This window comes from Oncorhynchus mykiss, chromosome 28, assembly GCF_013265735.2.
Source record: "Oncorhynchus mykiss isolate Arlee chromosome 28, USDA_OmykA_1.1, whole genome shotgun sequence".
Classification (NCBI taxonomy): Eukaryota; Metazoa; Chordata; class Actinopteri; order Salmoniformes; family Salmonidae; genus Oncorhynchus; species Oncorhynchus mykiss.
The window spans coordinates 19,197,331-19,483,109 of NC_048592.1; the positions used below are offsets into that span (position 1 = coordinate 19,197,331).

The following is a 285,779-nucleotide window of genomic DNA, read 5'->3' on the forward strand; positions in this document are numbered from 1 at the left end:
AATGACATAATGCTAAGAAATAAATGGAGTGCCTGTTAACCTTAAAATACATGGTATTGGTATAGGCAGCTTGTATGAATCCAATTAAATCCCCTCCTGCCCAGATAGGAATATTTTTTACTAACATGTACATGGCTAAAAAGGACTGTCCTCATGCACACACCCTTAAATCAAACGTAAATCCACCTATTCCTCTACAATGTATGGAAACCATTTCTAGAGGCAGTCATTCAGGCATGGACTTTGAAGCTGTGCAAGATTGAATGCAGTCACTCACTCACTAGATGGTAGTAAGGTGCCATGTACTGCATATGGCTGTCTTTCAGAAAACAGTGGTAGCAGTTTCAGCAAACGCCTTGTTCAAGATCTTGAGTCATTGTTCCTGCCCTTAAAAATTGACCTTGGTACTACTATGGTACTTTCATTCATACCATGGTATAGTTTGAATCATGGAAATGTACTGTGGTTTTAACTTTGAAGTATGATGTTACTGCCATGCATTTTTACCATGGTATAGATGTGGATCATGGAAATACCATGGTAATGCACAATAATGATAAATGGTAGCAAAAATGATCATATGGTACAATCTTTATTAATTGTGCGTTACCATAGTACAATGGCAGTATAATGCATTAAATAAATAAACTCCCCAAGGTCAAAAGAGTTTGGTTGGTATTATATTGGTGAATTTATTTACCAGTATGGGCAAGTTTCTGATAAAGTCAGAGACAGGCTACTATTGTTGGTCCTAGTTTGACTGTAACATTAAATATAAAGGGAAATAGTTGTTGTGAAAAAGGGGAAATACTTTCTGTATAGTGTTGTTTTTTGCTCATGTTTGGGTTCCCTGTGTTGCCAACCTGAAATGTGGGAAAATGTGAGATATATGGCAGCCTAATCTTTGGCATTTTGTAATCATTTACAGTATTTATAGTCAAGTTTTTTTTTTGTGCCGCTCTAGTGGTTGCTTCACGTGCTCTTACTCTACATTGGCCCTGCCTAGTCAGTTGAATGAGGGAGCCGAGTTAATTAAAAACTGAAGAGGGAAGTACCAGATAAAATAGATATTTTAAACGTTATCATCACGGTGAGCGAGTTATAGAGCGCATGATATGAAACACAAAGTTAAGCAGAGTGTGATGATATACTTGTTGTTATTTCTTGATGATGTTTTGATAGTTTAGTTAATTTATAAAAGTCTGTTAGCATAGAAGCTGACGTCGGCTAAAGTTAGCTTTAGTCAAGCTAATGACAGGGTCAACGAACGTTGTTAACAAAGAGAAACATTGTAACTTGCTGTTTTTAGGTATAGGTTGAGAATTACATGATTAAAATGTATCTATGCGATAAGATGATAATAACTTTTTTGAATTGTTGTTTTATGTTGGCTATTTAGAATTGTATAAGAGTCAGTTGAATGACTGAGAGCCAACGGAAAACTGTATTGAAGAGAGAATCAAATCAAAATCAAATGTATTTATATAGCCCTTCTTACATCAGCTGATATCTCAGTGCTGTACAGAAACCCAGCCTAAAACCCCAAACAGCAAGCAATGCAGGTGTAGAAGCACAGTGGCTAGGAAAAACTCCCTAGAAAGGCCAACACCTAGGAAGAAACCTAGAGAGGAACCAGGCTATGAGGGGTGGCCAGTCCTCTTCTGGCTGTGCCGGGTGGAGATTATATCAGAACATGGCCAAGATGTTCAAATGTTGATAAATGACCAGCACGGTCACATAAAAATAATCACAGTAGTTGTCGAGGGTGCAACAAGTCAGCACCTCAGGAAGACCCAGAAGCACTGGATAAACTATTTTAAATCTTCAAGGTTTCAGACTCCCTTCATTCTTCTCACCATACCCTATTCAGGTCCCAAGGTTTAAGAGGGTACACTACACTACCATGTGTGTTGTGGGTTTTCACTATGAGCTAAAGGGGTAATGTTACTAAGCCCATGCTTTGCATTCCAGAGCTAGTAGTGAATGTTGCATTATTTGAGTACCATAAATTACTACGTTTTGGTGACTTTACCTGAAAAATGGTGGGACACAGACAATCATAATACATTGTAAACAACTTCCATGCTTTCATGTTTTACTACATGCTGCTAGTACAAAAACATTATTTTTTTCATTGTACTACCTTGATGCATGTTTTTTGGTCACTACCATGGCAGGAAAAAACAATGGTATTTCCACCAGTACCATGGTATTTTCCTGCCATGGTAGTGACTAAAAATGCATGATAGTACCATGGTAGTTTTTTCATTGTACTACCATGGTATATTTCTGTAAGGTTATACATGTCCAGTACAAAAGTTCTGTATTATGGCTTGCACAATTACCATATAACTGAGTAACCAACAGTTATGGATGAGAACGGTCATGAAAATGAAATAACCTTCATAAACATGGAAATCACTTTTTGTTGTTTTTGAAAGAACAGTTGACTGAAGACGGACACAGGCCTTCATGGGGTTGGATCCGTTTCTGTGGTAACATGGACTCTTAATAATGTGCTGAAACAAGCAAGGTGTTGTAGCAAATGAGCACACATAGAAAGGTGCCAGCAAAGTGCAGCAGCAGCACACATAAATATAATCTATGGAAGCACATGCAGTCAGGAGCAGAGGAGAGAAAAAAAAAATATATATATATACAGAACCAGTCAAAAGTTTGGAGACACCTACTCATTCAAAGGTTTTTCTTTATTTTTACTATTTTCTACATTGTAGAATAATAGAGAAGACATCACAACTATGAAATAACACATATAATAATCATGTAGTAACCAAAAAATTGTTAAACAAATCAAAATATATTTTAGATTCTTCAAAGTAGCCATGATGACAGCTTTGCACACTCTTGGCATTCTCTCAACCAGCTTCATGAGATAGTCACCTGGAATTAATTTAAATTAACAGATGTGCCTTGTAAAAAGTAAATTAATGGAATTTCTTTCCTTAATGTGTTTGAGCCAATCAATTGTGTTGTGATTAGGTAGGGTTGGTATACAGAAGAAACCCCTATTTGGTAAAAGACCAAGGCAATATTATGGCAAGAACAGCTCAAATAAGCAAAGAGAAACAACAATCCATCAAGACATGAAGGTCAGTCAAGCGGGAAAATGTCTAGTGCAGTCGCAAAAACCATCAAGCGCTATGATGAAACTGTCTCTCATGAGGACCGCTACAGGAAAGGAAGACCCAGAGATACTTCTGCTGCAGAGGATAAGTTCATTAGAATTTCCAGTCTCAGAAATTTCAGCTCAAATAAATGCTTCACAGAGTTCAAGTAACAGACTGTAACAGATCTCAACATCAACTGTTCAGAGGAGCCTGAGTGAATCAGGTCTTCATGGTCAAATTTCTGCAAAGAAACCACTACTAAAGGACACCAATAAGAAGAAGAGACTTGCTTGGGCCAAGAAACACAAGCAATGGACATTAGACTGGTGGAAATCTGTCTTTGGTCTGATGAGTCCAAATTTGAGATTTTTGGTTCCAATTGCTGTGTCTTTGTGAGACGCAGAGTAGGGGAATGAATGATCTCTGCATGTCTGGTTCCCACCGTGATGCATGGAGGAGGAGGTGTGATGGCACTTTGCTGGTGACACTGTCAGTGATTTATTTAGAATTCAAGGCACACTTAACCAGCATGGCTACCACAGCATTCTGTATTGATACGCCATCGCATCTGGTTTGCGCTTATTGGGACTATCATTTGTTTTTCAACAGGACAATGACCCAAAACACACCTCCAGACTGTGTAAGGGCTATTTGACCAAGAAGGGGAGTGCTGCATCAGATGACTTGGCCTCCACAATCACCCGACCTCAATCATATGAGATGAGTTGGACCACAGAGTGAAGGAAAAGCAGCCAACAAGTGCTCAGAATCCAGGTGTGTCCAAACTTTTGGCTGGTACTGTATATATTTGTTTGCTATTTGAACGGTTTGTACGGAGACGGTTATTACGGTCATTTGGCTGCCCAATTATCGCAATCCAAAAACACCATGACTGTCACAGCCCTATTCTGTATACAGCATTCATACGCATAGCAGGCCTTATAGGCTACTGCACAATATGCATGTGTAAGCATTCAAGACAATCTCTTGACATTTTTTTCAGACAATTGACATATCATATTTATATGAATATTCCAAGGATAATGTTCAGTCCTATGTTTTCCCAAGCATTTGGCACCTGAGTTCCCATAGTTTCTGAGCCATCTTGTCATCCCTGGCAGCCCTTGTACAGCTGGAGGATTTACAGTCCCTGTTTGAACAATACAAATTAAAGCCAGTAAGTAAACTTGGAGTCACCCAATTATATGGTGTGTAGTCCTCCCACTATGACTCGGGAAACCATGCAGTTTATTAGGCTACAGATTAAAGTTATAATGAACTTCACTGGGTGGTGAAGATCTTGATGCTCCTTTCAAGAAATGATGAGGGTCTTATTCTGGTGACATGATGATTGATTCTTGACCGCCATTTAACAATAATAATAATTTAATTATATAGACTAGCCTACCCACACTGTATCTGTGAGCAGTTGGCGAAGATGAGAAGAAGGAACTGAGGTCAACGTTGATAGCTTGCTACTACTATAATTGATTTTATCAAAAACAATATGTTTCTTGCACATGATATATTTATCAGTGTTATTGACCTCATAATAAGCCAGATTCAAGTCATTTACATTGTGATGCTGTAACTTAAAGCAGCAGCTGCAGCACAATCAAATGGAAATGGACAGCTCATGGTGCTGAAAGAAGGCAAATTCCAGTAGGCATAATTAATTTAAACTGTCTTCATTTTAATTAGACTTTACTAACAACAAGAGAGCTTTGTGTTGAAGCCTGTTTCTTCATATTCTTCCTGTTTGGCAGATGAAATTAGGCTATAGGATGCTATATCCATAGATTTGTCGGTCATTTGTCTGAGTTTTTTATCCTAAAAAACTCCCCTAGTCCTTGCCGATGACAAGCATGCACATAACATGATGCAGCCACCGCTTGAAAATATGAAGAGAAGTACTCATAGTGACGTGTTGTGTTGGATTTGCCCCCAACATAACGCTTTGAATTCAGGACAAATAGTTCATTTAAAAAAAAGTTTTTTTTTTGCAGTATTACTTTAGTGCCTTATTGCAAACAGGATGCATGTTTTGGCATATTTTTATTCTGTATAGGCTTCCTTCTTTTCACTCTGTCATTTATGTTAGCATTGTGGAGTAACTATAATGTTGTTGATCCATCCTCAGTTATCACCTATCACAGCCATTCAACTCGGTTTTAAAATCATCAGGCCAAAATCACAATTTGCCTCATCAGGCTAATTTCTACCAGCATGTTAAATGTGCAAGCAGAGGGAGAAAAAAACTCTAGACCACCTTTACTCCACACACAGAGACGCGTACAAAGCTCTCTCTCGCCCTCCATTTGGCAAATCTGACCATAATTCTATCCTGATTCCAACTTACAAGCAAAAATTAAAGCAGGAATCACCAGTGACTCGGTCAATAAAAAAGTGGTCAGATGAAGCATATGCTAAACTACAGGACTGTTTTGCTAGCACAGACTGGAATATGTTCCAGGATTCTTCCGATGGCATTGAGGAGTACACCACATCAGTCACTGGCTTCATAAATAAGTGCATGGATGACATCGTCCCCACAGTGACTATACGTACATACCCCAACAAGCCATGGATTATAGGCAACATCCGCACTATAGTAACTGGTTTGAATCCAGGCTATATCACATCCGGCCGTGACTGAGAGTCGCAGAGGGCGGCGCACAATTGGCCCAGCGTCATCCGGACACCGTGCACCTGGCGACCTTGGTTAGCGCGCCAATTGTGCGTCACCCCACTGACCTCTCGGTCGCGGCCGGCTGCTACAGAGCCTGGGCTCTGGTCTCTGGTGGCACAGCTAGCGCTGCAATGCAGTGCCCTAGACCACTGCGCCACCCAACATGTTTCAAGCAGACCACCATAATCCCTTTGCCCAAGACCACTAAAGTAACCTGCCTGAATGACTACCGACCCGTTGCACTCACGTCTGTAGCCATGACGTGCTTTGAACGGCTGGTCATGGATCACATGAACACCATTATCCCAGAAACCCTAGACCCATTGAAATTTGCATACCGCACTAACACTTCACATTGCCCTTTCCCACCTAGACAAAAGGAACACCTATGTGAGAATGCTATTCAGAGCTCATCACTAAGCTAAAGATCCTGGGACTAAACAACTCCCTCTGCAACTGGATCCTGGACTTCCTGACGTGCCTCCCTCGGAATAAGGGTAGGTAACAACACAGAGGATCCTCAACACGGGCCCCTCAGGGGTGCGTGCTCAGTCCCCTCCTGTACTCCCTGTTCACTCATGACTGCACGGCCAGGCACGACTCCAACACCATCATTAAGTTTGCCGATGTCACAACAGTGGTAGGCCTGATCATTGACAACAACAAGATAGCCTATAGGGAGGAGGTCAGACATCTGGCCGCGTGGTGCCAGGACAACAATGGAGATGATTGTGGACTACAGGAAAAGGAGGAAAAGGAGCACGCCCCCATTCTCATCGAGGGGCTGTAGTGGAGCAGGTTGAGCGCTTCAAGTTCCTTGGTGTCCACATCACCAACAAACTAACATGGTCCAAGCACACCAAGACAGTTGTGAAGAGGGCACAACAAAAACTATTCCCCCTCAGCAGACTGAAAAGGTTTGGCCTGGGTCCTCAGATCCTCAAAACGTTTTACAGCTGAACCATCGAGAGCATCCTGACTGGTTGCATCACTGCCTGGTATGGCTACTGCTTGGCCTCCGACCGCAAGGCACTCCAGAGGGTAGTGCGAACGGCCCAATACATCACTGGGGCCAAGCTTCCTGCCAAGACTCCACCCACCCTAGTCATAGACTGTTCTCTCTGCTACCGCATGGTAAGCGGTACCAGAGCGCCAAGTCTAGGTCCAAGAGGCTTCTAAACAGCTTCTACCCTCAAGCCGCACAACTCCTGAACATCTAATCAAATGGCTACCCAGACTATTTGCATTGCCCCGCCCACCCCCTTTTACACTGCTGCTACTCTGTTATTATCTATGTATAGTGACTTTAATAACTCTACCTTCATGTACATATTACCTCAATTACCTAGACTAACCGGTGCCCCCGCACATTGACTCTTTACCGGTACCCCCTGTATATAGCCTCACTATTGTTATTTTACTGCTACTCTTTAATTATTTGTTACTTTTTTTTCTTATTCTTATTTTTTTGTAGGTATTTTTTTTAAACTGCATTTTTGGTTAAGGTCTTGTAAGTAAGCATTTCACTGTAAGGTGTTGTATTCGGCGCATGTGACAAAAAACATTTGATTTGATCGTGGTGAAATCCCTGAGCTGTTTCCTTCCTCTCCGGCAACTGAGTCAGGAAGGGCGTCTGTATCTTTGTATTGATACACAATACAAAGTGTAATTAATAACTGCACCATGCTCAAAGGGATATTCAATGTGTTCTTTATTTTTACCCATCAACTAATAGGTGCCCTTTGTGAACCATTGGAAAACCTCCCTGGTCTTTGTGCTTGAAATTCACTGTAACAACTGAGGGACTTTACATATAATTTGTATGTGTGGGGTACAGAGATGGGGCAGTCGTTTAAAAGTAATGTTAAACACTATTATTGCACACAGAGTCAGTCCATGCATCTTATTATGTGATGTGTTAAGTACATCTTTACTTCTGAATTCATTTAGGCTTGCCATACAAAAGGTTTTAATACTTAATTAATTTGTAAACATTTCTAAAAACATAATTCCACTTTGACATAATTGGGTATTGTATGTAGATCATTGACACAAAATGTAAATTTAATACATTTTAAATTCAGGCCGTAATACAGCAGAATGTGGAAAACGTCAAGGGCTGTGAATACTTTCTGAAGGCACTGTACATAGCTACTTCAATTACCTCGTTCCCCGCACATCGACTCGGTACTGGTTCTCACTGTATATAACCATGTTCTTTTTTCTCGTTATTGTTATTCATCATTCATTGTGTATTTATTCCTCATGTCACTTTTTATATTGTATTTTTGTATCTTTAACTCTGTATTGTTTGTCTACCTATGTTTACAGAGCATGTGACAAGAAAATGTGATTTAATTTTAATCTAGGGTTAGGGTTGTGGTTAAAGCTAGGGTTAGCGTGAACTGGAATGTGGTCATAAAGCTAGGATTAGAGTTGTGGTTGAATTGTGAAAATAATGATTCCTCTCAGATTATTGGTGATACAAAGGAATCAGGAAGTGTTTGGTGCTTCCCCAAGCCTGACAATGTAGAAAGGTGACTTCCTTGTGTTAGTAATCTATTTCACATCAATAAAGGGTTGTGACATACGTCTCCTATAATTCAGACGGTTTATCAGTGTCATGAGCTACAAGGCAGGTTGAGCACCTTCTCAGAAGATGTTCTACATTCAGATTCTGCGTCCTCCACCTCTCAATTACAGGTACATTACTGAAGCATTGACATTATATATACTAAAAAGGAATGACTGTAAACCCTATCTTTGGTATTCAGACAATATTTACTTTGATGTCTCACCTGTCAATAATAGGACATATTTGGTTATAATTCTGTAGATAATGATGTACTTCACTAGAAATTTGATATCAAACAAAGATATGGGATCTCCACACATACTGTAGTATTGGCCACAAACAGAAAAACCATTCTGAGTTAATAATTATCCAACTGTTCCACCTACAGGTCGTATCTGCATACCAATGGCTCTGCTGGAGAGGTCAGTTCTAAGGTGTGTGTGCAGCCAGTGAATACTCTGAAACCGACAACCTTATGTTAGGTCAACGGTATGCCTATGTTTTTCTCTCATTTCTTGCTTCAGAAGAGGGTCAGGTGAATTTGTGGTTTTATTTAATCAGGTATGTTCTGTTTTATTCATTTCCCATGTATTCCCGTAGCCAGTTTATTTTAGTGAGCTTTTCAGATGACTGAGATCATGACTATTAATCACGTTTGTCAGTGCTGTTTAGCTATGTACATATTCTATGAGTATTGTATATATATAGTCCATTTTCCATCCAGTTGCCTACTATATCCATACTGTACTATTGACACACTTTTACTCCCACAGCCCCATATCTTCTATATTTAATTTAGGTCATTTAGCTGACACTCTTATCCAGAGGGACATACAGTTGGTGCATTAAACTAAGGTAAGACGACATGGCCCCCTAACCTAACATTACATTTATAAGAATACTGTATGTATCTAAATAATGTTACGTCTTACTTCAAATTCTCCTTATTTCACAATTCATGACACCAAGAGGAGAGGATGGGGAATGGGACAAATGTCGACAATGCCATACCTAAATCATACAGAGATGCATTGCTGTCAATATACACTATTGTGCTCGTTGGAGGGACCATCAGCATGTCCCTCATGATCAACATCATCAAGTCCAACGTCCGCTCGGTGACCACTACAGCCGTTCTGAACCTGATCGTGGTCCACTTCGTCTTCCTCCTGACTGTGCCCTTCCGCCTTTATTTCTATGCGGCCGGCGAGTGGCATCTTGGTCCTAACTTCTGCAAGGTGGTCAGTGCCATGATCCACGCCCACATGTACTTAGCCTTCGTCTTCTATGTGATCATTCTGGTGATCCGCTACCTGAGTTTCTTCAGGAGGTTCAATCAGGTGGAGTTCTACAGGAGGCTGCACGCCCTGGGGGCCAGTGCTGCTGTCTGGGGCCTCATGCTCATTGTGGTGGTCCCTTTGACTGCTGTGAAGTATGGATCATCTACAGATAATAATACAACAACCAATGACAACCAGTGCTTCAATTTCGGAAGGATCTTTGACGAGAAACATACTGTGGCTGTGCTGAATTACATCATCTGTGCTCTCATCATCGTGGTTACATTGGCCCTGGCCTGTTGCCAAGTGTGGATTTTGGGCTGTGTGTACAGAACTCACAGGGCGATGATCTTCTCTCAACAGGAGTTTTGGGCTCAGATCAAAAGTCTTTGCTTTATGCTGGTCATTATAGTATGCTTTGTTCCATACAATGTATTCAGGATGTACTATGTGAGTAATTATAATGTCAGTCTCCAAATGAAGAATGAGTTTGCCCTTGCTGTCACGACGTTCAGCTGCTTTGACATGTTGACTTTTATAGGGAGGGGGTCGTTCAGACCCTGTGATACAACATGTTGTGTATCATAAGAATAACATGAGAATGTACTTTTTCTTATGATATGTGATGTAAAGAATGTAACATGAGAATAGGACTCTATTTGCACCTTAATTAATACCAAATTATAAAACTGTACAGACTCTTTGATATACTTACTTCACAGCAAACAATATCAGAAGTAACAGTTACTTCAGTATATACCTCTTTCTAGCAGTTCCCTAAGTGGGATACGTCCTTCAGGTTAAATCAGAAAAGACATGAAAACAAATAGTGGAGCTGTGTTTATTGTTCTTGTTGTACAGTTCTGGAACATGATACAAAGTATTTACATACTCCCACCACATGGATGGGTTTCTACAAATTAGCTAAAATGATTCTGATTTAACAGTCACCTACAATTTGGCATACACATTAGCATAACAAACATACAGTGAATGATCAAACATTTTGTGAATGATCAAATGTTGATATACCATGCATTCTTTATCATCTTTTTTTACAACTACATTTTCAAGTGAATTATATGTTTCATTAAAATGTACTCTGTTTGTTCAGTGTTTCACATTTTCACTTCCTTTTGGGAAAACATTTCCATATTAATTAGGAAGGAATAATATAGTAACAATTGATCTACATAAACTCAGCAAAAAAAAGAACTGTCCTCTCGCTGTCAACAGCGTTTATTTTCAGCAAACTTAAATATTTATATGAACATAACAAGATTCAACAACTGATACATAAACTGAACAAGTTCCACAGACATGTGACTAACAGAAATGTAATAATGTGTCACTGAACAAGGGGGGGGGGTCAAAATCAAAAGTAACAGTATCTGGTGTGGCCACCAGCTGCATTAAGTACTGCAGTGCAATATCCTCCTCATGAACTGCACCAGATTTGCCAGTTCTTGCTGTGAGATGCCCCCCTCTTCCACCAAGGCACCTGCAAGTTCCTGGGCATTTCTGGGGGTGAATGGCCCTAGCCCTCACCCTCCGATTCAACAGGTCCCAGACGTGCTCAATGGGATTGAGATCCGAGCTCTTCGTTGGCCATGGCAGAACACTGACATTCCTGTCTTGCAGGAAATCACGCACAGAACGAGCAGTATGGCTGGTGGCATTGTCATGTTGGAGGGTCATGTCAGGATGAGCCAGCAGGAAGGGTACCACATGAGGGACGCACGGCTCTCGACCTTCGCCTCTGCCGAGTCCGTACGGGTGTTGCAGCGATGAGACAATTGGATACCACGAAATTAGGGAGAATAAAAACAAAAAACGATTGGAATTTGATTTACTGTCTGAATAGATTGAAATGGAATTGACCCCAACCCTGGTGCATAATGCCATCATATAATTTGGTAAGCATTTATTACACATACACACCCACTTTAGTGGTGATTGGCTTCAACAACAGCACTGCAAAATGTTAAACTAACTTGGAATTAAAAAAGTATCTTAAAGTACTGGTTGCTACATCTGTGGTCGGCATCAATAGTGATACAGTCTCAGGTGTAAACTACAACTCCAAACAAAGCATACAAAAAGTATAAAATAGTGTACGTGCATTTTTAAAGAAACACTGCGCAAATTAAGATGTTGACAGACCTAGTGTAATCTATTCTGTAAATAATGCCGATATCCAAGGTAGTGGTGTTGTTTAATAAAAACCTGTGATCAATGACGTATACTGTATATACAATTTTAAAAAATGGGGCGGTGTCTGGATGATGTTTCTGAAGGAAGTATGAGATCAAAATGCTCAAATCCTTTCAGTCACCACAGCAACCACAAACTGTAGTCCACCTGTAGTTTCTACTACCTGGAAACCCACTGTCAACCAGCACCATTATAACCGATCTTTATATGCTCTTTGCAGTTCCGTGCATCCTCTAGTAAGTTAGATGGATCCTGAAATATTACTTAAATCACTATTTGCCAACCTCAGTCTGGCTTTAGCCCTAATCCATTGTTAAATACGGGGATGTTTGGCCCAATCTCCATATTAAAAACAGGTGTCTCACCCAGCCAAGGGCGTGGAATTCTACATAGTTTAATGATTTCCCGTTGACTACAGTTTTTCTTTCAAAACAAACTACATCGTTTGTGTGACTTTGGGAGACTGTGGTGGTGAGTGCAGGCCCAACTCAGTGTTTAGGCCTGAAAGTTTCCCCGATTCTTCTGCCCTGACTGTGGCAGAGCGTTTGTGGACGATTCCTGACTTTCTTCCATGTCAGCTCCTGCTCCAATATAAAGAATATGGAAAATGTAAAGAATATGTTATCTTCATGCTGCAACACAGTGACAGCTACAGTAAATACAATAATGATAGCTCTTAGTATTGAAACATCATGGCTACGTCTCAAATGGCATCCCATTCCCTATATAGTGCACTATGTTTGACCAAGGGCCATACTGCATCTGGGTCAGAAGTAGTGCACTATATGGAATCAGGTAGGCCCAGGTCAAAACAAAAACACTAATAACGCAGCCCATGAAACAGGTTCATTTGAATGAAGATCTCACCGGTTGGATTGATGTTGAGTTGAGATAGGCTCAGGGGGAGATCTCTGGCGTTTGGGTCAGTGGGGCTTTGGAGGATATCATGCAGGGCATTCCTTCGTCCAGTTCTACCGGAGGCTATGAAGTCTGCATACGTCACTTCAACTTCGGTCATCGCTGACACATGTTCACATAGCCACTCCTGAAACAAGTGTCATTCACAACACTGAAGAAATAGTAGTCAACATATGTACTATACATTGAGCTGAATATCATTACAATCAACAATATATATTTCATTACAATAGCTTCAAAGATGTATATGTTGCTAGGCCTTCACCAATCATAGCTGGATCATTGGTATGGAGTTCAGAAAGTTTGCATGGGTTTTATTGATTGGACTGAAAACCTTTGCTGTGGAAATAAAGGTGTCACTCATTTTGTGATGATCTGTGGGTGAATTTTACAATTAAATCCAATTAAAAATAGACAATTAAATCGAAATTAGATCACTATAATACTTTTCAGTCAACCATATAGGATGCACTCAATGCACACATTCTTCGGCCTGTATAGCAGATCATACACATCTTTTGTCCATCATTGTTCCTCAAAGGATGGCTCCAAACAGCAGACCTGAACCTGGTTTCCCAAAAGCATCTTAAGGCCAATTTCACCATTATATTGGCTAAATTCATTGTTAGACCCATAGGATCCTAAGGTTCTAAGATGTTTTTTATAGCGATTTTGGAATGTAAATCTTGGTTGGGCAAACTCCCCCCAATTTGTTTTGATACTTGCCAGCAAAGCAGCTACATAACACAACACTAAATACATTAATTGCACTATAACGGTGACAAACGTTGCCCACAAACTGTTAGGGCCTACATAAAGCCATCCTAACAGCAGAGCTTTTATCCTAACCACTACGCTCTGTATTTTCCGCTGGCTGCCCCACCACCAAAGAAAGAACTGAGCTAGTCTGAAACACTTGCATTTTGGTGATTCCTTAAGAAAAGCAAAAAAGAGACCATGCGGCTTTATTAACTCCATTTTTTTTTTTACATTGTTGCAAACTGTTATGTGACACGTCGATGCCTAAATAAATAAATAAAAATTAGGGGCTCTGCCCCACCTGCCCTGAATGACGGGTCGCCACTGAAATATGCTTTTGGGAAACCGGGCCCTGATCAGCATATCTAATGCCCATAATTTCCTTGAAAAACAGTGCAATACATGCGGTGACATGCTCGTTGTTAGTCCGATATCAGGATCTTACCTTGAGTAATCTGTCATCCTACGACTGTAAAATCCGTGCCACATTTTTGAGCGAGTGACAAAGGGAATCTAGTCTAGTGGGCCTACAAAGGAATCAAATTGACCGTACGCGACGCGGATCAACTACAAAACCCCACAGGATTATTTACGCTCTAGGTAAATATCTGGATTTAGATAGCCTACTCACATCGGTTTATAGCCTATTGCCTTTACATACGATGTACGGTTATTGTACGCGCATCAATACTATACATGTAAAACCCCAGTCGTTGCATTACATTCCTTGATTGACAGGTTTTCTGCTGCTCTGACCAATAAACACCATCCTAACGCACATCCACAAGATCATTGGATAGGGCGAACAAAAGGGATGAGATTTTGGAGCATCACAGCCGAATCAAAAACAAACGAATGTTCTGCCTCCTATATTCAATTCAAAGGGCTTTATTGGCATGGGAAACATATGTTAACAATGCCAAAGCAAGTGAAGTAGATAATATAAAAAAGTTAAATAATCAAAAAGTAACAGTAAACATTACACTCACAGAAGTTCCAGTTGAATAAAGACATTACAAATGTAACGATGTGCAAACGGTTAAAGTACAAAATGGAAAATAAATCAACATAAATATGGGTTGTATTTACAATGGTGCTTGTTCTTCACTGGTTACCCTTTTCTTGTGGCAACAGGTCACAAATATTGCTGCTGTAATGGCACACTGGTATTTCACCCAGTAGATATGGGAGTTTATCAAAATTGGGTTTGTTTTCGAATTATTTGTGGATCTGTGTAATCTGAGGGAAATATAGGTCTCTAATATGGTCATACAGTTGAAGTCAGAAGTTTACATACACTTAGGTTGGAGTCATTAAAACTCGTTTTTCAACCACTCCACAAATTTATTGTTAACAAACTATAGTTTGTGCATGACACAAGTAACTTTTCCAACAATTGTTTACAGACAGATTATTTCACTTATAATTCACTGCATCACAATTCCAGTGGGTCAGAAGTTTACATACACTAAATTGACTGTGCCTTTAAACAGCTTGGAAAATTCCAGAAAAGGATGTCATTGCGTTAGAAGCTTCTGATAGGCTAATTGACATAATTTGAGTCAATTGGAGGTGTACCTGTGGATGTATTTCAAGGCCTACCTTCAATCTCAGTGCCTCTTTGCTTGACATCATTGGAAAATCAAAAGAAATCAGCCAAGACCTCAGAAAAATAAATGTAGACCTCCACAAGTCTGGTTCATCCTTGGGAGCAATTTCCAAACATCTGAAGGTACCATGTTCATCTGTACAAACAATAGTACACAAGTATAAACACTATGGGACCACGCAGCCGTCATACCGCTCAGGAAGGAGACGCGTTCTGTCTTCTAGAGATTAACGTACTTTGGTGCAAAAAGTGCAAATCAATCCCGGAACAACAGCAAAGGACCTTGTGAAGATGCTGGAGGAAACAGGTACAAAAGTATCTATATCCACAGTCGAACGAGTCCTATATCAACATAACTTGAAAGGCCAATCAGCAAGGAAGAAGCCACTCCTCCAAAACTGCCATGAAAAAAGCCAGACTATGGTTTGCAACTGCAGATGGGGACAAAGATCGTACTTTTTGGAGAAATGTAATCTGGTCTGATGAAACAAAAATAGAACTGTTTGGCTATAATGATTGTTATGTTTGGAGGAAAAAGGCGAAGGCTTGCAAGCTGAAGAACACCATCCCAACCGTGAAGCACGGGGGTGGCAGCATCATGTTGTGGGTGTGCTTTGCTGCAGGAGGGACTGGTGCACTTCACAAAATAGATGGCATCTTGAGGAAAACAAAGTATGTGGATATATTGAAGCAACATCTCAAGACATCAGTTGGGAAGTTAAAGCTTGGTCGCAAATGTGTCTTCCAAATGGACAATGACCCCAAGCATACTTCCAAAGTTGGGGGAAAATGGACTCAATCCCACTGAAAAAGCATGTGTGAGCAAGGAGGCCTACAAACCTGACTCAGTTACACCAGCTCTGTCAGGAGGAATGGGCCAAAATTCACATTCTTTAAATAAAGTGGTGATCCTAACGGACCTAAGACAGGGAATTATTACTAGGATTAAATGTCAGGAATGGTGAAAAACTGAGTTTAAATGCATTTGGAAAAGGTACATGTAAACTCCCGACTTCAACTGTACATTTGGCAGGAGGTTAGGAAGTGCAGCTCGGTTTCCACCTCATTTTTTTGGGCAGTGTGCCTGTCTTCTCTTGAGAGCCAGGTCTGCCTACAGCAGCCTTTCTCAATAGCAAGGCTATGCTCACTGAGTCTGTACATAGTCAAAGCTTTCCTTAAGTTTGGGTCAGTCACAGTGGTCAGGTATTCTATCAGTGTACTCTCCTGTTTATGGCCAAATAGCATTCTAGTTTGCTCTGTTTTTTTTGTTAATTACTTGACAGATTGGAAATAAATATATTTTGTTTTCTCATGGTTGGGTCTAAATCGTGTTGCTGTCCTGGGGCTCTGTGGGGTCTGTTTGTGAACAGAGCCCCAGAACCAGATTGCTTAGGGGACTCTTCCCCAGGTTAATCTCTCTGTAGGTGATGGCTTTGTTATGGAAGGTTTGTGAATCGCTTCCTTTTAGGTGGTTGTAGAATTTAATGGCTCTTTTCTGGATTTGGATAATTAGCGGGTGTCGGCCTAAATAGGCTCCTCATGCATTATTTAGTGTTTTACGTTGTACACTGAGGATATATTTTTGCAGAATTCTGCATGCAGAGTCTCAATTTGGTGTTTGTCCCATTTTGTGAATCCAGACCTCACAACCATAAAGGGAATGGGTTCGATAACTGATTCAAGTATTTTTAGCCAGATCCGAATTGGTATGTCGAATTTGATGTTCCTTTTGAGGGCATAGAATGCCCTTCTTGCCTGGTCTCTCAGATCGTTATCAGGATCCGCTGGACTTACAGAAAACGTTTGACCTCTGTCATTGCCAACAAAGGGTATATAACAAAGTATTGAGAAACTTTGTTATTGACAAAATACTTATTTTCCACCATAATTTGCAAATACATTCATAAAAAATCCTACAATGTGATTATATGGATTTTTTTCTAATTTTGTCTGTCATAGTTGAAGTGTACCTATGATGAAAATTACAGGCCTCATCTTTTTAAGTGGGAGAACTTGCACAATTGGTGGCTGACTAAATATTTTTTTGCCCCACTGTATGTATGTATGTATGTATGTATGTATGTATGTATACATACGTGTACACACACACACACACACACACACACACACACACACACACACACACACACACACACACATACATACATACATGGTGAGATAATGTCATCCCTGCAGTAATCAATGAGCCCACTAGATGGTGGCATATTGTCCATGCAGCTTTTCAGTACAGCACATTATGACCAAGGTAGGGTTTTATTATAGCTTTTCATCACATTACTGCCAAGCTGGGCACTGGGGAAACCCAGAGATGGGAAACTTAAGTTTAGCACTCTATACAATAGCAGCACTCCACTGTAAAATACCAATAACCACCTCTGGTGTCCATCTTATTTACAGCACACCTTTTTGAGGCTATACATTAACATTTGTCAGAATGTTTGAAAACATGCTTTTGTTTTTATTTCTCTGACTGTGACTCAAGCTGCCTATGTAAAAGGATGAGCTACAATGCAATAGAGCAGTGGTGCCTCTCTCTCGTTCATAGATTTAGTAAGATTGTGTTTGGGTTGGGGGGGGGGGGGGATGTGCATTGGGGGCTAAATCCCTGGCATTTCATCCTATAATCTTCTCTTCAAGGTCACGTGTGAATGAGTTTTCTATATCCACCAGAAAGTGGACATTGATCCAAAACGGAAGCACTTGGGCTCAGACTTTGCTATCCTCTTGGTGGGAAGGCCTCCGAGCCGGGGAGACTGGCTCAGCTGGGGATTACAGCCTGGTTTCATCTACCAGGTCTGCGTCAAAAATGGCACCCTATTACCTATGTAGTGTATGACTTTTTCTATCAGAACCCTATAGTCCCTGGTCAAAGTAGTGCACTAGGGAATAGCGTGCCATGTGGAACGCACCCCAGGCTAGCGCAGGGGGGAGCAAGGCTCACATGACATCACCACCCCATGCATGGTCTACTGGGCTGTTCTGTTGCTAAGGTTCACCAAGGAACGCAATTATCACACAATGCTCATTTGTGTGCAATTGGATTGTTTGACGTGTTGTGTACTATGGGAAATGGATGGTGGAATATTTAGCCTTTATATTCGGGTGTGCATGCGTGCGTGTGTGTGCGTGCATGCATGTGTGCGTGCATGCATGTGTGCATGCGTGCGTGCAATAGTTTTTCCTCTTACTGTGTATTGTTCTCCTGAGTCCACTGACTGTGTCTCTCTATTGTTTCTCTGTCAAGGTTTATCAGAGGCTACTCCTCTGACACTGTCTGAACCCTCCCCATGCATCCTAAGTGACTGATGATGCTACTGCAACCTCAAGTGAGATACAAATCAAAAGGTAGAGCCTATCTTTGCTGCCAGATCTCCTTTCAACTCAACAGCATTTTTTCCATACCAGAACAACATACAGTACAACGTTATTTGGGTAATTACCGGCAATTACAGTGGGGCAAAAAAGTATTTAGTCAGCCACCAATTGTGCAAGTTCTCCCACTTAAAAAGATGAGGCCTGTAATTTTCATCATAGGTACACTTCAACAATGACAAACAAAATGAGAAGAAAAAAATCCAGAAAATCACATTGTAGGATTTTTTATGAATGTATTTGCAAATTATGGTGGAAAATAAGTATTTGGTCACCTACAAACAAGCAAGATTTCTGGCTCTCACAGACCTGTAACTTCTTCTTTAAGAGGCTCCTCTGTCCTCTACTCGTTACCTGTATTAATGGCACCTGTTTGAACTTGTTATCAGTATAAAAGTCACCTGTCCACAACCTCAAACAGTCACACTCCAAACTCCACTATGGCCAAGACCAAAGAGCTGTCAAAGGACACCAGAAACAAAATTGTAGACCTGCACCAGGCTGGGAAGACTGAATCTGCAATAGGTAAGGTTTGAAGAAATCAACTGTGGGAGCAATTATTAGGAAATGGAAGACATACAAGACCACTGATAATCTCCCTCAATTTGGGGCTCCATGCAAGATCTCACCCTGTGGGGTCAAAATGATCACAAGAACGGTGAGCAAAAATCCCAGAATCACACGGGGGGACCTAGTGAATGACCTGCAGAGAGCTGGGACCAAAGTAACAAAGCCTACCAACAGTAACACACTACGCCGCCAGGGACTCAAATCCTACAGTGCCAGACGTGTCCCCCTGCTTAAGCCAGTACATGTCCAGGCCCGTCTGAAGATTGCTAGAGAGCATTTGGATGATCCAGAAGAAGATTGGGAGAATGTCATATGGTCAGATGAAACCAAAATAGAACTTTTTGGTAAAAACTCAACTCGTCGTGTTTGGAGGACAAAGAATGCTGAGTTGCATCCAAAGAACACCATACCTACTGTGAAGCATCGGGGTGGAAACATCATGCTTTGGGGCTGTTTTTCTGCAAAGGAACCAGGACGACTGATCCGTGTAAAGGAACGAATGAATGGGGCCATGTATCGTGAGATTTTGAGTGAAAACCTCCTTCCATCAGCAAGGGCATTGAAGATGAAATGTGGCTGGGTCTTTCAGCATGACAATGGTCCCAAACACACCGCACGGGCAACGAAGGTGTGGCTTCGTAAGAAGCATTTCAAGGTCCTGGAGTGGCCTAGCCAGTCTCCAGATCTCAACCCCATAGAAAATCTTTGGAGGGAGTTGAAAGTCCGTGTTGCCCAGCAACAGCCCCAAAACATCACTGCTCTAGAGGAGATCTGCATGGAGGAATGGGCCAAAATACCAGCAACAGTGTGTGAAAACCTTGTGAAGACTTACAGAAAATGTTTGACCTCTGTCATTGCCAACAAAGGGTATATAACAAAGTATTGAGAAACTTTTGTTATTGACCAAATACTTATTTTCCACCATAATTTGCAAATAAATTCATAAAAAATCCTACAATGTGATTTTCTGGATTTTTTTTCTCATTTTGTCTGTCATAGTTGAAGTGTACCTATGATAAATTACATCCCTCATCTTTTTAAGTGGGAGAACTTGCACAATTGGTGGCTGACTAAATACTTTTTTGCCCCACTGTATGTCGGGCTATAAGAGCGGTGCATGGTGTGTGATACCTGAGAGAAGAGAGTGAGCTCAGGTGTGCTTATTCACCCCTAGGGACAGGATGACACACTACTGATAACAACAATGAGCAGCAGCCAGAGAATGACTGCCTTCTTCCTCCATGTTGAATTATTATGTTATATCTTGATAGGTACCTTCAACAATACTGATGAACATTGTTTGCTGTAGAACGTGCTTTGGTATTTATGTTGCACGTTTAGAGGTGACAGAAAATGCTAAAATATGATATTGTTTTCACCAAGCGTCCCCTGCATGCCATGTGTACCTTTGTTTGAATTTAATGTGACCTTTTGTTTGACCTTTTTTTATGACCTTTTATATTAATGAATTTTCTTAGGAAAACAGGTGCAACATGTGCGCTCTCAGGCTACTGTATGTGAATTGTGTCTTGGGGCCATTCAGTGGTTTCACCTTGACAGTGTGTGCTGAAGGAATAGCAAACCTCTACATAATGCACATTTATTTCAAAGGGGGTTACATTGTGAGTGGGTGGTACGAATTTTGATCAACCTCCAAAACCTCCACATCCACTCCCCCAGACCCAAATAGTTTAACATTACTGATCTTGCAATCTGCCTCTGTGGTGTGCCCTTTTGCCTCAGAGGAAGTGATGTGGCGACTGGCCCACGTTTGTACAGTAGTCATGTTGCTGCTCTATGCCAAAAGGGCCCCAGGACAGATGATGTCACCTAAACTAGGTTGAGAAAATGGAGGGATGACTACTAGAGTGGAGAAGAAAATAGATGCTTAGACATTTGTTTTACTTATAGAACATTTTTAAAAAAGTAAGAAATATATTTGTCAACCCCATTGTATGTATGGACACATAGCCCCATATAGTTTCAATAGATGTCTTCCATATGGGGCTAAATTGACCCCCAATTTATAATTTCAATTAAAAGTAGCAGTATATACAGAAATATTTATTTCAAAAAGTAAAAACTAGTAGGCCTGAGAAGAAAAGACTAAACTCATGTCAGATTATACCTATTCACTTGATGGCTGTGTAGCGTAGGCTACAGATGGCTTGAAATGTGGGGAGAGAAGAGATGCTCATCCTTGCATCACCAGGAGATGTCGTTGCCTGTACCCGTACCTAAACAGCACAACGTTGTCTGACAGCAAGGGGAATGTTAAAGACAAGGGAGCATTGGAGAGAGCAAGCGCCGCTGCCTTCTCTGCTACACAGTGCACAACCCAGTGAACGGGTCTCCCTAGACTGCCCGAACCTATAACGGTCTCTCTTGGCCATTCGGTGGATGCTGTCTTTTCGGGCAACACCAACGTCGGGCGTAAAGTGTGTTTTCGGACAATTCGTAAGGAATGCTTTACATATTTTACATGGTTTGAATTTTGGTTACCAATCGAGGGGAGTCGAGAACAACGCGGTTCCCCGGCATATTTTACAGTAAGCGCAATGTCATTCCAGTTGCTTTTCCAGCTGTCATACACTCCAAACAATTACAAAATAGGATGCATTTGTCAGTCGTCTCGGGAAGGGAGGAACAATCGCCAGCTCTGGCTTGCCTTTGCATACATTTTTCACCCCTTTGTTACTCTGCCAGATGTTTTTCCAGGGTCCGAAAGTAATATTTCAGATTTATTGTGGGCTATAGCATGCATTGATTGTGGACTGAAAATGGAATCCATTTGAGGACGATTCGCTAGCTAAAGCGGGGATGCTCTGAGAAAACACCCTATTACTTTCCGATTGACCTAAATTTGAACGATATATTTATAAGATTATACTGGTCGACATCAGATCGCATTAGATGACCGTCATTCTTTTGTCTGTAATGCAATGCTGTAGAAAAGGTGGAAAGGTGAGATTAAATGTCTCATTTTCATAGCTGATGATGACTGCCAATGAATAAGATTCATTCATTCTTAAATTTCTAGGCTATGCATTATTAGGTATTCTATGACTAGCAGGTCTTTCATCACCAAATGTAGCCTAGCTGCATAATTTCTGTCTATTTGAATAGGGTGCCTTGCCTCAGTTAGATCAACTCCATATAAAATTGCCCTCCTTTTTTTTTATTTGCATGTGATGCTTGGCGTTTGATCGTGTTTTGACTGCAATGCCTGGCATGAATATTTAAAGAATAGCCAAATATAGACTTGTTTCCAAAACACGTTTTTTTCTATCAGGAATAATAACATTGATGATGTTAAGTTGAAGGTATAAGCCATGTTGAAACCATATACATCATTGAATGAATGAGTTAATGGTTGCCCAGGCCTATAGGTAAGGCTAGGCATTTATAGTTCAATATTCTACATCAGGCCTGTTTGTGTGTAAAGGGATGAGAAGCTCACATGGTCAAAATTCTATAGATTTTATGGACAAATCAACCTCATAAGCCCTGATAAATTGTTTCTATTTAGATACAATAGGACACATCCTGCGGTCAGATGTATATGATGTTTGTCTCCCCAGGGCCACACAATGACTATTGGCCCTCACTGGGTCATCAACAACAATGATAGTGTAGTAGTTCCTATCTGGATCACAGAAGCCTTGGCCCATTCTATGACTTTCCAATGGGTTCGGCACATAGGCCCACTAAGAGAGGAATCCTTAATTATGGACAGGATGATTTGATACATTGAGAAATATAATTAAAATGGTTAAGTGATTGAGAAAAAAGGGTCAAAGGTCAAAAGATCTGCCTTCCAATTGCCCCACCTCCGGTTGTGTTATGATTTTGACAGTGGTTGGAGATATAAGCCACAAGGGTAGGGGTTGTGGTGGTCATATGGTAAGTTTCCCATTCATCTGTGGGCAAACGTGTCCTCGATACAAGGAAAACACTCCACTTATAGCTGACTGGGAGATAGGGTTCTGAAAGCAGTGTCACCCAATTTGTTATCAATTTGAATCATCCATTGTTTGACCTGATAAGCTTGCATGATAAGCGTTGTTTTTCTTCAAGGGAAATGTGTTGAATGGGTTGTCGTCTGAGTGCAGGTTGCTGTATTCCAATCTTCAAAGCTGCAGATTGATATCATAGCCTGTCTGTCTCAGCCCCTGCCCCCAGCCCCCAGCCCCCGCCTCAGTTCCTTGTGTTGATGGAAGATAATGGACATAGGCCTAGGTCATCAATTCTATGAAAGGCTGTAGTAGTACAACAAAAAAAAAATCTAACATTTCAAACTAGCAGAATGCTGTTATTATCATTACATATTTAAGTGCTGCACGAAATGGAGCACATTAGCATTGGTAATAAAAAAGATAGTTTGTGTTATTAGTAACCAGTGGTTTTCAGTAATTTAGCCTATATGTTCATAGGCAGCAGGTAGCCTAGTGGTCAGTGTTGGGCCAGTAACCGAAAGGTGCTAGATCGAATCCCCGATGTTCTGCCCCTGAACAAGGCAGCCAACCCACTGTTCCTAGGTCGTCATTGTAAGTAAGAATTTGTTCTTAACTGACTTGCCTAGTAAAATAACAAAAACATTTTTTGGAATAATCTGTCTTACTGCTGATTAGTGGTGTTGCTGGCTGGCCCTATCTGTAAAGGCTAATTGAAACTCCAAAGAAAATCTTGCACTGACTAGAGGAACCAATGCATCATAGGTGCTGGAGGAGTTTTGATTTAAGTAGATTTTTCTGAAATACCATTTGTCACCTACTACAAATTTGTCAGTTATGAGAGACAGACAGTGACACATTTTTGATCAATGTAAGTATTTTGGTTCTGCAGCGTTCTCAATTTAAATGTCAGACTGGGATGTATCGCAGAGATTGTGACACACATACACCCCCCTACGTATTTATTTGGACAGTGAAGCTAAAACTATTAATTTGGCTCTATACTCCAACATTTTGGATTTAAGATACAATGTTTCACTGAGGCGACAGTACAGAATGTCACCTTTTATTTGAGGTTATTTTCATACATATCTATATTACTATTTAGAAATGAAAGCACTATGTATCTAGTAGTCCTCTTATTTAACTGTGTCATAAGTATTTGGACAAATTCACTTATGTGTATTAAAGTAGTCAAAAGTGTAGTACATGGCCCCATATTCCTAGCACACAATGATTACACCAAGCTTGTGACTACAAACGTGTTGATCTTTGTGCCTCTGTAACTTTCTCACTCATCATTATTCACAATTCATTCATGATTATCCATAATCCATTATTCATAATCCACATTAATGTAGATGTTTCTTATTTACAATAAAAGTGATTCCAAAATGACTCAATACATCATTTACCATTCATTCCTATTGGGCACAAAATAATCGGAAACACAACCAAAACAAACTTCAAATTCATCCAACAAGTTTGTTTGAGTCATTGTGTGCTAGGAATATCGGACCATATGTTAACCTTTTCACTACTTCAATACAAATAAGTGAATTTGTCGAAATACTAACAACATCTTCAAATAGGTGGACTAGATACATAAAGTGCTTTAATTTCTAAACGATAAAACAGATACGTATGAAAATACCCTCAAATAAAAAGTTTCATTATGTGCTGTTGCCTCATATGAAACATTTGATCTCAAATCCAAAATGCTGGAGTATAGAGACAAATTAAAAGTTTCAGCTTCACTGTCCAAATAAATACGTAGGGGAGTGTAGATTTTTCTGTTAGCCCACTGGGCGTAGGCCTATGCCTCAAAGGCTGTGTCTACACAGGCAGCCCAATTCAGATTTTTTTCAGAGCTGATTTGATTGGTCAGCAGACCAATTAGTGGGGAAAAGATCAGAATTGGGCTGACTGTGTAAATACAGCCAAAGCCACACTTTATCGCTTTCCAAATCAATCAATACCTTTTAATGGTTGCCAAGTTGTTGCCATGATGGCTTTTGGCTGTTTGTGTCAGTTGTAGTAGATTTAGCCTAATGAACCGGCTATTATGGATTGAAAGAGACTGTGATTACTATTGCCCTGTATATAAGGTCAGGGCCACCCTTTAGCCACGCTTCCCTTTAGCTCACTGTTGTAATGTGCTTTGCCAAATGCTGTCCTTAAGTCACTTGAGTTGTGAAGTGGAAAATTACAGTTCGGTTCGACTCAGTTATTTATTACTCATCACCCTTTAGAACACTTCCTTTTTCACTCTGTCCCGTCTTGTTTCCTCTCCTTTTTTAATTCTACATTTCTCTGAGTTTGGATTGTTGGAGGAACAGAGTGTTTTAGGGGAAGGGAGGGGAGGTAGGGCTGGGGGGGTCTCTTATTGCCTCCCCGTTTCTCTTCTCTCTCCCTCCCCGTTTCTCTTCTCTCTCCCTCCCCGTTTCTCCTCTCTCTCCCTCCCCGTTTCTCCTCTCTCTCCCTCCCCGTTTCTCCTCTCTCTCCCTCCCCGTTTCTCCTCTCTCCCTCCCCGTTTCTCCTCTCTCCCTCCCCGTTTCTCCTCTCTCCCTCCCCGTTTCTCCTCTCTCCCTCCCCGTTTCTCCTCTCTCTCCCTCCCCGTTTCTCCTCTCTCTCCCTCCCCGTTTCTCCTCTCTCTCCCTCCCCGTTTCTCCTCTCTCTCCCTCCCCGTGTCTCCTCTCTCCCTCCCCGTGTCTCCTCTCTCTCCCTCCCCGTTTCTCCTCTCTCTCCCTCCCCGTTTCTCCTCTCTCTCCCTCCCCGTTTCTCCTCTCTCTCCCTCCCCGTTTCTCTTCTCAGTGTGTCTCTGTCTGTCTCTGTCTCCCAGTACGAAGTGCAGTCAGGTCTGTGGATATCAAAGAGGACTTCAGCAATTGTTTGGACTTAAAACCTCTCTTTTCATTAGCCTCCCTCTCCAAAGGCTGCTCTGACACAGACTAATCACCACATTTGTACACAAGGCTGAACATTATAGCATTAGAAACCCAGAATATAGTGCTTATAATTAGTGGAGTACAGTGGAAGGATTCTTTAAATACGCAATAGAGAAATTAAGTTGTACTTCTATTCTAACATATGTTTTTTTTTAATCTCATTAATATTTGTATTGTTATTGTGGAGAATAATATTTTAAAAACAAGTGTTGTCAATCCTACAGGGATTTACACATTTCAGTTTAAATCAGCTTTGATCTTTACTAAGATGCTGAAAAAGAAAAAAAATCAGAAAACATTCATCACACTAGGGACATACCAGGGTAAAGTGATGTTTGTGTTTTATATCGCTGTTGAGATACATAATGAAGGCTAGCTAGGGATAAGGTATGTAGAGTAAAGACAAAGTAACTGCAGACATATACAGCTCAAGTCGGAAGTTTACATAAACTAGTTTTAATGACTCCAACCTAAGTGTTTCAACAACTCCACACATTTCTTGTTAACAAACTATAGTTTTGGCAAGTCGGTTAGGACATCTACTTTGTGCTTGACACAAGTCATTTTTCCAACAATTGTTTACAGACCGATTATTTCACTTATCATTCACTGTATCACAATTCCAGTGGGTCAGAAGTTTACATACACTAAGTAGACTGTGCCTTTAAACAGCTTGGAAAATTCCAGAAAATGATGTCATGGCTTTAGAAGCTTCTGATAGGCTAATTGACATAATTTGAGTTAATTGGAGGTGTACCTGTGGATGTATTTCAAGGCCTACCTTCAAACTCAGTGCCTCTTTGCTTGACATTATGGGAAAATCAAAAGAAATCAGCAAGAACCTATTTTTTGTACACTTCCACAAGCCTGGTTCATCCTTGGGAGTAATTTCCAAACGCCTGAAGGTACCACGTTCAATCTGTACAAAGAATAATACGCAAGCCTAAACACCATGGGACCACGCAGCCATTATACTGCTCAGGAAGGAGACGCGTTCTGTCTCCTAGAGATTAACGTACTTTGGTGCAAAAAGTGCAAATCAATCCCCGAACAACAGCAAAGGACCTTGTGAAGATGCTGAAGGAAACAGGTACAAAAGTATCTATATCCACAGTAAAACGAGTCCTATATCGACCTAACTTGAAAGGCTGCTCAGCAAGGAAGAAGCCCCTGCTCCAAAACCGCCATAAAAAAGCCAGACTACGGTTTGCAACTGCATATGGGGACAAAGATCGTACTTTTGGAGAAATGTCCTCTGGTCCGATGAAACAAAAATAGAACTGTTTGGCCATAATGACCATTGTTATGTTTGGAGGAAAAGGGGGGAGGATTGCAAGCCAAAGAACACCATCCCAACCGTGAAGCACAGAGGTGGCAGCAAGGAGGCCTACAAACCTGACTCAGTTACACCAGCTCTGTCAGGAGGAATGGGCCAAAATTCACCCAACTTATTGTGGGAAGCTTATGGAAGGCTACCCGAAATGTTTGACCCAAGTTAAACAATTTAAAGGCAATGCTACCAAATACTAATTGAGTGCATGTAAACTTCTGACCCACTGGGAATGTGATGAAATAAATAAAAGCTGAAATAAATCATTCTTGCTACTATTATTCTGACATTTCACATACTTAAAAATAAAGTGGTGATTTTTTTTACAAGGATTAAATCAGGAATTGGGAAAAACTGAGTTTAAATGTATTTGGTTAAGGTGTATGTAAACTTCCGACTTCAACTGTAGCTGGTATACTGAGATATCCTCTCTTATGCTACTTACCTCATGTACGTAGAGGAGTTGGTTTGCCAAACTATACTTGTGTCATAAGTAACCTTGCCTGAGACCTGAAGACTCGTATTAGCTCCCAGACCTAATGCCTTGGCTTTGGCTCAGCTGGATAAGGAGGTCTTGAGTTGTGCAGATATAACTCAGTATCCTATATCTGGCCGGTTTACATGTGTATGAGGATAAGCAAGTCATCTTTTCACATATCATCATTTCACCAATTCAGCTACCCGTGGATGGGCAGGGACGGATATAGCTTAGCGCTCCAAATGTTCTGGATTTTCAGATTCAAGTCAGGAGAGACATGCTGTGCTCAGTGAACATTTTCACTTGTGATGATAAAATCCTCTGACACATGAAATGTGAGCGACAGCAGTGCTCCTACGCTCTATTTTTAGACTTATGGACCACACCTACTCCAGGGCATGTTTGTCATCATTTGACATCATTTTTTCATTTGTTAAGTAAAAAAAAAAACTAAGAACAGGAGAATACCCAACTAACTGCATCTTCCATTAGGCCTACTACCATAAGTACTATTAGAACTAGCTACTGTTATTTCACGCAGAGTATCTGTAAGCTACTTTTTCCCCTCTGTAGTTGTTTGAAAGGAAGCATGACTTTTTCAGATCTTTCTGATGTGCGATTTCTCTTTATACTGATCTCCATCCATCTCATGTCATCACCACTTCTTTTGTTGTTCATGAGGAAAATCCAGTATATGGTACATAGATGTGAGAACAGTACCATAGTGTAGTTTGATACTTTGATGCTAACACAGATAATTATTTGGTTGTGTCATCTCTACTGCAGGCCTTCAAAAGTAAATCTGATGTATTATGGATGTACTGTCCTGGCAAGCAAAGTTGTGCTCCTGAGAATATCAGTGAAAAACACAGGTTTGTTGTTGATTCAGCTTTCTTTCAATTCCATTCTACATCTGAAGTCTTGAAATGTAATGTTTTACCAGTCAAGGAGTAGTATGTTAGCAGCACAACGTCAGGGGGTCTCAATCCTGATGTTCCACCTGGAACAGCCAAGCCATGTACTGTAACATCAATAGCTGGGTGGCAGTTACACCCGTTTAACCCAGGTCTTTACTCTGTGATCACTACCTTTTGAATCATTTGTGTGTTGAAGTCACTCAGCAAAACTCGTGCTTGCTCAGTAGATCTAAATGCATAATGTTGATGATATTTTTTAGATCTTATTTAGATCAACAGTAGCAGATGGTCCTGAGACAAGGTTAGACCGATTATTATAATAAAGACTCACTTTAGTGGGTTTAAAGCTCATTTTTAGTTGGACAGTGTCTAAAAGTGGGACGGTGTCTTTGGGTCCAGATGTCTTCCCAGCTCCACAAATACAGATGTTGCTGTCCTTTTACTTTATGACACCCAGCCCACAAATAGCACATCAACATTGGTTGGCTGTGGTATTGCTTTGAGAGAAGGGGGTGTTTTATGCTGCATGTCAAAGGAAATATTCATAGGCATCATGTTACACAGATGTAACAGTGTCATGCCCGTAGCACAGAACCGATCAGCAGATTGACTTTGGTATTGAGCTGCATATCCATCAATAACAAACAGGGTGTATTTGGAATGTGTCCCTGCTTCAAGGTCAATTTATTCACTGTATAGTGCAGTGCATGGATGGACTGTGCGTGTGCGGATGTGGCAATGCTGTGGATGATGCCACAGGGACGTGAGAAGCTTTGTACTTCCTCCCCTCCTCCCCCACGCCGAGGTCCTCTCCTTTATTCCCTGCTGTCGTGTCATCAGATGACCAGCAGGGGTCACCTCTGGTAACATTCGCTACAACCAATTATGCAGATGGCGCAACCATGTCAATGATCACATTATCTTAACATGCAGATAGATAGGCATGGTGGTGTAATGTCGTCTAATAATGTCCTATAAAATTATGTTTACGCAAGAGGGTTGATATGGGTTACAATGTATATCCTCTTTAGTAAGACATCCAACCAATGTAATGGACGCTGATTGGGTATTCTTCTGTTATCGTGCCGTGGTGCAGATATCAGTGGCTGTGTGTGAGGTAGGTTTACTCACTAGGCTAATAGGGACTCTGCTGCCACCACAGTCACATGTAAAGTCAACATTCACCAGTGAGACTGATGCCTTGGGAAGGAAAAACAACCAGGCCATGCAGCTCCTATAGCTATACTACTGGACGATTAAGCACTTGACTGCCACAATCTCAACATAGCCAAGGGTTGGTTTGGTTCATAGTAGTAGTAGTAGTAGTAGTACAGTAGGTCATGAGGTTAAAAGCCTTTGAGCACTAGCTAACCCTCCGGCCTCATCATCACTGGAGAACACAGTATTTACAGGAACTCACATTAAAATGCATGACATCAGGTGCAAACCACCCATGATGCACTAGAACACACTATCATAATGGAGCTGTCATAGCAGCTTGAATGCCTAACTGATTGAAGTCATTTTTGGGGTCATACAGAATACACAATACATATTGGGCACATTAATGCTACATTACATAACATCAAATTGTTATTAGATTGTTGTATCTGTGTGTCTAATTTTTATTGTGTAATTGCTGCTGTGGTCAAAAAGAGACCTTGGTCTCAATGGGACTCCCTGCCCAAATAAAGATTAAATAATGATCAAGGTAGTAAATGAAAGAAACAGGAATAATTTTGATTTAAGTAATTGTTTGGCAATGCCAGCTAGCTTATCTATTACAGATGTTGGATCTTAATTTGATCACCCTGTTGCTAGGGCTGGGAATTGCAATACGATATTATTAAAATACTTAGGTGCCGATATGATATGTATTGTGATTCTCACAATTCTTAATGTATTGGGATTCTATGTTCCAAACAAATCGCTCACCATGTCGGTTGCAGAGGGACAAGAAATAGCCATGAGAAAATGTGTTTTGTTCAGTCAGTGCTGAAAACATGTTAGCTCACCATTTTAAAAAAAGAAGATGGAGAACAAGCTTGAGAAGGAGAAATACAAGAGTTTTTGGTGCAGGTACATCTAACTACCGCTAGTTAACGCTACCTAGCAAAACATTTAAAGTATATATATATATTTTACAAATCAATACTTGGGAGTAAAAATATCAATATAATATCGTAAAAAATTATGCAGAAGAATTGAAAATGTAAAATGTGTAGCTTATTGTGGTTCAAAAAGGCTTCTGAAGTTTGTCAATACCAATTTGAAATTTCAGACTTGATTTTCCCTTGCGAAAAAATGATCAAACCCTACAAAAAAATGTAATTAATTATAATCCACATTTCCTGTTGCTGCAGGATTATTTTCCTGCTGTAGCAAACTGGCTCAAATTAAGATTCTACATCTGTACGAGTGAAAATGTGGTGTTTGTTTAATGAAATTAGCCTGTCAATAAAACATAGACACTGGCATTCTATTGAGGGTAAACAAAATTCACTCCAACCTAATCAGCACAGAGTTTGTAAGAGAAAATGTTAATAATGCACTGGGGCTTGTTTTATCACAGCAAGCCCCACATAATTACACTTTATCATTTGTGTCACGCTCAGCCATCCTTTGAGAACATTATTCCAGGAGGTCTTTAATTGCCTCAGCTTGTGCTCAGGGCCAGCTCCAGGCATAAGCAACGTAAGCAGTCGCCTAGGGCCTCGGCCGGTAGGGGGCACCCGACCCAAAAACATATTGTTGTTGTTGTTTTTTAGGAACTCATTCGGGGGGTCTCTACTTACTGTTGATAGTTGGAATAGTAGAATACACAATGTGCAAGTTCGAAAGTTTGTTGTGCATCAGCAGTCACTGACTCAATTAGCCATGTCAGACAATTTTTAGATTGGTAAATTAGTCTAGCCAGTTATCATGGCTGAATACTGACCAGGCACGCAGGGCACGTGCCCAGGGACCCTGACCTCGATGGGATCTCCATTGATTTTGACCCCATTGAGTCACTCTCACACAGATATTATTAACATTGTATAAGTCATGACAAAATAAGTAGAATTGCAGGAAATTTGCTTAAAAAAAAAACAAAGAATAATCTCCACCCCATGGCAAAAGGGGGAGAATTACAGGAAATCAGCTTTAAAACTGCAAAAATCTCTCTGCCCCATGGAAAAATGTGTAGAATTGCATGAAATGTGTTATTAAATTGCAAAACTTTATTTCCACCCCACGGCAAAATGTATAGAACTGCAGAAAAATGGCTGTAAAAAACTTATCTGGGCCCCATAGCAGAATGTGTAGAATTGCAGGAAATGTACTTTAAAACTTCCAATCAAATCTCACGTAGGGCCCCCAAAAGGCTAGAGTCGGCCCTTCTTGTGCTGATGTCTTCTCTGGGTTGTTGACATTAAATGGAGGCCTATCATGTTAGTAAGTTTGCCTTAATCTTTATAAACCTAACCTATCAATATGTAGACCCCGGAACTATTGTGGCAGCTTGTTATCATTGAACCTCCTCATGAAAAAAATTTGGTTGATATTTTCCGTAAGAAGCCAAACGACAAGACTATGATCATAAAAGGACTTATACCTGGTACGTCACAGGAACATGATACTAATGTCAGTGGGTCTCATTAGTATCCTGGTCGTCAGTCGTGAATTTGTATTTTTCTGTTCCCTATAGTGCTAATTGAGATACAATATGCTTCAAGTTCTCATTTCACACCGCAACAACCCTACATCAATTCTATATTCATGTTCCCGCCCAATTAATTAGTGTCAGAGGGCATCACTACACAGCAGGCCATACTCTCCATCTGAAGTGAACGCTTACAGACGATACATTGCAAAAAACCATCCCCCTTTTTGTTTATTCGAACACTGAGATCCCAACGGTCTAACAAAATGTGCTGAGGTGAGTCTTTGGTTAGCGGAAAAACACATTTGTGTTAACTCCGGAGGGAACAGTCTGTCTTAATGGGATGTAATTGGACTGCAATTCTCACTGTTGACAGATGTCCCAAACCAGAGATTGGGGTAAAAAAGTTGAAGGGGTTGTTGAATGTGTCATGTCTAGCTATTTTTTTCTGCCGGAATATCTGCAGTTTTTTCCCCCTCTCTCGTCTGTACAGACTTGAGGCGTGTAGGAAAAGTCTCCCGACCAACTTCCTGAGAAGTATAGCGGCTCCCCCAATGTCATTACTGCTAGCCAGGGCCAGTTTAACTCCATACTTTAGAAATGCTGCTATCCTGCTTCCTGCCTGCATTTCTCAAGGTGATCACAGATCTCATATTGTTTGTTGTGTGTGTGAATTAATATGGTGGGAAACCGTGTCTTGCTCTCAGCTACCACCCAATTCTGTCAAGTCAGTGTTGGAGAGTAGAAAGGATTTGTAGGCTGACAGCTAGGCCCTACAGACTGGTGTACTACAGTAGAGATGTCAAAATGTACTGTCTCTCCAGCTTATCACTGGGGAGAAGCCCCATGGTCACTACTTACCGTAGGTTTAGAATTGATGTTACCATGGACATCTCTGCATGTCCAACAGTGGTTTCATAAATGTATTAGAATATAAAAGCTGTGAAGGTTAGAACATAAAAATTCAGAGGTAGAATTTTATTTTATTTTTTAAAGGCCTTCTTACCTGCTGTCTACCTCTATCCACTGGTGTGTCTAAATCTGCAGATGGCTTCAAAGCCATCATAATGGCATGATACTGCCCAGAGAGCTTTAATCAATAGCCTCAAATGGCTTCCCTCTCAGATATTTTTGCCAACCTGATAACATTATACTCTATTGCACCCAGAGGTCTTTATCACAACATTGCATAATAGGGAATTGCTATTCCGCAAGAATTGTATCTCCTCAAATGTCATGCAGGGAAAGTTTGACTATTTCAGAGGTCTTTATTGTTCAAGGCGTTATGGGATTATAAAAAATAATGCCGCATTTTGCACTCTGCACCTGAAGACTGATAACCTGTCAGTGGTTTCTGCATTCCCCAGCATCTCCCGCCTGCAGCCTCTGCAGTTACTGACTATACTGTAGGATTCTCTCAGGCAATTTGATTTCCTCTCTCATCGAGGGCATGCATCATACATATTGTGCTGGGCAGAAAAAGTAGAACGCCAGCACCAATACTCTCTGGCACTTTTTGCGAGTGTATTCCTTGGCTATTACCATGAATAATGCATATTTGTCATGGTTAAAAGCCCAGAGTGTATTCTTATAGTTGCCAAAACCATCCTCAAGTAACATTGAGAATACGAAATGTGAATCAATATTGCGTGCCTGGTGTAAGGTTAAGCAGACATTTTTTTTAAAAACTTAAATGGGTCTCCTTTGACATCTTGACAGGAGCCTTTTGATGGTAATGAACTCGTGATAGACTCTTTATGTCGGAAGTCTGTATTTAAAATATTAAGTGAAGGGAAAGTGTCTAGACAGATCTACGGATGACTACCAATGCAAAATAAATGTTGCACAAAGTTTTAATGAGACAACAGGGGACTCTTCATCAAATACACTCCATAAACATCATTCCTTTGTGGTCACGTACAGAGTTGGTTAAGTTTGGATTTTTTTCAGTCGGAAGCAGTGGGAATAGGAATTAATCTTTGTTCGCTTTGTATTAACGGAGATACATTGTCAATTGTACGTCGTCTGGCTTGGACTGATATCTTTGGAACTTACAATCAATGCTGCTTTACTTTGTGCAGAAAGAAGTCTGTGAACAGTAAAATAAATGGAATGAGTCGGACAACAGTATTGTGAGGACTATACATTGTGTACAGATATGCCGATGCCTTTAAACAAAGCATTGTTTGTCTTGGACTGTGATAAGAGGGTAAAGCGATTATGTTTATTCTCAATGTTTAATTACGGATAGTATCATAGGCAGATGGATATCAAAATATAGGCCTAATTCATCCATACCCTCACTTCCTGTCTCTATGTACTGGCACAGATTTTGCTGGACTGCTACTGGTAAAGCTGATTTGTACTGGTCAATACTTAGGACTGGTCACAGGCTGGAAGTTTGACCTAGAAATGGCTGCAGCATCCTAATTTAAATTTTCGATGCTTAGAGGGGCTATTAGTGATGTGGAACAAAATCGATACAGTTACATATCGGGATATTATTTTTGAAGATATTATATATTGACAATATCACAATATTATTTTTGCGCTAGTTGTCTGTACCTGCACCAAAACTCCATCTTGTTTTCCAAATTATTTTTAAATAGGGAGCCAATTTGTTTTCCGCACATTTTTTATTTCCATGACTGATCAAAACTAGTTCTCTCATGGCTCTCTCTTGTCCTTCTGCAGCAGACATATGGTGAGCAATATGTTGGGACCATGGAATCGCATATAAAAATCACAGTATCAAATTGCAATACGTGTAGAATCATGACAACCGCAATACATATCGTATTGGCACGTAAGTATTTTGATAATATCATATTGTGAAGTCCCTGGCAATTCCCAGCCCTGGGGGGGGGTATGTTGACATATTAACTTCCAGTATAATCCATTTTCATGTTTCCTTTACAACCCACTCTGTCTGCACAGATGGTAAAATAGAGCGTCTGGTGGGGACAGAATTTATTTTGTTTTCACTATTTATGACAAATAAGTCAATTTGGATAATCCTACTTTAATTCTAAAAGCCCTTGCTATGAATATCCTTGTGTAGCACTGAATGCAAATTCATTTATCATGCTAGTATTTAACGGAGGCAGAGGTCCACGCTAATGAAAGATGAGGATGACGTTAGGTGTGGTGACCCAGGAGGGAGAAAACAGTGGCAAGAGAAGACATTCTGTCAGATAAGCGGCCAGTGTTTAGAACTCACAGACTGGAAGAGAGATGAGGAAGCACTGAACTAGGTCAAGGGAGAGAGAGAGAGAGAGAAAGGGGGTGGGAGTGAGACCGAGCAGGAGAGAGAGAGGAACACTAAAATGGATGACAAGGGAAGGATTCCGGTCAGCCATGTTAGCAGTGTCCAGCAGGGCTTGTTGCTTGGCAGCATCTCAGAATAGTCTAGCTCTTGTCTGCTTCCAGGCTGCGGTCGACTTTCCCTTACCTTCAACACGACTGACTGGGTGATCTAGTGACTGCCACGCACATAGACAGGGATGGGAAGGATCAATTTTGACAAGCTTTCATCAGCTTTTAGAAGCTGTCATCTGTGTTGTTGTCATGGCCATTATTTGCTCTCTCACTACATTAGGATTACCTGGAGATTTAGGTCCCTTCTCCTTAAGTGACGGTAGAGTCATTGTTACACACATACACACGCACACTCGAGTCATTAGTACATGCTCTCATCCAGATGATTACTTGGCGGATTATGATATATGTCTGATGTAGTTTACTAGTGTTAGCTATATCCACAATCTTATTAAATCAGATTAGTATATTTGTATCCAGATTGTCTACCTTGCAAACGACCCTTGAATACAGAAAGTTCTCATTATACTAGGGTTAGAAATTGAGAGAGGCATAAGCGAAACTATAGTGTACAGAAATGGATTTTGTTGTGACAAACCAACAAGAGAAATGTCAATGGATTCAAACAGTTTCATGAAAGTTAAGTGATGGATATCATAACTGAACCATTTCTGCATTCTCTCCCATAGTGGATGATGTCGCCCTTCTAATGCTGACTGTTAATCCTTTCCCTTTCAGAAGTTATGCCAGTTCCCGACGCAACCTCTGACTCTTAGAACTTCACCATGCTGAGCCCAGTACTAAACGCCTCCAATGGAGACGGCGCCGAGACAGAGACCACGTCGGCCATACTGGCCTCTGTCAAGGAACAGGTAAGGCCTTCCATGTTAATTCTGTGTGTACCGTACATGGGAGACTTTCAGAGCGAGACCAAGGCCCTCCATGCAAAACATCATGTGATCAGCGTTTTTGCTCTTGCTTGATCTTAGGCATCAGGGGATTGAAATTTATACATTGTGAAAACTTGAATGAAATTTGAATGCGCAATTTTGTGGGACTGTATCAAAAGGGGACAAATGAAGAATGTGTGGGGGGAAAAAATGGTTTTCAAGTTAAATGTCCCTTTAACTGATGGCAACCTAACATGAAGTATGTTATTGGTTCAGCTATATTGCCATAGCCACCAGCTTCTTTATTACATTTCTCATCATAAGATCCTATTCAGTGCCTGAAATCCACCCTATTTGATGTTGAAGTAAATGTGTCAGTGTTCTGCAGGGTGCAGTGAGGTATAGAGACATAAGTAATTGGTTCCATTTGTATTCTGTGTGTGTCTGGTGCAGAGGACAGACTAACATCCACACTGATTAGCAGGTGACACTATAAGGAGACTCTATAGAGACTTTGGGTAGGCTCGTTTAATCTTATGCCTTTCATTTGAAATGTCGCTATCGCTCACAATAATATATCTGTATAATATAGTAACTAAGTCATTGTTATTGAGTAGAATGTGCAAAACTAGGTTCAGTTTTATAAGAGATAATGCTCTATAGAATATAATTGGCTTGCAGTTACATTATGGAAGCATGCTACTGATATTCCTCACCAGCAGTAGGATATAGCCTATTAGCTCACAGCAGGCAGCCATTTTGGAGTAGAACCAAGAGCATGTGTGTAGATGGGAATGAGCCAATCCCCTGCATCATGACAGTGGTTACACTGACACTCCTCTTTCTTTTAAGCAAGAGAGAAAGGACAAGCTGTGGAATGGTAAAGTGGGCCACTGCCACACATCACACAGACCCATGGGGCTGCTCTGGGACATACTAATGGCCCTATCAGGAGGTTAAAAAATAAAAGCCTAAAGGCCTGCATACAGAGAGGCACGAGTGTGTGTGTCCCTGTGTGTGCAGACCTCCACAAGCTTGCGTTTATTTAAGCCGGTGCACCTCAGTCACAGCTCTTTGTTTATTTTTCTGTTGACAGCATTAGGATGGTTGTGTGAATACAAATAAAAAGGCAGACATTTTCATTGTTGATGCTATTCAATGGTGGAAACAATTAGGATTTGTCTACTTCCTGTGCATTGTGGAGCAGTGAGAGAAGGGAGGTCAAGCGTGAACAACCACTGGTTAAACATTATGACTGGGTTCAAGACTAGGAAAAGCTCTACGATTAGGAATACATTCATTTCCACGTTTAATGTTTGGTTAAGATGTCGTCACTCTGACGACAACCTCGTAACTCCAATTTTGCAAATGTTTCTTCTTTTTTTACATTTATTGAAAGCAGAAACTCCCCTCAATGTACTCTGAACATTTCAATATCACACTTTTTATACATCACAGAACACTGAAATATACAAAACCATTTGACATAGAAACACCAAGGCCCCCCAACATGTTTTATTAATTATGAAAATGATGAAAATGTTAATAACATTCCACCCAAGAGGCCAATAGAGGACGATTTGGTCATTTGACTGCAGGAAAATGTGCATTTTCTTCCCCAATTCCTGAAAAGTTTCTGTTTTGGAGATGAGGTTGTCATCAGACAGCGACGATATGTTTGTTTATCTTACAATATACTGTACCTCCAATTGTGTAATAGTGAAAGGCAGTGTTAAACTATTGACCATAATACGTTATTATGACCCCACCACTAGATGGCAAACAGCATCAGTCAGCAAAAGGTTTAACGTGTGAAGTGTGATGATACATGCTGTGTATTTAGCCCTACAATGGATTTACCAGTACAGGTACCACTACATTTTTCAGTAATAGGGTCAGTTGGCTTTTGAAAACAGTAAGGAGGCTTGGGGAGTGTGTTGGGGTTTAGGACATTGGGTTGACTTTACTTTTTTTGGAGGGGTGGCCTGACTTTAACCTGTAGCCTGGGGATGGTTCTAGTACTGTATGGTGTGACATTGTTTTTTGGTCCCCAATGATATTTAGATTAACGTTCCACCATGCTTGCTTATGATTGGGCCTCATTTGGATCTGCTAGTGACCATGGTTTGAAGTAGTGATGTACAAGCCAACGTGTGATGCCTCATTTTGTCCTCTCACAATGGTCAGCAGCAGGCCACAGGGACAGCAAATGAAACCAGCCAAAGCCATTAGATGTATAGTAGCCTATACGTGAGGGCAAGACGAGAATGCAAATCGGTGTCATCTTATTCAGAGTGCTGGCATATCAAACATCTGGCAATCATTTGTACAGCAGTATGAGGAATGCATTTAGCTAGAATATTCAGACGTTATTTGAATTGGGGAAAGAGAGAGAATGCTAATCTGCTCTCTTAATCGTGGTCACCTCTTAAGACTTAATGGATGTTTAAACAAATGCAGTGAAGTCATTTCAGCAGCCTTTGGTCATGAAATAATGAATGGAAATGATTAAGGTCTTGTGAAACAGTCACTCTAATTTGTAACATTCTAGAATGTGGGCTGCTTTGGGCTTAGCGGAAAGGAGACTATTATAATGAATAGGACGTTCTCAAATAAAGTTATAGAGACTGAATTGCCATCAACTAGGCCACAGCTTATAAATAAAAGCAGTTATAATAACCCAATTTGACTTTGAGATGTTGCATTCAGGGTATTACAGTACTGCTCTTTTAACATATACCAGTCATCTTGAACCAAAGGTTCAATATGGAGACTCATGACTTGGCTGTGAGTGAATGTTGAGCTCAGATAGTAAAGATCTATATGAGGTTCATGGATGACTGGGTTGTTATTGTTAGTGGGCTGACATATGGCTAGCTAATCAGTCATGCAGGGACTTAACTCAACCAATTGTATGTCAGATACTGCGTGTACAGGGTTTATCATTTCATAGTACTGTATTATAAGAAGGGATTTTAAAACGGATCAAAAATGTATTCAGTTTGAGTGTTTTGGGGAATAAGACAGGGATATGGAGTGCTCACATATTTCCATTTCCTGTGTTTCAGACTGCAAAGTGTTTAAGACAGTATTTTTTTGTCAGTTGACTCGAGGGGGATGAACGGTGAAAATTGAACTTGTGTGAATGTCTTGGCTCTGCACCTGGCTTGAATGAGTAAGTCAGACAACCATGACAGAGGTAGAAGGGCAGTTTGAGTGGCGTGGAGGCGTACAGTTGCTCTAGCAAATCAGAATGAAGCATTAGACAGATCTGAAATCTGAAAGCCAGCACTGCATTACTCAGCTGAGGAGTGGGTATACAGCAGTAGTGAAATGTTGTCTCAACAGGAGTATTTAAGCCAAGGATTTTAAAGCCTATAGGTTCCTAGTTCATAATTCCTGCTTCAATAATTATCCTTTAATAGGGTACCTTGTTTCACTATATTTCATGTTTTGAGTTAGTTAAATATTGTTTGGTAGGACACCCTAGCTTCATACGAGTGTGGTATAGTTTGTGTAGGCCTACAGTAAGTGTTTTGAATAGATGAACTTCCAGAATCTTCTCCAGACAACCAATCCTGCACTCGGCTTATTCTGTTACAGGGTGTTCCTTGGTCTTGTACTCCTTAAGTTAACCTCTGGCTTTTTAGAAATGGGATTAAAAAAAAACAAAATAACTTGAGGCATACCCAGGATGACATTTTGTAATCAAATTGTCTCCTCTGAAAAAGTTAAAATGTCAGTCTTGGTACCACAGGGCACAATTAGGCAATTATACTTGAGGACCACAGTTTCCTGAAGCTGCAAAATTCCCATCTTCTGTCCCCTAGTCATTTATTCTACCAACTAATAGGTTTAATGGTGTTTTCAGGGGTGTACTGTTTGCAAGCTATTGGGCATACATCTCCCTCTCCTTCTCCCTCTTGTCCTTGGTAATGGGCTGGAAGTATACTTGATTTTCTTGTAATGCAATTATCAGGCAAGGTTTTAATTGAACAGTCTGCCCATTTAAATTAGTTAATTATAGTATTTAGAGGGTATTTCTTCAGTTCTACCACACACACACATTTGAAAATCTGAGTATTCTACACTGTTCCACAGTATGTAACTAAGAATTTGTTCTTAACTGACTTGCCTAGTTAAATTAAGGTTAAATTTAAAATAACAATTATACGGAAATGTCCTGCTAACCAATTTAGCCATGTCTTAAAGTTCCAGAATACTTTCTATTTCAGTATCTGATTAAAGGGATAGTCCAAATTACAAAATTATATATTGGTTTCCTTACCCTGTAAGCAGACTATGGACAAGGTATGACAGCAATCCATGCTTCAGTTTAGTTTCCCTGTCACTGTTTCCAAATGCTAATGTTTTAAGATTTGTGGGACAAATCCCATTCGTCATGGGACCGATATCATAATGTTTCGCGCATCAGGTTCAAATAATCTATAAGTGACTTTGTTGAGCTTCACAATCAATTTTAGATACTTTCGGATGATTTGGACATGATGCGGAAAAATGCTAATATCGGTCCCATGACTTGAATGGGATTTCTGCCACAAATGCTAAAATATTAGCAATTGGATACAGTGACAGGGAAGCTAAACCAAAGCATGGATTTCTGTAATACCTTGTCCATAGACTGCTTACAGAGTAAGGTAATCAATATGTAATTTTGTCATTTGGGTGAACTATCCCTTTAAGTGTGGCTATTCAAATTTTGAACATGGTTTAGAATTGGTATACTGACCCAATGACTATTTAAATAAAGAAATTAGTTTAGGAGGAGATAACAAAGCTTCTCATATGCAAACCTAAGTTATTCACTCTATTCTCTCTCAACTGCCTTGAGCTCTATCAGTTTTCATTTGAACAAAAGTACTTTCATTCAATACTTTTCTCAATCATATACCCAAATGTATTTTTCATACAGATTAGAAATAAACAGTGTTTAAAGTGGTGAGTAACAGGAAGCAAATTGTGACTGTCATCCCAAGCCTCTGTGGCCCTCTCTTCTCTCCCATGGCAGATCCTTGTGTGTCTTTTTTACCAAGCTATATTTAAACCGTGGCTGGCTATGACATGTATTGTGTACTACCTTCTAAGCAAGGCAGCCCAGCCCAAAGAGTGGCACTGAGGCAGAACAGTCACTGTCTCTCCCTGGAGAGCACAACTCAGAGCTATGGTCAGAAGAGAGGAGAACAGGAAATGAGGGACAGAGGAAAGGAAAGAGAGGAGGCATTTTTGCTGCCTCAACCCCACAACACTTCCATATACATTCACAATCCTGCGAGTCTTTGGAGCTTTCCAATTAGCACCCCACTCTGTCCCCCCTCCCTCCCCATCCCTCCGTTCACCCTGCACCTCCCCACCTCCGCCCGCTACCCTCTCTCTGCTTTTTCAGCGGGGGGCACAGATGGTGTTGAGGAGAGGAGCAGTCAAAAGAGTGATTGGAGAGCAGCAGGATTTGGCAGGCAGACTGGTGGGAGGGTCCTTTTGTGATGCAATGTTGCATAAATAATGCCAAAGAGGTTCTAAATTCTCTGTTGCCATGGAGACCTTTGTGCCTGGCTGAACTCCTATTCTTCACTGCTTGGAGGCAGTCACTACTGGGCTTGCCATTTTCTCTAATGGAGTTTTCTCAATAAGGACAGAAGAACTTCTAGACATGTTGAGGATGGAGAAAAAAAGTGGGATATTATGTGTGGTTGGTGTTTTCTCTGAAGTATGGTCCATGTGAAGGTATGGCTTTGTGAACTTAAATTCCAATAGTCTTTTGGCAGTAACAGGTGTTTGGTTGTTATGCTTCATTTGGAGGGAATAGTAAGGTCAGTGATTTTGTTGTTTGGAAATCTGATGGATTTCTGTCATTTTGCTACCAGATATAACTAAAAAAAGGACTTAAACTTTGCTGGCTCATTTAAACTTTTTGTTACTTCTATCCAAATATATAGCCTACTGCATCTTATCAGCACAAATGTAGTTGTTTATAAAGTTAAGATAACTAGGCCAGACAATAGCAACAGTTTACAGTTGCTTGCATGTACACAGTTATGTAAATTAAACTATTATACCAAGAGAAGTACATTGAAATGCACATCTACTGACACTTGTAGCTCTTTGATGCTATAGCTCAGTCGGTTTAAAAAGAGTTGGATGGATCCTTTTTCATCCAGTTCAATGGGATGTTTCTGTGGACCTTATATTCTGGTCTCTTGCCCGAAATAGCAGGTGATACATTTTGTAGCAGACTTTGAAGAAACTGCTCTAGGGAGAGTGTTTGACCTTGTGGGCACTGGACTCATTTCAGCATTGTCACAAAAAAAAAGTGGACAGTTTGTATTGACTGGAGTTGCCTGAGACTAAGGGCGTTCTCACATATGAAATTCGGTACCCTGGTTCGGTTTCCTGGAGCTTTTGTGAGAATTTGACAGAATACATTTTTGCTTTCGCAAGACCTGAAAATATCAATTTCAGGGTGCGATAAGCAAGACGCACATTCTACGTGTTGTTAGCGAGCTAGCTTGTTTGCAATGGGCAAAAAAAGTTCCACGCGACTCGCGCTGCCGTGTCACAAAAACTAGTACTCTGGTCCTGGATCTTGGACCCATTACTCACGGAGGTCCAGGATTAATTTCAGTCAGGGTTCATTTGCGTTTCACACATGCTTTATAGCACGGATCAGGGTACCAAACGCTCCAGAATCCGGATCATAAGGGGATATGTGAAAGCGCCCTAAATGAGACTGGCTGCTCAGATTTAAGTTTGTGCGGTATCCAGATGTTCATACCGTCATACCGTTTCTGTACCATACCAGGGTGTACGGTATTACCGGAAGTGCACACAGAGGGCGCAATTATTATTTATTTTACGCACAAAACAAGGGACAATAGGGATCTTGATCCAGGAAGGGATTGAATGTCTCTGCTGTAACCAAGAAGCTTGATCTTGACATCTAGCCACTTAGCTAACAAGTTAGCAAATCAAATGCATAGCTGGAGCCCTGAGCTTGATATTATTTATTTGACACATCTTAGATTTCTTATAGTTATTAGCAGTGGTGAATCACACTGCGAAGGTGCTGATTTGTGATTTTGTTGGGCAACTGTAGTTTGGTCCAATGTGGCTCATGGTCCAGTGTGGCTCAGTTGGTAGAGCATGGTGCTTGCAACGGTAGGGTTTTGGGTATGGTTCCCAAGGGGGACCAGTATGAAAATGTTTGAACTCACTACTGGAAGTCATTTTATATAAGAGTGTCTGCCTAATCTACCATTGACATCAACACAAATTATTACACTCTTGGAAAAAAAGGTTCCAAAAGGTTTCTGTGGCTGTCCCAATTGGAGAACCCGTTTTGTTCCGGGTAGAACCCTTTTCAAATCAAATCAAACTGTGTCACATGCGCTGAATACAACAAGTATAGATCTTACCGTGAAATGCTTACTTACAAGCCCTTAACCAACAGTGCAGTTCATGAATAGTTAAATAAATAATTATATCAAATAAACTAAAGTAAAATATAAATAAAAAATGTACACAATAAAATAGCAATAACAAGGCTATATACAAGGAGTACCGGTACCGAGTCAATGTGCGTGGGTACAGGTTAGTCAAGGTAATTTGTACATGTAGGTAGGGATGAAGTGACTATGCATAGATAATAAACAGCAAGTAGCAGCAGTGTACAAAACAAATGGAGGGGGTGTGTCAATGTAAATAGTCTGGTGGCGATTTGATTATTTTTCAGCAGTCTAATGGCTTGGGGGTAGAAGCTGTTAAGGAGCCTTTTGGTCCTAGACTTGGCGCTCCGGTACCGCTTGACAGTCTATGACTTGGGTGACTGGAGTCTCTGACAATTTTGGGGGGCTTTCATCTGCCACCATGCGGTGTCAGAGGAAAAGGGTTCTACATGGAACCAAAAAAGGGTTCTTCAAAGGGTCCTCCTATAGGGACAGCTGAAGAACCATTTTTGGTTCTAGAGAGCACCTTTTTTCTATGAGTGTTGTTTTCATCTCCAAATGTGAATATACAGTGGGGTCTGAAATGATTGACAGCCTTGATAAAGATGAGCAAAAATGACTGAATAAACTAGATAAAATATAGCTCAGTATTTGAGTTATGCTCCAAATAACTGGGAAATTATATTATTTCAATATAATTGCTCAAAGAAAGAGATGGTTGTTTAAGAAGCAATACTTTTTTTTCTCTAAAAAAGGTAGTGTCAAAATTATTGACACCTCTGTTTTCACTACCTCACCTTGTGAGGATAACGGCACTGAGCCTTTTTCTAAAATGTTTTATGAGATTGGGGAACACATTGGGAGGGATCTTAGATCATTCCTCCATACATAATCTTTCCAGATCCTTGATATCCTTCGTCTGAGCTTATGGACTGCCCTGTTCAATTCAAACCACAGGTTTTCAATGGGTTTCAAGTCCGGAGACTGAGATGGTCATTGCAAATGTGAACGTCTGGAGTTTGCTAAACGGCATTGACACTTGGATTGGAACCGGTGCTTTGGTCAGATGGCATGAAACGCCGGTGGTGAGTTTGGCGTCAAAATGAGAATGCATAAGCAGAAAATAACTCCATACCTTCTGTAAAATATGGTGGTGAATCTAATGTTATGGGGCTATTTTGTTTCCACTGGTCCTGTGGCCCTTGTTAAGGTCAATGGCATCACAAACTTTACCCAGTACCAGGACATTTTAGACAAAAACCTGGTTGGAGTGGATCTTACAGCAAGACAATAACCCCAAGCACATATCAAAATCCACAAAGAAATGGTTCATTGGCCACAAAATCTATATTTTGCAATGGCCATCTCAGTCTCTGGATTCGAAACTCATTGAAAACCTGTAGTTTGAATTGAATAGGGCAGTCTATAAGCGCAGACAAAGAATATCAAGGATCTGCAAAGATTTTGTATGGAGGAATGGTCTAAGATCCTCCTAATGTGTTCTCCAATCTCATAAAACATTTTAGAGAAAGGCTCAGTGCCGTTATCCTCACAAGGTAAGGTATTGAAAACACAGGTGGCAATTATTATTTTGACACCTACCTTTTAGAGAAAAAAAGTACATTACTTGTTCAACAAAATCTCTTTCTTTGAGCAATTGTATTAATATAAAATAATAATTTTTTTAACAAACAATATAGCTAATTATTTGAATTATTTATGCTATACAGTCATTTTAGCTCATCTTCCTCAAGGGTGTCAATAATTTCGGACCCCACTGTATATGATTTAGACTTATACTCACTGGATGTTTCGAAACATTTGAATTGTCAATCTTCTTAAGCATAATTGCATGAATACATACAGTAAGCGAGATCTTATGTAGCACAATACAGGTATGCTTACTGACAATCACATTTTCATGTCTTTCGACAGGAGCTGCAATTTGAACGGCTGACTCGAGAGCTGGAAGCTGAACGGCAGATTGTCGCCACCCAACTGGAGCGATGCAAGCTAGGATCTGAGACCGGCAGCATGAGTAGCATCAGGTGTGTTCAGTAGAGTGGCGCCACATGGTCTCTCTTTCCCTCCCTTCCTCTCTCTGCTTTCTTTTACTCCTCTGTGATGCCATCCTGTTTCCCCATCCTCCCCAGCCCCTCCCCTACCTGTTTTCATCAGGTGTGTTCAGTGGAGTGGTGCTACCTCCCAGACCCCCTACCTGTCTCTTTCATTAGGTGTGCTCAGTGGGATGAATAAACTATTTTGTAGCTTTTCCATCAGAGACAGACAGTCCTTGGAACAATATGGGGGTCAGTCAGCAAGGTTGCTGAAAACCTGGGTGGAGATATAGAATTAACAGCCAGGTTTTGTGGTTTTAGTGCGGTTCACGTTGGAGAAAAGATAACACGTTCATGTTCTTTTACCCCTACATCCCCCAATATCACATCTTTCCAATCTCAAAACAGAACAGACACATTAAGAAACACGACTGACTGTCTGGCACATAATAGCAATAATAGCCTAGTATGGCATCAAGGGGCCAACACAACAGAATATTCTGTGTCTCTTTTGTATACATACTTTAACCCAGAAGGGATTTCATCCACAAACTAATTAGTCATCCTTTTATTGTAATTCTCAATTCAATTTACGACAAACAATGAGCTAGAAGCTCGTTCTGATTTTCAATTAACCATTTGACCTCTTAAGCACTAAACTCTGTCTCTCTCGCCGTGGAATCCTTTTGAATAGAATCTGCAGAGGAAAATGTTGTGTGGGATTTATGAAAGTCTGTCTAATCAGACAACCAATGGAATGCTCTAACTTGATTGCATGTTCAGTAATAATCGTGTTGTGTGTGTGTGTATTGTGCAACATTTTTCTGGTGGAGACTCATCTTTGTGGGGTCACTATGAACCATTTAGGCTGATTATACCAAAGTATTCCCAATCAAAAACGATTAAACTGCTCCGGTTTATGGTAAAACCCTGTCATAACATTAAATGGACCACTTCTTAGCAAACATGTTGATTCACCATTGTAGTAACCCAGCATTTCCATAACAACACTTATCCCCAAACTAGTAATAGTGACGTCAGTGTGTTCTGGGGTTGAAAGACCTTAAGAGTTGCTAATGACTCGCCTACTCCCCCCTTAATACGTCAGGTCAAATGTCTGGGGTGGCATATGTTACCTTATCCGTTAACTCAAACTAAGAGGATCATCCACCTGCAGAGCAAAAGAAACAGATTCTCATCCACAGTATTATTACACCAAACTTCTTGCTGTTGCTGGATCTGAAGACTTCTCAGTGAGATTCACAGGACTCACATTGTTAGTTGACCAACTTGGGTTGAGTAAGGCACATGACATTGTATTCTGTCAAAACAGGACCCTAATTTGTCCCAATAGTGTCTCAATGTGTGGTTAGTGTCCATTTACTGAGGAGCCAGTGTGTTTGCGTCTTTGTTTGCGTGTGCAGTGGGCCTATTTCCTTATTTCCCATGATGCTTGGTCCAGACACATCACTTTTATCACTGTTTTCCATCCGCAGTCAATCCATTATAGGCTAGCTCCTACCCACAGATAATCTTTAATCAAGACTTCCAAAAACATCAGATTCCTTAACCCCTAGTTTCCCAGTCAGGCATTGATTACAGTTGACTGAAATATTGGTTGATTGACTGACCTTGAAACAAGACCCATTTGAAAGGGGGAAGTTTTTAAAGGGCCCGTGTCAAGATTCCATCATGACAGCTCATCCTCCTCTCAGACTTTTAAAGGGAACATTACATAATTAGGTTGCTGTTAAACATTCTGATTGGTTTCATCCTTCCAAGTAAAAGTCCCAATACGACATATCACTTCATATTTTGGGAGAAATGTAGATATTTTATATTTGACCGAAGTCAAGAGAAGAACTAGAATAGCACCGGAGGGGATGGCTGACTGCAAACCAATTGTGCTATTTTGTTTTTTCGCATTGTTTGTAACTTAGTTTGTACACAATGTTTCTGCTACCGTCTCTTATGACCGTAAAGAGCTTCTGGATATCAGAACAGCAATTTACCACCTCATACTGGACAAAGATTTTTTCTTAATGAGTCTGACGCCAAGGATATACTGTTACTCCCGGCCAGGCCCAAATCCCCATGATTCGCATGAAGAAAAGACGGAGATACAGGGGGCGCAGATCCAAGTGCCTTCTGAGAATTCGTCAGCGTGTGGGTAACCCGCCTCTACCATCCGTTCCATTGGCCAACGTGCAATCACTGGAGAATAAACTGGATGAGCTCAGTTCGAGACTATCCTACCAACAGGACATTAAAAACTGTAATATCGTATGTTTCACAGATTCGTGGCTGAACGATGACACAGCTACTATACAGTTGGCTAGGTATTCCGTGCATCGGCAAGACAGAACAGCTACCTCTGGTAAGACGAGGGGTGGTGATGTGTATCTACTTATCAATAACAGCTGGTGCGTGATGTCTAATGTTATGAAAGTCTCAAGGTATTACCCCCCCCCCCCCCCCCCCCGTGAGTTAGAGTAGCTGTAGACCACACCGTCTACAAGAAAGCTTTTATCTGTATTTTTTGTAGCTGTCTATTTACCACCACAAACCGATACTGGCACTAAGATCGCACTCAATGAGCTGTATAAGGCCATTATCAAACAAGAACTTGCTCATCCAGAAGTGGTGCTCCTAGTGGCCGGGGACTTTAATGCATAACTAGAGGGAAGAAAAAATAAATGTGTAAAAATAATTAAAAAATTAAACTCTTGACCACCTTTATTTACTCCACACACAGAGAGGCGTTCAAAGCTCTCCCTCGCCCTGCATTAGGCAAATCTGATCATAATTATGTCCTCCTGATTCCAGCTTACAAGCAAAAAACGAAAGTAGGAAGTACCATGATGTGCTTTGAAAGGCTGGTCATGGCTCACATCAACACCATCATCCTGGAAATCCTAGACCATTCCAATTTGCACACCGCCCCAACAGATCCACAGATGACTCAATTGCAATTGCACTCCACACTGCCCTTTCCCACTTGGACAAAAGGAACACATATGTGAGAATACTGTTCATTGACTACAGCTCAATGTTCAACACCATAATGCCCACAAAGCTCATCACCCTGGGAATAAACACCTCCCTCTGCAAATGGATCCTGGACGGGTAAGGGTAGGCAACAACACATCTGCCACGCTGATTCTCAACACGAGGGCCCCTCAGTGGTGTGTGCTTAGTCCCCTCCTGTACGCCATGTTCACCCACAACCATCATATTTCAGTTTTTTATTTTAAAAACATTTGCAAACGTTTCTGAAAACCAGTTTTTGCTTTGTAATTATGGGCTATTGTGTGCAGATTGAGGGTGGGGGGGGGGGGACTATTTAGTAAATTTTAGAATAAGACTAACGTAACAAAATGTGGAAAAAATAAAGGGGTCTGAATACTTTCAAATGCACTGTATCTAACCACTAGCAGTCTTGAAACACATCACTTATTAGCAGTACAGCATTTCTTGTATTGTTAAACAAAATCACGATAAACCTTTACCATTGTAGTAGACATTGAACATCTATAACCAAACAAGCTAAAACTGTGTTGTTGGCCGATGGTAGCCATAGCTAGCCACATGCTAACCTGAGTGCTAACGTTACTAGCAGCAGTAACAGTAAATCCAGGTATGGTTAACAAACATTGGCTACCATGATATCCTGCAAGTTATTGGCCAATAAAGATCAGGCAGTTAAGCAAAAACATACTTTGAAATAAACAATGACATTAATCCTATTGGTATTTGACCATTAATTTCTGCAAACGTGCATGGTTGCAGGAGTTTTTTTCTAGCTTGCTTGCTTATTTCACCCCCAAACACCATGCTTGATCCGAGTTGGCCAGTTTGTTTTGCATGGCCCGGGGAACTTAGATAGTTGGCTATCATCTACTAGCAAAACAACATGACAAAACACTTTGGGCACTTTACTACCTACTTACCCGATTCACCTCCATCACCAGCAGAATGTTGCTTTATTCACGTCAAAGCCGCAATATATTGGTATGATTTTTTGATTAATGTAATTCAAATTGCAAAAATAGAAGTTCATATTTTATTAACTTTTGCATACTGCTTAGATGAAATATAATCAATCTAAGTTGTTAGAGTTGTGGAATATATATTGTGCAACCTTTCTTTTAAGACAGTTTGTTTTCAAGTCTTTGAAATGGATAGTTGAGGGCAGAAAGGTTTGATGTGAAAGGCATAGGATGGAAATGTATTTTCTTGCTTACTCAGTGTTGTATGAAGCTTGAAGGACATTCCCTGTTCCTCCTCCGCCGCTATCTGAACCTGAGTGTGGTGCCCCTGGGGTAACTGAATGTCACAGTGAAGGTCGGGGTGGGGGTGATGATTAGGCCAATAATGGAGGAGCCGTTCTCTCCTCTGACAGACAGGAGATCTCATCCCACTGATCAGTTACTCATAGAAGACTACACCACACCAGACCAGACCATATGGGTTAGCAAATAGAGAATCCAATATTGGATTCTACTGGTCAATATCTATGTCTTCTGTTTTACAGGACCTGAGGTGGTGTCTGTGAGCGACCAATCATGCATGTGATCTGATGATTGGTTTCTTATTCAACATTTATGAATCCGATGTTGCACCAGTTTTTTTGTAATTGAAAAAAAATCTAAATGCCAGAGGAACTCTGTCACTGAACCTGAAAGCACAGTGAAACAATTGCCTGTGGTCATCTTCTGTATGCTTAATATATGCACACTACAGATTGCTATAGTGATGGGAGGGGACCATCGATACAGTTATTAGATCTATATTTGACTCCAAGTATTAATTAGTAAAAATATATACAGTGCATTCGGAAAGTATTCAGATCCTTTCCCTTTTTGTTATGTTACAGCCTTATTCTAAAATGGATTAAATAAATAAAAAGTCCTCAATCTACACACAATGCCCCATAATGACAAAGTGAAAACAGGTTTTTAGAAATGTATGCAAATGTATTAAAAAAACAGAAATACTTTACTTACATAAGTATTCAGACCTTTTGCTATGAGACTCGAAATTGAGCTCAAGTGCATCCTGTTTCCATTGAGCATCCTTGACATGTTTATACAACTTGATTGGAGTCCACCTGTGGTACATTCAATTGATTGGACATGATTTGGAAAGGCACACACCGGTCTATATAAGGTCCCACAGTTGACAGTGCATGTCAGAGCAAAAACCAAGCCATGAGCTTGAAGGAATTGTCTGTAGAGCTCCGAGACAGGATTGTGTCGAGGCACAGATCTGTGGAAGGGTACCAAAACATTTCTTCAGCATTGAAGTTCCCCAAGAACACAGTGGACTCAATCATTCTTAAATGGAAGAAGTTTGGAACCACCAAGACTCTTCCTAGAGCTGGCCACTCGGCCAAACTGAGTAATCGGGGGAGAAGGGAGGTGACCAAGAACCCGAGGCTCACTGGCAGTGCTCTAAGGTTTCTCTGTGGAGATTGGAGAACATTCCAGACGGACAACCATCTCTGCAGCACTCTACCAATCAGGCCTTTATGGTAGAGTGGACAGACGGAAGCCACTCCTCAGTAAAAGGCACGAGAAAGCCTGCTTGGAGTTTGCCAAAAGGCACCTAAAGGACTCTCAGACCATGAGAAATAAGATTCTCTGATCTGATGAAACCAAGATTGAACTCTTTGGACTGAATGCCAAGCGTCACGTCTGGAGGAAACCTAGCACCATCCCTACGGTGAAGCATGGTGGTGGCAGCATCGTGCTGTTGAGATTTTTCAGCGGCACGGAATGGGAGACTAGTCAGGATCGAGGGAAATATGAACAGAGCAAAGTACAGAGAGATCCTTAATGAAAACCTTCTTCAGAGCGCTCAGGACCTCAGACTGGGGCGAATGTTCACCTTCCAACAGGACAATGACTAAGCACACAGCCAAGACAATGCAGGAGTGACTTCGGGACAAGTCTCTGAATGTCCTTGAGTAGACCAGCCAGAGCCTGGACTTAAACCCGATCAAACATCTCTGGAGAATCCTGGAAATAGTTGTACAGTGACGCTCCCCATCCAACCTGACAGAGCTTGAGAGGATCTGCAGAGAAGAAGGGGAGAAACCCCCCAAATACAGGTGTGCCAAGCTTATAGCGTCATACACAAGAAGATTCTAGGCTGTAATCGCTTTCAAAGGTGATTCAACAAAGTACTGAGTAAAGGGTCTGAATACTTATGTAAATGTTATATATATACAGTGCCCTGCGAAAGTATTCGGCCCCCTTGAACTTTGCGACCTTTTGCCACATTTCAGGCTTCAAACATAAAGATATAAAACTGTATTTTTTTGTGAAGAATCAACAACAAGTGGGACACAATCATGAAGTGGAACGACATTTATTGGATATTTCAAACTTTTTTAACAAATCAAAAACAGAAAAATTGGGCGTGCAAAATTATTCAGCCCCTTTACTTTCAGTGCAGCAAACTCTCTCCAGAAGTTCAGTGAGTATCTCTGAATGATCCAATGTTGACCTAAATGACTAATGATGATAAATACAATCCACCTGTGTGTAATCAAGTCTCCGTATAAATGCACCTGCACTGTGATAGTCTCAGAGGTCCGTTAAAAGCGCAGAGAGCATCATGAAGAACAAGGAACACACCAGGCAGGTCCGAGATACTGTTGTGAAGAAATTTAAAGCCGGATTTGGATACAAAAATATTTCCCAAGCTTTAAACATCCCAAGGAGCACTGTGCAAGCGATAATATTGAAATGGAAGGAGTATCAGACCACTGCAAATCTACCAAGACCTGGCCGTCCCTCTAAACTTTCAGCTCATACAAGGAGAAGACTGATCAGAGATGCAGCCAAGAGGCCCATGATCACTCTGGATGAACTGCAGAGATCTACAGCTGAGGTGGGAGACTCTGTCCATAGGACAACAATCAGTCGTATATTGCACAAATCTGGCCTTTATGGAAGAGTGGCAAGAAGAAAGCCATTTCTTAAAAGATATCCATAAAAAGGGTTGTTTAAAGTTTGCCACAAGCCACCTGGGAGACACACCAAACATGTGGAAGAAGGTGCTCTGGTCAGATGAAACCAAAATTGAACTTTTTGGCAACAATGCAAAACGTTATGTTTGGCGTAAAAGCAACACAGCTGAACACACCATCCCCACTGTCAAACATGGTGGTGGCAGCATCATGGTTTGGGCCTGCTTTTCTTCAGCAGGGACAGGGAAGATGGTTAAAATTGATGGGAAGATGGATGGAGCCAAATACAGGACCATTCTGGAAGAAAACCTGATGGAGTCTGCAAAAGACCCGAGACTGGGACGGAGATTTGTCTTCCAACAAGACAATGATCCAAAACATAAAGCAAAATCTACAATGGAATGGTTCAAAAATAAACATATCCAGGTGTTAGAATGGCCAAGTCAAAGTCCAGACCTGAATCCAATCGAGAATCTGTGGAAAGAACTGAAAACTGCTGTTCACAAATGCTCTCCATCCAACCTCACTGAGCTCGAGCTGTTTTGCAAGGAGGAATGGGAAAAAATGTCAGTCTCTCGATGTGCAAAACTGATAGAGACATACCCCAAGCGACTTACAGCTGTAATCGCAGCAAAAGGTGGCGCTACAAAGTATTAACTTAAGGGGGCTGAATAATTTTGCACGCCCAATTTTTCTGTTTTTGATTTGTTAAAAAAGTTTGAAATATCCAATAAATGTCGTTCCACTTCATGATTGTGTCCCACTTGTTGTTGATTCTTCACAAAAAAATACAGTTTTATATCTTTATGTTTGAAGCCTGAAATGTGGCAAAAGGTCGCAAAGTTCAAGGGGGCCGAATACTTTCACAAGGCACTGTGTGTGTGTATATATATATATATATATATATTTTTTTTAAATTATATTCTAAAAACCTGCTTTTGCTTTGTCATTATGGGGTATTGTGTATAGATTGATGAGGGGAATTTAAAAAAAAAAAAAAATTTAGAATAAGGCTGTAACATGACAAAATGTGGAAAAAGTAAACCGGTCTGAATGCACTGTATGTGTATATATATATATATATATATATATATATATATATATATATATATATATACACACATATGTATATATATATATATATATATATATATTTTTATTTTTATTTTTTAAATATATTTTATGCTACTGTAGGTAGCGTTAGCTAGCACTTATCGGCTATACCTGAGCCAAACCTCCGGTCTTTTTAATCCTATAGCTTGTTCTCCATCTTCTTTTTAAATAGTGAGCCAACATGTTTTCAGCACTTTTCACCTTGACTGATGAAAAACTTGTTTTCTCATGCTCTCCTCTCTGCAGCTGACATTTAAAAAATTTAAATTTGTTTACCTTTATTTAACTAGGCCAGTCAATTAAGAACAAATTCTTATTTTCAATGACAGCCTAGGAACAGTGGGTTAACTGCCTTGTTCAGGGGCAGAACGACAGATTTTTTTTACCTTGTCAGCTCGGGGATTCGATCTTGCAACCTTTCGGTTACTAGTCTAATGCTCTAACCAATGCCCCAATAGTGAGCAATATCCTTGGAACATCAAATCGCAATACATATCGTTTCGGCACCTAAGTATCGTGATAATATTGAGGTACCAGTCCTAGAGTGCTAAATTTAATCATGTGTCCTACATATTTTGCATCGCATCCACTTCAATGAGTAAAATAGACAATTCCTGAGATACTTTTTGAAAAACAGCTCTGCCATTCTATCACACACACACCTATTTTCCCCCGTAATTTGCCTCAGCAGAAATTAGACATGGTTAGACTGTTCCCTGGGGCTAAGTCTGGTCTAGTTTATTGCCGTGGCTATGTTTGTTCTGATCTTCAGATCTTCAAGTAGTCATTGTTTTGTCAGTCTGAATCCTTGTTGATAGGGCTGCAGCCTGCTTATTTAATAGTCTAACAGGGGCTCCTGTAGGCAGAGCCCAGGTGGTTCTGTGCTCCATTCAGGCCAGAGCGAGCCACTTCCCAGGGCGTGGGTTTGTCTACCTCCTAAACGCTGTTTGTTGGGCACAGCGAGGGCGTATTAAGCGGAAGCTGCCAGCTTAGTCTCTCCTAGTCTCCTGTGGCTTTAGCAAATACTGTAGTATGAAATGCAAATGGCACCATATTCACTTTATAGTGCACTACTTTGGACCAGAGGCCTATGGTAGTGCACTATAGGGAATAGGGTGCCATTTGAGACTATACCACTGAGGAAAGGGTGAGAGACATTATGGTGCATGTGTGGTATTGTGCTCTTTGTTGCTTTCAATGTCATCATGTTGGAATTTCGATAACTGACACGGTTTGATAGACATTTTTTTTTAAAACTGGGATTGAGATCATGAAATGCAGCATGTTTGACAGCAGTTTCAGAATTGACATAACAGTAAGAAAAGGCAAGTTATATTGCCACAATATATCTATTGTTCTGCATCAGATTGCAGATTGATTGTGCACTTGGTATATTGGTATATTCAAAATCCTGTATGAAATACTGGGCTGTTGTATTGTCTTACATTTAAAAGTAAAAATATGTAAGGACATTTGAAGGTCCCCCCTCCTGTTAAATAGCATCAAATGAAATTGTATTATGTGTCTTCTAAATGCCATGCTCACAATGTACTGGCATCTTTCTGCTCTGATGAAACATTGCTCGATTTTATTAAAGGGCATCCAAAAGGCAATGGCTTTGAATTGTGAATACAGTTCAGGTGAATGGACTGTATTATATTTTCATTCAAACATGTTCACATGACATTACATCAAAGGACTGCACTGTGTCAACAATCACACTGTGATAAATTTCACTTCATATCCTCATATTTCCACATTACATTATAAGGGAATAGTCTCGACAATGGATGCTACTACTACCTCAATATCTCTCTTTCTGTCACTTTCTCTCTCTCAAACTTCCCTACTCTCTCTCCATCCATTGACTCTGTTTATTTTCCTAACAAAGCCGTCACCTGCATTCTAAATGACAGCATCCGGTACCATCCGTAAGGTCTTCCTTATTGATCTAAACAAGTGACAAGGTTAAAGACTTCTTGCACTTGAAGGCAATGGAATGGACGCCTGGTGTAATAAGCCTTTTAAACCTCCCTTCTTTCTCCCCCTCTTCCCTCCCCTGTCTGCTGTGTACCCTGGAGTGCCTCAGACAGACCCTGTCTGATTGTAAAGAATATTAAGCTTATTAAGGGTGTCTGGGCAAATGAATGACTCATACTAACTGCCTTCCCTGTACAGTATAGGAAGACAGGGCACAATGATTCGCCGGCCAATCCGTTGTGCCTAAGCAGTGATAAAAGCTTCCAAGCTGATGGTCAAGGCTCTGGCTTAATAAATCTGTCTTAACTCTGTAGACTTGAGCCTGGCCTTACCGACTGAAATACTCTAGATCCAGCTTCCAGCGGAACATTACACTTAACCCTGAGACTAGAACAGTCAGTTTGACAGGCCAGCTGGATCTGACAAACATAAGACAGAAAGAGAAGGTGTTGGATTTGGTGATTGTTTTTCCCATATGAACTTACAATTCCACATGAAAGGGAGATTATCACGTGAAAGTTATTAATAATGTAAAACCTCACATTTCACATGTGAAACTGTAATTCACGAGGTGATTTAAAAAAAAAAAATCTCCTCACATGTGGAAAGATGGTGTTTACATGTGAACTCTAAATTTAATACATGTGAAAATATGGTTACACGTGAAATTTAAATTCATGTGAAAACAGCTATTTCACATTTGAAACTGCAAATTTGATATGTCTTTTTGTTGTTGTTTGGGTGCACTGAATTAGAATGGAAAGTGTGGTCGAGACACTGCCATCTTGGATCTGATTCTCTCACTGAGCCATCCTAAATATATCTCTGGATATCTGCCACTCAATAATATAGCCTGGCCTGCGCTCATCACAACTGATAACGAATATGGCAGAGATCTCTTAATGAAGCAAAGAGCTCCAGTTCAAAACCATTTCACAGCTTAGCCTCCATCTGTGTGTCTGCCAGAGACTGTTCCTCTCTGCCCGGGTACCAGTGGTCTGTCTCTATCACACCCAGAGCCAGCCAAGTGGAAGGGTGGTGACTCAGTAGGATGAGCCTGCAGCAGAGCTAATCTCATGGTGAGAACCAACATGGCTCCTCTCGTCTGATTCAGTCTCATTTCTTTTTGGACCATTATAACAAAGTGGGTCCAATTTGGCAGGATATGAATTCAATTTCCCCAATTTAAAAGGTTCACCAGAGACAATTTGGTCAGACCTCCTAGTATTTGTCATACAGGGCCTCTAATCAGCATAATCATTGAGAATTATAAATGGCGGTGCCTGGTGTATGTAATATAGACACATAGGCAGAGTTCTCAGGTCTCAAAACTAATTGGCCAGAGGGACCTGGGCGTGCTGACAGTTACAGTAGGTGTCTTCAGTGCTAACATTTGGATAATAGAAACCTCCTCAACCTGACAGTGAAATCAAACAGCAGGAACCCAGATAGGTCCCTAACAAAGGGAAATGTGACTTATTCAAACTAATTAAGGAAGACCAATTGCAGAAATCCAATTTTAGTGGAGTGTGGAGAAGAAAGAAAATAGTCAAACTTCCACAGAGGAAGCTTAGGTTTTGCACACCAATATGCTATATCCAAAAACGTCTAATGCCTAAGATAGACCTGCGTGTTTTTGAGCCATGGCCGAGGTTACTGAAGCATCTAGGTTGTTACCATCAACATGGTAAATCCTGGACTATGAGCTTCATAAAACCTATTATAGACCCAGTCGGTATTAGATAGAACGTCACGACCCTGTGGGGAAAACAACCTGTGGTTACCTAGGTTACCCCATTGGCTCACAGCTAAATGTGACCTTTTTTCAAACACAATTTTCTTGTTGTCTGCTTGTTTTAGTGAATTACAAAACAACGACATTTAAGAAAAGTACAACATGTCTAAAGATTAGTTTTCAACATTGCCTGCTCCCTAGCGTTCTCACTACTTAGAAACAATTGTAGGGCTTACCTCATGCCCCTTTTCATGACGATGCTAGCAGCCACTTGAGTGCTAGCTAGTTACCGACCAGAACATTAAGCTAGCCAAGACCAAAAACACAAAGAAACAGACCGTACAGCTAAGTAGTGAGTGGAGTTACAAACGGAATGTCTTACCTGTGATGACATGTTTCCCACACACGTAGCTACGTGTAGCCTACTTGGACACTGCATCCCCACATTTCCCACACCGAATAGCCTGAAGCCACAGGGCTTTTCTCCCAGGCCCGTGGGAGGTTTGAGAACCGTAGGACGGATTTCTGATCTGGCTACATGTACATTGAACAACACAGCAGCTTTTCGACATGTTTAGTTATTTCTGTATGATTAAAAAAATATATATGAAGACGTTCCATTTGGGATCAATATGGGAAAGAATGTTTGTTTTCTCCCATTTGTGGTCGAGTGGAGTTCCTTCGGCAAGGAGACCCACAGCTCCGCTAAAACCATTGACAACTGCTGTTTTCAAAGGATTGTTAAATACATTGCAACCATTTAGTTGTAATATCGTCACCTTGAAGTGCAGTCAGACCTACACATTTTCGATTATTCCATGCAAAACAATTGTGCACATTTAGCTCTATCAACAGTTATGCAGCAAGTAAATGCATGCTTTTGATGATGTCATTTCAGATAGGTAGGGTAGCCTCACGATATCTCTCAATATTGGCCACCATTAATTGGATATTTGAGTGATATAAAAGTGAACTATACCTGACAAGTATGAATGGTTTAGGTTCATTTCCCATCTTTTGTGGGCTCTGCCTGTCAAGCAGGAGAAGGGCACATTTGCCGTTGTACTGTTAGCTGATAATGTTTACTTTCCAAGCAACCGGTAAAAACTTGGCTAAACATAGTGGTAGGTAGTCCTAATGTATGTTTTTCTCCAACCAATGTGGGTCTACTTAGTGAAGTTATAGCTAACATGATCACCCTTTCAACATTGTTTTTAAGAGTGTTTAATTACGATTGCTGCTGATAGACATGATATAGGCTACATTGGTTGATGGACCACTTCAAATTGTCTAGCTAGTTCATAACAGATCACGTCAATATGGCTAGTTAACAAGCAAACTTTCAAGGGATAAACTAGATGACTATATAAAAATATTGTTGGATTTTCTTGCCATCTATAGTGGTGATGACAGTAGTCTGGCTGACAACTTTACCAGGAGGAGGATTTACCGATGTCAAGCTCTTTCCAAAAACCTAATCTCTGATGAAGTAAGCTAAATCATGTTGTTTTCTTAGCTAGTCACATGCCAAATGGATAGGCTACCTTTACGTATTTGAAATGACATGATCAGTTGATGTTTACTTCTCAAGAAAACCATGCAGTTACTTGCTGTACAACTACAATGAGTTAAATGTGGAATAATCGGTAATGTGTAGTTCTGACTAACCTCAAACGGTGATTTTATTAAAACAAAATAGTTAACATTTATTTAGCAACCCCTTGAAAACGGCACGTAGTTGTCAATTGTTTTAGCGGAGTTGGGGTCTCCTTGTCCCCCCAGCTGTCAAATCGAACGTATTTTGACGTTTTATTGAAAACTACCTATATCCGAAGCCTGTTGGAAAGACTGTTTTGTTGGTTCCAGATTGTGTTGAAATACAGCATTGAGCACCTATTCGGAGAGAGTGTTTGCATCCTAAATGGCACATTGTTCCTTATATAGTGCACTACCCTGTCAAAAGTAGTGCATTACTTAGGGAATAGGGTGCTATTTGGGATGAAGTAAGCGTGTTCTATCTGCGCAGGTAACAAGTAATTAAGAGTCACCATGGCGATTCAAGGACATGCCTGGCTTCTTTCTTTCCTTCCTTCCTCACAGGAACTGCCTGGCGAACCTTCACCATAAGGAAGCTTCCCACTTCCTTGACTCAGCAGACTTCCCCCAGTTGATCTGTTTCTCCTGGGATTTAAATGAGGGAGAATTCATTTCCATCAGGGCTGTTTACCTCTTCTCACAGTCACAGACCCCAGCTTCTCACTCTAGTGTTTTTCAATCTATTATTTCAATGCACTAGTGCACACTAGGGATAAAGTCCCCATTGTGCCCAGTCCTGATAAAATATATTATCCAAGATGAGGGAAAAAAAGAAACACATTATAATTGGATTCCAAATGTGTTTATTGACCAGATAAAATTACCGGATTTCTATCCACTATCTCTGGCTTTATTCACTGTGGCTAAGCCATTCTCTGTTTCTTTCTCTTCTCTCTCTTCTCTCTCTCATCTTTCTCTCTTCTCTCTCTCTCTTCTTTCTCTCCTCTCTCTCTCTCTCTCTCTCTCTCTTGTAATGGATTCTGGGGGTGTCTCAGCTCTTTTAGTGAATGACTGCCTTTGGGATGTACTCATTTGTACCATCTCATGGAATCCCTCTCATCATACCACTGACACCACCAGTGCAGTGCAGCGTCCACTGAGTGGATACTACACTGAGTGGGAAGGATGTAAGTGATGAGGTAAAACCATACCCCTCTCTCAAGTATCTTAAAAACCCTCTTTTAGTCTCACTCTCACTGTTGGCAACATACTCTCTGTTCAAATGAGAGGGGCGGCCAACCTGCAGAAATAGATATCCTAACAATTTAGTTAAACACAATAGGTGTTTAGCTACTCTGCTATTTATATCTAATCACATCATGTTGAACTCCATGCCCACTGCCACCATTAGATGTTACTATGACAAAGTAGTCTCCCACTCTATCCTACAGTCTAACAAGGTCGTCAGACAGGTGCTATGCCTTTTTATAGAATAGAGTGGGGTCTACTTTCTACTAGATTTGTCATCTCTCCACTCTCCAGTCAGTGAGCAGCTCCTCTATTGCATATTAGGGCGTCCTCCTCTGGCCTCTGTGTAGGCCTGCCACTGTGAACCCTAGCAGTGTTTGGCCTGCTCAGGCCGTGATCCCTTCTGGTCTCCTCTGGTTTCTCCTTTCACATTCATCTGTAGAGAACAATGGATTGCTCCGTGCATATTCTCTACACTGTCACAGCCTCTCACACATCATAAGGGAGCAGGGGTCGGGAATGGGAATACTACTCCTTCCTCAGACCCATTTGAATGAATGATTGATCAAGATCTGCGTTGGAGTGTAAGTTGCAGTATCCAAATGTCACACGAGGCACATTGAAATATTGATGCTTTCATCTGTACAGTATTTGCACAGAAAAAAATAGGAAAGCTTTGGATGAGCTCTCATGCCATGCATGATGTGAATGCAATGCATTCCTCCACATGCATGTTGTGGGAGAGAGGGTTTGTACTGGGGAAATGTTGTTCAACGTTCCTTCACTGTACTGTATATTCAATGAGGGGGTGGGAGGGAGTTATAGAGAAGGCAGGCTATTTGGAGTAGAGGAGTGCAGTAGCAGGGCTCCGTTTGCGCTTCCTTGCAAAAGAGACCTTTGTCTCAATGGTGACTCCCTGTTCAAATAAAAGTCAAATACCTGGGCCTACAGAGCAGGGATGTTGAAACAGGAGACTGTTCGACTGCCCTGCTGCCACGCTGCATAACCTCCTCCGGATTTACAAGCCGTTCGTTACAGTTCTATCTTTAACTGCTCTAACACTGAACTCAACCTTCCTCTTCCTGTCCTCAGTTTACAGTGCTTCTCTCAGCACTAACATTCCAATTCACACACACACACACACACACACTTTGCTCTACACTTTGATACTATAATAATAGCTTATTTACAGTATGTATATTTTCTTAATTACCACCAACATAATTATATGAGAGAGGGTTGATATTAACGATCTCATCATGGGAATGTAACCGGGCCCTTGATTCTCTCTCAATATCCAGCACATCTCCATAAAAGTAGTGTGATTAACGGTGAGAAACTGTTAGAATATAGACAGTGACCTGCAGCTGCAGCACCAGTTAATCACACTATCAATTACGCTCTCTTTTATAGTTAATTATCCAGCCAGACTGGATTGATTGTGTAGTAGTAAATCAATATGAGAAACAGTTCTGAGCTAAAGTTCAATTAGCTATTTAAAGGTAGGCTTTAACCTGCCGTTTGCACGCAGAGCTTAGAAAGATTGTGGAATAAAGAATGTTAGATGCAACATATTGGGGATGAAAGTGGGTTGTTACAGTTTCTATTTCTGTCGAGTCATGTCTCTCTATAGCCTAGTAGTTTTAGAGCTTGCAGACGGGGATGTAGGCCTGCAGGTATGCCATGGTAACCAACATGAAGTTCCAACATTTGTGGGAAACACAGGAGTGAGATGGGAGGTACTGGTTATTGTCATCCATCCTTTCAGACAAGCAGAGTGTCTCTGTGAAAGGCCACTCAAGTTCCTCTCTTCCTCCCCTGCCCTGTTTCGGTGCGGTTCTGTGTGTGTGTGTATAGTTCAATAAAGTGCCGGTGATGAATGAGCACTCACGGCCGATGCAGAGCCCCTATTAACATATGGCATTTGTGTTCTCCGGCAATTCGTCACCTCAATGTAAACAGAGACAGCCTCACAATATGAATCCTCTCACACTCTGCAGAAGAGAAATCAATGGGATGATATAGCAGCTTCTACTTGGCCAAAGGGCCGGTGAATGACCATTTAGCCTGGTGATAACAGTGGCGTCTGAGCTCTGAGGCAGCAAGCGCCGGGCTGGCCATCGCTCTGATATTCTCACATTGATTAAGGGACGGAGCAGCAGAGCTCGATACCCATCTCAAGCTCCCATTTCCAGTGAATCCATAGTTATTATGATTTTTGTTTGTGTGCTCCAGATCAGAGATAATCTCCCATCGATCCCAGTGTGGTTATCTGACATAATAGTCCATATGTGAGCAGGTTGACATTTATTGGGATGGCTCTTGTTCTGGAGGCAGAACCGAGCAATTTCCACTAGATGGGCCAGTGGCAAAGTCAAAATTGTCTATCTATGCATGAAAACAAAAATGTAGTAGTACAGTAGTACAACTTGTCTGTCGATAGCTCCTCTTATCATTTGTTTCACATTTGCACCCTGCTTACACACTAAAAAGGAACAAAAGGTCCTTGTTCTAATTCTGACTAAAACTACACAAATCATCAGATTATAGTTTTCTGATTCTAATAAATTTCATGCAATTATATGGTTTCAGGGTGGAATATTTTAATCATTACCTTTACGCATATTATCAGCCATCCCAATAAATGCCAACCTGCTCCATATGACGGCCCCGGTTTAGCGACTACATCAACATACTGGCCTATGTAAATGATTAAGGCTGCTGGCTGGAAGCCCAACCGGCTGCAGGGTGGCACTATTATTCCTTTTATGTTATTTGTCATCTTACGTCCTACTTTAATGTATTCAGACAGTAATACACTCGTTTCACCCACAGACCGGCTCATACATAAAACATACTAAATTCTGTCTGCAAAGGTGCCATTTTCCTCCTTAACCTCTACGGGATCGGTGTCCTCCCCCTCTTCGGGACAGTTGAGCTAACGTGTGCTAATGTGATTATTATGACGTTGTAAGAAACAACATTTCGAGGACATAGACATGTCTTATATGGGCAGAAAGTTGAAATTCTTGTTAATCTAACTGCACTGTCAAATTTTCAGGAGCTATTACAGTGGAAAAATACCATGCTATTGTTTGACGAGAATGCACAACAACAAAAAACTTTTATCATGGTAACTGGTTTGATACGTTCTCCTCTGAAGGTAAATAATGTACTTACATGCAATAATCTTGCTCTGATTTGTCATCCTGTGGGTCCCAGAGTTAAAATGTAGCATAGTTTTGTTTGATAAAAACAATTTTTATATACAAATGTAGGAACTGGGTTCTACAGTTTGAACCCCTGCTGTCTTCCCCCTGGAATTATTATTAGGAGGCCGTGGCTCGGGTGGTTGATGTCCTTGATGATCTTTTTGACCTTCCTGTGACATCGTGTGCTGTATATGTCCTGGAGAGCAGGCAGTTTGCCCTCGGTGATGCGTTGGGCAGACCGCACCACCTTCTGGAGAGCCCTGCGGTTGCAGGCGGTGCAGTTGCCGTACCAGGCGTCGATACAGCCCGACAGGATGCTTTGAATTGTGCATCTGTAAAAGTTTGTGAGGGCCTTAGGGGCCAAGCCGAATGTCTTCAGCCTCCTGAGGTTGAAGAAGTGCTGTTGTGCCTTCTTCACCACACTGTCTGTGTGGGTTGACCATTTCAGATTGTCAATGATGTGCACGCCGAAGAACTTGAAGCTTTCCACCTTCTCCACACTGCGGTCTCGTCAATGTGGATAGGGGCGTGCTCCCTCTGCTGTTTCCTGAAGTTCACAATCAGCTCCTTCGTTTTTCCAACATTGAGGAAGAGGTTATCTTCCTGGCACCACTCCGCCAGGGCCCTTACATCCTCCCTGTAGGCTTTCTCGTCACTGTTGGTAATCAGGCGTACTACTGTTGTGTCGTCTGCAAACTTGATGATTGAGTGGGAGAAGTGCGTGGCCACGCAGTCATAGGTGAACAGTGAGTACAGGATGTGGCTAAGCACGCACCCTTGTGGGGCCCCTGTTTTGAGGATCAGCAAAGTTTAGGTGTTGTTTCCTACCTTCACCACCTGGGGACAGCCCTACAGGAAGTCTAGGACCCAGTTGCACAGGGCAAGGTTCAGACCCAGGGCCCCCTAGCTTAATGATGAGCTTGGAGGGTACTATGGTGTTGAATGCTGAGCTATAGTCAATGAACAGCATTCTTACATACAGTGGGGAGAACAAGTATTTGATGCACTGCCGATTTTGCAGGTTTTCCTACTTACAAAGCATGTAGAGGTCTGTCATTTTTATCATAGGTACACTTCAACTGCGAGAGACGGAATCTAAAACTAAAATCCAGAAATTCACATTGTATGATTTTTAAGTAATTAATTTGCATTTTATTGCATGACATAAGTATTTGATCACCTACCAACCAGTAAGAATTCCGGCTCTCACAGACCTGTTAGTTTTTCTTTAAGAAGTCCTCCTGTTCTCCATTCATTACCTGTACCAACTGCACCTGTTTGAACTCGTTACCTGTATAAAATACACCTGTCCACACACTCAATCAAACAGACTCCAACTTCTCCACAATGGCCAAGACCAGAGAGCTCTGTAAGGACATCAGGGTTAAATTGTAGACCTGCACAAGGCTGGGATGGGCTACAGCACGATAGGCAAGCAGCAATTATTAGAAAATGGAAGAAGTTCAAGATGACGGTCAATCACCCTCGGTCTGGGGCTCCATGCAAGATCTCACCTCGTGGGGCATCAATGATCATGAGGAAGGTGAGGGATCAGCCCAGAACTATACGTCAGGACCTGGTCAATGACCAGAAGAGAGCTGGGACCACAGTCTCAAAGAAAACCATTAGTAACACACTACGCCGTCATGGATTAAAATCCTGAAGCGCACGCAAGGTCCCCCTGCTCAAGCCAGCGCATGTCCAGGCCCGTCTGAAGTTTGCCAATGACCATCTGGATGATCCAGAGGAGGAATGGGAGAAGGTCATGTGGTCTGATGAGACAAAAATAGAGCTTTTTGGTCTAAACTCCACTTGCTGTGTTTGGAGGAAGAAGAAGGATGAGTTCAACTCCAAGAATGGATGGGGCCATGTATCGCGAGATCTTGGCCAACAACCTCCTTCCCTCAGTAAGAGCATTGAAGATAGGTCGTGGCTGGGCCTTCCAGCATGACAACGACCCGAAACACACAGCCAGGGCAACTAAGTAGCGGCTCCGTAAGAAGCATCTCAAGGTCCTGGAGTGGCATCGCCAGTCTCCAGACATAAACCCAATAGAAAATCTTTGGAGGGAGCTGAAAGTACGTATTGCCCAGCGACAGCCCCGAAACCTGAAGGATCTGGAGAAGGTCTGTATGGAGGAGTGGACCAAAATCTCTGCTGCAGTGTGTGCAAACCTGGTCAGGAACTACAGGAAACGTATGATCTCTGTAATTGCGAACAAAGATTTCTGTACCAAATATTAAGTTCTGCTTTTCTGATGTGTCAAATAGTTATGTCATGCAATAAAATGCAAATTAATTACTTAAAAATCATACAATGTGATTTTCGGGAGTTTTGTTTTAGATTCCGTCTCTCACAGTTGAAGTGTACCTATGATAAAAATGACAGACCTCTACATGCTTTGTAAGTAGGAAAACCTGCAAAATCAGCAGTGTATCAAATACTTGTTCTCCCCACTGTAGGTATTCCTCTTGTCCAGATGGGATAGGGCAGTGTGCAGTGCGATGGCGATTACATCATCTGTGGCTCTGTTGGGGCGGTAAGTAAATTGAAGTGGGTCTAGGGTGTCGGGTAAGGTGGAGGTGATATCATCCTTAACTAGCCTCTCAAAGCACTTCATGATGACAGAAGTGAGTGCTACATCTCTGCTCTGATAAGAGGGAAGCCAGTTGATTTCTCAGTGTGGAGCCATTTTACAAATCAGATAAGGCATCCACTCATGTAGAATTAGAAATGTAGCCTACATAAAATGAAACACCCCTGTCTGTAACCTCAAAATGCTGGCAGAATCATTACAGACAATACTGAAGGTCTCCATAAACAGCAGTGAGTTGTATTTCATTATTGTTATGTGTTAATTTAGTCTTGCGTGACCTTGCCTTGCTCTTGTAGGTGGTGTTTTCATGGTTACATTGTTAATATGTGTCACCCATCCCATGGCCCATGGGAAGAGGGGCAGTAGAGGCACACAGTACCTTGTGATGAAGTGCCGGGATGATTTTTTTCTACAGTGTGTCGGGGAGGGGTGGGTGGCGTCTCTGTGGGGAAACAGGAATAGGAAGGGGTGGTCGGCAATGGGGGAGAGGAGCGAGGGTGGCAGTGGCGGCTTTGAAAGCTTCTCCTCCCAAGACCACGTGTTGTGTAACCCACTCCCCTCCCCCCTGGAGGGAGACCCCGTTCACACTTAGTGCTGCACTGGCTGGCTGGGCTACTCTGACAGAATACACCATGTTGACCATTCTAAAGGAGGAAAGGATCCCTACAGTCAGCCCCACTCCCAGTAATCTCTGCTCTACGACACTGTAACCTAGTGATGCCACACGGATATACAGACTGGGGACAGAGCCAAGTGTTACTGTAGCGGCATCTCACCCAAACCTTATCCTCCCTCTCTGTCTCTAACAGGGAATTCTCATTGCGATGTACACATATATTACAGTTACTGCGAGTTCATGTGGATGTGTACTGAATTCATGGAGATTTTTTTTTTAATGAAAATGTCCCAGTCACCAGGTAATGCTCAAGGCTGGGCCATTAAGATGCTACGGCAGAGGAAGATGGTTTGCTGTTTTTCTATTCTGACCATGCTCTGTTTCCTTCTTTCTTTCAGTTCAGCGGATGATAAGTTTCGCTGGAATAACCAAGGTAGGTACATTTTACATTCCATGCATGTAGTTCTGTGTTATGTCACAGAGCACGCGACAACCTCAGTTGAGTTGCATACTTTGAAATGATAGGTGTATCTTGTGAGTAGAGTGGAGTGGACCATGTCTAGCTCCTAGGTGTGGACAGCTGTCATCATTTGTCAGATAGACACAGCTTTGTTGCTGTTCTGTCTTGTCAGTCCGGTGTAAAAAATTGCACATCTAGTTGAGACTATATTGATGGGCTTAGAGCAAAGTATGAATGACAGAACACACCTTTGTCTTCTAAAGTATCAAACACAGGTAGTCTAGGATTTGATCATTGAAGCGGCGGTGGTCAAAGATTTATGACTGACTGCAAGTCATGTTCAGAATTCTACTGCTCCTGCTTCTCCTTAGTCACCGACTCAGGGGAAGTTCCACTGATGTTTTGGATGAGATTATAAAAATGTTGCACAAACAGAATTATCCCTGAGTTAAAACACCAGTAATCATCATCATGACTCTAATAGGGTAGAGGACTAAGTGTCTGCTGCCAGTAGCCTCAGCCTTAGATGAGAGATTAATCCTGATCTTAAACCTCTTGTGTAAGGCTTTAACCCCTTGGCACTGTTTGCCGTACTGATGACACTAGACAGAGGACAAGTATGTCAGTTACTGTAGGTAAGGACGAACAGATAGTCAAGGAGAAGGTACGGCACGGCAGAGACACATTTCAGTGTTTAGTCAAGAGCTTTTTGCTTATCTAGCATGGTCACCACCACCTGGCCGTCAGAGTGTGTCTGTAGTAAAGTCTTGCCTCTTTTTAAGGTAACTGAACACTAATCCTGTTTCTCTATTCATTTCTGTGTCTCCACAGACGGACAGAAGGACATTGAGGAAGAACTGACGACCGGCTTGGAGCTGGTGGACTCCTGCATTAGGTCACTCCAGGAATCTGGGATACTTGACTCCCAGGAATTCTCCGCAGGCGACAGTAAGGACCTTATGCAGTGCAGATTATTTTTTCTTTTTTTTAACTTACTTTTAGGTATATTGTTTAGTACCTTTTAAAGCAGCAGAAACATTGTGAATAAAGTGATTTGATTTCATTGTTGAATTACATCGTATCCTTACTATAGTTAAGATATTTTCAAATTCACTAGAAATAGACAAATAGCTTGACATGTGCCAAATGAAAGCTAAGTTGACTGCAACACTCTTTTTTTTTAAACTTAGACATGTTTAGAACTGATTATGCTTATCAATATTCAAAATAAATGTCAAGAAAAATGCCAAGAATTATCTGTATGGAATCGCCTAGATACAGAAATGCTAGGTGATAGGTCTCTCTTTTGTAGAGCCCAGAGTGATATCAATGACTGTTTCAATCAGGAACTATATACCGCAGGTGTTTGTCTCTTATCACCCCTGCCTTCTGCATTCGAAACAGTTGTTTTCCTTTCTCTTTTGAACCCAAATGCCCTCACTTCATTTGATCCAAGCAATGATCTTCATCTTTCCACTAAGAGCCACTGAGAGAGTATTATCTGTCAGGATAGATTCAGTATATGTCAAGGGTTTGATATGGAAATGATGTCTCGCCGAGGTGTCAGCGGCTTCCTTCGGGCATAACAGAGAACACATGTGTACGAGGAACACGCTTTCAAATCAGCCACCGCAAAATAAATTGCGTTCATATTCAATCTGTTGAAAAGTGCAGGGAGTTTTGGGGCTAGGAAGGGAGAACATTTTCAGATAACACTAGTTTATGCCCAGTGTGTGTGTTTTGGCACGTTTGTGTGTGTACGTACGTGCATGTGCACGTCTCATAGACTGTGTTTGCACACATATGTGCACAGCACACCCATCTTACTCCCCTCTCGAGTAGTGAGGCTAAAAATAGCATCTTGATGAAATATTGAAATGTTTTGATACAGAATGCAGGTCGTAGACTAGATGAATAAAGGAGCCCCTCCCTGTATATTTCAGGCACCCAGAGCGATCACCACTCCAGGGATATTCCTCTGGTCTGCTAGACTACTTGACTCTACCACACACACCACAAATGAACTCTTCTATGAAAGCTCCTGCAATATTCACTTTCCTTCCTGAAATCCTCTCCCAAAGATTCACTACCATTGACATGATTATGTATTTAGGAAATACCCAATAACTTAACAGCCCGAAGTGGTCGCAGAAACATTTCCGTGGTCATTTTCATACTGTGTGTGTGTGTGTGTGTGTGTGTGTGTGTGTGTGTGTGTGCCAGAGGCAGTTATTGGGCACAAGTTGCCAGTGACTCCACGCTAATGTGAAAATGAGGTCGGTGTTGCCAGAACAACATGGATGTGAGACTAAAAGCAGAGGAAGGTGTGAAGGCAGTCAAGGGAGGAAGTCTTACAGACCTGTGAGCAGTGTAGAGCACTGAAACGGATCACACTGAAACAGGTTCACAGCATTTTACTTAGTGACTCACAGCTAAATCGCGGAAAATAGTATACTACTATACTGTACATTTGATTTGCTTTTGTGTGTGCAGTAATTCTATTTTGATTTAGAACTGTGTCTTTTATACAAAATATAATATACTGAATCCTATTGCTGATGTAATAAAAATATAGGTCTATGAAAATAAAATGCTGACGTTAGTGTTACTAATTGAAGGCTAACCTTTATTTTTGGCCTCATTCTGCACCACTTGTGCTCAGTAACTCCCAGTTCCTCCTGATCCATTATGCATGCCCTTACTCTCTCCATTTCTGGGTCTGAGAGAGAGAGAGAGAGAGAGAGAGAGGTATTTCGGTAGAAAGGTAGGTGGAGAGAAAGTATTTGAATTTGAAAGACCCTACAGTACATCAACATTCAACCCTCGTCATATAAGAGACTGGGAGAGAGACTGGTAAAAGAGAGTGTGGGGGATATAGAGACAGAGGGTAAGAGGTTGTCGCAATATTTCAGCTCCACTATTCTCTCTGCCCTAAACAGGACAAGGCCTGCTATCCCAGAGTGCACTACAGCTCAACAATCAGGATGGTTCACTCTCTTACCCAGCCGGTTACCTCAGCAACCAGGCACTAGAGGCCCTGCCCCGCAGTGGCCAGGTGGGAGGGGCAGTCCACAGTTACAACCAGGTGGGTGAGACTTAGAGCCCTGGTCAAAAGTAGTGGACTAAGGAATAGAGTGCCATTTGTAACGGGCTCCTATATTGCGTCTGTCAATGATAATAGCCTCTTTGCTGTATAGTCTGGATTTCAATATGGCATGTGATGTAGGTGTAAGATCTAAGGTTCTTTCTGTGGTTCTCCAGGTGACGTCTAGCCGTGCGGCCCAGCTAGCTGCCAGTGTAGACTCCTCCCAGTCCAGAGAGTCGTTTGCCCAGGGCCATGGCAGCGCCTTCCACATGCCTGACGCCCCGCCAACTCCTTCCATGTACTACTCTTGCTCCACCCTGCCTGCCCAACGTGTGAGCTCCCCCCACTCCATGCAGGCTGTGGGCTCTCCCACCAAGCTTCAGCGCCTGGGCTCTGCCTCTGACATGCCCAGCTACGCCACCCTGCAGCGGGTCTCCTCGCCCAAGCAGTCCCCCAGCCGGCTGGCCAAGTCCTACAGCACCAGCTCCCCCATAAACATGGTAGTTGGGTCTGCTGGGCTGTCCTCCACTTCCCCGCTGCACATGGCTTCTTCAGGCAACGCCTCGGGCTCATCCCCACTCCATCAATTCAGCTCTACCGTGGGTAACTACGCTACCCTGTCCCCCACCAAGCGCATGCAGCACTCCTCGGACCAGTACAAGATCTCCCACGAGCTGTATGCAAACGCCACCCTCGGGAGGCCTGGCAGCCTGGCAGGTGGGTGCACAGGCTCAGACAGAGATAAACTGTCTTTATATACAAAACATTAAAAACACTTTCCTAATACTGAGTTTAACAAGTGACATCAATAAGGGATCATAGCTTTCACCTGGATTCACGTGACCAGTCTATGTCATGGAAAGAGCAGGTGTTCATAGTGTTTTGTACACTCGGTGTATATATCATGTCTAAAAATGTGTGTTTTTTCTATGGGCTCAGCAGTCTTTTATTTATATATGTTTTCTCAAATGACTCTAAATGCTGTAGTTAATGGACTTGATAATACTATATATTATTAACCATGTTTGGAACACAGGAGGCTGCTGGTTTTATGTGTTCAATACCATTCTATTTATTCTGTTCCAGCCATTACTATGAGCCCGTCTTCCCCAATTAAGGTGCCACTAGCCTCCTGTGGTTTGGAACCACTTAGTGATGTTTCCTATGTTTTTGTTGTGGTGTTCAGGATCCAGGGGCTCTTATAGCAGCCAGCACAGTCACCTGGGCTCCGAGCTGCGACCTCTCCAGTCTCCTGAGCACCACATTGACCCCATCTATGAGGACAGGGTCTACCAGAAGCCTTCTATCAGGAGTCTCAATCAGAACCAGGGTGAGTCAGATGGTCCAGAACCCCTGCCCTACTGCGCTGGGCATCCCCTTATATTTGACTAGGCTTTTGTCAGGCTCACCTACTTCTTTTGACCAACTAAATGTTAATATCCCACTGTTGGTTTCAGAGGGTTATCATTCAATGAGAGGTTCAAGAGCCAAATGCGTTCTCAGTAGTTACTTCTATTTTATTGGTTCTTTGAAGTTCTGTGTCAGCACTTGATTAGTCCTTGATAGGGAGAATTTACTAAAGCAACGATACATTGTATAATGTCAGAATTAGATGGGAATTAAGCGAACACAGCAAGCCCAAAAGGTAAGGAAGCAGGTATATCAACAGTCAATGCCCCACATTTAGCTTATTATTCAGGTGGAACTTAGGTGGGCCTTTAAACTGTGGTTTTCCTGCAAATAACGCTAATAATGATCAAAAACAACATTAGCGTTTTTATCACTCCATCAGATCGTTTATCTCAATTTTTCAGTTCAGTTATGCAAATCCGATTAGTATCTTGATAGCAATCACAATCACATAACATTAGATAATTAGATATTAGACAGAAATAAATCTAAATTATTCCCGCAGAATTTAAACTCAAGCGTTGAAAACTGAGTTGGAGGCACCCACCATGGTCAAATGCATTCCACAGTATTTAGCCTAATGCTTTCTTTAATGAGCATGTGTATCCCCTCCACAGAAATTCCACCTCACGTCACTGCATATGATGAAATCCTACTATACGATCTGAAAAGCTTTGTAGTTTCCTAACGGCTAGGGAATTGGAGTTACAATCTTGCTTCCTGTTTGTAAAGACTACAGGCTAGTAAATTATGAAAGACCTGAGGGAATACTGTGATTCTTACTGGTGTTTCATTGAGCATGGGTTGAGATGGTACAGATTGTGCATGAAGGCTGTTGGCTCATATCCTCACAGCCTTCTGCACAGTACTGTATCCATCCTCTGCTCATACTCAACCTAATCTTTTATTTTATTTTTTATCTTTATTTAACTAGGCAAGTCAGTTAAGAACAAATTCTTATTTTACAATGACAGCCTACCGGGGAACAGGGTTAACTGCTTTGTTCAGGGGCAGAACGACTGGCCCAACGCTCTAACCTCTAGGCTACCTGTCACCCCCTTCAGACAACCGTCTGGGCAAAATGTTGCATCTAGTGGTTTAATGTTGTTTTTTGCTAATTTGGTTGTCCAAAAAACGTTGCATCAACATCAAATACATAACTAACATAAAATATCACATAACAAATTGAGATGAGACACCATTTGTTTCTGTGATTATATAAATTTCCAACCCTCATACAACATTCATCCAATGTGAATTGGTCTGATATTCCATTTGTCCGACTATAGTACAACTACGAGCTGCTCATGTGGAAAGTTTCAATGTGTGGAGCCGAGGTCATGGCTCTTAGGGAGGAGGGAGTCATGTACAAGCTGCTACACTGTAACTCTATTCACCTCTCACACTGTCTGCAGGCAGGCAGGCAGGCAGGCAGGCAGGCAGGCAGGCAGGCAGGCAGGCAGGCAGGCAGGCAGGCAGGCAGTGCTCCTCAGAGATAGAGGCCTTCTACCTACATGGTCAGGATTATCAGTAGAAGCATCTCTGCCAATGCGTGCAGCGCAGCACGGTAGTGCATGCTTTCAGACTGGACTCACAGTTCAAGTGCTTTAGAGATACATCAAGGTGCATGGCAATACGTGAGAGAATAGTGTTTCAACCCAAGGCTTTGCTCAAGCTATTTTTCCCAAATATGTATATGTTCAAAATAGCATTGAATTACATTTATGTAAGAGGAGTGTCTTATGTAGGCCCTTATAGATTATTTTCAGCTAGTACCTGTCATTGATTTTCTTAAAAAGCAAAGTCTTCACAGACAAACTTAGTTATCAGAGGCCATCCTTGGACTTTGATATTCATCACTGTCCCCAATGAATCCTTCTGACATAGATTTTTAACAACATAATACTGTCTGGAAATTAAAGTGTTCTGTGTTCAAGGTCATGTTCATGGCACTCAGGTAGATTATGAAAACACACACACACAAAAAAAACTTTTCACAGTGAACTGCTGACCAAAGCCTTTTCAATATTCTGAGAGAGATCAATCAGTTGGGTTGTGTTAGAGTGAATAGTCATCTATCTACAGAATGCCCACTTCTTGTCATGGCCATTTTGTCAATTATGGGTTAATTTGACAAAGCACTAACTTTAATTTGACAAAGTGACATTTGGTGCATTCCTTCGTCATAATTCATATAAGATAACTGTCCTGAAAGTTAGCATTTTTTCCAGACACATACATTTGCGTTTTTCCAGACACTTTTTTATTTTTCTGGTTTTCTGTCTATATTATAGTTTCTTAGTAGAGGCTGCTGGGAAGTATTGAAATTAATTAAATTAAATTATCCTTTTTGGCCTTCTTTTGACTTTGCTTTTGCCTTCTTGTTCCCCTCCTCTTCTTTGTCTGGTGGTTGGCTGTTCTGTTTCTCTTCTCACTGTGTGTTCTTACTCATTCCTCTGCCTAGACCCCGTAAACCAGTTTTGTGAACAGGTCCTGAACTTTCTGCTCTGTCCCTACTTCCCTCCTACCATAGCCCCGTCTTCCCCTGGTGTTGACTCCACCCCCTTGCAGCGTACAGGCAGCCAGAACGCCTCAGGCACTTTGCCATACCAGAGAAGCAGCTTTGCCACTGCCTCTGCTGCGGACTACTCCAACCCGTACCGCACTCTCCAGTTCTGCCCGTCTACCGAGTCTCCCTACAGCAAGTCTGGCCCCGCCCTTCCCCCGGAGGCCGCACTGGCCCGCTCACCTTCTGTGGACAGTATCCAGAAGGATCCCAGGTAAGTGCCGCTATAGTACTGCCGTTTTAAAACACACTTCTCTTTCAGTCAGGCCACTGAGTATGGAACACACGTCCACAACACATCACTGCCTCCCAATATCTCCTCAGTTTGATTTGAAGTCCTGTCGGTACCACTATGCCTTGAATGACACCACCACTGTTATTTGGAGGGCACATGAAGCTTGTGTTAAACCTTACCTTCTCCCTTCACATTGTGTCGTTGAAACGTTTATGTGTGTGTGAGTGAGTGTGTGAGTGCGTGTGTGTGTGTGTCATAAAGTGTTTCACTGGGAGTGCCTTGATTCATAAGCTGTATGGCTGTATTGCTGTACTATCAGAGTTGCTTTTGTTTGGGTCTGATCAAGGAGTGTATTCCTTTAGAGCAAACACAAAAACCGTACTGTCAATGCCAGTAACAACAACAACATGTTTAATCACTAGGAATACACACCAATTAAAGAGTTATCCTAGAAAACAGGAACACAAGAATCTGTGTTTGCATTCTCTACAATTTCATTACTGATTTATCCTGTTTAGTTTTCTTCATTCACCATCCCTGTACTGTTTGTTTATTTTAGTTTCTTTCCTTTTCCACCTTTCTGCCGTAGCTCTGCCATTACGTTGGCGTTTGCACACTCTTTCAGTGGATTTACTTGTGATGATGCATTGCATAGACTGGCTGCAACCAACTTTACAACATGCACAGTCAATTACAGTAATCTCCAAATGTGAAGGTCTTCTCTTTTATTTGGTTACTTCATATTCATTATTGTTAAAGGGTGGGTCTCACCAAAACAGTTCTCCAATCTTTCCTCATTTCAGTTCATTGTGGAAAAACTAGGCCAGTATTGTGCATAGCGAAGCAATGAAATTACAGAAATTGATTAAGTGTTTTAATGAATAATGTTCAAAATCGGCAAGCGAAACAACGTTTTACTCAACAAATACTTAACCACAATTAAGGATGTTATATTTGGTTGACTATGTACAGGTAACTGCCAAAATAAAGGAAACACATATATAGGGTCTTAATAGGGCGTTGGGCCACCACAAACCGCCAGAAGAGCTACAATGAGCCATGGCATACATTCTACAAGTGGCTAGAACTCTATTGGAGGGATGTGGCACCATTATTCAATGAGAAATTCCATAATTTGGTGTTTTGTTGATGTTGGTGGGAAACATTGTCTCAGGCGCTGCTCCAGTATCTCCCATAAGTGTTCAACTGAGTTGAGATCTGGTGACTGAGACACACACATACATGCACACACACATACATGCACACACACACACACACACACACACACACACACACACACACACACTCTTTAAACCCCCTATGGTCCTTTGAGACCCCTCTTTCATGGTAGCCAAAATAATGGGTGTGTGTGTGTATAATGGCCACTGGGCATTTTTATACAAGACCCTAAGCATGATGGGATGTTAATTGCTTAATTAACTCAGGAACCACACTTGTGTGGAAGTACCTGTTTTCAATATACAGTACATTGTATCCCTCATTTACTCCTTTATTTTGGCAGTTGCATGTATCTGTAAGTTAAAACCTTTTACTGCAGTGGGCTAAATCAGGGTCACACAGAGTGTTTTTTGGTAGTCTTAAACAAATATACTTGGAAACAATAGTATGCACCTCACACACATGGTTATGGGCTTAAAAAAATAAGACGCCTGTACCATGTCAGAAATACACTGACTATACCAAACATTAGGAACACCTTCCTTGATCTTGAGGGCAGGGACTCTACAAGGTGTCGAAAGCGTTCAACAGGGATGCTGGCCCATGTTGACTCCAATGCTTCCCACAGTTGTGTCAAGTTGGCTGGATGTCCTTTGGGAGGTGGACCATTCTTGATACACACTGGAAACTGTTGAGCATGAAAAACCCAGCAGCGTTGCAGTTCTTGACACAAACCGGTGTGCCTGGCAAACCGGTGCGCCTTTACCTCGTTCAAAGGCACTTCGATCTTTTGTCTTGCCCATTCACCCTCTGAATGGCACGCATACACAATCCATGTCTCAATTGTCTCATCGCTTAAAAATCCCTACACTGATTGAAGTGGATTTAACAAGTGACATCAATAAGGGATCATGGCTTTCACCTGGTCAGTCTACGTCATGGAAAGAGCAGGTATCCTTAATGTTTTGTATACTCAGTGTAGTGTTGAAATTTATTCAATTTTGAGTTTGCATCCCAATATTACACTTTATATACATCACAAAAGACTGAAATATAACAAAACCGTTTTACATAGAAACACCGGATAAAAAAATCATGATACAAAAATGATAGTTTATTAATTATAAAATTATGAAAAATATGAGTAACATTCCACCCATGAGTCCATGAGAGGGTGATTTGGTCATTTGACTGCAGGAAAGGGCTACAACTTTCCGAATGGTCAATGGTTGTTTGCAGGGTATAATCAATGTCACTATTTAGCAGAGAATCCTAAACCATAGGAAAGCTTATTCGTAAAACATCTATCCAGATGTAAGTAAGACAATAATACAATTGCTAGAACGGGTCTCTCCACAAACCATGATAATGGTTCTGATGACTGAACAACCCTTAATTGGTCTAGCTGATAGACAATGGTGAATGTGCAGGAAGATGTCAAAATTAAGAAATGACGTCATTATTTTAGCATCATCCTCCTAGTTTTTAAACTACAGCGTGTGACATCATTCAATGTGCCAATAAATCAGCACAATCTACTTTTTAGTTTTTTCAAATTGCCGGCAGCTTAAAGCTAACATTGGGATCATGTACGCTGTGCTAATGACTATACACAAAAAAGAGTAACAGGGGGAAATGTACAATACGGTGAATTTAGCAATACAAGGAATGTGTGGTAAGTGCATGGGGCTGCCATCTTTATGCACCTCTGCTATTGATCCTCACATTTCTTGATTTTTGTAAGACCCCCTCCTTAATGGACTCCCATCGACCACAATCAAATCATCATAGTGCATGTTCTGAATCCAGTGCAAGTGTGTAATATGAAAAGTGTTGAGAAAGAAAGACAGTCAAATGAGTATTATTTTATTCTTGTCAAGCTCCTTTGTGCGAGACACCCACCTACCTTTTTTTTCTTTCTGCCTGTCTCCTGATAGGTACGACCCTGAATTCCTTGTCTGGAATCAAAATCAAGCCGAGCAAAGAATGACAAAGTAATCCAGCATTTATTTACGTATTTCTATCTCTTATTCACTGAATCTGTCTTTCATGTCTACTACACAAAATGCCAGGCACATCTCCTTACCAATGAAAGAGCATGAATGAGAATAGTTCAATTCTATTTTCCATTGCATTGTCTTCTCAACTACTTAAAGTAGCTACTTCACTGAGAGATTAAGAGATGTGTTATTCGCTTTACTTCCAATTGAGCTCAGGCAAAGGTTGCGCTAGGGGTCCATGTCCAACATATTATATTTCCTTCTCACAAATGCACAGTATACATTAGGCTTATGTATCTATTGGCTTCAGGTTTCTCGAGTTAACTTTTCAGGCTTATCTAGTATTTGATGGTAAAGATGTGACATTGTGATGTCCGTTACTCTTTAGTGAATTAAGCTATAAGGGGTTTCTGACAGCAGTTAGAAGCTTTTTGGGTAGGCTACGGGGACTTGCTGATTGTGTTAGTAGGACAGTATTGTCCAACGATCATCCATTTTCTTCTTCGTTTTACATCCTTCATCATCATTTTTCACTCATTGTTTTTGAAATGTGCTTCATCATCCCAAGATTTACTGAGACTTGGTCGGTAATTGAGGGCAGAATCCAGGAATTTAGACTGTTATCATTCTCCCTTTATGCAATCTTTCTCAACTAATACTCATTTTAGTACATATATTATATATCGTGTAGTGTGACTGACCGACATCTATGGCCCACATAGGCTAGTAGAAACAATATGCGATTCCCATTCACTGACTAGTAATCCATACAGATTAGCACATGATATGTTTTATGGCCTATTTTTTGGGGCAGGTTGGCATTTATTGGGATGAGTTTTGTCCTGGAGGCAGAGCTGAGCGATTTCCACTAGATGGGCCAGCTGCTAAGTCAAAATTGGCTACATAGCCTATCGTAAAAATTGGTTTTAATTTAAGGTTAAGGCATAAGGTTAGCAGTATGGTTAATGTTAGGGTTAGGTTTAAAATCTGATTTTAAGACTTTGTGGATGTGCCAGCTAGTCACTAGCCTGCAGAGCTGCTTCCAGTATGAGTCATCCCAATAAATGCCAACCTGCGATGTCTTATCCCCAAGACTACAGTGATGTGTGGGATTCAAAGTACAGTGCATTCGAAAAGTATTTAGACCACTTCACCTTTTCCCCATTTTGTTACATTACAGCCTTATTCTAAAACAGGTTTTTAGAAATGTTTGCAAATGTATATACAAAAAAAGTATATATATGTATATCACAATTACAGAAGTATTCAGACCCTTTACTTAGTACTTTGTTTATGTACCTTTGGCAGCGATCAAATTACAGTCTCGAGTCTTCTTGGGTATGACGAACAAGCTTGGCACACCTGTATTTGGGGAGTTTATCCCATTCTTCTATGCAGATCCTCTCAAGCTCTGTCAGGTTGAATGGGGAGCATCGCTGAACAGCTATTTTCAGGTCTCTCCAGAGATTCTCGATCAGGTTCAAGTTCGGGCTCTGGCTGGGCCGCTCAAGGACATTCAGAGACTTGTTCGAAAGCTACTCCTGCGTTGCCTTGGCTGTGTGCTTAGGGTCATTGTCCTGTTGGAAGGTGAACTTTCACCCCAGGCTGAGGTCCTGTGCTTCCTGGAGCAGGTTTTCAAGGATCTTTCCTTTTACTGAGGAGTGTCTTCCGCCAGGCCACTCTACCGTAAAGGCCTGATTGGTGGAGTGCTGCAGAGATGGTTGTCTTTCTGGAAGTGTCACGGCTTTCTTCTGTTGAAGTAGAGGCGGACCAAAACGCAGCGAGGTTACTTTGATACATCTTTAATAAAGATGAAAATAGAACAATATACAAAAACAAGAAACGTGAAAAACTGAAAACAGCCCTCTCTGGTGTAACAAACACAAAGACAGGAACAATCACCCACAAAACCCAACACAAAACAGGCTACCTAAATATGGCCCCCAATCAGAGACGATGACTAACACCTGCCTCTGATTGAGAACCATATCAGGCCCAAACACAGAAACAGACAAACAAGACATCCAACATAGAATGCCCACTCAGATCACACGCTGACCAAACAAAACATAGAACATACAAAGCAAACTATGGTCAGGGTGTGACAGGAAGGTTCTCCCATCTCCAGAGAGGAACTCTGGAGCTCTGTCAGAGTGAACACCGGGTTCTTGGTCACCTCCCTAACCACGGTTCTTCTCTCCTCGTTGCTCATATTGTCCGGGTGGTCAGCTCTAGGAAGAGTCTTGGTGGTTCCAAGCTTCTTCCATTTAAGAATGATGGAGGCCACTGTGTTCTTGGGGACATTCAATGCTGCAGATGCACTGTCAACTGTGGGATCTTATATAGACAGGTGTATGCCTTTCCAAATCATGTCCAATCAATTGAATTTACCACAGGTGGACTCCAACCATTCTCAAGGATGAGCAATAGAAACAGGATGTACCTGAGCTCACTAAAGGTCTTATAGCAAAGGGTCTGAATACTTATGTAAATAAGGTATTTCTGTTTTTTTTAAATGATACACTTCCAAACATGTCTAAACCTGTTTATTCACTTTGTCATTATGTGGTATTGTGTGTAGATGTATTTAATCCATTTTAGAATAAGGCTGTAATGCAACAAAGTGTGGAAAAAGTCAAGGGGTCTGAATACTTTCCCAAATGCACTGTATGCTAAGTAGTTGTAATGTAAGTGCTGTCTTCTATCATGCAAAGTATACTGTATGATGGTACTGTCTTGTATGGTATGCATGATAGAAAAATATGGCTCATAAATAAACCCAGGAACCATTACTGGCAGTGTGTGTGTGCATTCTTACCAAAGCTATGGCACAGAGACAATGCTCACGTTGTGGAGGTGAACACATTTTAACATCCATACATTCATTTGACATCTGTCACACATGTACAGCATTTAACCCTTTAGCACTTTGTCGTTCTTTGAAAAGCTTAGTCTATGGAGCTCATTGATAGCCTCTATCCAATACTGTTTAGACAGGAGGACTGTGGATGGATTAAAGCAACAAAGGAAGCAGAGAAGCAAGTTACTCATGAAAGTGTTTGTTTAAACGCCGTCCACACTTGACTGGCACAACTAAACTAGAACATTGAACGAGGGCAATTACATGGACTATTGCACTTCAACAGTGTTCCCTTGTACAATGTTTATACCGTTAGCTGCTCTTCAGTCTTGTCTATCAATTCTGCACAACCAGTCATCATCTGATATTGTGGCCAAGTTAACACATGGTTAATTACAGATACTAAAATATTTATACGATGGAACTCATTAGTATTTGAATGGATCGGTCAGCTTTGTTACATCTGTCACATTGTAAAGGTCTGTCGGATTGTATAGTTTTTCTTTATTGTGAAGCTGAACCAAAATAATCATAAATGTTTTTTCGATAATGTTTGTTGGATGATTTTACATCATTGTGTCTCATCGACAATAGAACTATACTGTGTTTTTACATCTGATATCACCTTTTGCCAAAGAATGAAGTTAGGCACGTTGAATGACTGTGTGTGTCTTCCAATCTGAAAGGCCCCGTCTGTCTGTGTATTTGAGTGATTGCATGAGTCATCAATAATATGTTTCCTTTCCCTCTGTGTCATTTCTCTGTGGTGGAAGGCAGCCGGGGTTGCTTACAGTTTTGATGTGTCTGTTGTGTTCACTCTATTGTACAAGCCTTAAGTCTTAGGAAATATAATTTGGGCCCAAGACAGTAGTCAACAACATACTCAGTTAAAATGTCTACCCCATTCCCATGGTCTTTAATTACAATGCCCAACCATGCATTTAGAATACATCATTTATAAGGGGGGGGGGGGGGGGGGGGGGGGGGGTTGTTTGATGGCATTCAAGAATGGCATTCTGTATTCTGGTGCAAGTGTTCCCAGCTATGGAGCCGACAGATAAGTTCACCTGGCTGCCTTTGAACAAAGCCCTGAATGACGAGCTGTCTGCGACCATAGGAGTTAGTTTCAATCCAGTGACTCGCCATATTTAACACTACTGAGGGGATTCAGCCTGAGCCTCAGCTCCACTGCCAACCTGGAACGTTTTGCCGTATGATTTTTAGAGATGACATGAGGGAGACCTTGAGAAAATGACTACAATAGCATGTGCTCTTACAAAATGAGTGGCGTTTAAAGTTAAAAGCTACCATTTTAGTCCTCAGTAAAGGAAGGCTGTTGGAAGGCCAACTTAGGGAGTTGACTACTCTTCACACTTCACTACTCTAGAATGCATGCTATAGACATGCCAGTCTGCTATCCCAATGCTGTGTGAGAGAGAGCTCGTGGACTTGGCCGGCTCGGTTGTAAATCAGCAGATTCTTTGATCAGTCAGTTGTTTGTTCCTGAGAGGATGAAGCTCATCACTGTGAATCAGTCCATTTGGATCCCAGATATGTAACTCATGTGAAGTGTTATGCAAACCGCTCTTTTCTGCTTCAAAGCGCTGAGAGCGCTGAGATGGAAATACACACATAGACAACATTTCAGAAACTACAGTACCAACACTGATAAATAGATAAAAAAAAGATAAATATACAGTGCCTTCAGGAAGTATTCATACCCCTTGACTTTTTCCACATTTTGTTGTTACAAAGTGGGATTAAAATGGATTTTCTTGAATTTATTTGTCAACGATCTACACAAAATACACTTATGTCAAAGTAGAAGAACAATTCTGACATTTTGTAAAACATTTAATGAAAAAAAACCCACTAATACTATATATCTTAATGAGATGAGTATTTAACCCCCTGAGTCAAGACATGTTAGAGTAAGTCTCTTAAGAGCTTTCCACAACTGGTTTGTGCAACATTTGCCATCATTTGCCACTTTTTTAAAAATTCTTCTAGCTCTGTCAAATTGGTTGTTGATCATTGCTAGACAACCATTTTCAGGTCTTGCCATAGATTTACAAGCATATTTAAGTCAAATCTGTAACTTGGCCACTCAGGAACATTCACTGTCGTCTTGGTAAGCTCCAGTGTAAATTTGACCTTTTGTTTTAGGATATTTGTCACGCCCTGACCATAGTTTACTTTGTATTTTCTATGTTTTGATTGGTCAGGGTGTGATCTGAGTGGGCATTCTATGTTACATGTCTAGTTTGTCTAGTTCTATGTTCGGCCTGATATGGTTCTCAATCAGAGGCAGGTGTTCGTCATTGTCTCTGATTGGGAACCATATTTAGGTAGCCTGGGGTTCACTGTGTGTTTGTGGGTGATTGTTCCTGTCTATGTGTTTTCACCAGATAGGCTGTTTAGGTTTTCGTTGCGTTTATTGTTTTTGTAGTGTTTGTGTTTAGTGTGGTTTTCATTAAACATGAATCGCAATCTACACGCTGCATTTTGGTCCGATCCTTGTTCTACCTCTTCATCAGAGGAGGAGATAGAAGAAAACCGTTACAGAATCACCCACCACCAACGGACCAAGCAGCGTGTCAACAGGCAGGAGCAGCGCGAGGAGACGCGCAATAAGGACTTCTGGACATGGGAGGAAATCCTCGACGGGAGAGGACCCTGGGCTAAACCAGGGGAGTGTAGCCGCCCAAAGGTGCAGCAGGAGAAGAAGCAGCAGGAGCAGCTGCAGTGGGAGAGGCTGCACCACCTGGAGAAATGGACATGGGAGGAAGAACTGGACGGTAAAGGACCCTGGGCTCAGCCTGGAGAATATCGCCGCCCCAAGGAGGAACTGGAGGCGGCGAAAGCTGAGAGGCGCAGATATGAGGAGGCAGCACGACGTAGCGGATGGAAGCCTGAGAGGCAGCCCCAAAAATTTCTTGGGGGGGGGCTAACAGGGAGTATGGCTACGCCAGGTAGGAGACCTGGGCAGACTCCCTGTGCTTACCGGGGGGCTAGAGAGACCGGACAGGCACCGTGTTATGCAGTGGTGCGCACGGTGTCTCCAGTGCGGGTGCATAGCCCGGTGCGGTATATTCCAGCTCCGCGTGTCTGCCGGGCTAGATTGAGCGTCGAGCCTAATGCCATGAAGCCGGCTCTACGCAGCTGGTCCCCAGTGCGTCTCCTTGGGCCGGTTTACATGGCACCAGCCTTGCGCTCGGTTTCTCCGGTTCGCCTGCATAGTCCAGTGCGGGCTATTCCACCTCGCCGCACTGGCAGGGCGACCGTGAGCATTCAACCAGGTAAGGTTGGGCAGGCTCGGTGCTCAAGAGCTCCAGTGCGCCTGCACGGTCCGGTTTTTCCAGTACCACCTCCACACCCCAGCCCTCCGGTAGCAGCTCCCCGCACCAGGCTTCCTGTGCGTGTCCTCGGCCCAGTACCACCAGTGCCAGCACCACGCATCAGGCCTACAGTGCGCCTCGCCTGTCCAGCGCTGCCAGAGCCTCCCTCCTCTTCAGCGCTGTCGGAGTCTCCCGCCTGTTTAGCGCTGTCAGAGCTTTCCGCCTCTACAGCGCTGCCGGAGTCTCCCGCCTGTTCAGAACTGCCAGTTAGCATAGAGCTGCCAGTTAGCATAGAGCTGCCAGTTAGCATAGAGCTGCCAGTTAGCATAGAGCTGCCAGTTAGCATAGAGCTGCCAGTTAGCATAGAGCTGCCAGTTAGCTTAGAGCTGCCAGTTAGCAAGGAGCTGCCAGTCTGCAAGGAGCTGCCAGTCTGCAAGGAGCTGCCAGTTTGCAAGGAGCTGCCAGTCTGCATAGAGCTGCCAGTCTGCAAGGAGCTGCCAGTCTGCAAGGAGCCGCCAGAGCTGCCTGTCTGCAGGATGCCGCCAAAGCTGCCAGTCTGCAAGGAGCCGCCAGAGCTGCCAGTCTGCAAGGAGCCGCCAGAGCTGCCAGTTAGCATGGAGCAGCCAGGGCCGCCAGTCAGCATGGAGCAGCCAGGGCCGCCAGTCAGCATGGAGCAGCCAGGGCCGCCAGTCAGCATGGAGCAGCCAGTCAGCATGGAGCAGCCAGTCAGCATGGAGCAGCCAGAGCAGCCAGTCAGCATGGAGCAGCCAGTCAGCATGGAGCAGCCAGTCAGCATGGAGCAGCCAGAGCAGCCAGTCAGCATGGAGCAGCTAGAGCTGCCAGTCAGCATGGAGCAGCCAGTCAGCATGGAGCAGCCAGAGCTGCCAGTCAGCATGGAGCAGCCAGAGCTGTCAGTCAGCATGGAGCAGCCAGTCAGCATGGAGCAGCCAGAGCAGTCTGCCAGCATGGAGCAGCCAGAGCTGTCAGTCAGCATGGAGCAGCCAGAGCAGCCAGTCTGTGTCGACCAGTCTCTTCCAGATCTGCCAGTCGTCCAGACTCTTCCAGATCTGCCAGTCGTCCAGACTCTTCCAGATCTGCCAGTCGTCCAGACTCTTCCAGATCTGCCCGTCGTCCAGACTCTTCCAGATCTGCCAGTCGTCCAGACTCTTCCAGATCTGCCAGTCGTCCAGACTCTTCCAGATCTGCCAGTCGTCCAGACTCTTCCAGATCTGCCAGTCGTCCAGACTCTTCCAGATCTGCCAGTCGACCAGACTCTTCCAGATCTGCCAGTCGACCAGACTCTTCCAGATCTGCCAGTCGACCAGACTCTTCCAGATCTGCCAGTCGACCAGACTCTTCCAGATCTGCCAGTCGGCCAGATTCTCCCAGATCTGCCAGTCGGCCAGATTCTCCCAGATCTGCCAGTCGGCCAGATTCTCCCAGATCTGCCAGTCGTCCAGATTCTCCCGGATCCGCCAGTCAGCCAGGATCTTCCGGATCCGCCAGTCAGCCAGGATCTTCCAGAACCGCCAGCCAGCCAGGATCTGCCGGATCTAACCACCTGCCTGAGCTTCTTCTCAGTGCTGAGCTTCTTCTCAGTGCTGAGCTTCCTCTCAGGGCTGAGCTACCCATCTGTCCCGAGTTACCTCTGTCCCGAGCTGTCCCTCTGTCCCATGTTATCATTGTGGTGGGTAACCTATTTAGGGACGTTTAGGAGGGGGATTAAAACTGTCATGGAGTGGGGTCCACGTCCAGCGCCAGAGCCGCCACCGCGGACAGATGCCCACCCAGACCCTCCCCTATAGGTTCAGGTTTTGCGGCCGGAGTCCGCACCTTGGGGGGGGGTACTGTCACGCCCTGACCATAGTTTACTTTGTATTTTCTATGTTTTGATTGGTCAGGGTGTGATCTGAGTGGGCATTCTATGTTACATGTCTAGTTTGTCTAGTTCTATGTTCGGCCTGATATGGTTCTCAATCAGAGGCAGGTGTTCGTCATTGTCTCTGATTGGGAACCATATTTAGGTAGCCTGGGGTTCACTGTGTGTTTGTGGGTGATTGTTCCTGTCTATGTGTTTTCACCAGATAGGCTGTTTAGGTTTTCGTTGCGTTTATTGTTTTTGTAGTGTTTGTGTTTAGTGTGGTTTTCATTAAACATGAATCGCAATCTACACGCTGCATTTTGGTCCGATCCTTGTTCTACCTCTTCATCAGAGGAGGAGATAGAAGAAAACCGTTACAATATTGTTCTGTTGAAAGGTGAATTCATCTCCTAGTGTCTGGTGGAAAGCAGACTGAACCAGGTTTTCGTCCATTCTCTCCATTTATTTTTTATCTTGTAAAAACTCACCAGTCCTTAACGATTACAAGCATACCCATAACATGATGCAGCCACCACTATGTTTGAATATACAATATGGAGAGTAGTACTCAGTGGTGAGTTGTGTTGGATTTGCACCAAACATATTGCTTTGTATTTAGGACCTAAAGTTAATTTCTTTGACACATTTCTTGCATTTTTACTTTAGTGCCTTACTGCAACCAGGATTCATTTATATTCAGGCTGTAACACAACAAAATGTAGAAAAAGTCAAGGGGTGTGAATACTTTCTGAAGGTACTGTACATGTATAGAATTAGAGTAAAATAAAATGTACTAACCAAAGTTAGCATATGATGTTTTCAGATCATTTGACTGAGCGAGGCTTCTCTCTTTTATAGCTTTCAGGACTGGGGTGTGAGATTAAAGAGGGAGGATGAGATGAGATGTGAGGACAGTGGCATTATCATAGGCGGTTACACAGCCGTTTGGATGAATAATGGTCCTTGGGTAATTTTCTAATGAAGAAGTGAACTGGCAAACACAGCACTGGAGTCCCTGAGGAATCGATGAGCCTACGCAACCTTTGTGGCTGTGGCTGTGGCTCTGGTTATGTGATGAGGGTGAGAGGCTGGATTTGATCATACTGCCGCCCGCTGCAGTTAGTGTCCCCTAATATTCATGATTCAGAGTCCGAGTTGTACATCCGTCTTTGCCCTCTTGAAAGGCCAATGCGGTTAAGGAAGAACAGTCATTGGAGCTGAAAAGCGCGGCTACGCAGAGGGCAATGAATGAGTACAATGAATATACGGTACATCAATTCAGGCCGGTACTAGTGTACGGTACAAGATAAGCAGCATTAATGTTTTTCATATGCTGCTCTGTGCATTGGGATGCATCATTTGTTTCTTTATTTACTGCTATTCTGTAAGATTCAATAGTAAAGTAATGCATGTCTGACTGTGCTCTAGATAGGGAGATGCAGTGGTCATAGGCCAGTGTGTGTGCGTGTCTGTGTGCGTGCACGTGTATCCTTGCATGTGTGCACGTGTGTGTATGCGTGCGTCTGTGTGTAAGTGTGTGTTTGAGTGCAAATGAGGGTGCGTGTATGCGCACGTGAGTGCATGCGTGTACATACATGTGTATGTGAGTTCTTGGGGATGTTGGTTTGAGCACTCCCCCGCTGAGGCTAATCCAGTCTGATTGGCCACATCTCAGACACTACAACACAGAGTACGGCCACTAGAGTCCTATTCTGAGCTCTACCCTCTCTCTGATGCTGTAAATAAGAGCCATATCCTCCATTTTAATGGTTGGACCTGGACGCTCTTGTAGTGGTCCATTTATGTTCACTTCATCCACCCCCGGTGTCTGTCTGGCTGACTGGGGGATCTGAGAGCTTTGCGTCACATTCGGTTTCAGAGCCTCCTAATTTATCCCAATAGATGTGGGCTAAACAGTTAAACTAGCACAGACATAGGTCTGAAATGGTATCCGATTCCCTATATAGTGCACTACTCTTGACCATCAAATCAAATTTATTTACATAGCCCTTCGTACATCAGCTGATATCTCAAAGTGCTGTACAGAAACCCAGCCTAAACCCCCAAACAGCAAGCAATGCAGGTGTAGAAGCACGGTGGCTAGGAAAAACTCCCTAGAAAGGCCAAAACCTAGGAAGAAACCTAGAGAGGAACCAGGCTATGTGGGGTGGCCAGTCCTCGTCTGGCTGTGCCGGGTGGAGACTATAACGGAACATGGCCAAGATGTTCAAATGTTAATTAATGACCAGCATGGTCAAATAATAATAATCACAGGCAGAACAGTTGAAACTGGAGCAGCAGCACGGCCAGGTGGACTGGGGACAGCAAGGAGTCATCATGCCAGGTAGTCCTGAGGTATGGTCCTAGGGCTCAGGTCCTCTGAGAGAGAGAAAGAAAGAGAGAATTAGAGAGAGCATACTTAAATTCACACAGGACACCGGATAAGACAGGAGAAGTACTCCAGATATAACAAACTGACCCTAGCCCCCCGACACATAATGCCTAGGACTCTGGTCAAATGCACTATAGTGCCTTCAGAAAGTATTCATACCCTTTGTATTGTTCCACATTTTGTTGTGTCCTAGCCTGAATTCAAAATGGATTACATTTATTTATTTTCCTCACCCATCTACACACAATACCCCCATAATGACAAAGTGAAGAAAGCTGAAAAAATGAAAAAGCTGACAAAGGCCTCGATGCCGATACATAAAGCTTAATAAAGAGCAGTGATTTTAGCCAGAGCAGTTTGCGTGTTTCTTCTTTTTTCTCTCATGTATTTTCATATAAAAGTCCTAAAATTGATGTATCAATCGCAGATTGCCTCTTTAAGAACTTAAAACCCTATGTACAATACAGTACTGTAATGACTCTAGGCGATGTTTCAGCGAGTGACCTACTTCCTAATTGGATATGATTAAACATACAGCAGTTTGCACAAACTCTTTGAGCATTTCGATTGCCCAATTAACCCATATGTGACTTATGCAAGGTTAAATCCTCTTTAGATAATTTTTTATTAAGTTGTATTTGGTCTACAAACGCTTATATGCACAGACGTAATCATCATTATAGTACTGTACATAGCAGACAATAGCTAGTTAATAGTAGTGGTGGAAAAAGTACCCAATTGTCAACCTTGAGTAAAAGTATAGATTCCATAATAGAAAATGACTCAAGTAATAGTGAAAGTCACTTAGTAAAATACTACTTGAGTAAAAGTCTAAAAGTATTTGGTTAAAGGTCCCTCAGTCAAGCAGTGAATTTCAAACACGGATTCAACCACAAAGACCAGGGATGTTTTCCAATGCCTTGCAAAGAAGGACATCTATTGTTAGATGAGTAAAAAGAAAAAGCAGACATTAAATATCCTTTTGAGCATGGTGAAGTTATTAATTACAGTTTGGATGGTGTATCAATACACCCAGTCACTACGAAGATACAGGCGTCCTTCCTAACTCAGTTGCCAGAGAGGAAGGAAACACAGGCAATGGAACATCTGGATAGAAGAAACGGCTCGGGTTGCACAAAAGGAAATATATAATTGTGGATAAAGTTAGTATAAAGTTTATGCCGCAGGCTTCGGCTCCGAGGGTCATGTGTTCAATCCCAGTGCTATGCACTAGTGATGGGAAACCGAGGCTTTCTAAATGCTTACACCAAATTGTGCCGAGAGTAAAAGTATAGATTATTTCAAATTCCTTATATAAGGCAAACCAGATGGCACGATTTTCAAGTTGTTTTAAATTTACAGAGAGTCAAGGGCACACTCCAACACTCAGACATAATTTACAAATGAAGCATGTGTGTTTAGTGAGTACGCCAGATCAGAGGCAGTAGGGATTACGAGGGATTTTCTCTTGATAAGTGTGTGAATTGGACCACCACTTTCTTTAGCAATGTGGTGGAGTAAAAATACAAGTTGACAAAATATAAATAGTCAAGTACAGGTTTAATTAGTACTTTAAAGTATTTTTACTTACAGTGCATTCAGAAAGTATTCAGAGACCTTGACTTTTTCCACATTTTGTTATGTTTACAGTCTTATTCTAAAATTGATTTTTAAAAAACATCCTCATCAATCTACACACAATACTCCATCATGACAAAGCAAAAACAGGTTTTTATAAATTTTAGCAAATTTATAAAATAACAAAAACAGAAATACCTTACTTACCTAAGTATTCAGACACTTTTGAGACTTGAAATTGAGCTGAGGTGCATCCTGTTTCCGTTGATCATCATTGAGATGTTTCTACAACTTCATTGCAGTCCGTCTGTGGTAAATGTAATTGATTGGACAAGATTTGGAAAGGCACACACCTGTCTATATAAGGTCCCACAGTTGACAGTGCATGTCAGAGCAAAAACCAAGCCATGAGGTCGAAGGAATTGTCCGTAGAGCTCCGAGACAGGATTGTGACGAGGCACAGATCTGGGGAGGGGTACCAAAAAAATTCTGCAGCATTGAAGGTCCATAAGAACACAGTGGCCTCCATCATTCTTAAATAGAAGAAGTTTAGAACCACCAAGACTCTTCCTAGAGCTGGCCGCCTAGGCAAACTGAGCAATCGGGGGAGAAGGGCCTTGATCGGGGAGGTGACCAAGAACCCGATGGTCACTCTGATAGAGCTCCAGTGTTCCTCTGTGGAGATTGGAGAACATTCCAGAAGGACAACCATCTCTGCAGCACTCCACCAATCAAGGAGTGACCAGACGGAAGCCACTCCTCAGTAAAAAGCACATGACATCCCGCTTGGAGTTTACCTAAAAGCACCTAAAGGACTCTCAGACCATGAGCAACAAGATTCTCTGGTCTGATGAAACCAAGACTGAACCTGCATGCCAAGTGTCACGTCTGGAGGAAACTTGGCACCATCCCTACGGTGAAGTATGGTGGTGCAACATCATGCTGTGGATATGTTTTTCAGAGGTAGGGACTGGGAGACTAGTCAGGATTGAGGGAAAGATGAATGGAGCAAAGTACAGACAGATCCACAACTGATGATGGTGCAGGCAGAGATGGTCGCCTCACTTCGAGTTCTTAGGAAACTATGCAGTATTTTGTTTTTTTTATGTATTATTTCTTACATTGTTACACCAGGAAATCTTAAGTCTTATTATATACAGCCGGGAAGAACTATTGGATATAAGAACAACATCAACTTATCAACATTATGACCAGGAATATGACTTTCCCGAAGTTGATCCTTTGTTCGGACCTCCACCCAGGACAATGGATCTAATTCCAGTAGTCGATCCAAAACAACGATGGCACAGAAGGGGCAGACGAAGCGGCCACCTGGCCAGGCTCCGTAGACATGCACAACGCCCACCGCTCCAGAGTATACTACTAGCCAATGTCCAGTCTCTTGACAACAAGGTATCTGAAATTCGAGCAAGGGTTGCATTCCAGAGAGCCACCGGGCTTCTCCATGCATCGCGCCGACAGAGATAAACACCTCTCTGGGAAGAGGATGGGAGGGGGTGTATGCTTTATGATTAACGACTCATTGTGTAATCATAACAACACACAGGAACTCAAGTCCTTCTGCTCACCCGATCTAGAATTTCTTACAATCAAATGCCGGCCATTTTACCTACCAAGATAATTCTTATCAGTTATAGTGACAGCTGTGTACATTCCCCCTCAAGCAGACACCAAGACTGCCATCAAGGAACTTCACTGGACTATATGCAAACTGGACACCATACATCCTGAGGCTGCATTTATTGTAGCTGGGAATTTTAACAAAGCAAATTTGAGATCAAGGCTGCCTAAATTCTACCAGCATATTTATTGTGCTACCCGCATGCGCAATACCCTCGACCACTGCTACTCTAAAATCCGCGATGCATACAAAGCCCTCCCCCGTCCTCCCTTTGGCAAATCCGACCATGAAGCGATCTTGCTCCTTCCGTCTTAAAGGCAGAAACTCAAACAGGATGTACAAGTGACAACAACCATTCAACTCGGGTCCGACAAATCGGAAGCCACGCTTCAAGATTGTTTAGATCAATATGTTCCGGTCAGCTTCTGAGAACAACATCGACCAATACGCTGACTCTATGAGTGCGTTTATAAAGAAGTGCATTGGAGATGTTGTACCCACTGTGACTATTAAAACCTACCCTAACCAGAAACCGTGAATGGATGGCGGCATTCGCACAAAACTGAAAGCGCGATCCACCGCATTTAACCATGGAAAGAGGTCTGGATATATGTCTGAATATAAACAGTGTAGTTATTCCCTCCGCAAGGTAATCAAACAAGCAAAATTCCAGTACAGGGACAAGGTGGAGTCGCAATTCAACGGCTCAAACACAAGACATATGTTGCAGGGTCTACAGGAAATCACGGACTACAAAAAGAAATCCAGACACGTAATGGACACAGATGTCACGATTGCAGAGAACTAAACACCTTCTTTGCCCGCTTTGGTGATTATACAGTGCCACCGTCGTGGTCCGCTAACAAGGACTGCTCCCCCCCCTCCCTCTCCGTGGCTGACGTGAGTAAAACATTTAAACGTGTTAACCCTCGCAAAGCTGCTGGCTCAGACGGCATCCCTAGCCGTGTCCTCAGCGCATGCACAGAGCAGCTGGCTGGGGTGTTTACGGACATATTCAATCGCTCCCTATCCCAGTCTGTTGTCCCCACATGTTTCAAGATGGCTACCATTGTTCCTGTACCCAAGAAGGCAAAGATAACAGAACTAAATGACTACCTAAATCACTCACTTCTGTCATGAAGTGCTTTGAGAAACTAGTCAAAGATCATATCACCTCCACCTTAGACCCACTTCAGTTTGCCTACCGCTCCAACAGGTCCACAGACGACGCAATTGCCATCACACTGCACACTGCCCTATCCAATCTGCACAAGAGGAATACCTATGTAGAAAGCTGTTCATTGACTACAGCTCAGCATTCAACACCATAGTACCCAAGCTCATCATCAAGCTGGAGGCCCTGGGTCTCAACCCTGCCCTGAGCAATTGGGTCCTGGACTTGTTGACGGGCCACCCCCAGGTGGTGATGACCCCCAACACTGGGGCCCCACAAGGGTGCGTGCTTAGCCCCCTCCTGTACTCCCTGTTCACCCATGTTTGCGTAGCCATGCACGCCTCCAACTCAATCATGAAGTTTGCAGACGACACAACAGTAGTGGGCTTGATTACCAATAACGACGAGACAGCCTACAGGGAGGAGGTGAGGGCACTCGGAGTGTGGTGTCAGGAAAACAACCTCTCGCTCAACGTCAACAAAACAAAGGAGATGATCGTGGACTTAAGGAAACAACAGACGAAGCACCCCCCTATCCACATTGAAGGGATAGCAGTGGAGAAACTGAAATGGTCCACCCACACAGACAGTGTGGTGAAGAAGGGGCAAACAGCGCCTCTTCAACCTCAAGAGGCTGGAGAAATTTGGCTTGTCACTTAAAACCCTGACAAACTTTTACAGATGGACAATTGAGTGCATACTGTATCTCAGCCTGGTACTGCAACTGCACCGCCCTCCATGACACCTACAACGCCTTCACAGGAAGGCCAAAAAGATCATCAAGGACATCAACCACCCGAGCATTTGCCTATTCACACCGCTACCATCCAGAAGGTGAGGTCAGTACAGGTGCAACAAAGCTGGGCCCGAGAGACTGAAAAACAGCTTCTATCTCAATGCCATCAGACTGCTAAACAGCCATCACTACCTCAGAGAGGCTGCCGCCTACAATTAATACCCAATCACTGACCACTTTAATAAATAGATCACTTTTCACTTTATACAATGCCACTCTAAATATTGCCAATTTAATAATGTTTACATATCTTACATTACTCATATCACATGTATACACTGTATTTTAATACCATCTATTGCACCTTGCCTATGCCGCTCAACCATCGCTCATCCATATACTTGCATGTACATATTCTCATTCACCCCTTTAGATTTGTGTGTATTAGGTTGTTGTTGGGGAATTGTTAGATTACTTGTTAGATATTACTGCACTGTCGGGAACTAGAAGCAGAAGCATTTCACTACACTCACATTAACATCTGCTAACCATGTGTATGTGACAAATAACATTTTATTTTATTTGATGAATACATGCTCCAGAGCGCTCAGGACCTCAGCCTGGGGTGAAGGTTCACCTTCCAACAGGACAACAACGCTAAGCACACAGCCAAGACAACGCAGGAGTGGCTTCGGGACAGGTTTCTGAATGTCCTTGAGTAGCCCAGTCAGAGCCAGAACTTGAACCCGATCAAACATCTCTGGAGCAGCAACGCTTCCCATCCAACCTGACAGAGCTTGAGAGGATCTGCAGAGAAAAATGGGAGAAACTCCCAAAATACAGCTGTGCCAAGCTTGTAGTGTCATAACCAAGAAGACTTGAGGCTTTAATCACTGTCAAAGGTGCTTCAACAAAGTACTGAGTAAAGGGACTGAATACTTATGTAAATGTGATATTTTATTATTTTATTTTTAATACATTTTTCAACATTTAAAATAATCTGTTTTTGCTTTGTCATTATGGGGTATCGTGTGTAGATTGACAAGGAGGAAAAAAAACAATTTAATCAATTTTAGAATAAGGCTGTAATTGTCATGCCCTGACCTTAGAGAGCCTTTTTATTTCTCTATTTGGTTAGGTCAGGGTGTGATTTGGGGTGGGCATTCTATGTTGTCTATTTCTTTTTTTTGCCGAGTATGGTTCCCAATCAGAGGCAGTTGTCTATCGTTGTCTCTGATTGGGGATCATACTTAGGCAGCCTTTCTTCCCACCTGTGTTTGTGGGTAGTTATTTTCTGTTTAGTCTCTGTTACCTGACAGAACTGTTCGCTTTCGTTTTGTTACTTTGTTCGAGTGTTTTTTGATAATAAAAAAATCATGAACACTTTTCACGCTGCGCTTTGGTCCTCTCCTTCCGACGACAGGCGTTACAGTAATGTAACAAAACGTGGAAAACATCAAGGGGTCTGAATACTTTCTGAATGTACTGTAAATACTTTACACCACTGGTTAATAGACAGATGAATATGGCTATGGATGAAAGTGTTTGCTAATGCAACCATGCCTCACAGGGACACACCACAGAGTATGTGATCAAGCTTCATAATCATCAGCGATGAGAGGAGAAAAAAAAATCAACTTTTGAAACGTACTTTCTCCCATTGGTCAATTTTTTGAAACAAAAGGATCTCAATCCCTCCCCGCTCCTCTGCATTCATTCCCTTTGATGAATTATATTCACGGGCAATCATTTCTGACGACTGCACACCAGTCAGCTCCAATCACTCAACAATAAGTGCTCAGTTGGGTAACAGTGGAGCCTAGCTAATGCCGGAACTGTACTGTGCATGCCCAGTGCCCACTAGTGTGGGGTTCAGATGCTTGGTAGAAGGGTGCAGGGAGTCTTCACAACTGACCATGTATTCTGGAAATGGAATGATATTCCACAGTGTTTGGTTGGTACACTGCTCCCCTACCGTTTGAAACACCACTTTCATTGTGACAATTCTGAAGAGGCTCAGAAGAGACGTTGAGAGCTGGGCTCCCTGGTGTTTTATTTATCTGGGTTTTGTTTTATGTGATTGAGGTCAGAGAGAATCCCAACTAGACCCCCATCACTCCGTTGACCTTTTTGAAAGTGAACATTTCTCTTTCTTTGTAAATGGTCGTAGCTTCTTCCATTTCTCCCTTTCTCACATTAGTAGTGGTTGGTATTGCTGGGAGAAGGATTGTGAGGAGATGAAATGTTCCTGAGGCTCTTACCCGTCGTAGTGTGTACATCACTGACTGTGGCGGCTCCGCAGCTTCCAAGCCTTTTGGATCAGAATTAGCTCTCTGTTCCTAGTTTTCATCTCTCTCACACCCTGTCTCTCGCTTGCTTTCTCTCTCGCTCCCTCACACATCTCTCCTTCTCTCTCACATCTCTATATTCCCCCCTCATCTCCCTCCTTCTCACATTTCTCTTCCTCTCTTCCCCCTCCTCTCTCTCTTTCTCTCTCTCTCTCTCTCTCTATCGCACATGTCTCTCCCTCATCAAAACTCTCTCTCTCTCTCTTTCTCTCTTACGTGAACCCACTCGTTAATGCAATTGATTCTCGGTCTTTGAGAGCCGGTGACATGTGGAGTTGAGAAGCCAGAACTGGGGCATCTGTGTTGTCAGTGAGAGAGCTAACTGACAAACTAAAAGGCCTGATTGCAGACAGCTGTGATGGTTTGAGGTTGGACAGGTGCTGGAAGGTGTGTACAGGGAGGGTGCTGCCTTTGCACCAGTGTGTGTCTCTCTCTCTCTCTTTCTCTCTCTGTCTCTCCCTCTTTGTCTGTCTGTCTCTGTAGGTGTGCCGATAAGAGAGGTGTGGTAGTGGGGTAACACGGTGGTCAGGGGGATGACAGGGTGCTCTGACAGTCCATAGCTAGCCTCAGGCTAACGCACTAAAGCACCATCGCTCGCATCGCCAGAGGATAATGCTGGATGAAAGTATCTCTCATTCGCCAAGAGTAGGGATTCAGTTCTAGCCTTTATCATTCTCTAGTGAATTATTTAATTCAGAACTTGTGGGAATAGAAAACAAGCCTCGTTCTTGATTTGAATATCTCTTAGAACTAAAAAAACAAATTCACACTAGGGGGGCTATGTGCTATGGGGGTGGTTTGTTTGGCAAATATGTCACACACACGCAAGATTTTTCATGCTCAACAAGCATATTACGTTGTTCATTATTCATGCCGATGTTTGTTTTAAATGGACAATGCATATGTCATGTGTCACTGTTTTTCTGCTCTGTAAGTGAACCTCAATGCAATGTAACCTTAGTGTCTGACTTAGTAGTCATAGATGAACATTGCTACACACACAATAAACCAAACCAAAGGCCTTCAAAAGAAAGAGAGAACAAAAAGGTGCCTTATTATTTTCTGTAATGCAGAAATGACATTATACCAAAACACCACTTATAGGAATTACCACCGCAACAGCTTCTGCAATTTACCACGTACAGTAATCACCAGATTGCAGTCATCTGAAAAGATAGATTGAAGATTGCAGTATAATAGACAGTGAGTGAGTGTTTTGTTTAGCACTGTATTGCGATGCTTGTGCTGAGTTCCAAATGGCACTCTATTCCCTATGTGGTGCACTACCTTATGGGCCCTGGTCAAAAGTAGTGCACTAAATAGGGAATAGGGTGCCATTTAGGATGCAGATGCCTGTACAGATCCAGTGTTGTTCTGTATTCATCCCTGTGTTTCCCGTGGTCCCCTTCAGGGAGTTTGGCTGGAGAGACCCAGAGCTGCCTGAGGTGATTCAGATGCTGCAGCACCAGTTCCCCTCGGTCCAGTCCAACGCTGCAGCCTACCTCCAACACCTGTGCTTCGGAGACAACAAGATCAAGTCTGAGGTAACCTGCACCAGGCCGATATGGCTACTCATACATTTCTACTGCCATGTGCTAGCGGCGACACCTGCATCCACTGCTACACATTATGAAATGTATATGCCCCATAAAGTTGTTAAATCCGTGGCTAACACATTGGGCTTAAAAAAAGTCAGAATCGGTCAGTGGGATGGCCCTGGGCAGCTGTTGTTTCATTTGAAACTTATGAAACATAGCAAAGTCTGCCTCCACCTTAATGTTCAGTACATCATCTAAAATCTATACCTTTTGTGAAACCTTTTTCGAGAATAATTCACAATTCTAGCTCAGGATCTATCCCAGGTGCTAGAATTGTGAATTCTCCTCACATTAATGGTCAGATAGTATTGCCTGATCTTGCCTCACCTGACTTTCCTCACCCTAATGTTGGATAGCTTGGTGGTGTCATGTCTGTGTGTAATATGTGGGGACGTTGGCTGGGTGAGGTGGAGGGATGGTGAGGTGGAGGGATGGTGAGGTGGAGGGATGGTGAGGTGGAGGGATGGTGAGGTGGAGGGATGGTGAGGTGGAGGGATGGTGAGGTGGAGGGATGGTGAGATGGAGGGATGGTGAGATAGGGATGGTGAGATGGGGGAGGTGGAGATGGAGGGATGAGTTGCAAGTGAGATGCTGTCTTGGAGGGATTGGAAGAAAGTCATTAGGTCAGCGGATACCTTTTCCTGGAACACTGCTGATGCTCATCTCATCGCCTCTCTCAGACAGATATATCACAGGCAGCATGGGCAGACACACACACCACACACACATACACGCACACACCTTGGCAATCACACATATAGGCACACACACACAGATATAGACACACATACAATGGTATACTATAAAAAAAAAAAAAAAAGTAAAAGTATAAAACTATAAAAGTATGTGGACACCCCTTCAAATTAGTGGATTCGGCTATTTCAGCTCATTGCTGACAGGTGTATGAAATCGAGCACACAGCCATGCAATCTCCATAGACAAACATTGGCAGAAGAATGGCCTTACTGAAGAGCTCAGTGACTTTCAACGTGGCCCCGTCATAGGATGCCACCTTTCCAACAAGTCAGTTCGTCAAATTTCTTCCCTGCTAGTGCTGCCCAGGTCAACTGTAAATGCTGTTATTGTGAAGTGGAAACTTCTAGGCGCAACAACGGCTTAGTCAGTTGTGGACCACCGAGTGCTGTAGATAAAAATTGTTTATCCTCGGTTGCAACACTCACTACTGAGTTCCAAACTGCCTCTGGAAGCAACGTCAGCACAAGAACTGTTCATCGGGAGCTTCATGAAATGGGTTTTGATGGCCGAGCAGCCGTACACAAGCCTAAGATCACCATGCGCAATGCCAAGCGTTGGCTGGAGTGGTGTGAAACTCGCCGCCATTGGACTCTGGAGCAGTGGAAACATGTTCTCTGGAGTGATGAGTCACGCTTCACCATTTGGCAGTCTGACGGACGAATCTAGGTTTGGTGGAAGCCAGGAGAACGTTATCTGCCCCAATGCATGGTGCCAACTGTAAAGTTTGGTGGAGGAGGAATAATTGTCTGGGGCTGTTTTTCATGGTTCGGGCTAGGCCACTTAGTTCCAGTGAAGGGAAATCTTAACGCAACAGCATACAATGTCATTCTAGACTATTCTGTGCTTTCAACTTTGTGGCAACACTTTGGGGAAGGCCCTATCCTGTTTCAGCATGACAATGCCCTTTTGCACGAGGTCCATACAAAAATGGTTTGTCGAGATTGGTTTGGGAGAATTTGACTGGCCTGCACAGAGCCCTGACCTCAACCCCATTGAACACCTTCGGGATGAATTGGAACGCCGACTGCGAGCCAGGCCTAACCGCCAAACATCAGTGCCCGACCTCACTAATGCTCTTGTTGCTGAATGGAAGCAAGTCCCCAGAGCGATGTTCCCACATCTAGTATTAGCAGTGAAAGGGGGACAACTCCATATTAATGCCCATGATTTTGGAATGAGACTTTCGACAAGCAGGTGTCCACATACTTCTGGTCATGTCGTGTATTTATAGTACTGCGAGGCGATGCACTGTAGCTGTGTGTGTCATCATGGTACCTTGTCTCGCCTAGCAGTATCTTGGTTATTTTTGGAGCAGAAGGCTGTGTGAAGGAAATTACTATTTAATGGGCACTCTATTTTAGTAACAGTAGAGCAATGGAGATGAAGGAGGGACATTTGTATAGTAAGTCAGTGTCTTCATAAACAGAAGGGAATATACAGCATGCACTGGATAATGGCAGCATGTACTGTATGTAGCCTGCAATCTTGTGAGCCAGTGTCTATCACCTTTGCCAACAGAGCACCCAGATAAACAGGCTCTGATTTGTAATGGTTTTTCTCCTCTGTGTTTAATTGGAGTTGAGATGGACAGCAAGAGCAGCAGTGCTGATCCATTCTGTTGGGCCTAGCAGCACATCTGCTGACTGTTGGCACAACTCCCCTGGTGTGCGTGCGTACGCACACGTCTGTACGTATGTTTGTGACACTCTACCTGGTCGTCTTATCTCACTTCCTCTGTCACTCTGTCAATATGTCACTCTGTCCTCTGTCGCTCTGTGACAGTGTTTCCTTGGTCTGTCTGTCTGTGTGCAGATGATCCAAAATGTCTGTTATTTTTTCATTTTTAAACAACTGACCGACATTGGTTGAATTATTTGAATTCCATTTAGTTCGTTTTTTTTCTGTGAGCTCAATGCACACATTGCAGTTTTTCTAGAGATAAATCAATCCAGTCTAAACTTTGCCATGTAGTTGGGAGTTAGTTGTAGTTTCCAACAGGCCAATATTCTACATAGTTTAGTGCAGAAAACATATTAATTAACTACAATGACCATGATCCATTGCGTATCTACTTGTCCGGTGTGTGTTTCTTTTACGCGTGCTACGGAAGATAGAAGAATGCACGATCGATCGTGAGGTAATATAGAGAGCAGCTGTTGCTTCACAAAGTATCTCTACCTGAAAATACATGATCTAAGAGATTGATAGTTGGTATTAAACATTCATAAAACTATGGCTTATTTACTTTGAGGAAAATAGTGATTTTGTCAGACAGCATAGGAAGCAGCTCTATAGAGATGAGATGATGATTTGGAATTAAATAATAAAGTCATCAAATAAACAGATGCATAACATTTTATTAAAGTAAAGTAATGTGAATAAATTATGATTAAGTGATAAGCAGTAATAGGCAGTCACTACCATCATGGGACTTTTTATTTATTTGTTTTATTCTATGTTGTTACAGCATTCAACCCACATAATGCATAGCCCATTTAATGTAAATAATAAAACATCAATATTTTTTATAATCGAACCGAAACTGAACCGACCTCAAAAAGCACTAATCGTTCAGCACTAATATGCAGCCACGTGACTCTAGAGCCCTCAAGCTCAGCTCTGGACCTCGAAGCCACTTCCACTGCAGTCTTTTCATTGTTCCCCTCTAATCAGGGACTGATTTAGACCTGGGACACCAGATGAGTGTAATTCATTATTAGGTAGAACAGAAAACCAGCAGGCTCCGGACCTCGTAGGGTAGGATTTGAGGACCCCTGCTCTAGAGTAATGAGGGAGGAAGGAACTGTCTGATCTGGCTCTAGTTGATTTATAGAGGAAAGGTACCTGAGTGAAATAAAGAACAGGATTCATAGGGATGCCTCCAGGGATATTGTTGTCAATACTGAAAACTATAGATGACTTCTGTGGCAGACAGTTTGTAAAACTATTACACTATTGCATGCATGTTTGTACTGTTCTTTGTCTATCTATTAATTTAGATCTAGTCTTGATCGATTCGTTATGATCCACTAACGTCCTCCTTTTCTCTCCTCTCCCTGTTCCTCTCACCAGATCCGAAGGCAGGGAGGAATCCAGCTGCTGGTGGATCTGCTGGATCACAGGATGACCGACGTGCACCGCAGCGCCTGTGGAGCTCTGAGAAACCTGGTGTACGGAAAGGCCAACGATGACAACAAGATCGCCCTGAAGAACTGTGGCGGGATCCCAGCCCTGGTCCGCCTGCTGAGGAAGACCACCGATGTGGAGATCAGGGAGCTGCTTACAGGTGAAAAGAGTTTGGTGCTACATTTTTACAAAGAGAGACATAACATAGCCTTGCTATATGACATTATAAAGGCTCATACCTGCTTATAGAAAGTTATTAAGCATTTTACCTGGATGCTTATATCTAGAGTTTATACACAAGCTGAATTTAACAGGACATTGGTACTGGGAGCTGGATAACTAACAACTACTGAAGGCTATAGTGGTGAAGAATCACAAAGGGACTTTTCACATCAACATCCTTAGTGGTGGTTAAGCAGTGGTTAAAACTAATATCCGCAAATGACTTACTGGATAGAAAATTCCTATATTTTATTAAATACAATATGATGTAATACTTGCATGGTGCTATTATCTATTAAAGGAGCGCTGTTCTAATTGAAACATTGCCTAAATGTACTTAGTCAATAACAAGTGAGAGGTTAAATCCCCTAGTCATGTTTATAGAGGGCATTATTTAATTATTTATTTTTTACTGTAGAGAGGATTCTGAGCCTGGAAATGCGTTGGAAATAAACGCTTTGTGCTGGTGCTGTCTTAAAGGAGATTACCATATAAATGAGAAAGCAGTTCAACGCACGGAACACAGAGTCCCTCCTGTCACAAATTAATCAGGCATCAGAAAACCTTCCCGGCCCAGAGGAATTCTGCCTCTTCACTTCTTCTCTTCTGGCTGTTTAAATCAGAGTCACAATGACCGCCTGCGCCTCCTCTCCCCTCCCTGTGACTGGGCAGGGATTAACGGGACTATTTACCCGTTTCTCTCCATCTCCCAGCCTTCCCTGTGCCACCGACTGCCAGGAGGCACCCTACTTAGGGAAGCGGTAGCGGCGGTTTATGACATCACAGGAAGCCAAGCCAGGTTGTTGTTTTCTCTGCTGCTCTAGCAACCACCCCCCTTGGGAGCTAAAGATGATTATTTAGCGGGAATAAAGCTCTTTTAAATGGCAGCTTTCTTGTCTCCTGAGATTAGAGATGTGGATTGTGTCCTGGACTCCAAGTGACATCAGGGACCCATGTTGCTGCACTTACACAGCCAGGACGCAATTAGTCTAGTTTAGTGGAGGGGTGGATGAGATGTGGTCGTGCTGGATTATGGTTAATCAAGTTGTCCTTCTGTAGTTCTTGGAGTAAATTAATTGAAAAGTAGAGTAGTTGGATGAGATTGAAATGTAGAAATGTACAGCCATCTACAGACAACAATTCATAGACATACGGAGATGCTCTGTACACTCCGTGTACATTTGGTACCCTGGTGGCTCACTATAGAGTGGCTGATTTAATTAGAACGTCATCTGCACTGAATCAGTCCTTTGCCACTTGACTGCGGACTCGCGACACGGCGGCTGCCTCACCTGAACCACATCAAAACCACAGGCTCCTTCCTCAAATTCCTTTTCCGTCACCTTGACAACCTGCACAGTGCCCTCACCTTCCACGGCCCCCTGTAGAGTTAATTTTGGTCCAGTTCTGCAGACGGCCCACTTTCTCCCCATGTAATGATGCTCTCGCTCCCCACCTAGCACCCCCCGCACCGCATTTCCTCCCCGATGATGTAAGGCTGAGGCAATTAACCTCTTTCATCTGTCAGGCGAAATAAAAAAAATATGTTATAGGTAGTTATTATGCGCCGAGCCTGCCGCCACTCTAGGCAGCAGCCCTTTCATTTTTGAAAACACAGAAATGTTGTGCGCCGCCCCGAGCGCGGTAAAGTGATGCTCTCTGTAAGATTACTGTCTCCACTAATTATGAGCAACGCAGCTAGTTATTTAGATGCAGAGCAGACCACAAGGACAACATCCCAACATAACTGATAAGACGAAAGTAGATCTGTGTAATTACATTGTTGTTGTGAGAGGAACGGGTGAAGAGTGACTGTCTGCCTCATCACTGGTAATTGCAATCATAAATGCTACAGTGTCCTGGGAGGGACATGACACGGTGAAGGTCAACAAGAATTATAATGTGTTGGGCCAGCTGTCAAGGTCATTACAATCTCTCTGTGTGTGTGTGTGTGTGTGTGTGTGTGTGTGTGTGTGTGTGTGTGTGTGTGTGAGTGAGCCCTCTCAACAAATCACAGTGGTATGGAGTGTTGTGGAGTGAAGGACCCTCTCCTCTTCCTCCTCCTCCCCCTTCCTCTCTCCTCTTATAGATAATTGGCCAGCTCTTGTGCTGTGTGTGTATCTCGACCTTTGGCTGACAGCGGCTGCTCACCCCTTAACACCATCCATGGCAATGTTCCGACCACATCCTATTGAAAGCAATTTATGGTGACACATGACTCGGTTGTCTTTTTATTATACTTAACAAAAATATAAACACAACTGTCCCATTTTTCATGAGCTAAAATAAAATGTTCCATACTCACTAAAAGCCTATTTCTCTCAAATGTTGTTCACAAAATAGTTTATATCCCTGTTAGTGAGCATTTTTCCTTTGCCTAGATAATTAATCCACTTGACAGGTGTGGCATATAAAGAAGCTGATCATTACACAGGTGCACTTTGTGCCGGGGACAATAAAAATCCACTCTAAAATGTGCAGTTTTGTCACATAACACAATGCCACAGATGTCTCAAGTTTTGAGGGAGCGTGCAATTGGCATGCTAACTGCAGGAATGCTCTCCAGAGCTGTTGCCAGAAAATGGAATGTTAATTTCTCTACCATAAGCCTCCTCCGATGTTGTTTTAGAGAATTTGTCAGTACGTCCAACCGGCCTCACAACCGCAGACCACATGTAACCACTCCAGCCCAGGACCTTCACGTCCAGCTTTTTCACCTACGGGATTGTCTGACGCCAACCACCTAGACAGCTGATGAAACTGTGGGTTTGCACAACCCAAGATGTTCTGCACAAACTGTCAGAAATCGTCTCAGAGAAGCTCATCTGCATGCTCGTCATCCTGACCAGGGTTTTGACTTGACTGCAGTTCGACGTCGAAAACAACTGGTCAAATGCTCACCTTTGATGGCCGCTGGCACGCTGGGAAAGTGTGCTCTTCATGGATGAATCCCGGTTTCAACTGTACCGGGCAGATTGCAGACAATGTGTATGGCGTCATGTGGGTGACATCAGCAACATCAACGTTTTGAACCGAATGACCCATGGTGGCGGTGAGGTTAAGCTACGGACAATGAACACAATTGCATATTATTGATGACAATTTCAATGCACAGAGATACTGTGATGAAATCCTGAGACCCATTGTCATGCCATTCATCCGTCGCCATCACCTCATGTTTCAGCACGATAATACACTGTCCCATGTCACAAGGATCTGGACACATTTCCTGGAAGCTGAAAATGTTCCAGTTCTTCCATGGCTTGCATACTCTCCAGACATGTCACCCATTGAGCATGTTTGGGATGCTCTGGATTGAAGTGTATGACAGCGTGTTCCAGTTACTGCCATTATCCAGCAACTTCGCACAGCCATTGAAGAGGAGTGGGACAACATTCTACAGGCCACAATCAACTGCCTGATCAACTCTATGTGAAGGAGATGTGTCGCGCTGCATGAGGCAAATAGTGGTCACATCAGATACGGACTGATTTTCTAATCCACACCCCGTATCTGTGACCAACATATGCATATCTGTATTCCCAGTCATGTGAAATCCATAGATTAGGGCCTAATGAATTTCCTTATATGAACTGTAACTCAGTAACATTTTGAAATTGTTGCATGTTGCGTTTATATTTTTGTTCAGTGTATTATGAGGAATGTTATTTTGGTATCATCATACAGCTGCTGTAATTCAGGTTCAGTTGAAGTCATATGTAAACTGGGATGTGAGATACTCTCTGTGGACACGTAGTGCCTCTGTTCAGTGTTCAGCAAAGCACCCGAGATTGAGGAGGAAGACTGAAGTCGTAGTCAGTGTGGTTAAAGAGGAGAGAGGAGAGCCCAGCTGCAGAGAGAGAGCTTCCTCCCTGTCTCTGTGTAGGTTACGCATACAGTCTGTGCCAAAGCCGCTGGCTTGGAATGTAATTGGTAGGTTGGCTGGTTGCACATGAAATTACAGAAAAAATTATCCAAATCTATGAAGCCCTAGGTGACCAGTTTATTGCACAATCACGACGGCCTCTCACTAAATCAAAACTAGGGGCTGCAATATGCTCTTTTGTAAACATATGCATGACAAGTAATTAAACATTTATAGAATCTTTCCGTATCTTTTCAGTGTTTCGAAAAATGTTGTCACACATTATCCTTATTTCAATTTCAGAGGAGGTATATTCAACTTTTTTTCTTCACAAAGTCTGTACGATTCAGCACAGTTTCCACTCTCATGTGCGCAATATACCTCCTGACCATTCTCCCACGTTAAATCACTGTTCGTCAACATCTTATCCTATCTGATGTTCTGTGTTCAGGTGTGCTGTGGAACCTGTCGTCGTGTGATGCCCTGAAGATGCCCATTATCCAGGATGCTCTGGCCGTGCTGACCAATGCTGTCATCATCCCCCACTCGGGCTGGGACACCTCGCCCCATCAGGAGGACCGCAAGCTGCACTTGCACTCCTCCCAGGTGCTCCGCAATGCCACTGGCTGCCTCAGGTCAGTACTCTTACTAGACCCTCGGGTCAATCAATCAATCAATCAAATGTATTTGCTAGCTTTTTACATCAGCAGTTGTCACTAAGTCTTTTACAGTTACCCATCATAGACCCCAAAGCAAAGCAGGAGCGATAGCACAGTGGCAGGGTCAGAGGTTAAAGTTCACAAGTCATGACAGCGTATGTTAACTCTTGAGTTTACATGCAATGGGTGGTAAGGTCTCTTCTGGGAACTTGAACTCTTCTTCTCTGGGTAGATTTTACTGAGAGCAGTCGGCTTCTACCAGGTCAATATCTTCCTGCTTTGTCGATCCCTGGCTTGTTCCTTTGTGTTGGTAATGCAGTATGTAACACATTGCTCTTTCACACATGAATACTTTGGAAGCTTTGTTCTCATTGTGAATATTGACTTGACAAATGAGGGTTATTGATCAAGGAAGTTTTATCACAGACAATGAATGCCACAAGTGTCAGACTGATTATGTGAACCCATGTATCATGTTCATAATTACCCACATTATGAGGGATGTTGTGTGAAAACGCCATGTCAGCTCTCTTTGAGGCTTAAAGATGCCTGCTCTGCATTAAAGCATTCTATAGTTCTGGAATATTGTCAAAGGGCTTTCTGGTTATAACGCTGGCATCAGAAGACAATTGGCTGTGTGTCAAGTGTTTCAACTCTTGATATCTGGGACCTCGTCCCCTGCATATCAGCAGGAGAAGCGTCTGTGAAGGAGAATAATGAGATCTTAGCTAATACATTGCCTGTCTGCTCATTCTGGGGTTATTCATTTTAGCTACAGTGCATTACCCTCTCTGTGCAATATGTCACCGCTTCTCTGTTGTGGTATTACCTGCTAATAGTTGATGGAAATAAAACAAAGGCTTGGGGTCTATTTTAATATGCACACATTACCTTCTCAAAGCAGGAAGTGATTAATGAAAGGGAGGTCGGGCTTTGTTGGGACGTGTTCCATTCCCATTGGCACCCAGACAGGTAGTCCTCTGCAGCACAACCAATCAGCAGTGCAGCAGCGTGAAGTGGGAGGAATCCCGCTGTAAGTGAAATGTGCTGAGTCTTAATGTCTGCCTGTGATGAGGGATGGCTGACTTTACAGTAAATCCCTGAGCTGAGCAGACTAATTCATCTGTTTCATGGGTCGTTAAGGAACAGAACAGAACAGAACAGGGGCTTTGATTGAATGTTTAATGTGCGGGACCAAGATGCCTTGCCACCTGCCTCCTCATCACACATTTGTCCCTCATCATGTGACACTTACTCTGGCAGAACAGAATCACCATGGCTGACAGGGAGCAACGCAACACACTAGTTGACTTTCATTCTCCACAGGATGCCTCTCTGCCAGGCATCAACTGCTGTGTAATGGGAGAAAGTCTGCCAATAGGACCATGGCTCTGACTGATCAGCAAGATAACATGCTCACCATCTCTATCTTTCACACCCATGCTCACGAAAGAGTCAACAAACCTATGTTCCCTTTTTTGTATAATTTCCTTTCATCTCTGGGGTCATCTGTTGCGTCTGGTCTACCCTGGGGGGGGGGGGGGGGGGGTGCGTCAGCGGACAGCGGTTGCTGTTTGTGTTGGAACGACCTGATAAAGGACCCCGTGTCTCACCTCCTAGACCCTGTCTCTCCCATCTATGGTCAACTCACTGATCACTGGAAGAAAAGAAAAAAACGTAACAGAACAGATACACATAGATTAGATTGATCAATGGCGGCTTTGTTCATCAGGCCCATTACAAAGTGCTGGAGGTGCTGACGGGGTCACAAACAGGCCATCAATAATCTCCCTGTCTTTTGGCCCCAAACTCCACCAGCAGGCACCCTTAGATAATGGCCATGGTGTCCATCTAGAGGCCTCCTATAAGACAAGGCTGTCTGCATCATTACAGACTCTTAGTGACCTGACATTTAAAGGGCAGCGGAGAGGAGCTCTTTAGGACAGAGACTGTGTCCCAAATGGAACCCTATTCCCTTGTCAAAAGCAGGACACTATATAGGTTAACACCATTTAGCTATAGCCTACATTCATTCATTTATTCATGTTTATGTATCCTTATTTTACCAGGTAGGTTGACTGAGAACATATTCTCTTTTACAGCTGCGACCTTGAGAAGTTACAGGGGGGAGGAGATGGGATAAATGAGCCAATTGGAATCTGGGGATGATTAGGTGGCCATGATGGTATGAGGGGCAGATTGGGAATTTAACCAGGACACCGGAGTAAATACCTCTACTCTTACGATAAGTGCAATGGCCTCTTTAGTGACCACAGAGAGTCAGGACACCCGTTTTAACTTCCCGTCCGAAAGACCGATTTTGATTTTGAGCAATTATGACAACAGTAAGTAAAGATGTATAACTTTAGGCCTGAAATTAAACTGAAATACCTGTAGCTACAGTACAATATAACAGGGATACATTGCTGAAGAGAAATGTGTCTGTTGTTGCAGGAATGTGAGCTCGGCGGGGGAGGAGGCTCGTAGGAGGATGAGGGAGTGCGAGGGCCTCACTGACGCTCTGCTCTACGTGATCCAGACCGCCTTGGGCAGCAGCGAGATCGATAGCAAGGTTTGACTTTGTGTTTCCTTTCATCTCCTCCCATAAAGAATACCCTTTTAACATGACGCTGAGGGAATGACAGACAGAGGCGGCCCATCAATACAAAACACGCACACTCACTTACACACACACACCACAACTATCAAAAGTTTCTGAGAGCTTCGGTGACACCTAGATGAAACGAAGACATAACGCCCAGCATAGACCCCAGACAGTTTGGAAGCAGACCAGAAATATAATCTAACACACTTGTTAGCTTCCTGGACTGTTTATAAGTGTATAAGCAATCAGACATCCTATCCACCATAACCACCCTCATCACAACTGACTTCTCCAAGGCCTTTGACAAAATCGTACACACCATCACCATTGAATGACTAATCCAACTGGGTGTCAGACCTGCCCTCACACCATGGCTCTGCAGTTTTGTGACCCTCCACAAACAACAGGTACGCTACCAAGACAGCCTCTCAGACTGGCAGGTGTTCCTCAAGAAACTCTTCTGAGCCCTCTCATCTTCCTTCTGGTCACAGACAGTGCAGCCCGTGATTTCGACAATAGGTGGAAATATGTGGACGATCTAAATCTGGTCCACAGACTGGTCCACAGGAAACATCAGCCCCTGAACAACTTCGACACATGGGTACATGCAAGCAGAATATCACTGAACCTTGCCAAGTGCAAAATCCTATCAGTGACCTTCACAAGAAATCCACCTGTCCCATGCCCTCTCTGGAATGAGGGCCAGGATCTCAAAGTGTGTGATAGTGTGAAGGCTTTAGGGTTAATGGTACAGAAGGACTTACAATGGAGCGAGCAGGTTACTACAATGGTAACCAAGAGCAACATTATAATTATTTTTCTCTTTGCCGCCTTAAAAGGTTCCATGTGTCGTAGGAAGACCTGGTTAGCATTTATACCAGCTACATATACGTCCCACCCTGGAGTATGCCACTCCTGCTTGGCACAGCTCACTGACCCAGGACCAGTCTGATGACCTGGAGCGTATTCAGCAGAGAGCATGCCTCACCATCCTCGGAGGATACTCCAGTTATATTGAGGCACTTCAGACCCTGTCCCTACCCCGGCTTCATGAAAGACAGACAGCTCTGACTTCACTGTCAGCCTCCTAAACTCTCATTTCAGAGACTGGCTACCCCCTGACAAAATCACAGTAACACGCAGCCTAAACAAACTGACTATGCTAAAGTCTAGAACCGAATGGTACAGGAGGTCACCAATCCCATATTTCTGCTCATTGATTAATGAGTCACTTTAAGACCACAGGACATTATTGATTTAAAAAAAAAATGTACTCGTATTGTTGTATTTTGTTTCTCTTATCGATTAATATGTTGTATGTTAATGGGTTTCAGTTTGTATTGACTGCTATAGGAGTCAAATAAAACTAGAAAAACACGTTGTGCGCCTGGATCGGTGTGTCTTGATGGTTGCCTCCCTGACTCTCTCCACCTCCTCATCCCCTGTAAATGACCTTCTTTACCAGGATTTAGTTGCTTAACACCTCTCCTGTCCTTGCTGGTGCACAGTGTAGAGATAAGGGGAGAATCTACTGTGCAGTCTGGCTAGCAAAGATCATCACCAGCTCTGATTACACTGGTCCTTTCCCAAAAGCCAATACCAGATGTCCAATTTCCTGCGAATGAATTCCTCAGAGTCTATGGAGTTAATGATTTGAAATGTATTATTTAGGATAATACAAACAGCGCCTGTGTATATTATGTTGAGATTTATATCCTTTATACGTACTAGTCAATGTTCAACTATTGGACGGATTCAATCACAGGTCAGGCATGGAGAAATTGACACACTGTCAGATTCTGTGTGGTTCAAGGTCACCTGTTTATGGCTTGTAAAATACCTTGGGAGTCTGAGAAAAAAAGGGACAAGGTACTCCATACGTACAGTACATGATAACCTCGAGCAGTGCAACGCACATACTACATTATCCCGATGTCAAGCAATAACAATGACAAACTGTTCTTCCCTAATAAAATACCTTCCCTATCTGCCCTCTCTGCTACAGAGAGATACAGTAGGTTATGGTACCGTAAAGCTCCTCTGATTGTACCACTACGTACACTCTCCCTATTTTGTTTGGTTTCCGGGAGCCTTTGTTACGTCTGGACTACTTTCTGCCAACCAGTTTGAAGAAGATCTGGTCAGCCCTAATCCAAAGTCACCCCACTACATTATTTTCTGCCTCAATGATCACTACAATGGGATTAGCACTACTGTACTGCTCTGGCCTGGGTCCAGCACAGCAATCTAACCAGTACAATGAGTTAGTCATACATTAGGAACAGATGCACTTGACTTTACTATACCAATCGCATTTGCGAACTTACAGACTGGTCAATTAATGTACCAATCGTCTTTACATACTGGTCGCCTTTAAATACTAGTTACAGAGCTATTCTTTAATTCTTGCACTGTTAATTGTATTATTGAAGGGTTGCCATCTGCTTTGTTTAGCTGTAGGCATTCTGTAAGATGTCATTAAGTAAAAGTGTCAACATACATTAAGCAATGGCGCCATGGCCTATTGCATTGCTTGTGCTGTCTATTCGAAAGCAAACAGCAACAGACAGATATTTGACTTACGCATTTGCCCCAGTTTATAGCATCCTTACAGCATCCTGTCCACTTCCATTGGAGGATATTAACAGTCTTAACTGTATTTATCACTACATGGCCGACATGCATACATCTCACGGCACGCCTCAAATGAAAATACTGCTCTCATCTCTTGATCTCTCTCTCTCTTTCTTTCTTTCTCTCTCTCTCTCTCTCTGTCTCTCTCTCTCTCTCTCTTTTTGTCTCTCTCTCTCTCTTCCTCTCCCCCTCTCTCCTTTCCCCCCTCCCTCCCTCTATCTTTCGTCATCTCCCTCTTTTGTCCTTGCAGACCATTGAAAACTGTGTGTGCATTTTGAGGAACCTCTCGTATCGACTAGCTGCAGAGACATCTCAGGGACAGCAGATAGGCACAGACGAGCTTGACGGATTGCTTTGTGGCGATGCCAACGGCAAGGATGCCGAGAGCTCTGGTTGCTGGGGGAAGAAGAAAAAGAAAAAGAAGGCCCATGATCAGGTGGGTTCCTCTCCACTGCAGCTGTTAGCAATTAGCCAGCATGTTACAACAGTGGTGCTGGAAGCCCGGCTAGGGAGGGGGGTCTACATCTCATGGATAATTACACATTTACTGGGTTTAGTTCTGAAAGAGGGTCTTCTGGTTTCTTCTGGTTTCTGCTGCCAAGGCTGGGAAAATAAACTGGCAAAGTCAAGGTTTGATTATTATCCAACTGAGTTGGATTATGCTATTCAGTGGGATTGAAATGTCGGTACAAATAATCTAATCTGGCATACATTAGATGCTCATGCAGTTGGTACGGTGTGGATGATTTAGTATGTGAGATATGCCCCATGGATGTTATGTTGCTGGATGCTCATTCTTAAATCATGTTTATCTTGTAAGTAAATAATTCAGAAAGCAGTGCGTGACTCTCTTGTCACTCAAGTCTCAACCATATTAAGTGTTTTCAATATTTTCATTGTTCTTTGATAATTAAAGACAACTGCCCCTAAAAACCAACTTCTCATTTAGAAAACAGCCTATGTGGCATCGATATGAGTCAGAAACGTTTATTCTACTGTGGAAATGACTACAAAGTGTAAATAGGATAATTTTGGTCATAAAGTCAGTCTCGTCCAAAACAGAGTTTTGTTAGACTTGTGGTCGTGACTGCATCACAATGTAAATTAAGGTTTGGTTTGTTTTAATCCTGTCCACATCCTGCCCAGCCGACAGCTGGCAGCACACAAGTGATCATACATTTCAGAGTGCAGCTACACACGACCCGATCGTAATGCCTGTGTTAAATGTGGGCTGACTTTGGTTATCCCTATGGGTCCAGTTGGGGAACATCGGTAAATTACACAAAGTACAATGACTTGAAAACCTCAAACCAAACTATAAATTGTAGAAATGAATATACAAATATTAAAAGCATTTAATGGGAACTAAAAGGTGTGCAACATGAAAATATTATCTCATTTACATTGTGTAATTTATTGACAGTCCCTAACAAACCCCGGAGAAAGGCTATCCAAAGTCAAACCAATTTTGCTGCAGTCGCACACCAGCCGGCTGAAGCTAATTGGCTAAATAATTTGGCTAACTCTTTACACCTGCGAACACACACGAGACACCCACATCAAACCACACCCCGAAACCATCTCACGTTTGAATTCAGGAATTCAGGCCACTAGCATTTCTTAATCAACCAAATCTTAAACAAGGTAAAATCAGGTGGTGCAGTCACCCTTTAAGCAATTTTTAGTGGCACTGTAACTAAGTGGCGTTGTCAAACTGTTTGATGTCTGTAGTATTGATAAGTAGTAATATTCCACCATTCTGTGTCACCCAGTGGGATGGTGTTGGGCCCTTCCCGGACTCAGCTGACCCTCCCAAAGGCATTCAGATGCTGTGGCACCCCACCATCGTCAAGCCCTACCTCACACTCTTGTCTGAGTGCTCCAACCCAGACACCCTGGAGGGGGCAGCCGGGGCTCTGCAGAACTTGGCTGCAGGCAGCTGGAAGGTACAGCACAGTACAGTAAGCTATGGTCTCCCTCCTCAGAGCTGCTCCAGTGGCAGCCATTTTCTAGTCACACTGTCATTGTCAAACTGTCAAAATGAACTTTCCTTAGACATTGGTTGCTCTTAGCTCACTGCAACATTAAGAAAGCATGAGCTACTACTGGAGAAATGCTATATTGGGCAGTGTTGGGGGAGTAGACTACTTCTGTTGTTGTCCCATATATAGAGCAGAATGATGTGTGTTTTATATAATGAAGTGTGACTGTCTTCTCTTTCTCCTCTCCTCTCCAGTGGTCTGTGTATATCCGTGCGGCGGTGAGGAAAGAGAAGGGTCTGCCCATCCTGGTGGAGCTCCTGAGGATCGACAACGACAGGGTGGTGTGTGCCGTGGCCACAGCTTTAAGAAACATGGCCTTAGACGTCAGAAACAAAGAACTCATCGGTAATTGTAGTTGTCAGTGAATCAATATTGTACATTCTACATGCATGTTTGTGTGTGTGTGCATTAGTGCGAGTATGTAAGCATGCTCATGCATATGCGTTTATATACAGTGCATTCAGGAAATATTCAGACCCTGTGACTTTTTCCACGTTTTTTTACATTACAGCCTTGTTCTAAAATGTATTAAATACATGTTTTCTTTATCAAACTACACACAATACCCCGTAATGACAAAACGAAAACAGGTTTGTAGAAATGTTTGCAAGAACACAGTGGCTTCCATCAATCTTAAATGGAAGAAGTTTGGAACCACCAAGACTCTTCCTAGAGCTGGCCGCCCGGCCAAACTGAGCAATCTGGGGTGAAGGGCCTTGATCAGGGAGGTGACCAATAACCCGATGGTCACTCTGACAGAGCTCCAGTGTTCCTCTGTGGAGATGGTTGTCCTTCTGAAAGATTCTCCCATCTCTGCAACACTCCACCAATCAGGCCTTTATGGTAGAGTGGCCTGGCAGAGGTCAATCCTCTGTAAAAAAAAAAAAAAGAAAGCACGACAGCCCGCTTGAAGTTTTCCAAAAGGCACCTAAAGGACTCTCAGGTCATGAGAAACAAGATTCTCTGGTCTGATGAAACCAAGAACTCTAGCCTAAATGCCAAGCGTCACTTTTGGAGGAAACTTGGCCCATCCCTACATTGAAGCATGGTGGTGACAGGGACAGGGATACTAGTCAGTATTGCCGAAATGATGAACAGAGCAAAGTACAGAGAGATCATTGATGAAAACCTGCTCCAGAGTGCACAGGAACTCAAACTGGGGCGAAGGTTCACCTTCCAGCAGGACATCGACCCTAAGCACACAGCCAAGACAACGCAGGAGTGGCTTCGGGACAATTCTCTGAATGTCCTTGAGTGGCACAGCCAGAGCCCGGACTTGAAACCGATCGAACACCTCTGGAGAGACCTGTAAATAGCTGTGCAGCGACGCTCCCCATCCAACCTGACAGAGCTTGATAGGATCTGCAGAGAAGAATGGGATAAACTCCCCAAATACAGGTCTGCCAAGCTTGTAGCGTCAAACCCAAGAAGACTCGATGCTGTAATCGCTGCCAAAGGTGATTCAACAAAGCACTGAGTAAAGGGTCTGAATACTTATGTAAATGTGATATTTTAATGTTTTTATTTATTATAAATTTGCAAACATTTCTAAAAACCTGTTTTGCTTTGTCATTTTGGGGTATTGTGTTTGATGAGGATGAGATTGATGAAGAAAAAAAGATTTACTCCATTTCAGAAGAGAGCTGTAACTTAAAAAATGTGGAAAAAGTCAAGGGGTCTGAATACTTTCCAAATGCACTGTATGTGTGCCCCCATAGACAATGTGTGCACTTCTCTGCAGCAAACTATACCAGCCTATTTATCTACTAAGATGGGTGTGCACTGCAGAGCTCTCTTTGTGGACTGTGTTCACATGGTTGAAATTCTCCTCATGACAGCACTAAAAGACTATTGATCTCTCTAATAAACGAGATGTTCTGTTGGACCTCGGCATCTCCATAGCAACTGCTCTTGCCGTTTCAGGCTGGTGCTCTGTGCTAAGTAGATGTGTGTATCATGTCATAGAGCCCGCAGGCCTTCGGACTCCCAACTCTTTGTTGGTAGAATAAAGGGTAGTAACCCACAATTATCTGTTTACATGCTTAAGTCATGTTAAGACAATGTTATGTCTTGCTAAATCTGACGCTACTGATAGCCATGCAAAGGGAGATTTCGTTATTGGCATTTCATTGACATTTTAGCCACTATTACACACAGCATATATAAAGTGTGTATTCCGTGTAACTTGGAAAATGACCTTTGTGATAATCATCAGCTCAAATTATCTTCACCCTCTTTGTTTATCTACATTACAAACAGTGATGTAGTTGTTAAAAAATAGGTAGGTAAACTCACTGTTTGCAGTGAATAAAGTAACACACTATATACTTTCAACCGTCACGCAAAATCCAGAAGGGCTCCCGAGTGGCGCAGTGGTCTAAGGCACTCCATCTCAGTGCAAGAGGCACTACAGTCCCTGGTTTGAATCCAGGCTGTATCACATCCGGCCATGATTGGGAGTCCCATAAGGCGGCGCACAATCGTCCCAGCGTCGTCTAGGTTTGGCCGGGGTAGGCTGTCATTGTAAATAAGAGTTTGTTCTTAACTGACTTGCCTAGTTAAATAAAGGTTAAATATAAAAAAGGAGCATCCTCCACTACACCACTGATTACAAACACACGTTGTGTTGTTTCTAATGCTTTGAAGACTATACTATGAATCACACAAAGCGATTGTGCATTGGCAAGACATTCTCAGTCGTTCTCATTCCCAGGCCTCCCTTTAAAACGTAAGTGTTTTCTATGAAAATGCCATTACCTGGGAGGTGTCAAGGGGTTTGGTATTTCCATCCCTGCTACGAATGTTGTGTCCTCAGGCCTACAGTAGAGTATGAGTGTTTAGCGGGGTATTAAAAAGCCCCATTGAGCAGAAGATGGATGTATTAAGCCCTCGTCACATAGCTGTAAATGTCAGGCTGGGAGTTTGAGGCTGTATTGTGAATTATTAAAAGCACTGCTCCATGAATTTCTCTCTCTATTTCTCTCTCTCTCTCTCTCTCTCTCTCTCTCTCTCTCTCTCTCTCTCTCTCTCTCTCTCTCTCTCTCTCTCTCCCTCTATTATTCTCTCTATCCTTTTCTTATGCCCTAGTTTTTTTGTTTTTGACTAAAATCCATAAGGATTGTATTATGTACCCTTAAGCATCATTCCCATATGTATATCCTTTGTCTTCTTTATTCTTCTTCAAGTGGGTGCCTCAGTGTGAAGTGCTGTATTTATTGTTCTCCTGTCAAGTCAAGAAATCCTCTTTAGCTCAACCGCTCACTGCTCATGGGGGACATAGCCTTTATAGGACAAGGGGCTTGTACACGTCTCTGACCTTGAAGGCTCTCCTGCTGTCCACTGAGTAGTGACCAGGTTAGATAATGTGAAGTATAGTAAATACTGCTTGTCTTTATCAGTTTCTGTTATATTGGCCATTTGCTACCATTTCCCCTCTCTTGCTGTTGTGAATATGAAGGTATACAAACGGAACACTGCGTCGTGGAGAACATGCGTATGTATTTATAGAAGAATGTTGTTCTTCTGCATCCATGGCTTTCTAATCTGTTAGCACCTAATAGCACATACAGTACCAGTCAAACGTTTGGACGCACCTACTTATTCAAGGGTTTTTCTTTATTTTTACTGTTTTCTACGTTGTAGAATAATAGTGAAGATATCAAAACTCCGAAATAACACAAATGGAATCATGTAGTAACCAAAAAAGTGTTAAACAAATCAAAATAGATTTTATATTCTTCAAAATTCAAAAGGCACTCGCACATCTGAGCAATCTTTTTTGAAGGTACATGGTAACAGTTGAACAAGATGAATGAAAAAGGAAACCGTACACTCCTCTTGATAGTATTACTGATCTTTAATAAGCTTACGTATCGGCCTCACGGCCTTCGTCAGAGCTTTTGTGAGTTAAAAAAAAAATAGATTATTCAAAATAGCCACCTTGATGACAGCTTTGCACACTCTTGGCATTCTCTTGGCATTCTCTCAACCAGCTTCACCTGGAATGCTTTTCAAACAGTCTTGAAGGAGTTCCCACTTAATGCTGAGCACTAGTTGGCTGCTTTTCCTTCGCTCTGAGGTCCAACTCATCCCAAACCATCTCAATTGGGTTGAGGTCGGGTGATTATGGTGGCCAGGTCATCTGATGCAGCACTCTATCACTCTCCTTCTTGGTAAAATAGCTCTTACACAGCCTAGACATGTGTTTTGGGTCATTGTCCTGTTGAAAAACAAATGACAGTCCCACTATGAGCAAACCAGATGGGATGTCGTATTGCTGCAGAATGCTGTGGTAGCCATGCTGGTTTAACTGTGCCTTGAATTCTAAATAAATCACTGACAGTGTCACCAGCAAAGCACCCACACACCATCACACCTCCTCCATGCTTCACGGTGGGTACCACACATGCAAATATCATCCGTTCACCTACTCTGTGTCTCACAAAGACACAGTGGTTGGAACCAAAAATATAACATTTGGACTCATTAGGCCAAAGAACAAATTTCCACCGGTCTAATGTCCATTTCTTGACCCAAGCAAGTCTCTTCTTCTTATTGGTGTCGTTTAGTAGTGGTTTCTTTGCAGCAATTTGACCATGAAGGCCTGATTCACGCAGTCTCCTCTGAACAGTTGATGTTGAGATGTATCTGTTACTTGAACTCTGTGAGGTGCAATTTGAGGTGCAGTTAAATGCTGATTAAAAAAAAAACTGGCTGGTAACTCTAATGAACTTATCCTCTGCAGCAAGAGGTAACTTTGGGTCTTCCTTTCCTGTGGTGGTCCTCATGAGAGCCAGTTTCATCATAGCGCTTGATGTTTCTTTGCGACTGCACTTGAAGAAACTTTCAAAGTTCTTGACATTTTCCAGATTGACTGACCTTCATGTCTTAAAGTAATGATGGACTGTCGTTTCTCTTTGCTTATTTGAGCTGTACTTAATATAATATGGACTTGGTCTTTTACCAAATATCTGTATACTACCACTACCTTGTCACAACACAACTGATTGGCTCAAATGCATTAAGAAGGAAATACATTCTACAAATGAACTTTTAACAAGGCACACCTGTTAATTGAAATGCATTCCAGGTGACTTCCTCATGAAGCTGGTTAAGAGAATGCCAAGAGTGTGCAACGCGATCATCAAGGCAAAAATCTCAAATATAAAATGTATTTTGATTTGTTTAACACTTTTTTGCTTACCACATGATTCCATATGTGTTATTTCATAGTTTTGATGTCTTCACTATTATTCTGCAATGTAAGAAAATAGTCAATATATAGAAAATTAGGTGTGTCCAAACTTTTTTAAAGGGTTATTAAAAGGTTCATATACAGTGTAACTAACCATAAGTTTTTTTTCTTTCCACAACAGGCAAGTACGCAATGAGAGACTTGGTCCACCGATTGCCCGGGGGGAACAACAACAACAGCAGTGGTGGGACTGCTGCCAGTGCTATTGGGAAGACCATGTCGGACGACACTATCACAGCTATCTGCTGTGCCCTGCACGAGGTCATCACTAAGAACATGGAGAACACCAAGGCTCTGCGTGACGCTGGAGGCATCGAGAAACTCATCGGCATCGCCAGGAGCAAAGGAGACAAGTAGGTGTCCAGAAGTCATGCTGTGCTCACCCTAATTTGGGAATCCAGAGGAAAAGATTGCTTGCATGCCTGCTGTCCAGCTATTCTACTGTATATAACATTTTAACACACTGTCACAAAAGACTATGTTCACTGACTCTAACCTTCAACCCTAACGCCAACACACAGCCCTCCTGTTCAGCTAGTAATTGTATATGGATTGTAGAATTAATGTAACTGCTGATCGGGACATGGGAGCTGTAAGTACGTATTAAGGTTCTGATCATTTCCCTCTTAATTCCCTTAAGTAGATTTTTGAAATTATGTTTTCTCTACAACTCACCACTGTAGAGAAATGCCTTTTAAAGGTAGCTAATTGTGGTTTTCGTGTTTTCTCGTTTGTGATTTTATGAGCCCAAATATCCCTTATAAGCTTTTAGTTTGCAATTAGCAAGGTAACTTAATTGAGTGGTGTGCCTTGGCTTCCTCTCCAGTTAGTCCGGTGATGCACTTGCCTAATGTTGCCAAGGACAACAGACTCTGTACAACTGTAAGAATATGTTGCCTCATAGAGTAGAAATGTGTTATCTGGGATAAAGAGAAGAATAATCTTTAAGAGTCTTGACAGAAGAGAAGTGTTGCTATATCTGCAGTGCTATGATGTAATAACTTTTGATTATTCCATATCTCTGGTGTGAATCAGAATGAAGGATGCGTGGTTAATTGAATCACCTCTGGCGCTGACAGTTGTGGCTCGTGGAGTTTCTGTGCAGAGATAGAGGATAGGTGCTGTGTGTGAGAGAGAGGGCCTCTGATGCTAAACTGATTGGATTTATCTCTGCTAATTGCTTTTTCCATTTGAGATTTGTCTTGTTTTTGTGCAAAAATGACAATGGTGCTAAAGCACAGAGTTAGCTTGTTTCCATTTTATGTTCGCTTTGAATGTTTACGTCTGAAAAATGATCGATTGAATTTGTTTCTAAATGTTTTTGTACTGGTGATCGTTCATCTAGCAGCGGGCATACCAAACCTTTTGTTTAGAACATTTGGTTCTAGTCATCTGAGTAAAATGAAGTCTTGTGTTTCTCTTCCCCAGACACACACCCAAAGTGGTAAAAGCAGCCTCTCAAGTCCTCAACAGTATGTGGCAGTACAGAGACCTTCGCAGCCTCTACAAAAAGGTGTGTAATACAAAGAACTTGCTGCCAACACAATACATCTGCTGAAGGAGCTCTTGAAAGTTTAACACCTTAGTCTCTTGAATGGGTTTTTATGCTCTTATTAAAATGAAAGAGAGAGAGAGTAAATGGCAAAAACTATGCAGCAGTGCATGCGTGACAGTTCAGTAAAGCTCACGAAGCAACACAAGTGCAAGAATGTATAGTGAGAGTAAAGCTGGAATCCCTCTGGGCTGCAGTTTAATGAACTAAAGAATCTGTCAATGTTGACCTGAGGAGAGGAGACAAACATGCTTTAATGAAACAAGACGGATTAAGAATTAGAGGGTTTAAAGGCTTTGAGAGGGGGAGAAAAACCAAGCACTGCAAGACTGGTGTTGCATGCTTTACTAAAATGGATAGAGAGTCATTCTCATAACATCCCCCTGTTCTATTTTGCCTCATTTTAATGTGAGGATAGTTTCTAACCCATTTGCTATTTGACCAGATTATCTTAGATCATTGAGTATGATCATTCAGTACAATAATACAGAATGTTGCAGTTCATTATAGCTAAGTTCCCTAATTCATCTCTTTTTCCCCCAGGATGGATATTCTCAGTATAATTTTGTTGGCTCATCCTCTACAATAGAAAGAGATAGACAAAGACCATATTCTTCCTCCCGCACCCCATCCATCTCGCCCGTACGGACATCTCCAAATAATCGATCGGGTGAGTCCACTGTTGTCTCTCCTTCTGCCCTCCCACTCCATCAAGCCACTACTGACAGACAAACAGGATCAGGACCAGTTGGTGGACAAGTGGTATGCATGTCAGTGTGTAGGTGTATTCTCTCTTTACCCCATTAAAATACTGGACATCTTTTGCAAACTCACGAGGCTGATCATCCTTTAGAGCATGTGTCAAATGGTGGGCCCAAGTGTCTGCGGGTTTCTGCTCCACCCTTGGACTTGATTGATGAATTAAGGTCACTAATTAGTAAGGGGCTCCCCTCACCTGGTTGTCTAGGGCTTAATTGAAAGGATAAAACAAAAACCTGCAGACACTCGGCCCTCCGTGGAATGAGTTTGACACCCCTTCTTTAGAGCTTCAATTGCCAGACATTGCAGAACAATTTGACCATGCATTTCAGACATAGATTCTGAAAACGTAGTAATGTTTTGGATCAAAGATAGGATGAACGAAGGATAAGGTGGTGTCTGCCCAGACACAGTGGTGCACAGACACTAATAATCAACTGGCAGTTACTCACTTACCCTTTGAGATGAAAAGAGAGAAGAGAGGAAAGCAGGAGGAGGATGGAGGGATGACTCAGGTGACACAGCTGATTTTTTTTTTTTGGGGGGGGGGGGGGGGGTTGAATACCACAGCTCAGGCTCTGTTCACCTCAACAGCAGCCTCATAGGATAACCCTTGGGAGTTAGGGCCCGAAGCAGAATAAATAGTTGTCAAAATACACTGACTAGAAGTCGCTCCGGGGAAGAGCATCTGCTAAGTTACTAAAAATGTAAATGTACCAGGTATTGGTACTACTGTTGTTGAAACCTATAACTTGGTACTGTAGACGTTGGCTGTGTTTAATGGTGATTATAAGAGGATGTTCTTGTTACAGGGTGGTCTAATTGGAGTTGAATGAAATTCAACGTGGAAACACTGACCTTAATGGATCCTATTAGAAAGCAATAAACTCTCTGAGTAAAGATTTCATAGAAGAGCCATTTGTGGATGTTAGATCTGTTTAGCCTACAGTATATAGTTAGGCCTATGTGTTTGTTTTCATTACATGCTTGTTTTCTCAGCCGCTTCACTGTCAGCTCTCCTTGACCTGTTTCAACAGAATATGTTACTATACAAGAGCGGGAGGATTATATGCTGAACAAAAATATAAACGCAACATGTAAAGTGTTGGTCCCATGTTTCATGAGCTGAAATAAAAGATCCCAGAAATGTTCCATACGCACAAAAAGCTTATTTCTCTCAAATGTTTACATTCTTTGCCAAGAAGCTGATTAAACAGCATGATTATTACACATGTGCACCTTGTGCTAGGGACAATAAAGGGCCACTCTACAATGTGCAGTTTTGTCACACAACACAATACCACAGAGCGTGCAATTGGCATGCTGATTGCAGAAATTTCCACCAGAGAAGTTTATGTTCATTTCTCTACCATAAGCCTCATCCAACGTCGTTTTGAGAATTTGGCAGTATGTCCAACCAGCCGCACAACTGCAGACCATGTGTAACCAAGCCATTCCTGGACCTCCACTTCTGACTTCACCTGCGGGATCATCTGAGACCAGCCACACGGACAGCTGATGAAACTGTGGGTTTGCACAACTGAAGAATTTCTGCACAAACTGTCAGAAACCGCCTCAGGGAAGCCCATCTGCGTGCTCATCGTCCTCACCAGGGTCTTGACTTGACTGCAGTTTGGCGTCATAACCAACTTCAGTGGGCAAAGGCTACATTCGATGGCCGCTGGTACGCTGGAGAAGTGTGCTCTTCACAGATGAATCCGGGTTTCAATTGTACCTGGCAGATGGCAGACAGTGTGTATGGCGTCATGTGGGTGTGCGGTTTGGTGATGTCAACGTTGTTAACAGAATGCCACATGGTGGCGGTGGGGTTAGGGCATGAGTAGGCATAAGCTACGGACAACGAACACAGTTGCATTTTAACGATGGCAATTTGAATGCACAGAGATAGCGTGACGAGATCCTGAGGCCCATTGTTGTGCCATTCATCCGTCGCCATCACCTCATGTTTCAGCACGATAATACACTGCCCCATGTCACAAGGATCTGGACACAATTCCTGGACGCTGAAAATGTTCCAGTTCTTCCATGGCCTGCATACTCACCAGACATGTCACCCATTTAGAATGTTTGGGATGATTTGGATCGACGTGTACTACAGTGTGTTCCAGTTCCCGGCCAAGTGGTGTGGGACAACATTCCACAGGCCACAATCAACAGCCTGATATGCGAAGGAGATGTGTCGTGCTGCATGAGGCAAATGGTGGTCACACCAGATACTGACTGGTTTTATGATCCACCCCCCTGCCTTTTTTTAAGGCATCTGTGACCAACAGATGCATATATGTTGTCCCAGTCATGTGAAATCCATAGATTGGGGCCTAATGAATCTATTTCAATTGACTTATTTCCGTTAATGAACTGTAACTCAGTAAAATGTTGCGTTTATATTTTTGTTTGGTGTACATGACAAAGGGGCTCATTTAATGCCAAACGTGTTTTACAGCTAATCATATACTTGATGTGTAATCTGTGTGTTTGCAGCAAGTGCCCCTGCCTCTCCCCGAGAGATGATCAGCATTAAGGAGAGGAAGACAGACTACGAATCAACGGGCACCAATGCCAGTTACCATGGCAACAAGGGTGAGCACACTTCGAGGAAAGATGCCATGGCAGGTAGGAAGGAATTTCAGGGCCTCCGTCAGCTTCCTCCTCGTTTCTGGAGTCAGTGTGTTTTCATCAGATGATGTGTACTCTAAAGCCAGTGTGAAGGCTTTTTGTCATTTCATAATAATCAACTTGGCAACAATAACCACATACCTCTCTGTTTCTCTCCCACCGGTAGTTCAAATTTCAAGTGGAACCTCAACATTGTTCCGAGGTGCCTATGTCTCTCCAAGTGATGACATCAAACACAACCAGGTAAGGTTTGAAGAAATGACTTGATATCATTGCAAGAGCAACGTTCACTGCTAGGTAAACTCTTATAAAAAAGGGTAGCAAAAGGGTTCTTCGGCTGTTCCCATAGGAGAACCCTTTTTGGTTCCAGGTATAACTCTTTTGGGTTCCATGTAGAACCCTCTGTGTAAAGGATTCTACCTGGAACTCAAAAGGGTTCTACCTGGAACCAAAAAGGGTTCTTCAAATGGTTCTCCAATGTGGACAGCCGAAGAACCCATTTAGGTTCTACGTAGCACTTTTTTTTCGAAGAGTCTACTGTCTTACCAGTTGCAGAGTAGTGCTCTAACCTCTGTGTGTGTTCTCTAGGTCCCTTCCCAGGGCCCCAACCCAGGCCAGGAGCCCTACCCTCCGTTCCAGAACCCTCCTGGAGTACAGTTTGAGGAGGCATTCTACGAGGACCAAGTGCACCAACGCCCTCCTCAGGCCACAGACTTGAACATGCACCTGGGCCTCAAGTCCACCGGCAACTACGTGGACTTCTACTCAGCATCCCGCCCATATAGTGAACTCAACTATGAGACCAGTCACTACCCGGCCTCCCCAGACTCCTGGGTCTAGTGGACTATAGAGGAAGGACTCGTCGTCAGCAGTGTGCTGGGATAGGGGGAGAGGAGCCGAAAGAGAGAGTAAGACAAAAAGGCCACGCATGCTTGCATGCACAACACAAGACATTTCTTCAGTGAGTTTAGTTTGTCCTAGAGAGCGATGTCCCACGCCCATGTGTCTTTGAAGAAAGAGAGAGAGAGAGAGAGAGAGAGAGAGAGAGAGAGAGAGAGAGAGAGAGAGAGAGAGAGAGAGAGAGAGAGAGAGAGAGAGAGAGAGAGAGAGAGAGAGAGAGAGAGAGAGAGAGAGAGAGAGAGAGAGAGAGAGAGAGAGAGAGAGAGAGAGAGAGAGAGAGAGAGAGAGAGAGAGAGAGAGAGAGAGAGAGAGAGAGAGAGAGAGAGAGAGAGAGAGAGAGACCGTCACAGAGCAGAAGGGATAGAAAGAGAGAGTCAGAACGATAGGAGGAGGGAGGGAAAGAGAGAGAGGAAGAAATAAAGAGTATGATCTTGTAAGGAAACAACTCACAAAAGGCAAAAGGACGGTGTTAAATGATGGGGTCACCACCAGAAGCTTGGCGCGTTGAAGTGTGAGGAGCGGAATATTTTGGAGATAAGCAGGAGTATTCTAGACAGAAGACAACTGTAAATATGTGGTATAGTAAAGAGATTAGTGTGTGAAGCACAATGAAAATGAAGAGTCATACACAAGCTAGAGAATAGTTGTCAGTCACAAACTCTTATTAGGATTCATTTACGGCTTTAACCTGTGTTGTGTGTAAGGAGTGTCCTCTCACGGGCAAAGGAATTGCTTCTAGACTTTGTATCTTTTGATTTGTTACGATTCTTTTTTTATTTGTACTTTTTTAATTCCGAATTCTGGTGTTAAGTATTTGATGTACATTACAGAGATACAAGTGCATTGTGTATATTACACAAAGACCTGTGTCCCTTCCCTCGGTGTCTCAACAGAACGTCAACCTGTCTGTTACATTCTGGGGGGAGAACGGAGTGGTACAATGTCTGCGCACAAACAAACAAATACGAGCAAATGTGTTTTAGCAGCAAAATTAAGAAATAATGTTCAAGTTATGGCTAATCTGATGTGAATTGGTGGAACTAAGCATCTCAACAGCATCATTCTACTCCCTTGGTGCTCTTCCACTGCCTAAAACAGTTTACGGAGGACTGTAGATATACTCAAAATACTTTTGATTTCCTACACGCCATGTCATTTTGTTTGTCCAACCATATCTACATGAAAACAAGTTTGTTCCTCCACACGCCTCCAAGTGAACTGTGCTCATGGTCCATTTTTAAATGTGCCAAACATGTTTTATCTCCAAGCCGAGGGGTAACGTTGAACTTCTGTTGAAGTTTACATTCAACAGCAAGTCGTTGGTTCTAACAATCCCAGTTTGTAAATGCTTTTTTTAAACGTGTTTTAATGGAATAAAGCTATATATACACTGTAACAAGACTGGAACATTACCAGGAGACGAAAATTAGATCTTTGAGAGCTTAATTCCCTCCAAAGATGTACAAATTAGTTGGGTCTGTGTTGTAAAATAATCAATGTTTGAGAACAATGTGTTTTTTTTTCCAGAGAGGGTTGGCAATCATGTTCATGGTAGACTGTTAATAGAGTATGAATATATATATTATATAAATATAAATATATACTTTTTATGTGCAGATGTGGATGTCACTTAAAGCAGCAACATTATGGAAGAGACTTGTAAAAAAATATATATTTGTTCACCTTCATTTTCTGGTCTACACACTAAAATGTTGACTTTGTGTAGTCATGTTGTTGCTATGTGAAATAGGGGAGACCAGGAGCGGAATATCCACAGAGATACAGGAAGTTGTCACAGACCTCGTTTCGACAAGAAAAGGTACTAAAAGTTACAGCGACAGATTTTTTGTATTTTGGTGTTTACAGAAGGTAGCTACTTCATATCCCTAGCGTTGAATATTGAAATTGTCACAGGTGTTATGTCTTTCACCACCTTCTAAGAAAATGATCCGCTTGATCCTTGTTGGATTCCCTCAAACTTCTCAATATCAGTGGGGTGCACAGTTATCAAAAATAGAGCTTGATGATCCAGTGTGTGTGTTTCTGTCAAAGAGATGGAAACGGAATGAAAGTGGCTTCCCCCAGTAGGACACACGGTTCCATAGCGAGCCCTCCTTTGAGGAAATGTTTCAATAACATTATGTGGCAACCTAGATAAACAAATATTTAATTGCCCAGTAATGCATGAATAGCTCTTCTTTCAGTCAATGTTAAACAAAATGGTGGTTGGCTACACACTAAAGCTGAATTGAGGAGAAAACGGTCATACTTTATTTAGATAGCAAGCAGTTGTTTATCAACAGATAGACTAAAGGGTAGGGTAAAGGTTAAGTTTAGGGTTAGGATAAGGGTTGAGATTTAAAGCTAGGGTTAGTAGATAGTCTGTAGAGCATCTACAGATGGACTATCCAAATAAAGTGTTACCAAAAAAAAAAATCTTAAAAGTTGTGACAACGAGCCCTGGTCTCCCCTACATATCATTTATAAATCTCTCGGTCATCTTCAGATGCTTGAACAATGAATAAATGATGCAAAACCCAAATTGTTCAACATATCCTACAATGATCCCCTTCTCATTAGTTAGCATCTGAAAACAGACACAGTCCTTGTGAAAAGTAGGCATACCTGACAAACTGTATTGAACTATGTCAGTAACCTTTTTGTTGCTAGACAACGTGTTTTAAAGACTTGTGAAACTTTTTATTGTCTCAACAGATTGCAACTGCTACAAAAATATAAACTGACCATCTAAGATTGACTGTTTTGAGGGTTGTTTGTTCGTTACCAATATCTATTTGTGTGTGGTCTGCCTGTGCTCTCTGTGTTCTAAAACCTTTGGTTCAGCCAGAAGAATGATGTTTACTCCTCTACATGAATATGCTCATTCAGTTTAGTAAAAACATTTCTTAAATGTTTCTTTTGAAGTAATTGATTTCAGCTCAAATACAAAGAAGTTTGATCTGCAATGAGAGCCCATTTTCATCTCGTTGTGGATGAGACAATGCCCTTTGTGTCTTCAGTGTTGATTTGACAAATTGATATTCCAGATTCAGAACATAGTGTTTTCTTAACTTTCCCTGTAACCAAGGGAAACAGCCCACTGGGCAAAAACTGGTTGAATCAACGTGGTTTCCACGTCATTGCAATAAAACATTTTTAATGTGATGACATTGAATCAATGTAGAAAACTGACTGGATTTGGAAAAAGAAATCAACGTTTGGGAATTAGTTTTTTTTCCCACCCAACTTTTATTCTAAATCCAATTACATGGTGACATGTTTTGTTGATTTCACATTGAATTCACGTTAGTTGACAAATCAACCAAAATTATATCAAAACTAGATGTTGAAATGACATTTGTACCAGGTATGAAACAGGTGTAAATGTCTGGAATAAAAAGTTGTGAGATTTTCATTAACATTCCAATCAGACACCGTATTCGTTCAGTGCAGTGAACTCTTTCCTTTGTAGCTTGGAATCTGTTAATTCAAAATGAATTAATTTTTATTAGACGTGCTGAAGGTTACAACAGCATGGTGCAGTTACTTTGAGGGGGGGGGGGGGGGGGGTTGTATAAAGAATTCGTTTTCCGTATTCCAATCTACAATGCTTATTTATTTCCTATTCCAAAGGCCTACTGTAGAGTTTCACACCAATTAGTGACTGATAGAAATCCTCCACAACCAGCCCAGGCTGGGGACTGAGGGCGGCAGACTGAGTGAGGGGTGCCCTTACAGTTTCTCTCTAATTGTTTTCTCTGTGACATTGAGTTGAGGTAATGCTGACAGGTCTGTGTGAGTTTACCACTGTGATAGGTGTTAATTACCGGGCTGCAGGCCTAGTTGGGTAATGTTAAGCCTGAGGTTACCGTCCATGCCCATCGTCATGCCACCGGGGTGCCCATCAGAGATATGCTGTATACACTGCCCGTATACACTGCCTGTATACACTGCCTGGCCTATATCTATCTATACATCTCCATGAGAAATGCTCCCAAAACTTCTCTCTAAAAACTAAGAATATAGATTATGAATGGATGAAGGGAAGCACAAGTAGGCCTAGTGCTGCTTCTGTGAAAATGCTCAAATTTCTCACCAGTGTGCCAGATACAGCATTTTGTATAGCTGAAAAGAAGCGATCTATAAGCTTCTAAAAAGTAAGAGATGGAATATTTCATCGTCGCATTACATTTTAATTGCTTCGCTAATCCTGGGAGAATCCATCACTATGAGGACAGTCTACTGGGAAGGAGCATGCAGTGTGTAGCCTATGTCAACCTCAAAAGCTTGGAAGAGTCTGCAGTGCCCTCTACTGGGCATTAGTGACTCATGCAGCTCAGGTCTGCCATTTCACTCTGCAAGGCCCAGTACTACTCCTGTGATGCACGCTGTAGGTACAGATACCGATGCAAGCCGAAATGTACTGACTGCATGGCCCATGAATTTGATATTAGTTTGGAACAGTAAACAACATTTTCTCTCTTCGTAAATGTGAAACATGCTAATATGATGTAACATTTTGATTATGCAAGTACTGTATGTGGGGCTGCAGAGAATATAGCGCAGTTATATAATCACCTGGACCATTTTGAATATTCTATTATATTCATGTGGAGGGGCACCTATTTGTGTGGATTGTCTTCTTAACATAGACAAGTATCATTAAAAAAAAACAACGTAAAATAGCCTTCTGATTTAGTAAGCCAAATAGTTTTCTACTTTTAATCTCCAGCACCACTCCAACATCAATGTGAAAATGGCGTGTTTCTATATTTTTTGTTAATAAAAAAGAAGACAAGCGTTTCCAATGACATCATCAACCAATTAGTAGGCAATTCCTACTAATAATGAGTTAAAATCACGATGCACACCGATGATGTCATTGGAAACACTTATTTACCTCTATCTTTTTACTACAATACATAGAAATGCACCATTTTCACATATGTTGATGTTGGCGTGGTGCTGGAGATTATTAATTTTTTCCGTTTAAGCCTTGATCACATTGGCAGTTTGAAGTGACTATTTGTTTGCATATCCGATAAAAATCTGTTATTTTCCCTTCGCTCTGGACAGCCAAAAAGCACATGGAAAAGGATATTTCAAGCCACATTTCAAACCATCTTCGTGGGTGGTTCGAAATTCGATTCAAATCTGATTCCTGGCAGTGCGACTTGTATGATTTATTTGCCCTAAAAGTCGTTTTTAGACTGTTATTTGGCATATCTTGTTACTTGCTAGCTACTCTACTGACGGTCTGACAAGAACATGTGCTAGCTAACTAGCTTTTTAATTGTTTACAAAGAAAATTTGTGAAATGCTAGAAAGATAAACAACTACTTAGCTAGCTAGTTGACTGCTGTGGCTAGCCAAAAAGTACATGTTTTTAAAAGTTGGATCATCTTATCCTTTGAGGCTTTAAAGGGGTTCTTACATTATGATTTTGAACATTCAAAGCAACTTGGAAAATCCATGGCAACATTGTTGTCACCTTGGCTTGCTACATAACTTCTGAGTGATAGGAAGCACAAGCACCACCACCAGTCAGCCCATACCACTGCACACACACACCCGTCGTTACTTTGACAACTACCATCGCCATGTCAGCAAATCACTGCTGTCTGAACACACACACATCCGATTTGGACACTCGATGTTTGGACAGTCAGTATTCCAAAATGGATTTGAAAACTGATTTCGCATTAAGGCCTGCAGTGTGAACAAGGCTTTAGAGACCTACAGGTAACTGCCAAAATAAAGGAAACACTTGAGTAAAGGAGGGATACAAAGTATATTGATAGCTGGTGCTTTCCCACAGGTGTGGTTCCTGAGTTAATGCTTAGGGTCATGTATAAAAATGACCAGTTTCCCATTATTTTGGCTACCATGGCTAGAAGAAGAGATCTCAGTGACTTTGAAAGAGGGGTCTCAAAGGAGTTTAGGGGGTTTAATATATATATGTGTGTGTGTGTGTGTGTGTCAGTTACCTGATCTGAACCCAATTGAACACATGGGAGAATCTGGAGCAACACCTGAGAGAGCATTTCACATCACCATCAAGAAAACACAAAATTATGGAATTTCTCGTGATAGAATGGTGTCGCATCCCTCCAATAGAGTTCCAGACACTTGTAGAATCTATGCTAAGACGCATCGGAGTTGTTCTGGCAGCTTGTGGTGGCCAAAAGCCCTATTAAGATGCTTTATGTTGGTGTTTCCTTTATTTTGGCAGTTACCTATACTGTACATCACCTATTCGTTGCATTGAGTTCATTTTGAGGAACATTTTGAATTGCCCGGTCAAACAGTTCATTTACATTCTTCCAGCCAAATCTACCTGAATGAGTACCCACTGGGCATACAGACATATGCTCATTTGGCACCGCAATGTTCCACTCTGCATCGCTCAGTGTTCTTTTTAGCATAGCTTTAGCAGCTCTGCTTGCTTAATGTGAAGAATGTCCCACCTGTGGGCTAGCCCATGTTGGGTTTGGAGTGGGCTAGCCCGTGTTGGGTTGGTGTGGGCCAGCATGGGTTTGGCTGATGTAGGCTAGACCATGTTGGGCTGATGTGAGATTGGTGTGGGCAAGGGCTTTCCCCCCTGTCCTGCCATCCCAGCAAACATGACCCCATTGGCCCCATATGGGTATTCGGTGGGCAAAGTGAGCACGGGCTAACACACAAGCCCAACATGTGCTATCCCGATATGGCTGGCTGATGTGGGATTGCTGTGGGCTAGCCTTTGTTGGGCTGGTGTGGGCTTGTGGGCAGTGAATACCCACATGGAACCAATGGGGTCATATTTGCTGGGATGGCAGGACAGGTGGGAAAGCCCTTGCCCACACCAATCTCACATCAGCCCAACATGGTCTAGCCTACATCAACACATGCTGGCCCACACCAACCTAACACGGGCTAGCCCACTCCAAACCCAACACAGGCTAGCCCACATGCTAGTCCACACCAGCCCAACACGGGCCAGCCCAACACGGGCCAGCCCACCCCAGCCCAACACAGACCAGCCCACACTAGCCCAACATGGGCCAGCCAACAACAAGCCCAACAGGGGCCAGCCCACACCAAGCCCAACAGCGGCCAGCCCACACCAAGCCCAACAGGGGCCAGCCCACACTGAGCCCAAGACGGGCCAGCCCAACACTGGCCATCCCACACCAGCCCAACAGGGGCCAGACCACACCAAGCCCAACAGGGGCCAGCCCACACCAAGCCCAACAGGGGCCAGCCCAAGACAGGCCAGCCCACATCAGCCCAACACTGGCCATCCCACACCAGCCCAACTGGGGCCAGCCCACACCAGCCCAACAGGGCCCAGCCCACACCAAGCCCAACAGAGGCCAGCCCACAGGGGCCAGCCCACACATGCCCAATATGGGCCAGCCCACACCGAGCCCGACAAGAGAGTTTAGAGTTTTTGGGGGCATGGTTTGCACACAGTTATTGTTGTGCAATTGTTACTAAAAGTGTCCTAACAGTTTATGGGTTCAGTTTTTTTATATATATATATTTTATCTTGTACACTGCCAAATCTTAAAATACTTAAAAAAGTAAATTTGACATATGAGAAACTGAAATTTCTCTTATAATATATATATATATATATATATATATATATATATATATATATATATATATATATATACACTGCTCAAATAAATAAAGGGAACACTTAAACAACACAATGTAACTCCAAGTCAATCACACTTCTGTGAAATCAAACTGTCCACTTAGGAAGCAACACTGATTGACAATAAATTTCACATGCTGTTGCGCAAATGGAATAGACAACAGGTGGAAATTATAGGCAATTAGCAAGACACCCCCAATAAAGGAGTGGTTCTGCAGGTGGTGACCACAGACCACCACTCAGTTCCTATGCTTCCTGGCTGATGTTTTGGTCACTTTTGAATGCTGGCGGTGCTTTCACTCTAGTGGTAGCATGAGACGGAGTCTACAACCCACACAAGTGGCTCAGGTAGTGCAGCTCATCCAGGATGGCACATCAATGCGAGCTGTGGCAAGAAGTTTTGCTGTGTCTGTCAGCGTAGTGTCCAGAGCATGGAGGCGCTACCAGGAGACAGGCCAGTACATCAAGAGACGTGGAGGAGGCCGTAGGATGGCAACAACCCAGCAGCAGGACCGCTATCTCCGCCTTTGTGTAAGTAGGATCAGGAGGAGCACTGCCAGAGCCCTGCAAAATGACCTCCAGCAGGCCACAAATGTGCATGTGTCTGCTCAAACGGTCAGAAACAGACTCCATGAGGGTGATATGAGGGCCCGACGTCCACAGGTGGGGGTTGTGCTTACAGCCCAACACCGTGCAGGACGTTTGGCATTTGCCAGAGAACACCAAGATTGGCAAATTCGCCACTGGCGCCCTGTGCTCTTCACAGATGAAAGCAGGTTCACACTGAGCACATGTGACAGACGTGACAGAGTCTGGAGACGCCGTGGAGAACGTTCTGCTGCCTGCAACATCCTCCAGGATGACCGGTTTGGCGGTGGGTCAGTCATGGTGTGGGGTGGCATTTCTTTGGGGGGGCCGCACAGCCCTCCATGTGCTCGCCAGAGGTAGCCTGACTGCCATCAGGTACCGAGATGAGATCCTCAGACCCCTTGTGAGACCATATGCTGGTGCGGTTGGCCCTGGGTTCCTCCTAATGCAAGACAATGCTAGACCTCATGTGGCTGGAGTGTGTCAGCAGTTCCTGCAAGAGGAAGGCATTGATGCTATGGACTGGCCCGCCCGTTCCCCAGACCTGAATCCAATTGAGCACATCTGGGACATCATGTCTCGCTCCATCCACCAACGCCACGTTGCACCACAGACTGTCCAGGAGTTGGCGGATGCTTTAGTCCAGGTCTGGGAGGAGATCCCTCAGGAGACCATCCGTCACCTCTTCAGGAGCATGCCCAGGAGCCATGTGGAGGCCACACACACTACTGAGCTTCATTTTGACTTATTTTAAGGACATTACATCAAAGTTGGATCAGCCTGTAGTGTGGTTTTCCACTTTAATTTTGAGTGTGACTCCAAATTCAGACCTCCATGGGTTGATACATTTGATTTCCATTGATAATTTTTGTGTGATTTTGTTGTCAGCACATTCAACTATGTAAAGAAAAAAGTACTTAATAAGAATGTTTCATTCAGATCTAGGATCTAGGATGTGTTATTTTAGTGTTCCCTTTATTTTTTTGAGCAGTGTATATTTGATAGTAATAACTTGGTTGCCATTCTGATACAATGTATCTTGTTCCTAATAGCTAATAGAGGCTTGAAAATATGCAATTTATGTATTGAATTTAAAGTTTCATAAATACATTATAAATAAATAAATTCCTATTAAATTGCAAAGGCGCATCGACCCAATGTGGGCAGCCTACATGGGGCCAATATTTTAGCCCACATTGTGCCCACATCTTGCCAATGTGGACATGTTTGCTGGGATATCTATGTGGTGAAATGCCAATACCCTGCAGTAGACTCTGTTTTGCTCCTTCAGTGTTGCAGTAGAAATTGCTATCATCTACCCTCTCCTTATATCTTATATGTCATGTGAGGCTCAGTTGGTAGAGCATGGTGCTTGCAACGCCAGGGTTGTGGGTTCAATTCCCACAGGCGACCAGTATGAAAATGTATGCATACGTCACTCTGGATAAGTGTCTGTGAAATGTAATATATATTCATTATCACATCAGATCACCATATATAAAGTAAGCAGCCTTGTCCAAGCCAGAATAGGGCAGGAGCCTATTGCCTGTTTCTGTAAATGCTGTTCAGTGATTTGTGAGACTCAGAACAGAGATATACAGGTAACTGCCAAAATAAAGGAAACACTTTGGTAAATGAGGGATATAAAGAACACTATATATACAAAGTATGTGGACATCCCTTCAAATTAGTGGATTCAGCTATTTCAGCCACACCCGTTGCTGACAGGTGTACACAATTGAGCACACCGCCATGCAATCTCCACAGACAAACACTGGCAGGTGAATGGCCTTACTGAAGAGCTCAGTGACTTTCAATGTGGCATCATCATAGGATGCTAACTTTCCAACAAGTCAGTTCATCAAATTTCTGCCCTGCTAGAGCTGTCCCAGTCAACTGTAAGTGCTGTTATTGTGAAGTGCGTAGTGTGTAGAAATCGTCTGTCCTCGGTTGTAACACTCACTACCGAATTCCTAAACTGCCTCTGGAAGCACCGTCAGCACAATAACTGTTTGTCGGGAGCTTCATGAAATGGGTTTCCTTGGCCAAGCAGCTGCACACAAGCCTAAGATCACCATGTGCAATGCCAAACGTTGGCTGGAGTGGTGTAAAGCTTGCCGCCATAGGACTCTGGAGCAGTGGAAATTTGTTCTCAGAAGTCCGACGAACAAATCTGGGTTTGACTGCCTGCACAAAGCCCTGACCTCAACCCCATCGAACACCTTTGGATGAATTGGAACTCCGACTGCATGTCAGGTCCAATCGCCCAACATCAGTGCCCGACAGAACTAATGCTCTTGTGGCTGAATGGAAGCAAGTCCCCACAGCAATGTTCCAACATCTAGTGGAAAGCCTTCCCAGAAGAGTGGAGGCTGTTATAGCAGCAAAGGGAGGACCAACTCCATATTAATGCCTATGATTTTGGAATGAGATGTTAAACGAGCAGGTGTCCACATACTTTGATCATGTAGTATATATTGAAAGCAGAGCTTTCACATAGGTGTGGTTGGTGAGTTAATTAAGCTATTAACATCCTGTCATGTATAAAAATGCTGCCCGTTATTTTGGCTACCATGACTATGCACCAATAGGGTGACAATACCCCCATCCACAGGGCGCGAGTGGTCACTGAATGGCTTGATGACCATGAAAACAATGTAAACCATATGCCATGGCCGTCTTAGTCACCAGTCTAGAAGAAAAATAAACTTAGTCACCAGACCTCAACTCAATAGAACACTTATGGGAGATTCTGGAGCTTGAGACAGCGTTTTCAACAAAACACCAAATTATAGAATTTGTCATGGAAGAATGGTGTCACATCCCTCCAATATAGTTCCAGACACTTGTAGAATCGATGCCAAGGTGAATTCAAGCTGTTCTGGCTCGTGGTGGCCCAACGCCCTATTAAGACACTTTATTTTGGCAGTTACCTGTACATACATCCAACTGATTTGTGTATTATCTGCTTTGAGAATATCCACCAGACAAACATACATTTTTTTGGTGGAGATGAAAAGGTCTCTGACCAAAACATTGACACAATAAACAACGTGCAAAGTATTGTATGTGTTTGAGTTATCCTTTTTACAATGGAGATATCAAACAGTCATAATCTGAAGAAATGCAGATTGAATGGAGAAATGCATAATCTGAAGAAAATGGAAGAATGCATACAAAAATACATCTGCATAAAAGTTCAATTATGAATTCCTCACAATGAGTACACAGTTCAAGCCAAGTATTCCTTCCCCATTACTGTCAAAAGCCAGAAAACAGAGTAACCAATCTAGGACAGGAAAAGATAGTGCTCCATGGCTACAGCTGAATCAAGTGGCACAGTCTTTAAAATCTAAAACGCTGGTGATAACTTCATCTCCTCAGTTCAGAACCAATTACAGTTAAAGGTTAGCTCGCACCCCAAGGCTCTTGAAAAGCAATTTGACCTCTCCTCGTAGCTCAAGTCTTTCAGCGCATCCTCACTGTGGGTAAACGTCTCTTCTTCCCCTCTTCCTCTTGCCTCCTCCTCTCCTCCTTGGCCTCTTTGTACCTCCACTTGGGGAGCTGAAGGAGCTCGGGGTCCTTGCTATTTTTTCTCTTTTCAGGGTTGGGCCATGAGGGGACCTTGCACAGCCTCACCTTGGGGACCACAATGCCCGGCCTGACACTACTCCTCCTCATCATGTTCAGGGGCAGCAAGCTGGTGCGCCTCAGAGCCGAAGTACCAGCCACCGCAACCTCTTGCAACATTTGGGTCTGCAGGCTGGCCCTCCGGTCCCTCTTCTTAGGAACCAACTGCACCCGGGAGTTATTGAACAGCTTCTTGTTGTTGTTGAAGTGCTCGGGGCCCAGGCACTTCAGTTCGTCCACTCGCTGCTTCCTGAGGATCTCTGGCACGGCATAGCGCCGCTTCCCGATGCAGGGGGGACTTCTTGGGGCCACAGTGTGGCAGGCGGTGGCGATCAATGGGCTGGACAGAGCGGTAGTGATGCGTACCATGTGGTCCATCACACCATCGTCCACGGGGTCCGTCTTCATGCGGAGAGAGAACCTGCAGCAGACCTTGTCTGCCACCTTCTGCCAGCAGCTCTTGGACTCCTGGCGTTGGGCCACTAGTTCCTGCAGCATGGGCCATTCCAGCTTGTAGGAGTCACAGAACTGCTGGGCGCATGGCTGGGCCATCAGACGCATCATCAGATAGCCCGTCTCATAGCGACATGTGAACAAAGCCCACTCCCTGGAGGTCATCTTGCGGCTGTAGTCCCTCGCCTCCACGTCCGCTCCTAGTAGAGGGAATACACAAATAAGAAGAAGCATTGAATGCATTGTTATTCAATTGTCATTTCTAAATGTTCATATTTATGGGAGCTGTTACAGATGTCGATCTTAACTTGACCAATTTCATCACAGGAGGAATAGAATCCTGCAGCAGGAGCATTTGATTATCTGAAAAAATATTTGCAATCACCACCAGGGGGAAGCTGGAAGCAGTGTTTGAATACAATGCAGTACCGTACCTACATTGTACCTTAGACTGCTCGTTGTGCTGTTGGAAGGTGAACCTTAGCCCCAGTCTGAGGTCCTGAGCGCTCTGAAGCAGGATCTCTCTGTACTTTGCTCCATTCATTTTTGCCTTGATCCTGACTAGTCTCCCAGTCCCTGCCGCTGAAAAACATCCCCACAGCGATGATTCTTCCGCCACCATGCTTCACCGTAGGGATGGAGCCAGGTTTCCTACAGCTTGGCATTCAGGCAAAATAATTCAATCTTGGTTTCATCAGACCGGAGAATCTTGTTTCTCATGGTCTGAGAGTCTTTCGGTGCCTTTTGGCAAACTCCAAACGGGCTGTCATGTGTCTTTCACTAAGTAGTGTCTTCCGTCTGGCCACTTTACCATAAAGGCCTGATTGGTGGAGTGCCACAGAGATGTTTGGGTTTGGTGGATGCCAGAAGAACGCTACCTGCCCGAATACATAGTGCCAACTGTAAAGTTTGGTGGAAGATAAATAATGGTGTGGGTCTGCTTTTCATGGTTCCAGTGAAGGGAAATCTTAACGCTATAGCATACAATGACATTCTAGACGATTATGTGCTTCCAACTTTGTGGCAATAGATTGGGTAAGGCCCTTTCCTGTTTCAGCATGACAATACCCCCATACAGAAAGTGAGGTCCATACTGAAATGGTTTGTCGAGATCGATGTGGAAGAACTTGACTGACCTGCACAGAGCCCTGACCTCAATCCCATCGAACACCTTTGGGATGAATTGGAACGCCGACTGCGAGCCAGGCCTAATCGCCCAACATCAGTGCCTGACCTCACTAATGCTCTTATGGCTGAATGGAAGCAAGTCCCTGCAGGAATCTTACAACATCTAGCGGAAAGCCTTCCCAGAAGAGTGGAGGCTGTTATAGCAGCAAAGGAGGGATCAACTCCATATTAATGGCCATGATTTTGGAATGAGATGAACGACGAGCATGTGTCCACATACTTCTGGTCATGTAGTGTAGCTATCCTATTCATCGTCTTCTTTGCCCAGATACTGGTTCAGTTGTTGATGTGTATGGATACATTTCAGATAAATGCACACTTGAATGTTGCAGGAATAGGATCCATATGCCTACAGTAGCAATAGGACATTTATTCATATTCTGTCTGGTGCTTTTAACATTTTAATGAGTGAAAGAGGTTCATCACTAATTACCACAGCCTCAAAGTCATAATTATGGCTAAACCCCACCTATTTCTACAATTTCTCTTCTTAAAATCTGATTTTAAACCTAACCTTAACCACACTGCTATACCCTAATGTTAAATTACATTTTTGTTTTCATGAATCTTTACGATATAGCCAATTTGGACTTTGTGGCTGCGCTAACTAATGACAACCACAAGATAGGGAGGATGATTTTGATAGCTGGCACTGATCCGAATCACTCAACTGCCCCTGAATATGGTGAAAGGGAACTGTGGCTTTTCAGTGAAAGTATCTAAATCACGAGGCTCATTTGAATTTCCTGATGCTCAGGACATTTTTCTGCAACAAAAGAAGATTAAGATCCGACATCTGTAACTGTACAGACTTATTCTTCATCACAGTGGGCCTAGCAAAAAAATAAAGATAATGTAAACATTGGAGAAAGTATATAGGAAAACTAAATATCTTAGCTCTACCTGACATCATGAGCAAACAAACAACATCTGCCCTCCCTTGCATGGCTGCCTTCATCAAAGCGGTGAATCCATGGCAGTTCCTACGCTCTAGGTCCAGGTTGGGGAAGTAGTTGATCAAGTAGCTGGATATCATAATGTGGCCTGGTGTTACAAAATAAACAAATGTGTTATTCACCTTATTCACAATTAACCATTTTTAATTCTACTCAATGTTATCAGATCAAAGCGTTTGTCTTCATCTGGACTTTCATTTAGAATTTTCATTATATTTCATGACACATTGCCAAGATATACTGTACTAGGAAGTAGGAACCAACCAACCTCCCAGCATTGAAACATCTGTAGATTTTTACCTGCTTGAGCAGCTGTCATGAGGGCTGTATTCCCCTCGTTGTCTTGCCAGTTGACATCGATATGGGGACACTGAGAAAGCGCTATGACCACATCCACCCAGCCCATGTAACAGGCTACTATCAGCCCATTCTGAAAAACACAACATTCAAAGATCAGTGACACATACCTCTTTTTGGATGTATGTTTACTGCTTTAGTAAAATACGTCAGTGGCCTTCTGGTGACTCTGTTGACACACAGTGCCATATCGTTCAACTCGAACATTTGGCCTTGCACCAAAGGTATATTAAGTCACACAACTACCGGCACATCACTTGTTTACTTTAGATCTCAAGAAAGATACACATCTCCAGAAGTGGCTGCTGCTAGTGCTTGTTAATGACATTGTAGCTAATTAAGGACACAAAGCAAGCTCACCCACCCAGGACTCTGAGGTCACTGTTACACTGATGGTCTTAAGTCGGTGGTCTCAGTGCTCATTATCCCAACACAGTTGCTTCACAGGGTCAATTGGATCAATAGGTGGGGCGTCATGTAGCCTAGTGGTTAGAGCATTGGGCCAATAACAAAAAGGTTGCTAGATCAAATCCCTGAGCTGACAAGGTAAAAATCTGTTGTTCAGCCCCTGAACAAGGACGTTAACCCACTGTTCCTAGGCTGTCCTTGTAAATAAGAAGTTGTTCTTAACTGACTTGCCTGGTTAAATAAAAAATAGCTCTGCTTTTTAAGGCATGTTTAAAGCTACTCTAGCTCTAGGTGCGTGGTGCTAGACTTGTGTTGACAGTGTAGAATAGGACAGTGGGTAGTCTCATTTGTAAATGAGAGCTGATTTAAGAAACTATCTATCTTTGGGGGTCTTTGAGAAACAATTTACCTAACAAAATAAACAAATACTTGGAGCGAAACTGATAAACCTGTATGATTGGAGGGTAATGTCAGAGATGCCAAATGACAGACCTACTGATCCCTTAGGAAATTCCAAGTTAAGTCTCAGCTAATAGTCTTTCTGGAGCTTTCTGAACCATCTGCCTGCTGCTGCCTACAGTACTAATCACAGTCCACCAGACCTATGGTGAGATAGCATAATGACCGGATAGTAAACAGTATGCAAGAGTGGCTCACAGGCTCAGTTTCTGGATTTGGGGAAAACCCAGTCACCAAGGCTACTGTACAACCAATCACAGGTATGGGCTGGATTCAATCAGTATTGCGGAAGTATCAGTGTAAATCCATGTAAAAAGGTCAAATGTCATCTCCAGTTAAGCCGACATATACAGTGTTTATGTGACTCCAGGCCACGGGAACATTGCCTTTAATTGTCAATCGCGCAATAAAGTGGATCTTCAGCACTACGTATTGAATAAAGCCCTAAGTCATCTGAAGAAAACTCATTAGACATTGTGTACTGTAAACAAAGCGTTATGCCCACTCATAATGAAAACCCCAAACTCAAAAGCGTTGGAATATCAACAGAACCTCCAGTATTCTCACTGCTTAGGGTTTACATGGTCAACTGATGTAAAGGTCTCTGTTGTAGGCCTAGAACGCAGCTTTGGGACCAAATAGGAATTCAAAGTGAAAATATCTGACAACAACACCCCATCTATAAACAACCCAAGGGAGAACATCATCTTGCCATGGCTCACTATCTATCTTGGACCCGCTATCTGCAGTGTTGGGGAGTAGTGAACTACATGCAGTTCAACTAGTAATTCAACTATATTTTGCAGTAGCTTTGTGGTAGTTGAACTAAATTCAAACCGTGGTTGTTTTTTCAGTAGTTAATTACTTTTTTCTGCCATGTAGCAGTGCAGCTAACTACTGGAACTACACTACTTTTTGGCCAAAAATAAAACATGGGTTAAGTAGGCAAGAATTTCCTTTCTTTTTTGGCATCAGTCCTTCCTAATTCTCTCTTGAAACATAGTTCTTGTGTTTAATATTCTAAATGACACATTCTGTTCCATCTGACTCCAGAGTGGTTCATTTATAGTCTGTGACATTTCAGATTTAGATATGATAATTTATCACCAAGTAGTTTCGATGTAGTGAACTGCTTTTTCAAAATATTTTAAGTTAAATAAACTATATATTTTTAAAGGTTACCTTTAGTGTAGCGTAACTCTTCCAGTGTGAAGTAATTGGCAGCTTGGTTAACAATATTTCCAGAGTAGCTTCTCCAACACTGACTATCTGTCTAGGTGAATTGGAAAAACTGCCGTTTTAGATTTGCCAAAAATAATCTCTTAATCTGCTCAAACAGAGTGCACCTTCAGTTTGTTTGATTTGAAAACACTGCTGTGTGTGGGTTTGTTTACATCTACACAGACTACACATTGGGGCTCATGTCATGACAGTGGAGGATGTAACATGAAACAACTGAGAGCATGTCTTGCTTTTATGGATCCAGACACTCGTGCCATTAAGTGTTGCATGACATCAAACTTCTCCCCTCATTTGTACTGTATTAGTATGTCCCATGAGAAGGGAATATACAGGTCAGTGGTCGAGCCTAGTATCTCAGTTTTACCAGCTACTGAGGGAAATCAGGGACCTACTGTATCTACAAGCAACACCTTTAGAATATAATGTACAATAATAGTCGCTGAATGCGTGGGCTACTTATATCCCTGGTATTATTGCTTTACCACTTAAGAGGATACAGCAGTGAGAAACACATTCAAAATTGTATTGGGTCTAACCCTAATGTCTACCTGTTGGGTACCCATGATGGTCATTAATGTTGTAAAGAATAAGCTATTTGAAGCACCATCCTCGTCCTTGGTATTGTCCAGCTGCACCCTGATATCTTGGGTGAACCTTTTGAAAGCTCAGCCATGATTGCGAGCTGATTCAATTCTATCTCAATCTCAGTGGCGGTCGGTGACGTTTAAGATAAGGGAGGGAAATAATTTTGGGGATGAACATGAACTAATTTCTATTACAACACATTGAATGACTGTCATTCATATTCCATTCACCCAGATCAATGTAACATCAATAGGTTTAGGCTCTTACATGATACTCATATTTTTCCTATACACATCATGAGGTTGCGACAACTTAGCCGAATGAAAGTTTAAAACATAGGTGCACAAGTTGAGAGAAATTTGAGTAACCAAGGTGACAGACATTGACAGATTCAATACTGCCTTGCACAATCTTGCCTGTACCTAGCTTATCAAGGGTGTAATCATTAGTCCAACAGTTGCACACAAGAGTTTCTATTTGACAAATTCAGGTATATTTACCCTCGTTTCGTTCTGTTTGCTTCCATTTAAGCAACATTTTCCAACAGAATCGGCAAAATGAATACACCCCTGATCACACGGAAACACAGTTCACTTTCAAAACAGCCACATATAAACAGCATGATCCCTTTGATCGTTGGATAATTCCTTCTCGCATCTACACGCCCTCCTCTCAAAAAAAAAACATTCCAAGCCAAACCTTCATATCAGAACTGCTAACCGCTACACACAGCTTACATCATTGTCACCATATTAGCTAACATCAAGTCAATGTAGCTACTAGACCTAACAAGTTAGTAAACTCTCTACAATCATGCAGTACAGTATACGGTTAGCAAGCAGTTTATCAGTTACACCGGCAAGCCCCGGTGGCAATAAATTAATAAAACCAAAAGTTTACCTTGACATTGAAGAGTTCCAGTGTTGGATAGCCATAGCCAGCTAGATAACGGAGCATCCCTCTCGGTTTGAGCCGGGTGTGTGAGAAGGCTAAAGTATCCAGCTGCATTTACTAGCTAAGTAAATACATTTTTTTGAAGAAATGTATTTGTTGAAAACTATTAAACTCTTGTCTTTCTCTCTCTTTGAGTCAACCACTCACCACATTTTATGCACAGCAGTGCTAGCTTACTAGCTGTAGTGTATGCTTTCCGTACTAGATTAATTTATTCTCTGATCCTTTGATAGGGTGGACCACATGTCAGTTCATGCTGTAAGAGCTCTGATAGGTTAAAGGATGTCCTCTAGAAGTTGTCATAATTACTGTGTAACTCTATGAAAGAGGGTGAGAACCATGAGCCTCCTAGGTTTTGTATTGAAATCGATTCAGAAGCTAGCTGTCCTCCGTCTACGCCATGGTGCTGCTGAGGCCACTGTAAACCTTCAATTGTGTTTTACCCAATTATTTGGTGACGTTAATATATTTAATATAGTTTCATTTAATAATGATGACTTTTTAAATGTTTCACTATTTTTATTTTTATGAAATTTACTGAGGAGTATGGTCCTCCCCATCTTCCTCTGAGGTGCCTACACTGCTCAATCTGCAATCCACACCCCCATCTGTTTCAGGGCAACAAACTGCTCTGAGTATTCCTCTGAGATTGTCACTGTCTACAGAAATGGCACAATTTGGGCCCTATATGACACTCAGCCCTATACAGAAAGCCTGGAAAATGAATTCCTAGTTAAAACCTCTGCTGTTCTATCAAATCACTATAAAGCCAATTCCTGATTGGTGGAGATCTCATGGAAACCTTCTTTACAAATATCTAAGTTCCAATGTCCATGCTAGCATGCCATGTAGAAAGCATTATGCATTGCAAGTAGGATTCTAGTGTGGACATTGGAACACAAACAATGTTATATGTTTGTGCAGTCGGGCCTTTACTTGATAATACTGATATAAGTTTCAAAAAACAGTTAATTTCTTTAATGACACCACGAACATACTCTGTTGTTCTTGTCTGTTTCATTCACTTCCTCCTTTGTCACCCCTTGCCTTATCATAATCTTCACTATGATGGAATTGTTATTGGAGCAGGCCTTGAAGAAGGACAGAGGTTCGGGGGTGTTTGGGCTGGGAGTCCTGTATTTGAGAGAGTCATCGGGTGGATAGAAGGAGTTATCAGAGTCAATACTCTTGGTATCCTTCGGCAGATCTGGCAATGTGTCAAAGTCAAACTCTTCAAATTCCTGATAGACATCATCGTCGTCATCGTCGTAATAGTTGCTTTCCTCATTGTCTCCCTCATTAGGATCCTCATTTTCATTGCCTGCGACCGTCTCCGACAATATAGACGACTCCTCATCTTTGCGACCCCTGACAATCCCATTCTGCTGAACATTTAACAAGGTCCCTCCACCTCCACCTGGGTCCTCTGTGATCTGCACCATTTAACCTCCTATTAGAATACACCACAATATCAATATTAATTGCCCCTCATTCAAAATGTAAATACTTAGCTAGGTTTTGTAGAAGAACAGATGTCAGTACAATCCCCAACTAGAACATAATCAAACATTTGTTCTGGTTTCAAAGCCACTTGAGGAAGATGTCTCAGAATGTCCCTTTTAATCCATCCATAAATCTTGTTCCCTGAAGCATTAGACGGAGATTAAATACCTTGTTTATATCCATGTGACATCCCCAACGGATCCTCTTGTTTTCATCAGCTCCTCATTTGCCTTCTGTTTTTCTCACTTTCCAAATGGCAACCGGCAACAACAATGTGACAGCTTGAGAATTCATCTCTTGAATACATTTTTTGCCAAAGTTGTCCCACAAAACGCTGTTCACCAAAAGGCACTGTATTCTTTTACACAGTCTCTAGTTCCTGCTGTGCTGATACCTGACTAGTCTATGCACCTGCAGTAAAGCATTTTGTTTCCTTTGACTGATGTGGAAGAGAAGAATTGTCTAAACTGACGCTTCATAATCCCTTAAATCAGTCTTTGCTCTCTCTCTCTCTCTCTCTCTCTCTCTCTCTCTCTCTCTCTCTCTCTCTCCCACTCTCTCCCTCTCTCTCTCTCTCTCTCTCTCTCTCTCTCCCACTCTCTCTCTCTCTCTCTCTCTCTCTCTCCCTCTCCCTCTCTCTCTCTCCCTCCCCCCCTCTCTCTCTCTCTATCTCTCTCTCATACTTTCTACTTAGTGTTGGGAACTTTTGTAGTCTGATATAGTATCTCCAAATTATATAGTTGAATAAAAAAGTATTGAATGATAGAATTACAGATTTAGCAGACTAGTATTGTATTTTCTTGATCTGGATAGCTAAACCTCAATTCACAGATGAATTAAATGTTGTGCTCTCTCAGCCAAATATTTCATTGCATGCCTGTGTGTGATAAACTGGTTTTGCACCATACCCATACCCTAAAACTATAGTTCATCCACTGACTTGGGGTGCCCACTAGTTGTGCAGCATTTGCATATGACCCTAATCTATATTTGGCTGTGGCTGCTGTTAGCTCTGTGTTAGCTGACTGGTAATTGGATACAGCAGAAATAACACAGCCTCTTAGATAAGTTTTTTTTCTTCTAATTTTCCTCAACAGCAAGCCAGCATGTCATATACCTACTGTACACTTTGTGACACTAATTCACATTATTTTGTTAGTTGATTGACATTATTTTAGATGCTGTTAAAGGTTTGGATGTAGCGTTTGTCTGTTTTTACAGTGTCATAAACTGTAGTGCAACTTTTGGCAGTGCGGTTCCCACGCTTGTCCGAGCTCCATGCAGTAGTCTTAGTGTAGTTCTGTGAGTGCTCATGTGGGTGGCTAAAAAGCACGTTTGAAAGTATCTTCTCCTAATTGCTCCTTGCTTCCTTGCAGATGCCTAGCCAATCTGACTGTCGACATTCTCACCGTCTTTTAAACTCAAGATGTCAGTATAATGAGAAAAGGAGATACCAAAGTAATGACACTATCAACAAGGCTATGAAAATTCAGCTTTGAAAATTCAATCTACAGATCTTGACACGATTGATTACTTACTGCATATGGTAGGCCCTGGGCTGATCTTAATTAAGGGGCAATCAGCAGTTGTTACATCCATTTTTGGACTTCTAAATGAATGATATGTACCCATTGATTCCTGAAGAATATAACTTATGAGCTTAGTTCAACTGTGGTACCCCATCAGAATGCAAAATATAAGCCTGTTTTACTCCGATGTTTGTAAACAAAGTAAATGTAAACAAACACTCCATAGCTTAAAACCATGGTTAAAAACGATCCTTTTGATTTACTTTGTTTACTTGCATCAATAGCTCTGTCTTTGAATTTGAGAGTGGTTACATTTCTCCAGCCCCATTTCCCCCACTTTGTTATTGTTTTAACTGCTGATTGCTGCTTTAAGCATTACATAATTTCCGTAGTTGAGTCTTAGTTGATGCAGTCAATGGTTGAGCCGCTGATGTTGGTCCATGCACCGGTAAGCCTTTAGCAAGATGTTGTACATCAGGTCAATGCTAAACTACTTTTGAGTATCACATCTAATTCCCAATACCAAATCAGTACACAATTAAAACTAGGTCAGTCGATGTTTAAAAGTAGACTAACATTCTTAGAGTATAGGCCAGTATTTAGTGTCAACGCCGCACAGGCTATATTTACCTCTAACAGGATCACTTTATAGCAAAGTGCCAGCCAGATTACTGTCAGTAACAGGAGTGTTATCTGAAAAGGGCTCATCCTGTGTTGAGTGGGGCCTTTCACCCTTATCGTTTCGACCCAAACTGTGCTCTTTTGGCTCACTTTTCAGTTAGTTTGGTTCAGTATAATGTCAGTCTGCCTGTGTTACACACTGCTTATTACCAGACTAGTTGGAGTGGGGCAGGGCTAGCTAGCTAGGCTCCTCCATCAGTGCAAAAGCAGGCTGGCACCAGATACAGGTAACTGCCAAAATAAAGGGAACCCCCAACATAGTGTCTTAATAGGGCATTGGGCAACCACACTCTGCCAGAACAGATTCGATCCACCTTGGCATACATTCTACAAGTGTCTGGAACTCTAATGGAGGGATGCGACAACATTCTTCCACAAGAAATTCCATCATTTGGTGTTTTGTTGATCCGGCACTGCTCCAGAATCTCCCTTAAGTGTTCAATTGGGTTGAGATCTGGTGACTGAAACGCACACACCCTTTAAACACCTTATGCTCGTTTGAGACCCCTCTTTCAAATTTACTAAGATCTCTTCTACTAGTCATGGTAGCCAAAATAATGACCCTAAGCATGATGAGACATTAAATGCTTAATTAACTCAGGAACCACACCTGCTTTACTGCTTTACTTTGTATCCCTCATTTACTCCAGTGTTTCCTTTATTTTGGGAGTTACATGTATGTTATTGGGCCAGATGGTGCTGATCCGTGCTGGAAAGGACAATGTGAAAATAAAATATTCTGAAAGTAAAGTTTGGGTCGGCACAATAATGTGAAAGTGATGTTAGAATTATAATCTAGTAATCCATGTCAATAAACATTAGATATGCAGCCAACACAGTATTTCCAACCCCAACATATTTCCGTACTTGAGCACCATGGAAATGTCCTACCATTTGTTTTTTACAGCACTACTACTATAATGTGCCATACATTTCTGTCCGGATCTGGGATGGTAATCAAATGGTATAAAAACTTGCCACGTTTTCTAGGGATGAGGACAAGACATTTTGACCTGCAAGCGATTTACAGTTTGACCAGCAGGATTAAGGGCCTAGGAAAAGTACTAGCCATCCAGGATATCGTTCTAGGAAAAACAGTTATTTTGAGTTCCATTGACTTGACATTATTCAGCCACTATCAGGTGTGATTATGTTATTGGCTATGAGATGACAGCACCATCAAATAAAATACAATTGTATTTGTCACATGCGCTTAATACAACAGCAAATAAAATAAAATTGTATTTGTCACATGCGCTGAATACAACAGGCACCTTACAGTGCAATGCTTACTTACAGACTCTTAACCAACAATCATGACATGGCCTGTACTGAACCCAGTGCTGCCATCATAACGGGCCCGTTTCCGACTTAGGAAATGTACAAAATGTGAGTCTTTCCTACGCTTCTCAGTAGTTGGTATTCAGACTTGCCTTATGCAGGTGCATAACAAGCTTTGCAGGCATGGTTCCATTGCACGCGCTGAATACCTTTAATGAAAAAAACATTGAAAACCCTCCCACTTGCTGGCCAACAGATTTTTTCATGGAGTTTTCATTCAATACGGTTTTCAGTACATTTATCTTAAACCATCCCTTTAAATTTGGTGTACCTTTAATTCTAATTTTGTCGACAGACTAGAATACATTGAGAGAAAGGGTTTCATAGTGATCAATGAAAGAACGCCATCTAAATATATGAATTTTTGGCCTCATTTCAGCACCAATTGGTTGACTATTTAGGCACTTTTAATGATTAGGAAAGTATGTATGGTTTGGAGAGCCTTTACACACAAAATATATTGATCAATCAAAAATACAGTGGTTTGATTCATCCTGAAAGTTGTAATATTTAAGTTCATCATCCATGAAATAAATATTAGGCGGAAAGAAAGTGTAAAATAAGATTTGAACAATGGTTCTATAAATCTCCCCTAATCCTCACTAATCATGGAACGGTATGACAATGGTCCAGTCGTCATGAACCATGGCGTCAGGCTCCAGGTTTAACCTGCTGTGTGGTCAGAGTTCCACAATGATTCAAAAAGGATTCATGTCCCAAATTATTGCACAACGTTAGTCTAATCTGATCCACTAATGCCAGCAACCCTCAGGAACAACGACATAGACGTGACCGAGGAAAGAAAGGTCAACGGAATGGAATGATGCTAAATGTAAGCTACAAATTGAAGAAAACGAACACTAAAGTGAGTTATAAATGTATGTGGATATTACTGATACAAAATCTAAAATAAAACAGAGAAAAGCCTGGATATATAATTAAAACATTCTAAAGCGCATTAGGTTCAGCCCCAAGCCTATAGCTTGGGTCTCCAAATTTCATCCATGCAAATTGAGAGCACACAATAAATATTCGGAATAATGGCACAGCTATTATAGCCTACTTCACTGTGGAAAAGGGGCCGCAAAACGTCATGTTGATGTGATTTTCAGTTTGTTTCCATATGACTGGTTTGACATTCGTCTCCAGTGATCATAAGGAAAAATAATCTAAAACAATTGCTATGTGTATTTACAAATGGACGACTCATTCACCTTGCTCTTAGCAATAGCTCTTGTCAATAAAAAAAATGCAGTGCATGGAGAATGCTTTTATTTATATTTGAAAAAAGTAGATGCTTTTTCCACTTGGAACTGGCAGGTTCGCTTGACCTTATTCATGGTTCCCTTGCACGTAAAAGTGTTGGAATTATGAGGGAATTAAATCAAGATTAGAATACAGTTTATCTGTAAACATCTCCACCACGAACGAATAGCATGTTATTCTCACGCTTAAATTCGTCAGAATACGCATAGAAAAAAGTGCATAAAAAATAAATTACGTTCCATTTACGCTTAACTCGGGTCGGAATCAGCCCCATACAGAATAGGGAGAATTGGTTTGAAACGGGGCAGGCCTTATTGGAAGGTCAAATTTCCACATCGTCAAAATCCAGCTAGTGATTGACCAGAGTAGGCCTACGTTAAGAACTCAAATGTGAAGAAAGGGGTAACACACACAATCACAAGTAATTTAGCAGTATTTAAAAATAAATGTTTAACACAATGTTAATCCTCCCATGTAGGGATGTTGTTATATCGCCAATGTCTCCCCAACAAACACACATGCTATAGGAAGAGGTGACTGAGCAAGGCTTATCATGATACAACACAAGAGGAAGTATTTTATGCTATTATTCACCTCTATGGGGTTTTTCAAGTAGCCATTTATTAAGATGACCAATACACACTTGACCACTCAGGAACACACAGAAAAACAACATGAAGCGTATAAAACAGCAACACAAGATTTACACAACTTGAAACTGCCTCTATATGCACTTATAAAAATAGAACATTTGCTTAAAATGAGTCAGCATAAACTCAACAGGTAAACACCAGCATCCAGTTTTGTATATTAAGTTACTAGAAGGTCACTTATAGAATCTTAGGATTTAATACACTCTCTGTAAATTGGAAATCAAGTCTTAAACCTTGAACCGATAAGACAATGGTACACAGTGAAATGGAAAAAAAAGAAGCTTTATTTACAAACATCTCAACACACAGCCCCTAAAAGTGTCAAACTAGATCGAAAACTCATATTTAATTTAATTTTAGTGTCCTCACCCCCAGATTGAAATACTGACTTGATTTAACTAAAATGGTTTATGAATGATTGCCACTATGCTAAAGCTTTTTTAAAAGTGCAATAGACTGATATTCGTGCATAAGTAATAACAGGTGTAGCAAGAAATGTAGAGTAGAAATTATCCAAATTTCATGAGCAGTTACAATGTTGTAAATTCCTAATGCCAAACTCAGCAGATACTCTGCCTTTTAGGGTTCTCTCAAATGAAACTAAACACTAAAGCTACATCATATGTCTAGCTAGGTTAATTAATAACCCCAGCCTGAGACAGGAGACCATCAAGTCAGTATATTGCTATTCAGGGAAGCCTGACACACTCATTAGCTCCTTTGTGGCCGGTCAGTGAACCGAAATCTATAAATCTGAATTAAAAAGTCCCTTGCTTTAAGCCCTGCTACAGAAAGACTAAATCACCCATTCCAATAGGAACTTTTTTTTCTTGCAAATAACCTCTCACCCACACACTGTAATACCTCTCACCCACACACTGTAATACCTCTCACCCACACACTGTAATACTAAACCCCTAAAAAGGGAAATCGAAACTAATAAATACAACCTACAAAAACTGATCCCAAAGTTCTTCAGCCTTGTCTCACATTGCTCCCTCTAAAGCAGAGCATCCATCATGTGTTCCAATGGGATTATCCCATAGAGCAGAGCTGAAAAGAGGCTTCCCGGGACTCTGCCTCCTCCTATTCAAACAGGTTAGGTACTGTAGCAGTCCATCCAGACCTAACGACAGGAACTCACACAAAGTCTTCAATAAATTAATTCACAAAATACAATTTTTTTCTTTCAAGATGTACAAAGATTAAACAATTTTTTCAAATCCAAGTTGGTTGGTTATCAGGGTCATTTTGCCTTTTAATCTTTTTTGTAAAACAAACTTCTCAGTTCTCCGGCTACGCTTGTAAGCAGGGAGTGAAAGAAGACATTGCGAGAGGCGAGTGCTTGAGTCATGAATGTGAAGAGAGGTCTCACAGCTAGAGTCTGTTTTCTCAGGTCAGGTGATAACGGCTCCTACTCTTGGGAAGAGCTGCTGTGTGTGGCTGTGGTGCTTCTGCCTGCCGCCTTGCGTTCATAGTTCACCAGTCTCTGTCCCACCAGGTACCTGAGAGAGAGAAAAAAAAGACTTTCAGAAATACCATGCCATGAAAGGAGAGAGCCTACAGAGTGTAAATAGCACACCAGTATGCCAACAAGTATATCCTCAGGAGGCTTGGAGAAGTCATTTTATGATTTGTATTGGAAACTATGGTGCTCCACTGTCAAAATGGAGACTAACACAGTCTGTGAGAGACATCCGGAAACCATTTTGTCAGGTCAGTATCGGCAATAAGTAACAACTGTGGTTGTGCTGAGCTTAAATGTCAGAGTACTCACTTGTCATTCTTAATGTGCTCATAAAGGCGCTTAAATTGACGGATCTGGAAGGAGAGGATTCCCACCAGCATGACTACCATGACCAGTAACGGGTAGATTCTCCTCTGCACCAAATTCTGCATCTCCATGGTAACTCCTACAGAAAGAGCAATCAGAGGTTCAATGATAAATTGGCTCACTTTCCCTCACCAATAATATATATATTTATATCTCTCTGGCACACAACTATACCCAGTAATTACACTTTCATTATCTGATAATTGCCTTACCTGGGGAATATTGAGCTACGATGGGGACGATGCCAGCAGAGATGACATAGGGCACACAGAGAGACACCAGTAGCACACAGATAACCGGAGCAGCCAGCTTACGGATGATGAAATGGAGATCAATGTTGCGAATTCCATTAGCGTACACCTAGAAGAGGGAACAACACTAGGAAGTCAATATAATTCCAAAACGTATTCATAATGAATCAAAGCTATATTATTAATGGCATCATACTACAGGTCTTCACACTAATTAGGGTAATAATCATAGTAAAACAGTCTTGTGGGAGCGACCTGTTCGATCACGGCTTTCAGCCACCACTGGGGACCCATCAGAGTAATGGCAGCAATAATTTTGGCATGGAGCACTCCGAGAGCCCAGTCCTGAAACAAAACGTCCCAACAAGAGCAGGTTAGTCTTAAACAGCGCTGTTGGCTGTTGTTGCCTCTTCTTCTGTTATCCGATTGCAGGAAGCTAAATACTTAATCATAAAAGTTTTAGGCGCAGTGTCAAATTAGCTGACTGACCGTTCACATCGCTCCGGCCAAACGATCACTTCATCTCCCTGACATGCTTGCCTCCCTGACATTTTGTAAAACGCAAACACATTCTGATCGGTCACAGAAACCGGTGGTTTAGGCCAGAGTCAGCCAACATGATGACCTTATCAACTTTGATACTGATTGGTTAGAGATGATCCAATCGTTGATTAATTTGTTTTGTACAACGCCCCTCATTTTGACATCAGCAGAAATCTATTCTAGGAAGGCAGTTTTAGAGAATGTATGGAGTGATCATAGAGCAGCGGAATTAAATTCAGGATGAGTCATTAGGCAAGTGTAACATTTTAAGATTACCATTTCAATCCAATGTAAAGCTATATGGTAATTGGTGTTAGATGGGTGGCCCTTACAGTACCTGCCAGGGGTAGAAGAGTGGTGTCTGGTCCAATGGCACCCTGAGAGGAGCTACTATGACCAGCTCAAATAGCAGGCCCAGCAGCAGAGGGATGGCTCCAACCAGCAGCACAGCAACAACCACCGTCTTCAGGATCTACAGTACAAAACGTATAGAAAACAGAGGGCTAGAAACACGGGCCTCTCAACACACAACACAGATACAGTAGGTATCACTTCACTGAGCGGACTTCAGATTGCATTCGGAGTCAGCCTATATAGAGGACATGAATGACCTAGAACCACTCAATCACACAGAGATGAGCCACTGCCTCCCGGGTGGCGCAGTGGTCTAGGGCTGTGCCACCAGAGACTCTGGGTTCGCACCCAGGCTCTGCCGCAGCCGGCCGCGACCGGGAGGTCCATGGGGCAGCGCACAATTGGCCTAGCGTCGTCCGGGTTAGAGAGGGTTTGGCCGGTAGGGATATCCTTGTCTCATCGCACACTAGCGACTCCCGTGGCGGGCCGGGCGCAGTGCGCGCTAACCAGGGCGCCAGGTGCACGGTGTTTCCTCCGACACATTGGTGCGGCTGGCTTCTGGTTTGGATGCGCGCTGTGTTAAGAAGCAGTGCGGCTTGGTTGGGTTGTGTTTCGGAGGAAGTATGGATTTCGACCTTCGTCTCTCCCGAGCCCGTACGGGAGTCGTAGCGATGAGACAAGATAGTAACTACTAACAATTGGATAACACGAAATTGGGGAGAAAAAGGGGGACTTTTTTTTTTGAATAAAAAAATAATAAAAAAGAGATGAGCCACTGCAAACAAACAAAGCACAGCATAATAAAAAAACATAACCCCAAAACATAACCCCAAAACATATACCACTCGTGTATGTCTTATAAGTGTCTATATTGCCATATATTTTGCAGAATAAAATCACATGCTTATTCTAATTCAGTTGCTGTTTGCATTACAAGTGTGAGGGGAAAAACAATAAGAATGAGTTAGAAGAAGAAGAAGAATGAGTTCGAAGAAGAAGAGTTCAAGTGTGTGTTGGCGGTGGGTGTTGATAGTCATTACCGTGTTGCAGAGCATTACCATGAGGGTCCACTCCTGGACCTTGAGCAGAATGACCCTCCTGCCCTGGGGCATCCAGGCCAGCAGAACGGTGATGGCCCTGATGGACAGCCAGCACACGTATAGGCCGCACGCTGCCGTGTACAGCTCGTGGATCTTTGCGCTGCCCGTCCAGAGAGACATCAGGTACCGGCCGGCGAATACTGTAGCAGGGGCCGGAGACGGGGTGAGACAGCGAGAGTAAGAGAGGGTACAGTAGGTAAATGTGGAAGAAAGTGGAGTGGGACGGTGCAATTACATTGAGTGAGTTGAGTGGACTATACAGTGAATTCACCTGGCAACGTGAGGCACACCAGACTGGCCACCAGCAGTGTCACACACATGAACACAACCAGCAGCACAATCTAGAAAAACAAGAATGAATACACATGAATAGACCACATTGAAATGTATTTGAATGCTCTGTGACAAAGATGGCTTAGAGAAAACAAGTGTCAGGTCTAATGAATAGTTAGGCAGGCTACCTCCTACCAGGTGAATCATATTATCATTACTATATGCAAGTTATAGTCATGACTCACCCTGAAGCTGAATTTAATGGGTTGGTGGTAGGGCTGGAAGCCGACAGGACCTCCCTGCTGTAGGATAGCCTGGTGGGCAGCGTGCAGCCCATCAGGGATGGCGTTGTTATTCCTCCCCTGCAGATTGTTGTTGTCCTGCTGGTCCGCATCATCGTCATTCTCCTCCTGGTCACCCAACAGGTACGAGTGGAGGTCTCTGTGGCACAGACAGCACCGTTAACATGGGGTTCAAAGTCTTCTAACTGACTGAGGTGAGGATATGTGTCAGTCTATAATAGACTCTGGGGTTTAACCCTGGTTTTATGGGAGAACAGCCAACATGAACTACACTATATATATATAAAAAAGTATGTAGACACCTCTTCAAATTAGTGGATTCGGCAATTTCAGTCACACCTGCGGCTGACAGGTGTATAAAATCGAGCACACAGTCATGCAATCTCGATAGACAAACATTGGCAGTAGAATGGCCTTACTGTGGAGCTCAGTGACTTCCAACGTGGCACCGTCATAAGATATGGAGCTTCGTGAAATGGGTTTCCATGGCCGAGCAGCCGCACAGAAGCCTAAGATCACCATGCGCAATGCCAAACGTCGGCTGGAGTGGTGTAAAGCTCGCCGCCATTGGACTCTGGAGCAGTGGAAACGCGTTCTCTGGAGTGATGAATCGCGCTTCATCATCTGGCAGTCCGATGGACAAATCTGGGTTTGGTGGATGCCAGGAGAACGCTACCTACCCCAATGCAGTGCCAACTGTAAAGTTTGGTGGAGGAGAAATAATGGTCTTGGGCTGTTTTTCATGGTTCGGGCTAGGCCACTTAGTTCCAGTGAAGGGAAATCTTAATGCTACAATATACAATAACTTTCTTGACGATTCTGTTCTTCCAACTTTGTGGCAACAGTTTGGGGAAGGCCCTTTCCTGTTTCTGCATGACAATGCCCTAGTGAACAAAGCGAGTTCGATACAGAAATGGTTTGTCGAGATCAGTGCGGAAGAACTTGACTGGCCTGCACAGAGCCCTGACCTCAACCCCATTGAACACCTTTGGGATGAATTGGAACGCTGACTGCGGCTCGCAGGCCTAATCGCCCAAAATCAGTGCCCGAACTCACGAATGCTGGTGGCTAAATGGAAGCAAGTCCCTGCAGCAATGTTCCAACATCTAGTGGAAAGCCTTCCCAGAAGAGTAGAGGCTGTTATAGCAGCAAAAGGGGGACCAACTCCATATTAATGTCCATGATTTCTTAAATGAGATTCGACAAGCAGGTGTCCACATACTTTTGGTCATGCAGTGTATATCCCAGTAAAATAATGGATTCCAATATAAATGATAGAGCCCAAGAACACTCACAGTCTAACAGAGAGTTGGTTTGTTGTTGTTTGTGTGTGACACTCACAGCAGATATCCAGCGGTGACGGTCCAGGCTCTGACCAGGCCTTTGAGCCACTGGCGTGTGTGACCTTGTTCCAGCAGCGCAGGCAGAACCACCTGAAGTAGCAGCAGCTCCAGAGAGAGCTCACTGACTGGAGCATCACTGGGAAACGGAGACAGACAGAGACATTATCATCATCCATGACTGAGTACATTACAGAGATATTTGTTAGTTACTGAAGAGGCATTTATTCATTACTAAACATGCATTGGTTATTGATGTTGTAGCGTGGCATAATCCGGCCAATGACTTATCTTCTGGTAATTGCAACACGGTCGACTTCGGCCGTAACAGCTTCATGACATTACTAGGAGCCTATGGCTTAAGTCAAGTCATTCCATTGTTATTCCAGGCTTTAAAAAAAATTATTTACCTTTATTTAACTAGGCAAGTCAGTTAAGAACAAATTCTTATTTTCAATGACGGCCTCCCGGGGAACAGTGGGTTAACTGCCTTGTTCAGGGGCAGAACGACAGATTTTTACCTTGTCAGCTCTGGGATTCGATCTTGCCCAGCGCTCTAACCACTAGGCTACCTACCGCCCCACTTACCTGTACAGCATGACATTGTAGGGGAGGAAGGCTGGGAGGATGAATTTGATCGTCCTTATGGGAAGCCACAACATTAGTAAAACTATGGAGCCAAACACCACCTGCAGAGAAAGACCAGAAACCCAGTGTTACGGGCACTGTATATCCTGTCCAGGCACCCATAGCTATGACATTGTTTATTAGATAGGAATAAGTGGGTTGCAACTCACCACTGATAAAATTAATCTTCTGAGATGTCTGTATATTGGCAGGTGAATCATTTCTTGGACAGGATTAAAATCAGGATCGTTCAGGTTTCTGAGAAACCATAAAACACCAGGTCTCAGCACCTAGAGCGACAATTAGAAACAGATCCAATTGGGATACATAACTCAACAGCAGAAATCTCTTGACATAGGTTTATGGCACCTCAAATGACAGATATGAAGGTATGAGAGAGAATACCATCTCACCTCTCGCAGTAAGAGGATGAACGAGGCAAAGTAGAAGACGTAGACCATCCCTACAAGCCAGTGGAGGAACATGGTGGTGCCGGGAGCAGACTCAAAACTCAGCTCTCTGTCCTTCAGAGAGGCATCAAACATCTCCTGCAACAACACAGAACAACATTTGGCTTTTCAATAAAAGGAAAATGGAGGTATCAATTATTACTTTGAAAGGACGCATCATTAAAGCAGAAGAACATGGTCGGCTTACCAGTGAGCAGATGTCGAGCCACCAGCCACAGATGACAGGGAACACACCGATCTCCACAACTACCAGCAGGGATACCTGGTTAATCATAATATATGTATTATAACTGGTGTTTATTTCAAATGGCAATAGAAGGCAAATTGTTAGTTTATATGGTAATCCAGACTGAGAATACACTGTATCCAAGATAAACACAATATGCTGTATGTATATACTTTTGAGCCCATATACCAGTCAGGCTATGAATTCCCAATCAAGGACAAAATCATTATCATAATGTTCAGTACCTTGACAACAATGTAGCACACTCCTAAAAGGTGTCTGGATCTTTGGAATCTCACCAACGCTGCCAATCCCTGGGATTTTCATTAAGGAAAAAACACATGCAATACATCACAGGTACTACATGTCTATAAGAGACTAAAACTAGGCTATAACACAGTTTTGTAACAGATACCAGAGGATACATGGCACAGTATTAATGTCATGGCCAGGAAGATGTAGCCTACGATGGTGGTGATGAGGCCTTCGAAGTGGGAGGCCTGCACCTGCAACAGGAAATTACATGATTAAAATAATCTTCTTTCTGACACTGCAAAGCAGCTCAATAATGTATGGAGCGAGTCATTCAGATTCCAAAACAAACTTCATAAAATCTATTCATACAGATTTCAAATATAATCTCTCTAGTTACACGCAGGAGAAAGGCCTTAAATTCAATGTAATTTACACTAAGCTGGTACTTACATTATTTTCAAAGCCAAGACCCACAACTGAGAAATGTCCAATATGATACGGACAAAAAGCTGAAAAGAAATGTTAGTCACTGTTATAATATTCATTTAGATATACTTTTTTTTTTTTTTTTATCAAAATGGCACTCTTAACATAAGTTTAATGACACGCACCGAACACCAAAATGAAGAGTGTGTTTAGTGAGACCACCCAGAAGACATGCTCCTGATGAAGAAAGAGGGACAACATATTTACAACAACCTGAAGATTTTCTCAAAAGAGTACGACATTTCATCAAACATGGGGAATGAGCTACTTACCAGGAAAACCAAGGAGCCATCAAGACCGAGCATCTGTGAATAAAAAAATAAAAAAAACAGAATGTTCAATTTCACTTCACATTTCTTATACACAACAATGACCAATGGGTATAACACACAAATTGGCCCGAGGGAATTCTAATTCAAACTCACCCTCTCCCATGTTAGCTCCTCTGCTGCCCGGTCCCATTCCAGGGCATTCCAATTCATGTCATCTACAAAGAGACAAAAGCAGAACCACACTTATTGACACCTCAAATTAACACTTTGTCAAACAAGAAGTCCAGATATCGCCTACAGATTAATGTCTATGATGACAAAATATACATTGATATAAAAATGTTGTAAAATGCAAAACCACCATCCTAAATTAACCTTTGAAATAAGGCTGCATTAGGTTAACATCTTGAACCTTTATAGCCTGAGTGCCAGACTATAAATGCCATTATACCAAATGGTGCAAACAGATCTGGGTCCAGGCTAGAACCTTTCCATTCGAAGGTTCATACCTTGTGCACCATTGTTGGCGTCCCCTACATCCTCAGCCCCAGCCTCGTCCTCCAGCTCCATGTCCTCTACCGGGTCCACCTGGATGTCAGGGACCTCAGCCGCTGGACCATTGTCCGCCAGGGGCGCAGCAGCAGCAGGAGCAGGCTGGTTCTCACCCACCCCCTGCCCAGGACCCTGCTGTTGGGGAAAAGACATGGGACACAAAGGTGGGCGCGGTAGCTCCAGAACATTAGAAGAGGCTATCTCTGGTTAAGGAAGAGTGTATTGAGCGCTCTTTAAGACTCAACTTAGAAATGACAATTTGCAGTGAAGAAATGCTATAGTTAACACATAATTATGTTCACCCAAAGAGTGACTTTGACTTGAATTTGTAGTGGGATTTTTGGTTACCTCATTAAGTTGTGGAGCTGGTGCATGTTGTGGCTGCTGCTGCTGATTCTGCTCCAGCCACTGGGGGGCGCCACCATGAACAATCTGCTCCCGCAGCCACACCAGACTGATGAAGGCGCAGAGTGTACACGTCACCACAAAACAACCCTGCAAGCAGTCCGCCATCAAGTTCTCTCTGTGAATGAAGGGACATTACAATTGTCTCATGGTGAGTCAGAATGTTATTGGCTAAATGACTAGACAACATTTGTTTAATGTTTTTACAGGGTATTGTTTTGTACAGGTTCAGGAGAAGAAAATAATGACCATCTTACGTAGAAAGCATATCTAATGGCAGGGTAAGGAGTGAGCTCACAGAGCCGGTAAACAGACACTTGTAGATGCGACCTGCGGGAATAAGACCGTCAACACACACTGACATATTCAACAAGGCCAACAATGGATAGCTTACTGAACAACATGTACCACTAGACTGTGTTTTCGAACATTTGTACTTACATGCTGTGAGAGGAACGACTCCCAGCCAAGCAAAGGCAACTAGTGTGTAGTGAAACCAGTATCTAATAGCTGTGCCTACACTTGTCACCAGCCCCGCAAATATGTCCTGAACAGGCAGTCGGGAAGGCATGTCTGGAGAATAGACTGGAAAAAACAGAGGAAAGAAAGTATCAAAACAGGATATTTCTTTTTCACATCCTCAAATTCCAATCTTCCTTTACTGGTCCTAATTGGGTCCATTCAGAACTAAGAAAAGCTTGCATTGGATCATAATAGTTGTCTGGTCAGAAATGTGGCAAAGTATTTTCTATTGGTATCATGACAGACTATGATTGTCCTTTAGACAATTTAATCATCTGACAAAACTACAATTTAAATCTCTCACTAAATGAATGAGGATGGCAGACGGACTCCGGTAAGAGAAATAGAGATTAGATTGAGCAATACTAGAGTAATGGATTAGTATAGACAAGGCCATGCGTGTGTCCCCTAGGCCTGTCTTGAATGATAACTAGTCAGGGCAGCTCACAGTCTTACTCAAATGAGAATAAGTAATACTTCCTGGGGCTGATCAAGACCGCATATGCCCTTCAAAATAAAATACTTCAAGAAATAAGTTAGAGGTCAGTCATTGGATGATGATATTGGACTGCAATCCCTGTCAAAACAGGCAAATGACCCTATGAGGTAGGTTAGGCCTATACGTTAGTTACGTTGTTGGAACCCCATATAACTTAAGTAAATGCTGCATTGAATAATATGTTAAACAGAATAGGTATATAGAAGGAAATTAAATTGAATGACTTACTTGGCGTAAAAGCAAATCTGTGTTTGCATAACTCACAGTATTCTTTTCTGCTGTGTTTTAGCCATTGTACCAAGCTGTGAAAATACAGATGGATTATGTAAGTGTGGTGTCACATGTGCAGCAATATAAAATATCAATTTCAGTTGCTTAAGGACAGTTAATCTATCTAGATTTAGCACAGAGAGCGATCTAGTAGCAGAGCCCATCTCTGGCTAACAGATCACATTTTCATGGCAACTTGTCAAACCCTGGCTTCCATTACACCGTTCCCATAGTAATACTTGGCTCTGCTCCTCTCTGTTGAATGTATCATGCTCTGGCAAGAACCCAGTCTGTCTCTAAAGAAATGCCACTGGCCCTGTGTTTGAGTATACAACCAACCAGCAACACATACCATTCTTGATGGATGAATTTTATACTTCCTGTGCAAACACAGGGGTGATATAGTGGCTTGTCCTGGGTTCCTTCAGACCGGCAGACCCGGCATATATCCCCTGCAGAAGACAAGGACATGAATCAGACAAAATCGAGAACAGGGTTCATGAAATTCAGATAGGCTTTGTTTTGAGAAACCATTATGTGCAACTTGCATGAAAACATAGCTAGCAGATCTTTCAGTGATCTCAAGACTCTTTTTGTCAGGACCTTTCATTTGTAAATACTCTGGGGCTTTTGATTAACATTACAAAAGAGCAACGAATCATTTCCATGCATTACCTGTCACTGATCAAGTGATTGGCAGCACTAATGGGTGCCACATACTGGGTGGGTTGGCAAACAGGTACATTCTATATTATTGTTGTTATGTTAGCTATGTTGATTAGTTAACTAGCTAGAACTGGAGGACGGATACATCACAAGTCTATTGAATTGAAATGTAATCAACAACGTGTAGAAGTGCAGAGAAGTCAGTAAGCTAGCTATTAACTAGCAGTGATAAAGGTGGGTTATACTTCATCTTAGACTTAGTGGTGAGTGCATGTAACTTAGCTAAAGCTAGCTAACGTTAGCTAGTGATGCTAGCTACTTCATGCAGGTTGTAGCTTCGGTATAAAAAAACGGTTAGTCAATTTGCGACAAAACAGATTCCTAGAGGCGCAATCAAATGTGTGTCACAACAGGAGGTTAACTAATTCTGTAACGTAAATTTGTAACAAGATGGGTTGACGAGGTTGCTAGCTACCTTCCTCGGCGGTGTCCATCTTGAATGCTGACGCACACTGTCCTCTTTTCAGTCAACACACAACACCGCCTGGCTTGTTGGTGAAAAGCCTAGCAGCCAGCGAACTAAAAAAACACATCTCAGAATGACGTTCGATTCGATGACTGGTTACAATGTAACTTCACTATTTGATTCCCCGTGGGGATACAATGTAGCAATTTTATCAGGCACTCCGGGGGCTAGGCTAGCTACGGTAAAAACTGCTATGCACAGCAACTATCAACATGCTGACGGTATTGAGTTACCGTACAAGAGTAAGCTGCGCACTTTGATATTTAAAACAATTAACATTAAACAAATAAGTTAAGACTAATTTCATATTCAGTAAAATTAAATGAATTGTGTTAGGTAGTAAGGAATGCAAGATGGGGAATTTGTTTAAATTATCACCATTTTTTATTACTGACTCTCACACATTTGATAACATCCTGGGAATGATTTTCAAAGCAACACATCCCTGAGGCATTCAGGGATGAACACAATTAGTATGACGTGGTAGTGTCATCATTGCCCAGGGGCTGATGTGGAGTTACAAAATGTCTCTGATGTGTTCCTCTTTCTGTTTTGAACGACTCTGCATCGTATACCCACACAGTGTCTATTCCTTCTCCAGCAGTGCCATCAGGTGCCCAGGTGGGAAAAGGGAAACGGCAGGCCACCACTTTAGCTGTGCTCTGTAGTTCTGTCTGCAGTTTGCCCTCCAACTTATCCATCTGTGAAGTAATACAATCAATCATCATATTGATGCTAATATTGTTGATGTAGTGCTATATGTGGTGGCATTTACAAAATAAAAAGCTACCATTATTTTGTCAAGTCTAGCAGATAAATAAGAGTTAAACTCACCATCTGAGGTACTCCAAATATGACAACATTCGAGTACTGATTAAAGCTGACCTGAGAACCAGGGCATACACATACATTAAAAGAAAGACCCAACATTAGTCCCCCCTGTAATGGCTATTAGGCTACTACATAAACGTTATTTTGGATGAAGAATAATTTGTAAACAATCACTGGTGGATTGACTAACCTTCCATAAATCTGATATGTGGAAGGAAGTAGAATGATGAACACCCGCTTTCCAAGCTCTGTAACGGGAGTACCACACCAACCATGGATTCAACTCAAATCCAACAGCTCGAAATCCTTTCTTTGCAGCTGCTATCACCTGCAGAAATGAAATACATGCTAAAATCAAAAGTGCCAGTGATAGGAGCAACATAACACATGTCCAGCCTAACAGTCTTCTGGGATGTTAATAGGCTACAACTAAATTCCCTCTAATGCAATTTGTAACTTTAATTTCCTGTCAAGAGTGCAACCCCTGCAAATTGCAAAAACCCAAGTATCTAACTTAACAATCAAAAGTGAAGTCACAATCACAAATTCAGACAATGGCTGGTAGTCTTCTGATCAGACTACTAAGTGTACTTACTATTCTTCCATCCCCACTTCCGATGTCCACGAGGGATCCAGATCTCGCCTGCAGCACTTTCAGGACATTTTCCACCTGTGCTGTAGTTGCGGGAACGTAAGGTAGGCACACCTTTCTCAAAGCAGGTGCAACAAATGGACCTGCAACAGCGTAAAGGGCAACCAATGACCCCCCGACAATTCCAGTTGCGATCAGTCCTAAACGTTTTTTGAAGCCGGTGTCTTTAGCATTAACGTTACATTGTATCGCCTCAGTTTCCAGTAGGCTTTGTTCTGCCATGATTACTTTTAATCAATGAATGAGCGCGAGCTGCTGGAAACCTCTCCTCCCACTGTTAGCTAGCTACTCATCCAAGGACATTTATTGATAGTTACGTCATTCAAGAACATATAGAAATTACGAGACTAGCCAACAGAAGTACACTTAAACATGCGGGACGTAACTAAATAGCAAACTGAGATGACATTTGAATGTCAGAAAAGGTTAAAAAAAACTTTATTAGAATCGAAACCTCGCTCTGGACCAAGGTGTGCTGCAGCTTTTTGTCCGACTTGATGTGAAATACAGTTTCGGTAGTTCCTAGTTCCACTCGTTCATCATGCTTTTTCCTTTGGTCAACATGCCATCCTCTATTACTACCACTCTATGTGTCACAAAACCAAGCATTTAATAATATGATGTTGATGTAAAATGATAATACATTTGTAAATGTAATAACAAAACAGAGGTACAGTATTTGGAGATGGGGTAGTCTAGACAATACAGAGGGAACAATGTATTATAACTGACAGGAAAAAACACTGTATAGACAACACCATTCAACAATAAAAAGCTAAATATTAAATCATAACAGGTGCAAACACATGATGTATATTGTATTTTTCATGTACACAGTCAAAGGGGGGAAATAAACAATTTCATATCCACAACATATATAAATTAAAACCAAGGGGACACCATAGATCAAATCAGAATGTGTATGTTTTTTGTTCACAAGAAATACTTACAAAATCACAACCATTCCATGATATGCATTCTTAATTTATAGGCTACTTGTGTGAATCCAAGCAGAACAAAAACATATTTATTTAAAACAAATGGAACAAGCAAAGAGGAACAGAACATTTGTGTGGTTGTAGGGCATGCATGTTCCTCATACCTCAGAAATCATTGGACATTGACTGATGTGCAGCCAGGACATGGTGGCTCTGGCTCGGGGTCTGACAGTCATCCATGTCGTCATCCTGGTCACAACCATCCTGCCCGTCCTGTGAGTAACTGTACTTCATCATCAGTATATTCCTGTGGCTGGAGGGTGTGGCCTGGTGGGACTGGGAGAGAGGCATGTCTGACATAATGGCTGCGTCCCGCACACTCAGGTTACTTTGGCTTCCCCTGACGCTGGACACCTGGGAGTGGGCTCCGCCGCAGTGGTGGTCACGAATGCATTTGGACGAAGACCGTCTGAGTTTGTGAAACTTATCAAAGTCCTCGGCCATAGCCATTTCACTCATGTGGTCGGCAGAGGCTGCCCTCCGCAGAGTGCACAGTTCATAATGTGGTGGCTCGAAGGTTTCATGGAGCAATGTGGGGTCAAAGTCATCCCTCCTGATGATGTATTTTTTGCGTGGCTGTTTAACTTGAATGATACTTGCCACAATGAGAAGGACAACCACCAGACCACAGGTGACTAGAATGATTGCGACATTGGTGTGGTCAATATTGTCTAAGATGCTGGCTTTCCTCTTCTCTGTGGACAGTAAATATTACATACAATCAAGTTTTCTATTTTGGGCGGCTAGGTTTGAATTGTGATGAATGGTGTGATGAAAGTTACATTTAGATTTATCAACATTACATTTAGAATGCACCATTAACTTGTACTTTTGTCATACAGGTTAACCTAAAACATTGACTGTAGTTCATATTTGTCAGCTCTATACCCAAATGGAACAGGTGTCTCACCTTTGCAGTTGTTCTCGTCCCAGGGGTAGACACAGTTCTGGATCCCGTTGCACACTAAGCTGGTGTTGATACACATGTTGCTATGGCAAAAGAAAGCCTCCGCTTCACATGGAGCTGAAAACAAGGGGAAGATAGCTTTACTCCCTAAACATTAAATAGAGTTTTAAACTAATGAATTAGATTAAAAAGCAAACAATAAGGCTCACTGCCAATAAGGCACACTGCCACAACAAACCTCAACAAATTCCAACAAACAGACACCTATATGCAGTTTTTTTTTTGTCAGTGTTTGTTGGTGTTTGATGGGGTTCAATGTGGCAGTGTGCAAGTGGCTTTAGACCACGTTTGGTCCAGGAGTGTTGTTACTACACTGTTAAGAAAAATCTAGTTGTTTCAACTAATTATTATTAAGTAACTGGTTCCACAGTTACTCAACTTGTCGGTCAAAGTGTTGCCTGAACTTAACATGTTTAGTTGGCCAAAACTTAGCTCCGGCTCAATTCAAAATGCTCCGTTTGCTTAACTTGTCTCCTATATTCATTTAACTAGAAATGATTATTTGGGCATCTTAACTAAGAAAGGCTATGCAACTGGTTACACACACAGTGTCTTTAACATACAATGTTTTCAGTTGATATATTTGAGAGACATGAGTACATTGTGCATGTTCATTTACACAGTAATTATTATTCAACAAGCTTGCCTGGGATTTGAACTCACAACCTTTTGGTTCACAGCATACTGATCTTCCTGCTACACCACCATGTCTGTGTCAATTATCAGTTAATCTGACTATTCTCTCATCATTGATTTGATTGACTTAGTTCAACATTTAGGGTTTTCTGTATACAGTAGTTGTCTAATGTTGGTGGGGCATATTACTCAGTTTTAATGTTACTCCTTAATCACGGTGATAAATGAAATAGTTTTATTTGAGTGTACTTTTAACAGAGTTGAGATTTATTTTGAAGTGCAAAGTGTAGCAATACAGGTCAAATCAATCATTGACACAGGCATAGCAGGAAGATTGGTATTCTGTAAACCAAGAGGTTGTCAGTTCAAATCGCAGGTGAGGACATGTTGAATAATAATTACTGTATACATGGACAATGTAATCATGTATTTCAACATGTGTCAAATGTGTAAGTTGACAATATTGTATGTCAAAAGCACTGTATGTGTGTAACTGGTTCCACAGACTTTTTGTTGTTGTTGATGAAGATGCCCATATAGTAATTTCTGGTTGAATGAACATATGAGGCAAGTTGAGCAAAGACATCATTTTAAATTGACTGAATTGTTGCCTAAGTTGGAGCTAAGTTTGGGCTAACTAGAGAATGTAAGTTCAGTTAATACTTTGATTGAAAAGTTGAGTAAACTAAAAAAGGTTGTGGAACCAGTTACTTAATAATAATTAGTTGAAACAACTATATATTTTTTTACATTGATACAATAACCCTGTAAAGGAGACCCTTTATTCCCTGCGACTGCCTCTCTTTACAAACTAATTGGAACATTTCAAACAATGTGTCAAAAATTAAACATAGCAGTAGATGGAGTGGAAATGGTGTCAAATGAATTCACTAACGCTCTAGGAAGGTTGTGAAAAGGATCCGGAAGCGGCTTTTTCGGCTGCCCTGATCAGCCCACATTCGTATGACCCCCACTGAGGTAACCAACATGACATCGTTGGCCACTGTGCTGCAGAATTTGTTCTTCAGGTGCTCCACTGAGCTACTCCCGTCGTACACAGCCACAAAGTTACGTTTGCATTCATTGGAGTTGTGCATCTCATATTCCAAAAATCGCAAATAGACCTGCAAAAAAAATTAAAATAACAGTGTGAAACAACAGGTTTCCAACCAAATGGGAACTTGACTTGTGTATCTTTTGAACAGCATGTTTTCCAGAAGACTAATGGAGAATGTGAGTGAGGGATATTGCAAATATGAAGAAGAAAAAAACACAAGAACTGTACTGACCCTTCCCTTTGGTGGCGCTCGAATGAACCACCTACAGTCCACAGCCTCTGTCTGCAAGGCTTTGCCCTCTTTGAGAATTGCTGCAGAATCAATGATCCCATCTGATCCACCCAGATCAAATTCGCAAACTGTAGTACAGGAGAGTCCATTGCACAGTGTGTTAGTTACACAACAGTTTGCTGTTACAATATACAGTATGTTTACATAGGTGATATAAGAAGAACTGTGTACCTACAAGGCAGAGGCGGTAGGACACCCATGTCTTTAAATTCAGGATCTGAAAAGAGAGCACACAACAGTGAACCTATTGTATATTTTTTTCTGCCATTTCACAAAATACATGTTCTGTGTCTGAAAGGATAAGGGCCAGCAATGCATATTCTTGACTGTGTGAACTCTGTCCTTAGTTTAATCCATTCTGCAATCATCCACTTGTCCTTCATAAAAAAAAATGTTGAGACAGAAAGAACAGGACTTCTATCCTAAAGCTTCACCATTATGATTTGTAGGTGGATTAATAATCCTTGGACCAGCTTTATACAGATTAGGCTGCACAAGCAATGAGAACCAAGTGATAAAATGGGACTTCCAAAATGTTTTCCTGAAAAAATCTAAAAAGATGAGGTTGAGGGAGAAACCAGTTTTCGAAATATTAATATAAATATAAAACAGTTATATTTAGAGGCATATCTTTGTAATATCACCATGGCTGCAAGGAGGAGACAGCTGAACTATTTAAAACCTAACCTCAGCCATGAATCCTTATTAATCCTCTTGTTTCTTACCTCTGTATCATGGATTATTCACTGTGTGTGTGTGTGTGTGTGTGTGTGTGTGTGTGTGTGTGTGTGTGTGTGTGTGTGTGTGTGCGTGTGTGTGTGTGCGTGTGTGTGTGTGTGTGTGTGTGTGTGTGTGTGTGTGTGTTTGTGTGCGTGTGTGTGTGTGTCAGAAGATGTACTGAAAAAAATATGAAAATATGTGAAACATATGTCAATCTTGCTTTTCTATCTAGTTTAAAACAAATATTTACTGCAAACACTTACGCTTATGTAACAGTGTAGTAATAAGATGATGATCGGTCAATGAATTATCCTGCCACTGATGAGAGGAATTAGAAGAGATTAGCATTTGGCACTAAAGGATTCATTACTTCTGAGGTAAACACTTGGAAATCAGCTTGTACTTCTCTACCAACGCAGGCCTGGGAAGGCGTTCTATTGGCTAGAGTATTGTTGCATGAATACTTTTTTTATGGATACTTTTTGTAGTATTAGTCCTGCAAAATGTACCCTCACACCTCAAAATGTGCCACTGTGTTTCAGGGAGAGATTATATGGGAATCAATTTATATCAATCTATATTCATCTTTTGACACTGAAGTATCTCATCAGAACTTGTGGATGAGCCACTCACTTCAAGTCTTGATTCCAATGGAGGGCAGGCAGTGATATCGAATAACCATGTCTACTGGCAATGTCAAAACCTTCACGAGAATGTGAGGTTACTGAGACACATTTTTGTAAGATTGATCTGATGAATGGCTTTGATTGGGAGAGGGAAACAAGGAAGTGGATTCATCTCTCCTCCACAACGTAAGTGCCCTATAAATTCTGCCAGTAATAAATTGTCAGCTGCATGGGTATCCCTTAAGCCGAGGCTCAGAGCTGACAAGCTGTACTCCCCTGAAGACAAGCTTTCATTAACTGGGTGAAGGAGGAGATAACCCCCCCCCCCCCCCCCCCCCAGTTGCAGCATGTGTGCCTGCACTACAAATGCAGCAGCTGATATGGACACACACAGCAGTAAGCACCACACCAGTCTCCTGTAGCTCTAGCTCAGTCACTGAGCTGTGACTGGTAAATTGTTTGGCTGAAGTCCTCTGCATTAACTGGATGTGTACAACTTTATGTCAATATTGTGTCTGTGTGTCTCCATGTGTGCCTGGGTGAGACAAACAGTTAGCCTGTCGGAGTCACACATTCAGCAACAACCTCAGAATAACACTGCAAATATTGAAACGGTTAAAGCAAATCAATGTATTTGAAATGATATTACCTTGAGTGAAGTTATAGCGTGCTGAAAATCCAATTGCCTCCAGTTCGCCGTCTGCAACAAACTTTATATGCAGGTATCGCCCACTTGATTTAATATACAAAGGGCTTTCCTGGCCACAGTATCGACCAATTAAAGTGGAGAAGGAAAAGGGCCCATCGCGGACTTCAATGTGGTCAAATTTGCATTCCCATGAAGGCTCTATTGAATATTTCTCATCAAAGAAGAGGTCGATGCATTGTCTTGGTGAAGCTGAGAAAACACAGTGGGGAAATGTAAGAAAAAGAAACACAATATCCAATCAAAAAAACATTTACTTGTTGAGTTGGTGTTTATGTCTTACCTTCAATGATATAAATACATGTTCGCTCTGGTGGGTACTTTTGGGGGTAGTTGGGGGAGGTGAACAGGCCTCCCTCAGCCTCCTTTATCCAGGTGCCACATTGGCCTATTGGAGTCACCCCTGAATTGTTTGTCACTGAAGCACAAGATTAATGTTCAGGTGCCATTCATACAGAACCATTATACCATCCAGCATTGTCTGACATTAAAAATGTATCAAATGTATTGTTATTGATCTGGTGTTTCATGGTCTTCTTCATTACACAGACATTACTTTTCCCAGTTAGGTAGATTCCAACATAACAGGGAAATAAATAACTCTACGCACAGTGTATATTTCAGTGTTACCTGCTTTTTTCCCCGGTGTACCAGACAATCCAAGAGTGATTAGACTTGCAACTACTGCTGTAAAAATAAAATGAAATGAAAGTTTGAAAAAAATACCCAGAAAACAATTGGCTATGGAAATTGTGTTTGTGTATGTTACTAAACCACAAAATAAAATTATGTTCCACAAAATACAGAAATTATCATTTCGTTTCATAGCATAATGAATTCACATGTAGCGTTTTAAAAGAGTTTTTAAAGCGTCATTGCTGGAAAGTTCAATGGCAAGCATTGATTTAACTTTATGCTGTTGACCATCTAACTACGATTTTAAAGAGATCATGTTATACAAGCAAAAGTAGACAAAATTTACCGAGAGGCAAGGCAAATTTGTTCACCATGTCTAATCCTTGCTGTTTTCAATCCCAAATATTTCCAAAACGAAATGAACGAATCATTATTCCGTGCAACGGGAAAATGCAATCATCATATCCACGATATCCCTATTTTATCTCAGTGTAAACAAAACACAAATACAAAGTTACGGGAGGAAAAGCAGTCTCAATCCATCCGCTGCTGCCGTGACAGACAGGTCTGAACGTTCTCCTGAGTCCCGATTTCCATCCAAGCGCAGCGACGATAATCCGAACGACAGCAACCTTCAATGAGTATAGTATCCTTGACAGTTGACATCGTGCCAATTTCCCGTATTATATCTGCCACATGCCGGTGTACATCATCATTGGTCTCTGTGCTTGTGGTATTTATTTCCCGTGGACGTTCTGCATAAATACTTGGTCTGGACACTTCAAGCCAGACACTTCAAGCCACCTTACTCTCAAATATATAGGATATTAAATTCTGGTAGTACTGTAATAACTAGTTAATAAACTATAATCATGTTGTTTTATGAAGGAACCGCAATTCAGCTTCAACTCAAGCTCAACTTTTTATTTTTTATTTTGTGGCTCCTGTCACTACGAACCCTGGCTCGATTCCAGGCGGTATCACAACCGGACGTGATTGGGAGTCCCATAGGGCAGCGCACAATTGGCCCAGCTTCACCTGGGTTAGGTTTTGGCCGGGAAGGCCGTCATTGTAAATAAGAATTTGTTCTTAACTGACTAGTCTGGTTAAATCTAATAAAATATTAGAGATGAATTAGGGACAGGGTTTGGGTCAATTTGGAATTTTGGAATTTCAATTCAACCCAGGAATTAAAATTCGAATTTGAATTGTTCACACCCCACAGGAAGCAGAATTGAATTTGAATTAAAAGAAATATAATTGAATTCAAACAAATTCAAACAAATTCAACTGAGACATGAAACCTACATTAGGTACACTCATGAACATGGATGGCTCATGCAGACAATGAGTCACGTTGCTGTGGCTTGCTATATAAAGCAGGCAGATGGGCATCGAGGCATTCAGTTACTGTATATTGAACAATATAATGGGCAAAAATAAGTGACCTAAGCAACTTTGAGCTTGGTATGATCGTCGATGCCAGGCGCTCCAAATTCAGTATCTCAGAAACTGCCCCCTCATAGGCTTTTTTTTAGATCCTTGTCATGGATGGGCTATTGCCACACCACTCTTATCAGCTAAAAACAACAAGAAACGGCTCCAGTGGGCACGCGATAACCAACACTGGATAATTGAGGAGTGAAAAAATGTATCTGGAACATGATATCGAGTTCGGTTTACTTGAGTGGCCTGCGCAGTCCCCCGACCTTAACCCAACAGAGCATGTTTGGGATGAGATGGAACGAGCTGTTCACAACAGGAATGTACCGGCGTCCAATCTGCAGCAACTGCGTGATGCCATTGTGTCAGCATGGACCAACACCCCTGTGGAACGTTTAAGACTCCGGGTCCGACCCGCTTCTAGATGGATGTACCTAATAAACTGGCCCAGTGAGTATATACTGTAGCTATATGAGTCTCATTCCTTTGACGTATATTTAGCCAAAAGCATCTGCCACCTCATAGTTAAAAGAAATACGATTTCAAATATTAGCTTGATCATAACTCCAAGAAGTAAAACAGTATTTTGTTGGTATTTTTGTAATTAGATGTTAGGTTGTTCCATTCCATTCTGGAGTGTTTGATCTAATGCATTCTTGGATATGTATTTTTTGTTTAATATTTTATAACATTATTATATCATAGAACTATTATAGAAAACCCCCAAAATTATCTAACAATATTTACAGACCACTATAATTACTTGAAACTCGTTTAAATGTTTCAAGAAAATGTAAAAAATTGTATTGCTTACCATACATTATATACAAAATAGACACGTGCTTAATGATTTATGGAAGAAATTATCCATTTGAATTTCAATTAATTTCATCAAATTAAATTCCACTTCTTTCATTCATATTCAGTTCAACTTCTGGTTCCTGCAGGGTGTGACCAATTCAAATTCAAGAAATTGAATTGGCATTTTAGACCAATTCAACTTAGAATCAACCCCAATTGGGGAGCATTGTTATGATAGGCAGCAGGGAAGCTAGAATAAGGATTAATGTAATTAACAAAAGTTTACTTGGCAATGGGTCTCAGAAACAGATGGGAGGAGGGTTCATCCAGTCTCAAATTAATTTTGGCAACCTCTGTTTGAAGCCCATATGAGTAGAAGGTAACCGTGGGTCCATACAGGAACCAAGATCATAATACTGGATAATGCTGCATATTAAACTTCACTATGAGGAGAAAAACGCAAATGAAAGGAATCATCCAAACAACATGAACAAAGTATCAAACAGATGCAGAGAGAGGAGGGTGGGGAGCTACAGTAATATGTTCAGCTGTCCTCTTGCCAAAATTACATTTAATTCCTTAAGGCCAGGTGTCCCAGGTGTGAAATGATTATGGGCAATAGGGTGTGCTGAACAGGGTTTGCTGACACAACAGTCAGTTCACTGTGTGGAAATAACATCTCTCATATCATACACATGTTTTTAAAATCTGCAATCCATACAAAAATAAAGACAGTCCTCTAAACTCAACCTGAACTAACTATGCAGTCCATAGATTTTGTCACGCCCTGACCTTAGAGAGCCTTTTTATGTCTCTATTTGGTTTGGTCAGGGTGTGATTTGGGTGGGCATTCTATGTTCTGTTTTCTATGTTTTGGCCGGGCATGGTTCTCAATCAGGGACAGCTGTCTATCGTTGTCTCTGATTGGGAATCATACTTAGGCAGCCTTTTTCCCTTCTGTCATTGTGGGAAGTTGTCTTTGTTAGGGGCACTATAGCCCTTGTAAGAGTCATGGTCGTTTTTGTTATTTCTTGTTTTTTTGTTGACATTTTACTAAATAAAATAAAATGTACACTCACCACGCTGCATCTTGGTCTTCCTGTAAAGACGGTCGTGACAGTTTTGTGTCTCTTTGCCATGCCTTTTGTCTGTGAATAAAACCCATGCATTTCTGTTGAATTTTTTTGACTGCCATATGGGATGAAGAAAAAAGTAAAAGTTAAGTATTTTGAATTCCATAAAGGTTTCAGAAAATATATATTTAAACAGATCCATATCATTCAATATTTCTGAGGAAAAATATGAGCTTGAGTTTCTCATATAAGTATTGCAAACATGTATTTCATTCACATTGCCTCAATGTTGCAAAGCTGGATTACTTCTCACTGTTCCAGACCAAAGAGAAATCAACTCCCTTGATATTCTACAGAAGGGAGACAAATCTGACAATCCAATCCATCTGGCTTTAGTTTATGTGAGGCAGATTGTTGTTATTCAGAGTTTTATCAGGACAATGAACGGGTCTTGTTTTTTTGCACACTCAGACACAATAGAAAAATCTTATTTCATGATGACACAGAGTCGGTCACTGACTGTGTCCATTCCCCAAACACACTCACCAGTCACATTATAATGGCAATGCCACTTTCTTACAATGAAACATGTATGAATGTTGAACAAGGTTTATATTTCTCTGTGAATGTTTTTTTTAAAAAGTATTATGTAACTAATAAGAAGGCATTATACTATATCGGTATGCACAGACTAGCTAGTCTGAGACCACTGCGTGCACAGTCAATATCAAATCTGTAATTACACAGATTTTATCTGCACGGAGCCATAAGCAATTGTGCCATGCTTGGAATATCAAGGCAAGTTTTAGCTGCAGTTTGGATGAGCTGCACCCAAGTGTGGTGTGTGGTCTATGTTCAGGAGTCCCTCAATTCTACCCACTAAACAATCAGTCTGATGTAACTTTGTCTACAAAACATAGTATTTTGACAGATTTAGATACATGATTATTATGGAGACAATCCAAAACCAGAGATTAAAGTCTTTAGTTTAAATAGACTTAACAGAGATTTGAGAAGAAAACAGTTATCAGACATACCATCTGTTCCAATATGGTAAGCAATAATGTTAAGTATAAAAAGTAGGTCATATTGACTGTAAAATGTTGTCAATATGGCCCTGGGTATGATATAACAGAGAACGGTCTACATTGGGCTTTCCATGAATATCAGAATACCATCTACTGGCAAATCTCCTTTTCTTTAATTTGACCGATTTTATATAGACAGATACAGGCGGCATACATGCTCATTTAGCATTTGCCAACCAACCACTTGATGGTGCAAGTGTAACTCATATCACAGCCTTGACACTACACTATACATATACTGTGTGTGAGTGAGTGAGTGAGTGAGTGAGTGAGTGAGTGAAAGAGCAAGAGAGAGAAAGAAAGAGAGATAGAGCAGGTTTGAAGGGGGACTGATTGCCACAAAACTGATAATCAGAGCAATCGCAAACCATAAACTGTTTTACAGTTTAGAAGACAATGTCTCTTCGATTTTGTACCATGATATCATTGGTCCTCCTAGGATTTGGCGTTGCCTTTTCGCTGGGACAGAATTACACAGAACCTCTTGTTTTGGAGGGAAAGTGTCTGGTGGTTTGCGATGCGAACCCGTCTGTAGAGGGAGCATTGACCTCTTCCTTCGGGATATCTGTCCGGGCAAGCGGTGCTAAAGTGGCTTTCTCTGCACTCAGGGGAACGAACCACGAACCATCTGATATGAGCAATACGTCTCCGACCATCTACTTTGACCAGGTTCGAGAATATTTATGTCTTTCATGATTTGTGTCTTTTCATAGGCTAATATTGACAATGTATGTTTGTGCTCTTTAGAACGTTTGATGTTTTTCTCATTGCAGGTATTAGTGAACATTGGCAACCATTTCAAGCCGCAAGCGAGTGTATTTCAAGCACCAAGAAGAGGCATTTACAGTTTTAGCTTCCATGTGGTGAAGGTTTACAACCGGCAGACTATACAGGTAAGTGTATAGGGAGGTCTGCATTGTGATGCAATTGAATTGTGCTTTTCATGTCTTTATCATACCCATTGCATAACACTCTGCAGGTAAACTTGATGCACAACGAATACCCTATAATATCAGCTTTCGCCGGGGACCATGATGTCACTCGAGAGGCTGCGAGCAATTCAGTCCTTCTGCACCTGGAACGGGAGGACAAACTCTACTTGAAGCTTGAGAGGGGGGATCTAATGGGTGGCTGGAGGTACTCAACGTTTTCTGGATTCTTGGTGTTTCCACTCTAATCACAACTCTCAAATCAAGTGACTCTTTTTTATTTTCTTCAAGGACGTTGGCCACCCATCTCTGGACTTAAATTATGAAGAAATGTATAACTGACTGTGAGATAAAGTAGGCTATTTTGGCAATTTATGACGAAATTATTCCGTGCTATGAGGTTGGGATTTGTATTGCTGAATGTGACTGATTGTTGGTATGATATTATATAAACTGCGAAGAGTAGCCTATTCAAGCGTTTGTCAGTTGCGCCCATTCAGTAGCTATCCATGGTCCTGAAACAGCAGAAACACGGTAGCTGTCTGTTGAAACCACAAAACGCATCTCAAGCGTACAGAGCCAATAGATGGCAATTGAGTGTTGGCTCTAGTGCCAACGTTGTTGCAGTAGTGCCATTGAAGTATTGTAATCAAATAACATTTTCCAAAGGTGTGCAAATGCAGGCTAGCTGGCATTTGGACCTATATTGCACATTGATAAGGTGTTCATTTTGGCATTTTTTTTAAAGCTTTAGTCCAGTCTTAGTCACTTTGTAATAACATCCAAATCAAATGTTATTGGTCACATACACGTGTTTAGCAGTTGTTATCGCAGGTGTAGCAAAATGCTTATGCTAGTTCTGACAGTGCAACATTAAGTCACATTTGTGTCATTTGAATAATGATTAAGTGCGCCATTTTCGTAAACTAAATTCCCTTTAATTTCAGTCACATTTTAGTCACATCACATTTGTATTGTCTCATTAACCTATAGTAAACTTAAATCACTGACTCCCATGTGCACAAACATACATAACCTTGTCCCACCAACATATTTTTCTGCATAACATAACATCGTATTCCCTTCCCAACAGCAGAAAAATGACAAACATATATTAGAATATATAATGATTATCTGGCCATTCCTAATTCAGCCTACATATCGGCAAAGTAGTATGGGTTGAACCTCCATCACTGGGCCATGTCAGTGCCATTGTAATCAACGTTCCACAGATGTTGCAGCCACATTGGTGTCCAAAAGTAGAACGGGGGCTAATGACTTTGAACGGGATTTTTTGCCCAGTGATGCAGTCGAGTCACTAAAACCCAAGTCCGAATTGAGTCCCAAGTCCCCTGTGCTCGAGTTCAAGTCTGAGTCACCAATGTTGGTCGAGTAACGAATGGAGTCACGAGAAAAAAAATGTAGTCAATAAATTGCTTGCTATCCATTTTTCTTTTTTCTGTACCACCAAATGTGTGCATATCTGCTACTGGTAACGTTAATGTTACCAGGGCCACGTTCAGTTGCAAAACTTTCTCGAACATTGCAGACAGTTCCAGTCGGTATTCACGTAGTAATAATAAAGAATTCCCTTGACACACGACAACAAATTGGGTAAAACCAACATTCTTTCCTATTGAAATAACAAAACATGCCAAAAAGCTGCTGTGTTGTTTTATGTAGCCAGGTCAAAAGTCCTGACCTGCGGTTCTATAAAGCTCCAAAGTAGGGAAATAAAGCCTGTGAAAAGATTCATCGTTAGACATGTTGTACTATTATTAAATGTTGTTTTGTAATTGACTAAAACAAGCAGACTAACAATAAAATTGCATTTGAAAACGGTCAAGTTTTTGCTGTGAGCTAATGGGGAAACCTAGGTAACCTGTTAGTTTTTCCCAGAGATAGGCAGGCCGCACAGTTACAGTGCCTTGCGAAAGTATTCGGCCCCCTTGAACTTTGCGACCTTTTGCCACATTTCAGGCTTCAAACATAAAGATATAAAACTGTATTTTTTTGTGAAGAATCAACAACAAGTGGGACACAATCATGAAGTGGAACGACATTTATTGGATATTTCAAACTTTAACAAATCAAAAACTGAAAAATTGGGCGTGCAAAATTATTCAGCCCCCTTAAGTTAATACTTTGTAGCGCCACCTTTTGCTGCGATTACAGCTGTAAGTCGCTTGGGGTATGTCTCTATCAGTTTTGCACATCGAGAGACTGACATTGAGCTCGAGCTCAGTGAGGTTGGATGGAAAGCATTTGTGAACAGCAGTTTTCAGTTCTTTCCACAGATTCTCGATTGGATTCAGGTCTGGACTTTGACTTGGCCATTCTAACACCTGGATATGTTTATTTTTGAACCATTCCATTGTATATTTTGCTTTATGTTTTGGATCATTGTCTTGTTGGAAGACAAATCTCCGTCCCAGTCTCAGGTCTTTTGCAGACTCCATCAGGTTTTCTTCCAGAATGGTCCTGTATTTGGCTCCATCCATCTTCCCATCAATTTTAACCATCTTCCCTGTCCCTGCTGAAGAAAAGCAGGCCCAAACCATGATGCTGCCACCACCATGTTTGACAGTGGGGATGGTGTGTTCAGCTGTGTTGCTTTTACGCCAAACATAACGTTTTGCATTGTTGCCAAAAAGTTCAATTTTGGTTTCATCTGACCAGAGCACCTTCTTCCACATGTTTGGTGTGTCTCCCAGGTGGCTTGTGGCAAACTTTAAACAACACTTTTTATGGATATCTTTAAGAAATGGCTTTCTTCTTGCCACTCTTCCATAAAGGCCAGATTTGTGCAATATACGACTGATTGTTGTCCTATGGACAGAGTCTCCCACCTCAGCTGTAGATCTCTGCAGTTCATCCAGAGTGATCATGGGCCTCTTGGCTGCATCTCTGATCAGTCTTCTCCTTGTATGAGCTGGAAGTTTAGAGGGACGGCCAGGTCTTGGTAGATTTGCAGTGGTCTGATACTCCTTCCATTTCAATATTATCGCTTGCACAGTGCTCCTTGGGATGTTTAAAGCTTGGGAAATCGTTTTGTATCCAAATCCGGCTTTAAACTTCTTCACAATAGTATCTCGGACCTGCCTGGTGTGTTCCTTGTTCTTCATGATGCTCTCTGCGCTTTTAACGGACCTCTGAGACTATCACAGTGCAGGTGCATTTATACGGAGACTTGATTACACACAGGTGGATTGTATTTATCATCATTAGTCATTTAGGTCAACATTGGATCATTCAGAGATACTCACTGAACTTCTGGAGAGAGTTTGCTGCACTGAAAGTAAAGGGGCTGAATAATTTTGCAGGCCCAATTTTTCAGTTTTTGATTTGTTAAAAAAGTTTGAAATATCCAATAAATGTCGTTCCACTTCATGATTGTGTCCCACTTGTTGTTGATTCTTCACAAAAAAATACAGTTTTATATCCTTATGTTTGAAGCCTGAAATGTGGCAAAAGGTCGCAAAGTTCAAGGGGGCCGAATACTTTCGCAAGGCACTGTATATCTAATAAGGAGTGGGTCTATATAAATCCCATAGAATAGAGCCAACATCCATTATTCAACATGTCAGTGAGGCACGTTTGTTCTACATAGCATATTTCTGTCTGAGCTTTAAAAAATGTGGTCCTGTTGAACCGCCCCATGTTGTCAGCTATTTATAGGTGTCACCTCAGTCACTCAGTCGTTGCTTCATGCGGTTATGAACGTTCTCAGACCGCTCTCTATTGGTAGCGCCAGAATGGTACCCCAAAGCCGTGGTAAACCCAGTCATTCTGGATGAATGGTCTGGTCTGCAAGTAGAATAGTTTTAGAATGGCCTGCGATATGCTTAATGAATGTAAAATGGTGGTCGCTAATGCTGTTGTTTTTAATTTCATAAAGTAGCTTGTGTTTCTTAACCAGGCAAAGGGTAGTTACAGTTTTTGACAATTGCTTACACATGATTTCTGAAACGATGGCTCCTTTTCTCTAGACTCTACACACAAAACGCCAAAACACACATACAACATGCAAAACGTCACACATCTCTTGAAAAACCAAACACTTCATTCAAAACAATTTAAACTGTTCTCAAAAGGGTGTTTTTGCATCAAAACTCTACACACAAGCCATCAAATGATTACATCTTATACACACCCAACCACACACAGATGTGACAAATGTAAAACACTACTATCATGTGTCTTTTGCATGTTCAGTGTGCAGTGGAGTCCACAGCAGTTTGTCATAGCACTCACACGTACATGTATGTGCACAAATATATACAGCATGTATGCATATTCCGTATACATTTACACTATAACCAAAAATGCAAGGGGGGGAAAATAAAATGTGTTCCTTTCTCAAAAAATGGTATTTTCATCCAGATTTCGGGATGAACAGTAACAGACAAAACAAACACAGTAGAAGATAAATAAATAGGCTTGTCCTTGTCCTCCTCCTCTTCCTCCTCGTCTTTGTCCTCTTCCTCTTCCTCCTCGTCTTTGTCCTCTTCCTCTTCCTCCTTGTCCTTGTCCTTGTCCCCCTCTTACTCTCATTCCTCTATCTCTCTCTCCAAAATTGGCCTCCATTGTTGTCCAAACCAAGAAAGCCAACCTGAAGCTTCTGTACAGAGTGGAAAGGCAGAGACATCATGGAGGACGAGGACGCTTGTTTACAGCTGTACAAGAGACTGAAATTATAAATATGGTTTTGGCCAACAATGCAATTAGGATTCGAGAGATAAGAGAGCATATATTGAATAATGACACCATATTTAACAACATCAACGCTGTAAACCTGTCGACCATACAACGCATCCTCCAACGGCACCGAGTGACGATGAAACAACTTTACAAGGTGCCATTTGAGAGAAACTCTGACCGAGTCAAGAATATGCAACACTACTTCCAGTACTTCAGACATACCATATTTACTTATCTGTATATCCTTTTGTCTGTTACAGAGAGTATTGGAGCTGGATGCCCATGTAATTCGCCATGAATTTATTTATGTGGATGAGGTTGGCTTCAACCTCACCAAAACCATGCGCCACGGAAGAAATGTAATAGGACAGAGGGTAATTACCAATGTCATTGGACAGCGTGGGGGTAATATAACTATGTGTCCTCCATCACAATGCCACACTGGGTCCGTACAACACCTGTTTACTTTTCTTGATCCAATTTACAAATGCTTGTCCCTGATCCAGATCAGGGGCCTGCTAGATTTGTGGTTTTATGGGACAATGTTAGTTTTCATCGGGCTGTTCTGGTCCAAAACTGGTTTGCCACCCATCCACAATTTGAAGTTTTGTACCTACCCCCATATTCACCTTTTCTAAATCCCATAGAGGAATTCTTCTCATTCTGGCTGCTGGAAAGTGTATGATCGCCAACCCTATGCCCGCATGCCGCTTCTCCAGGCAATGGATGACGCATGTGGGGACATAGAGGTTGCCTCTGTCCAAGGTTAGATACTTCCCTCGATGTTTGGCAAGAGAAAACATATCTTGTGTGTGTAGAGTTTTGAAAAAAAGGAGACAGTTTTGAAAACTTGTGTAAGCAGTTGGAAAAAACTGTAACTGAAATGAATGTTTTTATTTTAGTCTCATCAATTGACACTGAAAAATAGATGTTTGAGGAATATTTTAGTCACTATTTTTGTTGACGAAATGAAAACTGCATTGATATATGTACTGGACAATTTAACCTCTAAATAAAGACAAGTGACTAGAACGTGTGTGTGTGTGTGTGTGTGTGTGTGTGTGTGTGTGTGAATATGTTAGATCTCAGAACTGCTGAAGTGTGACTGCTAAATTGTGTAACTCTTTGTTTTTACATTTGAGTCATTTAGCAGACTCTCTTATCCAAGAGTGACAATACAATAAGTGCATTCATAACTAGGTGAGACAGCCACATTTCACAGTCCTAGTAAGTACATTTTCCCTCAATAAACAAGTTATCAGCAAAGTTAGTGCTAATAGGAAAAGAAAAATGCAGGTTGTTTTGTAATATAAAAAAGATATACAAAATGGGGGGGGGGGGGGGGGGGGGGGTATTTAGGATACTATTTTTCTGATGTTGATGCTGTACACACCTCCAGGCTGTGTAAGGGCTATTTGACCAAGAAGGAGAGTGATACAGTGCTGCATCAGATGACCTGGCCTCCACAATCGCCCAACCACAACCCAATTGAGATGGTTTGGGATGAGTTGACCGCAGAGTGAAGGAAAAGCAGCCAACAAGTGCTCCGCATATGTGGGAACTCCTTCAAGACTGTTGGAAAAGCATTCCAGGTGAAGCTGGTTGATAGAATGCCAAGAGTGTGCAAAGCTGTCATCAAAGCAAAGGGTGGCTACTTTGAAGAATCTAAAATATATTTTGATTTGTTTAACACTTTTTTGGTTACTACATAATTCCATATGTGTTATTTCATAGTTTTGATGTCTTCACTATTATTCTACAATGTAGAAAACTGTAAAAAATAAAGATCAGGACATCAGACTGGGGCGATGGTTCACTTTCCAACAGGACAACGATCCTAAGCACACATCCAAGACAATGCAGGAGTGGATACAAGTCTCTGAATGTCCTTGAGTGGCACAGCCAGAGCCAGGACTTGAACCCGATCGAACATCTCTGGAGAGACCTGTAAATAGCTGTGCAGCAACGCTCCACATCCAACTTGACAGAGCTTGATAGGATCTGCAGAGAAGAATGGGAGATACTCCCCAAATACAGGTGTGCCAAGCTTGTAGCATCATACCCAAGATGACTCGAGGCTGTAATTGCTGCAAAAGATGCTTCAACAAAGTACTGAGTAAAGGCTCTGATTACTTATGTAAATGTGATTTTTCCTTTTTTTGCCTAAAAACCTGTTTTTTCTTTATCATTATGGGGTATTGTGTGTAGATTGATGAGGGAAAAATCTATTTAATCAATTTTAAAGTAAGGCTGTAACCTAACAAAAAGCGGAAAAAGTAAAAGGATCTGATTACGAAGGCACTGTACATAGTTTTCATTTCACCTATCTATACCTAACTGTGACACATGTATCATTTACCTTGACATTTTAACCCCCCCCCCCCCCCCCCCCCCCCCCCCCCCCCCCCCCCCCCCCCCCCCCCCCCCCCCCCACTCTTTCTCTGTCTCGCGCTATGTCTCTGTCTCTCGCTTATCCATGGGGATACTGTATCCATCTTATCCCAGCAGCAGTCACGTCTGGTGAGCATGCAACCCTGTGCCTTCAGAAAAAAGTACTCAGCTCAACAGCTCCTCAGCGTGTAGCCTTTTGATGTCTGTCCTCTGCATAGCAGTTCACACAGAGCAGTGGAATGCCCAAGGACAAAATCAATCTGCTCTGCGCGACACCTGGCATGTAAAAGTCCGTAATCATACCTCTCTCTAGTACCGTTTGAACCTGATTTTAACATGGGTCCTTTGTCCTGATCTTATCTACATTCTGTTTGCGCCAACATTTCCAGAAATGTGCCCACATATGGTATTTAAATGTGTCTGTTATCAATCTGTCCACTGTCTGCATTGTGACCAGATGTCCTGGTCCCTTTCTTTATGCAAAGTATTTACAGCTATTCTTACAGTAACTAAATAAATATTATTTTCTAAGACATCTTGATGTAATCAGTTGATCGTGCCACTTGTCAATGATTTTAGAGGGTGGAATAACTATGATTTAAATGGTATCTCTGTCCAGATCTGTCTACATTTGTAAGATATCCAGACACAATGCGTGTCTGACTACCTCCGGAGGTGGGCAGAATGAGCTGTCTTTTGATTGTCTACACCTGTCTAAAAATGTGGGAAAGATCAGAATGTAGATAAAGTCAGTACAAAGGACGCAAGTTACAACCAGGTATAAACAGGGCTTCTGAAACATCATGTGTATTTGCCTTTTCTTATCGAGATGGGAAGAGTCCTTTTCCCAGAAACCCAGCTGACCTTTATCCTGGCTGTAACTAGTTAACCCTGACTTTTAACGCTTTTGGAAAACACAGCTGCGTATACACAGACAGACCAATTTTGATCTTTTGCACAAGTGTTGGCAAATAGCTGATCTGATTGGGCAAAATACCAATTAGCGTAAAGATCTAAGAATTGAGTTGACTGTGTAAACACAGCCCACTTGGCACACAGAATGCTATTTTTTCTCGTAAATGAAAAGTAACTGCATGGTTAAAAAAATGTTAATCATAGGCTGCGTTTACAAAGGTTGCCCAATTCTGATCTTTTCCCCAATTATTGGCAAAAGAGCTGATCTGATTGGTCAAAAGACCAATTAGTATGAAATATCAAAATTAGGCTTCCTGTGTGTACACAGCCATAGACATACGCATAAATATAGCTTTTCTAGCAGCGCTAGTTGAATGGCTACCTACACAGGCAGCCCAATTCTGATAATTTTTCAACTAATTGGTCTTTTGACCAATCATATCTGATGTTTTCGCATCTTTATCAGAGCTGATCTGATTGGTCAAAAGACCAATTAGTGAGAAAAAAAACTATGGCTGTAAACTCAGCACCAAAACAACAGCATGTGCTAGACTTATTGCTTGTTAGGAACATGCTAACGTTGCATTTATTCTAGGTGATCTATAGTTGTTCCAGTGTGTTAATGGAAGACTAGTCTATCACTGTCTCTAAATCACCACGTGGTTTATGTTACTTCAATGAGTCATTTACATTATGCTTAAATTGCATTCTGCTTCGCTTGTTATTTTTTTAGATTACCCCAGTTGAATTATGTTCTCCCATCTGCTTCTCAAAGTGATGACCACACACTATTTAATTCTGAAAACACTTAAATCAGTTTATGCAAAAATATGTTTTTTGGTGTATAGATTTATATAGAAAAGTATGTGGACATCCTTTCAAATTAGTAGATTCGGCTATTTCAGCCACACCTGTTGCTGACAGGTGTATAAAATCTAGCACACAGCCATGCAATCTCCATAAGACACATTGGCAGTAGAATGGATGGCAGGTAACCTAGTGGCTATAGTGTTAGGCCAGTAACGGAAAGGTTGCTAGATCGAATCCCCGAGTTGACAAGGTAAAAATCTGTTGTTCTACCCCTGAACAAGGCAGTTAACCCATTGTTCCTAGGCCATCATTGTAAATAAGAATTTGTTCTTAACTGACTTTCCTAGTTAAATAAAGATTTTAAAAAATGGCCTTACTGAAGAGCTCAGTGGCTTTCATTATGGAACTGTGATAGGATGCCACCTTTCCAACAAGTCAGTTTGTCAAATTTCTGCCTTGCTAGAGCTGCCCCAGTCAACCGTAAGTGCTGTTACTGTGAAGTGGAAACATCTAGGAGCAAAAATGACTCTGTTGCGAAGTGGTAGGCCACACAAGCTCCCAGAACAGGACCGCTGAAGCACATAAAATTGGCTGTCCTCTGTTGCCAACACTCACTATCGAGTTCCAAACTGCCTCTGGAAGCAACGTCAGCACAAGAACTGTTCGTCAGGGGGCTTCATGAAATGGGTTTTCATGGCAGAGCAGCTGCACACAAACCTAAAATCCCCATTAGCAATACCAAGCATCGGCTGGGGTGGTGTAACTGGCCTGCACAGAGCCCTGACCTTAACCCCATTGAAAACCTTTGGGATGAATTAGAATGCAGACTGCGAGCCAGGACTAAACGCCCAACGTCAGTGTCCTACCCCACTAATGCTCTTGTGGATGAATGGAAGCAAGTCCCCGCAGCAATTTTCCTACATACATATACATATGCAGTACCAGTCAAACGTTTGAACACCTACTCATTCAACAGTCATTTAGACAACTTGACCCGAAGCCACTCCTGCGTTGTCTTGGCTGTGTGCTTAGGGTCGTTGTCCTGTTGGAAGGTGAACCGTCGCCTGAACCGAGGTCCTGAGTGCTCTGGAGCAGGTTTTCATCAAGGATCTCGCTGTACTTTGCTCCGTTCATCTTTGCCTTGTTCCTGACCAGTCTCCCAGTCCCTGTGGCTGAAAAACATCCCCACAGCATGATGCTGCCACCACCATGCTTCACCGTAGGGATGGTGTCAGGTTTCCTCCAGACGTGACGCTTGACATTCAGTCCAAAGAGTTGAATCTTGGTTTCATCAGACCAAAGAATCTTATTTCTCATGGTCTGGGAGTCTTTGGGTGCCTTTTGGCAAACTCCATGCATGTTGCCATGTGCCTTTTACTGAGGAGTGGCTTCTGTCTGGCCACTCTATCATAAAGGCCTGATTGGTGGAGTGCTGCAGAGATGGTTGTCCTTCTGGAAGGTTTTCCCATCTCCACAGAGGAACTCTGGAGCTCTGTCAGAGTGACTATTGGGTTCTTGGTTACCTCCCTTACCAAGGCCCTTCTCCCCCGATTGCTCAGTTTGTCTAGGCGGCCAGCTCTAGGAAGAGTCTTGGTGGTTCCAAATTTCTTCCGTTCAGGAATGATGGAGGCCACTGTGTTCTTGGAGACCTTCAATTCTACAGACATTTTTTGGTACCCTTCCCCAGATCTGTGGCTTGACACAAACCTGTCTCGGAGCTCTACGGACAATTCCTTAAATCTCAATGCTTTGTTTTTGTTCTGACATGCACTGTAAACTGTGGGACCTTATATAGACAGGTGTGTGCCTAACCAAATCATGTACAATCAATTGAATTTACCGCAGGTGTAATCCAATCAAGTTGTCGAAACATGTCAAGGATGATCAATGGAAACAGGATGCACTTGAGCTCAATTGCGAGTCTCATAGCTAAGGGTCTAAAAACTTACAGTACCAGTCAAAAGTTAGGTCACACCTACTCATTCAAGGGTTTTTCTTTATTTTTAAAATGTTCTACATTGTAGAATAATAGTGAAGACATCAAAACTATGAAAGAACACATATGGAATCATGTAGTAACCAAAAAATGTTAAACAAATCAAACTAATATTTTTTTTTAGATTCTTCAAAGTCACCACACGTTGCCTTTTTGACAGCTTTGCACACTCTTGGCATTCTCTCAACCAGCTTCACCTTTTCGGCTGCTTTTCCTTCACTCTGCGGTCCAACTCATCCCAAACCATCTCATTTGGGTTGAGGTCAGGTGATGCAGCACTGAATCAATCTCCTTCTTGGTCAAATAGCCCTTACACAGCCTGGAGGTGTGTTGGGTCATTTCCCTTTTGAAAAACAAATGATAGTCTCACTAAACGCAAACCAGATGGCGTATAGGTGCATAGTTTTGATGTCTTCACTATTATTCTACAATGTAGAAAATAGTAAAAATAAAGAAAAACCCTTGAATGAGTAGGTGTGTCCAAACTTTTGACTGGTACTGTATATATATACAGTTGAAGTCGGAAGTTTACATACACCTTAGCCAAATACATTTAAACTCAATTTCACAATTCCTGACATTTCATTCTAGTAAAAATTCCCACTCTTAGGTCAGTTAGGATAACCAATTTATTTTAAGAATGTGAAATGTCAGAATAATAGATGAGAGAATGATTTATTTCAGCTTTTATTTCTTTCATCACTTTCCCAGTGGGTCAGAAGTTCACATACACTCAATTAGTATTTGGTAGCATTGCCTTTAAATTGTTTAACTTGGGTCAAACATTTTGGGCAGCCTTCCACAAGCTTCCCACAATAAGTTGGGTGAATTTTGGCCCATTCCTCCTGACAGAGCTGATGTGACTGAGTCAGGTTTATAGGCCTCCTTGCTCGCATTGGTTGGTAATGTAGGTTTCTTATAACCCATCGCTTTCTACTACATATAAAAATACAATAAAATTATACATTTTCATTCAAAACCAAAGTTTATCAGAATTCCAGCCATTCCAATACATGTATCTCGGACCTGCCTGATGTGTTCCTTGTTCTTCATGATGCTCTCTGCGCTTTTAACGGACCTCTGAGACTATCACAGTGCAGGTGCATTTATACAGAGACTTGATTACACACAGGTGGATTGTATTTATCATCATTAGTCAATTAGGTCAACATTGGATCATTCAGAGATCCTCACTGAACTTCTGGAGAGCGTTTGCTGCACTGAAAGTAAAGGAGCTGAATAATTTTGCACGCCCAATTTTTCAGTTTTTGATTTGTTAAAAAAGTTTGAAATATCCAATAAATGTCGTTCCACTTCATGATTGCGTCCCACTTGTTGTTGATTCTTCACAAAAAAATACAGTTTTATATCTTTATGTTTGAAGCCTGAAATGTGGCAAAAGGTCGCAAAGTTCAAGGGGGCCGAATACTTTCGCAAGGCACTGTGTGTGTATATATATATATATATATATATATATATATACATTTATTTATATTCACTGTGTATGTGTATATATATATATATATATATTTAACCAGGTAGGCAAGTTGAGAACATGTTCTCATTTACAATTGCGACCTGGCTAAGATATAGCAAAGCAGTTCGACACATACAACAAACAACACAGAGTTACACATGGAGTAAAACAAACATACAGTCAATAATACAGTAAGAGTAGGGGAAGAGGTAGTTGTTTTGGATAAATTATAGATGGGCTATGTACAGGTGCAGTAATCTGTGAGCTGCTCTGATGCTCTGACAGCTGGTGCTTAAAGCTAGTGAGGGAGATGTGTTTCCGGTTTCAGTGATTTTCAGAGATTTTTCTAGTTTGTTTCAATCATTGGCAGCAGAGAACTGGAAGGAGAGGCGGCCAAAGGAAGAATTGGTTTTGGGGGTGACCAGAGAGATATACCTGCTGGAGCACGTGTTACAGGTAGGTGCTGCTATGGTGACCAACGAGCTGAGATAAGGGGGGACTTTACCTAGCAGGGTCTTGTAGATGACCTGGAGCCAGTGGGTTTGGCGACGAATATGAAGCGAGGGCCAGCCAACGAGAGTGTACATGTCGCAGTGGTGGGTAGTATATGGGGCTTTGGTGACTAAACAGATGGCACTGTGATAGACTGTATCCAATTTATTGAGTAGGGTATTGGAGGCTATTTTGTAAATGACATCGCCGAAGTTGAGGATCGGTAGGGTGGTCAGTTTTACGAGGGTATGTTTGGCAGCATGAGTGAAGGATGCTTTGTGCGAAATAGGAAGCCAATTCTAGATTTAACTTTGAATTGGAGATGTTTGATGTGAGTCTGAAAGGAGAGTTTACAGGCTAACCAGACACCTAGGTATTTGTAGTTGTCCACGTATTCTAAGTCAGAACCATCCAGAGTAGTGATGTTGGACGGGCGGGCAGGTGCAGGCAGCTATCGGTTGAAAAGCATGCATTTAGTTTTACTTGTATTTAAGAGCAGTTGGAGGCCATGGAAGGAGAGTTGTATGGCATTGAAGCTCGTCTGGAGGATTGTTAACACAGTGTCCAAAGAAGGGCCAGAAGTATACAGAATGGTGTCGTCTGCGTAGAGGTGGATCAGAGACTCACCAGAAGAAAGAGCGACATCATTGATGTAAACAGAGAAGAGAGTCGGCCCAAGAATTGAACCCTGTGGCACCCCCATAGAGACTGCCAGAGGCCCGGACAACAGGCCCTCCGATTTGACACACTGAACACTATCAGAGAAGTAGTTGGTGAACCAGGCGAGGCAATCATTTGAGAGACCAAGGCTATCGAGTCTGCCGATGAGGATGTGGTGATTGACAGAGTCGAAAGCCTTGGCCAGGTCAATGAATACGGCTGCACAGTATTGTTTCTTATCGATTGCGGTTAAGATATCGTTTAAGACCTTGAGCGTGGCTGAGGTGCACCCATGACCAGCTCTGAACCCAGATTGCATAGCGGAGAAGGTGCAGTGGGATTCGAAATGGTCGGTAATCTGTTTGTTGACTTTGCTTTCGAATACCTTAGAAAGGCAGGGTAGGATAGATATAGGTCTGTTGCAGTTTGGGTCAAGAGTGTCCCAACTTTGAAGAGGGGGATGACCGCAGCTGCTTTCCAATCTTTGGGAATCTCAGATGATACGAAAGAGAGGTTGAACAGGCTAATAATAGTTGTTGCAACAATTTCGGTAGATAATTTTAGAAAGAAAGGGTCCAGATTGTCTAGCCCAGCTGATGTGTAGGGGGTCCAGATTTTTCAGCTCTTTCAGAACATCAGCTGACTGGATTTGGAAGAAGGAGAAATGGGGAAGGCTTGGGCGAGTTGCTGTGGGGGGTGCAGTGCTGTTGACCGGGATAGGGTTAGCCAGGGTGAAAGCATGGCCAGCCGTAGAAAAATGCTTATTGAAATTCTCAATTATGGTGGATTTATCGGTAGTGACAATGATTCCTATCCTCAGTGCAGTGGGCAGCTGGGAGGAGGTGTTCTTATTCTCCATAGACTTTACAGTGTCCCAGAACTTTTTTGAGTTTGTGTTGCAGGAAGCAAATTTCTGCTTGAAAAAGCTAGTCTTGGCTTTTCTAACTGCCTGTGTATATTGGTTTCTAGCTTCCCTGAAAAGTTGCATATCACGGGGGCTGTTCGATGCTAATGCAGAACACCATATGATGTTTTTGTGTTGGTCAAGGGCAGTCAGGTCTGGAGAAAACCAAGGGCTGTATATGTTCCTGGTTCTACATTTCTTGAATGGGGCATGCTTATTTAAGATGGTGAGGAAGGAATAAAAAATAAAAACAGGCATCTTCTACTGCCGGGATGAGGTCAATATCCTTCCAGGATACCCGAGCCAGGTCGATTAGAAAGGCCTGCTCGCTGAAGTGTTTCAGGGAGCGTTTGACAGTGATGAGTGGAGGTTTGACCGCTGACCCATTACGAATGCAGGCAATGAGGCAGTGATCGCTGAGATCTTGGTTGAAAACAGTAGAGGTGTATTTAGAGGGCAAGTTGGTTAGGATGATATCTATGACGGTGCCCGTGTTTACGGCTTTGGGGTGGTACCTGGTAGGTTCATTGATAATTTGTGTGAGATTGAGGGCATCAAGCTTAGATTGTAGGACGGCTGGGGTGTTAAGCATGTTCCAGTTTAGGTCACCTAGCAGCACGAGCTCTTAAGATAGATGGGGGGCAATCAGTTCACATATGGTGTCCAGAGCACAACTGGGGGCAGAGGGTGGTCTATAGCAGGCGGAAACGGTGAGAGGCTTGTTTTTAGTGAGGTGGTAGAAGTTCAAATTGTTTGGGTACAGACCTGGATAGTAGGACAGAACTCTGCAGGCTATCTCTGCAGTAGATTGCAACACTGCCCCCTTTGGCCGTTCTATCTTGTCTGAAAATGTTGTAATTAGGGATGGAGATTTCAGAGTTTTTGGTGGTCTTCCTAAGCCAGGATTCAGACATGGCTAGAACATCCGGGTTGGCAGAGTGTGCTAAAGCAGTGAATAAAACAAACTTAGGGAGGAGGCTTCGAATGTTAACATGCATGAAACCAAGAATATTACGGTTACAGAAGTCATCAAAAGACAGGAGTGGAGCTAGGCACTGCAGGGCCTGGATTCACCTTTACATCCCCAGAGGAACAGAGGAGGAGTAGGATAAGGGTACGGCTAAAAGCTATGAGAATTGGTTGTCTAGAACGTCCGGAACAGAGAGTAAAAGGAGGTTTCTGGGGGCAATAAAATGGCTTCAAGATATAATGTACAGACAAAGGTATGGTAGGATGTGAATACAGTGGAGGTAAACCTAGGCATTGAGTGATGATGAGTGAGATATTGTCTCTAGAAACATAATTGAAACCAGGTGATGTCATCGCATGTGTGGGTGGTGGAACTGAAAAGTTGGATAAGGTATAATGAGCAGGGCTAGAGGCTCTACAGTGAAATAAGCCAATAAACACTAACCAGAACCAGGACAAGGCATATTGACATTAAGGAGAGGCATGCTTAGCAGAGTGATCATAGGGTCCAGTGAGTAGTGAGGTTGGTTGGGGTAACGGCAATTCAGACAGCTAGCCAGGCCATCGGTAGCAAGCTGGCAGAGGATGGAGGTCTGTTTTTAGCCACCTCGTGTGTTTCCGTCGGTAGATTAGTGGGGTTCCGTCTGGTAGAGTGGACCAATCCAATTGGCAAAATAGATAAAGTTATAGTGACCCAAGAAAATTGTCCGATAGACCTATTCAGATAGCAGTCGATAAGACAGCTAACGATTAGCGGGCCGCAGATGGGCGTTCAGGTAACGTCGCGACGGAGGGGCCAGTTGGATAACTCCCTCGGGCAGATTACGTCGGTAGTCCAGTAGTGAAGGCCCGGTGGGGCTCCACATCGGCAGTAAAACGGGTCCGGATAGGTGATTGTAGCCCAGGAGTGGCTGATGGAACTCTTCAGCTGGCTAGCTCCGGGAAAATGTATGTTTGCTCCGGGACCGATGTAAGCCAATAGTCACTCAGATAGCAGCAAGATCCAGGTGTAAATGCCAGAGCTTGCGGTAGAAATCCGGGGATATGGAGGGAAAAATATGTCCGGTATGTTTTGGTCTGAGTCGCATTGTACAAAACTGGCGATAGCTTTTCGAGCTAAAGGATAGCTGATGACCACCAAACGTGGTTAGCTGAATACTAACGTTAGCCAGTAAACTGGCTAGCTTCTATTGTGGATTTCAGATAAGATTTTTTATTTTTTTTAATTGGTGAGGCGGGTTGCAGGAGAGTGTTTTGAAGTTGAGTTTAGAAAAGAAAATATTTTTAAAAAGATATGCGAAGAAAGATGTAAATATATATATACACACGGGACACGACAAGACAAGGACAAAGGACGTCTGACTGCTATGCCATCTTGGGAGATGTGATATATAATAAGATATATAATTTAGAAGTCCAAAAATTGATGTAGCAACTACAGATTGCCCCTTTAAGTCTATCAAAAGTGTTTGAATTTGAGCATGTGTCCATAATCCTTTCTGAATTTAAAAGTAATCCTCGAAGTAATCATCTAGTTTTTCAAAAGTATCTGTAATCTGATTACAATATTTTAGCTGGTAACACAATGGATTAGTTACCGTTTTTTTGTTATGCCTTACATGTAACAGATTACATGTAATCCGTTACTCCCCAACCATGCACGTACATGAAACAAAATGAACATCTACATTGACAATTAGCATTATTATTGGGAGACAGTCTTCATTCATTATTCAGTTGTCTATGTGTGGATAGGTCTATGATAGAGGGATGGTGTTTTTCATTGTGAGTGTGTTAGTTTTATTGTTGTGCTCCGTTAACTTCCTGCTGACAGTTAGAAAAATATCCCTCTATTGGTTCACAGAGGCAGTGTGTAAATAATGAATAAGGGCATCTGTTCCAAGCTGTTATTTAATCTTATCCTCATCTTGATTAACTCAATAGGCAGGCACGAGCTCTTCACATTGTTGTTCGTCAAGAGTAGTCTTTGGCAAAGGTTGTCTGAATTCATAATAAAAGTGGTATTTTAAAATTATCTATTGCACTCCTCCTTTTGGGGTGGTAAAATGTAAATGTCTTTGCCATTATGATATTCATATTCTTCATTAGATCTTATTGAATGAATCCCAAGCCCATTTTCCCATGGCAACCTTGACATGAAGGTTGAATGCGCAAAATAATTTCCATATTTACCCACTAAGGACAGATTCAATCTTCATCCTGATTGTCAAACAAGATATCTGGTTACATCTGCATGTATAGGCATCCAGCTCAAAGTAATCTCATACTTCAGTGAAGCTGTCAATGGCTGAGCATGCATGGCGTCCCACTGTATTATCTGAAACTGTGCTGCATAAGAACCCCTCTAATGTGAAGAAGATACATGCTGCACTGGATGAGAAGCCTTCTGGGGTTAGTGATGGCAGATGGCATTCAGAATAAAGTATCAATGTGACAAATTATTCTGCAGGGCCAAGAACCCACTGCAAGTACTGTGATTACAGTGTGACTGTGCATCCTATGGGTGGACTAATGGCAAATAAAACATACAATGATATCTCTACTATAAAAATAAATATGAAAAAATAAAATATGCTATTTTATTACATTTAGAATTATTTAGATTTGTCATTTCATTTTTTAAATTATAAAATCATCTTATTTGATATATTTTACTTTAAGAAAATTCCATAAAATCCTTTAAAGTTTACAAAATTCTGGTTGTTTACTGGTAAACGTATAAAGTTACCAGTAATGTACCCTCCCTTTGCAACCCTAGTCATAGCGCATTAAGAAAGCAGGCCACTCTGGTCTGATGGTTGGGGCAGCTGGCAGGACAGAGGTTACTTTGCAGTCGCCTGAGAGATACAGGATCCAGAGACACATGTTGAGAAGAGGGGGGAGCAGCTGGGGAAGGTGTGGGATTAGGTTTCAACACCACTTTAACTGGAGGACAGTTCCTGGGGTGTAATAATTAGTCCAAACAGTTGCAAACAGAACATTTGTTTCTATTGGACAAATTCAGGTAGGTCCCTCCCTTTTCGTTCCGTTTGTTTCTGTTTAAGAAACATATTGCAACAGAATTGGCCTAATAAATACGCCCCTGATCTCTGAAGACTGAGAAGTACAGAGAGACTGGTTTTGTACCATTTTAAATATCTATTGCGTAATATTAAGTTCATAGAGTAACATTTCCAAATGAAAACATTCTGTATAATGATGATTAAGAACAGACAGACTATGTTATGGGGCGGCGGTAGCCCAGTGGTTAGAGCGTTGGACTAGTAACTAAAAGGTTACAAGTTCAAATCCCCGAGCTGACAAGGTACAAATCTGTCATTCTGCCCCTGAACAGGCAGTTAACCCACTGTTCCTAGGCTGTCATTAAAAATAAGGATTTATTTTTAACTGATTTGCCTAGTTAAATAAAGGTAAAAATTATATGTGAATGCAGTTTATTAACAATCATAAACACCCCTCCTTTAACTGCATTGAAGATGTGCAATAAATTGAAGTACAGCCTTTCAAGAGGGAGGGAGGGGTGAGACATACCAAAACAAGTAGGTAGCATTTCATGACCTGAAAAGTAACAAGGTGAGGCATTTTATCCTTATACTTACAGTGACAGGCAAACAGTCAAGTTTAGGCTGCACAAACAAGCCATTATCTCGATTTATGCCTATACAGTCGATGACGATTAGTTCTCCCAAATTACAGCATCAGATGTGTTGTACTTAAATTTTCATTCTCCATATACGCAATATAATTAACATGCAATGAGAAACCATCACTGAAGCAAAAGAAAAACAACTTTACTAAAGACTGAGCAGAGAGAACTTTCAGGTATCAAACTCATACTAGCTAGTAGCTACAGTACTAACAAACTGGTTTAATGTAAGACAACAAACCACATAGGACAATGCAGAAATGTGGAGTGTAGTAACGATTAGAACCATTTGTGCTTTATATAACAAAACACTTGGCTCATCAAAACACAATTAAAAGAAATAATCCAATGCTAATTTCTTAAATATAGATTTGATTACGGTTCAATTTCAATCCTTTGCTTTGAGGTTGGGAGTATAACTGTATGCTCTATATATATATATCAGTTGTTGGCATTGGCTGTTGAACAGATCACTAGATAGGGAGACATTGTACTGTGTTACATGTATTGAAATCAAATTCACAAAAAGTATTTGTAACAGCCAAGAAAAAGGGTAAAAAAAAAATGTAAAAATGAGGACTAAGTCAATATATCACTGATCAAAAATGTGCAAGAAAGTCCAACTGAGTTTAATTTAAGCCCTTCAGTAGTGCTTTTCCTGCAAGTAATCTTTCATCTTGTTTGGCAAAGGCAACTTCTGGATAAGGTCGATCCGTGTGTACTGACGGATGACAAACCGACAGAGGTACTGCATGGAGCGCACCTGCATAAACCTTGAGATAGGGTTTGTAAGTCGGACAGGATACATTGCAGTCCCTGGTGTGCGAGATCGTGAATAGCAGAAGGCTCCACTCTCAGAATCTATGATTGAACATTCTATGAGTTCCACTATTGATATGTGACCCTCCACATCTGGCTGTTCGTAGAAACTGAAACTACCATTGGAGTGTTCAATCCTGGTGTGGAGGGTCTTACCCTGTGAACGAAAGCTCAAGCTCAAAAGATAGCGATCGTCTGAGCTGTCTCGCACCAAGAATGACCCATCTGGCAGGCTGGCAAGTTTTTCCTCAGCTTCCCAACGCGTTATAGGACCCCAGTACCAACCCTGCTTGGCCAGTTTCTTTAGCTCTACTGTAAGGCTGGTTACAATCATGGGCCCGCTGTGCTGAACAGCATCATAAACCCTGCCAACGCCAGGGGCTGAATTGGGGTCAAAGTTGAGATGATGCAAAACTCTCTCTGCACCATGTGAGTGAGAAGAACCACCATATACTAGAAAACTCCTTCGGATGTGACTACCAGGTGGTAGAGAGAGCAAGGGGGAGAGAGGAGGCTCTATTCTAGAGTCCTGAATCAAGGCACATTCAGCATCAGAGAGCAGTCGATTCACCGATGGGTCCATGAATATATCTGGTGATATCAGCTTCTCCTGGTCAATGGGCTCTTCATCTGCAAAAGGAGGGAATTGCTCAGGCTGAGGCACCTCATGCATTGGAGAGGAACTATCCAAACCTTCTGCAGGGTCAAGTTCATCATCTATAGGCATTGCATAGTGTATATAGTCCTGAGATGCTAGTCCAATGATGGCAGGTACATTTTCATGATCAATACCTAGATGCAAATCACCATTCTGAGGCTTAGTGTTCTCGGTTGAATCCTGAAAAAGCGTTTCCCTCTGGGGGTCTGGGAATTCTTTCAGAATGCCATTCAGAGATGGGCTTGGGTCTGATGAATGTATCATAGCTTTCACTTTCCCATCCATCCTAATGCATGTTTCCTCAGAATTTGCTGCCCTGAGGGCCCATGGCGTGGGGCTATAATGGTGACTATTAGATCTTAGATGGTGTTGTGATTTGACATCATTAAAGAATATGGGTGCTGAGGAGCACGAGAATGTGTCATCTTCACTGGTCACCGATGTGGAACTTTCCTTTATTTTATTTTTCTGCTTTGCCGAAAGCCTTCTTTTCAGTGATCCCATAAGACTCTCACCCTTGGAGCGGTTCTTAGGGCCTTTCTCCTCCTCATGATTGAAGTCGTTGCGAACAAGTTCTTTGCTGTAACATTTTCCAAACACTGAATCTGTTGAGATGTCGGTAGCTGAATTTGGCTGTGGTACAATATCCTTTCCCTCCTCTCTGCTTTTTAGGTTGAATGACTTTCGTATCGTTTTCAGACAGATTTTCTTCATTGTGGAAGTCCCTCAGACGTGGGGAGGCTCATGGATGTATGATGGCCACAAAGGTTGTCCTCCAAAAGCTGTCATCCCTGAAAAAGATCAAACATATTTTTCCATTCATTTATTCCACATCGAGGAAATATAAAGACTACAACCATAGCCTTGCAGAATTTGCAATACCGTCGAATTGAATACTGCAGTTTTATCAATCATGACTACCTTTCTACAGTATGTTTTTCAACTGCTGTTGATTGGTGAAGAAGCCTGATAGATACAGCCTGCTGCTAGTAAAAGCAAAGACACCGATAACTCCCCCTTTGATCTGTGATAAAAGTCATTTGAGGCTAACGTTAGCTTGCTAGCCAGCTGGTGGTCCACCCAAGAAACTAAGTTAGCTAGTTACCTTCTTTACTTCGATTCACTTTTGATATTACCCGTCACCCTCTTTTAAAAACTGTTTCCATATGAAACTGCCAAGACCGATGCATTTTGAGACAAAGTACTATAGCTACTGTTAGCTGCTAGGCACGCAAGTTAACTAACGTTACCGTAGCAAGCTAACTGGAAGTAGAGACCCCACACGAGACAACCGAAAAACAATACAAACTATGTCAAACTGGTTAGTTATATACTTAAATATATGTATATTGTTGGTATATCCATTGCAGAAATGCTGTAGCAAGTTGCACATTTGTAACTAGGTACTCAACTAGCTAGAACTTTTCAGTCTCCCTTCCTGTCGTTGTCCTTTGTTTACATGACGCTTGCATTGTGGGAAAATAGATACTTAATTCGATGGGGTCAGAGTTTCTAAACCCGGAGATGCAACATCGCGAGACTACCGGGAACGCTTGCGAAGCAGACCAGTCCGGGGATTGAGGAAAACAATTGTATAACTAAAATAAACCACAGCCTGTCTGTCCTTTCCAATGGGATCAAATGAGTCATAGTGGGCAGAACAAGCAAAGAGGTGTGCAGAGCCAAATACAAGCTCGCGAGATCCTATTGGCGCGTTCGAGAAAATATATGCAAATTTCTCAATTCGCCTATGCGACAAAGGGTAGTCTACAAAACTGTGTCCACTCTATTCGAAACAGATTGTAGTTTTGGGAACAGGAAATTGTATTGAGATCAAATTTGTCATTAATGAGAAAATGTGCAGAACGTTGGCCAAAATCCAAATTGTTCATCTTCTCCCACTGCCAATGTTGTGCCTAAATGCTCCCCCTGCCAGAACCCCCTTCGCGTGAACGCGCACGCACTCAATTCTTCATTGCTGCGACTTGCTTGCTAGTTGGGATTTCTTATCACGTTAGGCTGCGTTTCATTTTATTATTATGTCGGTTTGATCGCGGGGGAGGCACTGATAATATCTGTTTTCTGTTTTCGATTTGGCTATTTGTTTTAGGTGCTATAACTAAATCTATGCCAAAATTCGCCGTTTTCTTGCCAAAGATACCCCCCCCCCCTTCTATCTTGGGACTGCAAGGCCTGGCACGATTCAGAATCATTTTGGTGACCTATCATGCCCTCTGATGAGTGCCACAGGATTAGACTCCAGTCACAAAAGGAAGTGGTTATTTCAGCATTAATTTTCAGAGCCCTCTACTGTTCTCTCTACCCATCCCTCAATCACCCATCCCATCCTGCTTTTCCCTCTTATGGCTTTTGCTTTAAAAAAAAATAAACTTTTTCCGTTTTAGTTTTTAAGAATGTAGGTACAGTAGTAATAATAAAATAATAATGATACATAAAAAATATCCATAATCACAGTAAACTGTTATAATATACATTTAAAAAATACAAATAATAATAAATGTATAATAATATAATAAACAAAACTATGACTGAATGTGCCTCCATGAAGAATCCCTAGATTTGAGACGTAAGTAGTTGAACATGTTATTACTCCAACCTCGTGAAAGTGACAAAATGACGGAGTTTACATTTTCATCGATAACGTGTTTCTGTACATGAGTTTAGCTAGCCAACGTCGCCATGACATCGCCTACAAGTGTGATTGGGGATTTCAATTGGATAAGCAGTTTTATACAACAATGCTGATTGGTTAAAAGTGCGTTCCAGCCGGTGTATATGTAAGCATTAAAGCACGAGGGGGTGTTCATTATTTGAATATGTTGGTAACCCGTTGTATAAAAGTGATGTGATAATGATAAAAGTGATAATACCCCCGAAGCCAATGTTTGGAGGATATATTGGCACGGTTTGGCGGCCCGAGACGAAGTCCTCCAAACACGAGCTTCGAGGACATTATAACTTAATTAGCATATCTTCATACTGTACTGTCTTTGATGCGGTTTAAGGGCTGACTAAGTCCAAAAAGTTATTATTCTTTGGTATAATGGCGTTCGCACGTTTGTTTGTGCATGCCGCCACTTATTGTCCGGTAGTGTGTGCTCGATCACGTTACATTTTGTAATACAAAAATAAAAAAGGACGGTGGAAAAGGGAAAAAAGCACCACCAACTAACCCTACACCTAAACTCAGCAAAAAAGAAACGTCCTCTCACTGTCAACTGCGTTTATTTTCAGCAAACTTAACATGTGTAAATAATTGTATGAACATAACAAGATTCAACAACTGAGACGTAAACTGAACAAGTTCCACAGACATGTGACTAACAAATTGAATAATGTGTCACTCAACAAAGGGGGGGGGGGGGGGGGGTCAAAATAAAAAGTAACAGTCAATATCTGGTGTGGCCACCAGCTGCATTAAGTACTGCAGTGCATCTCCTCCTCATGGACTGCACCAGATTTGCCAGTTCTTGCTGTGAGAAGTTACCCCACTCTTCCACCAAGGCACCTGCAAAGTTCCCGGACATTTATGGGGGGAATGGCCCTAGCCCTCACCCTCTAATCCAACAGGTGCAAGATGTGCTCAATGGGATTGAGATCCGGACTCTTCACTGGCCATGGCAGAACACTGTCATTCCTGTCTTGCAGGACATCACGAACAGAACGAGCAGTATGGCTGGTGGCATTATGTTGGAGGGTCATGTCAGGATGAGCCTGCAGGAATGGTACCACATGAGGGAGGATGTCTTCCCTGTAATGCACAGTGTTGAGATTGCCTGCAATGACAAACAAACTCAGTTCGATGATGCTGTGACACACTGCCCCAGACCATGGCGGACCCTCCAATTCCATCACCCCTGGTGAGAAGAAAACCGCAACTCATCAGTGAAGAGCACTTTTTACATATCCTGTCTGGTCCAGCGACGGTGGGTTTGTGCCCATAGGCGACGTTGTTGCCGGTGATGTCTGGTGAGGACCTACCTTACTACAACAGGCCTACAAGCCCTCAGTCCAGCCTCTCTCAGCCTATTGAAGACAGTCTGAGCACTGATGGAGGGATTGTGCTTTCCTGGTGTAACTCGGACAGTTGTTTTTGCCATCCTGTACCTGTCCCGCAGGTGTGATGTTCGGATTTACCGATCCTGTGCAGTTGTTGTTACACGTGGTCTGCCACTGCGAAGACGATCAGCTGTCTGTCCTGTCTCCCTGTAGCGCAGTCTTAGGTGTCTCACAGTGCGGACATTGCAATTTACTGCCCTGGCCACATCTGCAGTCCTCATGACTCCTTGCAGCATGCCTAAGGTGTGTTCACGCAAAGTTTTACCGTTTGTAAGCTGTTAGTGTCTTAACGACCGTTCCACAGGTGTATGTTCATTAGTTGTTTATGGTTCATTGAACAAGCATATGAAACAGTTTAACAGTTTAAACCCTTTACAACAAAGATCTGTGAAGTTATATGGATTTTTACAAATTATTTTTGAAAGACAGGGTCCTGAAAAATTGACGTTTCTTTTTCTGCTGAGTTTATATACCACCTAAATAAAAAATCACCACCCCATTCCACGACTTTGACCCTAACTGATCCTACACCAAGTCAACGTCCTGGGAGGACGGGACTCTTTCGTTCAACACGCCGTGTAACTATTCTGCAGTAAAACCTCATACACCTAAGTACTTCTCTGCAGCTGCCACCACAACATATATTGTATTTCCTGTAATGTATGTTCCATTTCTGCAGTACAGACGATAACCATGGCAATGAATGCTAAGAAGCCAACCTTACTGATGCACAAATTCGTATCACTCTCTCCTCGGCATATGGTACCTTCTGTTCTACTCTGACGACCTAAGCCTCTCTCACACCGGGCACTTCTGATCCCCAGCAACATGGCCATCCCCACAATTGACACAGTTTTTTCCACCGATACTACACATTCCTTTGTCCCATGCCCAGTGGTGGAAAAACTTGAGTAAAAGTTCAAATATCTTAATAGAAAATGCCTCCACTAAAAGTGAAAGTGACCCAGTAAAATACTGCTGAGTAAAAGTTTAACGTATTTGGTTTTAAATATACTTAAGCATCAAAAGTAAAAGTATGAATAATTTCAAATTGCTTATATTAGGCAAACCAAATAGCACAATTATCTAGTTTATTTTATTTACGGATAGCCAGGGGCACAGTCCACACTCAGACATCACTTACAAACTAAGCATATGTGTTTAGTGAGGCTGCCCGATCAGAGGCAGTAGGGATGTTCTCTTTATAAGCGCATGCGTTTGACAATTTTCCAGTCCTGCTAAGCATTCAAAATGTAACGAGTAGTTTTGGGTGTCAGGTAAAATGTATGGAGTAAAAAATACCGTATTTTCTTTAGGAATGTGGTGAAGTAAATGTAAAAGTTGTAAAAATTATGAATAGTAAAGTACAAATAGCCCAAAAAACTACTTAAGTAATATTTTAAAGTATTTTTACTTAAGTACTTTACACCACAGCCCTCCTGCACACTTCTCACATCTCGGGAATCTCCCTCTTACACACTGCTGCAACCTGACCGTAAGCTTGGCCCTGAAACACCTTAGTGGGTTTGGAACAAAAGCTCTCACAGGATAACTGACATATCCTAACATGACTTTATCAGGTAAAGACTCAAAACGCAAAAGGACAAACACTGTCTTTTCAGTTTCACCACGCTCGCCACCGGGTCCCTCCACCTCAACACAACTACTACTAAACCACCCCAGTAATCACTCCTTTAATAGATGCCCTGCTCCGAGGAGTGAAGCAAGTCACGGGTCTTGTCCCTACGTGCGTGACGTGAAGCGCCCGCTCACTCTGGACGGAAGAAACACAGAAAGTCATCACAAGTCCACTTCGAGCTACCTCTACCGATTTTCAACCCAGCCAGAGACTGCATATGTGTCAGCCAAAAGGCAGTGATCCGCTTTCTCCAAAAATATAACTCCCACTGGGCCAGAATCATCCTTTGCATGACCATCGAGGCAAGGCTCAGACTCTGAGGTCTTCAGCACATCTGCCATCACAGGTAATTCATCCTCACTCTTGTCAGGTAACATTTCTGAGCCATCAGAAATGGTTTGTACTTGGCGCCATTCTTCCCCAACACATCTTCCTACTGCACTCGATACTTCTTCTTCCTTGCTGTCCATAACCACAGATATTCGTTCACCACCTTCATCCGCTGTACTTGCCTTTCTCCTATACCCACCTGTTCCTTAGCCCAATTTACTAGTCTGTCTATCTCTGGCCAGTCTACCAAAACGTGCCCCTGTCGTCATCCAGGTCTCCTCCATCTTCTGTCGCACTGCCGTGCTAGGCCCATCCCCAAAATGTAATTGCTGCCCATTACTGGAGACATTTCCAATTTGGAAAAATAACAAAAAAGAATAATTATGTTTTTAAAATCTGAATTCATTCACAATTCACTCTGAGCCCTACACAGGTCCTTGGACCTGAGAGTAAGGAAACTGCTCTGGTCAGCACTTCACATAGTTCCTTGTCTTTGACATCCTTCAGTCCCAAGAATCGCTCAGCTGCAGATATGATAGCAATCCTTCCTGAATTCTTGTCAACTCCAGCAGTGCAGTTTATTCCTATTGCCGTAAATGCCAAAAAAGTCACCCTCTCATGACAAGGATAATGTGGATCCTGTACCTTGCAATCGGCACCCACATCTTTGTACTTCTGTTTCGCCACAGTAACCGACTCACTAGCACTTTATTTTACTTTATACGCTGCTTTGACATATGAGACACTCTGATCAGCTCTTATTTGAACAATTTCCTCCTGCTTTATTCTTGCAGGGCATTCCAGGGACTCATGTGCCTGCTTCCCAGCACAATTGCAATATTTAACTTCCTCAACTGTCTGCACACATTTGACACATTACCAAATGCTTTGCAGTTGGGACACTGCATTACCCTTGGGATAAATTCCCTCAAAGGGTACCTCATAGACTGGCGATTTTAGCATGTAAATCTTGGTGGGGTAAACTCCTCAAAAATTATTTTGATGCATGCCAATTAATTGCCCTATAACGGTGACGAACGGTGCCCACAAACTGTTAGGGCCTACATAAAGCTGTCCCAACAGCAGAGCTTTCTTTTCAGCACCATGGAGTGAATCCTTACCACTGCTACAGCTGGCTATCAGCGGAGCCTGGTCTAGCATCAAAACAGTTCATTCAGGCTCATTATTTTATTTTAAAAATCTTTTCTCCCCAATTGGTAGTAGTTATACACCTTTTTGCACTATTGGTTAGAGCCTGTAACTAAGCAATTCACTGTAAGGTCTACTACACCTGTTGTATTCGGGCACATGTGACAAACTTTGATTTGATTATAGTCTTGTCCCATCGCTGCAACTCCCGTACAGACTCGGGAGAGGTGAAGGTCGAGAGTCATGCGTCCTCCGAAACACAACTCTGCCAAGCCACACTGATTCTTGACACACTGCTCGCTTAACCTGGAAGCATTGTACAACTGACGAAAGAAGTCACCGTGCATGCGCCTGGCCAGTCACAAGGAGACACTAGAGCACGATGGGACAAGGACATCTCGGCCGGCCAAACCCTCCCCTAACCCGGACTACACTGGGCCAATTTTGCGCCGCCTCATGGGTCTCCCGGTGGCATCCACCTGCGACACAGCCTGGGATAAAACCCGGGTCCGTAGTGACGCCTCAAGCACTGCGATGCAGTGCCTTAGACCACTGCACCACTCGGGAGGCCCGCATTCAGCCTAATTTACTTCCTTTAAAAAAACCATAGCTGATATGGCTGATTTGCTTAAACAAATGTCGTTTCTACTGACAATTGAGATCTACAAACTATGGCATAAGGGGACGCCGAGCGGATAAGAGGCAATCCGTAATTTGGATTAAGACTTTAATGAGTGATCTAGGACGGACATAGTCAATATAACTATTTGTTCAGCACTTTTGAAATGTACAGCGACTGAATTCAGAACATGGGTTGTTCTTATAGTATTCTCCCTGTACACCAAGTCAGAACCGTAGGATAAATAAAGGGGCATATAAGCAGACAATGAAAACTCTTACAATATTCAATTATTGGGCATCTAACCTTGGTGGCGGCTCTGGTTCTGGACGCCGCCCCCTTTCTTTACACTGAGTCCGCTCTTGTAGCACTGACCCGTGGATCATCGCTGGAGGCTCTGGACTGGGGACCGTCGCTGGAGGCCCCAGACTGGGGACCGTCGCTGGAGGCCCCAGACTGGGGACCGTCACTGGAGACCCCGGGCTGGGGACCGTCGCTGGAGACCCCGGGCTGGGGACCGTCGTTGGCGGTTCCGGTTTGAACTGTCGCAGGACGCTCTGGACTGGGTACTGTCGCTGGATGCTCTGGACTGCCGAGGCGCACTGTAGGCCTGGTGCGTGGTGCCAGCACTGGTGGTACCGGGCTGGGGATACGCACCTCAGGGCGAGTGCGGGGAGGAGGAACAGGACGTACTGGACTGTGGAGGCGCACTGGAGGTCTGGAGTGTACAGCTGACACAACCCGTCCTGGCTGGATGTTAATTTTCACCCTGCAAATGCAGGGCGCTGGCACAAGACGCACTGGGCTGTGCAGAGTCACAGGAGACACAGTACGCAGAGCCGGCGCAGGATTTCCTGGTCCAAGGAGGTATACTGGAGACCAGGAGCGCTGAGCCAGCACCCTCCTTCCTGGCTGGATGCCCATTCTAGCCCGGCAAATGCGAGGACCTGGAATAGAGCGCACCGGGCTAGAATAGCGCACTGGAGACACCGTGCGCTCCACCGCATAACACGGTGCCTGACCAGTAACATGCTCCCCACAGTAAGCACGAGGAGTTGGCTCAGGTCTCCGACCTGACTCATGCAATCTCCTCATGTGCTCCCCCCAAAAAGGCCTCTCGTGCTCCCCCCAAAAATGCCTCTCGAGCTTCCGTGCTAGCCGTGTACCCTCATATCGTCGCTGTTCCTCTATTCTCCGGTATTTCTCCTCATTGTATCGCCATTCTGCTTTTGCTGCCTCTATTTCTTCCTTTGGATGGTGATACTCCCCCGGCTGTGTCCAGGGTCCTGCTCCATCTAATATCTCCTCCCAGGTCCATTTCCGCTGCTCCTCCTTTTCACGCTGCTTGGTCCTGTTATGGTGGGTTGTTCTGTCACGGTCATCATAATGAGGAGACCAAGGCACAGCGTGGTAAGCGTACATAACTCTTTAATGTAAGAGACACTGAACAAAACTATACAAAACAACAAAAATGAACCGTGAAGCTATATGGCTTGTGCAGACAGGCAACTAAACATAGAATAACAACCCACAAAATACCAAAGGAATATGGCTACTTAAATATGGTCCCCAATCAGAGACAACGATAAACAATGCCTCTGATTGGGAACAAATCTAGGCAACCATAGACATGTAAACCCCTAGACATACAAAACCCCTAGACTATGCAAAAACTAAACAAACCACCCTCATCACACCCTGACCTAACCAAAATAATAAAGAAAATAAAGATAACTAAGGTCAGGGCGTGGCAGTTACTATTTTGTCTTATCGCTGCAACTCCCCTACGGATTTGGCAAAGGTCGAGAGCCAAGCTGCACTGCTTCTAAACACACCGCTCGCTTAACCCGGAAGCTATTAAGACTATCCTACCAACAGGACATTAAAATCTTATGTTTCACCGACTCGTGGCTGAATGACGACACAGATAATATACAGTTGATTTATTTAGTAAATACTTTAACTCTATTTCTTGAACTGTATTGTTGGTTAAGCCTTTCACAGTAAGGTCTACCTGTTTGTATTCGGTGCATGTAACAAATACAATTTGATTTGAAGCCAGCTGCACCAATGTGTCGGAGGAAACACTGTCGGCCGAGTCAGCTTGCAGTTGCCCTGCCCGCCACAAGGAGTCACTAGAGCACAATGAGACAAGGACATCCTGGCCGGCCAAACCCTCCCCTAACCCAGACGATTGGGCCAATTGTGCGCCGTCTCTTGCGTCTTCTGGTCACAGCCGGTGGTGACACAGCCTGGGATCGAACCCGGGGCTGCAGTGGTGCCTTAGCACTCACTGTTGAATTTTCAATTTCCAACTTGAGTATTGTTTATGTCCAATGGCCGATGACCACTGTTACGTTTTATCTATAATTTCTCTTCATATGACAAGGATTGAAAAGGAATTGCCAGTATATTGCATGATGATGATGCCTTGTCTAGCTTGCTAGCTAGAATTTAGAAAGTATTATGTTGACATGATCAGTCCAATCAAAGCTACGGTAGATGTAACGTGATTTGAAGTAATTTTATCTTTGGCCAATGGCCTTGAGCCTTCTTGGATGGGCACCTCTAATGTAAGTCTATGGAAGAACGAGCTCTACCTGTAGATTTTGCAGTGACATAGTGTCCCCATGAGTGACAGAACACTGAGCCAATCACAGCGCAACTAGAGAACATTACCAACCCCCACAGAAAGCACTGAGCTAGGCTGAAACACCTCCATTTTTTATTTATTTAACTAGGCAAAGTCAGTTAAGAACAAATGTTTATTTACAATGACAGCCTAGGAACAGTGGATTAACTGCCTTGTTGAGGGGCAGAACAACACATTTTTACCTTGTCAACTCTGGGATTCGATCTAGCAACCTTTCGGTTACTGGCCCAACACTCTAATCACTAGGCTTCCTGCCTTACCCAGAGACCTTATTTGTTCACAATGATAAATATATATTTTTTACATTGTTTGCAAATTGATGTGTGACATATTAATGCCAAAATAACATGCAAAAACTGGCAAAAAAACATATATTACATTTTTTGATTAAAGAGGTGGGGCTCAAAACAGAATGACTCGTCACCACTGACCTCATATATATATATATATATACCATATTGCTTAATTAACATGCCTAGGATATAACGGCTGTCGTGGGAAGAAGGTGAGGACCAAAGCGCAGCGTGGTAAGTGTTCATCTTATTTAATGAAAAAAAAACTGAACAACAAACAACAAAGAAACAACCGAAACAGTTCTGTCTGGTGCAGGCACACAAAGACTGAAAATAACCACCTACCAAAACACAATCGAAAACAGGCTACCTAAATATGGTTCTCAATCAGGGACAACGATTGACAGCTGCCTCTGATTGAGAGCCATACCAGGCCAAACACAGAAATAGAAAATCATAGAAAAACTAACATAGACAACCCACCCAACTCACGCCCTGACCATACTCAAACAAAAGACAAAACAAAGGAACTAAGGTCAGAACGTGACATAGGAAGCGACTCCTCTTCAAAAACAACAGCACGGACATACTGTCTCTTCTCAACATTGAACATTCATGTTGATCTTTGAACCCCAACCACTCTAGCAATTTCCATCGTAATCTTCTCAGCTTCAACTTCAGCAGTGACCCCAGATATAGTGCCCTACTCCGAAAGTCTAAGCAAGTCCCCTCTTTTCCATTGATTCGAATGAGGTTTAATGCGCGCTGCTTTTTATTTTCCAATACACAACAGATCAACACAATTCCACCTCTGGTCACCCTCACAGACCCCACAGGACGCAATTCATTCTTCACCATTTCAGAAATATCGTACATCTTCTTATCCCTAAACCGCACTCCCACTACAACCTGAGAAGTTGGAGCATGAGCCATCTGTTTACTAAACTGCATTATAACTGACATTTTGGCTTTCTTACTCCAACCTTTAGCGACAGTTGTCCATCCAGATTTCTCATCCACTTCACTCTCACTCGCCTCACTGGTAGCTGCATCAGACTCAATCTCGACATATGCCATTTGACATGCGTTCCCTGTCTCTGGGAAAAGAGGTAAAAGGAATCCCCCAGAACTGAACACATTCATAATCACCCCAATTTACATGTCAATTATAATATTTAGCCTACCACATAATCAATTATGTGTCACTTATTTGATTTTAATACATTTCTCTTGTTTTGAATAACTGTTAGGGTCAGAATAAAACCTTTACAAAATAAAACCATCATGACTTTGTTTTAGAATAAGATTCCAGTTCAGTACGACAGATCTGTGTGCAACATTCAAGGGAAATTGTACTGTACTGAATGACCAGTTGAAAAACATTGTGAATATGGTGGCCCAGAGGGCAGTTATGATGTGCTGCACAAGTTTTGCAATGTTTTGGAACGTTCAGATAGAAATATGCCATGTAGAACAAACATGCCTCTCCAACATGTAGAATAAGGAATCATGTCAGCTCTATTCATGGAATTTCTCATTTCTGGCCCAGGGTCACACCCATACTGATCAGGCCTCACCCCGCCACACCCACCAAACGGGAGCAAACGTACCAGGGATGTATGAATTGCGTCTTGCAACAGTAACCGTTTACAGTTTAAGAACCAAACGTGAGCAAACCGATCAAAACGGGGCGGGACCTACCTAAATTTGTCCAGTAGAAAACATATTTCTTTGCTAAATGTTTTGCAACAGAACCGGCGTAATGATATACCCCTGTTGAAGAACGGCAGGAAAAATGTTGGTCGGTTCAAAGTGTCATGCAACGTAGCAAATGTTGATGCAAACTGAGCGCACCCCAGCTTTCATTACAGCCTATTAAACAAATACTGGAACAGTACTTAGCCTATATATTTGGGCAAAAGACCTTCTAACACATAAAGAAACAGGCCTATTATTGTTAGTTTCCTGCTTTGTTATTGAAAGTGCATTTCCGATGCTCCACATCTCATAGGCCTAAGTTTGAATGTTCGCTGAGTAATGAAGGACATATAGATTATTAATGTGACACAGAACTGTTGCTTTTGGAATAGAAATAATATGAAATAGAAAAGAAAACTCAGGAATTCTACTCCAATTTCCACAAGAGCTCCTAATGCACCCCTCAGACAATGACAGCACTGTCCAGCATGGCATAAAAAGGGCTTCAGTCAGTGCTTTGTGCACTCTATGATCCCGAAAGTAAAACATGTTTGTTTTAATTGGAAAGGATGTAAAAGATGCCTAATGTGTATTTCTTTCAGGAAATATTTTATGGTCTAAAAATTACCCGTACCCCTGAAATTACAGTACAGACAATGTTTTCAGGATTTAGAGGAGAATGAGCTGGATTCAATGTCATCTGCCTTTACACTGAATCATGAGGCGTAATGGTGGCTATACAAAGGGAGCAGATAGCAGACGGAAGAATAAGGCTGATTAGACTGCAATGAAGCTCAATATGAAAGCACTCCCAATGACACACAAAAAGCTGTTCTCATCCCTCCAAAATAACTATTTCCCAGCATCTCTGAGTGAGATGATTGTCAGATCACAAATCAACACTGATGTGAACTCTCATTCACATCAGGGGGGGGGGGGGGTCACTAAAATCTTGATCACAGTATGAGGGAACATGGTTAACTTTAGTGTGTACTTCTTGACCTTGTAAGAGTAAAAGACAGGAAAAGATTAGGAGAATATTTACAGTAAATAAAAAGAATAAGGCAAGTTTCTGTCAGATTCTTTTGATTGCATCATTATCGCAAGTGTTCAACATAATTATCAGTGGTGGAAAAAATACCCAACTGTCATACTTGAGTAAAAGATAGATACTCAAGGAAAAGTGAAAGGAAAAGTGAAAGTCACCCATTAAAATACTACTAAAGTTAAAAAGTATTTGGTTTTAAATATACTTAAGTATTAAAAGTAAATGTAGTTGCTAAAATATACTTAAGTATCAAAAGTAAAAGATAATGATTAAAAAAGCTTAGTCCAAATATGCAAGTCAAATTAAGAGCAACTATCTTTCCTCATCATCTCACTCTCTCTGATTTCAAGTGTATCTTTTTTTATCCACCTCACCAAACCTTTTTTTTTACCACTTTTTCTCCCCAATTTCGTCGTATCCAATTGTTGTAGTAGCTACTATCTTGTCTCATCGCTACAACTCCCGTACGGGCTCCGGAGAGACGAAGGTTGAAAGTCATGCGTCCTCCGATACACAACCCAGCCACACAGCACGCATCCAACCCGGAAGCCAGCCGCACCAATGCGCCGGAGGAAACACCGTGCACCTGGCGCACACTGCGCCCAGCCCGCCACAGGAGTCGCTGGTGCGCGATGAGACAAGGACACCCCTACCGACCAAGCCCTCCCTAACCCGGGCGATGCTAGGCCAATTGTGCGTCGCCCCACGGACCTCCCGGTCGCGGCCGGTTACGACAGAGTCTGGGCGCGAACCCAGGAACTCAGCTGGCGCTGCAGTACAGCGCCCTTAACCACTGCTGCCATGAAAAGGTGCAATGACATCTCCGCTAAAACATTAAATATTCAAGTCATTTAGGAAATGCAGAATTATAGTAATTCAGATTGAAATAACAGCAGACATTTTAACCCCCAGAATGTAGCTGTTTACATTGAGCTGTTTTTTTACTCTTTTTAATTACCAATCAACAATATATAGTGTGGGAAATTTTATCAAACCGAGACAATATTTGGGTTATTCCATAGAGACCTTTCTCTGTGCCCTGTATGTGCCCCTAAAGGTAGCATACTATGTTCGTTGCTTGGATTGAACTTTTATACTGCAGAGGGCAGCATTGCACATCCTCTCTAGACCCCTCTCAAACACTGTCGACTACTTCTGCATCTAGCAAAACAATAAAGTGAGCCTCTTATGATTCAAATATTTAAATAATAAATTCAACTTCAATATATAAATTGAAAATTTAATTTGTTGTTCGGTTAAGTCCATGCAGATGTGCCTATTTGGAGAAAATATGTATGTGCTGTGACAGTCAATTTAATTATAGCCTTTTTATTCAGTATGAATCAGTGGCGGTTGGTGCCGTTTAAGATGAGGGAGGATTACTATTTTGTTATGAGTATGGCCTTATTTCTATTTAAGTGATAAGGCCCAAGGGGGTGTGGTACTGCATATGGCCAATATACCATGGCTCGGGGCTGTTCTTACGCACGGCACAATCCAGAGTGCTAGGACACAGCCCTTACCCATGGTATATTGGCCATATATCACAAACCCCTGAGGTGACTTATCGCTATTATAAACTGGTTACCAACATGATTAGAGCAGTAAAAATAATACATGTTTTGTCATATGTAGTTTACTACATAGGTGCACACAGGTCGAGAGAAAGATTTGAGGTGACAGACAGTAACTTTTTCAATATCGCCTTGCACACCCTTGCCTGTATCTCAAATCAAATCAAATGTATTTATATAGCCCTTCGTACATCAGCTGATATCTCAAAGTGCTGTACAGAAACCCAGCCTAAAAGCCCAAACAGCAAGCAATGCAGGTGTTGAAGCACGTTGGCTAGGAAAAACTCCCTAGAAAGGCCAAAACCTAGGAAGAAACCTAGAGAGGAACCAGGCTATGAGGGGAGGCCAGTCCTCTTCTGGCTGTGCCGGGTGGAGATTATAACAGAACATGGCCAAGATGTTCAAATGTTCATAAATGACCAGCACGGTCAAATAATAGGTCTGGGACAGGTAGCACGTCCGGTGAACAGGTCAGGATTCCATAGCCGCAGGCAGAACAGTTGAAACTGGAGCAGCAGTACGGCCAGGTGGACTGGGGACAGCAAGGAGTCAACATGCCAGGTAGTCCTGAGGCATGGTCCTAGGGCACAGGTCTTCCGAGAGAGAGAAAGAAAGAGAGAATTAAAGAGAGCATACTTAAATTCACACAGGACACCGGATAAGACAGGAGAAGTACTCCAGATATAACAAACTGACCCTAGCCCCTGACACAAACTACAGCAGCATAAATACTGGAGGCTGAGACAGGAGGGTCAGGAGACACTGTGGCCCCATCCGATGATACCAAACAGGAAGGATATAACCCCACCCACTTTGCCAAAGCACACTAGAGGGATATCTTCAACCACCAACTTACCATCATGAGACAAGGCCGAGTATAACCCACACAGATCTCCGCCACGGCACAACCCAAGGGGGGGCGCAAACCCAGGCAGGAAGATCACATCAGTGACTCAACCCACTCAAGTGACGCACCCCTCCTAGGGATGGCATGAAAGAGAACAAGTAAGCCAGTAACTCAGCCCCTGTAATAGGGTTAGAGGCAGAGAATCCCAGTGGAAAGAGGGGAACCGGCCAGGCAGAGACAGCAAGGGCGGTTCGTTGCTCCAGAGCCTTTCCGTTCACCTTCACATTCCTGGGCCAGACTACACTCAATCATATGACCCACTGAAGAGATGAGTCTTCATTCAGTAAAGACTTAAAGGTTGAGACCGAGTTTGCGTCTCTCACATGGGTAGGCAGACCATTCCATAAAAATGGAGCTCTATAGGAGAAAGCCCTGTCTCCAGCTGTTTGCTTAGAAATTCTAGGGACAATTAGGAGGCCTGCGTCTTGTGACCGTAGCGTACGTGTAGGTATGTACGGCAGGACCAAATCAGAGAGATAGGTAGGAGCAAGCCCATGTAATGCTTTGTAGGTTAGCAGTAAAACCTTGAAATCAGCCCTTGCCTTGACAGGAAGCCAGTGTAGGGAGGCTAGCACTGGAATAATATGATCACATTTTTTGGTTCTATTCAGGATTCTAGCAGCCGTATTTAGCACTAACTGAAGTTTATTTAGTGCTTTATCTGGGTAGCCGGAAAGTAGAGCATTGCAGTAGTCTAACCTTGAAGTAACAAAAGCATGGACACATTTTTCTGCATATTTTTTGGACAGAAAGTTTCTGATTTTTGCAATGTTACATAGATGGAAAAAAGCTGTCCTTGAAACAGTCTTGATATGTTCGTCAAAAGAGAGATCAGAGTCCAGAGTAACGCCGAGGTCCTTCACAGTTTTATTTGAGATGACTGTACAACCATTAAGATTAATTGTCAGATTCAACAGAAGATCTCTTTGCTTCTTGGGACCTAGAACAAGCATCTCTGTTTTGTCCGAGTTTAAAAGTATAAAGTTTGCAGCCATCCACTTCCTTATGTCTGAAACACAGGCTTCTAGCGGGGGCAATTTTGGGGCTTCAGCATGTTTCATTGAAATATACAGCTGTGTGTCATCCGCATAGCAGTGAAAGTTAAAATTATGTTTTCGAATGACATCCCCAAGAGGTAAAATATATAGTGAAAACAATAGTGGTCCTAAAATGGAACCTTGAGGAACACAGAAATTTACAGTTGATTTTTCAGAGGACAAGCCATTCACAGAGACAAACTGATATCTTTCCGACAGATAAGATCTAAACCAGGCCAGAACTTGTCCGTGTAGACCAATTTGGGTTTCCAATCTCTCCAAAAGAATGTGGCGATCGATGGTATCAAAAGCAGCACTAAGGTCTAGGAGCACGAGGACAGATGCAGAGCCTAGGTCTGACGCCATTAAAAGGTAATTTACCACCTTCACAAGTGTAGTCTCAGTGCTATGATGGGGTCTAAAACCAGACTGAAGCATTTCGTATACATTGTTTGTCTTCAGGAAGGCAGTGAGGTGCTGCGCAACAGCCTTTTCTAAAAATTTTGAGAGGAATGGAAGATTCGATACACTACACGACACTATACTACACTGACTGTGACTAGTGGCAGACTCCACTAAGCGGGCAGGCAGGCTAACAGCCTGCTGCCTTGCCTGCACCCTGTTTTATTGTGGAGCTAGAAGAGTTAGAGTCTTGTCTATGCTGGTAGATTGGTGCCGACATGGATAACAATATCTCTATACTCTCTATACTCGCCAGTTTTAGCTTTAGCCAGCACCATCTTCAGATTAGCCTTAACATCGGTAGCCCTGCCCCCTGGTAAACAGTGTATCTAACTGTTGTAGGGTGTAATGTCCAACAGTTTCAAACAAGAGTTTCTATTGGACAAATTCAGGTATTTTTATCCTTGTTTCGTTCCGTTTGCTTCCGTTGTCCACCCTTTGATTGGGTGGACAACATGTCAGATCATACTGTAAGAGCTCCATTAGTTTGGAGGATGTCCTCTGGAAATTGTCATAATTACTGTGTAAGTCTATGGAAGGGGTGAGAACCATGAGCCTCCTAGGTTTTGCGTTGAAGTCAATGTACCCAGAGGAAGACAGAAGCTAGTTGTCCTCCGGCTACACCATGGTGCTACCCTACAGAGTGCTGTTGAGGCTACTATAGACCTTCATTGCAAAACAGCAAGTTTTAATAAATTATTTCATGGCGTGATTATATTTAGTATAGTTTTATCTAAAAATCATAACTTTTTTACATGTTTTACTATTTTTTTTAAATGAAGTTCACTGGGGAGGATGGTCCTCCTCTTCCTCCTCTGAGGAGCCTCCACTGGTATGAAAATACAAATATTACATCACATTTAAGATTAGATTTAGATTTAAGATTTAGATTCAATTTAACATTTGATAAAACTTGTTAATCTGAACAGAGGTAACAGTTTGTATGCACCCCTCCAGATAGACCTTACAGTGGTTCGTTCTAAATAAAGGAACTCAAGTTGTGAAATAAAAGTACATAAACTCAGGTCTGTTTGCTAGCTGGGGTCCATGTGTAGGCTGACAATCGTAATAAAAAACAGGTGAGGGCTGGAGCTGGTGATTGGTGCTGGATGTTAGCCGTTCTTTTATGGCTTGGCAGCTGCATGTTGCTCCTGCACCCCCATTTCATCAAGACAAAAATCTATTTTTTTATACTCCAAGATGCTACAGTGGTTTAAGTGTGAAAAAAGAGGTGAAATCAAATCCTTTCTGCAAACAGAAAAAGGTCAGAGATGACGTACGGAGTGAGGGAGTGACTATATTCCTAAGTGGGTAAATTCTATTTGTAGCTTTTCTTGTTGTTTACATTCTACACTCCAAACCCAAGAAACTAAATAAATATGGAGGCTTGGACAACCTCTTATGTCACTACAGTGGTATTTTTGTGTCTCTACTGTGCACTGAAAAAGCAACTGAGTGATATATTGTGTATTTAATTTGACATTTTTTTATATCTGTGTAGTGCAAAACATCTACAATAACTTTCAACTGCATGTACACATTCACAATGCAGGTCTCCAGTCGGGATGCATGTTGTGCGTGTCAACAGAAGTAACCTGTAAACCAGTAAAACCACAGAGGGTAAAACCACAAATATTCTGCATATTTGTAGACATATACTGTATACAGTACACAAGTGACCAATGAATGACTACTAGTATAGTAACACTTATTCTGCAGTGTTTTTGTTCCAATATCATATGCTGCATTAGAGGTAATTACAGATGTTAAACTGTCACGACTTCCGCCGAAGTCGGTCCCTCTCCTTGTTCGGGCGGCGTTCGGCGGTCGACGTCACCGGCCTTCTAGCCATCGCCAGTCCACTTTTCATTTTCCATTTGTTTGGTCTTTGTTTTACACACCTGGTTTCAATTCCCCAATTACATATTCATTATTTAACCCTCTGTTTTCCCCATGATTCTTGTGCGTGTTTGTTTTATGTATTTCGGTCCTTTCGTGTGGGCTTGGCATAACTACATGTATTTGGTCATTTTGAGTAAAGTTAAGTTGTGTTACTCATCTCTGCTGTCCTACGCCTGACTCCTCTGCACAAGCTACACCCAGACCTTTTACATAAACACAGGACATACATTCAGTACAGTAAAGAAAACAGATTTAATGAGATCAGAAATATATATATTTTTAAAGTCTCATCATTTATTTGTACTCTGCTCCAGTCAGTGACAGAAGGGCACCAATAAAGTGTGCCAAGACATCAGACAACTATTTTGAGAGTTACAGAACATTTTTATAGGGTTCTTTAGGGACAAACAGTAGGAGCATGAAAAGACTTCATAAAGAGTTGACTGGTTTACTATTGGAGTGTGAGGTTGTGGGGAAATACAGTTGCCACACTGGCAGTGGAAGTCTCTGTGTGGGATATCAACAAATAGGGCAAGTAAGAGAGAGGCTTGCCAAAATCACAACTGGGTGGGTGTGTGTGGATGGAAAGTGATGAGGTTAGAGCAGGATGTTTGATCCACTGTGTAGAGCTGCATGAGAAACAGATTTGACTGTTATATTATCATGTTTTAAATAAAAATGTGTGTTTTTAATAGGACATTGAGAATGCTGTGTCATGTTCTGAAGTGCAGGATTAGGGCCACTTCTGAATTGAGTTGCGAATTGCTCTTTAGTTCCAATAAAACATTTGATTTTGAATTGAACACTCCGCAGGAAGCAGAATTGGAAATTATTTACTGTAATTCTTAAAAACTCACGTTAAGGGAATTGCGTGAGATGTTTCCTATCTATTGCATGTGAAAGTGAAATGAAATTGCCTCTGTTATAAATAACGCATTATCATTATGAAGCCAGCAATGCAAAGATGATTATGCTCCTCAAACTAAACACAGCTGGAAACTACAGTTATGTTAAAGTAATGATTAACTCTCTCAGGGAGTAAAGGAACGAGGCACTAACTGACACTACATTTATTTTTCTGGAGTTACTGATTGTTGGCCCATAAACAGCACATCATATATGTCCACCCAGAAGTCAACCTCAGGAACAAGCTATAAAGCATGAGAATGATTGTACAAGTTATATTTAGAAACCACTCACCTCTATCCACCGGCTAATGTTTCTCTAGTGGTGAGCTGCCTTGAAATGTCAAACATACTTCAAAAACCTTATAATTACTGACTATATTTTACATAGCTGTACTGTACAATAAATCAACATTGAGTTGTCTGACTATAACTAGTAACATAAATTGTCATTAGAGGCTCAGGAGTTACAAAAATAAATGTTCTATTTATTCATTTCCTGTGAACAGCGTCCACTACGGATCAATGGGAATTATTCTATAAAGATTACACAGATCACCATTCACTGAAGGCAGATTAGTCATACTGTACTGTACTACAGTGTGTCAAATTTAAGAGGGTTATACTATAACAGCATTCATCTGGTGGAACTGATTTCTACATATTTTTGCTCATTATTTTATTCAGTAGCAGGTATAATATTAGCTGTAGCTACAAATCTCATTTCACAAACCAGCACCTCTGAGATGACAATGTATTGATTCTTGTGTGGGTCTGTAAGAGTGCGGTCTTTTCATGTTGTTTAACACTCCTGTAGAAGTGAACAGTTGGCGTCTTTGCCAGTAGACTCCTTTGCAACACTGCCTTGTGAATTCTGACAGCGTTCTGATGCATGCCTCTTCTCTCTGGAGAGCAGTGCAGAACTCAACGAGGCCATCAGCAGCTTGTTCTATATCAGACCTGGTCCTCTTCCTGGAAATGTCCTTTCAGTCCAACCCTACTGGTCACTCAGCAGAATATATATTCTTTTACCTTTATTTAACTAGGCAAGTCAGTTAAGAACAAATTCTTATTTACACCGAATGGTGGTGATAGTGGGGATTGTGTGTTGTGTGTCACCACTACACTACAGTGCATACAGTTTATTAACCATGGCTATGCACTAACAAAGGAGGCTAGCGTGAAATGTATATTTCAAAATAAATAATTTTATGGATAAAGGTAAATCTGTCTGTCATGTTAGATTCCCCTGTCTCTGTTCCATATTTAAGTTTGTCTGTACCACTTAGAGCTATAATATTCAACGATCTCTTTGTATGTTGACAGACCATAGGTTAGTCAGCAGCATTAGTTGACCAGCATTAGTTCAAATGCGTTATCCGAAGCAAATTCCTTTCAGACTAAACTATTGAGGAAAATATACTGAATTTGAACTGGTTTCTAAATCTCAACCACTTACATAAAGCACCCCACAGAGGGTATGTTTACATTAGGGTAAGTAAGGGTGACTGACAGAGACCTTTCAGCTGGGATTGACCACATCTGTGGCAGGCATGGGGGAAATGCATCCCAGGAAGTGAGATTGAGATCAACACACACAAAGTTACTCTTTGTCTGCTCTACCTAGCACACAGCCAGTGGGCCCAAGTAGTTTAACATAAGGGCTTGCTCAGCTTTCATTCTTTACTGCTCCTGCCTGGAAAAGATTTCTGCAAATATTGTTTTTGAAATATTGAATGAGTGCCTGAATTCTGTGGATAGACGAACATGTGTAGGTAGGGTTGCAAAATTCCAGGAACTTTCAATAAATTCCCTGGTTTGAGGATTCTGTATTTCCTGCTTATTCCCGAGAATCCTCCAACCTGGATTTCCGGAAAAGATGGGAATTTGACATTTTGCAACCTTAAACATGTGTAACAGTTGTATAATGTATATACATTATACCGTGGTATTGTTGAATACTCCTTTCTGATTGCCTTGAAGGGCATTCTAGAGCATAGAAATACAAAAAGCTTTACTACTGAATACCCTGAAGATTAGTAATGCCTTTACAAACAAATGTTGATCCAGGACAGTAAGAAAGTACCCTCTTGGCCATCCATCACAGAATAGCAGTATTTTCCAGAACATTGACAGTGATAGGACAAAGCTTTTCTAACAACCTCAGGTAGCGCTTTATACACTACTGTATTATGAACAGCAGCAATCAATGGAGAACTGATATTTAAGGTTTTCTTGAAACAGATAATGGCGATACTGAATGTTCAGCAAAAAGACATGAATGAATCACATTTATTTATAAAGCCCTTCTTGAATGAATGAATGAATGAATGCTCTGTCTTTTCAGAATTTACCATTGATTTATTCATAAATGTAAATAAATAATGCATATTTCGGCTGTCTCACCCTTTTCGGTTCAGGCTATGACATTTTCTGACACACTCCTGGCCAGCCAGGCTTGAACTGTAAAAATCTATGAATAAAGACTATACTATATATTTTGCATCAGGAAAAATACAACAGCCATCAAAACATAATAGTTAAAAAAAATATGCATACAAAATCAAATAAAAACAATACATTTTAAATATCATAGAATGAAAACATTTACTATGCATGCTCATTACTGTATATATTTTTCTGTTCTGATACAAATATTTTTTTTAATTTATTTATATTTTTTTTACATTAAACTTATTTACAACATATTATATACATCAAATAAACAAGCTTAAAGATACACTGTTTAAATGTATATCTTTTATAGGTTGTTCAGCTTGGCAAGAGAAGGAAACCACAAGTAATGTGATTACTGGCTGTGAAATGACAAGTGCTCTTTTTCATTGCCAGTGTCCTTGCAATGTGAATTCAAATGACTGCAAATACTCTGAATGCTTTGCCACCTGAGGGATTCTGTAGGCTGGGGGGAGAATGAACACTGGTGTTAGTTTGGATTCAGCTAAGAACAGTTTACACCGTCAAGCCAAGGTATATGACACTGATACTAGTCTACATCTACATACTGTATCAGCAAAGGGAAGGAGTTTTTTCTCATCACAATAGCTGACCAGGAAAAACTCCTGGTCCCTAGCCATTATACATCCAAAAGCATTTGGAACAAAGTAAAAACCCCACAATTGACCTGTATTTCCCTTCCAAATCCCTTACCTTTCTGAAGAGATTCCATTCTGATAGCTACCGCTGTACTGTCTCCTCTTGTCCACGGGTTGCACATCCAAGTAGCCTCCTGAGTCATTCTGAATGACACCAGCATGGATGGCTGCTCGACATATACTGGATTTCTATAAAAAACAAGGTAGATTAGCATAGCACAAACGTCAGTTCTATGGAGAGAAATATAATCTGTATAGAAGGCCATTGTCAGACAGACTTACATCCGAATAATATTGTGTTCCAATGACTCTGGCACGGGTCTCATGCAGACAATTGCGGGGGCAATACAACCTGGTGAAGGAAAATTGCCACGATCACAGTAGTCAATCAATCAAATGTATTTATAAAGCCCTTCTTACATCAGCTGATGTCACAAAGTGCTGTAAAGAAACCCAGCCTAAAACTCCAAACAGCAAGCAATGCAGGTGTAGTCTATACCTATCCAAACCAATCAACTTTACAGAAGAAGATTATCACGTTTGGTTTATGAGAGTGAACTCTTTCTTTACCTTGGACAGTGCCGTACAGGTCTTTTGTAGGGACAGAACCGTGCAACAGTGGTCCCACACGGTACTGCCTTTACTGAGAAGCAAAGATGCCACAATGTCATTTGAAAAATACATGCATTATTGAGACAAAGGTGAAACGAGATCAGACATACCTGGTACAGAGAATACTTTGAAAGCATTTGCACTCCTGTTCATCCTGTAAATTTGAATAATTTGGTGTGAAAACGTGACTTGCTGCTTTATTATAAACAAACATAATAGTGAAGTTGCATCCCAAATGGCATCAACTTCCCTATGGGCCCTGGTCAAAAGTAGTGCACTGCATACAGAATTGAGTGCCATTTGAGACAAAGCTGTGTAAAATTAACTCACCCAAGAGACTGAATTCCATTTTTGTATGACTTTGTGAAATGTGGTTTTCTTCCTTGTCTTGTAACATCCAGCCAGCCTCCATCGTTGTCTATTACTCCAGCATGTAAACCAGCTCCACAAACACTTGATTGCTGAAAAATGAAACATGTTTCACTACTCTTTATATGCTATGAAAGGGACATGGCATTTTCCAGGAAGAAGCCTTGTAGTTTTTGAACTTTTGTAGGCTTTTTGAATGGTCATCAATGGGCAAAAATGCAGCCCAATGGTCTTCAGCGCAACAAAAAAAAAAGAATAAAAAGGCATCTGGCAGAAGTAAATTCATCTCAAACACAAATATGATTTCATATACATCTTAAATTACTGTGTTTTCACAAAATCTATGAGCCCGTTCTAAAGACAGGACCCAGATTTTTGACGTAGTACAAAGTCAATTGCATAGCTCATGTAACCTTTATTTAACTAGGCAAGTCCGTTAAGAACAACTTCTTATTTACAATGATGGCCTACCCCAGCCAAACCTGGATGACACTGGGCCAATTGTACCCCACCCTATGGGACTCCCAGTCACGGCCGGATTTGATACAGCCTGGATTTGTACCAGGGACTGTAGTGACACCTCTTACACTGACATGCAGTGCCTTAGACCGCTGCGCCACTTAGGAGCCCTAAAGAGGGAAGGTTTTGGCTTTCCCTAATTATTTTAATTAGATAATAAAAATACATCAATAAAATGACTGAAGTTGTACCGTTATTTTATATCTAGTATCCCACAACTCATGCAGTTGGAATACATTTTTAAAAGTAATAGATAGTGTTTTCTGTTCGTACCATATCATAATACGCAGTCCCTATGACTTTTCCTGGGCTGGACAAGCATCCAGGAGGACACTCGTACCTGTAGGAAGAAATAACATTTCAAACTCAGTTTTGACCCATTCACAGAAATGAGTGAGAATGGTTAAGTGTAGGGTAATTAAAAAGGTATTCCATGGCTAGCTATTGTAACTTTGGTAATTTATACTAGAATAAATAAAAAAAATGTATCCATAATGTCCTTTTTTTATATCTGTATCCATATTGTCCATGAGTTTCTACTTGATAGACCATATGGTTCAAGATAAAATACCCTAATTAACGTAACAAAAATCAAATCAACAATGGCATTATTTTCAATTAACTCTGCAAATCAAATATTTGCCACATGCTTCGTAAACAACAGGTATAGACTAACAGTGAAATGCTTACTTCCTTTTTCAAAAATGCACAGTTAAAGAAAAGATTTAAACAGAAAGTGACGAGGAATAAATACACAGTGAATAATGAGTAAAAAAAACATGGCTATATACAGGGAGTAACAGTACTGAGTCGATGTGCAGGGGTATGAGGTAAGAGGTAGCTATGTACATATAGGTAGGGTTAAAGTGTTCAGGATCCTATTGTTTCCAGACTTGGTTCACTGGTACCACTTGCCATGCAGTAGCAGAGAGAACAGTCTATGGTTTGGGTGGCTAGAGTCTTTGACAATATTTTGGGCCTTCCTCTGACACCGCCTGGTATAGAGGTTCTGGAGGGCAGTGAGCTCGGCCGCAGTGATGTACTGGGCCAGGTGTGGACCTTCTGTAGCGCCTTGCATTCGGGTACCTTGCACTTGCCTTACCAAGCGGTAATGCAGCCAGTGAAGATGCTCTCAATGGTACTTTTTGAGGATCTGAGGGCTCATGACAAATCTTTTCAGCCTCCTGAGGGGGATGAGGTGCTGCGTGCAATCTTCACAACTGTGTGGGTGTGGACCATGTTAATTTCTTAGTGATGTGGACACTGAGGAACTTGAAGCTCTTGACCTGCTCTATTACAGCCCCATCAATGTGGACGGGGGTGTGCTCGCTCCTTCATTTCCTATATTCCACGATCAGCTCCATTGTCTTGCTGATGTTGAGGGATTGGTTGTTGTTCTGGCACCACACTGCCAGGTCTTTGACCTCCTGCCTATAGGCTGCCTCATTGTTGTCGGTGAACAGTCTTACCAAATCAAATCAAAACAAATGTATTTATATAGCCCTTCGTACATCAGCTGATATCTCAAAGTGCTGTACAGAAACCCAGCCTAAAACCCCAAACAGCAAGCACTGTTGCTTCGTCAGAAAATGTAATGATGGTGTTGGAGTCATGCACCGCCACGCAGTTGTGTGTGAACAGGGAGTAAAAGAGGAGACTAAGCACACACCCCTGAGGGGCCCCCATGTTGATGGTCAGCGTAGCAGATGTGTTGTTGCCTACCCTTGCTCAGTGATTATCTTGGAGGGGACTACAGTGTTGAATCCTGAGCAGTAGTCAATGAACAGCATTCTCACAAATGTATTGCTTTTGTCCAGGTGGGTGTGGGCAGTGTGGAGTGCAATAGAGATTGCGTCATCCATGGCTCTGATAGGACTCCCAACTATTAACTTTGCCACCAGTTTGGCCACAAAACATTGATGACTCCTCCCTTGCACACAGAAACGTGTACAAAGCTCTCCCTTGCCCTCTATTTGGCAAATCTGACCATAATTATATCCTCCTGATTCCTGCTTACAAGCAAAAACTAAATTAGGAAGCACCATGAGGCAGATGCTAAACTACAGGACTGTTTGTGAAGGCACGGACTGGAATATGTTCCGGGATTCTTCCAAAGGAATTGAGGAGTATACCACATGAGTCACTGTGCATCAATGACGCCGTCTCCACAGCGACTGTGCGTACATACCCCAACCAGAAGCCATGGATTATAGGCAAAATCCGCACTGAGTTAAAGGGTAGAGCTGCTGCTTTCAAGGAGCGGGACTATAACCATGAAGCTTAAAAGAAATCCTGCTATGCCTTCCGATGAACCATAAAACAGGCAAAGCATCATTTGACAAGCATCCGACGCTCGTCAGATGTGGCAGGGCTTGCAAACTATTACAGACTACAAAGGGAAGCACAGCCGAGAACTGCAAAGTGACACGAGCATACCAGACAAGCTAAATAACCATGCTCGCGTCGAAGCAAGTAACAGTGAAACATGCATGAGAGCATGCTCTGACCAACTGGCAAGTGTCTTCACAGACATTTTCAAACTCTCCCTGTCTGAGTCTGTAATACCAACATGTTGTTTCAAGCAGACCACCATAGTCCCTGTGCCCAGGAGCACTAAGGTAACCTGCCTAAATGACTACCGGCCCATAGCACTCACGTCTGTAGCCATGAAGTGCTTTGAAAGGCCGGCCATGGCTCACATCAATACCATTATCCCAGAAACCCTAGACTCACTCCAATTTGGATACCGCCCCAACAGATCCACAGATGATGCAATCTCTATTGCACTCCAGACCTGGACAAAAGGAACACCTATGTGAGAATGCTATTCATTGACTACAGCTCAGCGTTCAACACCATAGTGCCCTCGAAGGTCATCACTAAGCTAAGGACCCTGGAACTAAACACCTCCCTCTGCAGCTGGATCCTGGACTTCCTGACGGTCCGCCCCCAGGTGGTAAGGGTAGGTAACAACACATCCGCCACGCTGATCCTCAACATGAGGGCCACTCAGGGGTGCGTGCTCAGTCCCCTCCTGCACTCCCTGTTCACTCATGACTGCACGGCCAGGCACGACTCAAACACCATCATTAAGTTGCCGATGACAACAGTGGTAGGCCTGATCACAGACAATGATGAGACAGCCCATAGGGAGGTGGTCAGAGACCTGACCATGTGGTGCAAGGACAACAACCTCTCCCTCAACGTGATCAAGACAAAGGAGTTGATTGTGGACTATAGGAAAAGGAGGACCGAGCACACCCCCATTCTCATCGATGGGGTTGTAGTGGAGCATGTTGAGAGCTTCAAGTTCCTTGGCGTCCACATCACCAAGGAACAAACATGGTCCAAGCACACCAAGACAGTCGTGAAGAGGGCACGCCAAAACCTATTCCCCATCAGGAGACTGAAAAGATTTGGCATGGTTCCTCAAAAGGTTCTACAGCTGCACCATCGAGAGCATCCTGACGGGTTGCATCACTGCCTGTTATGGCAACTGCTCGGGCTCTGACCACAAGGCACTACAGAGGGTAATGCATACGGCCCAGAACATCACCGGAGCAAAGATTCCGGCAAAGATTCCAGGACCTCTATACCAGGCGGTGTCAGAGGCAGGGCCCTAAAATTTCTCAAAGACTCCAGTCACCCTAGTCATATACTGTTCTCTCTGCTACCGCACGGAAAGCGGTACCGGAGCGCCAAGTCTAGGTCCAATAGGCTTCTAAACAGCTTCTACCCCCCAAGCCATACGACTCCTGAATATCTAATCAAATGGCTACCCAGACTAACTGCATTGTCCCCCCCATTTCTACGTTGCTGCTACTCTCTGTTATCATCTATGCATAGTCACTTTAATAACTCTACCTACATGTACATATTACCTCAATACCGGTACCCCGCATATTGACTCTGTACTGGTATCCCCTGTATATAGCCTCGCTATTGTTATTTTACTGCTGCTCTTTAATTATTTGTTACTTTTAATCTCTTACTTTTTGGGGAGGTATTTTCTTTAAAAAAGGTTACATTTAATTTGTACAAAAAAACAGCATCGTTGATTAAGGGCTTGTAAGTAAGCGTTTCACTGTGAGGTCTACACATGTTTTATTCGGCACATGTGACAAATAACATTTGATTTGTAAACCTAGGTAAGTGACAACATCCACTTTAGGAACAACTTAAGCCTACCTATTACAAGTGGTTTCTTTACAACGATCACGCAGCTTTGTCTCACAGTCCATCTGTTGACCTTTGAAAATAAGAAAAACAATTTCACTTAGACCTTCTGGCAGTGGTACAAAATATAGACTTTTATCCTACTGTATAATGACATTGTGTATTAGAAACAGTGTCAAATTTGTGATAAATTCTTACACATTTGCACTGTGCTGACCACCTCATTCCTCTCCATGTTGTCATTGGGTGATGGTATTGGGGGTTGCGGTCTCGACCTTGGCTCTTGGGCCCTCGGCTCTGGCTCGATGTAGTTTGTCTCCTCTAGTTCAGGGGCAGGACGTCGATCTAATCCGTTCTCTGAAAAAGAACAAGTGTCACATCACATGTAATATAGTCTGCAAAACAAAATGTATAAAACCAACCAATTTGTTATGGCACAACTTTTTTCTGAAAGCAGCCGACCTGTATAGCAGAGATTATCCCTACAGCCTCCACCGTAGCTGGGCGGACAGGCAGAGCACGGGCTGCCATGTTTGTATGGGGCATGCCCCCACCAGTTTCCCCTGCACACAAATGACATCATAAAACACACTGAACCTTTTGACCCAATCCTTCCCAGTTCCCATACACTACATAACATACAGCAGTTGAAAATAAGAATCTGTGGGGGGGACATAAGAACAATTAAAAAAACTTTCAAACTTACGGCGGTGAGTAGTTGCAAACCAAGTACACAGCTTTAGTCCAAATCATGCCCCACACATTCATGTTGTAGCATATATTAATAGCACATCCAATATGGCTGCTTGTTGCCCAAACCATCTGCAAAGACAACAAAGTAGCTACCTTCAGTTAGTAGTCCTATCAGACTTCTCTGACCTTAAATAAGGTTTTATGATATTGTTATAGGAAACTCTTACCTGTGTGTAGTGAGTGCAGACAGGACCAGAGCATCTGAAGGGGCAGTGTGGGTTACACTCCTGTGGATAGGGATAGCTGTAGTCTCTCACTTCATCATACCAGGCCTGGACGTGAAATGTTGGTGGTCGGTCTCTGAGGAAAGTAGAAACTAAACTATTTAAATAACTAGGGTTTCCCAAACTCGGTCCCGGGGCCTCCCAGGGTTGCATGTTTAGTTTTTGTTGCCCTTGTACTACACAGCGGATTCAAATAATCAAAGCTTGATGAGTTGATTATTTTAAATCAGCTGTGTAGTGCTAGGGCAAAAAAACTAAATATGCACTCATGGGAGGCCCTGGGACCGAGTTTGGGAAACCCTAAACTAGACACAACCCACAGCATTATACAGTATCAGTACTCACTGTACAGTCTAGTCACACATTGGTTGCCTCATGAATTTATAGGACCCCGCAACATGTTAGGAAAAGGGCATACAGTATAACTGTATAATGACATATACATAAAATAAATCTGGTCATCTCCAGATACTATACAGACCTTCCCCAGTGTGCACCCAGGTTTTGTCCAATCTGAGTTAGCATGTGTTGTGGTCCATGCTCCCACAGGCAGGTGTGTGCCCAGTGCTCGGCACTCCTCTCCAGATCTGTATCCCAAACCTTTGAAATGCCAAAGTCAGAGTTATTCTAATAAGATAAAGACATATCTGCAGGCACATCAGATTGGTGCTAGTGCTACTGATACTAATACAAGCTGTCTTAAGTGTATTACTCTTGAAAGACAAAACTCTTGATAAACAAAAATTGTAAATACAAATTCTAACATTCTTCACAGAAAGTGTTTCGGGGGCCCTGATGGCAATTTTAGTATTACTGGTCTCTTTGCCTCAACTCTCCACTGGGCACAGACGTCAATTCAATGTCTATTCTACGTTGGTTCCACATCATTTCATTGAAATGACGTGGAAACAACGTTGATTCAATCAGTGTGTGCCCAGTGGGTCTGCACTAAAGTGCAACAACCTACATGATCGAGATCTTATAAACGGGTCAAGTGAAGTTAAAAACGATCATCTATTTGTGCACCACTTGTTTCTTACAAAGAACTACATAGATATGACTTGAGGAATTCTAACGTTTCAGCCAAGTTGTAGTAAAATTGTCCATTAGAAGAATAGGTGTAGTGTGCTGCTGTTCTGCTGTTTAACTGCACTAACACCCATCAAGGTTAATTGAAAAATGTGCCAGTCAGCTGCCCTGTACAGTCCTAATGTCTTCCATGTGTAGAACATTACATTAGTGATATCTGCATTCTGCACTGCTAAGGGTTAAAGCAACGGGCTTGAGGCCAATGGACATGCTTGACTGCAATGGACATACCATAGGCCTGCAATACAATATATGCCATTTAGCAGACATTTTTATCTAAAGCGACTGACAGTCATGCGTGCATATATTTTACATATGGGTGGTCCTGGGAATCGAACTGACCACCCTGGCAGCGCAAACGCCATGCTCGAACAACTGAGCCACAGTGTATCCACACAGGATACAAATCTCCATTTATGCATGGAAATCGTCCAAATTAACCACCATACTTCAAAGGATGATGCTCAACTGTTACACGTTTGAATCAACACAGATCCAGCTTTGTTGCCAAATGAAATGCAAAGAAAGACACTAATATTTGAAGATGTGAGTTGAAATGGTTGAGGCAGAGTGCACGATAACAGCGGAGGTGAGAGCTGGCCGCTTACCAAGGCAGGGGGCAGAGCTTGAGGTTTGGCAGGGCCAGTAACACACTGGCTTTATTGCTTGGCTGTCGGTCAGGCTTGTTTTTAGGTTTTGATCTATTTGAGCACTCTGTGCTCCCAGAACTTGGTGTGAAACCTCTGAGTTGGCCCTGACTTTGCAGATGTGCTCTGCTGAACCCCATGGATGGTTGAATTGGTTTGAAAATGTTCCAGATTCTCAAGCCTAGATGTCTTGAGTCGTTGAGCAAGTCTCATTAGCTAAGATGAAGTATCAGTGCAAAATAACTAACTAACACTTGCTTCAATCTCTAGTACTGTACAATCTCCTTCTACGTTCTCCAGTATGGGCAAGTCATATTCCAATTGCCTTCAGTTCATCTTAGGATGACCTAAATATAACAGAAATGTGTGATGCAGACACAGCAGGTCCTGGTTTAGCTTACCATATATTCCATATTTGAAGCTTGAGGATAAACTTGACCTCTCAGGTTGTTGTGCAAATCAAGTATGAGGTGCATATCACCCTCAGTGATGGCTCTCTTCCCTCGCTGTTTGGACACCCACCACTCATCATCTTTGTTCATATACTTCTCCAGTAACAACTCCAGGTGAGTAGAGTTAGGGATCACCATAGAAAGTACTGTTTGCACAAAGAATAGCAGCCCAAACCCTCGTAGCCAGTCCTGAGTTCCACACTTCATGATGACTGATCAGCCTCTCAAGCCTCCAATACACAAATCTGTATTCTGTTGGCTAAACAAGAGACAAAGTAAAATACAAGCATTCAGAGATCTGTAATCCATTGTATACTATTTGTTATTGATTAATACATTCACTTGAATGTGAGTACTGATGATTTATCACATCTTTAGCACATGGATATCATACACTAGAACTGATACTGTACATATATATTTGGTGTATTTTAAGTGCATGATAGTAGGTCAATTGAACTGTTCGCACAATTTCTCACAAGGAAACCATGTACGTTTTTGCCAAGCACATGCAATATTTCATGACCATGCATATTGCATGTGAAATTCTCTCACAGGCTGACAAGGCAAGTCTCATCTGATCCTGTTATAGTCTAGTAAACCCGACCCACCGTAGTAGCTTTGATACATTGTTGGAGGCAACAAGTCTGCCTAGACAGGCTATTCCTGTTATAATACAAAACAGTATTTTCGTTATCCCAATGACGAATATAACATTTACAAATGATTTACCTTTTACCGAACACTGTTGTTTAATCTGGTCAACTATCCTCAGGAAACAATGTCCAACTCCAAAAGTTTTATTGCAGCCGAATGAAAGCTACTCTTCATACATCCTAAGATTTATGACATCTCTCATAACAGGAGCCAAAACTTTCGTACGGGTAAAGTATCATACATCCAACAAAAAGTCTAGAGTTACCTGTATCATATCTCAAATACGAGCGCTCCCTGCATTTATATGCCAAATTTGGATTTAGCAATACGTTACGCGGCAGACCACGCCTCCTCCAGAGCGTTCGCAGGTTGAACTATTTAAAGACTGGTTCTGATTCCAGCCATCCCACTCAAAGTGACTGCAAGGTAAACTTTGGGCAATGACAGCCCACTCATATGTAAATTCAGTAGTTCTTTAGAATAGTATTTATGTATTTTATGTTTTCTTTTAAGATGTGATTTTTTTCAATTATAACATTTAATTCAGTCTTTTTCGCTGAATGATCCATTACTGTATTTTCCAAGCAGATTTCCAACCCCCCCAAAATCACTGGCTATGTTCTTGCAAGCCTCAATAGCTTTGTGCCTGCATCCATGACACTAAGAAAAGTTTTGCACTGTCCTTGTTCTCCTCCTGCAGGCCTACTCTCTGCCATTTTATGGAGCATGACCCCACTGAGCTCTGCAGATCAAATCATTCAAAATCATCAAAGCTGATAAGGCTTTTTGCACTTCAGTCAGCATCAACCCAAGTTCCAGACACAAGTTATTTTTCTCGGGTGGGTATAATGAGCATTTTCACAGGAGAAAGCTGGCATCCTCTATGTAGAGGACAAGCTTTGCTCCCTGCTTTATGAGTGCATTCCTGGGGATCAGATTCTCAGAACCTTAGGTCATGCTGACTTCAACCCTGCATTCCTACTAAGACTTCTAGAGGAATCAACCCACATCACCGAGAAATGTAAACTCAGCTGGAAGAAATGAAGCCAGTGTCCACCTAACAGAGGTAACAAGTTGCTGTACAGTGCCATGGTTGCTTTCAGGGGACTGCATTGATGGGGACACTTGTACAAGCAAAGACATTTTGGGTGCCTGAGTACCTCTGCCAATTTAAAGTTGCCTACTAGGGGAAATGACATCGCATTGATAGTCCTCTTCAGTGATTTATAGTAGAAAGGCAGACACTCCCATGCTAGGGGTCAATTAGGTTCTAGCACTGCAAGACTCCAAGTCAGTGAGGAGCCGAACAGGTCCAAGAGATCATTGGCTTATGGCTGGGCCTAAACAAATGATCTGTGATGAGGTTGACCAGGGACATACTTTTTCATCATATTTAGCAGTGTACAAAACATTTCAGCAGGTAGTCGACATTGTGTCAAAGTAACTTTATCCTATGTAGTTTCCCCTAGTATTCCTTTCATTCCTTGTCTTTATAGGACTTAGTTATTTACTAAATGTATATTAGAACCAGTCTTCAAATCAGGACATAGTTGAATATTCACAAAGGAATATTCCACTGCAGGCTGAGTTTACTTTATCAGGCTCGCCCTCTGGTGTTTTTTTTCCTCACTACAACTGCTGCTAACATCTCTGCTCATGCATTTGGACATCCCAATCACTTTCTCTAGCAAGAAATCAAGTTCACGATTCTTATACACTCAGTTACAGTATATACCAGTCATTATTCTGTAACTTTTGTAAAAGACAATAGCAATTATATGGACACAAAACTAAATGGAATTCAATGGTGTAAAAATATGTTGCATCCTGTATCTAAAGTACATGTTATCAATGTTCTGGACAACTTTCAGACATACACTGCCATTTAAAAGTTTGGGGTCACTTAGAAATGTCCTTGATTTTGAAAGAAGAAAAAAAAAGAAGAAGAATTCTCCGTTAAAATAACATCAAATTGATCAGAAATACAGTGTAGACATTGCTAATGTTGTAAATGACTATTGTAGCTGGAAACATAAGGGTTTTTATTGAATATCTACATAGGCATACAGAGGCCCATTATCAGCAACCATCACTCCTGTGTTCCAATGGCACGTTGTGTTAGCTAATCCAAGTTTATAATTTTAAAAGGTTAATTGATCATTAGAAAATCCTTTTGCAATTATGTTAGCACAGCTGAAAGCTGTTGTTCTGATTAAAGAAGCAATACATCTGTCCTTCTTTAGACTAGTTGTGTATCTGGAGCATCAGCATTTGTGGGTTCGATTACAGGCTCAAAATGGCCAGAAACGAACTTTGTTCTGAAACTCGTCAGTCTATTCTTGTTCTGAGAAATGAAGGCTATTCCATGAGAGAAATTGCCAAGAAACTGAAGATCTCGTACAACGCTGTGTACTACTCCCTTCACAGAACAGTGCAAACTGGCTTCAACCAGAATAGAAAGAGGAGTGGGAGGCTCCGGTGCACAACTGAGCAAGAGGACAAGTACATTAGAGTGTCTAGTCTGAGAAACAGACGCCTCACAAGTCTTCAACTGGCAGCTTCATTAAATAGTACCCACAAAACACCGGTCTCAACGTCAACAGTGAAGAGGCGACTCCGGGATGCTGGCCTTCTAGGCAGAGTTCCTCTGTCCAGTGTCTGTATTATTTTTCCGATCTTAATCTTTTCTTTTTATTGGCCATTCTGAGATATGGCTTTTTCTTTGCAACTCTGCATAAAGGCCAACATCCCGGAGTCACCTCTTCACTGTTAACGTTGAGACCGGTGTTTTGTGGTTACTATTTTTTATCCTTTTAGGGCTAGGCGTCCTGCTAGCGGGACAACTTCCGGTGAAACTGGAGGGCGCACAATTCGAATAAATAAAACATTTAGGTACATATAAGTGTCTTACATCGGCTGAAAGCTTAAATTCTTGTTAATCTAACTACATTGTCCGATTTACAGTAGCTATTACAGTGAAAATATGCCATGCGATTGTTTGAGTACGGCGCCCCATTTCAAAATGTTTTTCCACCGGCACAGGTTTCATACATTCACAGATAACGATTAAATATTCGCTTACTTTTTGAAAATCTTCCTCTGATTTGTCATCCAACGGGTCCCAGCTATAACATGTTTTGTTAGATAAAATCTTTTTTTATATCCCCAAAAGTATATTTAATTGGCGCCATCGATATGAGTAATCCACTCGTTCAAAATGCAGAGAAAGGAATCCGAAAATCTACCCTTAACCTTATTTCTCAAACTAGACACTCTAATGTACTTGTCCTCTTGCTCAGTTGTGCACTGGGGCCTCCCACTCCTCTTTCTATTTTGGTTAGGGCCAGTTTGCACTGTTCTGTGTAGGGAGTAGTACACAGCGTTGTACGAGATCTTCAGTTTCTTGGCAATTTATCGCATGGAATAGCCTTAATTTCTCAGAACAAGAATAGACTGACGAGTTTCAGACAAAAGTTAGTTTCTGGCCATTTTGAGCTGTTGCTTCAATTCTTGAGATGTTGCTTCAATATATCCTCATAATTTTCCACCTCATGATGCCATCTATTTTGTGAAACTGGATATATTGAAGCAACATCTTTTGTAATCGAACCCACAAATGCTGATGCTCCAGATACCCAACTAGTCTAAAGAAGGACAGATTTGGATATGTCACTTTTTGGCAAAAATTGAAAACAAGTGGCAGATCTTTAAGAGGTAAATCAGCACAACAGTTTTCAGCTGTGCTAACATAATTGCAAAAGGGTTTTCTAATGATCAATTAACCTTTTTAAATGATAAACTTGGATTAGCTAACACAACGTGCCATTGGAACACAGAAGTGATGGTTGCTGATAATGGGCCTCTGTACACCAATGTAGATATTCCATATAAAATCAGCCGTTTCCAGCTTCAATAGTAATTTACAACATTAACAATGTCTACACTGTATTTCTGATCAATTTGATGTTATTTTAATGGACAAAAATGGGCTTTTCTTTCAAAAACAAGGACATTTCTAAGTGACCCCAAACTTTTGAACGGTAGTGTATGGTACAAACAAACATATAGTCAATCTTTAATAAAACTATATTCATCACTGTTGAACATACTACTGACATATGCTACTGTGAGCTAGTCATTTGATCTGATACTCTTGTCGTTATAATTAGGAGGAAGTTTATTAACAGGTTACTCTTACCACTGCCTTATTGGAGGTATTTTTTATAGGTCTGACCTCTGTACCCAATAGTCAATAAAACGTCACCAACAAAAACAACATGATTGCTGACCAGTACATTTGACCATTTAAGCAACACTGTTCATTGTAGCCCACACCATCTGAATAGCAGTCAAAGAAGTCATTCGAAGATACAAATACTTTCTTGAAAAATAAAAAACTCCTGGTTATCTTGAATACTGCACACAATTGAATGCATCTCTTAGAAGCAATGTTATAGTCAATATACCTTCATCAGAGTCTTCGTCAGGATAAGACTACCCCAAGGATTCCCAAATCTGAAGTGCCTAGGTGGCTACTGTACCTGTGTGTAATGTGTACATATGTCTGCAGCGCAACTCATAGGACACCTGGGGTTGCAGTCCCGAGGGTATGGAAACATTTAATCATTGGCTTTGTCATACCAAGGTTTGACCAGCTGCAGAATGGAGCGGTAACTGGAACAAACACAGACATTAAATTAGCACCATATTCAACATTACATGCGGTTGGACTCAAAGATGACATTGCTCGGATCTCTCTCAATAAAAAAACAAAAAACAAATACAAGATGTTATCAACCCATGTGTGGTCAGTTGAGAAATGATAACCCCATGTTCAGACAAACAGGATCTGTCCCAGGTATCTCAGTAGAAATGGTGCGCCATGTTCCCAGAGACACGTGGCTGCCCAATTCTCTGCAGATCTAGCAAGACCTTCATTCAACACCTGTATGTGTTGCAGACACAATAATGCATTTAATTGGGATTGCACTAAAAAGTGCACAAAAGCCATGCATCGTGAGCTGCTCTCCTAAATATCCACTTCCATCAACGTGCATAAATGCAAAACGCACAACACTGCTCACCAGTTATATTTTGATACCCAACATAAACAGTAACCTGAAGATTCCTGCAATTATCAGATGCATGAAACATTCCCCCAAAAAATCTCTATATATATTTTACACTGATCTCATTTGGTAAACGTATGCTTCCAACAGGGTGAGCCATGGACCAAGCCACATGACACGACTTATGATGAGGTAACTACCTACATTTGAATTGGCAAAATAAACTTAAATACAGTAAGTTATCTGATCAAATCACAAAGGCAACATTACACCAACAACTAAAATTAAAAGTAGCCTATGATTTTATCATATAAAAATTTATCTATACTCCATATTTGCAGCAGGTGGAAAGACGTTTGCTCTGACTTTATTGTGATAGTCAAAGATGGCAAGAATTTCGTTTTGTGAAATACAACATTTCCATCTAGACTTTGGTATGAGCGAAGACACCTGCGGTTTTAACTTTCATGTCGGTGACATTGGCTATTGATGTGGAATCCGTCGAGCAAATTGTGCACCCTCCCTCCTCATAGAATTAACTCAAAATAATGTTTTCAACCACAAATAACAATAACTGTTGGGAGCCTGTGTTTATAAACAGACCCAACTCTTGTAGGCAATGCCACACACGGCTACAGGACCCAGAAGGTTGAGGGTTCACCGATCAATGTTTTTTAAAAAAGCAGTAAATGAGGCTCAATGAACTGTTTCGGTGCTAGACAAGGCTCCGCTGATAGCCAGGTGTAACAGTGGTAAGGATTCACTCCATGGTGCTGAAAAGAATGCTCTGCTGTTGGGACAGCTTCATATAGGCCCTAACAGTTTGTGGGCACCGTTTGTCACCGTTATAGTGCAATTCATGTATTGTTTAGTGTTGTGTTGTGGCTTTGCTGGCATGCATCTCAAAAACAATTTTTGAGTTTGCCCCACCAAGATTCAACATAATAAAGCAATTCAACTAAAAAAACAAAAACAGATTTTCCCTAATGAAAAAACACATCTACTCCCATGGATGACTGTGTATTTTTGACGCATTAATTCCATGTGATTTAAACAGAAACAACTCAAAGGTGAACATTTTAGGCATTAATTCAGTTAGTGCTATGGTTTAGGGAAAGCTTAAAACAAAATCATTAAAAACGACGGGCATATGTATCATCAGTATTCATGGTATTCTTAGTGCTTGTGATAATATTGGAAACTGCCTTAGAGCATTGGGAGAAGCAGCGCGCTCTGGCTCTGAGCCTCCTGAGTTCGCAGCCTGAGCTTACATTAGCCATAAAAGTGAATTGCATTTCTTTTAGATCTCTATTCATTTCCTTGACCGTAGTTTTAAATACAGTACAGTAGGTGATTTTGGAGAGACAGATATCCATATTGACAACTTGGGAGTGTTGAAGAGTTTGACAAATGTTTTGCTCTTGTTCTCATGGTTTTGTGAGACAGTAATTACAGTGAAAGTAATGAAAGTTTAACTGCACTACATCCTCTGCACACTCATAAGAATCGATGTATTGCTTGTTTTATCTCACAGTAGTTAATTTGGTTTGGCCTGAAGCTGGACTTGGAATGCAGTGCTGTCCCAGCACAACCTTTGCATTGCTTTGTCAGTAAGGATTGTTGGCAGAGGAAGTACTCATACACTTTCTATTAAGTAGGCAGTTTGAAGACCATACAGGTACAGTATAAATTGCATTGCAATATGGGAGGAAATAAATATATTTGTTAGGTAGCTAACTTCACTCTAACATTATTCCATGCATGTCATTCCTGAAGTTTTACTGAATCCTTAGAATGTTGGGATATTTTGTCAAACATGGCTGATTTGGTCTAATTATGGATAAATACTATCTTTTCCATTTGGGCTATCAAATAGAGGCATGAGAATCTGGCATCCCTTTGCTCTCCAAAATCAGCCTAAAACATCCATCAGTCTGTGGTTGGCGTTGGCAGGAAACGAATGCCAGCACTTATGGGTACAAAAACTCCATGTCGCTCAAAGAGAGCCAGCAGTAGCTTAGCCTTAGCTCTATTAGCTGATAGAATAGGATACATGTGACCTGTGTAAATGTATCAGTAAGAGCAAATCACCTATTCCAGCTGTATCTATCCACTTCATACAGTGAATTTTGCATTTTGTGAATGACATTATGGATTTAATAATATCCAGTAACATTCTCCAGGAAATGCTATCCGCATACTTTTTTTAACTGAACAATTGAAAAATCAAACAAAAATCTTGTGTTAAATGATTACAGAAGTGAGTGCTACGGGGCGATAGTTGAATTTCCTCCTAAATACAGTACTACACATGCTCTTCCAAGATCTCGGGCAATGAAATAGGCATGAAATTAAAACATTTAAGGATAATGACACATTTGTAGTCTCAACTGCATGGTGATTGTTATGAAGATGTCCTTAATCACCCCAAAAAAACTTTTTCCAGCAGTTTTGCAGTTCTTGACACTCAAACTGGTGCGCCTGGCACCTTCCATACTCTGTTCAAAGGTGACTAAATATGTTGTCTTACCCATTCACCCTCTGAATGGCACTTATACACGTTCCATGTCTCAGTTGTCTCAAGGATTAAAAATCCTTCTTTAACCTGTGTCCTACCTTCATCTACACTGACTGAAGTGGATTTAACATCAACAGGGCTGTAGTGGAGCTGGTCGAGAGTTTCAAGTTCCTTGGTGTCCACATCATCAACGAACTATCAAACACACCAAAACAGTTGTGAAGAGGGCACGACAGCACCTTTTCTCTGTCAGGAGACTGAAAAGATTTGTCATGGGTCCCCAGATCCTCAAAAAGATCTACAGCTGCACCATTGAGAGCATGGTTGCATCACCGCCTGGTATGGCAACTGCTCTGCATCTGACTGTAAGGCGCTACAGAGGGTAGTGAGTACGGCCCAGTACATCACGGGGGCCAAGCTTCCTGCCATCCAGGACCTATGTACTAGGCGATGTCAGAGGAAGGCCCAAAAATGGTCAAAGACTCCAGTCACCCAAATCATAGCCTGTTCTCTTTACTACCACACGGCAAGCGGTACCGGAGCGCCAAGTCTAGGACCAAAAGGCTCCTTAACAGCTTCTATCCCCAAGCCATAAGACTGCTGAACAATTAATCAAATTGCCACCCGGACTATTTACATTGAACCCCCCTCCCCCCTTTGTTTTCACATGGCTGCTACTCACTGTTTATTATCTATGCGTAGTCACTTTACCCCTATCTACATGTACAAATGATCTCGACTAACCTGTACTTTTCTTAACTCTATTTATTGAACTGCATTGTTGGTTAAGGGCTTGTAAGTAAGCACTTCATGGTAAGGTTGTATTCGGCGCATTTGAACAAACACAATTTGGTTTGATTTGAATTTGAAAAAGCGTTGGAGTCAACATGGGCCAGAATCCCTATGGAACGCTTTCGACACCTTGTAGAGTCCATGCCCTAATGATTCAAGGCTGTTCTGTGGGCAGAAGGGGGTGCGTTGGAATATTAGGAAGGTGTTCCTAATGTTTTATACAATCAGTGTATAGAATTATAAAGTTATGTGTCATAATAATCTGAATAATTAGAGAGCTACAGAATGGAGACTTAGTACCTGCTCAGACCAATTTGACATTAAATCACACAAAAACCCGTAACTATGTCGTAATAATAACAGTGTGAAATGTTGACCTGGTATCAGCTGATACTAATATGATGAGTGTCAAATCTACTGCTATACATATCATTCTAAGAATATATTTTTGGTGTATATACGCCTAGATGGCATTTGGATTAGTGATAAAGTGTGATTTGGGTTGTTAACTAGATTGTTTTTGATTACGTTGTGTACTTGTTTGACATTTTTGTTTAACATCTGCTAAACATTCTGACACTCTACACCTGCTTTGTCCGTCCAGTGCTCGAGTAGCCTGCCCCGCTCCAGTATGGCACCCAGGTCCCCACAGCCCACCAACACAACCGACTTGAGAAGATCCAACGACAAGTTCCAGGAGGACAACAAATGGCTGCCTCAGACAAGGGGCCATGTCAGTGGCAGATCTGCCCGATCCAGTCACAAACTGAACCTTCCCCCTACTCTAACTGACAGGTTCTACAACAGCCCTATGCCATAGTTTGTGAGACTGCTTAATGCTGCTGAACTGTAATATTGTATACTACATCTCATATTTTTTGTTTACTTAAGTTGGGCTTATGTACACCGCAATTAAGCTTTTAGCTGCAAATGTGAACAAATCCAAATAAACCTTAAATATATTTATTTAACTAGGAAAGTCAGTTAAGAACAAATTCTTATTTACAATGACAGCCAAACCTGGACGACACTGGGCCAATTGTGCGCCACTGTTATGACTTCTATGAATGGTGAGTGGAGGAGTCAAGCGCAGAGAGCAGGTAATTCCGTACGTGGATCTTTTATTCCAAAGACAGCGGAGACACGGACATGCAAAACACAAAGGCGCATGAAACAACCCGTCCAAAATACACGGACTAAAACTGACCGGAAAAATAGAGATCACACTGATACACCAACACCAATAAACAGAGAACAAAAGGAAAGGGAATCGATGTCAGCTAATAGGCCGGCGACGACGACCGCCCCGAACAGGAAGAGATACCATCTTCGGCGGGATTCGTGACAGCCACCCTATGAGACTCCCAATCACATCCAGATGTGATGCAGCCTGGATTTGAACCAGGGACTGCAGTGACACCACTTGTGCTGAGATGCGGTGCCTTAGACTGCTGCACCACACAGGAGTCCTAAATATATAAACTGTGTATGCGACCAATAAACTTCGATTTGAATTGTCAAACAGTCTATACTACAGATGACACTCTTTATGCTGATATAAGGAGTTCATTTCTATACGTTCTTAGACCATTAATCCAACCATAAAGATAATAATAATGACATGGTTCCGCCAAGCTCATATCAGTTACACAGAGTTTGTCACTGTAACGGCTGTCTTGGGTGGAAGAAGGAGAGGACCAAAACGCAGCGTGGTTAGTGTTCATCTTATTTAAATCAATAACAAAAACACAACCAAAACAGTTATGTCTGGTGCAGACACACAAAGACTGAAAATAACCACCCACAAAACACAAAGGAAAACAGGCTACCTAAATGTGGTTCTCAATCAGGGACAACAATAGACAGCTGCCTCTGATTGAGAACCATATCAGGCCAAACACAGAAATAGAAAATATAGAAAAACAAACATAGACTGCCCACCCCAACTCACGCCCTGACCATACTAAATAAAGACAAAACAAAGGAATAAAGGTCAGAACGTGACAGTCACTTTCTCATAATCGCTCAGCCGGTGTTATTTTTGGCCAGCATGTCTTTACCTCCTGATGTAGAGACCTGCACTCTGTACTAAGGTCAGTAGGGGTCTGAAGACCATACAAAGTAGTCTGGATTCAAATCTAGTGATGAAACTAAAGCCAACACCGCGGAAGAAAGTGAAAACAGTTTGTTTTGCTAAATGGACACCACAGTAAATGTTTTGATAATTCAATCAATTTGTATGTATATTACTAGAGTATTCTTTGTGATATTTTACACAGAATAATATTATATAAAATATTGTTGTAATGTACAATACTGATTGGATCTGTAAAGCTTGTGTCTCAATGCCATTTCACAGGTTACAGTTGAAGTAGAAGTTTACATACACCTTGGCAAAGTACATTTAAACTCAGTTTTTTTTAAATTCCCTGTCTTAGGATCTTAGGATCACCACTTTATTTTAAGAATGTGAAATGTCAGAATAATAGTAGAGAGTATGATTTATTTCAGCTTTTATTTCTTTCATCACATTCCCAGTGGGTCAGAAGTGTACACACACTCAATTAGTATTTGGTACCATTGCCCTTAAATTGTTTAACTTGGGTCACTAGTTTCAGGTAGCCTTCCACAAGCTTCCCACAATAAGTTGGGTGAATTTTGTCCCATTCCTCCTGACAGAGCTGGTGTAACTGAGTCAGGTTTGTAGGCCTGCTGTAACGGCTGTCTGTGGTGGAAGAATGTGAGGACCAATGCGCAGCGTGGTAAGTGTTCATATTCTTTACTAGAACTCAGAACACTAAAATACAAAACCAACAAGAGAACGAAATGAAACCGAAACAGTTCTGTCTGGTACAGATAAGAAACAGAAAATAATCACCCACACCACACAGATGGGAAAAGGCTACCTAAGTATGATTCTCAATCAGAGACAACTAATGACACCTGCCTCTGATTGAGGACCATACCAGGCCAAACACAAAAACACCACATAGAAAAAGGAACATAGACAACCCACCCAACTCACGCCCTTACCATACTAAAACAAAGACATAACAAAAGAACTAAGGTCAGAACGTGACACCTCCTTGCTCGCACACACCTTTTCAGTTCTGCCCACACATTTTCTATAGGATTGAGGGCAGGGCTTTGTGATGGCCACTCCAATACCTTGACTTTGTTGTCCTCTAGCCATTTTGCTGCAACTTTGGAAGTATGCTTGGGGTCATTGTTTATTTGGAAGACCAATTTGCGATAACTTCCTGACTGATGTCTTGAGATGTTGCTTCAATATAGCCTCAGAATTTTCTATCCTCATGATGCCATCTATTCTGTGAAGTGCTCCAGTCCCTCTTGCAGCAAATCACCCCCACAACATGAGCTTACAACCCCCTTGCTTCACCGTTGAGAAGGTGTTCTATGGCTTGCAAGCCTCCCCCTTTTCCTCCAAACACAATGATGGTCATTATGGCCAAACAGTTCTAGTTTTGTTTCATCAGACCAGAGGACATTTCTCCAAAAAGTACGATCTTTGTCCCCATGTGCTGTTGCAAACTGTAGTCTGGCTTTTTTATGGAGGTTTTGGAGCAGTGGCTTCTTCCTTGCTGAGCGGCCTTTCATGTTATGTCGATATAGGACTCGTTTTACTGTGGATGTAGATACTTTGGCACCTGTTTCCTCCAGCATCTTCACAAGGTCCTTTGCTGTTGTTCTGGGATTGATTTGCACTTTCGTACCAAAGTACGTTCATCTCTAAGAGACAGAACGCATTACCTTCCTGAGCGGTATTGCGGCTGCATGGTCCCATGGTGTTTATACTTGCATACTATTGTTTGTACAGATGAACGTGGTACCTTCAGCTCCCAAGGATGAACCAGACTTGTGGAGTTCTACAATTATTTCTCTGAGGCTGATTTATTTTATTTTCCCATGATGTCAAGCGAAGAGGCACTGAGTTTGAAGGTAGGCCTTGAAATACATCCACAGGTACATATCCAACTGACTCAAATTATGTAAATTAGCGTATCAGAAGCTTCTAAAGCCATGACATAATTTTCTGGAATTCTCCAAGCTGTTTAAAGGCACAGTCAACTTAGTGTACGTAAACTTCTGATCCACTGGAATTGTGATACAGTGAATTAGAAGTGAAATAATCTGTCTGTAAACAATTGTTGTAAAAATGACTTGTGTCATGCACAAAGTAGATGTCCTAACCGACTTGCCAAAAACTTTGTGGAGGGGTTGTAAAACGAGTTTTAATGACTCCAACCTAAGTGTATGTAAACTTCCGTCTTCAACTGTATATATTGTAGACTGTGGCATGGGAAAAAAGGGGATATGGTTGACATGCAAAGGGAAATATAAGGGTTTGGTTAAGGTTAGGGTTAACCTGTCAATGGGATGCTGATAAGAAAAGTCCCCTTAATCTCTACCCAGTGGCATATGTATGGTCCAATTTGTATTTTCTATTGAAAATCTACTGTGTTTGCAATGCAGATGAACAATGTGCACACTGACACCCAGTGGTAAGATCTAGAGGCTGCCTGTTGCCATGTCCTGTAGTTTCTAGGCTACAATCCCCTTCAAAAATTTTAGCAGGTATTGTAACCTATTAATAGTGTATTTGAGATTATTTTTAAAATAATGACTTAGTCTATGTCTTCTTCTGACCCAGAAACATTAGTCCAACACCCATGTATAATGCTGCAGGATATTAGCAGTGCTCAGTAGTTCTCTTGAAATCATAACACACAAATAACAACAGTACATGAGTTTCATCTCTGTACTGATAAAAGTCCTAGCTTTTAATTTGTGTTTGCCACCAACACAACTGGCCAGTTCAACATCATTATCTGACAGTTGAGATTGATATAATTTTATTGTCTTCTATTAATAGTCAATGAACACGGATTCCACACCCCAAACTGAATGATTATGAGTCTAACCAATAACCACAGAACTAGAATGAGTGATTCTATTTCTATGGGTTTAACATTCTGATAGAGTTTACACACAGAAAACCTTATGTTATTTTTGATTAGCCTACCTACAGATACCAATACTATATGCAATACGGACATATCAAGCAGGGTTATAATTATAATCGATTTAACTTTGAAACCAATATAAGAACAGATATCATTTATATTTTTGAATTACATCATGTCATGGCATTTTCATGTCATTACCCCCCCCCCCCCCCCCCCCCCATCCCCCCAACCACTCTATCTATCTCTCTCTCTCTCTCTCTCTATCTCTCTGCTGTGAGAGAGGGAGGAGAGATCATCATAAAATAAACCAGGAGCGATTCTGGCAGCGGTAGTGGCGCTCTCTCTCTTCTTCCCACGTACCGCTTTAGCCGACCACCACAAATCCACACAGTGACAATAATTCATCTCTGCTTGCAACCACAACACCACACTATCTACCGGACTCTCGCTTCAGTGCTGCTACTTTCCGTTTAAAATACGCTCTGGATTAGCGAGGGACAGACAGCACAATATCCGGGGGCTACCACGACTCGTTCTTCTCCCCTCATAATCTGAATGACGGGCGGACGGTTCGATTTTGACGATGGTGGCACATATTGCGGTGGCTGGGAGGATGGAAAAGCCCATGGGCATGGCGTCTGTACCGGGCCCAAGGGCCAAGGAGAATACTCCGGGTCCTGGAATAATGGTTTTGAGGTAGTGGGGGTGTACACCTGGCCCAGTGGAAACGTGTATCAGGGTTACTGGGCACAGGGGAAACGACACGGATTCGGTGTGGAATCGAAGGGAAAATGGATTTATCGTGGTGAATGGACTCATGGATTTAAAGGTCGATACGGGGTCCGGCAAAGTCTCCACACGCCTGCTAGATACGATGGGACATGGAGTAACGGTCTGCAAGATGGATATGGAGTTGAAACGTATGGTGATGGAGGTAAGCGTGTCAGTAACAGTTTGTGGTTAGTAGGCTACATATAAGGCAGTCTCACTTGTTACAGTGTAGCAGGGGGCACATGTTTCCACAAGTGTTTCGTTGTATATTTATAGTACAGTTGTAGTATAAGAGTTAACTATTTCCATTAATTGCAAAAGATTAGAGTAGAGAAGCCTGCCTGAACCATAGCCAGTGCCACACCACTGAACTCTATTGATATAGGACTGTACTGTTCAGTCTGCGCTGAGCTCTTTCATAACCTAACGTTGAAGGCATACTCCCATAGAGGTCATGGCTAAAAATAAAAATATCACTCAGACACACTTGAAAATCAAAGTGCTTTTTACCCAGGACAGATCTATAGACAACTATTGATCTTTGTTCATTTGTTGCAGTATGGAATTTAGCGTACAGTAGTTTCTATATAAAGTCGTTTTAGAGTTGTTGTTTTCAAAGATTGTGTTGTAGGCGCAGGTGGTCATGAAGTTGTAATGTCAGGCAACCTGGTCTCGGAGCATTTCATATTATTCTGTACTTAAAATCCGAGAGACCCCATTTCGTATGATATGTTACGAATGACAATTTGTATTAAATGTTTTGATTTGCAAAACATACAATATGTTACGAATTTGCAAAATTCATTATATGTTATACATTTGCTAAATGTATATGTCACTAATTCAAGCTCGGTGGCTAACGTTAGCTAGCTGGCTAACTCTAGTTAGGCTAGGGGTTAGGGTTAAGGTTAAGTTTAGGACTTAGGTTATAGGGTTAGGGTACGATTAGCTAAACGGGTTAAGGTTAGGGGAAGGATTAGCTATATGCTAAGTAGTAAGTAGTTAAAAAGTTGCTAATTAGCAAAAATTGTCCGTGATGAGATTTGAACTTGTTCACATTATACAGCCACCCATCCACCCCAAACAACCAATCACCCAACTAAGTAACCATACCAAATGTACATTATCATAGTAATTTGACTGTGTTCTGAATTTACATTTACTATGTTATGTCTAGTCTTTGAGACTAGGCTGTGCCAGGGCACACAAGCATAGTCATACACACACAGTTGCATGTAACTTGTAGGTTATATCTATTCCAGAGAGAGAAATCTACTTTTTGCTGATTCATAGCATCGATTGATAGAGTTGTATTTATTGATTACAGGTGAAAGCAATAATGGATTGTAGGAAAGTCAAGAGACATTAGTTGATAATTAAACACACCACAATATCTTACTTCATGCAGTGTGATAGTCAATAGATACAGTAGCATAATACACAAATAACAACATAATAATTCGATTTGCAGAAGATAAAGTGAGCATTGTCTGAGGGCCAGACCCAACAAAACCTGAGCAAACGGTATTAGCCAGTTCCCCCTGAGCAAGCATGGCTTCGAGTGCTTTCTTTTGTGCTTGGAGTCATCTAGTACTCTCATATCACTCACGGGTTCAATTTATAAAGCAAAAAAACACCGTTTGTGAACCTGACAATCTGAAGCAGTGAACGTTTTGCCTGACAACTCAAAATGAATTATTTAGCTGCTTTATCCTTTGCTACATGCTGTACTTCATTGCGGAGAAAACTAACGTTTGTGGGCGTGGCGTAGCGTTTGGCAGGAGCAAGAAGTTAAGGAAGGCAGGCAGGTAGGTAGGCAGGTAAAAAGTAGTCATAATAGGATCAGTCAGTTTAGGAATCAGTGGGACAGTGTCACTCAACAAAATATAAATACTAGTCACTGACATGAAGCCTTTCAAAAGTGCCCTAATCTATCCTCCAAATGTGTTAAGATTGATTTTGTTCAGTAACTTATTTGTATTTAGGCTGATTTATTTCACATAGTAAGACAAATGGAGTTGTGTTTGGCTTGACTGACAAACTTACCAATGTCTCAAGTTACTTACCTCTTTAAAATAGCACATTCTTCTCTTTGGAAGCAATAATGATGGACAGTGGCATATCGCTTTGAGTGCACACCAGAATGCAGTATGTATTTAGAATTGTAGACCCCCTGTAGCTGCTGAAATGTTGGGAAGGCTGTGATGTGTGGTTTCTTGGCATTTTGCACTTCCCCCTTCAAACAAATATCTGAATGACAAAAACACAGTTGGAGTGTCAACTGAAGTTGTGATGATGTAAGGTCAGTCAGTGTTACTGTGGGGTTCAACATTACTGTTAAGAGTGTGGCAGGATTGTTTTCTTTTAGAATTAACTTCCACCTTTTCGTTGTATGAAATTAGTGACTTTTGCCAAACTGCAGGCTTTCCAATGGATCTTGTGTGCAGGAGCATAAGGAAAGCCAAATTAACCTCAATGCCCTATGCACTTGTGGAGATCTGAGAGGATTTGAAAGGTGTAAGCAATATCATAATAGCGCTAACTTTCCCTCTGATAGGCTAGGTGGAAGTTTCACTATATTGCTTATACCAATCAAAGTGTATCAGATCTCCACAAGTGCATAGGGCATAGGGTCTAGTGGCTAATTTGGGATTGGGCCGTAGAATGAGTGGCCATAGCCTAAAGTTCCCAGGCCCTCCTTCATGTCACAGCCTGTTTCAGGACAGGTTGTTACTGGGTGGGAGCTCATCTTTGAAAAGTAGGCTAACATATTTGGACCACTGCACTTGTTGTAACCTCACTAGGCCCTATCTAATCATAGATAAGGATACTCCATAGTAATGCCTTCATCCTTGCCAGGGCCGGCTTCAGGCATAAGCGACATAAGCAGTCGCTTTGGGCCTCCGGCCGCTAGGGGGCCCACATCCACAAAAATGAAATATTTCCCCTTTGATTTTGTTAGTCATTCTCACTCAGATATCATATTAACATGCCATAACCCACTGGGCAAAAACTGTTTGAACCAATGTTACTTCCACATCATTTCAACCCCCCAAAATCTATGTGATGACGTTGAAACAACATGGGAAACTGATTGTATTTGCAAAAAGTCATCAACATAAGGGCATATCATATTTTTTTCACTTAACTTTTAACGTAAATCCAATGACATGGAGACATTTGTTGTTGATTACACATTGAATTCACATTAGTTGACAACTCAACAAATGTAAATAAAAACTAGACGTTGAACGTTGAAGTCATGTCAAATGTATAAAATTGCATGAAATTAGCTTTAAAATGGCAAAATCGGAATTCCCAAACAAACCTCGCTTAGGGCCCCCAAAAGGCTAGGGCCGGCCCTGATCCTTGCCAACTTTCCAAAACCTAAACAAACATTGGAGCACATGTCTTTACAATGACAAGAGAAGGCCACTAACTTTAATTATGTACCAGTGGTAGCCTATGCTTTTCGACTATGTCTACTGCCATAAAGACTGCCTGGTTTGGCATAACGCCAAGAGTATATGAATAGCAAATGATGAAGTGATAGTAAATCACGATATAAACAAATACTGAAATATGAATCTCGTCATGGACGTGGTATCTTGAATGTGGTTAGAAATACATACAGGTCTGTCTGACTGACAGCAGAATCACAGTACCTGGGTGAGATTAGATATTGTATATGATTTCAACCCATTCAATGAAAAGTTTCCAATATAATAAGGATATTATGTACTTTTAAAGATGTTTCCACTTCAATGGCTTGAATTGACATTGGGCTAGTGTAAAGAGATTCTAATCAACTGTAATATTCTAATTTTGTACCCCAAATGGTTATTTTGTCATCATGACAAAAATGTGTGTTCAGGATTTTCTTAACCTTTGTATTAATTTGAGCAATTTCTTGTCCTAACAGGTACGTACCAGGGGCAGTGGACAGGAGGAATGCGACACGGTTATGGTGTGCGGCAAAGTGTACCTTACGGGATGGCTACGGTTATTCGCTCACCTCTTCGAACCTCGCTGGCCTCGCTCCGCAGCGAACAGAGCAACGGCACCGTCCTCCATGCCAACCTCGACCTGTCAGACAGCCTTGCCGGCACCAGAGGAGGCTTTGTTCTCAACTTCCACAGCGAAGGCGAAGGTGAGAAGAAAAAAGGCCTGTTCCGAAGAGGGTCCCTGTTCGGCAGCCTAAGAAACCTCAGAAAGTCTGACTCCAGGTCGTCCATATCAAGCAAACGCAGCTCCGCCCGCAGCGATGCCGCCAGCTCCATCAGCCGAATCAGCTCCAGTGATGCCAATTCCACCATCAGCTTCGGAGATGGAGTTGATGAGTACATGCCCCTGGAGGACAATGTAGATGCCACCACCACTGAGTCCTACATGGGGGAGTGGAAGAACGACAAGCGGAACGGCTTTGGTGTCAGTGAGCGCACCAACGGGATGAAGTATGAGGGAGAGTGGATGAACAATAAACGCCACGGCTACGGATGCACAATGTTCCCAGATGGCACCAAAGAAGAGGGGAAATATAAAAACAATGTGTTGGCGCGAGGCATCAAGAAACAGCTCATTCCTCTCAAAAACACCAAAACTAAACAGAAAGTGGATCGGGCTGTGGAAGGAGCCATACGGGCAGCAGCTATTGCCAAAACAAAAGTAGAAATAGCCACTTCAAGGTAATCATTTTCTCAATGTGCATGCTTGCGTCTGAAATGACACCCTATTTCCTATGCAGTGGACTGCTTTTGACCCTTTGCTTTAAGGGCCCTGTTCAAAAGTAGTGCACTATTTTCGGAATAGGGTGCCATTTCGGACGCAGGGCATGTTGTGGTGGTGGTGGTGATGGATCCTACTGCTACGTGGGCTTCCAGTTCAGGTCTGCTGATTGGGTTAGGTTGAATGGCTGACAGGTTGGGATTCTCAACTAGGGTCAGGTTTTTATTGGTGTCACCTTATCCTACCTCTCTCCAACATTCTCCAACTTTCTCCAACGCTCTCTCCATCTTTCACTTTCTCTCACACACACACACACACACACACACACACACACACACACACACACACACACACACACACAGACACACACAGACACACACAGTAGAACATGTTTTGCACATACATGTGGCACACGTAACACATGTTACAGACTTAAAGTTCAGATGATGAACTTCAGTACGTTGTAAATTCAGACAGTGGAACAATTTGATACACACTGTAGTGATCCAAATAGTGAGGATCAAATCAAGACAAATCATGGTACAACCATATTGTTCACATCATTGTGAGGGTGTGACCCTGTGACACATGCAATTGTGAATATTGGCAGGTGAGGGACAATTGCAAGAGTTCTATAAAGAATTAGGTTATTAATCAGTGTTCATAGTTGATTGAGCCACATGCTCTTGTTTAAACATATTCAAGACATAAATCTCAGAGATAGCTCAGTCTTAAAAAAGATCTCTCAGACCAGAATACTGAGTGTGTATTATAAGCATGGAAATCTGGCTCGTCTGAAATACATTTGATTGCGATCAGGTGGAACACCGAAACCATACACAGCTGCTTGTTGAACGAAGTCGAGCTCTTGGCTGGAAAACTACATAGAAAATATTGTTCTCCTCGTCTCAGGCCTACATTCTGTGCCTACTGCCTTTTCAAAAGCAAGGGGTGACAATGAGTAATTTACCAGGGCATGGAATAGCAAGGAGAAAGCTGTTGAACTTTTGAAGTGGTAGTTCTCTTAGACACCCACATCAACTTGAGCCAGCCAAGTAATATCTCTGGTTCATGTTAGAACATGTGAGATAGCTAATATGAAGTACAAAGCCATGGTCTATGAAGTCCTTATGACATGGGTTGGACTTAATAAAAATAAAGTTAAAGTTGAATCAGAAATAAAGACTCAAGAGAGAAAAAATTGCAACCATATTGTTAGTAGCCTATCACTTCTTTCAACACTTCATTAAACAATAATATTCATTAAACTGGGCTATTGTCCTTGGAATGCAATGCACAGAGATATACTACCATGTGAAACACCCACCCCCTATCTGTTTACAGTATCAAAATAGTCACTTCATTGCCAAATCATGCCCACCCATCCCCCTTTCCTTGTAATCTTCTTGAATGAGAAACCATCATTAGCATGTTCTTTATCCTGATTTTCTGGCATCTGTATACATTTTAATGAGGGCTCTCATATCTAGGCTCACCATCACAGCAACTCCTCCTGTCATGAAATAGAAATATGTCCCTGCAGCGGCAGAATGTCTAAAATGAAGGCCTCTGCCTTTGAAGACTGTTATGTGGCTGAGTTGATAAGTGTGGTAAGAGCTTTGGAACGTGCGGACCGGGTTCGGCTTGCGTCACTTTTCCCGTCATCTGGGTGGAAGCCCAGGGGAGCGAATGAGAGAGGGAGGGGGAGAGAGAGAGAGAAAGAGGGAGAGACGAAGGAGAGCAAGCAGTTCCTAGACCAGACCGGACGGTGTGTGCTAGCTCTGCTCTCCTCACATGTAAAGCCATCAGCCTCTAGTGTGTCAGTCAGCACTGAGCTCTGACTAAATAAGGCAAGGCAGGACTTGGCTTATCAACACCTGACAGGAATACAGCCTAGCAGCAGCAGCTGAGCTGATACTTCTCTGTCCCACCATCCACTTTCATCTGGTGGATTACTCAGTCAGTCTATCTGGCTGGGAATAGGTGTTGGGTAGGTGGTTTATTGCTCATCTTCCCTCCGAGCTCTCCTAGACTTGCTAACAAGCTCCCATTTAAGCTTCTTAAACTTGGTTCAAGTCGCCTTTTTAAAATGTGCCCTCGCTCGCTCTCTTTTCTCCCCGAGCCATGTGATTTGGTGTAGCCTATGGCCCCAGGTTTGAAAGCTTTCGGGAAGCCTACATGAAATTGTATGATGATATAAGTATAACTTGTTGTACTCCTCATTGTACAGTACTGTAGCTATGTGAGCCCATGGGCACGATGACTCAATCAAATATTTGTGAAATCCTCCTGTACTCCTCTATAACAGATTAATGGCATGATTCATTCAACAGCACATCTGCACTATATGCATATGGAGTTCACATGGTTCACAGTGATTCACTGACTGCGAAACTGTCAGATGTCTACATGAGGCAAAGCCAATTGCACATAATGAAGACTTTCCTCAATGCACAATGTAAGCTTCTGTAGTCATGTGCCCCCTAAAGTTGTTAAAATGCAACTGCATAGTCAGTCGTTGAAAAAAAGAGAACGTCCACACTTCAAATTAAGGTTGAAAAAGCATACGTTTTATTCAATTGCAGACAAGGACCACGTGTTTTGCCCTTGTCAGCTTAATCGGTTTCAAACACTCTCTTTTATCCACCTTCATTTGAAAAGTTAAGGCTTTCTTAAAGTTTTTGAAAGGATACATTCATTTCAAGAGACACCATGTAAATCCTCCTGTACTCCTCTGTATTCAGAGGCCCTGAATGACACTCATACAGACAGTTGTAAAACCAACTACCTCTTATTGAACTGTTTATAAAGAAACACTATTGAATTAATCTTGTACCATTGAAATACTGTACATCTTGATAAGTATCAAGAAGTATATCATGGTATTCTGTATGTTAATGCATGTAAATAGTTTGTTTTGAAAACAATTTTACTTGAGCGAAAGGAAGTAAATGCAACACAAATATCTAACTTGAAAAAAAGTTTCATCAGAAATGACAAAAATGATGGTTGTGATGAATGACACAATGCCTTCTATTGAATATCACACAGTGGATATGCATGTCAAGCCATTTAATGTTTGCAACATGCATTTTACTGCTAAGAGCATGAAACTGCACGATAACCATACTATTTTATTAGTTAATTCTCTACTTCTAATATTATTTAATGTTGGAAAAACCTTTGGCTCCAACAATATTTATTGGCAACACTGTAGCACCACTGAGCTCTCCAGTCTCAACCCTATAAGACACTAAAGACAGTGTCTATCTGGAAGGCCCAGAGCCATGTAGTGCTTCACCCTCCCAGACCTGGCTTCAAGTAGTATTAGATATATTTTGTATAATTTAGCTGTGTCTGATTGGGCTTGTCTGGAGAAATAAAACCAATGGAACAGTCCCAAAAGTGTAAACTCTGTCGCTCTTGGACTCTCAATCAACATGCTCAAACAAATGCTAAAAGTATTTAAAAGTAAACCAATTGTATTTGAACCCAGGTATGTACCCTTCCAAGTCTAACCGGCTATAATTCTGCTTTGCCTTCATCCAGAACGGCTCACGCCAGGACTAAAGGTGATGCTGCTGACCAGGCCGGTCAGTCAGCCAGTCAGGACTCAGACATCGCCAGGGCAGTGGCCAGGGAACTGTCTCCCAACTTCCATCAGCCAGGTAAACCAACGTACCCAACCTACCCAACCAGACCACAGCATCTATTTATCTCACAGCCCCTTGTTATAATCGCCTTTGTCCAATGCCTTTTGTGTCTGGGTTGTGTGTTTTTCTTTATTTTCAGTCTGGGGCAGATGTATATGCAAATGTACCAAATGTAAATGAAAATCGGTTTAGGGAGGAATATAATTAGCATAATTTACCTTGGGGTCTTTTTCATCCTCAGAAAAATACAAGGTCAGTGTTTTTTGGGATAACAAGTGTCACATATTTATGAGTACAATATTTTATATTACAGTGAACCTGTTTCTGCAGCATCGATGTACAGTCAGGTCCATAATTATTGTCCCCCTTAAGCAAAAAATACTAAAAAAGACTGTATAAAATAAATAAATAAGAAAATAATTCTGAACTATAAAGTACTGTATAAGAAAAAGGGAAATTATATTATTTTATTCTCATACAATTACTCAGAGAAAGAGATTTTGTTTCTAAGGTAATTTATTTAAATCTACAAAAGATAGGGTTAACAATGATTGGCACCTCTGTTTTCAATACTCCCAGCACCCTCCCCCTGTGAGGATAACAACACTGAGCCTTTCTCTAAAATGTTTTATCAGATTGGAGAACACATTGGGAGGGATCTTAGGCCATTCCTCCATACAGAATCTTTGCAGAGCCTTGATATCCCCAAATCCACCACTGGTGTGTGTGGCCAAAGAGCTCTATTTTTATGTCATCTGACCATAGCACCGCCTGGAGGTAAACTGCATGGCACTTGGAACTGGTGCAATGCTCAGATGACATGAAAATAGAGCTCTTTGGCCACACATACCAGTGGTGTGTTTGGTGTTGAAAAACAGAAGCATATGCAGTAAAGTCCCTTATACCTACGGTCAAATATGGTGGTAGATCTTTGATGTTATTGGGCTATTTTGCTGCCTCTGGTCTCGGGGCCCATGTTAAGGTCAACGGGGTCATGAACTCTACCAAGAACCAGGACATTTTAACCAAAAGCCTGGTTGCCTCTGCCAGGAGGCTGAAACTTGGCCACAAGTGGTACTTCTAGCAAGACGATAACCTTAAGCACAAATCAAAATTGTTAACTGACCACAAAATCAACATTTTGCATCTCAGTCTCGGGACTTGAACCCCATTGAAACCCTGTGGTTTGAATTGAAGAGGGCAGTTCATAAGCACAGACACAGGATATCAAGGATCTGGAAAGATTCTGTATGGAAGAATGGTCTTCTACACCTGCATTGCTTGCTGTTTGGGGTTTTAGGCTGGGTTTCTGTACAGCACTTTGAGATATCAGCTGATGTACGAAGGGCTATATAAATAAATTTGATTTGATTTGATTTAAGATCCCTTCCAATGTGTTCTTCAATCTCATAAAACATTTAAGAAAAGGTCTCAGTGTAGCTATCCTCACAAGGGGAGGGTATTGAAAACAGGGATGGCAATAATTTTGACCCCTATCTTTTAAAGATTTTTTAAAATGACTTGTTAAACAAAATCTATTTCTCTGAGCAATTGTAAAATAAAATAATATAATTTCTAAATGTTCATATTCATCAAGGGTGCCAATAATTTTGGATCTGGCTGAATGTCTACATTGTACGGCACAGCATATTCTTGTACAAAACCCCCCCAAAATAATTCAGCTTTTGTCAGCCTGCTTAGTTTTGTAAGAGGGTCGTTCTTCAGTGTGATCAGAGACTGTAGTGTTCGTGTTACGGTCTCATGCATGTTTAACTCCTGTATGCATGTAGGTTTGTGATCTTATGTCATCGCTGGGCATTCCTCTTTTTACCACATGGTCTTGCTCAGGTCTGGACCATATAGGCTCTTTAAACCTTATACACTTGACCTGACACCAGGATAGTGTATATCACCGACTATTAATAATCATGTTCCATAGCCAGCCAGCTTGCAAGCTCACAGCTTACTATAGCATACTAGAATACTTACTATAGAATTCTGTAGTAAACTGTACTATACTGTTGAATACTATACTACACACTGTAGTATCCCTCGATCATGTGTAATATTTAGTATAGAAGTTTGTAGTATACTGTAGAATACAATAGTAAATACTACAGTATTATCCCCCTCAGAAAAACTGTAGTAAATACTAAAGAAATATCAGCAAAATCACTACACTGTTTTTTTTACTGTAGTAAATAGTACAGTATTTCCTTTGCATATACCCTGCCCTTTCCCCTCCCAATATCCCAATTTGTGCCACCCATAAGTGAGAAACTTACATGCCACGTATACACCACATGTTGTGTTCCCTATGGTTATAGAAAACTCTCCGTTCAGACTCCAGTCCTACCTACCTACAAAATGTGCTCCTTTAGTATTTCTCCAGTAGGTTTCCTCAAGGAGAAAGCCCCCCAAGATGATCAATCAAAAACACTTTAGTAAATACAGTAATGTCCCCCAAAACACTACAGTAAATAGTAAAGTATACTACAGTCCGCAAGAACACTACACTAAATACTACAGTCCACAAAAACAGAAGAGTAAAAACTACAGTATATTACAGTCCGCAAAAACACTACAGAAATTACTATATTATATACTGCTACTTTTTTTTACTACAGTATTTATACTATAGTATTCTGTAAACACTACAGTGACTACTACAGTAAAGCCAGCAAAAAAACACTACAGTGAATACTATAGCATTCCTACTATAGTATTTTTTCATGTGCGCTGTTCTCTTTTATTTCAATAATTTCTTATTACTGTTTGTTAATGCCATATAAATGTCTTATTAACAATGATTTATCTTTGTGATTTGATTGGCTTTTCATGAACAACTGCTGAGGATGTAGAGATTTAGTAAGGGATCATAGCACTTTGATGCTATTAATAGTATAATAAATATTATGAACAACGATTCCATTTGATAACACTGCTTGCGTCAGAAAGGTATCAACTTTGTTGGCTTGCGAACTCCACTTGTGTCAGCTGTGTGACAGTGTTGGCCTCACCAGTGGTCAGGAGAATGTCGAGAATCCTTCCAACCTTTAATAATAAACCAACTGGGACAGCTTTGAAACTTCATTAACCTCTGCAGGATCGGTGTCCCCCCCGTGGGACAGTTGAGCTAACATAGGCTAATGTGATTAGCATGAGGTTGTAAGTAACAAAAAACATTCCCAGGACATAGACATATCTGATATGGGCAGAAAGATTAAATTGTTGTTAATCTAACTGCACTGTCCAATTTACAGTAGCTATTACAGTGAAATAATACAATGCTATTGTTTGAGGAGAGTGCACAATCATGAACTTGACAATGTATTAATAAACCAATTAGGCACATTTGGACAGTCTTGATACAACATTTTGAACAGAAATGCAATGGTTCATTGGATCTGTATAAAACTTTGCACATACACTGCTGTCATCTAGTGGCCAAAATCTAAATTGCACCTGGGCTGGCCTTTCCCTTGCATTTCAAAGATGATGGTACAACCCACCCCCACAAAAAACGTGTTTTTTTTCTTTGTCTTATCTTTTACCAGATCTAATGTGTTATATTCTCCTACATTAATTTCACATTTCCACAAACTCCAAGGTGTTTCCTTTCAAATGGTATCAAGAATATGCATATCCTTGCTTCAGGTCCTAAGCTACAGGCAGTTCGATTTGGGTATGTCATTCTAGGTGGAAATTGAAAAAAAGGGTCAGATCCTTATTAAGGAACAAATATGTTAAATCATGGATGCAGAAAAGGCATCCTAACCATGATATAACTCACAGTGAATAAATGTGAATTTATGATTTACCAAAAGCAACACAAAATAATATTTAGGTGTATGTTTATATCCGTATCTGAAATTGGGATTCAGCACTAAGTGCTTGTTGAGGGGAAAAAAACATTTGTGTTGATTGTGATATAAACACATGGCATTAATTCAAACATTGTGATATATTAGATCACTGTTTACACGGACTTAGTATAGCTAAAGACTGTATGATAATAATGTCCTTCCATTTCCTTCCATTTTCTAGGCCCTGATTATATAAAGCAGAGGTTCAATGAACCTATTGAACCTATTGTCCAAGAGGAGAAGAAAGAGAAGTCCTCCTCAAGTAGCCCTCATTTCTACCGTAAAGGCACAACCCCAGACCACTCTCCAACTGCGACTCCCCAGCCCTCTCCCCCACCAACACCCCCACCAGCGCCAGCCCCAGAGCCCAAGAAGAGCCTCTTCAGCAAGCTCACCCCCAAGCCAGGGAAAGAGAATAAAACCCCTTCAGCAGAGAGCCAGGCCCCGGTCATCACAAAGGCAGTCTCTAAGACATCGTTGAAACAGGAAGTAAGACAAGAAGTGCCTCCCCAACCGAAAACTTTCAAGATGGCGGAGTCGGTCCCCGTCAGCCCTGGCAATGGACAGCTGCACACTGACACTGAGTACCACGGCTACTACATGAAGGCAGACGTGAAGATCCCCCCAGATGAACCTGAGGGAGTAGAGGAGGAGCATGTTACTCCGTCCACCTTTGCCCAGATGACACAGCCCGCAAAACCTATGGCGCAATACAGGACACCCACCCCAAAACCTGGAGTGCCAAAGTCAGCAGCCAAAGAAAGCAAACCTGAGCTAACACTTAAGAAACAAGATTCGTATAAGCCAAAAAGCCTAGCAGAAACTAGGAAACAAGCCAGCTTGGAGATCACCACGGATTTCGTAGAGGAAGAGTCAGTAAGTAACTCATACTGTATGATGATGAAAATGGGAAAACTGAAGCAAAGAGAAAGAAAGGTGTCATTTCAGAACAACGTATGAAACATCAAAGGTAGTCTCATATTTTCTGTGATAATGCCTAGCTAACTTTCAAATGCTGTTATTGAAATGTTCTCCTGAAGCTTTGTCTTTCCTACTTCACAGGGTCCTAACTCAATACTGGTTGCCCTTGTAATGCTGTTGAATATTGGTCTAGCAATAATTTTTATCCATTTTTTAACCTGACGGAATCTGAACTGAGGTAAGAGTCAGCTTAATAACATTTATTCAGATGTTATGAATTGTAGAGCATTGTGACACAGTAGTTTTTTCCCATTACATTTTAAAGTGTAAATTGCAAGTTTTACATGACATTAAGATACAGATAAGCCTGAATGTGATTCAACATAACTATTAACCCTCTAACTGTTTTGACCCTTCAGTGAACTCATCAAAACTAGTGGCATAGGTCCCTAACTCTCTGCATTTGCGTCAACGGCCTTTAAAAATGGCACCGGTCAAGCACAGACACAGGCAAAGGAGGACTGTAAATAGTGTGAAACATTGGAGAAAGATGAGACCAGGACCATTCGGCCCAGACGCTGCCCAGTTTCGCTGGCGATGATTTGTGACTCGCTTTGGTTCTGTGAAAGCTGAAGCAAGCAGTCATTGGGAAAGCAACAAAAAAACAATCTGCTGATCCAAGCTGTTTACCAGTCAAGTGCGTTGCCACTTCATATGCCCTGACAGGGGGGATGTGGAGGGGGGTGGGCAGGGGGGATATGTTCAGAGATGCACTTTTAGTTGACAGAAGCTAACAGCTGCCTTACTATTTTACCATCTGACGTTTTAGTGGGGAGATGCAGTGCACAAGGCTGCCAGAGGAATGTGTTTCGGCAGACTTTGCTGCCTTGGGAGTGCATCTCGGTGTGTCTCAGTGTTCACTATACTATTCACTTGGTCGATAAGAAATCATACATGTTTCGAAGTGGCACTCACCAGTCTTATTCCATTCCCCACTGCTAAAGCCTTGTCTAACTTCTCATGTTAGGACATGCTTGTGCATGGGGCTGTTTCAAGTGCATCTGTTTTATGTATTAGTTAGTAACTGTTAGGTTTTCATAATTTTTTTTCCCTTTGTCTGTTTATCCTTAGGTATTACAAATTATTAAGATAAGATTTATCTTATTATTATTCAAGTCTAGTCCATGCATTTCTCAAACTTTTTGAAGATCCTTCAAATTCAAAGAAATTTCCATAAAGCCTATGTTACACAAATCAGTTCATTTGAAAGAAATTGCAACAATTAATTCCAGTTATTGTGAGGACATACAGTGCCTTGCGAAAGTATTCGGCCCCCTTGAACTTTGCGACCTTTTGCCACATTTCAGGCTTCAAACATAAAGATATAAAACTGTATTTTTTTGTGAAGAATCAACAACAAGTGGGACACAATCATGAAGTGGAACGACATTTATTGGATATTTCAAACTTGTTTAACAAATCAAAAACTGAAAAATTGGGCGTGCAAAATTATTCAGCCCCTTTACTTTCAGTGCAGCAAACTCTCTCCAGAAGTTCAGTGAGGATCTCTGAATGATCCAATGTTGACCTAAATGACTAATGATGATAAATACAATCCACCTGTGTGTAATCAAGTCTCCGTATAAATGCACCTGCACTGTGATAGTCTCAGAGGTCCGTCAAAAGCGCAGAGAGCATCATGAAGAACAAGGAACACACCAGGCAGGTCCGAGATACTGTTGTGAAGAAGTTTAAAGCCGGATTTGGATACAAAAAGATTTCCCAAGCTTTAAACATCCCAAGGAGCACTGTGCAAGCGATAATATTGAAATGGAAGGAGTATCAGACCACTGCAAATCTACCAAGACCTGGCCGTCCCTCTAAACTTTCAGCTCATACAAGGAGAAGACTGATCAGAGATGCAGCCAAGAGGCCCATGATCACTCTGGATGAACTGCAGAGATCTACAGCTGAGGTGGGAGACTCTGTCCATAGGACAACAATCAGTCGTATATTGCACAAATCTGGCCTTTATGGAAGAGTGGCAAGAAGAAAGCCATTTCTTAAAGATATCCATAAAAAGTGTCGTTCAAAGTTTGTCACAAGCCACCTGGGAGACACTCCAAACAAGTGGAAGAAGGTGCTCTGGTCAGATGAAACCAAAATTGAACTTTTTGGCAACAATGCAAAACGTTATGTTTGGCGTAAAAGCAATACAGCTCATCACCCTGAACACACCATCCCCACTGTCAAACGTGGTGGTGGCAGCATCATGGTTTGGGCCTGCTTTTCTTCAGCAGGGACAGGGAAGATGGTTAAAATTGATGGGAAGATGGATGGAGCCAAATACAGGACCATTCTGGAAGAAAACCTGATGGAGTCTGCAAAAGACCTGAGACTGGGACGGAGATTTGTCTTCCAACAAGACAATGATCCAAAACATAAAGCAAAATCTACAATGGAATGGTTCAAAAATAAACATATCCAGGTGTTAGAATGGCCAAGTCAAAGTCCAGACCTGAATCCAATCGAGAATCTGTGGAAAGAACTGAAAACTGCTGTTCACAAATGCTCTCCATCCAACCTCACTGAGCTCGAGCTGTTTTGCAAGGAGGAATGGGAAAAAATGTCAAGTCTCTCGATGTGCAAAACTGATAGAGACATACCCCAAGCGACTTACAGCTGTAATCGCAGCAAAAGGTGGCGCTACAAAGTATTAGCTTAAGGGGGCTGAATAATTTTGCACGCCCAATTTTTCAGTTTTTGATTTGTTAAAAAAGTTTGAAATATCCAATAAATGTCGTTCCACTTCATGATTGTGTCCCACTTGTTGTTGATTCTTCACAAACAAATACAGTTTTATATCTTTATGTTTGAAGCCTGAAATGTGGCAAAAGGTCGCAAAGTTCAAGGGGGCCGAATACTTTCGCAAGGCACTGTATTTCTAAATAGTCCAATTTGAGAGTAATTGATATGCAATTGAAGTATCTTAGCAGTATACAGGCACAGATGTTTTTGACTAACCAGCTATTGGCTGGAGGCTGGCTACATATAACACAAACTTATAAGATTACATAGTTAACCAACACTGTGATAAAAAAAAGTAGACTTTATTTGAAGATGTTAGTAATTTAGAGCTAAATTTGGGATATTGAATCATTTTATGACTGATTCAATAAAACACATTTTTATTTCTATCTATCTATACAGCCAGTGATAAAGTTTGTTAACATGGCTAGTCATTCACACAGTGTACTTTATGTATACTGACCCTACAGTATATTGCACCAAATTGGTTGCTTGTAATTTGATTGATTTTAAGGCAAAGGACTGTAGTTTTGGGTGTGGTTTGCACTTGCAGATAGATTTTGCCAGTTTTTATTGTGCAATCAAGGATCAATGTGCAAACATTTTTTAGTCTAAAGTGTTTTGTGAAATAAAGGCATAATGGTTAATTTTCAAATGGAAGCATATGACTTTCCAATTTCTTATTTTTTTCCTATTTTGTAGGAAATATGGCGTCCAACATTGATTTATTGCCACATGAATATAACATACACAGTAGATTGACACACGAAGAGAATACATAAGAATAAAGTGATTTGTTTGGTTTGATTTTAATTAGAAAATATGCAGTTGCATCTTGTAGAATTATGTTGAGGAATTGTTAGAATTATTTTTTAAACTGTGTGCACAGGTTGGTTGATGCATGTCAAATTGTTTCCTTAATAGTTTGGCGTCTTTAATTTGGCCAAGCCAACACCACAGCTAGCCTACCAACACTGGACCTCATACTTACTAACTTGCACGGTTGTGAAAGCAGCCCAATGCTTGAAACCTACTCCGCAATAACACCTTGTTATGTGTGTTGAATACATTCAGGTAGAGTAAATGGTTGGCTAAATGTCATAACATTAGCATGACGTTCCAGTTTACTTTGGATAAGACAGTAGAGAGAGAGTCATTGTCTTAAACATGTGAAAGTCTAATTACTGTATTCAATGTCATCAATATAATATTTTATTTTTGTTGTGACTAGTTAGCTAAGCATGCCTATTCAGTTTTATTTTTTGAATAATAAATATGTTCTGTTTGCTCAGTTAAAATAGAATGACATTTATTATATTTATAAAACTGTACATTTTGGTAAACTGTTTGATAGGTGTAGGAGATGCATTTTCACTGGTTATGTTAACATTTCCATTTGCAACAATGCTGAGAGTATGGTATGAGGAGGATGTGAAGGATGCATCAGTTGGAATTCAGGGCAGTAACATTGAGATGTTTTACAGAGGTTTGGTCAGACAGACTGCCACAGAGAGAATGTGAGATTGGAAGAAGAAAGCATCAGAAGGGGAAATGGCTCCAGATATGTTTATTACTACTTTTCTGAGTGTAAAGTAATAAAGAACATTTAGAGCACCGAGTTAAAGGGCAATTCCGCCACTTTTCCACCTCATATTCACGATCTCTTGCACCATACTACCCACTGGGCACAGATGTCAAGTCAACGTCTTTTCCACATTGGTTCAATGTAATTTCATGGAAACAACGTTGATTCAACCACTGTGTGCCCAGTGGGCAGTGTCTACATATATGAAAACAGTGCATTTCTATGATCCGTGTTTAAAAAGAGGAAATACCAAAAAAAAAAAAATGCTTCTCTGTGACATCACAGGGTAGGACTAAAAGTAAGAAAAACTGTGATTTTCAAAACTTGCAATGATTTTGTAGCCAGAGGGAGGGTATTTTCTTGCTCCCAACGTCAACACAAATCTCATAGTGTTTGAAAATCACTGTTTTAAACTGTCTTAACTTTTGATGTCATCAGGTGGAACTTTTTACCTCATTTTTTTTCTACTAAATATAGAAATGTGCCATTTCCACATCTGTGACACTGGTATTGTGCTGGAGATAATGAAAATGAGCTTGACAAGTGGGTGGAGTTGCCCTTTAAAGAGCACAGGCAAAGTTCAAAGTTGAAAGAACCACAATGAATGATCAATAATTTATTTTTCTTGTCTAAACTGTATTTGCACACAGCTATGTATAAGGCTATTTTCTACTAATTGTACCTGATGCTACATACATTTTTTTGGCCAAAATTCTGAGCTGTTATTACTGTTTAAAGGCAAAGGAACAGTCTATTTATGTATGATTGTATTTTTCTAAAATGTTCTAAACTATATTTTGGAAAACTAGCCTGTCAATTTTTGGAAAATGTAACTTACAATTTGATAGATATTTTTAATTAGTGATTTTAATATCAATTCAATATTTGTGAACTGCTGCCAGGCTTACAAAGAATATAACTGAATACAAAATAAACAACATTAAGCTATATTGGGCAATTTGTTTGGATATTTATGATCTTCTGACCACAATGACTTTAATGGATTTTGGGACAGTTGTCTCTGTCCAATTTTGTGTGTGATCTTGTGTGAGTGGGGGCCCGGTTTTTTCTGTCCTTTATCAGAAGTCGGATCAGTGAAGGTAAGGAGGTTATCTGAAAAGAGACACAGATCTAAAGGTCTAAAGGTCTAAAGGTGTTAATACTCAAACGACAATGATATTCCAGTCAGTTGTTGACGTTGTATGTTTTATAGTTCTCACTCCAACACCCTGACATAACACTTTGAATTGTCTCTTGTTTTCACTCAAGCATACTGATGTAATATTTCAAATGATTAAACTTCTTATTAACACTGGTGGTCAGAGGAAAGGGGGAATTCCTCTTTGCTTAAATTGATTTGCCATAGCAGGAGGCATACTATTTAAATTAAGAGCAGTCTAACCTCCCTGAGTGTGAAAATTGGCCCTTGTCTGAGGGATTTCTGCAGTTATCCTGAGACTAAAATAGTGTACAACAGCTGCTGCTGGTAGAGTGTCACATTTGAAAGCCCTAGAAGAGGTTGTGGATTTCGTTCTGTATGTACTCTGCTCACATCGCAGTGTATATGAGTGAATGGAAGGACTGACAAACTGATTTTTTCCCATTCTATTTGTGTTTCCAGACAACCTCTGTACGGGATAGTGGTTCAGAGGAAATGGCCACAAATAATGAATATATTGCAGCCATGGCAACTCATACTGTTCTTCTAGGGGAGAGTGCCTACCGAGAGTCCATAAGCTTTTGAAGCACTACAACGTTTCCCACTTAAGAATAGTATTCTATTTTTCCATTTTTTTCAATTATGTCTCCAAATTTCTCAACAGTTATTACACCATTACTCCAAGCATAAGCATGGACTGGTAGACCATACTGATATCACAACAGGAGTATTATTAAAAATACATTTGTGCATACACTAACCACAAGGAACACTTTAGAATGTGAAAATACACATGGAAACTGGAAAAAAAACAAGTAGGATTCTAGCTGATTCTGGCATTGCATCAATGAACTTACGCCAGAAACAGAATTGCGTATTGCACTTACACTTTGTTGTTGGAAGGAGACCTGTTTCAGACAATAAATCCTATGCGGGTGTTATATTTCTGCCAAATGCACTCCCAACCAACAATCTCTTAATGAATCTACTCTATGGTACTGCGCTCATCAGATATTTGGTCTCGACTGAGGTCTCGTAATGTATAGTCGTAAATGTATAGCCCATGCGTAATTTCAGATATATTTTTGTCGGAATAGACAAGGATAAACAGTGTTGGTTACAGGTATATTGCTGGCATGTGAATGGGAGACAGTGTCAAATCCCAATCATCTCCAACTATACACACACTCATATTTCAAGTTAACATATACCTTCAAATCATATTAAAAGTATATAAATCAATATCAACACACACATTTCACATGTATTCATTAGTTGAAGGTGTTCCACGCTCTGAAAAAGTTGCATCTACTATGCCCTGGTCAAAAGGGCAGCCGTTACACCTGTAATACATGCATTACAGGTGTAATAGAGCTAAATTGAGGGGGTCAGCGCTCTGAGGTCATCCCGTCCGCCCAGTGGCACCTGCTCTTCCCCGTCAGAAGTGCAACATTGCACCCACCCAACGGCTGCTTGCGGGCTGTTTGCTGCCACTTCAAACCCAGCTAGACTGTCAAGTTCCTCACAGCCAAGGCCCACTTATATATAGACCACCTTGTTGGATTGCCACAACCAAGTACGTCATTCAGTTACATATGGTTTCACCTGGCAGGCAAGGGCTCTAGCATTGCAATTAAACAAACACAGGCTGAATATCATTATCATTGTTACTAACAAGAGGAAGGAGCTGCAGCTACTACTTAATTCAAATCATGTCATACGAAAAGAGCAGAGATGTATTAAATCAGATCTCAAAAACATTGTTGAATTAAATCAATGACCCAAACATTTGTGGTAATGTTCCCTAGCAATCACACACAACGTACCAAACATTTGCAGTAACATATACACAGCTAATTTATCTGATCATTACAATTATATCAAAAAGGTCCTAGACAGTATTGTGTCCTGGAGTTTTTTATATCTGAATATTGTTCCATCCTTTCATGTTTGGTTAGAGAAGTGCATACAGAAATCAGATCTGTATCAGGTCAGTTCCTCAATGAATGACAATACTCAGCAGCTGATAATGTGCATCCCCATGAGTCACAGCGGAGGACCAAAATGTTCGGCTGGCAGGCTTGGGTGGGGAGTTAGGGAGGAGGCAGTGTCTCAGGCTTTCCTTTCTGGCTGATCCTCACAGGCTGAAAATACAGTGCATTCAGAAAGTATTCACATCCCTTGACTTTTTCCACATAGTTTTTAATGGCTACCTCCTCTCTGTACCCCACACATACAATTATCTGTAAGGTCCCTCAGTCAAGCAGTGAATTTCAAACACAGATTCAACCACAAAGACCAGGGATGTTTTCCAAAGGGCACCTATTGGTAGATGGGTGAACATTTTTAAAAGCAGACATAGAATATTACTTTAAGCATGGTGAAGTTATTAATTACACTTTGGATGGTGAATCAATACACCCAGCCACTACAAAGATACAGGTGTCCTTCCTAACTCAGTTTTCAGAGAGGAAGAAAACCGCTCAGGGATTTCAACATGAGGCCAATGGTGACTTTCAAGCATAGTGGTGGCTGCATCATGTTATGGGTATGCTTATAATCTTTAAGGATTGGGGAGTTTTTCAGGATAAAAAAAGATACGAAATGGCGCAAAGCACAGGCAAAATCCTAGAGGGAAACCTGGTTCAGTCTGCTTTCCACCAGATACTGGGAGATGAATTCACCTTTCAGCATGACAATAACCTAAAACACAAGTCCAACTATATACTGGAGGTGCTTACTAAGACAACATTGAATGTTCCTGAGTAGCTTGGTTACAATTTTGACTTAAATCAGTTTGAAAATCTATGGCAAGACTTAAAATGTCTGTTTAGCAAATCAACAACCAACTTGACAGAGCTCGAAGAAATGTTTTAAGAATAATGTGCAAATATTGTACAATCCAGGTGTGCAAAGCTTAGAGACTTACCCAGAAAGACTCACAGCTGTAATCGCTGCCAAAGGTGATTCCAACATGTATTGACTCAGGGTCGTGAATACTATGTAAATGAGACATTTCTGTATTTCATTTTCAATAAATTTGCAAAAATGTCTAAAAACATGTTTTCACTTTGTCATTATGGGGTATTGTGTGTAGATGGGTGAGAAAAAGGGGTATGAATATTTTCTGAAGGCACTGTATGTCCACGATTTGTCCAAACAGTAAAAGGCAATTTTTTTATTAACAAGATGACATTTCCTGAATGACTAATTCCATAGCTACATAGTCCTATAAGATATTTTGTTATTTGTTTCATGAGTATGGGACACCACACTGGCTTGTTTCTCATTTTACTGGACTTACAGTGCACCCTAGTGGATTTAGCCATCACAAACATTTGTGACTCAATATTCTGACACAAGTACAGTATATGACGTTTGTTGGCATGTTAGGTTGGATTTGCCAAATTAGAACCTTTGAACGCTTGAGTTACTTTGTCCTAGTTATGTCTGATCAGGAATAGCATACATCGTAATGAAGTAGTATTTAAAAAGCTTAGCTGAATGCAAACTTAACTATACCTATTTTACACTACTCTAACAAAATGATGAGAATGTCCACTAACATGCATCCCCCCTATTTCACTTCAGCTGTGATGTTGACTTTCAAGTTTTTCACAGATCGGGTGTTGTCTAAATTCCACAGTTCGAAGAAGACCTCATAATTCCCCTGTAATGAGGCATGATAATGGGACAACACATTAATAACTCAGATCCTTATTAATGACATGTCGCAGAAACCCTTCACAAGGAGGTGTACCGTGGGAGGGGGACTAACCATGGAGGCAAAGCTATTTGTGTCTGAGAAAATATGTACAATCAGGTACAAAATTATTGGCACCCTTGACAAAGATGAGAAATACTGTATAAAATAAATAACACAAATACTGATCTATATTGTATGGACATATTTATTTAATTATGATATTTTATGGGGTTATTTTCTGCATATGCATGTATGTTTTGAGCCAAAACCCACCACTGGTGTGCATGGCCAAAGAGCTCTATTTTCATATCATCCAACAAATGCAAACATCTGTAGTATGCTAAATGGTATGGATTTGGATTAAAAACCAGTGCTATCATCAGATGACTTGAAAACACAGTGGTGGGTTTTGCGTCGAAAGAAAGATGCATACGCAGAAAATAGCCCAATACCTACTGTAAAATATGGTTATGGGTCTTTAATGTTATAGGGCTATTTTGCTTCCACTGGTCCTGGGACCCTTGTTAAAGGTCAACGGTAGGGATGCACGATATATCGGTGAATATATTGTGAATCCGACGATATTAGCTAAAAATGGCAACATCGACCCTATGTCTAGTTTAACGCTGATGTGCAAAACCGTAACTTATTATGTAAATAATGTTTCCGCCACCATATCTTATGGCAAAAAGAGCTTCTGGATATCAGGACAGCGATCACTCACCTCGGATTAGACTAAGATTTTTTTCTTCAACAAGCAGGAAGCACAGGATAAACTGCGAACACCCGACAAGGCCGACATCCCCGTCATTTGCAAGAGAAAGAGACACAGGTACAGAGTACACAGAGCGGGTGTCACGTTCTGACCTTAGTTCTTTTATTATGTCTTTGTTTTAGTATGGTCAGGGCGTGAGTTGGGAGGTTTGTCTATGTTAGTTTTTCTATGATTTGCTATTTCTGTGTTTGGCCTGGTATGGTTCTCAATCAGAGGTAGCTGTCAATCGTTGTCCCTGATTGAGAACCATATTTAGGTAGCCTGTTTTCTATTGTGCTCGTGGGTGATTATTTTCTATTTTGTGTTTTATGTATGCACCGTACAGGACTGTTTCGGTTTCATTTCGTTCTCTTTGAAGTTTTATTATTTAGTGTTCTGAGTTATAAATAAATATAATGGACCCTGGGCACAGGCTGCAGCCCCAAAAATGTATTGGGGGTGGAGGCGAGTGTGGCTAAGTCAGGTAGGAGACCTGAGCCAACTCCCCGTGCTTTCCGTGGGGAGAGAGGGACCGGGCAGGCACCATGTTAGGCAGTGAGGCGCACGGTGTCCCCGGTGCGGTACATAGCAGCGCCTCGTATCGGCTATTCCACCTTGCCGCACTGGCCTGGCTACCGGGAGCATTCAGCCAAGTAGGGTTGGGCAGGCTCGGTGCTCGAGACCTGCAGTGCGCCTCCACGGTCGGTCTAACCGGTGCCGCCTCCATGCACCAGCCCTCCGGTGGCAGCCCCACGCACCAGGCTGTCTCTCCGTCTCCTCCCTACAGGTGCTCCCGCCTGTCCAATGCTGCCAGAGTCTTCCACATGCCCAGCGCTGCCAGAGTCTCCCGTCTGTCCGGAGCTGCCAGAGTCTCCCGTCTGTCCGGAGCTTCCAGAGTCTCCCGTCTGTCCGGAGCTGCCAGAGTCTCCCGTCTGTCCGGAGCTGCCAGAGTCTCCCGTCTGTCCGGAGCTGCCAGAGTCTCCCGTCTGTCCTGAGCTGCCAGGAGCTGCCAGAGCCGCCAGTCAGCCAGGAGCTGCCAGAGCCGCCAGTCAGCCAGGAGCTGCCAGAGCCGCCAGTCAGCCAAGAACTGCCAGAGCCGCCAGTCAGCCAGGAGCTGCCAGAATCGCCCTTCACTCCGGAGCTGTCGGAGTCTCCCGCCTGTCCGGTGCTGCCGGAATCTCCCATCCGTCCGGTGCTGCCGGAATCTCCCGTCCATTTTGGACCCGTGGCTTGGGTCCCCAGTACGAGGTCGTCGGCGAGGGTCGCCGGGTTAAAGAGGCCACGGAGGCGGGTAAAGAGGCGGAGAAGGACTATGGTGGAGTGGGGTCTACGTCCCGCGCCAGAGCCGCCACCGCGGACAGACACCCACCCAGACCTTCCCCTATAGATTTAGGTTTTGCGTCCAGAGTCCGCACCTTTGGGGGGGGGGGGGGGTACTGTCACGTTCTGACCTTAGTTATTTTATTATGTCTTTGTTTGTAGTCAGGGCGTGAGTTGGGTTGTCTATGTTAGTTTTTCTATGATTTGCTATTTCTGTGTTTGGCCTGGTATGGTTCTCAATCAGAGGCAGCTGTCAATCGTTGTCCTTGATTGAGAACCATATTTAGGTAGCCTGTTTTCTATTGTGTTTTGTGGGTGATTGTTTTCTGTTGTGTGTCTGCACCAACAAGAACTGTTTTCAGTTGTTTCTCTTTGTTATTTTTGTTATTCCCGTGTTCATTTGATTAAATATGGACACGTACCACGCTGCACCTTGGTCCTCCTCTTCTCCTTCATACGATGACCGTTACAGCGGGGTGCCTCAGAAGGATCCGGAGAAGGCGAGTGGGAATGTTGCCATTACTGTCAATATTACTCGCCAACATACAATCATTGGACAATAAATTAGATGAGGTTCGATCATAAAATCCTACCAACGGGACATCAAAAACTGTAACATCTTATGTTTCATGGAATCGTGGCTGAATGATGACATGGCTATTCAGCTAGCAAGATATACGCTACACCGGCTAGATAGAACAGCACACTCCGGTAAGACGGGGGGGGGGGGGGGGGGGGGGGGGGGGGGGCTTGGTCTGTGCATATTTGTAAACAACAGCTGGCGCACGAAATCTGAGGAATTCTCTAGATTTTGCTCGCCTGACGCAGAGTATCTTATGATAAACTGTAGACCCCACTATTTGCCAAGAGAATTTTCATCTATACTTTTCGTGGCTGTTTATTAACCACCACAGACGGTCAATGGCACCAAGACCGTGCTCAGCTGTATTAGGAAATAAGCAAACAGGAAACCGCTCAGCCAGGGGTGGAGCTCCTAGTGGCCGGGGACTTTAATGCAGGGAGACTTAAATCAGTTTTACCTAATTTCTATCAGCATGCTAAATATGCAACCAGAGGGAAAAAAATATAGATCACCTGTACTCCACACACAGAGAGGCATACAAAGCCCACCCTCATCCTCCATTTGGTAAATCTGACCACAATTCTATCCTCCTGATTCCTGCTTTCAAGCAAAAATGAAGTCAGGAAGCACCAGTGACTCGGTCTATAAAAAGTGGTCAGATGAAGCAGATGCTAAACTACAGGACTGTTTTTCTGTCACAAACTGGAACATGTTCCGGGATTCTTACAATTGCATTGAGGAGTACACCACATCTGTCACTGGCTTTATCAATAAGTGCATCGAGGACGTCCCCACAGTGACTGTGCGTACATACCCCAACCAGAGCCATGGATTACAGGCAATATTCGCACTGAGCTAAAGGGTAGAGCTGCAGCTTTCAAGTGCGGGACTCTAACCCGGAAGCTTATAAGAAATCCTGCTATGTCCTCCGATGAACCATCAAACAGGCAAAGCGCCAATACAGGGCTAAGATTGAATCGTACTACACCGGTTCCGACACTCGTCTTATGTGGCAGGGCTGGCAAACTATTACAGACTACAAAGGGAAGCACAGCCGTGAGCTGCCCAGTGACACAAGCCTACCAGATGAGCTAAATCCCTTCTATGCTCGCTTCGAGGGAAGCAACACTGAGGCATACATGAGAGTATCAGCTTTTCCGGACGACTGTGTGATCACGCTCTCTGTAGCCAACGTGAGTAAGGCCTTTAAACAGGTCAACATTCACAAGGCCGCGGGCCAGATGGATTACCAGGACGTGTGCTCCGGGCATGTGCTGACCAACTGGTCTTCACTGAAATGTTCAACATGTTTCAAGCAGAGCACCATAGTCCCTGTGCCCAAGAACACTAAGGCAACCTGCCTAAATGCCTAAACTACAGACCCGTAGCACTCATGGCTGTAGCCATGAAGTGCTTTGAAAGGCTGGTCATGGCTTACATCAACACCATTATCCCAGAAACCAATTTGCATACCGCCCAAACAGATCGACAGATGATGCAATCTCTATTGCACTCCACATAGCCCTTTCCCACCTGGACAAAAGGAACACCTACGTGAGAATGCTATTCATTGACTAAAGCTCAGCGTTCAACACCATAGTGCCCTCAAAGCTCATCACTAAGCTAAGGATCCTGGGGCTAAACCCCTCCCTCTGCAACTGGATCCTGGACTTCCCTACAGGCCGCCCCCAGGTGGTGAGGGTAGGTAGCAACACATCTGCCACGCTGATCCTCAACACTGGAGCCCCTCAGGGGTGCGTTCTCAGTCCCCTCCTGTACTCCCTGTTCACCCACGACTGCGTGGCCAACACCATCATTAAGTTTGCAGACGACACAACAGTGGTAGGCCTGATCACCGACAACGACGAGACAGCCTATAGGGAGGTCGTTAGAGACCTGGCCGGGTGGTGCCAGAATAACAACCTATCTATCAACGTAACCAAGACTAAGGAGATGATTGTGGACTACAGGAAAAGGAGGACCGAGCACGCTCCCATTCTCATCATCGGGCTGGAGCAGGTTGAGAGCTTCAAGTTCCTTGGTGTCCACATCACCAACAAACTAGAATGGTCCAAACACACCAAGACAGTCATAAAGAGGGCACAAAAAATCCTATTCCCCCTCAGGAAACTGAAAAGATTTGGCATGGGTCCTCAGATCCTCAAAAGGTTCTACAGCTGCAACACCAGAGCATGGTTGCATCGCTGTCTGGTACAGCAACTGCTCAGCCTCCGAACGCAAGGCACTACAGAGGGTAGTGCGTACGGCCCAGTACGTCACTGGGGCTAAGCTGCCTGCCATCCAGGAAAAAATCTACTTTGATTTGATTTGAATTGATGTCAAAGCTGAAGTGCATACCTTTATAACGTTTTACAAGGATGTAATGACACCATGTAAAATGTTGCGCTACACGTGTAACACAGCATTCCTAGCCTAGCCCACAATGTCTGTAGTGTGGATCGAGCAGTCAACAAGTTGAGCAGTCATTTGAAAGAGTAAGAACATTTCAGCGAGACAACTCAATGGCGAAATCCATTAACGCCAAGATAATGGAATTCATTACCCTTGACAATCAACCATTCTCTGTCATGGGTGATGTTGGTTTTCGCCGACTGGTCGAGCACCGGAGCACCCTACCAAGTGCGCTATTTTTCAGATGTTGCCCTACCGGAGTTACACAGAAATAGCGTCACCGCTATTAGCTTCATGACTGACATTTGGACCATCTATATCAGCTCCATGAGCATGCTGAGTCTGACAGCAGAGTGGGTCTTTGAGGATTTCGTACTGAGGAAAATTGTATTTCTTGCTCATGAATGTGCTGGTTGTCATACCGCTGCTGCCATTTCAATGGCATTTGAAACATGTCTGAAACTTGGAAACATGAACACACACCTAGCTCCATTCAAACAACTGACTGGAGAAATAAGCTCATCAACTGCGTCTGCAGCAGACGTGATACCCTCTGTCATGGCATTGAAACACCTGCTCAACAAAACTGCCGACACAGGCCGTGAACAAGCGATTCGGTGGCATTCTCTCTTTACTGGGTCGACACCATGCTCGATGCTAAATACAAGGACCGCTACTTTGATGCAGACAAGTAACAGGGTTTACGTGAAATGTTACATACACAGCTGGTCAATATGGAAACAGACACAGTGACAGTGCGCACCGAGGAAGAGAGGCCACGGACAGAGAGCTGAAACTTCCCTGCTTTACATGTATGATCAAATCCTGGTTGAGAATGAAACGACTGAACAAATGAACAACGAAATAGCAAAGCAAGTAAACAAAATAAATTGGTTTTGATTATGTTTTACAAAATAACTTTTTGGTCAGTGTGACGTGTGTGTGTAACCTTTATTTAACTAGGCAAGTCAGTTAAGAACAAATTCTTAATTACAATGGCGGCCTACCCTGGCCAAACCCAGACGTCGCTTGGCCAATTGTGCGCCTCCCTATTTTTTATTTAACATTTATTTAACCAGGTAGGCTAGTTGAGAACAAGTTCTCATTTGCAACTGCTACCTGGCCAAGATAAAGCAAAGCAGTGTGACACAGACAACAACAGAGTTACACATGGAGTCCCTATGGACTGTAGTGATGCTTCTTGCACTGAGATGCAGTGCTTTAGACCGCTGCGTCCACGTGTGTGTGTGTTAACTATTTAACTGTACTAGAATGCTTAAAAGGCCACTACATTTTAAATATGGGTATTGTTTTTTTCGGCAAGGAAAGTATCAGATATCGGTATCTGCCAAAAATGTCATATCTGTGCATCACTAGTCAACAGCGTCACTAACTTTACCCAGTACCAGAATATTTTTTACCAAAAACCTGGTTGCCTCTGCTAGGAGTCTGAAACTTGGCCACAAGTGGATCTTCCAGCAAGTTAATAACCACAAGCACACATCAACATTCACAAAGAAATGGTTAATTGACCACAAATCAACATTTTGCAATGGCCATCTCAGTCTCTGGACTTGAACCCCATTGAAAACCTATGGTTTGAATTGAACAGGCGAAGGATATCAAGGATCTGGAAAAAAAATCATGTTTGAAGGAATGGTCTAAGGTCACTCCCAATGTGTTGTCCAATCTCATAAAATATTTTAGAAAAAGGCTCAGTGCGGTTATCCTCAGAAGATGATATTGAAAACAGAGGTGCCAATCATTTTGACCCCTATATTTTTGGGAAAAAACAAATATTTATCTTTCTCTGAGCAATTGTATTAGTATAAAATAATATAATTGTACTTTTTCTGTTTGTTGCATAAAATATAGCTCAGTATTTGTCATATTTTAGTCTTTTTTCCTCATCTTTATTTCATTTTTTAAATTTATTTATTTAACTAGGCAAGTCAGTTAAGTACAAATTATTTTTTTCAATGACAACCTAAGAACAGTGGGTTAACTGCCGTATTCAGGGGCAGAACAACAGATTTGAACCTAGTCAGCTCAGGGATTTGATCTTGCAAATTCCAGTTAGTAGTCCAACACTCTAACCACTAGGCTACCTGCAGCCTTTGAGTTATCAAGGGTGCCAATAATTTTGGACCCGACTCTATTTTTTTTTTTACAATTCATAGAATGTGGTTTTCCACAGTAAGAACAGTACTCACTTTTGGGAACCCACCATAGGCCCTGAGATAAAAAGGAATGGTATCATGTAGGGATTCTGCAAAGAGGTATGGAGTATCTCACACGCAACCATCAGAAGTTAAATTAAACAGCATACAATTTCTAAAAGCTGGACTAGAGGATCGATATAAATGTTCTGATACCTCCTTTGAGAATGTTACATATTTTCAGATTCCTGCAAAAGTAATCTGTCTCGGAAAATTCGATGTACTTCCAATTCTTATACCAGACACACACCCGGAAACCAATGTGGATCAACTGGAAGTTAAACTAAAGGATAGTGTGTTAGCTATGGGTTAGGCCCAAGGCTGTTTGAACTGTCATGAATGCAACAAGACTAGAAAGTATTTACAATGTATATTGAAAAATAAATCAACTTAAATTCTCACATGAAATCACTGAGTAGGTAACTGCAAATACTGTCACTCCATTGTTGCAGGGTGACATTTTCAGAAGATTTATACATTGCCCCTGGTAAAAGTGTAAGATTAAATATAGCAAACAACTTCCAGACACGTAGTAGTTCTGGTATTACCTTACTAAATTTATCTAAATGTTATAAAATGTACATTCTTCTCTATTTGGTCACACTAGATAAGTATATGGAAAGTGCTGTCCTACCATGCCAAGTATACCAGGCTTCGATACATTCTGAAAAGCAAAGCAATCTCTGTCCATAAGCAGCCAAAACACTTAAAACAATACCCAGGATTTGAAAAATCATGGTAATTATTGCAACTGAAATTGAAAGATACTCAATGGTTTGACTGCCAGTCTCCTGTTTTCCTGCAATATACAAACTGCTAGACAGTGCCCAAAACATAAGTAGGAACTTGTCATTTTTCCATCAGAAAACTGGCAGTGTTTTTCTGAAGAGGCATTGTTTGAAGCAGAAAAACACAAAAAAAAAATCAGGTGAAATGTACTTTTCCAACAATGACATTATCCATTAGCCTTTTTTTTACCATAATACTCCTCTACATCTGTACATGACCTCTTCCTAGTCACCAACATTTCAATGGTTCTCTTTAATATGCTATTGCGACTACACTTTAAGTTAGTCGTACACACACACACACACACACACACCATTCAGCAGTTTAGACTGCCATTGGCATTATCTGTAGAAATCAATTAACTTTTATTTGGATTATCATCCAAGTCTTCCGTATCAAATGAAAAGGGCTTATCGTAACCCATGAGGTGGTTATAGTCATGAGGAAGTGGGAACAGCATCGGGTTCACAAGCATAGACTTCTTGTCGGCATAGAATGTGGTTAACATTTTGCTGACACTCGGTATCTTGACCTCACTCTGACGGAACACAGTCTTTTTCTCCATCAGGAGGACATTGTAAGTGACAGCTGTGTACGTGTCAGTGTCCTGGTTGTGGTACAGGCGGACCACATAGCCTTTGGTGATGATGTGGAGGATGATGGGAGTCAGGAATGTAAAGAAACCGATGACACCGCAGAAGGCACCTTTCAGCACCAGACTCTGAACACCGATGCCCGTCTTCAGAAGGATGTATGGCATCACGCAAAGGCTGGCCCCGCTACTGGTGTAGGAGAACATCTTCACACCTGCAACAAACAGACAGAAAATACAGTATTATTAAAAAGGTGCAATTTATGTTTAGTTATGCAGTGATATCACCGATGTTGATGATGGTAATAATGAGATGATAATAAAGTAATACCTCGAACAGCGTTGCCGAGGCTCCCTGAATAGATCAGCTTCCCCTCTTCAGAGTGGCAGGTGGAGGATGTAGACAAGTTGCGGTCCATCCGCTGTATGGAGGCTAACTGTACCTGGGCAGAGATGGACACAAATGGTAAAGTATTTATTTACATTCAATGTCTGCTACAATTTATAACATAGAAGGTATCCATTTAAAATAACCTCCATTCAAGAATGACCTTTTAGAATGAGGTCTTGAAGAAATTGTTATAATATTGCATCATTCAATCATGCACAGGAGTTGTAGATTTTAATTGAATACCTAATGCACTTTAAAAGTTAACGCACTGGCCTGTACAACCAGGCTAATCTGCAGAGCATGAAGTCAGACATAGTGCTGTAATTGATAAATTATCGAACGCAGAGCCAATAACTAGCTAGTCAGCTAGCGAACATGACATCATTTCATATGGAAAAAAAATGGCTGATAGGACATATAGTCATTGAATGGAAGTAGCTGATACATTTGAGAGAGAAAGGAATAAAGCCAAATACCTTGTTAGACCCATCATTGAGAAACGACCTTTTGGCAGTGTGATACAATTGCTCTTGTGTCTTCAATGGCAGCCTTCTACACGCGTGAGAAGCAGGCCTCCCACGTCGGAGGGCAGCAAATTGGATACTAAACGTTTGCCAAATACAAGTACGTAATCCACGTGCAAAGTGAAGCTGAAACATTGTAAAATAATAAAGTTAAGCCGCCTTGGCTAGCTTCTTTGCTGACTACCTAGTTAGCTAACTGAAACTAGCATTTACAACAGAAGCCTACAAACCCAACCCACTTTCTTATTCTGTGAGAAAGGCTATACGGACACGGGACCATGGAGACCCCCTAGTGGCCAGAAGGCCGCACCATTTTAATGTAGTCAACTGGGTGGGACTTCCAACTTCATTGGCTAATCCCTCCTGGTGACCCTCATGTCCAACCGGGTCAGTAGAATAGATCAGGCGATCGTGAATAAGAAAATAGACTACTTAGAAATGGAGATAGATCAATGTCGCTGTCCTTGGATGAAGGAAGATAACGGAAGTGGATGCTGAGTTCGAATCAAGCAGCACGTTGAACAGAGTTGGTGAAGACGAATGTTCCGAATGGACAACAGTAGTATCGAAAACTGGAACAAAAAGGAAATTGATAAGTTTATGAATGATAATGAATCGCTTCGTGATGGGATGCGTTTGTTGGGTAAGAATGCATATGTGAGAGGCCCGTTTGAGGTGTCAAATGGTGAAGTATGCGCTGGAAAAAGTGGAGTCTGTCAGAGTGACTAGGAGCGGTCTTATTTTGATTAATTGTATTTATGAAGAATATAGGAAGATTGCAGTGAGCCTCAAAAGAATCTGGAAAACAGAAAACATACGTTTTGTGTTTTGAACTTCGGAATAGAGCACCCGTCAACGAAGTCATCTCAATCTCGGGAGTGACGACAGATGTTCAGGTAGAATACCTGAACATAATTCCTGGTGTGGTTGGTGCCAGGCATCTGACCTGCTGGTTAAATAAAGAAAAAAGTCCGTCGGCCCTGTTGTTTTTTGTTCAAGAGAAAATACCTACACATTTGAAGCTTGGTTATGTAATTTAAGCTGTAAGAGCTTTTGTCCCCAAACCATTGCAGGTCAGAATTGTAAAGGATTTGGCCATGTTTCAAGTATGTGCAGATGGGCAGAGTCTACTGAAGAACGGTGTGTAGAAGGACAACAGTGTTGCAATTGTGGTGGAGATCATGATTCCGAGTTCCTGGAGTGCCCTGTAAGGGTGAAGGAGATTGAGGTGGCAAAACTTAGAGCGGTCAGTCGAATCTCGTATGCGGAGCTGATTAAAATAATTGAGAAAACAAGTGATGCTATTGAAGATATGGTAGTGGACTCACCACAGCCTATAGTAAATGTTTACTGCCAGTCAAAATATACCCTGTGTGTTAAAAAGGTGGATTTTGTGGGGTTCATTGTCACAGTTATGAACTTAACTGCACAAGTCTCAAAGAAATCTAAGAAACTAGACATAATATTGTGGCTGCCGCAGAAAAGTTTTTGGGACTTAAGGATTTTACATCTGAAGACTTGCCAGGGGTACTGCTGCTGGAAGACCCGTCCTCCCAGGCTCCCCTTGAGCCTGTGTAGGGATCAGATCTGTTTTATTTTTATTATTATTATTATGAATTGTTATATATTTTTTAAATATATTTTACCCCCTTTTTCTCCACATTTTCGTGATATGCAATTGGTAGTTACGATCTTGTCTCATCGTTTCAACTCTCTTGTTTGGTTTAGTTTAGTTTAGTTTATTGTTTTGGGGGGGGGGGGGTAGTTTGGTAGTTTGTTCCATTATTTGGGAATCGTGTTTCCATCCCGCACGGTAGGTGGTGGGATGCACATTAAATTGTGCGATCGCTAATACAGTGCATTCGGAAAGTATTCAGACCCCTTGACTTTAGCCTTATTCTAAAATTTATTGAATTATTGTTTTCTGTGATGTGTAGGCTGGGAGTCAGGAAGCAAGTACAGGTAGTAAAAATGTTATAATAAATAAACCATGGAGCAAACAAGAAACACGAATAGCGTTATACATGAAACAGAAACAATAATGCCTGAGGGAAGAACCAAGGGGAGTGACAGATATAGGGTAGGTAATCAGGAAGGTGATGGAATCCAGGTGAATCTCATGAGGCGCAGGTGCACGTAACGATGGTGGCAGTTGTGCCTAATAATCTGGCGATGTTGAGCGCCGGACAGGGGGAGCAGGAGTACATGTCATTTTCCCTCATCAATCTACACTCAATACCTCATAATGACAAAGCAAAAACAGTTATGACATTTTTGCTAATTTATTACAAATAAAATACAGATACCTTATTTACGTAAGTATTCGTACCTTTTGCTATGAGACATGAAATTGAGCTCAGGTGCATCCTGTTTCCATTGAACATCCTTGAGATGTTTCTACAACTTGATTGGAGTCCACCTGTGGTAAATTCAATTGATTTGACAATATTTGGAAAGGCACACACCTGTCTATATAAGGTCCCACAGTTGACAGTGCATGTCAGAGCAGAAACCAAGATATGAGGTCAAAGGAATTGTCCGTAGAGTTCCGAGACAGGTGACCCAAGAACCCGATGGTCACTCTGATAGGACTCCAGAGTTCCTCTGTGGAGATGGCAGAACCTTCCAGAAGTACAACCATCTCTGCAGCAATCCTCCAATCAGGCCTTTATGCTAGAGTGCCAGACTGAAGCCACACCTCAAGAGGCACATGACAGCCGGCTTGGAGTTTGCCCAAAGGCACCTAAATGACTCCCAGACCATGAGAAACAAGATTCTCTGGTCTGATGAAACCAAGATTGAACTCTTTGGCCTGAATGCCAAGTGTCACATCTGGAGGAAACTTGGCACCATCCCTACGGTGAAGCATGGTGGTGGCAGCATCATGCTGTGGGGATGTTTTTCAGCGGCAGGGACTGACTAGGAGACTAATTCAGGATCGAGGGAAAGATGAAAGGAGCAAAGTACACACTGATCCTTGATAAAAACCTTCTCCAGAGTGCTCAGGACCTCAGACTGGAGCGAAGTTTCACCTTCCAACAGGACAAAAACCCTAAGTACACAGCCAAGACAACACAGGAGTCGCTTCGGGAGAAGTCTCTGAATGTCCTTGAGTGGCCCAGCCAGAGCCCTGACTTGAAATCGATCTAACATCTCTGGAGAGACCTGAAAATGGCTGTGCAACGACACTCCCCATCCAACCTGAGCTTGAGAGGATCTGCAGAGAAGAATATGAGAAACTAGCCAAATACAAGTGTGCCAAGCATGTAGTGTCATACCCAAGAAGACTCAAGACTGTAATCGTTGCCAAAGGTGCTTCAACAAAGTACTGAGTATAGGGTCTGAATACTTATGTAAATATGATATTTATTTTTTATACATTTGAAACATTTTCTGAAACACAGTTTTTGCTTGGTATTTATGGGATATTGTGTGTGGATTGAGGGGGAAAAATACAATTTTATAAATTTCAGAATAAAGTTGTAACATAACAAAATGTAGAAAAAGTCAAGGGGTCTGAATACTTTCCGAATGCACTGTATATGGTTCAATCATCAGCATACATGGACACACATACTTTGTTTAATGCCAGTGGCAGGTCATTGATAAAAATAGAAAAGAGTAGAAGGCCTAGGAGCTGCCCTGTGGTACACCACACTTCACATGTTTGACACTAGAGAAGCTTCCATTAAAGAAAACCCTCTGAGACCTATTAGATAGATATCTCTGAATCCATGATATGGCAGAGGTTGAAACTCAACAACAGGTTATGGTCAACAATATCAAAGGCTGCACTGACTCTAACAGTACAGGTCCCACAATCTATTTATTATCAAATTCTACATTTCTTTCAACCAATCATCAGTCATTTGTGTCATTGCAGTATATGTTGAGTGCCCTGATGAAAGCCTGTTGTTAATTTGTTTACCGAGAAGTAGCATTGTATTTGGTCAAACACATTTTTTTCCAACAGTTTGCAAAGAGCTGGCAGCAAGCTGATATGTCTGCGTTTAGAACCAGTAAAGCCCGCTTTACCACTCTTGGGTAGCGGAATGACTTTGGCTTCCCTCCAAGCCTGAGAACAAAGACTTTCCTCTAGGCTCAGACTAAAGATTTGACAGATGGCTATAGTCCGCTACCATCCTCAGTAGCTTTCAATCTAAGTTGTCAATGTCAGGAGGTTCGTCATTATTGATCGATAACAATAATTTTCCCACCTCTCCCACACTAACTTTACAAAATTCAATCTTGCAACGTTTTCTTTCATTATTAGTTTTTTTATGCATGAGTACCATGGCTCACTCTTTGTTGTTGGCATTTCCTGCCTAAGTTTGCCCACTTTGCCAATGAAGTAATCATGAAAATATTTGGCAACATCAAATGGTTTTGTAATGAATAAGCCATCTGATTCGATGAAAGATGGAATTGAATTGAATACTCCAAATATTTTTTCCATCATTCTTTATGTCATTGATCTTGGCTTCATAATACAGTTTTTTCTTCTTTTTGTTGAGTTTAGTCACATCATTTCTCAATTTTCATTAAGTCAGCCAGTCAGTTGTGCAGCCAGACCTATTAGCCACTCCTTTTGCCCCATCTCTTTCAGCCATACAGTTTTTCAAATTCCTCATCAATCGCTGGGGTCTTAAAAGTTCTAACAGTCAGTTTATTACCTGGTACATGTTTAACAATAATTGGAAGAAGCAATTTAATACATTTCACAAGTGCAGCGTCTGGATGCTCCTTATTAATCACATCAGACCAACAAATATTTTCAACATCATACACAATCTTTTGTATGATCTGTTATACACTATTTTAGACCCAGCTTTTGGAACTTTGGCTGTCTTGGATATAGCCACTATATTGTGATCACTGCATCCAATGGGTACAGATACAGCTTTAAAAAAAAATACAGTATTAGTAAAGCCGTGGATGATCTTGTTCCTGTAGTGTTTTTAAACGCCCTGGTAGGTTGATTAATAACCTGAACCAGATTACAGGCACTGGTTACAGTGAGACGCTTCCTCTTGAGCGGACAGCTTGATGAAAACCAGTCAATATTCACTTCCCCAAGAAAGTAGAAAAGGCTTTAGATGTGCCAGGTTAACCGACAACCACAACACTTCCACAACAATTGACATAAGTTCTTCTCTAAGCATTACAGGGATATGGCTCTGAATTAAATCAAATCAAATGTATTTATATAGCCCTTTTTACATCAGCCAATGTCACAAGTGCATACAGAAATCCAGCCTAAAAATGTAGAAGCACAGCAAATGTAGAAGCACAGTGTCTAGGAAAAACTCCCTAGAAAGGCAGGAACCTAGGAAGAAACCTAGAGAGGAACCAGGCTCTGAGGGGCGGCCAGTCCTCTTCTGGCTGTACAGCAACACCTCCCCCATAAGCATTCCTTTCTCTTCTATAGATGTTATATCCTTGTATTGCTACTAATGTATCATCAAATGAATAATCTAAGTGAGTCTCAGAAATGGCTAATACAGTGGCTTGCGAAAGTATTCACCCCCTTGGCATTATTCCAATTTGTTTTTGCCTTATTACTTGGAATTAAAATACATTTTTGGGGGGTTTGTATAATTTGATTTACACAACATGCCTACCACTTTGAAGATACAAAATATAGAAAACAAGAAATAAGACAAAAAAACTGAAAACTTGAGCATGCATAACTATTGGGGTATGTCTCTATCAGCTTGGCACATCTAGTCACTGGGATTGTTGCCCATTCTTCAAGTCAAAATTGCTCCAGCTCCTTCAAGTTGGATGGGTTCAGCTGGTGTACAGCAATCTTTAAGTCATACCACAGATTCTCAATTGGATTGAAGTCTGGGCTTTGACTAGGCCATTCCAAAACATTTAAATGTTTCCCCTTAAACCACTCAAGTGTTGCTTTACCAGTATGCTTAGGGTCATTGTCCTGCTGGAAAGTGAACCTCTGTCCCAGTCTAAAATCTCTGGAAGACTGAAACAGGTTTCATCCATCATTCCTTCTGACCAGTTTCTCAGTCCCTGCCAATGAAAAACATCCCCACAGCATGATGCTGCCACCACCATGCTTCACTGTGGGGATGGTATTCTTTTAGTCTCATCTGACAAGAGTACCTTCTTCCATATGTTTGGGGAGTCTCCCACATCCCTTTTGGCAAACACCAAATATGTTTGCTTATTTTTCTCTTTAAGCAATGGCTTTTTTTTTGGCCACTCTTCTGTAAAGCTCAGCTCTGTGGAGTGTATGGCTGAAAGTGGTCCTTTGGACAGATACTCAAATCTCCGCTGTGGAGCTTCAGGGTTGTCTTTGGTCTCTTTGTTGCCTCTCTGATTTAATGCCATCCTTGCCTGGTCCCTGAATTTTGGTGGGCGGCCCTCTCTTTGCAAGTTTGTTGTGGTGCCATATTCTCTCCATTATTATACATCCGTGGGATGTTCAAAGTTTCAGATATTTTTTTATAACCCGACCCTGATCTGTACTTCTCCAGAACTTTGTCCCTGACCGGTTTGGAAGGCTCCTTGGTCTTCATGGTGCCGTTTGCTTGGTGGTGCCCCTTGCTTAGTGGTGTTACAGACTCTGGGGCCTTTCAGAACAAGTGTACAGTGGGGAGAACAAGTATTTGATACACTGCCAATTTTGCAGGTTTTCCTTAGCATGTAGAGGTCTGTAATTTGTATCATAGGTACACTTCAACTGTGAGAGACGGAATCTAAAACAAAAATCCAGAAAATCACATTGTATGATTTTTAAGTAATTCATTTGCATTTTATTGCATGACATAAGTATTTGATACATCAGAAAAGCAGAACTTAATATTTGGTACAGAAACCTGTTTGCAATTACAGAGATCATACGTAGGAAACACTGCCGATTTTGCAGGTTATCAAATACTTGTTCTCCCCACTGTATATGTATTCTGAGATCATGTGAGACTTAGATTGCACACAGGTTGACTTTATTTAACTAATGATGTGACTTCTGAAGGTAATTTTATTTATTTATTTATTTATTTTATTTTATTTTATTTTACCATTATTTAACCAGGTAGGCTAGTTGAGAACAAGTTCTCATTTGCAACTGCGACCTGGCCAAGATAAAGCGTAGCAATTCGACACATACAACAACACAGTTACACATGGAATAAAACAAACATACAGTCAGTAATACAGCAGAAGAAAATAAAACAAAATGTCTATGTACAGTGAGTGCAAATGAGGTAAATTAAGGAAATAAATAAATAGGCCATGGTGGCGAAGTAATTACAATATAGCAATTGAAACACTGGAATGGTAGATGTGCAGAAAATGAATGTGCAAGTAGAGATACTGGGGTGCAAAGGAGCAAGATACATAAATAAATACTGTATGGGGATGAGGTAGGTAGATAGATGGGCTGTTTACAGATGGGCTATGTACAGGTGCAGTGATCTGTGAGCTGCTCTGACAGCTGGTGCTTAAAGCTAGTGAGGGAGATATGAGTCTCCAACTTCAGAGATTTTTGCAATTCGTTCCAGTCATTGGCAGCAGAGAACTGGAAGGAAAGACGACCAAAGGAGGAATTGGCTTTGGGGGTGACCAGTGAGATATACCTGCTGGAGCGCGTGCTACTAGTGGGTGCTGCTATGGTGACCAGTGAGCTGAGGTAAGGCGGGCTTTACCTAGCAGAGACTTGTAGATAACCTGTAGCCAGTGGGTTTGGCGACGAGTATGAAGTTAGGGCCAACCAACGAGAGTGTACATTTCGCAATGGTGGGTAGTGTATGGGGCTTTGGTGACAAAACGGATGGCACTGTGATAGACTGCATCCAGTTTGTTGAGTAGAGTGTTGGAGGCTATTTTATAGATGACATCACCAAACTCGAGGATTGGTAGGATGGTCAGTTTTACGAGGGTATGTTTGGCAGCATGAGTGAAGGATGTTTGTTGCGATATAGGAAGCCAATTCTAGATTTAATTTTGGATTGGTGATGCTTAATGTGAGTCTGGAAGGAGAGTTTACAGTCTAACCAGACACCTAGGTATTTGTAGTTGTCCACATATTCTAAGTCAGAGCCGTCCAGAGTAGTGATGCTGGACGGGCGAGCAGGTGCAGGCAGGGATTGGTTGAATAGCATGCATTTAGTTTTCCCTGCGTTTAAGAGCAGTTGGAGGCCACGGAAGGAGAATTGTATGGCATTGAAGCTCGTCTGGAGGTTAGTTAACACAGTGTCCAAAGAGGGGCCAGAAGTATACAGAATGGTGTCGTCTGCGTAGAGGTGTACCAGAGAATCACCAGCAGTAAGAGGAACATCATTGATGTATACAGAGCCCGAGGATTGAAGCCTGTGCCACCCTCATAGAGACTGCCAGAGGTCCGGACAACAGGCCCTACGATTTGACAAACTGAACTCTATCAGAGAAGTAGTTGGTAAACCAGGCAAGGCAATTATGTGAGAAGCCAAGGCTGTCGTGTCTGCCAATTAGAATGTGGTGATTGACCGAGTCTAAAGCCTTGGCCAGGTCGATGAATATGGCTGCACAGTAATGTCTCTTATCGATGGCAGTTATGATGACGTTTAGGACTTTGAGGGTGGCTGAGGTGCACCCATGACCAGCTCTGAAACCAGATTGCATAGTGGAGAAGGTACGGTGGGATTCGAAATGGTCAGTAATCAGTTTGTTAACTTGGCTTTCGAAGACCTTAGAAAGACAGGGTAGGATAGATATAGGTCTGTAGCAGTTTGGGTCTAGAGTGTCACCCCTTTGAAGAGGGGGGTGACCGCGGCAGCTTTCCAATCATTGGGAATCTCAGACGATACGAAAGAGAGGTTGAACAGGCTAGTGAATAGGGGTTGCAACAATTTCGGCAGATAAGAGGGTCCAGACCGTCTAGCCCGGCTGATTTGTAGGGGTCCAGATTTTGCAGCTCTTTCAGAACATCAGCTATCTGGATTTGGATAAAGGAGAAATGGTGGGGGCTTTGGCGGGTTGCTGGGTAGGGGTAGCCAGGTGGAAAGCATGGCCAGCCGTAGAGAAATGCTTTTTGAAATTCTCAATTATAGTGGATTTATTGGTGGTGACAGTGTTTCCTAGCCTCAGAGCAGTGGGCAGCTGGAGGAGGTGCTCTTATTCTCTATGGACGTTACAGTGTCCCAGAAATTTTTGGAGTTAGTACTACAGGATGCAAATTTCTGTTTGAAAAAGCTAGCCTTAGCTTTCCTAACTGCCTGTGTATATTTGTTCCTAACTTCCCTTAAAAGTTGCATATCACGGGGGCCTTTCGATACTAATGCAGAATGCCACTGGATGTTTTTGTGCTGGTCAAGGGCAGACAGGTCTGTAGTGAACCAAGGACTATATCTATTCCTAGTTCTACATTTTTTGAATGGGGCATTCTTATTTAAGATGGTGAGGAAGGCACTTTTAAAGAATAGCCAGGCATCATCTACTGACGGGATGAGGTCAATGTCATTCCAGGATACCCCGGCCAGGTCAATACCCCGGCCAGGTCAATTAGAAAGGCCTGCTCGCAGAAGTGTTTTAGGGAGCGTTTGACAGTGATGAGGGGTGGTCGTTTGGTCGCAGACCCATTACAGATGCAGGCAATGAGGCAGTGATCGCTGAGATCTTTATTGAAAACAGCAGAGGTGTATTTGGATGGCGAGTTAGTTAGGATGACATCTATGAGGGTGCCCGTGTTTACGGATTTGGAGTTGTACCTGGTAGGTTCATTGATAATTTGTGTGAGATTGAGGGCATCAATCTTGGATTGTAGGATGGCCGGGGTGTTAAACATGTCCCAGTTTAGGTCACCTAGTAGCACGAGCTCATAAGATTAGTTGGGGGCAATCAATTCACATATGGTATCGAGGGCACAGCTGGGGGAAGAGGGAGGTCTATAGCAAGCGGCAACAGTGAGAGACTTGTTTCTGGAAAGGTGAATTTTTAGAAGTAGAAGATCAAGTTGTTTGGGTACAGACTTGGATAGCCTGCAGAGTTCTCTATTACTATCTTTGCAGTAAATTGCAACACCTCCCCCTTTGGCAGTTCTATATTGGCAGAAAATGTTATAGTTAGCAATGGAGATTTCAAGGTTTTTGGTGGTTTTCCTAAGCCAGGATTCAGACATGGCTAAGACATCCAGGTTAGCAGAGTGTGCTAAAGCAGTGAGTAAAACAAATTTAGGGAGTAGGTTTCTAATGTTAACATGTAATTAGTTGTACCAGATCTTATTTAGGGGATTCATAGCAAAGGGGGTGAATACATATGCACGCACCACTTTTCCGTTTTCTAATTTTTTTATTTTTAAAAGCAAGTTCATTTTTAATTTCACTTCACCAATATGAACTATTTTGTGTATGTCCATTACATGAAATCCAAATAAAAATCCATTTAAATTAGAGGTTGTAATGCAACAAAATAGGAAAAATGCCAAGGGGCATGAATACTTTTGCAAGGCACTGTATATGAATGTTATTTGATGTTAGCAAGTTCTTTATTTCATGAACCTTATTTCTAAGGCTATTTCTATGAATAAGGGTTATTTTCATCCCTTTCCTGCGTAGCTTATCAGAGATAGACATAATATGGAAAAGAGCAAACGATTCAAGAGAAACAAATTTGCACTCAGCAGTCCGTTAATCAGCTGGTGTGTGTAAATGTGTGCGTTTGCTGCAGGGTTGCCTTTTGAATTTTGAATCATAATATATGCCCAAAATGTTTTGACTGGGAAGTATACGGTAAACTGTAGACTATCACATGTCGCAGGCGGTAGATAATGTGGCCAAGTTTCAAGTTAAGTTTTATTAGTCACACACATGGTATACACCGTCCAACAAAATGCTTAGTTAGAGGTTCCTTCTCGACAATGCAACAACAAAAGGAAATAACAAAAAATTGTCCGAGGCTATACGAAGACCATGCTCAGATAAGCACAGCAAAGTTATATTTAGAAGAAAAAAATGTACTTCCTTCCCGTTGTTGCGCTGCTGGGATGGTGT

At 41.9% G+C, this 285,779-nt stretch overlaps 12 protein-coding genes and 1 non-coding gene across 31 annotated transcripts; 5 read left to right on the forward strand and 8 right to left on the reverse strand.

Moving 5' to 3' along the window:
• The first annotated feature begins 8,041 nt into the window (after positions 1–8,041).
• Positions 8,042–11,740, forward strand: LOC110508679 (probable G-protein coupled receptor 141). Of its 6 annotated transcripts, none has more exons than XR_005040194.1 (4): positions 8,042–8,520; positions 8,781–8,826; positions 9,166–9,247; positions 11,314–11,740. XR_005040194.1 is itself a non-coding variant. In XM_021589392.2 (4 exons), exon 4 carries the CDS (start codon positions 9,370–9,372, stop codon positions 10,258–10,260), a length of 891 nt encoding a protein of 296 aa, XP_021445067.2. In that variant the 5' UTR covers positions 8,060–8,520; positions 8,781–8,953; positions 9,166–9,247; positions 9,364–9,369; the 3' UTR covers positions 10,261–10,787. The 6 variants fall into 6 exon arrangements, 3 of the variants coding, with proteins under 3 accessions (XP_021445067.2, XP_036821891.1, XP_021445068.2); XR_005040193.1 differs by having other exon boundaries at positions 8,044–8,520; positions 8,781–8,881; XR_005040192.1 differs by having other exon boundaries at positions 8,050–8,520; positions 8,781–8,953.
• Positions 11,741–11,868: 128 nt separating this feature from the next.
• Positions 11,869–58,603, reverse strand: pkia (cAMP-dependent protein kinase inhibitor alpha). Of its 3 annotated transcripts, none has more exons than XR_002471343.1 (3): positions 14,009–14,327; positions 12,754–12,931; positions 11,869–12,467 (listed from the first exon to the last, which is right to left on the reverse strand). XR_002471343.1 is itself a non-coding variant. In XM_036965998.1 (3 exons), the coding sequence occupies exons 1-3, from the start codon at positions 58,370–58,372 to the stop codon at positions 12,382–12,384; spliced, it is 321 nt and encodes a 106-aa protein (XP_036821893.1). In that variant the 5' UTR covers positions 58,373–58,603; the 3' UTR covers positions 11,869–12,381. The 3 variants fall into 3 exon arrangements, 1 of the variants encoding a protein (XP_036821893.1); XR_002471344.1 differs by having other exon boundaries at positions 12,754–12,955; positions 14,009–14,311; XM_036965998.1 differs by lacking the exon at positions 14,009–14,327 and adding an exon at positions 58,316–58,603.
• LOC110508681 (catenin delta-2) lies at positions 20,151–124,772 on the forward strand. 5 transcript variants are annotated; one of them, XM_021589394.2, is made up of 23 exons: positions 20,151–21,684; positions 36,461–36,594; positions 46,008–46,120; positions 67,540–67,574; positions 68,433–68,549; positions 70,541–70,686; positions 70,863–71,403; positions 71,873–72,016; positions 74,630–74,876; positions 78,014–78,070; positions 97,417–97,549; positions 101,432–101,645; positions 106,024–106,207; positions 108,686–108,803; positions 111,721–111,906; positions 113,243–113,431; positions 113,707–113,857; positions 118,888–119,119; positions 120,195–120,279; positions 120,862–120,988; positions 123,580–123,711; positions 123,881–123,957; positions 124,303–124,772. In XM_021589394.2, exons 2-23 carry the CDS (start codon positions 36,508–36,510, stop codon positions 124,552–124,554), a joined length of 3,567 nt encoding a protein of 1,188 aa, XP_021445069.1. In that variant the 5' UTR covers positions 20,151–21,684; positions 36,461–36,507; the 3' UTR covers positions 124,555–124,772. The 5 variants fall into 5 exon arrangements, with proteins under 5 accessions (XP_021445069.1, XP_021445070.1, XP_021445071.1 ...); XM_021589395.2 differs by having other exon boundaries at positions 20,151–21,592; XM_021589396.2 differs by lacking the exons at positions 20,151–21,684; positions 36,461–36,594 and adding an exon at positions 42,136–42,354.
• Positions 124,773–135,736: 10,964 nt separating this feature from the next.
• LOC110508682 (ankyrin repeat domain-containing protein 33B-like) lies at positions 135,737–144,521 on the reverse strand. The gene is made up of 4 exons (XM_021589398.2): positions 144,078–144,521; positions 139,375–139,504; positions 139,022–139,162; positions 135,737–137,130 (listed from the first exon to the last, which is right to left on the reverse strand). Exons 1-4 carry the CDS (start codon positions 144,519–144,521, stop codon positions 136,316–136,318), a joined length of 1,530 nt encoding a protein of 509 aa, XP_021445073.2. The 3' UTR covers positions 135,737–136,315.
• Positions 144,522–149,975: 5,454 nt separating this feature from the next.
• On the reverse strand, positions 149,976–162,524 carry LOC110508683 (E3 ubiquitin-protein ligase MARCHF6). Of its 2 annotated transcripts, XM_021589400.2 has the most exons (27): positions 162,405–162,524; positions 161,775–161,878; positions 160,986–161,085; positions 160,592–160,665; positions 159,784–159,927; positions 159,600–159,672; positions 159,286–159,460; positions 158,895–159,072; positions 158,539–158,600; positions 158,386–158,418; positions 158,239–158,290; positions 158,078–158,136; positions 157,798–157,878; positions 157,618–157,686; positions 157,334–157,408; positions 157,090–157,224; positions 156,847–156,966; positions 156,638–156,738; positions 156,051–156,188; positions 154,653–154,848; positions 154,406–154,475; positions 154,093–154,274; positions 153,018–153,152; positions 152,393–152,482; positions 152,099–152,246; positions 151,830–151,965; positions 149,976–151,557 (listed from the first exon to the last, which is right to left on the reverse strand). In XM_021589400.2, the coding sequence occupies exons 2-27, from the start codon at positions 161,791–161,793 to the stop codon at positions 151,467–151,469; spliced, it is 2,736 nt and encodes a 911-aa protein (XP_021445075.2). In that variant the 5' UTR covers positions 161,794–161,878; positions 162,405–162,524; the 3' UTR covers positions 149,976–151,466. The 2 variants fall into 2 exon arrangements, with proteins under 2 accessions (XP_021445075.2, XP_021445074.2); XM_021589399.2 differs by lacking the exon at positions 162,405–162,524 and having other exon boundaries at positions 154,075–154,274; positions 161,775–162,031.
• atpsckmt (fATP synthase c subunit lysine N-methyltransferase) lies at positions 162,187–163,803 on the reverse strand. Its single transcript, XM_021589402.2, has 4 exons — positions 163,252–163,803; positions 162,847–162,984; positions 162,660–162,710; positions 162,187–162,526 (listed from the first exon to the last, which is right to left on the reverse strand). Exons 1-4 carry the CDS (start codon positions 163,528–163,530, stop codon positions 162,296–162,298), a joined length of 699 nt encoding a protein of 232 aa, XP_021445077.1. The 5' UTR covers positions 163,531–163,803; the 3' UTR covers positions 162,187–162,295.
• On the reverse strand, positions 163,730–170,520 carry LOC110508684 (neuropilin and tolloid-like protein 1). The gene is made up of 9 exons (XM_021589401.2): positions 170,293–170,520; positions 169,941–169,997; positions 169,594–169,728; positions 169,254–169,502; positions 167,434–167,475; positions 167,199–167,326; positions 166,805–167,033; positions 165,217–165,330; positions 163,730–165,001 (listed from the first exon to the last, which is right to left on the reverse strand). The coding sequence occupies exons 1-9, from the start codon at positions 170,318–170,320 to the stop codon at positions 164,412–164,414; spliced, it is 1,572 nt and encodes a 523-aa protein (XP_021445076.1). The 5' UTR covers positions 170,321–170,520; the 3' UTR covers positions 163,730–164,411.
• A 4,158-nt stretch (positions 170,521–174,678) lies between these two features.
• On the forward strand, positions 174,679–177,238 carry LOC110508686 (cerebellin-2-like). Its single transcript, XM_021589403.2, has 3 exons — positions 174,679–175,020; positions 175,125–175,244; positions 175,331–177,238. The coding sequence occupies exons 1-3, from the start codon at positions 174,748–174,750 to the stop codon at positions 175,526–175,528; spliced, it is 591 nt and encodes a 196-aa protein (XP_021445078.2). The 5' UTR covers positions 174,679–174,747; the 3' UTR covers positions 175,529–177,238.
• Positions 177,239–194,033: 16,795 nt separating this feature from the next.
• socs6 (suppressor of cytokine signaling 6) lies at positions 194,034–197,392 on the reverse strand. Of its 4 annotated transcripts, XM_036965883.1 has the most exons (3): positions 196,845–197,391; positions 196,661–196,763; positions 194,034–196,530 (listed from the first exon to the last, which is right to left on the reverse strand). In XM_036965883.1, exon 3 carries the CDS (start codon positions 196,451–196,453, stop codon positions 194,906–194,908), a length of 1,548 nt encoding a protein of 515 aa, XP_036821778.1. In that variant the 5' UTR covers positions 196,454–196,530; positions 196,661–196,763; positions 196,845–197,391; the 3' UTR covers positions 194,034–194,905.
• Positions 197,393–218,373: 20,981 nt separating this feature from the next.
• Positions 218,374–229,013, reverse strand: crispld1b (cysteine-rich secretory protein LCCL domain containing 1b). 2 transcript variants are annotated; one of them, XM_021589405.2, is made up of 15 exons: positions 228,912–229,013; positions 227,939–228,248; positions 226,283–226,401; positions 225,745–225,877; positions 225,531–225,646; positions 225,287–225,387; positions 225,023–225,181; positions 224,837–224,897; positions 220,922–220,988; positions 220,091–220,221; positions 219,871–219,914; positions 219,719–219,791; positions 219,431–219,500; positions 219,204–219,337; positions 218,374–218,955 (listed from the first exon to the last, which is right to left on the reverse strand). In XM_021589405.2, the coding sequence occupies exons 2-15, from the start codon at positions 228,194–228,196 to the stop codon at positions 218,904–218,906; spliced, it is 1,518 nt and encodes a 505-aa protein (XP_021445080.2). In that variant the 5' UTR covers positions 228,197–228,248; positions 228,912–229,013; the 3' UTR covers positions 218,374–218,903. The 2 variants fall into 2 exon arrangements, with proteins under 2 accessions (XP_021445080.2, XP_021445079.2); XM_021589404.2 differs by having other exon boundaries at positions 228,722–228,968.
• A 13,281-nt stretch (positions 229,014–242,294) lies between these two features.
• Positions 242,295–261,290, forward strand: LOC110508689 (junctophilin-1). Of its 3 annotated transcripts, none has more exons than XR_005040225.1 (6): positions 242,295–242,947; positions 246,707–247,469; positions 251,059–251,177; positions 255,210–255,998; positions 256,091–256,187; positions 256,369–257,339. XR_005040225.1 is itself a non-coding variant. In XM_021589408.2 (6 exons), exons 1-5 carry the CDS (start codon positions 242,569–242,571, stop codon positions 256,169–256,171), a joined length of 2,037 nt encoding a protein of 678 aa, XP_021445083.2. In that variant the 5' UTR covers positions 242,295–242,568; the 3' UTR covers positions 256,172–256,187; positions 260,242–261,290. The 3 variants fall into 3 exon arrangements, 2 of the variants coding, with proteins under 2 accessions (XP_021445083.2, XP_021445082.2); XM_021589408.2 differs by lacking the exon at positions 256,369–257,339 and adding an exon at positions 260,242–261,290 and having other exon boundaries at positions 255,210–255,904; XM_021589407.2 differs by having other exon boundaries at positions 255,210–255,904; positions 256,369–257,337.
• LOC118944897 lies at positions 253,528–253,580 on the forward strand. Its single transcript, XR_005040302.1, has one exon. It is a non-coding gene; the product is annotated as a U7 small nuclear RNA (small nuclear RNA).
• An 11,214-nt stretch (positions 261,291–272,504) lies between the features above and the next one.
• Positions 272,505–275,087, reverse strand: tmem70 (transmembrane protein 70). Its single transcript, XM_021589409.2, has 3 exons — positions 274,744–275,087; positions 274,208–274,319; positions 272,505–274,091 (listed from the first exon to the last, which is right to left on the reverse strand). The coding sequence occupies exons 1-3, from the start codon at positions 274,924–274,926 to the stop codon at positions 273,643–273,645; spliced, it is 744 nt and encodes a 247-aa protein (XP_021445084.1). The 5' UTR covers positions 274,927–275,087; the 3' UTR covers positions 272,505–273,642.
• Positions 275,088–285,779: the final 10,692 nt, after the last annotated feature.

Bases quoted from the DNA above. Each gene is read 5' to 3' on its own strand.
- LOC110508679 (XM_021589392.2), top strand. From the start codon at position 9,370: ATGGGGAATGGGACAAATGTCGACAATGCCATACCTAAATCATACAGA.
- LOC110508681 (XM_021589394.2), top strand. From the start codon at position 36,508: ATGCTGAGCCCAGTACTAAACGCCTCCAATGGAGACGGCGCCGAGACA. The intron at 46,121-67,539 runs GTGTGTTCAGTA...TCTTTCTTTCAG, and splicing joins GGCAGCATGAGTAGCATCAG to TTCAGCGGATGATAAGTTTC. The intron at 106,208-108,685 runs GTCAGTACTCTT...CTGTTGTTGCAG, and splicing joins AATGCCACTGGCTGCCTCAG to GAATGTGAGCTCGGCGGGGG.
- pkia (XM_036965998.1), bottom strand. From the start codon at position 58,372: ATGCAGTGTCCAAGTAGGCTACACGTAGCTACGTGTGTGGGAAACATG. The intron at 12,932-58,315 runs GTAAGACATTCC...CACTTGTTTCAG, and splicing joins TGGGAAACATGTCATCACAG to GAGTGGCTATGTGAACATGT. The intron at 12,468-12,753 runs GTGAGATCTTCA...ATATTGGAGCAG, and splicing joins ACTCAACATCAATCCAACCG to GAGCTGACATGGAAGAAAGT.
- LOC110508682 (XM_021589398.2), bottom strand. From the start codon at position 144,521: ATGGTGCAGATCACAGAGGACCCAGGTGGAGGTGGAGGGACCTTGTTA. The intron at 139,505-144,077 runs GTATGTTCGTGG...TGTGTTTTTCAG, and splicing joins AAACAGACAAGAACAACAGA to AATGGGCTGATAGTAGCCTG. The intron at 139,163-139,374 runs GTAAAAATCTAC...TTGTAACACCAG, and splicing joins CATGACAGCTGCTCAAGCAG to GCCACATTATGATATCCAGC.
- LOC110508683 (XM_021589399.2), bottom strand. The intron at 157,687-157,797 runs GTATCCTCTGGT...TGAAAATCCCAG, and splicing joins TGACATTAATACTGTGCCAT to GGATTGGCAGCGTTGGTGAG. The intron at 152,247-152,392 runs GTCGCTCCCACA...TCCCTCTTCTAG, and splicing joins TGAAAGCCGTGATCGAACAG to GTGTACGCTAATGGAATTCG.
- atpsckmt (XM_021589402.2), bottom strand. From the start codon at position 163,530: ATGGCAGAACAAAGCCTACTGGAAACTGAGGCGATACAATGTAACGTT. The intron at 162,985-163,251 runs GTAAGTACACTT...TCATTTCTGCAG, and splicing joins GAAGTGGGGATGGAAGAATA to GTGATAGCAGCTGCAAAGAA. The intron at 162,711-162,846 runs GTTAGTCAATCC...CCTGGTTCTCAG, and splicing joins ACATATCAGATTTATGGAAG to GTCAGCTTTAATCAGTACTC.
- LOC110508684 (XM_021589401.2), bottom strand. From the start codon at position 170,320: ATGGTGAACAAATTTGCCTTGCCTCTCG. The intron at 169,503-169,593 runs GTAAGACATAAA...GTGTTTTCTCAG, and splicing joins ATGTATTTATATCATTGAAG to CTTCACCAAGACAATGCATC. The intron at 165,002-165,216 runs GTGAGACACCTG...TACTGTCCACAG, and splicing joins GGACGAGAACAACTGCAAAG to AGAAGAGGAAAGCCAGCATC.
- LOC110508686 (XM_021589403.2), top strand. From the start codon at position 174,748: ATGTCTCTTCGATTTTGTACCATGATATCATTGGTCCTCCTAGGATTT. The intron at 175,021-175,124 runs GTTCGAGAATAT...TTCTCATTGCAG, and splicing joins CGACCATCTACTTTGACCAG to GTATTAGTGAACATTGGCAA. The intron at 175,245-175,330 runs GTAAGTGTATAG...AACACTCTGCAG, and splicing joins ACAACCGGCAGACTATACAG to GTAAACTTGATGCACAACGA.
- socs6 (XM_021588589.2), bottom strand. From the start codon at position 196,453: ATGAAGAAAATCTGTCTGAAAACGATACGAAAGTCATTCAACCTAAAA.
- crispld1b (XM_021589405.2), bottom strand. From the start codon at position 228,196: ATGAAGTGTGGAACTCAGGACTGGCTACGAGGGTTTGGGCTGCTATTC. The intron at 220,989-224,836 runs GTAGGCTTAAGT...TTCTTCCTACAG, and splicing joins AAAGAAACCACTTGTAATAG to GTACGAGTGTCCTCCTGGAT. The intron at 219,792-219,870 runs GTATGTCTGATC...TTTGCTTCTCAG, and splicing joins CAAAGTATTCTCTGTACCAG to TAAAGGCAGTACCGTGTGGG.
- LOC110508689 (XM_021589408.2), top strand. From the start codon at position 242,569: ATGACGGGCGGACGGTTCGATTTTGACGATGGTGGCACATATTGCGGT. The intron at 242,948-246,706 runs GTAAGCGTGTCA...TTGTCCTAACAG, and splicing joins TGAAACGTATGGTGATGGAG to GTACGTACCAGGGGCAGTGG. The intron at 251,178-255,209 runs GTAAACCAACGT...TCCATTTTCTAG, and splicing joins TCCCAACTTCCATCAGCCAG to GCCCTGATTATATAAAGCAG.
- tmem70 (XM_021589409.2), bottom strand. From the start codon at position 274,926: ATGTTTCAGCTTCACTTTGCACGTGGATTACGTACTTGTATTTGGCAA. The intron at 274,320-274,743 runs GTATTTGGCTTT...ATCTCTGCCCAG, and splicing joins TCAATGATGGGTCTAACAAG to GTACAGTTAGCCTCCATACA. The intron at 274,092-274,207 runs GTATTACTTTAT...TGTTTGTTGCAG, and splicing joins CCTCGGCAACGCTGTTCGAG to GTGTGAAGATGTTCTCCTAC.